The sequence below is a fragment of the Dendrobates tinctorius genome, unplaced genomic scaffold, assembly GCF_039654945.1.
Source record: "Dendrobates tinctorius isolate UK_male_01 unplaced genomic scaffold, ASM3965494v1 ptg000099l, whole genome shotgun sequence".
In the NCBI taxonomy this organism is placed as follows: domain Eukaryota; kingdom Metazoa; phylum Chordata; class Amphibia; order Anura; family Dendrobatidae; genus Dendrobates; species Dendrobates tinctorius.
This window is the reverse complement of record NW_027361767.1, coordinates 7,757,082-8,017,500: the sequence shown is the minus strand read 5'-3', so window position 1 is coordinate 8,017,500 and position 260,419 is coordinate 7,757,082. Positions and strand designations below refer to the sequence as shown.

General features: G+C 45.4%; 2 protein-coding genes across 2 annotated transcripts; both read right to left on the bottom strand.

Annotated features, from left to right (window-relative positions):
- Positions 1-23,225: 23,225 nt before the first annotated feature.
- On the bottom strand, positions 23,226-190,257 carry LOC141099311 (beta-1,3-galactosyltransferase 2-like). The gene is made up of 2 exons (XM_073587549.1): positions 190,081-190,257; positions 23,226-25,701 (listed from the first exon to the last, which is right to left on the bottom strand). Exon 2 carries the CDS (start codon positions 25,664-25,666, stop codon positions 24,647-24,649), a length of 1,020 nt encoding a protein of 339 aa, XP_073443650.1. The 5' UTR covers positions 25,667-25,701; positions 190,081-190,257; the 3' UTR covers positions 23,226-24,646.
- Positions 74,691-76,086, bottom strand: LOC141099338 (beta-1,3-galactosyltransferase 2-like). Its single transcript, XM_073587589.1, has one exon. The coding sequence runs from the start codon at positions 76,063-76,065 to the stop codon at positions 75,046-75,048; it is 1,020 nt and encodes a 339-aa protein (XP_073443690.1). The 5' UTR covers positions 76,066-76,086; the 3' UTR covers positions 74,691-75,045.
- Positions 190,258-260,419: the final 70,162 nt, after the last annotated feature.

The following is a 260,419-nucleotide window of genomic DNA, read 5'->3' as shown; positions in this document are numbered from 1 at the left end:
GTGCAGGCTGCGGGGGTCTGTACCGACTGTCCGGGGGTCTGTGCAGGATCGTCCGATGGGACTACAAGTCCCATCGGGCGATGCCTGCTACCATGATGGTGATTGACACATTAGCCAATGATGGGACAGTAGTAGTCCCATCATCCTGCAAATGTGTTGAATGTACAAAAAAAAAAAAAAAACATACTACATACATACTACATACATGCTACATGCTACATACATACGACATACATACTACATACATACTACATACATGCTACATACATGCAACATACAACATACATACATACTACATACATACTACATATATACTACAAGCATGCAACATACATACATACAACATATATAATGCATGCAACATACAACATACATACATACTACATGCTGCATACATGCAACATACATACTACATACATGCTACATACATACTACATATATACTACAAGTATGCAACATACATGCATACAACATATATAATGCATGCAACATACATATATACTACATATATACTAGATGCAACATACATACTACATATATACTACATGCATGCAACATACATACATACTACATATATACCACATGCATACTACATATATACCACATATATACTACATGCATGCAACATACATACTACATATATACCACATATATACTACATGCATACTACATATATACCACATATATACTACATCCATACTACATATATACTACATGCATGCAACATGCATACTACATATATACAACATATATACTACATGCATACTACATATATACCACATGCATGCAACATACATACATACTACATATATACCACATGCATGCAACATGCATACTACATATATACCACATATATACTACATGCATGCTACATATATACCACATGCGTGCAACATACATACTACATATATACTACATGCATGCAACATGCATACTACACATATACCACATGCATGCAACATACATACATACTACATATATACCACATGCATGCAACATGCATACTACATATATACCACATGCATGCAACATACATACATACTACATATATACCACATGCATGCAACATGCATACTACATATATACCACATGCATGCAACATGCATACTACATACATACTACATATATACTACATGCATGCAACATACTACATATATACCACATGCATGCAACATGCATACTACATATATACCACATATATACTACATGCATACTACATGCGTGCAACATACATACTACATATATACAACATATATACTACATGCATACTACATATATACCACATGCATGCAACATACATACATACTACATATATACCACATGCATGCAACATGCATACTACATATATACCACATATATACTACATGCATGCTACATATATACCACATGCGTGCAACATACATACTACATATATACTACATGCATGCAACATGCATACTACACATATACCACATGCATGCAACATACATACATACTACATATATACCACATGCATGCAACATGCATACTACATATATACCACATGCATGCAACATACATACATACTACATATATACCACATGCATGCAACATGCATACTACACATATACCACATGCATGCAACATACATACATACTACATATATACTACATGCATGCAACATGCATACTACATATATACCACATGCATGCAACATACATACATACTACATATATACCACATGCATGCAACATGCATACTACATATATACCACATATATACTACATGCATGCTACATATATACCACATGCGTGCAACATACATACTACATATATACCACATGCATGCAACATGCATACTACACATATACCACATATATACTACATGCATTCTACATATATATCACATGCATGCAACATACATACTACATATATACCACATATACAGTGGGGAAAAAAAGTATTTAGTCAGTCAGCAATAGTGCAAGTTCCACCACTTAAAAAGATGAGAGGCGTCTGTAATTTACATCATAGGTAGACCTCAACTATGGGAGACAAACTGAGAAAAAAAAATCCAGAAAATCACATTGTCTGGTTTTTTTTCATTTTATTTGCATATTATGGTGGAAAATAAGTATTTGGTCAGAAACAAAATTTCATCTCAATACTTTGTGATATATCCTTTGTTGGCAATGACAGAGGTCAAACGTTTTCTGTAAGTCTTCACAAGGTTGCCACACACTGTTGTTGGTATGTTGGCCCATTCCTCCATGCAGATCTCCTCTAGAGCAGTGATGTTTTTGGCTTTTCGCTTGGCAACACGGACTTTCAACTCCCTCCAAAGGTTTTCTATAGGGTTGAGATCTGGAGACTGGCTAGGCCACTCCAGGACCTTGAAATGCTTCTTACGAAGACACTCCTTCTTTGCCCCGGCGGTGTGCTTTGGATCATTGTCATGTTGAAAGACCCAGCCACGTTTCATCTTCAATGCCCTTGCTGATGGAAGGAGGTTTGCACTCAAAATCTCACGATACATGGCCCCATTCATTCTTTCATGTACCCGGATCAGTCATCCTGGCCCTTTTGCAGAGAAACAGCCCCAAAGCATGATGTTTCCACCACCATGCTTTACAGTAGGTATGGTGTTTGATGGATGCAACTCAGTATTCTTTTTCCTCCAAACACGACAAGTTGTGTTTCTACCAAACAGTTCCAGTTTGGTTTCATCAGACCATAGGACATTCTCCCAAAACTCCTCTGGATCATCCAAATGCTCTCTAGCAAACTTCAGACGGGCCCGGACATGTACAGGCTTAAGCAGTGGGACACGTCTGGCACTGCAGGATCTGAGTCCATGGTGGCGTAGTGTGTTACTTATGGTAGGCCTTGTTACATTGGTCCCAGCTCTCTGCAGTTCATTCACTAGGTCCCCCCGCGTGGTTCTGGGATTTTTGCTCACCGTTCTTGTGATCATTCCGACCCCACGGGGTGGGATTTTGCGTGGAGCACCAGATCGAGGGAGATTATCAGTGGTCTTGTATGTCTTCCATTTTCTAATTATTGCTCCCACAGTTGATTTCTTCACTCCAAGCTGGTTGGCTATTGCAGATTCAGTCTTCCCAGCCTGGTGCAGGGCTACAATTTTGTTTCTGGTGTCCTTTGACAGCTCTTTGGTCTTCACCATAGTGGAGTTTGGAGTCAGACTGTGTGAGGGTGTGCACAGGTGTCTTTTTATACTGATAACAAGTTTAAACAGGTGCCATTACTACAGGTAATGAGTGGAGGAAAGAGGAGACTCTTAAAGAAGAAGTTACAGGTCTGTGAGAGCCAGAAATCTTGATTGCTTGTTTCTGACCAAATACTTATTTTCCACCATAATATGCAAATAAAATGAAAAAAAACCAGACAATGTGATTTTCTGGATTTTTTTTTCTCAGTTTGTCTCCCATAGTTGAGGTCTACCTATGATGTAAATTACAGACGCCTCTCATCTTTTTAAGTGGTGGAACTTGCACTATTGCTGACTGACTAAATACTTTTTTTCCCCACTGTATACTACATGCATACTACATACTGTATATACTACATGCATGCAACATACATGTATACTATATGCAACATACATACTACATATATACCACATATATACTACATGCATGCTACATATATACCACATGCGTGCAACATACATACTACATATATACCACATGCATGCAACATGCATACTACACATATACCACATATATACTACATGCATACTACATATGCATGTAGTATACATTTCTGAATTTCCCCATGGTGGGACGATTAAAGGATTATCTTATCTTATATATACCACATGCATGCAACATGCATACTACATATATACCACATATATACTACATGCATGCAACATACATATATACTAAATATATACTACATGCAACATACATACTACATGCATGCAACATACATATATACTACATATATACTACATGCAACATACATACTACATGCATGCAACATACATACTACATATATACCACATGGATGCAACATGCATACTACATATATACCACATATATACTACATGCATGTAACATACATACATACTACATATATACCACATGCATGCAACATGCATACTACATATATACTACATGCATGCAACATACATACTACATATATACCACATATATACTACATGCATACTACATATATACCACATGCATGCAACATATATGCAACATATGTACTACATGCATGCAACATACATATATACTACATATATACTCCATGCAACATGTATACTACATATATACTACATGCATGCAACATACATACTACATATATACCACATATATACTACATGCATACTACATATATACCACATGCATGCAACATACATATATACAACATATATACTACATGCATGCAACATACATATATACTACATATATACTACATGCATACTACATATATATCACATATATACTACATGCATGCAACATATATATACTACATATATATTACATGCAACATACATACTACATATATACTACATGCATGCAACATACATACTACATATATACTACATATATACCACATGCATGCAACATACATATATACAACATATATACTACATGCATGCAACATGCATACTACATATATACCACATTGTTATGAATGAGTCACCGTAGGAGGCAAAAACAGTTGGCAGCTATCGGATTACAGACCCCTGAACCTATCAACAACAACTAGCAGTAGCCGTGGGGGGTTCCTACGGTGCCCTAGACCCCTCGATCACAGCCGGAGAACTACATAGCCTAAAGACAGAAAGGGAAATCTAAACTGCCCCAGAGCAGACCCCAAAGCAATAGGCAGCCCCCAACATATAATGACGGTGAAGCAAGATGAAAAAACACTAACACAGATAGAAAGATAGGCTGAGCAAACGATGGGGCCCAAGCTAACTACAAAGGACAGGATAGAAAAGCTGCTGTCTGCAATCCACCAAAACCCTATCAAAAGAGCCAACAGCTGAAGAAAAAAGCCCTGAAGACGCTAGGCTTCAAAAAGACTATATCAGTACTCAGGTATTTTCTGAAGACAGAGCAAAAAGGAATTCAGCTCTCCCCAGTAGGGAATGGCAGAAATCCAGAAAAACAAGGAAAAACAAAACCAAAACACAAATGCAAAATACAGAGCAGAGAACTTAGCTTTTGAGGAGCAGGAATCAGACTGGTCTGCCAGAATCCCTCAGAGAGATCCCAGCAAGGAAGAAGGGCGTCGGCTGCCTTATATCCAGTCAGAAATTCCCGTCACCCAGTCATCATCATCCAGCTCAGGTGCTTGGTGATCAGCCTCATTACCTTCCGTCACCAGAAGAGGGAGTTCATCAGACCTCAATGGTGAAGGGGAAAATGAACTCACAACACCACATACACTCACTGGCCACTTTATTAGGTACACCATGCTAGTAAGGGGTTGGACCCCCTTTTGCCTTCAGAACTGCCTCAATTCTTCGTGGCAGAGATTCAACAAGGTGCTGGAAGCATTCCTCAGAGATTTTGGACCATATTGACATGATGGCATCACACAGTTGGCGCAGATTTGTCGGCTGCACATCCCTGATGCGAATCTCCCGTTCCACCACATCCCAAAGATGCTCTATTGGATTGAGATCTGGTGACTGAGGAGGCCATTTGAGTACAGTGAACTCATTGTCATGTTCAAGAAACCAATCTGAGATGATTCGAGCTTTATGACATGGCGCATTATCCTGCTGAAAGTAGCCATCAGATGTTGGGTACATTGTGGTCATAAAGGGATGGACATGGTCAGCAACAATACTCAGGTAGGCTGTGGCGTTGCAACGATGCTCAATTGGTACCAAGGGGCCCAAAGAGTGCCAAGAAAAAATTCCCCACACCATGACACCACCACCACCAGCCTGAACCGTTGATACAAGGCTGGATGGATCCATGCTTTCATGTTGTTTACGCCAAATTCTGACCCTACCATCCGAATGTCGCAGCAGAAATCGAGACTCATCAGACCAGGCAACGTTTTTCCAATCTTCTACTGTCCAATTTCGATGAGCTTGTGCAAATTGTAGCCTCAGTTTCCTGTTCTTAGCTGAGAGGAGTGGTACCCAGTGTGGTCTTCTGCTGCTGTAGCCCATCTGCCTCAAAGTTCGACGCACTGTGCGTTCAGAGATGCTCTTCTGCCTACCTTGGTTGTAACGGGTGGCAATTTGAGTCACTGTTGCCTTTCTATCAGCTCGAACCAGTATACCCATTCTCCTCTGACCTCTGGCATCAACAAGGCATTTCCGGCCACAGAACTGCCGCTCACTGGATTTTTTTTCTTTTTCGGACCATTCTCTGTAAACCCTAGAGATGGTTGTGCGTGAAAATCCCAGTAGATCAGCAGTTTCTGAAATACTCAGACCAGCCCTTCTGGCACCAACAATCATGCCACGTTCAAAGGCACTCAAATCACCTTTCTTCCCCATACTGATGCTCGGTTTGAACTGCAGGAGATTGTCTTGACCATGTCTACATGCCTAAATGCACTGAGTTGCCACCATGTGATTGGCTGATTAGAAATTAAGTCTTAACACACAGTTGGACAGGTGTACCTAATAAAGTGGCCAGTGAGTGTATATACTACATGCATGCAACATACATACATACAACATATATACTACATGCATGCAACATACATATATACAACATATATACTACATGCAACATACATACTACATATACTACATGCATGCAACATACATTTATACTACATATATATTACATGCAACATACATACTACATATATACTACATGCATGCAACATACATACAAACTACGTACATACTACATATATACTACATGCATACTACATATATACCACATGCATGCAACATACATATATACAACATATATACTCCATGCATGCAACATGCATACTACATATATACCACATATATACTACATGCATGCAACATACATATATACTACATATACTACATGCATGCAACATGCATATTACATATATACTACATGCATGCAACATACATACATACTACATTTATACCACATATATACTACATGCATACTACATATATACCACATGCATGCAACATACATATATACCACATGCATGCAACATACATATATACCACATGCATGCAACATACATATATACTACATATACCACATGCATGCAACATGCATACTACATATATACTACATGCATGCAACATACATACATACTACATTTATACCACATATATACTACATGCATACTACATATATACTACATGCATGCAACATACATATATACTACATGCAACATACATACTACATATATACTACATGCATGCAACATACATACAAACTACATACAGTACATACTACATATATACTACATGCATACTGCATATATACCACATGCATGCAACATACATATATACAAAATATATACTCCATGCATGCAACATGCATACTACATATATACCACATATATACTACATGCATGCAACATACACATATACTACATATACTACATGCATGCAACATGCATACTACATATATACTACATGCATGCAACATACATACTACATTTATACCACATATATACTACATGCATACTACATATATACCACATGCATTCAACATACATATATTCAACATATATACTACATGCATGCAACATGCATACTACATATATACCACATATATACTACATGCATGCAACATACATATATAATACATACATACTACATGCAACACATACATACTACATACATACTACATATATACCACATGCATGCAACATGCATACTACATATATACTACATATTTACTACATACATGCAACATACATATACTACATGCATGCAACATACATACATACTACATATATACCACATGCATGCAACATGCATACTACATATATACTACATATATACTACATGCATGCAACATACATATATACTACATACAATACATTCATACAATACATACATATAGACGTACAGTACATATAACATAGAGTACATACTCACCATCACTTGTCACTTTGATCCCCGAAGCCATTGTCATCTATGGAATAAATATTAAAATAACAAACCACCAATATACTTACCCCTGATTGCAAAAGTCCACGAGTGTCCCACGACGATCTTGTGTGGAGAACAGCAGCATCAGCTGATGCTACCGTTCTCTACGGGCTCCAGGAAACCAGTGTCGGGAGGTAGGTATCCTTCCGCCCTGTATTCCTCCGCCACTGTAAAAAAAAAAAAAGAGGTCCCTAGCTCATTTTATGGCATTGCTGTGTGACAAATTTCCCACGCAGCTTTTGCGATAAAGTGAGACTAGGGACTTTTTTTTTACAGTGGCGGAGGAATACAGTGTGGAAGGACACCTACCTCCCGACACTGGTTTCCTGGAGCCCGTAGAGAACGGTAGCAACAGCTGATGCTGCTGTTCTCCACGCAAGATCGTCGTGGGACACTCGTGGACTTCTGCGGATCAGGGGTAAGTATATTGGTGGTTTGTTATTTTAATATTTATTCCACTTATGACAATGGCTTCGGGGATCAAAGTGACAAGTGATGGTGAGTATGTACTCTATGTTATATGTACTGTATGTCTATATGTATGTATTGTATGAATGTATTGTATGTAGTATATATGTATGTTGCATGCATGTAGTATATATGTGGTATATATGTAGTATGCATGTTGCATGCATGTGGTTTATATGTAGTATGTATGTATGTATGTTGCATGCATGTAGTATATATGTAGTATGCATGTTGCATGTAGTATAATGTATGTTGCATGCATGTAGTATATATGTAGTATGTATGTTGCATGCATGTAGTATATATGTGGTATATATGTAGTATGCATGTTGCAAGCATGTGGTATATACAGTTGTGGCCAAAAGTATTGACACCCCTGCAATTTTGTCAGATAATACTCAGTTTCTTCCTGAAAATGATTGCAAACACAAATTCTTTGGTATTATTATCTTCATTTAATTTGTCTTAAATGAAAAAACACAAAAGAGAATGAAGCAAAAAGCAAAACATTGATCATTTCACACAAAACTCCAAAAATGGGCCAGACAAAAGTATTGGCACCCTCAGCCTAATACTTGATTGCACAACCTTTAGCCAAAATAACTGCGACCAACCGCTTCCGGTAACCATCAATGAGTTTCTTACAATGCTCTGCTGGAATTTTAGACCATTCTTCTTTGGCAAACTGCTCCAGGTCCCTGATATTTGAAGGGTGCCTTCTCCAAACTGCCATTTTTAGATCTCTCCACAGGTGTTCTATGGGATTCAGGTGTGGAGTCATTGCTGGCCACCTTAGAAGTCTCCAATGCTTTCTCTCAAACCATTTTCTAGTGCTTTTTGAAGTGTGTTTTGGCTCATTGTCCTGCTGGAAGACCCATGACCTCTGAGGGAGACCCAGCTTTCTCACACTGGGCCCTACATTATGCTGCAAAATTTGTTGGTAGTCTTCAGACTTCACAATGCCATGCACACGGTCAAGCAGTCCAGTGCCAGAGGCAGCAAAGCAACCCCAAAACATCAGGGAACTTCCGCCATGTTTGACTGTAGGGACCGTGTTTTTTTCTTTGAATGCCTCTTTTTTTCTCCTGTAAACTCTATGTTGATGCCTTTGCCCAAAAAGCTCTACTTTTGTCTCATCTGACCAGAGAACATTCTTCCAAAACGTTTTAGGCTTTTCAGGTAAGTTTTGGCACACTCCAGCCTGGCTTTTTTATGTCTCGGGGTAAGAAGTGGGGTCTTCCTGGGTCTCCTACCATACAGGCCCTTTTCATTCAGACGCCGACGGATAGTACAGGTTGACACTGTTGTACCCTCGGACTGCAGGGCAGTTTGAACTTGTTTGGATGTTAGTCGACGTTCTTTATCTAACATCCGCACAATCTTGCGTTAAAATCTCTTGTCAATTTTTATTTTCCGTCCACATCTAGGGAGGTTAGCCACAGTGCCATGGGCTTTAAACTTCTTGATGACACTGCGCACGGTAGACACAGGAACATTCAGGTCTTTGGAGAAGGACTTGTAGCCTTGAGATTGCTCATGCCTCCTCACAATTTGGTTTCTCAAGTCCTCAGACAGTTCTTTGGTCTTCTTTCTTTTCTCCATGCTCAATGTGGTACACACAAGGACACAGGACAGAGGTTGAGTCAACTTTAATCCATGTCAACTGGCTGCAAGTGTGATTTAGTTATTGCCAACACCTGTTAGGTGCCACAGGTAAGTTACAGGTGCTGTTAATTACACAAATTAGAGAAGCATCACATGATTTTTCGAACAGTGCCAATACTTTTGTCTAGATGAAGCTGCAACTCAAGGAGAAGTCATTATTATGGGGGACTTCAACTACCCTGAAATACATTGAGGAACCGAAACCTGCAGTTCCAGCAAAGGTAATAGGTTTTTGACAACTATGAGAGACAATTACCTTTCACAACTGGTTCAGGACCCAACAAGAGGGGGGGCACTGCTAGACCTAATATTAACCAACAGCCCAGACCGCATATCAAATGTAAGGGTTGAGGGTCACTTGGGTAATAGTGATCACAAATTAATAAGTTTTCATGTATCCTTTAATAAGATGTGTAGTAGAGGGGTTACAAGGACACTAAACTTCAGGAAGGCAAATTTCCAACGGATGAGAGATGATCTTGGTGCAATTAACTGGGACGATATCCTGAGACATAAAAATACACAAAGAAAATGGGAGATGTTTATTAGCAACCTGAATAGGAGCTGTGCACAATATATACCGTATGGGAATAAACATGCGAGAAATAGGAGGAAACCACTATGGCTAAATAGAGCAGTAAGGGGCGCAATAAGAGATAAAAATAAAGCATTTAGAGAATTAAAGCAAGTAGGTAGTGATGAGGCATTAAATAAATACAGAAGATTAAATAAATTCTGTAAAAAGCAAATCAAGACAGCAAAGATTGAGACAGAGAGACTCATTGCCAGAGAAAGTAAAAATAATCCCAAAATATTCTTTAACTACATAAATAGTAAGAAACTAAAAAATGATAGTGTTGGCCCCCTTAAAAATAGTCTGGGTGAAATGGTGGATGAGGATGAGGAAAAAGCCAATATGCTAAATGACTTTTTTTCAGCAGTATTTACACAAGAAAATCCCATGACAGATAACATGACCAGGGATAAAAATTCTCCATTAAATGTCACCTGCTTAACCCAGCAGGAAGTACGGTGGCGTCTAAAAATCACTAAAATTGACAAATCCCCGGGCCCGGATGGGATACACCCCCAAGTACTGCAGGAATTAAGCACAGTCATAGATAGACCATTATTTTTAATCTTTAAAGATTCCATAATAACAGGGTCTGTACCACAGGAATGGCGTATGGCAAATGTGGTGCCAATATTCAAAAAGGGGATAAAAACTGAACTTGGAAATTATAGGCCAGTAAGTTTAACCTCAACTGTGGGTAAAATCCTGGAGGGTTTTCTAAGAGATACTATACTGGAGTATCTGGAGAAGAATAACCTTATGACCCAATATCAACATGGGTTTACAAGGGACCGTTCCTGTCAGACTAATCTGATAAGCTTTTATGAAGAGGTAAGTTCCAGACTGGACCAAGGGAATGCAGTGGACGTGGTGTACATGGACTTTTCAAAAGCTTTTGATACGGTGCCACACAAAAGGTTGATACATAAAATGAGAACAATGGGGATAGGGGAAAATATGTGTAGGTGGGTTAAGAGCTGGCTCAGGGATAGGAAACAAAGGGTGGTTATTAATGGAGCACACTCGGACTGGGTCACGGTTAGTAGTGGGGTACCACAGGGGTCTGTTTTGGGCCGCTTCTTTTTAACATATTTATTAATGACCTTGTAGGGGGCATAGAGAGTAGAATTTCAATATTTGCAGATGACACTAAACTCTGCAGTGTAATCAGAACAGAGGAGGACAATTTTATATTACAGGAGGATTTATGTAAACTAGAAGCTTGGGCTGATAAATGGCAAATGAGCTTTAATGGGGATAAATGCAAGGTCATGCACTTGGGTAGAACAAACAAGATGTATAATTATGTGCGTAATTGTAAAACACTGGGCAAAACAGTCACTGAAAAAGACCTGGGTGGGCCAGTGTCAGGCAGCTGCTGCAAAGGCAAATAAAATAATGGGATGCATTAAAAGAGGCATAGATGCTCATGAGGAGAACATAATTTTACCTCTATATAAGTCACTAGTGAACCACACTTAGAATACTGTGTACAGATCTGGTCTCCGGTGTATAAGAAAGACATAGCTGAACTGGAGCGGGTGCAGAGAAGAGCAACCAAGGTTATTAGGGAACTAGGGGGTCTGTAATACCAAGACAGGTTATTATGTGGCACCCCTGAGGCTTCAGTCGCCACAGAGGTACTGCACCTTCTGCTAAGGTGTAGTGCCCCACCATCCAGGTAAGGTGGGAACTCTTGACCACACTCCACACCTGCACCCCACACACAGGATAGTTCAGCAGGGACCCATCCATGCTTTATGCTGGAAAGGTCATAGGGTGCCTTTTGTGGTCCCTGGCTTCGTAACACGAGAGGTGCTGGGGAGGCGGGTGGAGTTAGATATAAAAGAGTGGGAAGGTGTAGGATTTCAGGTCAGTCTGACAGAAGGTCAGTGGTTAGAGGAGAGAGAAGAGAAAAGATGGGCATCTGAAGGACGTGCTGCAGCAGGTCCCAGTGATCTGGGCTGCTGGCACGAGAAAGACCAGAGAAAGAGACTGATAAGATTGATAACCTAACCTTCCATAAGAGAGATAGAACAGATCAGAATGAAGGAGAATAGAAGGACAGTGGGAAGCAGGTTGAGAAAGAGAGATAACCCTTCCAGAGAGCGCAAAGGCCGGGGTCCAGTCCCCGAGGTGATTGGATCTTTATGTCCGGCAACAAACACCGGAGGAGTAGTGAGCCGCTAGCGCCTTGCTCCCATCATAGACTTGGGACACAACAGCAACACGGATAGAGAGCCAGGACGCAGAGAGGAGTCCCCGAAGCAGGCTACAGCTGTCTGTCATACAAGTAAAGACTAGGAACACCTAGAGAGAGGCATTCCAGGGTAACTAAGTACTGGAGTGCTTCGCACCTAAAGGCGCATTGGAGGAGTCGTTCAGTAAGGTACATGTTGGCGGAGTGTGAAAGGGAGAATCCTATCCGGCCTGGAGGTTGGCTGGAGCCCTGACCTGGAGAACACAGTACGGAGGCAGACGTGTGTTTGAACTGCAAACAGTGAGTAAAGCTTTGGAACCGCATACTCTGATGTCCTCCAGTTATTCCCGCACCACTACACCTGGGTACCAGCCTCCATACCATTCTGCGCCACTCCTCATCCATTGCACCTACACTGCCCTGGGACTACAGCTCCACCTGTGAGGAGCTACACCATCTTTGCTGCACCACACCATCAGTCCCAGTGGATCTGCATGCAGCGTTGGCTAACACCTCACTTGCCAAACACCACAGGTGGCGTCACAAACTATTCTAATAAACTTTAACATCATTAACATCACCGCCATTGATATTGTGCGCCCAGGGCCATGGACCGGGTCACCGCTGCTGTGACACATTCCCACCTTAACACCAACCCGGTACCGAGTACCCCGCTGTCCTGGGTGTGCGAGGGCGACCCAATTACACTTGGGGTTATTTAGTTTGGAGAATCGAAGGCTTAGGGGTGATCTTATTACAATGTATAAATATATGCGGGGACAATACAAAGTCCTTTCTAATGATCTTTTTACTCTTAGACCTGTGACGGGGACAAGGGGGCATCCTCTACGTCTGGAGGAAAGAAGGTTTAAGCATACTCACAGACGCGGATTCTTTACTGTAAGAGCAGTGAGACTATGGAACTCTCTGCCATATGATGTTGTAATGAGTGATTCCCTACTAAAATTTAAGAAGGGACTGGATGCCTTTCTTGAAAAGTATAATATTACAGGGTATATACACTAGTTTCCTTAATATTGCGTTGATCCAGGGAGCTAGTCTGATTGCCATATGTGGAGTCTGGAAGGAATTTTTTTCCCCAATGTGAAGCTTACTGTTTGCCACATGGGGTATTTTTTGCCTTCCTCTGGATCAACATGTTAGGGCAAGTTAGGACAGGATATGGGTTGAACTAGATGGACTTAAAGTCTTCCTTCAACCTTAATAACTATGTTACTATGTTATCATCTTTTTTATGTTTGGTGTGGAATTATATCCAATTTGGCTTTAGGACAATTCTTTTTGTGTTTTTTCATTTAAGACAAATTAGATAATAATACCAAAGAATTTGTGTTTGCAATCATTTTCAGGAAGAAACTGAGTATTATCTGACAGAATTGCAGGGGTGTCAATACTTTTGGCCACAACTGTAGATATGAAGCCAGAATGTGTCCAACTAGATATGTTCATCCCTAGCAACAGCTCAGAGACAATAATATAAATAAAAATATAGTGACTTTTTGTTAGGAGTCGGATTTCTGCGTTTACCCAGCAGGGATCCAGATCCTCACATTCTGCACTCTCCTATTTTTCCACTGCAGAGGAGATTGCAGAGATTGCCTTGCAGCAAATCTCTCCTGAGGCTAAGTCCTTCTGTCCTCTTACTGGGCATGCTCATGGGACGATCTCCCATTGGAGATCGGGAGTCATGTGCTCAGGTCCCGCTCCAGTTCTCATTGGTCCATCTCAGAGATCTGGAAGCGTGCAGAAGGTCCCGGCTGCTATAAAAGGCGTGCATGGCTGTTCCACCATGCGCTAATATAGACTATATTTGCTATGTGTGAATGGTGACAGATGTATGACTCTGGTGACTGACTCATTTGAAACCCCTTCCCTCTGATATTACGCATGGTGTTAGGGAATTAGTTTAGTAGTCAGCGCCAGTCAGTGGCAAGCCTTAAGCCACTGTGCTCACCGCACTGCTACGCTAGCGTCCGACATCGCGCTTGCTATCTGGCTTTGTCATCGAGCGGCAGTGTCCTATGCCGCGCTGCAGTTGCAGCCCTTCTAGGCGTTCGCAGCAGCGACGTCGCACACACGGTAGGTCTAGAGGGACGCAGCTCCTCTGTCTTGGGTCCTGCTCCTGTTACCAGATACCGTGTGTGCATCTACCTGAAGCTTGTGTCACTAACAGGTTCAGCGTTTTGTGTGTTTTTTGTTGCGGCACCTCTGTGTGTGAACAGAGGCCGCTCTGCGCACTCCGGGTGAAGTTTAACCCGTGTGCATCATACTGCTATATTGCTCCAGCCACCACTCAGCAGCGGTTATATCACCTACTGCACGGTGGACCCCGAGCGGCGAACGCACTTTATTATTATTTTTATTTTAGTGCGTTCCGCCGTTCCTAACATTTTTGCTTCATGCAATACGTTGACCCTGGTGTTCTACTGGTTGTGGATGATGAGGATGAGGATAAGGAGGAGGATAACACCAAACAGACCCAATCAGGAAGTGGATAACCATGTGTGATTGTGAAAAGGTGCATGAGAATACACCTCCCCAACCAACCAAATAATTAATTTGAAGATATGTTTCGATGTTTTCATTCGGTGGTGTACAGAAGTCTTGGTCAATCCAAACCTTCTTCATTTTTATAAATGTCAGCCTGTCAGCATTGTCAGTAGACAGGTGGCTGCACTTATCTGTTATAATTCAACCAGCGGCACTAAAAACCCTCTCTGACAGAACACTAGCAGCAGGGCAGGCCAGGACCTCCAAGGCATAGAGAGACAGTTCATGCCCCATATCCAGCTTGGATACCCAATAATTAAAAGGCACAAAGGAATCCTGGAGGATGTTTGTACAATCTGCAAGGTTCTCCCTCATCATCTTCCCAAACATTGCACTTCTTGTGACACCATCCCTTGCCTCTGTGGCGGCACGATGTGAGGGTCTGGGAAAACTGTCCGGGAGCTTTGCCATTGTTCCTCTGCCTGAGCTGCATTGGACTTTTGTCTCTCCCGCTTGGACTCCTTGGCTGTACAACAAACTCTGGCATCTACTGCCAGTGTTCTCATATATGAATTTTTTCAGTAATTCCGCTACAAGGGCCATAGAATCATAGAATCATAGAATCATAGAATCATAGAATCGTAGAGTTGGAAGGGACCTCCTGGGCCATCTGGTCCAACCCCCTGCTCAAAGCAGGATTCGCTAAATCATCCCAGTCAGATGTCTGTCCAGCCTCTGTTTGAAGACTTCCATTGAAGGAGAACTCACCACTTTTTGTGGCAGCCTGTTCCACTCATTGATCACTCTAACTGTCAAAAAGTTTTTTCTAATATCTAATCTGTGTCTCCTCCCATTCAGTTTCATCCCATTGCTTCTAGTCTTTCCTTGTGCAAATGAGAATAAAGTTGATCCTTCTACAATGTGACAGCCCTTTAGATATTTGTAGACAGCTATTAAGTCTCCTCTCAGTCTTCTCTTTTGCAAACTAAACATTCCCAAATCCTGCAACCTTTCCTCATAAGACAGGGTTTGCAGACCGGTCACCATTCTGGTCGCTCTTTTCTGATCTTGCTCCAGTTTGTTGATGTCTTTTTTAAAATGTGGTGCCCAAAACTGGACACAATATTCCAGATGAGGTCTGACCAAAGAGGAGTAGAGGGAAATAATGACTTCACGTGATCTAGACTGTATGCTTCTGTTAATACATCCTAGAATTGCATTTGCCTTTTTTGCTGCTGCATCACACTGTTGACTCATATTCAGTCTGTTATCTATTAGTATACCCAAGTCATTTTCACATGTACTGTCACTTAGCCCTATTCCTCCCATTCTATATATGCTTTTTTCATTTTTATTGCCCAGATGTAGTACTTTGCATTTCTCCCTGTTAAAAACCATTCTGTTAGTTGCTGCCCACTTCTCCAGTTTATTTAAATCTTTTGATGTACCATCTGGTACATCATAATTTTTGTACCCCTCTCTGCCTCTAGAAGAAGAGATTGAAAGTTTCCCTTGTAGCGTGGGTCTAGAAGTGTCAACAACCAGTAATGAGTGTCCCCGAAAATGTTTATAATGCGACGGTCACGGGACACGCAGCGCAACATAAACTCAGCCATGCGTGCCAGACTACTAACAGGCAAGACTTCCGTGTCTTCACCAACAGGACGACTGACCATGGTGTCATCCTCATCCTCTTCCTCACTGTCCTCAGGCCATCCCCGCTGAACAGACGGTATAACAGCTATGCTTGTAGTACTGTCTATAGCACATGAAAGTAGCTCCTGTTCTTCCTCCTCCTCATTGTCTACCAATCCACGTTGCGACAACATGTGGCTGGGCTGAGTGTAATCTCCCTGTATTGTTCCTTTGCCCATGTCCTCGTGCTCTGCCTGCAATGCATCATCTTTAATTGTTTGTGAGCAGAGATTTTCAGAAGACTGAGAAGCGGGATGGTGACACTAATGATGGCGTCATCGCCGCTCACCATCCTGGTGCAGTCCTCAAAGTTCTGTAGGATGGTACATATGTTTGACATCCATGTCCACTCCTGAGGTCTTATGTGTGGAGTCGCAACTGAATATCGACGGCCTTGTTGATGCTGGTAGTCAACAGCTGCCCTCTTCTGCTCACAAATCTTTTCCAACATATGCAGTGTAGAGTTCCAATGCGTGGGGCCATCACACACCAGTCGATGGGCCGGTAGATGCAAGTGCTGCTGAATCCGGCAAGTGCGGCTGAAGCTGTAGCTGACTTTCTAAAATGGGCAGACAGACAGCGTACCTTCACGTAGATCCGGAAGCTCTGGGTAGCTTTTGAGAAAACGTTGAACCACGAGGTTAAGCACATAAGCCAGGCAAGTTACGTGGGTGAGCTCACCTTGCCTCAGAGCCACCACCAGGTTCTGGCCATTGTCACACACGAACAGGCCTGGCTGTAGGTTCAGCGGTGTCAGCCAAATATCTGACTGCTCTTTTAGCGCTGTCCACAACTCTTCTGCATTGTGCGGTTTGTCACCTATGCAGATTAGCTTCAGTACAGCCAGTTGCCACTTGGCTGAGGCAGTGCTGCAGTGCTTCCAGCTTCTGACTGATGTGTTCATTTCAGAGATGGAGGCTGAAGAAGAGGAGGAGGAGAAGGAGGTGCAGGAGCTGTAGACTGTGGGGGCAACCCTGATTGACGTAGGGCCCGCAATCCTCTGCGTGGGGAGGATATGTTCCATTCCAAGGTCCAACAGGGTCCCTGTTTGGTAGTGTAGTGTAGTATAGTTTCCACTATATTAACCCAGTGTGCCATCAGTGAGATGTACCATCCCTGCCCACAGGCACTTGTCCATGTGTCTGTGGTTAGGTGGACTTTCCCAGTAACAGCATTGTTGAGGGCACGGGTAATGTTGTGGGACACATGCTGGTGTAATGCAGGTACGGCACATTGGGAGAAATAGTGGCGACTTGAGACCGAGCACCTTGGGACGGCCACAGCCATCAGGTTGCAAAAAGCTTCCGTCTCAACGAGCCTAAAAGGCAACTTTTTGAGCGCAAGCAGATGAGAAATGTGTGAATTATGTACTATGGCCTGTGAGGCATTGGCTGTGTATTTCCGCTTGCATTCCAATGACTGGGGTATAGACAGCTGAAGGCTGGGCTGGGACAAGGACGTGGACGGGCTTGATGATGGTTCTTGTTGACAGTGGGCAACAACAGGTGCAGGGCCCGAGGCATCTTCACAGGCACGGTGGACTGGGGATTGACTTGGTGCGAAACAGTGGAAGAAGCAGTGTTGTCACCTGCAGACAGTGTTCCTGGAGTCTGGGATTTGGCCCACAAAGTCGGGTACTTTGCTGCCATGTGCCTAATCATGCTGGTGGTGGTCAGGCTGGTAGTTTTGCTACCCCTGCTGATGCGGGCATGGCAAGTGCTGCAAAAGGCCTGTTTGGGGTTATGAGCAGAGTCTTTAAAAAATAACCAGACTCGGGAAGATCTAACCGAAGGAATGGCCACTTCCGTCCTGTTGGTGTTACGGGGAACGGATGCATACCTTCTGTCTGCGGCCACCACACTGCTTCTTTCTGCCTGTTGGGGTACTATGCCTCCCTCCCCATGTGTGCTGCTTTCCTCACTCTGCATGTCCTCCTGCCAGGTTGGGTCAGTCACTATGTCATCCACCACCTCGTCGTCAGGTGACCGTTGCTGCTAAAAGATTTGTACATCGCTACATGGAATATTATCTTGCCCGGCTTCAAGTGGAGCGGGCGAGAGGCACGAATCTCCAAATGGATAACTGAACAGATCTTCAGAGTGTTCGAGTGTAGTATCACTTGTCTCAGAGCACTCGGCATGGTGGGAGGAAGGAGGATCAGGGTGAGTAGTATCCGGTCCACACTCACGGCTACTCAGACTTGACCGTGTGGAAGACATACTGGTGGTAGTGGTGGCTAAGTGACTGGAAGCATTATCCGCTATCCAACCAACAACCGTTTCACACTGCTATGGATTCAATAGTGGTGTGGTGCGGTCCCCTAGAAACTGGGACAGGAAGGTCGAGCGTGCAAATATGGGTCTTTGCTGTGGCCCACTTTCTGCTTGCACTATCAGCATCTCGTCCACTTCACCGTCCCTTGCCCCTTGCTCATTTTAAATGGGACTACTGAAATATTTGAAAACCTCAATACAAATGGATTTCTTGGGAGAAAAATTAGATGTGATAAGTATGCCTGCAAAGCAAAGAATTTTCCACCACAGATTATTATTATTATTATTATTTATTGTTATAGACCAGGCCTCAGCCTGAGATAACAGACTGTATTAATATTTTATTATTTTTTGGATACAAAAGACTGCTGGATATAATGACTGTGACAGCCAGGCCAAAAAAAGTAAACCAAGGTAAACTGGCCAAACTTTTACCACGTACAGATAAGAGCTGGCACAAAGATACTGCACCAAAAAATGGGTGGCCTTTTTTTTGGCTTAAATACTGCTTTATTTAAGCAAAACTAACAGCCGAGCAAAAAAGAGAAAAAAGCCGTAAACTGGCCAAACTTTCACAACGCACAGATAAGAGCTGGCATGAAAATATCACATCAAAAAATGGGTGGCCTGTATGGGTTTTTCTGGCCTAAATTCTGCTTTATTTAAGCAAAACTAACAGCCAGGCAAAAAAGAGAAAAAAGCCGTAAACTGGCCAAACTCACCAGGCACAGATAACAGCTGGCACGAAGATACCACACCAAAAAAATGGGTGGCCTGTATGGTTTTTTTGTGGCCCAAATACTGCTTAATTTAAGCAAAACTATCAGCCAGGCAAAAAAAGAGAAACAAGCCATAAACTGGCCAAACTTTCTCCACGCACAGATAACAACTGGTACGAAGATATCGCACCAAAAATGGGTGGCCTGTATGATTAGTTTGCAAAAGAGAAGACTGAGAGGAGACTTAATAGCTGTCTACAAATATCTAAAGGGCTGTCACATTGTAGAAGGATCAACTTTATTCTCATTTGCACAAGGAAAGACTAGAAGCAATGGGATGAAACTGAATGGGAGGAGACACAGATTAGATATTAGAAAAAACTTTTTGACAGTTAGAGTGATCAATGAGTGGAACAGGCTGCCACGAGAATTGGTGAGTTCTCCTTCAATGGAAGTCTTCAAACAGAGGCTGGACAGACATCTGACTGGGATGATTTAGCGAATCCTGCTTTGAGCAGGGGGTTGGATCAGATGGCCCAGGAGGTCCCTTCCAACGCTACAATTCTATGATTCTATGATTCTATGATTTTTTGTGGCCCAAATACTGCTTAATTTAAGCAAAACTAACAGCCAGGCAAAAAAGAGAAAAAAACCTAAACTGGCCAAACTTTCAGCACACACAGATATGATATATGCAATGCTCTATATACACACATACAGTGCCTGCAGGCCTTGCACTGATGTGTATACAGCGACGTACACTTCCCTGCCTGCCTAACACTGGAACTTATATACTTCAGAATTAGTCCTTACAAGGACTGTTGGTTTAACTGGATGTGAGTATTTAGGATTGTAGACCCCACACTAACTGAGAAATGCCCAATTCTGACCCTGTCAAGGCAGCTGCTCTCCCTACACTCTCTGAATCCGGAGCTGAATGCACCGAGAAGGGTGGCGTCCGGTCCCTTATACCCCTGATGATGTTGTGTGGCCAGCCAATCCCTGCACGACCACAAGAAAGATGGCTGCGGCGTTTCATGGCCTGGCAGAAAATCCCTGCACCGTGATTGGGTCTCTAAAGTCCGCCAAAAATGCTGGGTGGAGGTGGGTTCCCGACGAGTAATCCCGGAAATACTCAGTGCTCTCCGAGTACCCCGAGCAGTGATACTCGGGCGAGTACCGAGTAGTGGCGAGACCGTTCGCTCATCACTACTTTCTAGTCATATTTTTGGGAGACAGAATGAACAAAAACCAGCAATTCAGAAAATTTTTGGGGAGGGATTTTTTTATTGCCGTTCCATGTGCGGTAAAATTGATAAAGCAGCTTTATTGTTCAGGTCAGTACGATTACAGCGATACCACATTTATATCTTTTTTTATGTTTTGGTGGTTTTACACAATAAAAACTATTTTATAGAAAAATGAATTGATTTTGCATCACTTTTTTCTGACAGCTATAACTTTTTTATTTTTCCGTTGACTGAGCTGTATGGCAGCTTGTTTCTTGGGGGCAAGATGATTTTTTTCAGCGGTACCATATTTATTTCCATTTGACTTTTTGATCGCATTTTATCCTACTTTTTTTTGTCGGTATGATGAAAAAGCAACACTTTCTCGCTCCATTTTTCTTTACGGTGTGCACTGGAGGGGTTAACTAGTGTGGCAATTTTAGAGTATGTGCACACGTTGCGGATTGCTGTGCGGAATTTTCTGCACGGAATCTGCATCTCTTGGCAGAATCCGCAGGTCAAAATCCGCTCGTATTTTATACGGATTTCCTGTGGATTTATTGCGGATTTTGTACGGATTTGGCATGCGTTTTTTCACCTGCGGATTCCAATATTGGAATGGGTGTAAAAACGCTGTGAAATTCGCACAAAGAATTGACATGCTGCGGGGAAAAAAAACGCGTTTCCGCGCGGATTTTTCCGCAGCATATGCACAGCGGTTTTTTTTTTCCCATAGAGTAACATTGTACTGTAAATCACTTGCGGATCTGCAGCAGATCCGCAGGGGCAAATCCGCAAAGTGTGCACATACCCTTATAGGTCAGGTCATTCCAGACTCTGCGATACCAAGTATTTGTACTTTTTTGTTTTTACAAAAATATACGTATTTATTGGTTTAATATTTTTTCTTCTTTTTTTAATTATTTTGTGATTTTTTAATAGTTTTAAAACATTTGTTAACTTTTTTTTTACTTTTTTACTTGGCCCCTATATGGGACTTCAATTTTTTTTTTTCTGATCACTGGTGTCATGCATTGCAATACACATGTATTGCAATGCTTGAGACCTATTAGTTTTACACTGGTAGATCATTTATTAGACTCACTGCTGGCCGAGTTTAGTAGGCCACTGCAGCTGGCAGACCTGTAGGTCATCATGTGACCTCCGGCTGCCATGAGAAAGCTTGGCTCCCCTGTGATGTGATCATATCTCATCACGGGGGGTGTCGGAGTGGTGAGTACGGCAATGGTCTCCCTCTGCTATCATGTAAATGCCGTGATTGCGGCATATTAAAGATAACAAAGGGTTAACATAATTGGGCCTTGTCCAATCAGGTCCCGGTGATGTTACCTGTCAGAGCTAACGCTCTGTACTGGGATTGCAGGGCTTGCAGGACCCTGGGAGTCTTGAGTGCTGCAAGACCACCGCCCGTTGATAAACGTCGGCACTGCACAAACCACAAACTCTCTATAATCTCTCTACGAACTCTTAGGCAGAACACCTTGTGTATGCTTTCCTCCCTATATACGGCCTGTGTATTTAGTTTAGTAATAATGTTCCTATTTCCTTAGCTTTTCCTAGGTTTTATAGCTTAAAAGTTTATCCACATATTCTGTTATTCTTTATCAGCTTAATTCTGGACTGTGAAAATTTTCCTAAATTAAAAAAAAAAACTAAAAGTTTGTGCTTGTTCTCAAAGTGTTTACACCAAAGAGTTTAATATATGAGTTTTTAATAGCAAGCTAAATTTAAATACAACCAGCAGACATAAAATTACAAAGGAATTATCATAGTCAATATATATTAAATACAAGACATATAAAAAGAACGCATGTAGAAAAGAATAAAATAATAACTGTAAACCCCCCATAGAGCAGAACCTACATCCAGTTGAAAGTATTGAAATAATAAAAAGTCACCCATGGCGAGACCCTCTCATATAAAACTGCATAGCCCAGCTGAGTATGAAGAATCATTCTATGTATTGTATATAGCATTTGTCTAGTGTTGACTATATGCAAAATGTTGACAGATGTCCCAAAACCACATGGATATAGTATGCACCGGTACAGCTTGGCACTACTGTAGCGTAGTAGATGTGAACACTCGTGTACACCTCAGGCCTACTCATGGTTTCAGCCTCGACGCATAATGTCCAATCTGCTTTCAGCGATGTCCACGAACTACATGAGACTTGTATGACTTTCACAAAAACTTGACGTTCCACAACATGTGCCCTCATGTTCAAACGTTCTGAGTAATCCTGGTATGATTAAGCCAAAGTGTCCAGTGGACGAAACCATAATGGCTGAGTCTAAATTTGAATTTGTCAAGTGTGTTTCGGCGTAGCCCTCAACTCCTTTTTCAATGGCTTCTATGTTCCATTTACACTACTGTTTATATCGCATACTGGATTCAGAGTGCATGTTAAACAACTAGGGACAGTTTCAGGATATTGTCTGTAGCAGCTCCAGGATTGCAGGGTCGGTCAAAGAGGAATGTAACTTAGAGAATTTGAGAGGGACTAGGGACTAGGGAGATAGGTGGAACTAGTAATGATCTTTAGAACTGGGCTCTACAGATTAGCCTGGTAAGGCTTCTTTTACACTTACCCTGTTTTTGCTGGCTGTTTTTGCGGCCCCATTAGATTTCTATGGGGCTGCAAAATCGGCCCGCAAAAACTAGTCGGAGCGCCGTGTGCCGTATGACCGTGAGGGCCATATTTGCGGCCGGGAAAAAAAGATTGAGCCTGCTTAAGGACATGACCCCCATTAAAAATCAATGGGGCCGCAAAAACAATGGAAGTTTATTTTTGCGGTGCACCGTCACTTTCGGTTTTGCGGAACGCCATTTTTTTTTTGCAATACTTCTTCCATAGTATTGGAAACCTGAAAAATGCCGATCCGCAAGTTTTTTGTGGTCCGTTATTGTGGCAGACAGTGAAAATTACGGCGGTACAGCCCGCAAAATAGGCCCGCAATAACGGTTCACAAAAAAACGGTAAGTGTAAAAGAAGCCTAAGCCGGGCGCCAGCAAATATCAATCAATGAAATCTGTTCACCACAGTCAAATTCATTGCTGACTTTTAGTAGTCAAAATACTAGACTTTGTCCACCATTTCTTTTCATTGTATATACAATGTTGACAAAAATTCAGTGACACTGATGTGCTGCTTATCCGTACACGGAGACCCTCTGTCATGTGATATTTCAAGAGGAAACACCCACTTCCTCATAAAAAATGTTCCTGTTTTCTTAGCAATTCTGAGATTTCTTAGCTTGAAAGTCTGCCCATATATTCCTTAGCTCTTCTCCAAAGTAATCCTGCACTCTGACAACCTTCCTAAATTTGCAGTGGTCATAATTAAGCCTATACTTGATAAATGCACCTTTAGGGGATTCATTAAGGGGAATGTGGAGCTCATACAAACAAATTCCCATAAAAGCATCTTCAACAGGGATGACCCTAATTTCTTGCGCCAAATCATAGATTTTTTTTGCCATGTCAAGTGAAAATACATATCCAGCTCCAGAGCCATAGGGTGGGTAGGTATCATTTGGATAGATTTCCTTAGGTACATACGACTTGGAAGCCTTGTTCCTCACAGCTCTCGAATTCTCAACTAGAGCTCCTGTGAAGTAATTTGTACGAACTGGTAAGTCTGGATAAAGAACATTATGAATCAAGTAATCTACATTAAGAAACATGTCACTGTCTACCTTCAAAGCATAACTGGCAGAAGGACAGAATGTGGTCACCCACTCCATACCCATTAACGTTTTTAGGGTCAAATTGTAATAGGTGTCTATGAAGTCTTGTTGTACGATGTCCCCAAAAGTCCAACTTTCCTCCTCTAACAAATCCTGGGTTTGGTTAGGAGCAATATGAGGTAGACCCAGAAGAAAAATTTTGACCACCTCAACATCATAAATACTTTCATTACCCCATGTATCTCGGATTGTGTGTCTAGACTCAAAGTCCTGGCACCGAACAAGTACAAATATAACAAGGAAAGGCTTCCTGTTCTTGCACTTGTCCGGTTGGTTAATGAGAAACTTGTATGGAAATGGGTATGGAGGAGCCAGGGGGTGCTTGAACGCCGGGTAAGTCAAATTATTCACAGGTTTACTTCTCTCCTGTAATTTTACAAAATTTTCAATCCATTTGTTGATTATTGTTGTTTGGCTTTGGTAGTAGAAAAAGTACCCAAACACGAATATAAGGAGCAGGAAAAATGCGCTAAAAAATTTCTGGAACCAGATTTGTCCATTCATTTTCTCCTCCAAAGGTCAGTACTTCAGCAGGATTTCTGTAAAAATGAGAGAAAATGTTAAAAACAAAAGAGAAATGATGATAAAAACACTAACATTAAATTGCATCCTTCTACATTATTTACAGTTGTGCTCAAAAGTTTACATATCCTGGCCTAATTTTTGCTTTCTTGGCCTTTTTTCAGAGAATATGAATGATAACTAGAGATGGGCGACTTTGCCTTTTTTAGGGTCGAGTCGGGTTTCATGAAACCTGACAGAATAATGAGCCCCATATATTTCTCCACACAGAATAATTGGTTACATATAATGTTCCATACAGTATATGATGAGCTCCACATAATGCTACAGTATATGATGGTCCCCATGGACGATGCTCTAGTGTGTTATGGGCCAAACTAATGCTCCATATATAATGGGCCCCATTTCTAATGCTCCAGTGTATAATGTGCCCCATAGATGCTGCTTCAGCGTCTGATCTGGCCCATTTAGAATGCTCCAGTATATGATGGGCCCCATTTTGAATGAACCCAGGCATGGTATGTGAAAAGAGCTCCATGGAGAATCTGAAGTGTGTGCTGCTGCATCCTTCACTTTTGTTGTGGGTGAAGGACCCAAGGAAAGGGGTTGCTCCTGACCAGAAGCCTGCATTGATGACTCAGTGCTTGAATTTTTTTATACTTCAGAAGAGGAGGCGATAGAGCTGGAGGCTGTTTCAGCAATGTAAGCCAAAAACAGTTCCTGATGCTCCGGCTTTAAAGGCAGTCTACCTACTCCCAGAAAAGGGAGCCTTACAGGCCTTCCAGAGCTAGACCATGATGCAGGCTCAACACCTCCTGCCTTAGCTGCTATTGTGCTTTTGGCACTACCAGCAGATGCACCACCACCACTATCAGTACCAGGTGGCCCCCCCACGCCCACATCCATGGCCTCTTCCACCATACTTCCTCATGTTTTGGAAAATGGACCCAAAATACCAGCATATACACTCACTGGCCACTTTATTAGGTACACCATGCTAGTAAGGGGTTGGACCCCCTTTTGCCTTCAGAACTGCCTCAATTCTTCGTGGCAGAGATTCAACAAGGTGCTGGAAGCATTCCTCAGAGATTTTGGACCATATTGACATGATGGCATCACACAGTTGGCGCAGATTTGTCGGCTGCACATCCCTGATGCGAATCTCCCGTTCCACCACATCCCAAAGATGCTCTATTGGATTGAGATCTGGTGACTGAGGAGGCCATTTGAGTACAGTAAACTCATTGTCATGTTCAAGAAACCAAACTGAGATGATTCGAGCTTTATGACATGGCGCATTATCCTGCTGAAAGTAGCCATCAGATGTTGGGTACATTGTGGTCATAAAGGGATGGACATGGTCAGCAACAATACTCAGGTAGGCTGTGGCGTTGCAACGATGCTCAATTGGTACCAAGGGGCCCAAAGAGTGCCCAGAAAAAATTCCCCACACCATGACACCACCACCACCAGCCTGAACCGTTGATACAAGGCAGGATGGATCCATGCTTTCATGTTGTTTACGCCAAATTCTGACCCTACCATCCGAATGTCGCAGCAGAAATCGAGACTCATCAGACCAGGCAACGTTTTTCCAATCTTCTACTGTCCAATTTCGATGAGCTTGTGCAAATTGTAGCCTCAGTTTCCTGTTCTTAGCTGAGAGGAGTGGTACCCAGTGTGGTCTTCTGCTGCTGTAGCCCATCTGCCTCAAAGTTCGACGCACTGTGCGTTCAGAGATGCTCTTCTGCCTACCTTGGTTGTAACGGGTGGCAATTTGAGTCACTGTTGCCTTTCTATCAGCTCGAACCAGTCTGCCCATTCTCCTCTGACCTCTGGCATCAACATGGCATTTCCAGCCACAGAACTGCCGCTCACTGGATTTTTTTTCTTTTTCGGACCATTCTTTGTAAACCCTAGAGATGGTTGTGCGTGAAAATCCCAGTAGATCAGCAGTTTCTGAAATTCTCAGACCAGCCCTTCTGGCACCAACAATCATGCCACGTTCAAAGGCACTCAAATCACCTTTCTTCCCCATACTGATGCTCGGTTTGAACTGCAGGAGATTGTCTTGACCATGTCTACATGCCTAAATGCACTGAGTTGCCGCCATGTGATTGGCTGATTAGAAATTAAGTCTTAACACACAGTTGGACAGGTGTACCTAATAAAGTGGCCAGTGAGTGTATATGGTACTGTATCAGAAGCGTACAGCTCTAGACAGTCTAGGGAATAATAGTAAATCTCCGTATATATTTCATGAGTCATACACAGACTCTCACAGGCTCAGTATGGATTATACAATAAAATAAAAAGTTGAAAAAGGGTACAGTATCACCAGATACAAGGTATATATACTATAGTGTAAACATTCTGAATCTCTGTATATATTTGAGGAGGCAGACACAAACGCTCTCAGGCCCAGTATGGATTACCCAAGAATATGAAAAGCTGTAAATGGGTAATGTAACACAAGCGTACAGCTGTATACAGTGTTGGGGTAATCTTAAATCTCCAAATATATTTCCGGAGTAACAGACAGACGTTCACAGGCTCATTAAGGATTTTACCAGAATCTAAATAGCAAAAAAGGGTACTGTATCAGAAGCGTACAGCTGTATACAGTGTTGGCCAAATTTGAAATCTCGGTATATATTTCCGGAGTCACCCTCAGACGCTCACTCAGTCTGGGTTTGACCATAATAAAATATGTTGTAAAACAGGTACTGGATAACAAGATAGCAAGTATATATATTAAAGGGTACAATTTAAATCTCCGTATAGATAGTCCCGTAGTCACTCTCAGACACTAACTCAGTATGGATTTGACCGTAATACTAAATGTCGAACAAAGGTACTGTATAACAAGATACAAGCTGTATCTAGTATAGGGTAAAAATTGATATCTCCGATTCTCCGTATGTATAGAATGAGTAAACCACACACGCTCTGTTATGATGTGTCACCGAAGGAGGAAAAAACAAAATACCAGCTAAGTCCAGAAAAACCAGAGAGGTTGGCAGCTATCGGATTGCAGACCCCTGAACCTATCCACAACAACTAGCAGTAGCCGTGGGGGGTTCCTACGGTGCCCTAGACCCCTCGATCACAGCCGGAGAACTACATAGCCTAAAGACAGAAAGGGGAAAACTAAACTGCCCCAGAGCAGACCCCAAAGCAATAGGCAGCCCCCAACATATAATGACGGTGAAGCAAGATGAAAACACTAACACAGATAGAAAGATAGGTTGAGCAAATGATGGGGCCCAAGCTAACTACATAGGACAGGATAGGAAAGCTGCTGTCTGCCATCCGCAAAAACCCTATCAAAATGAGCCAACCGACTAATAGGAAAAACAGGCCCTGAAGTCGCTAGGCTTCAAAAGACTATATCAGCACTCAGGTATATTCTGAAGACAGAGCAAAAGATCAACAGATCAGAGACAAAAATGGAATTCAGCTCACCCCCGGCCGGGGATGGCAGAACTCCCAAAAAACAAGGCAAAACAAAAACAAAACTGAAGAGTACAAAGCAGAGCAGAAAAACTTAGCTTTGCAACCCAGGAATCAGACTGGTCTCCAAGAATCCAGCAGGAAAATCACCAGCCAGGAAGAAGGGCATCGGCAGCCTTATATCCAGTCCTCAATTCCAGCCACCCAGTCATCATCTAGCTGCCCAGGTGTTTGGTAATCAGTCTCACTACCTTCCTTCACTAGAGGAGGGAGTTCATCAGACCTCAATGGTGAAGGGAAAAATGAACTCACAACACGCTCACTCAGTATGGAAGATACCGTAATAAAAAATTTTGATCAAAGGTACTGTATCAGCAGATATCAGGTGTATCCAGTCTAGGGGTAATTGTAAATTTCTGTCTATACTTACGGAGTCAGACACAGACACTCACAGGCTCAGTATGTATTGCACCAGAATTTAAAAAGTAGAAAAAGTGAAATTTATTCGAAGCGTACACCAGTATACAGTGTTGTGGTACTTTTAAATCTTCGTATATATTTCAATCTCAGTAAGCCAGTCCCGACTCTCCGCTACTAGAAACTACATGGATACAAGTACAGATGGAAAGTCGAGTGTTTGCAGAAATATGGGAATTACTCATCGCGGGAAAACCTCCCCGTAGATGTTGCAGAGGCGATGCAGACCCTCAGTAACTGTGTCTGTGGAGACAGCGAAAACGGTTCTTTGTGAAGAAAAGATTGCTGTATCGCAGTAGCGTGGATCCCATCACTGTTACTCATCTCCATCAAATTGTGATCACAGGGAGAGATGTAGACATGGTCCTCACTGCCTATCATGATGTGTCTGGTAATTTTGGAGTGCAAAAGACAGAAGCCACAGGTCGTAGGCGATTCTATTGGATTGGCATGAGAGGAGACATTGTAAAATGGTGGCAGGATTGTCACACGTCTGTGACTATCAAAACTGTGAAAGGTGATCATAAAGCACCACTGCATCCGCTTGTGAGTTGACGTCCATTACAAATTGTAGCCATTGATCATCTGAAGGTAGGGGCCAGCAGGGCAGGCCATAGCTACATCTTAACCATCATCGATCAGTACACCAAATTTGGAGTGGCCGTCCCTGTGAAGGATTTAACTGCCCAAACTACACAGCGGTGGAGCAGGGAGAGGTAAGTATTGCAACTTGCAAGTGCTGTGGCCATGACCAAGCGGGGGGGCACACTCGTGGGCGACGGTACTGACACAGGGCCCCTCATAGTATGCTGATGTGTCTGACGATGAGTGAGTCCCCCCGTCAGAGACACTGTATTGTACTATGAGGGGCCTTGTGCCAGTGCCGTCGGCCATCAGTGGGCCCATCCACCTGTTCAGACCAATGGCACATGCCTGGGTGCGCCAGGTGTTGAACCCAGCCCTTGGGGTGGTGGGCAGCCCAGTTAGGGAGGTTTAAAAAATGGCATATGCTGATGTGTAGGCTGGACAGTCAGCAGCTGCAAATGGCGGAATTGGGCAAGTCCGAGGAAGAGGACAAAAGCGAGGCATTTTTCTGGCAACCTATGTGTCATCAGGGGAAGGTGGGACAAAATCCTTTGAAACCCATGCATGGTTCATTTTAATGAAGGTTAGATCATCAACATTTTGGGTCGACAGACGGGTCCTTTTGTCTGTCAGGATTGATCCAGCAGCACTGAAGACTCTTTCAGATAACACACTAGCAGCAGGGCAAGAGAGCTCCTGTAAGGCATATTGTGCCAATTTAGGCCAGGTGTCCAGTTTACAGGCCAAATACTCAAAGGGGAATGACCTGTGAGGGAGAACATCGATATGGGAGGAGAAGTAGTTTGTAACCGTAGTTGACAACTGCTGTCTCCTGTCACTTGCAATCGATGCACTATTAGGCCTCTTTCACACATCAGGTTTTCGCCGTCAGGCGCGATCCGGCACTTTTGACAAAAACCGGATACGGCGAAATGCAATGCCGGATCCGGTTCCCCCCCATTGACTTGCATTTGCGCCGGATGGCCATGGGTTTCATCCGGTTTTTGTGTCGCAATCCGGCGTCTGGAAAAAACGGCTACTGTAACATTTTTTGTCTCCAGCGTGTCCGGCTTTTTCACACAATGAAAGCCTATGAGTGCCGCAATGCGCCGGATCCGGCGATAGCCGTATCCGGTGGCCGGATCCGGTTTTTTGGGTCTGAGCATGCTCAGTAGCTCTGCCCACAGCACACATATATAAAAGCATGACAGTGGGACCCTCAGCCACACCCAACATGCCACCAAAGACAGCAACCAGGCGCAGGAGAAGGCAGGAGACCACTGCAGCACCATCAGCACCACCACCACCCCAAATGGAGCAAGAAAGAGAACATGCAGAACAATGCGAGGGGAGTCCAGCAGCAGATGAGAGACGGTAATTATCAAATCCCCCATTCCTCAAAACTAGGGCCATGGAATATCAACATATTCATTGGCCCTTTGTTTCTCTTTATTCAACAGCCGTCCAAGAGATGCAGCAGCAGCAGCAGCGGCAGCACTGGCAGCAGCAACAGCAGCAGCACCACCCACAGCCATGGAGTCGGGCCAGCAACATGACAGCACATCTTCTTCTGGGAGCCCTCCCTCGCATCGTCAGCGTTTGACGGTAAGTTTTTATTTCCAAAATCCATCATCTCTGGAATATATGTCTATTCATTGGCTTTTATTTCAAAACAGGAATCACAAGCTGAAGAGGAGCTCCCAGAAGAAGAAGGAAGGGGTGGACAGACACCTGGAGTGGGCTCACAATTGGTAAGTTTTTTGCATCAAACGCAGAAACACAACATCACACTACACACAACACATAGAAAACAATGTACCGCAGACCACACACAGCAAACAAATGCCAACATCCAAACACATACATTTTTTTCTTTTCTTCTCTAGTCTTCCCAATCTGGTGCTCAGCCAAGAGGTCCTCGCAGTGCCTCCCAGGGTCGTCGGCGACAGCAACGCGGCGGTCACCAGCGTGTAAGTATAATATTTAAGTTAAATTTTGGTACACTTTTTATTTAATGTCTTAAGTGTGGTGACTAATTTTGCTATTTTTCTATTTTACTTTAACAGCCTTCACAGCGTGCTCCCGACTCAGACGGTGAGGATGGAGGAATTGATGTTGACCACCTCAACGATCTCGTCAGAGAAAGGGAGCCGCTATGGAATATGGCTGACCGCCGCCATGCTGACCTGATTGTTACCCGACGACTCTGGGAGGAAATCTGTTCGCTCCTTGTGGGCCGCTGGGAGGACCTCGATACTCGGGCCCAGATTAAAGAGCGTAAGTATATACAGTACCGGTTGCTTGATGTAAACCAGTGTTTCCCGAACTCCAGTCCTCGTGGTCCCCACGGATCATGTGTTCAGGATTTCTATTTACTATGGAAATCCTGAAAACATGACCCCTGGGGACCATGAGGACTGGAGTTTGGGAAACACTGATGTTGTATACTAACCACTTTGTCCTTTCTCGTTTCAGGGGACAAAATTGTGAAGCGGTGGCGGTCTGTGAGGGATCGTTTCAAGAAGGAGTTCAATAAAGAGATGCGGGCCCCGAGTGGATCTGGAGGATGCAGGAGCAAGTACAAGTACACACGAGCCCTGTCGTTCCTCCGGGATACAATGGTCACCAGAAGGTAAATATTACACACCACATGTGAAAAAAAAAATGTTTAGAAGTAACAATTTTTTTTCAGCCAGGGCCATGCCATGTCACTATTTTAATTGTTTTTTTTCTCTTTATTCCACAGCACGGTGAGCAGCACTCGGGAGCCTGAACGATTGGACCCTTCTGAGGCGATCCCTGAGGAGACCGGCACCGAGGGACACTTCGACCGCCCCGGTACATCTGCACCTTCCCACACATTCGACCCATCTGTCCCATCCACCAGCACAGGAGCATCGTGGCCGCCTACATTACATGAAGCTGCTGGTGAGGAGATCGCTTTCCCTTTACCCCACCCTTCTGCCCCTGCCACCTCTAGTACACCTGCGGGTACTGGGCGGCAGCGGCAGAGGGGTCAGGAAAAGAGTTATGCGCCAGAGTTCTTGCATCTGAATGCATCTTTCCAGAACTGTCTAAAAGTCTTGTCAGAGCAAACCTCCGCAGGCTTTCAGCAGATCAACTCCAGCATTCTGGAGGTGAAGACACTTCTGCAAACCATGCATTCAGAAGCAAGATCTTCGCCAAACCACACCTTTTTCAGGTCTGTTGTGGAGCGCATGGAAACGCTCTCTCCTAGCCAGCAGATGCATGTAATGCATTCGTGCCACGCTGCTCTCCAGCACGTTACCTCCCAACCTCCTCCTCTCACCCCAGTAGTTCCTCCACCTGCACCCCCTCCAGCCACTTTCCATCCTCCCCCTCCTATTACATACCAGCCACCTCCCGAGTACCAGCAACCTCCCGAGTACCAGCAACCTCCCCAGTACCAGCAACCTCCCCAGTACCAGCAACCTCCCCAGTACCAGCAACCTCCCCAGTACCAGCAACCTCCCCAGTACCAGCAACCTCCCCAGTACCAGCAACCTCCCCAGTACCAGACATCTCCCCACTTCCAGCAACCTGGCCCGTACCAAACTCCTTCCCCGTACCAAACTCCTTCCCCATACAACTTTCCATCAACATCATCTGCTCCTACAGTCCCTGCCCAACCCTCCACTCCACCGCCCACCACCTCTTCTGCCTCCCACATGTCCACCCATTCTGTAGCTTTTTCCACACCTTCACCTCTAACTGTTCCTTCCCCAGCACGATCCCAGTCCTCTCTCCACACTCCTAGTGTCGAAGTGTCCCGCAGCCCCTCCAGCACTATTTCCACCCCACACTACACAAATTTATAATGTGTGTATTTTAATAAAAATGACCATTTGGTTTCAAACCTTTATTAAAAAAGTTTTTTTCACTTTAAAAACATTTTACCAAAAAAAAAAAATTTTAAATAAAAGTTAAATTATCGTTTTACAATGGTTGTCTGTCATTTCCTTCTGCGGCTAAAATATGTTAAAAAAAAGGTTAAATACAGGGTATTTAAAAGGTAAAAAGGATCTCAAAACCAGGTATATAACTGTAGGTAAAAGGTAAATAAATATTACCTTTTTGCCACAGTTGTGTTCCTGGTTGTGTTTGAAGCAAAGTATTTCACCTAAAAAGTTGTGTTTATTGTTGGTGATTTCCTAACAATGTACACAACTTTTGTTAAAAGGTGAAATACTTTGCATAAAACACAACCAGGTACACACCTGTGGCCTAAAGGTAAAAATAGTAAGACCATGACAAGATAGCCAACTTTGGTTGGCAAAGGTATATACTGTTGGTACAGAAGGTACACAAGTTTGGTTAAGGGCACAAATCTTTCACACTCTGTCATCCTGCCAGTGTACTCTGCCTTGAGGTGACAGAAAGTATAGTGCAAAATTGTCCCTCATTACTGAAACCGTCACAGAACTTCTAGTGGTAATGTCATGGTAATCTTGCAAGGTGGTTTCTTCAGAGGTGTCCTCAATGGAAATGGGTTCCTTGCAGATAACAAAATTGTGGAGTACCACGCAAGCTTTGATCACCTCGTCCACAGTTTCTGTCTTGAGGTTGATCGCAGTCAATAGGACCCGCCATTTGGCTGTCAGAATACCAAAGGTACATTCAACCATTCTTCTTGCTCTTGTGAGGCGGTAATTAAAAATGCGTTTTGTTCTTGACAATTCTCTGCTACCGTACGGTTTCAAAAGGTGTTCTGACAGCTGGAAGGCTTCATCCCCTACACAGACAAATGGCATAGGTGGACCAGATGTTTGCGGCAGCGGTCTAGGGGATGGGAACTGGAAGGTGTTTCCATACAGTTTACGTCCCATGGCAGACAGTTTGAAAACTTGAGAGTCATTGGAGCGGCCATAGGCCCCAATATCAAGAGCAATAAATTTGTATTCCGCGTCAGCGATGGCCATGAGGACAATTGAAAAATATTTCTTGTAATTGAAATATTCCGATCCCGATCCGGCTGGCTTTACAATGTGGATATGTTTCCCGTCCACAGCGCCCAAGCAGTTCGGAAACTGACATATCTGTTGAAACTTTTCTGAAATTTCAATCCACCTCTCTGTTGTGGGCTCTGGTAAAAACTCTTCAGCTAAGGAGTCCCACAGTGCATGGCATGTGTGCTTCACTATTCCAGATATGGTGGAAATCCCGAGTCTGTACTGGAAATGCAGTGAGGGATTCTCCAGTTGCAAGAAATCTGTGGGGAATTAAAAAACAATCAATTAGTTTAAAATCACAGCATTACATACCAAAACTCAGCTATAACACTTGGAGATGCAAACTACCACCAACAAGATTGCAGTGAAAGTGTGCTCTGATGCGAGCATATCCAATAAATGTGGCTTACCTTAAAGTCACCATCAGACGCTCTGCGGGTGAAACAGAGAAGCAGCAATAGGTGTCCGCTTTTCTTATGAGGTGTGCAATGCGCTCCACCAAGTAATCAAAATTCTCCATTTTCATCCGAACATATCCAAAAAATTTCTCCGGGTTTCGTCTAAGGTCCATGCAGAGTGTAGAATAGACCCCACGCGTCATTCTCTTGGCTGTGATGGGGTGGATCCACAAACGTCGTCTACGATGCCTGATGTGCTGTTGTCTCGCTCTCTCCTTCTCCAGAACAATCACCCTCAAACAATTCGCCTCCGCTGTAAAATCCGCCAAATTCTTCAAAATATTTCCAATCACAACATCCATCTTCGCCAGTAACTTGCTCTTCTCTCCAACCTGCACTTTCTCCTCTACAACCTGTCAAAGAAGGGCTGTAGGAACACGCTATATATAGCTTTCAGTAGCCAATCCCGTTCGGAAGGCCACAAGGGGCGATTTTAAAAACCGGATCCGTCGTAATCCGTCGAAAAACGGATCGAAAACCGGATGAACCGGATGAGACGGATCCGGTTTTGGCTGTCAAGCGCAAGACGGATCCGGCAGAAAACCGGATCCGTCACATCCGGTTTTACAAAACATTTGCCGGATCCGGCGCTCCGGCACGACGCCGGAACGCGCCTGACGCCGAAAACCTGATGTGTGAAAGTAGCCTTACCAGTCATGTGAGCCGTACTTGAGAAATCGGTCCACAACATGGTCATGAAACCCCTGTCTCCAACGCCACTTCGGCTGTGTGCACCACGAACACCTCTTCCATTGTGCCCACTACGGCTTATGGGAGAACCAGCACAGATGCTGTGTGCAGGGAAAGCCTCAAACAAACGGTTTACCAGAGTTGCTTGTTTGTTAGCCAATATTATCTCTAGGTTCTCCTGTTGCATGATGTTGTGTAATTTACCTTTCTAGCATGGATCGAGGATGCTGGCCAACCAGTAGTCGTCATCCTTCATCATTTTGGCAATGCGGGGGTCCCTTTTTAGGATCCGCAAGGCATAATCACACATGTGGGCCAATGTTCCAGGTGTCAATAATGCACTGCCACTGCTGGGTGGAGGAGCACTTTCTGGCAAATCCACATCCCTACAGTCACGCACAAACCCTGTTCCTGACCTTGGAACATCAACATTTTCTCTTTGCCCCTGAGAAGCATCCTCCTCCCCAAAATAATGATCCCCCCATCCTCCTCCTCCTCTTCCTCTTCCTCCACCTTGTCCAGGATAGTTCCCTGACCAGACAATGGCTGACTGTCATCAAGGCTTCCCTCCTCCTCCTCCTGTTCCTCCTCCACTGCAGATGCCTGATCCTTAATGTGCGTCAAACTTTGCATGAGCAGACGCATAAGTGGGATGCTCATGCTTATGATTGCGTCGTCTGCACTTACCAGCCGTGTGCATTCCTCAAAACACTGAAGGAACTTTACAGAGGTCTTTCAGCTTTGACCACTGCACACCCGACAATTCCATGTCTTCCCTCAAACTGCCTGTCCGTGTATCCTCCCACAAATGCATTACAGCCTGCCTCTGTTCGCACAGCCTCTCAACCATGTGTAGGGTCGAGTTCCACCTTGTTGCAACGTCTATGATTAGGCGGTGCTTGGGGAGGTGGAGCAGCTTCTGCATACGACTGGAGTGTATGGGCGAGCGACGGATGTGCGAGCACAGTCTTTGCACCTTATGGAGCAGGGCTGCTAACTCCGGATAAATATTTAGGAAGCACTGCACCACCAGGTTCAAAGTGTGAGCCAGGCAAGGTATGTGTGTGAGTTTTGCAAGGCCTATGGCTGCCACAAAATTACAGCCGTTATCACTGACTACCTTGCCTGCCTCAAGGTGTAGACTGCCCAGCCATGACTCAGTTTGTCGCTGCACGTAGTCTGCCAGTACCTTAGTGGTGTGTCTGTTGTTGCCCAAAGACATCATCTTTAACACAGCCTGCTGACGCTTACCACTAGCTGTTCGATAGTGGGACACCTCGTGTGCCACACTGGCAGCAGCGGATGGAGTGCTTGTGCGACTGCGCTCTGTGGACGAGCTTTCGCTTATGGAGGAGGAGGGTCGATCGCCTACAGCCAACTGTTTCCTATACCGTGGGCTAGGCAGCACTGTTCCACCGCCGCTGTCCCCTGTAGAGCCTGCATCCAACACATTAACCCAGTGGGCAGTGATGGACACGTAACAGCCCTTGGCCATGCCTACTGGACCATGCATCTGTTGTGAGGTGCACCTTTCCACTCACTGATTGATTGAGTGCATGGACAATGCGGTCTTTCACATGCAGGTGGAGGGCTGGGATGGCTGTTCGAGAAAAGAAGTGCCGACTGGGTAGGTCATAGCGTGGGACTGTGTAGGCCATGAGCTCGCGGAAAGCTTCGCTTTCAACCAAACGGTAGGGCATCATCTCTAATGAGATCAGTTTGGCAATGTAGACGTTCAAACACAGTGCACGCGGATGAGAGGATGAGTACTTTCTTGTCCTACTCAGAGTGTCTGGTAGGGTGAGCTGGAGTGGAGAGCTGCATATGGGGGAACTAGCGGTGGACCGAACGGAGTGAGAGGGGGATGGTGATGGTATTGGTGGTGATGGCCTAGATTCTGTGTTTCATTGCAAAACCATTGTGATTCCCTGCGTGCTTTGGCCTTGTGAGGACACCTCAACATTTAGTGCTGGTGGTGTGCTTAACGTTGGCGGTGGTCTTACAGTGGTGGAAGCAATGGAGAGTTGCTGGCTACGTTCAGTCGGAGAAGGTGCACATGTGCTACCTGAGGTTTTGTAGTCCATCCACGCTTGCAAGTGCCTCTTGGTTAAATATCTAAGCATGCAACTGGTATTCAAATTTAGTTGTTTACCTCGGCTAAAGGTCCTTCCACACTTCTTACAGGTAACCTTTGCCTCATCAGTAGGATTTTGGACAAAGAAGTGCCAGTGCCACACTGCACTCTTCTTACTATGGTATACATTTTCTGGGCTTGCATGCTGTGCTAAGTTGACCATCTGGACAAGCTGTCCTGAAACTCTTTTGGTTTTTGGTCCACGTTTTTGGACAGCTACGGGCCTGCCAGATAACCGCTGCTGCAATGTCAATGCCTGCTGCGGATCCTTCTCCTTTTATGAACTAATGCCAGCGACACCCTCTTCCCCCAATGGATGCCAATCCGGGTCAAGAACTGGGTCATCCATCACCTCCTCTTCAATTTCATCTGCACCTTCCTCTGTACCTTCCTCTGTGTCACCGTGTAAGGTGGCATAGTATGCGGGTAGGGGCACCTGAGTTTCATCAGGGTCAGATTCTGGCTCAGTAGACTGCGAGGGCGATGTACTCCTCTGGGTCAATGTACCGGCAGAATCATCTAGCAGTGGCTGTGCATCAGTGCACTCCATGTCAGATTCGTCTTGGACTGGGGAATTCAGGATTTGACTTGATAACCCAGGCATGGTATGTGAAAAGAGCTCCATGGAGTAATCTGAAGTGTGGGCTGTCGCATCCTTCACTTTTGGTGTGGGTGAAGGACACAAGGAAAGGTGCTCTTCCTGACCAGAAGCCTGCACTGACGACTCTGTGCTTGCAGTTTTTTAAACTTCAGAAGAGGAGGCAATAGAGCTGGAGGCTGTTTCGGCAATGTAAGCCAAAGCCTGTTCCTGATGCTCCGGCTTTAAAAGCTATTAACCTACTCCCAGAAAAGGGAACCTTCAGGCCATGTGCACACGTTGCGGATTTAATTGCGGTTCCGCCGCGGTTTGTACCGCGCGGAATAGCCTAAAATCCGCAGTGTAGTGCACGTATAATGGGAGTCTATGGGATCCGCAGACTTGATGTGCACATGCTGCGGAAAAAACCGCACAGAAGCGTAGCGGTTTATTTTCCGCAGCATGTCACTTCTTTTCTGCGGTTCCGCTGCGGTTCTGCACCCATAGACTCCCATTATATCTTTCAATTCCGCAGCAAAACCGCTGATCAAAAAAAGATCAGCGGTTTTGCTGCTGATTTGCTATCCAAAACCGCAGGAAAGGGAAGTGACGGAACAGGAAGGAGGAAGTGTATGCTGTCTGAAAATAAAATGGAGTCGTACCGTCGTATGGGGATGGATGTGAGGCGTATGGTTGAGTTGGTAAGTTATGTCTGTGTGTGTCAGTCTGTGTGTGTGTGTGTCAGTCTGTGCGTCAGTCTGTGTGTCTGTAGTGACAGATTGTGGTCATTCATCGGATGGGACAGCTCTCCCATCCAAATATGATGGGAGAGTTGTTCCATCGTCAGGCGGATGACCACAATGGGTTAAAAACAAAAAAAAATGTAACAAACAGTACATACAACACACAACATATACACATACTTACCACATACCACTTTCGCCTGCCCGAAGCCTTCCCTCACTGGTCTCCCATTAAAATGTTCCAAAAAAACAAATACAGCCAAAAAAAAAAAGGTTCTGTCCCACGCTGTCCTCCGGTGATGCACTGCAAGAGTTAAAATTGCTCCTGCAGTGTGCACTGGTCGGCGGTGGGTTCCCGGTGATTCAATGAACTCCGGGACCTCACTTTACGGCCCGGGAGCTCACTTTACGGCCCGGGAGCTCACTTTACGGTAATTGACCTGTCGTTATTGCCGTAAAGTGAGTCCCGGAGTTCACTGAACTCATGAACTCCGGTAAACTTACACGCATGCGCAGTCACACTGCAGGAACTTTCTCCTGTCAGTGTGACTTTTTAACCCGTGGAGAGCAGTCACATCTACTGATGTGACTGTTCTCCACTAGAGATCAACGTGGGACACTCGATTTTAAATGGATTGCGTCGGACAGGTTGGTATTTTTGTGTTTTTTTATTTTATTTTTTTTACAGGTTATGGTTTTTTATGGGTAAGTATGGTTAAATGAAGAACATTAAAAAAAATTTTTCTGTGTGTTTTATTTTTCATATTAAACTATAGGATTAATAATAGATCGGCGTCTTATTGACGCCTCTCCATTATTAACCCGGCTTAATGTCACCTGTCAATCAAAGGTGACATTAACCCTTTATTACCCCACATCCCGCCACCACGGTGCAGGATGTGGGAAGAGAGGGGCTAAGTGCCGGAATTGGCGCATCTGATAGATGCGCCATTTCTGGGGCGGATGCGTGCTGATATTTGTAGCCGGGGGGGCCAATATCCATGGCCCCTTCCTCGGCTATGAATATCAGCCCGCAGCTGTCGGCATAGCCTTTCTGGCTAAAAAATATAGGGGGACCCCACGTCTTTTTTTTGGGGGGGGTCCCCCTATTGGAATAGCCATGAAAGGCTCTGCTGACAGCGGCGGGTTGATATTCATAGCCTGGGAAGATGAAACTCTTCCCACGCTACAAAAAGTCAGCACACACTTGCTTGCTTTTCCTCTCTGGACTTGAAAATTGGGCGGGAGCCCACGCCAATTTTTTTCAAGTCCAGACAAGGACAAACAGCAACTATGTGTTGTTTTTGGTTGCCTGGGAAGAGGTTAATCTTCCAAGGGTATTAATATCAAGCCGCCGCTGTCAGCAGAGCCTTTGATGAATAACAAAATATATGGGGACCCCACGTAATTTTTTTTGGGTGGGGGGGCCACATATTCTATTAGCCATCAAAGGCTCAGATGACAGCGACGGATTGATATTCAAAGCCTGGGAAGATTATCCCCTTCCAAGGATATCAAAAATCAAGCCCCAGTTGCTGGCTTTGCCATTCTGGACTTGAACAAGATGGCGATGGCTCACGCCATTTTGTTCAAGTGCAGAATGCTAAATCAAGTAAATGTGGACTGTTTTTTGGTATCCTGGGAAAGGGTAGAATCTTCCCAGGCTTTGAATATCAACCCCACAGCTGTTTTAAAAAAAACATCCATAGCGAGCAAATTTGTAAAACAATGGAGGCCTGTATTTGGATTGAAAAAAACACAAAGGAATGTGTAATCTAGTTCTAATTCACCGTAGTATTGTGTGTGGCCTCCATGCGCGTGTTTCAGTTCAATACTACACATTGCCCTCAAAATAAAAAACAGCCCACACCATTATTAATAACCCACTGCTAAAACGGTCATGCAGAAGGATGGCGCAGGCACCAGGCTCACACTCTACACATGTGACATACATGACAGAGTGTGGAGACAACATAGAGAGTGATCTGTTGCCTGCAGCATCATTAAGCATGACATGTTTGGCACTGGGTCAGTAATGGTGTGGGGTGGTTTTTCTTGGTCGGGGCACACAGCCCTCCAGGTGCAGTTGGCCCTAGGTTCCACAATGGCAGACCTCATGTGGCTGGAGTGTGTCAGCAGTTCTTGATAGATGAAGGCAGTTAAGCCATGGCCTGGACCGTCCATTCCCCATAATCCGATTGACACCCTGGGACATCATGTCTTGCTCCATCCACCAATGTTACGTTGCAACTCAGACTGTCCAGGAGTTGACGGATACGTGTGCCCGATGCTATCACATCGTGAGGGAAGTGTGTGTACGTGACTGTGTGTGTGTGTGTGTCTACGACATTGTATGTATGCTAACAAACTAAATATGAAGATATAAATAACATATTCTTATCCATTACAGATAAGCGACATGCCAGCTATCTGGGACCCGGCCGATGAGGCCTACAAAGACAAGTATACACGGGATATGTGTTGATCCCGAATCTGCCGTCAGCTGTATCATGAATTTGATTGGTACAGCGTTGCCCTGCAGCAGAAAATTAGTAAGTACATTTTGTTATGTTGGTTATACAGACCAACTCTTCATTTTTAAACATATTGCACGGATCATAATGTGTTTTTTCTTTACATTTTAGTGCATGATGTTAAGCAACGCTGGAGATCGGTGAGAGATCGATTTCAAAAAATCCAAGCCAAGACTGGCACCAGTGGATCTTCACCGGCGAAAATAAAATTCAGCTTGTATCAGGATATGTGTTTCTTGTTAACCAGCAGGACTTTGAGGAGGTGAATATTTAGATATAATTTCAATGTTGTTAGGATGACTAAAATTTGAATTATCACTGAAAACTGTTATCTTTTTTTATGACAGCACTGATGGAAACATTTTGCCGCTTCCTGAAGATGCCAGCCAAGAGGCCGCAGGATCCACAGATTCTATGGATGGGTCTTCATTCTGTGAACCTGAGTCTCCCTGTACATCTGGTGTAGTGTCGGCTGCGTCATCTTGAGGGATGGCATCTTGTGCAGAGACCCAAAATACTGCTGCCCCAAACAGTCAAACAGCTGCCAATCCGTTGACAGTAACCGAGCCACTGGCCAAAAAAGGCAAGGCCAAAACCCCCCAAAAAATGGATGTGACTACAAAAAGGGTTAATGACACCATAGATCTAATCAATAAATCTTCCAGGGAAGATCACTTGGATTTTTTTGGTGCCAGCATAGCCAGCAAAGCTCGGTTACTGTCAGCGGAAAGGCAGACTAAGTTTATGACAGTAGTAAATGCAATACTGTCAGAATTTGAAGACCCTTCGCCTATCTCACCTTTAGCAGATATTGTAATAGGGGCCACACAAAGTGTTCGATCAAGGCGTCCACCACCACCACCATTGCCGCCTCCACAACCACCAATGCCACCACCACCACAACAGCGTGATGACCAACGGTATCAGCGACCTCCCGTTAACTATTCTTATTATGGAGATGTTAACTCTGAAAACATGAGTTACCAAGATTACATCTTGCTCAACTAGTTTAGGGCATAAGGCAGGTCCTGGATGACAAAGTCCTCCATTACCTTCATTAGTTCTGCGTTGCTGACACCAGACCTGCTGTCACCGTTTTGTGAGGCCATATTCGGACAACACTTGTGTTTGTTGAACCTTTTCTTTGTTGTTGAAAGATTTTATATTTAAAAAAAAATAGAAAAAGACTATGTTGGTCATAAAGTCTTTTATTGGTTTTATAATAAATTAAGATTTACAATTTGTTTTATTATTAGTTGTGGAAAAATATCATAAGGTCTTCTCCCATAATGCTCAGGAACAGGTCAAATGCCGGGATGGTGAGCTGGCAAAAGGACACAAATGTCTCGGGATATCTGTTAAAAAAAATAATAAGTTACATCACATACAGATTTGTAGTTACCAAAATTTTACATAACAAATTCTGGTCACATATGGGTAACTTACCTTCTCAAATCTTGGTATAGCACATGAAAGTGACCCTTTCCTGTACGTTCTGCCACAATGGGGTGTACCCACATTCTTCTGGTTCTCTTTCTGGCCTGCAAGTAAGATAAAATAATTTGGGTTAAGGTCCCGTGAGAGTCTACAACGCTCCAGCGCTGAGGAAAACGATGAGACCTAAAGATGGTTGGTACGTCACTACCTGTTCACTCAACACGCAGATCTATTCAATTTACACAGCCACTATACGGCAAGCCGTAACCTCAGCGGTCATTGGGACCTTGTCACACAGCAGCTAATCTGACGACCCCAGCCTGCGTCCTTGAATTCTGCGTCACCATCGCAGTCGCTCATTGTCAGCAAACATAGCAATGCATGAGGCCAGCGGAACAAAACCGATCAAAAAATGGACAGGACATTGAAGCTCAATCAGCAATATCCAGCAGGGGGACGGTCGCCCATATCCATCACATGTAGCAAGATGGCTGGCGACGTCGCTGTTGCGTCACAAAAGCTGTGATGTTTCAGCGACCTCGCTAGCAATCTCACTATGTGTGATGAGGACTCACAAACAATATTTTTACATATAGTGTTGCTTACCTGGAGTCTTTGCTGATTCAGATAATCAAGCAATACTCCAAAAGCTTGGAGGCGTTGTGGCCTGTGTAGCCATACATTAGTTTCACCATGTTCTTCGCCATGCTGTGTGCTTCGTTGTTCACTCCGATCATTTTCAAGGTTAGCACTCATGATTACGAAAGTGTGCCGAATCCAAAATGGAGAAAGAGGTTGGACTAGGAAGTGACATCATTTTTTTTTTTTCGATTTTGAAGTTTCTTCTCTTTATTTTTGCTTTCAAAAAAGGGAGACAAATCAGGTAGAAAAACGCAAGCAAAACCGCACAAAATATGCATGAAATCAGCATAGAAAATGCATGGAAAATTGTTTGAAAAACGCAAGAAAAACGCATCCCAAAAAACGCTTAAAAAACGCTATAAAACCGCATCAAAAACGCAGACATTCCACCATGCGTTTTCTGCCAGCAGCTGCATTTTTTGTGCAGAAAAATGAGACCAAAAATATGCAACGTCTGCACATGGCCTCAAGGCCTTCTTGTACCAGACGTTGACGCAGGCTCAACACCTCCTGCCTTAAGCTGCTATTGTGCTTTTGCCAGAACCAGCCGATGCACCACCACTATCAGTACCAGCTGTGCCCCCCTGCCCACGTCCACGGCCTCTTCCACCATACTTCCTCACATTTGGGAAAATGTACCAAAAATACCAGAAGAGAGATGGTACTGTATGAGGAGCTTACAGCTGTGTAAGGTGTATTAAAAAAATTAAATCTCTGTATATATTTTGTTAGTCACAGACGCTCTCCCAGTATGTACAGTGCCTACAAGTAGTATTCAACCCCCTGCAGATTTAGCAGGTTTGATAAGATGCAAATTAGTTAGAGCCTTCAAACTTCACACAAGAGCAGGATTTATTAACAGATGCATAAATCTTACAAACCAAAAAGTTATGTTGCTCAGTTAAATTTTAATCAATTTTAAACATAAAAGTGTGGGTCAATTATTATTCAACCCCTAGGTTTAATATTTTGTGGAATAACCCTTGTTTGCAATTACAGCTAATAATCGTCTTTTATAAGACCTGATCAGGCCGGCACAGGTCTCTGGAGTTATCTTGGCCCACTCCTCCATGCAGATCTTCTCCAAGTTATCTAGGTTCTTTGGGTGTCTCATGTGGACTTTAATCTTGAGCTCCTTCCACAAGTTTTCAATTGGGTTAAGGTCAGGAGACTGACTAGGCCACTCCAACACCTTGATTTTTTGCCTCTTGAACCAGGCCTTGGTTTTCTTGGCTGTGTGCTTTGGGTCGTTGTCTTGTTGGAAGATGAAATGACGACCCATCTTAAGATCCTTGATGGAGGAGCGGAGGTTCTTGGCCAAAATCTCCAGGTAGGCCGTCCTATCCATCTTCCCATGGATGCGGACCAGATGGCCAGGCCCCTTGGCTGAGAAACAGCCCCACAGCATGATGCTGCCACCACCATGCTTGACTGTAGGGATGGTATTCTTGGGGTCGTATGCAGTGCCATCCAGTCTCCAAAAGTCACGTGTGTGGTTGGCACCAAAGATCTCGATCTTGGTCTCATCAGACCAGAGAACCTTGAACCAGTCTGTCTCAGAGTCCTCCAAGTGATCATGAGCAAACTGTAGACGAGCCTTGACATGACGCTTTGAAAGTAAAGGTACCATACGGGCTCGTCTGGAACGGAGACCATTGCGGTGGAGTACGTTACTTATGGTATTGACTGAAACCAATGTCCCCACTGCCATGAGATCTTCCCGGAGCTCCTTCCTTGTTGTCCTTGGGTTAGCCTTGACTCTTCGGACAAGCCTGGCCTCGGCATGGGAGGAAACTTTCAAAGGCGGTCCAGGCCGTGGAAGGCTAACAGTAGTTCCATAAGCCTTCCACTTCCGGATGATGCTCCCAACAGTGGAGACAGGTAGGCCCAACTCCTTGGAAAGGGTTTTGTACCCCTTGCCAGCCTTGTGACCCTCCACGATCTTGTCACTGATGGCCTTGGAATGCTCCTTTGTCTTTCCCATGTTGACCATGTATGAGTGCTGTTCACAAGTTTGGGGAGGGTCCTAAATAGTCAGAAAAGGCTGGAAAAAGAGATAATTAATCCAAACATGTGAAGCTCATTGTTCTTTGTGCCTGAAATACTTCTTAATACTTTAGGGGAACCAAACAGAATTCTGGTGGTTTGAGGGGTTGAATAATAAATGACCCTCTGAATAAACTTTTCACAATTTAAGAAAAAATTAAACAAAGAAATAACATTCTTTTTTGCTGCAGTGCATTTCACACTTCCAGGCTGGTCTACAGTCCAAATGTCACAATGCCAAGTTAATTCCGAATGTGTAAACCTGCTAAATCTGCAGGGGGTTGAATACTACTTGTAGGCACTGTATTTGACCATAATACAACAAGCAGATATACAGTACTGTATCAGAAGTGTACAGCCGTATACGTTTTTGGTGAAACTAACAATCTCCGTATATGTATTTACGGAGTGACACACACGCTGACTCTGTATAGATGTGACTGTAATGCGAACAGCAGATATACAATACTGTTTGATAATCGGACAGCTCAATACGGTGTATGGAGAAGTGGAAATGTCCGTATATGTATTTACGTAGTGTCACACACACAAGCTGACTCTGTATAGATGCGACTGTAATGCGAACAGCAGATATACAATACTGTTTGAGAATCGGACAGCTCAATATGGTGTATGGAGAAATGGAAATGTCCGTATATGTATTTACAGAGTGTCACATACACACACGCTGACTCTGTATAGATGTGACTGTAATGCGAACGGCAGATATACAATACTGTTTGAGAATCGGACAGCTCTATACGGTGTCTGTATGGAAAATTGTAAATCTCTGTCTATTTTTATACGGAGTGACACACGCTGTCTCTGTGTAGATTTGACCGTTATCAAACAGCAGATATACGATACTGTTTGAAAAGCGGGCAGCTCTATACGGTGTAGGTCTGGAAAAATGGAAAATCTCTTTTTTTTTTCCCAGAGTCACACACAGATAGCTTGTATTTGTCCGTGATACCAGCCGGTACACGGTAGTGTGTGAGGAGCGTACACCGCTATACGATGTGTGAAAAAATGAACGCTTGGTAACTGAGCAGAACAAAATAATAAAAGTTGGAGTGCTTTGAAAAAAGCAGTTTGAACAGCAGTGTGCACACAGCAATGCAGCTATCAGGTAGCCTTAAAAAGCAGCCTAATCACCACCAGCACTGCTGCACACAACAAAAATCCTCCCCTTTCACTGCACACTAACTGTACAGTGAAAAGCGCTATCAGCAGAAGCTATTTTTTTTTCTTCCTCCCTCCCTATTCACAATCAGCAGCAGCACCTCTCCCTATTCTAAGATCGGCGGACGTAAGATGGCGGTCAGCAGTCATGGCCTTTTATAGGCACTGTGACGCCACACAAAGCCAGCCAATCACTTGCATGCCCTTCTCTAACATGGGGGGGTCGCTGCCGACATAATCGCGTTGCCCACAGTGTGCATCCTTGATGATTGGCAGGGAATAGGCGCTGGAAGCATTATTTGAAACGCGACTTTGGCGCTCAAGTCGGCGACCTCATGGCCGACCTAACGCTATGGTCGGGTTTCGATCGGGGAAACCCGACTTTAGCAAAAGTCGTCGGATTCTGAATTTGGCCGACCCGTTTCGCTCAACTCTAATGATAACACCAAAACTTTTTCTCCACTCATAGTTAGTGGTTGGGTAAAGCCATTTATTGTCAAACTACTGTGTTTTCTCTTTTTAAATCATAATGACAACCCAAAACATCCAAATGACCCTGATCAAAAGTTCACATACACTGGTGATTTTGGCCTGATAACATCCACATAAGCTGGCACAAATGAGTTTGAATGGCTACTAAAGGTAACCTCCTCACCTGTGACCTGTTTACTTGTAAATATGTGTGCACAAAAGTGTGTGTGCAGAAAAGTGTGTGTGCATAAAAGCTGAGTGAGTTTCTGGGATCCAGACAGACTCTTGCATCTTTCATCCAGCCACTGACGTTTCTGGATTGTGAGTCATGGGGAAAGCAAATGAATTGCCAACGGATCTACGGGAAAAGGTAGTTGAACTGTATAAAACTGGAAAGGGATACAATAAGATAACCAAGGAATTGATAATGCCAGTCAGCAACATTCAAACTATGATTAACAAATGGAAAATCTGGGGCTCTGTAAAAACTAAACCACGGTCAGGTAGACCAACAAGAATTTCATACACAACTGCCAGGAAAATTGTTCGGGATGCAAATAAAAACTCGCAAATAACATCAGCTGAAATATTGGACTCTCTGAAAACTAACAGTGTGGCTGTTTCAAGATGCACAATAAGGAGGCACTTGAAGAAAAATGGGTGGTACGGTCAAGTCACCAGAAGAATGCCATTACTGTGCAAATGTCACAAAGTATCTCACCTACAATATGCAAAACAGCACAGAGACAAACCTTAAAACTTCTGGAACAAGGTAATTTGGAGTGATGAGACAAAAATTTAACTTTTTGGCCGCAATCATAAACGTTACATTTGGAGAGAGGTGAACAATGCCTACAATGAAAGGAACACCTTTCCTACTGTAAAGCTCGTAGGTGGTTCGCTGATGTTTTTGTGGATGTGTGAGCTACAAAGGCACAGGAAACTTGGTCAAAGTTGAAAGAAAGATGAATGCAACATGTTATCAGCAAATACTGGAGGCAAATTTGCAATCATCAGCCCGGAAGCTGCATATGGGACGTACTTGGACGTTCTAACATGACAATGATCCAAAACACAGGGCCAAGTCGACCTGTAATTGGCTACAGCAGAAAAAAGTAAAGGGGCAGCACGGTGGCTCAGTGGATGTTCCTGTGTTTGCGTGGGTTTCCTCCGGGTACTCCGGTTTCCTCCCTCATTCCAAAGACATATACTGATAGGGAATTTAGATTGTGAGCCCCATAGGGGACAGTAATGATGATGTGTGCAAATTGTAAAGCGCTGCGGAATATGTTAGCGCTATATAGAAATAAAGATTAAGGTTCTGGAGTGGCCATCTCCGTTCCCTGAGCTCAATATCATTGAGCCACGCTGGGGAGATCTGAAGCACGCAGTTCATGCTAGATAGCCCAGGAATTTTACAGCTACTGGAGGCATTTTGCCAAGAAGAGTGGTCAGCTTTACCATCTGAGAAAATAAAGAACCTCATCCACAACTACCACAAAACACTTCAAGATGTCATTGATGTTAGAGGGGGCAATACACATTTTTAAGAAATGCGGTATGTAAATTTTTGATCAGTGTCATTTGGATGTTTTGTGTTGTCATTAGGATTTAAAAAGAGGAAACAGTAGTTTGACAATTAATGGCTTCACCTAACCACTAACCATGTGGAGAAAAAGTTTTTCTAAAAAAAAAAGGCCAAGAAAGCAAAAATTCTGCTGGGGTATGTAAACTTCTGAGCACAACTGTATATTCCCACCGTGTACATAATGATGAGAAGTAACCAAAGGCCTGAATGCAGAGTCTGTAATATTTCCCGTAGTCCACCATCTGTCAGTGATGTAACTTGAAGCTGCTGAACCTCAACACAAAATCTTTACATTTCTAAAGAGTTTCCTCATCATGAGAAGGTCTTCACAGATTTTTACGTGAATTGTTAAATATGTCTTATTCTCCAGTCCATTTTTAGCTTCTATAAATGTTCCTAGTTTGTTGGCACTTCTGAGATTTCTAAGACAAAAAGTCTGACCATATGTTCTGTAGCTCTTCTCCACCATAATGGTGCATTGTGACAACTTTCCTAAATTTGCAGTTTTCACAATTAAACCAGTAGGTGCTAAATGTACCTCTAAGGAGTTTACCAGGTCGAATGTGGCAAAAAAATTCCCATAAAAACATTTTCCATGGGACTGTCCTTAATTTCTTGTGTCAAAGAAGCCAAGATTTTTTTTCACCATGTCAGCAGAAAAGATATACCAAAGACCAGAGCAATAGCGTGGGAAGTTATTACTTGGATAGATTTCATTAAAGGAATTGAGCAGCCAGCGGAGCAAGTCTGCAGTCATTGTATGTGATTGCAGACATGTGATTCCTCACATTCCCTCACAAATTTTCCAGTACCTGGAGCGGGAGGTCAAGTGACTGCAAATATGCAATTTGCATACTTCCGGCCACAATCCGACTAGACGAGTTCGGCCTCACTCAACTCACTTGCATTGAGCATGGCCGCACATGTCTAGTCGGTACGTGACCACATGTATGTAAATCGCATATTTGAAATCACGCACCCCCCTGCTCCCAACACTGGAGAATTCTGTCGTCGTACACTGTCTGCGCTGTGAGGATTCACATTTCTGCAGTGAAATAGAGTGACTGCAGACTTGTACCCTAAGGCTGGACAACCCCTTTCTGACATCGGTCAATCTCTGACAGCAGCATTTATCACGCGCATCCAGCAAGCGCGCCGGAAATCCCGCCCATCGGTGACCCCGTGACACGATCGCGGGTCACCGGTGGGTTGGCATGACAACCAGAGGTCTCCAGCAGACCTCTATGGTTGTCACTGTCGGATTGCTTTGAGAGCCTCCCGATGGTCGGCCCTCATAGCAAGTGAGCATTTCTGCTACATACAGGCGATCTAATCATCGTCTGTATGTAGCAGAGCCGATCAAAGTAATGCAGCTTCTAGTGTCTCATAGAGACTAATGAAGCATGCAAAAAGGAAAAAAATGTTTTTAAAAATATTAAAAAAAATATAAAAGTTCAAATCACCCCCTCTTTTGCCCCATTCAAAGTAAAGCAATAAAAAAATCAAACATACACATATTTAGTATTGCCTGGTTCAGACTCTCCCAGTCAATATAAAAAAAGAATTACCCCGATCTTTAAAAGGCGTAAGGAGAAAAAAAAGTGAAAACACCAGAATTACATTTTTTTGGTTGCCGCAACATTGCATTAAAATGCAATAACAGTCGATCAAAAGATCATATCTGCACCGAAACGGTATCATTAAAAATGTCAGCTCGGCAGGCAAAAAATAAACCCTCACCCAACGCAAGATCACAAAAAATGGAGATGCTATGGGTATCGGGAAAATGGCACTTTTTTTTTTTGCAACAAACTTTGGAATTTTTTTTCATCACTTAAATATAAAAGAACCTATATGTGTTTGATGTCTATGAACTTGTAATGACCTCGAGAGTCATAATGGCAGGTCAGTTTTAGCATTTAATGAACATGGCAAAAAAAAACACAAAAACAACTGTGGGATTGCACTTTTTTTGCAATATCACCGCACTTGGATTTTTTCTCCCATTTTCCAGTACATGATATGTTAAAACCAATGGTGCCCTTCAAAAGTACAACTCGTCCCGCACAAAAACAAGCCCTCACATGGCGATTTTGACAAAAAAAATAAAAAAGTTATGGCTCTGGGAAGAAGAGGAGCAAAAAATAAAAATGCAAAAATAAAAATACCTCTGGTCTTAAGGAGCTATGTGCAGTAGATACCACTTACAAGCCTTGCTTTTAAAAAGTCTACAGTTCATAACTAGGGCACTTGTGAAGTAATTTTCATCTTTATTGAGGTGGAATTTGAGATAGGCCTACTAGAAAATGTAGATCACATCAAGATCATAAATACCTTCATTTTAAGGCACTGTAAGGTACAAAGATGTCATGAAATGATTTTATTTGCGGTTTTGCGCATTTACTGTGAAGACATATTGTACTTACACTTTTTCTGGCAGAATCTATTTGTGAAGACCCTGTAGATTTCCCTGGAAAATTAATTTAGTGTTCTGCCTGTGATTTCCCCCTCTATTATATTCTACAATCTCTACTTTCTGTCACTTATCTACTTGATATTGATATATGATATTGATTGTTGTGTTACATGCTTGTCAATAGTCCGGATTTTTCTACACAAATCCCATGAACCAGAGCACAGAAAGGTGGGGTACATGGGGTTCTGGGGTTCAAACAATCCTTGAAAGTGGGCATTTGGAGATTAATTTCTGGCTTTTCCCAAGGTCAAATTTAGAGATGAGAGAATATTTCAACGTTTGATTCGGATTACGATTGCCAAATTTGCAATACTCGCAGATTAATTCGTTGAATATTCACCGAACATAACCGAACGCCATTCAGGTCAATGGGAGGCAAAAACAAAAGCATGCACAACACCAAATGCTGCCAAAACACATGAAATTAGGGTCAGACACCAGGAAAGTGGCCTCAATTCACCCACATTACTAACTGTAGCATGGCACTGCAGCAATCAGCCAGTCATGAGGTATCGGGGTCTGGGCAGCATTTACAGCTATCAATTGAATGTCACAGTAAGACAAGGTGGGTGAGGGATCGGTGTAGGCCTCTTTGCTGGGAGCCCTGATACCACATGGAACAGCTCAACCTGCTTTCATGCTGAGACACACTCAGGTGGCACAAATATTAGTTTTGTAGACTACCATTGTCAGAAAAATTTAAGGATAGTAATATGGGTAGTTTAGTCCAAGGAAGTTGAGGCCTGACAGTCTTGGAGGCCTACTGCTACAGGCAACACGCATGAAGGAGACACAACCAGGAGTGTTCACATCTCCAAAAATTGCTGCAATATTCGACATAAATTAGAGCAACTGCACTCATTGTTTTATCCTCTGGCATTACCCTTATTGGCCAACAGGGTAAGGGGGTGCCAGAGAACTGAAAGTTCCTGACTAAAAGTAAAGTGTTTCCTGATAGTAGCCATTATCAAACCATAGAGAAGGGTTCAGAGGTCCTTAATCTGTGCCCACTCTTTAAACGTGATATGCGCCATGCCCGTACTGCATTGGCCCAGGCTATATGACATGACATACTGCGTCAGGGCTCATTGCTGCTGCCACAGTTACTGCAACATGTTCAGAATGGAATTCCACCATGTAGGCACATCTCATATCAACCTGGTAACTGGCATGGACAAAGACCTCTGTATTGATGCAAGTCGATGACCAGAGGGGTGCGAACGGCAGAAATGAGCACACAGCTTGCGTGCTTTCTGGAGCAGCTCATCCAGGCCAGGATAGTGGCAGAGAAGACGCTGTATCACCAGGTTGAGGACACGAGCCATGCAAGGCATGTGTGTGAGCTTGCTTCGCCGTAAGGCTACCACTAGGTTTGCACCGCTATCGGACACGGCCTTCCCTGGATGTAGGTTCAGCGGAGACAGCTGTTGATCACATTCAGCTAGGAGAGCTGTCGTCAACTCTTCAGCTGTATGACTGCGATCTTCAAGGCATAAAAATGTTGATACTGCCAGATTGCAGTGTGCCCTGGCTGCTCAGTAAGGAGGTGGTGGGGATTCGCTCTGCACTGTTGGAACGCATGACTCTTTAAGGCAGAGGTTGAGGGTGCAGGTAGAGGCCCTAGAGGAGACAGAGGATCCAGAAGCAGTGAAGAAAGTGTTAAATGTGGAGGTTTGTCCTGCAAGCCTTGGAGATTCCAAGACCTGTGGAGCAGCGCCTGCCCCATCTGCCACCAGAGTCACTCATTGCCCAGTCAGTGAGATGTAATGCCCTTGGCCATGCTTAATCATCCCAGTGTCTGTGGTGAAATGCACCCTGGCAGACAGAGATTTAGTCAAGGAACCGGTGATGTTGTCTGCGAGATTCTGGTGTAGGGCAGGCACAGATTTCTTAGAAAAGTAATGGCAACTGGGCAATTGGTACTGGGGGACTGTGATGGCCATCAGCTTTCAGAATCCGTCTGTATCTACCAGGCGGAAAGGCATCATTCCCGTGGCCAACAGATTGGAGATGGTGGAGTTCAACCTCTTAGCTTTGTCATGCGTAGGAGGAAACAATCTTTTACATGGCCACAACTGAGTAACAGTGGGCTGGCTGCAGTGCTAAGAGATGGCGGAGTATTGTGAACCAGGCAAACTGCTGGACCGAGAGAGAGATGCTATGATGTTATGGTGGATAGAGAAACTTGTGGTGGGCTTGTTCTCGAAGATCGGTCAAAAACAGCAGGCATGTCCGCTTCCATTACAGCTGACAGAGGGCACTCAGTCAGCGAGACTGGAGCAGGTAAAGAACCCGAGGTTCTGCGGTCGAAGACCTGCATCTCAACAGAGGAGGAAGAAGCAGCAGATACTATTGATGGGGTGGCTGATGGTTGTTGAGGTCCGCTGTTCCGCATTTTTGCGCAGTGGGATTCCCACAGTACTGTAAAGCATGTTGATTGCACAGGTGAAGGTTCATACATGTAGTAGTCAAATTATTGCACTTTTTTAAAAAAGTCCCAGGATAGGCTACCCTTGCCACCTCTGCCAGCTGCAGACCCATGGATGCTGCTGGTCACAGGCACAGTTGTGGCTGAGGATGCATTGCTTGTCATGGCTGCATCACTACTTGTCTGCGACGTACGGCGCAACTTAACCTCCTCGTCTTCCTCTGATATGACCTACTCAGCTGTGTGTCTCTATGTTCACGCCAACTGGCCTCATCATCATCATTCTCTGTGTTATTACATTCCTCGCCCTTGGAGTCACCCTCCTCCTTTTCTTGCCCTGACAGCACAGTACAGTACACGTGAGCCTCAGATATCTGAGTCTCATCAGGATCACCTTCCCCCAGGGGTTAACGTCTGATGACAAGGGTCAGGATGCTGTTCGGACCATACTTCATCCTGCCCCAGATCCAAGCTAAAAAAAGCTGGGCATCGGTGCAGATTTCCTCCTCTTGACTCTGTGAAGCCTATGAGTATACTTCTGATGACCATGACTCACCCATCTCTGGTTCTGTAAAGTCACTTGTATGGTTAGAGAGTTGGGATGTTGGGGGAAGCAAGGGGAATTTGGGTGCCACATCTGTGGACTGTACTGGGTGTGATGTTGAGGTAGAGAAAGAGGAGGAGAGGCCACTAGAAGCTGTGCTTGCCATCCGCTTGAGTACATGCTCTTTCTGGGCATCATCGACAAGGCATACCGCTGTGTGTCTGCCAAAGAGAGGTAGTGGAGTAGCCTGTCCAGTGACAGAAGTTATCATTTGTCTTTGCATAGGACGTGACGTTGCTTCACTAGTGCTTTCAAAAATATTACCACATACCCCACGTACACCTTGAACACCAAGCCTAATTCCTCTTCCACCACGGCCTCGCTTTTTCCCAGTCATGCTGCTCAAATAGTGTGGTAGGAGCACAGCATTAACAATAAAAAATTAGATTTTAAACTCTGAACCACCTCTGCAAACAGCTGAATTTCAGCGACAGTAAATTCCAAGTTGAAATATGGTGTGCTGTATCGTGTTAGTCACCGAAAAAAGAATTGTTTGAGCGTGGATGAGGCCTGTATGACAAAGAAGCTATGCTACAAACAATTGGAAAGTCAGGTCCCCTACTGTATGACACTAGGGACAGAAGAATTTTTTTTTGTGGCATATGGATCAGGCCTCTATAACACACTGGATGCTACAAACTATTTGAAAGTCAGGTCGCCTACTGTATGACACTAGGAAGAGAAGAATTTTTGTTGCCTCTGGATCAGGCCTCTACAGCTTAATTTCACCCCATCAAAATGACAAAGTGTGATACAGCAGGGTTGTCTAACTTTTTGCTACTGAATAATTATAAAAAATGTTAATATGCCTTAGGTCTGCAGACAGGTTCATATCACCACCACAAAATTACTATGTGGGATACAGAAGGCTGTTTTCCATTTAGCAACAGAAAAAATTATGATTTTTTTTTTAATGTGCCTTAGGTCTGTAACAGTTTCATATCACCACAGCACTAAATGACAAGGTGGGATACAGCAGGCTATTTCACATTTAGCTAGTGAAAAAATGTTATTTATAATCCTTTACTGGTGCATGGAGCACAATAGAAGCAGTGCACAACACTCTTGTAGGACATGTATCCTGCTGGCTTTCTCTGTGGACCTCATTACTGGCCAAAAATAATTCTGGAAGGTAAATTTAGCAGCCACCCTGGACACTAGCTAGCTACACTATCTGACTTATATACAAACAGCTAGCTAACTAGCTAAGGCTACCTTCACACTTGCGTTTTTTTGCGCTGCGTGTGCAGTGCAAACGCACATAAAAAACGCATCATGCATATTTATGCATTTTTTGTGTTTTTGCGCATGGTTTTTTTTTTTTAAAAAGCATGCATTTTTTTGCGCTGATGTGCATGTTACCATGCGCATGTCAGCGCTCCCATAGACTATAATGTGTATTTGGGTGAATTTTGTGCGCATTGCGTGCGCATGCGTTTTTTTGAGCCAGGTCAGACGCACAAAAAATGCAACAGGATTAGTTTTGAGCATTCCGATACCGCAAATATCGGGTATCGGCCGACATTCGCGGTATCGGAATTCCGATACTGAGTTCCGATACTTTTTGCATATCGAGTACCGGAATTGGAAGTTCCCATAATGCTATGAGCCAGTTTGATTTGATTCAGCCAATGAGGAATCCTCAGAAGTGTGGGCACATCCTGTTAGGCATGTAGGCATGTTAACTAATGGCATGGCTGTGATTGGCTGCTGAAATGATGTCATGATGCACTATAAAAGCCGCCGCCGCCATTTAGGGTTCACTCTGCTGTGAATTCAGTTAGGGACAGGCTGCTGTTCAAGACTCTGAGGGACAGTTAGAGATAGCGATTTGCTATATAATATTGTGCTTTACCCAGGCTACATTATCAATCACTGTAGCTTTCTTTTGCCTTGCAGCGCTGTTCACAGCTGTCTGCAAGGTCTGTGCGAGTGCAGCTCATGCTGTAGTGTGTCCTGCACCACCTTTGGTTGTAGGCCGCTCAGCGTGCGTCACTGCCTCATACATATTTATTTTTGTTTTATTGCTGCTCATTTTTCATTAATTCTCCTATTAGTGTGCATCCATCCATATCCATCTACATTGGTTGCAAACACTATAGGAGTAGACAGCGGAGCCTTTCTGCAGCCTTTCAGTGCTAGTGCCCAGTTCTCTGCACTGTTCACGGCTGTCTGTGAGGTCTCTGTGTGTGAGTGCAGCTCACGTTGTAGTGTTTTCTGCAGCCACCTCTGGTTGTAGTCTGCTCAGCGTGCGTCACTGCCTCATACATAGTCCTTTTTTTGTTCTATTGCAGCGCATTTTTCCTGATTTTTTTCTCCTATTAGTGTGCTTCCATCCGTATCCATCTACATTGGTTGGTTGCAAACACTATATAGGAGTAGATAGAGGAGCCTTTTTTCTGGCTTGTGCCCTGCAGCCGCAGCCAGATTAGTATTAGCCTATTTTTTGGAGCCTCATCTATTGCATTGTAGGTTACCTTCATGCATTGAAATAGCTCCAAAAAGTTTGTGATACTATCGCTTTCACATCTTTGGTCACATCCTTTTTATTTGTTTTTTTTAAAAAAAACACGTAAATAAAGTTCACCAAACACTCCACTTGACAGTTGTGTAGGCCACATTAGCTCATATTAAAGTGTAGTCCACACACTTTATAAAATTAGTGTTTCTTATACCTGTTAGCAGCTGTTCAGGAATAAGCACACTAAGCCCCCCTTAGTACTTTTCTGCTTATCTTTATCAGTCTACCAAGATGAAGAAGGCAGGGAGTAAGGCACGTGGTCGTGGGCGTGGAGTTTCAGCAGGGAGAGGACGTGGGGATTCTGTGCTCGCTGCGGGCACCAGTGACTCAGCATCCCCCAGTTTTACCAGGCAACAGTCCTTTATGCGCAGCTTTGAAGGACCTCGCCGTACCCCACTGCTGCGGGACGAACAAATTGAAGCCGTTGTCGGATGGATGGCAGCTAATGCATCGACTTCAATTACTTCCACATCCTCTCAGGGCCAGAGCACTGAAGAGCAACCATCTGACTCTTCACCACCTGCCAAATTGCCCAGGCTGTCAGAGAGCCCTGGACAGGAGCCATCTCTACTTCTGTTCTCTGAATCTCTTGGCTTGGAAAGAAGGGGCCAGCCAAGCAGCATTCTAGAATGTGAAGAAGAGGAAGTATGAAGCGATGCGCAATTGCTTTGTCCCTCTGAATCTGAAGAGGCGGGTGGGCCAGTGCCTATGGTCAGCACACCTCAGTACGCATCAGATGATGAGACTCAGGTGCCACTTTCTAGTGCGTACTCAGGTGCCACTTTCTAGTGCTGGTGAGACTACCCAGGAGAAGCAGGTGTTTGAAGAGGGGAGTGTAGATGATGAGGTCCTTGACCCATCATAGCGTGAGGAACAGGAAGGTGGTGGGAGCAGCTCTGAGGAAAAGATTCCCCAAACGGCCAAAACAGTAGGGAGAGGGAGGGGGCAGACTTGGTTGCCTGTAGCCTCCACTTCGGCACCCGTTTGGAGCATTCATCTTCCAAAACCCAAAACGGGCGCTCCCAGGACTTGCAGTGCGTGGTCCTTTTTTGACACAGTTGCAGATGACATTTGCTTTGTCAAATGCATGCTGTGTAATCATAAAGTCAAAAGAGGGAAAAGTGTCAGCAACCTCAATGCCACAAATATGTGGAAACATGTGCGGACCAAGCACGTGGTGGAGTTACAAAGACACATTGAAGACGTAGGCCAACCTACACCGCCACCTACCACCTCTTCAGCTCGTGTTGTAGCCTCTTCCTCCAGCTCACACACAGCTGGTTCGGCTTCCTCACAGGATCGCCATGGAAGAACCTCTGGCACTGTTGTCAAGAGACCCAGTGACATTCCGACATTCCACCCACAGCACCACGTTCCCTGTCATCCTCACACTCCCAGGCCACTCTACAGCCATCGGTAGCACAGTCATGGGAGAAAAGGCGGCCATACTCAGCAAACCATCCCCTAGCACAGGCTCTGAATGCTGGCATTGCAAAACTACTGGCCCTTGAAATGCTCTCATTCAGGCTGGTGGAGACTGACACCTTCCGTAACTTCATGGCATTGGCAGTCCCACAATACACAGTGCCCAGCCGCTTTTATTTCAGCAGGCAAGCCATCCCTGCCCTGCAAAAGCATGTGGAGGGAAAAATTAAACATGCGCTATTAAACGCCGTCAGTTGCAAGGTCCACCTGACCACCAATGCGTGGACCAGTAACCATGGACAGGGACGATACCTTTCCCTCACTGCCCATTGAGTCAATGTTGTGGAGCCGGGTACAGATCTTGAGAGTGGCGCTGTACGTGTTCTGCCAACTCCAAAGATTGCAGGAATCCAGTCTGTATACATTAACTCCTCCTCATACTCCAGTTCCTCTGAATCAGCGCTGCAGGAGTCGTCACGGTCTACCTCCACATGGACCCGTGAACACTTACCCGATATGAGCACAGCTGTGGCCAAACGTTAACAGGCCGTACTGAAATTAATTTCTTTGGCGAATCGAAGCCACACAGCGCAGGAGCTCTGGAATGGCATCAAGCAGGAGAGTGACATGTGGTTTGTGCCAGCAAATCTCCAGCCAGGCTTGGTAGTGTGTGACAATGGCCGAAATCTGGTGGCAGCTCTGGGCCTAGGCAACCTCACTCATATCCCATGTCTGGCACATGTGCTCAACTTGGTCGTGCAGAGCTTTCTGAGGGACTATCCGGATCTTGATGCACTGCTGCACAAGGTCCGTATAGAGTGCGTTCACTTGCGGCGTTCCAGCATGGCAAAATCGCACATTGCAGCTCTGCAGCGCCGATTCTGCCTTCCGGAACATCGCATCATATGTGACCTACCCACCAGGTGGAATTCAACGTTACATATGTTGGAGCGGTTGTGTGAGCAGCAGGCAGCAGTAATGGAGTACCAGCTGCATCAGGCGCAAACAAGTCGCACTGTGCACCGGTCACACTTCAGCACCACTGAGTGGGCCTCTATGAAAGACATCTGCCACGTTTTGCGTGCCTTCGATGATTCCACACGGATGGCGAGTGCAGATGATGCACTAGTCAGCATGACTGTCCCCCTTATCTGCCTGCTTCAAAAAACACTGCAAGCACTAAGGGAGGAGGTTTTGGAAGAGGTGGAGGATGAGGAGTCACAAATGCCATCTGCTTCTCGACAGTCTGCGCAATGTAGTTCCTCACAAAGGCCCAGGCAGGGGACACTTTGTGAGGAGGATGAGGAGGAGTCAATGGAGGAGGAAGACATCTTTACAGAGGAGGGAGGTACACAATGCTCTAGTAGTCAGTATGTAGAGCGAGGGTGGAGTGATGCAGAGCAGGCAGAGATGACGCCTCAAGCAGGGGACAGCGTTTCTTGGGCAGTTGGGAGCCTGCAGCACATGGTTGATTTCATGCTGCAGTGCCTGAGAAACGACCGCCGCATCACCCACATTCTCAACACGGCTGATTATTGGGTGTACACACTCCTAGATCCTCGCTACCGGGATAACTTACAAAGCCTCATAACACCGTTGAACCGGGAGTGTAAAATGCGGGAGTACCAAGACACACTGGTGCATTCCATCATGTTCTCCATTCCACCTGAGAGCAGTGCTGCTAGTGATTTACAAAGCAGCTCTGTGGCAGTGGAGAAAGCTCTGCACAAAGAGGTAGCAGAGGCAGCGCCTCAGCACAAGGCAAGGCCAGTATGGCCCAAATGTGGCAAAGTTTTGTGTGCCCGCCACAAATGTCTACACCATCGCAGACGGCTCCAGTCAACAGGAGGCAACGTTTCTGTCAGATGGTGACAGACTACATGTCTTGCCCTCTCAGTGTACTCCAAGATGGCTCTTCCCCCTTCAAGTTTTGGGTCTCTAAGCTGGATACATGGCCAGAGCTTAGCCAGTATGCATTGGAGGTGCTGGCTTGCCCTGCTGCTAGTGTATTATCGGAATGCGTCTTTAGTGCCGCAGGTGATGTATTAACAGACCGTCGCACGCGACTATCCTCCGATGACGTTGACCGGCTTACTTTTCTGAAAATGAACAAGGCCTGGATCTAGCTGGAATTTGCCAGTCCTCTTCCAGAATAAATAATTGGTTGGCAACAGTATCCAGGTCTCCTGTTGTGTTCATGTTTCTACCACCTGAACTGTAATCCCTGGGCTCCAACACCGCCAGTTGTTGCTCAGAAGTGCCGTCTGCACAGAGAAAAACACATGATCCAGTGTTAGTGGGGTTCAGTAGCGCCAGCTGCTCCCCTGCTGTGTGTCCGGCAATATCTCCTGCTCCCTCCACATTCATCCCAACATCAGATATTAAACTTGCTCCAATTCGGCCTTAGCCTACTCCAAGAATGACCCTGGGCTCCAACACCGCCAGTTGTTGCTCAGAAGTGCCGTCTGCACAGAGAAAAACACTAGCTCCTGTGTTAGTGGGGTTCAATAACGCCAGCTGCTCTCCTGCTGTGTGTCCGGCAATATCTCCTGCTCCCTCCACATTCAAACTACATCAGATATAAAACTTGCTCCAATTAGGCATCAGCCTAAACCCTGATTGAACCTGGGCTCCAACACAGCCAGTTGTTGCTCAGAAGTGCTGTCTGCACAGAGAAAAACACTAGCTCCTGTGTTAGTGGTGTTCAGTAACGCCAGCTGCTCCCCTGCTGTGTGTCCGGCAATGTCTCCTGCTCCCTCCACATTCAAACTACATCAGATATTAAACTTGCTCCAAGTAGGCCTCAGCCTACACCATGATTGATCCTAGGCTCCAACACTGCCGGTTGTTGCTCAGACGTGCCGTCTGCACAGAAAAAAACACTAGCTCCTGTGTTAGCGGGGTTCAGTAATGCCAGCTGCTCCCCTGCTGTGTGTACGGCAGTATCTCCTGCTCCCTCCACATTCACCCCGCATCAGATATTAAACTTGCTCCAATTAGGCTTCAGCCTACTCCTTGATTGTTCCTGGGCTCCAACAACGCCAGTTGTTGCTCAGAAGTGCCGTCTGCACAAAGAAAAACACTAGCTCCTGTGTTAGTGGGGTTCAGTAACGCCAGCTGCTCCCGTTCTGTGTGTCCGGCAATGTCTCCTGCTCCCTCCACATTCAAACTACATCAGATATTAAACCCAATCAATCAATCAATCAATCAATCCTTGCTCCAAGTAGGCCTCAGCCTACACCATGATTGATCCTGGGCTCTAACACCACCAGTTGTTGCTCAGAAGTGCCGTCTGCACAGAAAAAAACACTAGCTCCTGTGTTAGTGGGGTTCAGTAACGCCAGCTGCTCCCGTTCTGTGTGTCCGGCAATGTCTCCTGCTCCCTCCACATTCAAACTACATCAGATATTAAACTTGCTGTTATGAATGAGTCACCGAGGAGGAAAAACAAAAACAAGCTAAGTCACAGAAAATCAGAGAGGTTGGTAACTAAGCAGATTGCAGACCCCTGATCCTATCCACACAACTAGCAGTAGCTGTGGAGCATACCTACGATGATCCTACATGCCTCGTCACAGCCGGAGAACTAAATAAGCCTAAAGCAAGAAAAGGGGAAATCTAAACTGTCCCAGAGCAGACCCCAAAGCAATAGACAGCCCCCAAACATGTATTGTTGGTGAGACAAGATGAAACCACTAGCACAGATAGAAAAATAGGCTGAGCAAATGATGGGGCCCACACTAACTAGAAAGGACAGGAAAGGAAAGATGCTGTCTGCAATCACGCACAAAACCCTGCCAAAAAATGTCCAACACTTTCTGATAACAAAAACTCTGAAGTCGCTAGACTTCAATTCCCTATATCAGCACTCTGGTATATTCTGAAGACAGAGCAAAAAGAGACCAATCTGATCAGGGACAAAAAGCAAACAGGAATAAACAGAGACATAAGAATGGAAATTCAGCACAGCCCCAGCAGGGGCTGGCTGACCACAAAAACTGAGTAAACCAGACCAAATCTCAAGTGAAGAAATAGCAGAGCACACTTAGCTTCAGAAGGCAGGAACAGAACTGGAAACCAGAACCTCAGGGCAGGAAAAATCACCAGCACAAAATTAGGGAGTCGGCTGTCTTAAATCCAGTCAGAGACTCCTGATGTCCACTCACAGTCCTCCTCCTCAGGTGGCAGGTCTCTGAAATTTAGATCAGCTTCATTACCTACTGTCACCACTAGAGGGAGCCCGGATGGAGAACTCACAACTCCTCTGTCAACACAGCCTGCTCCACCACCCTCACCAGAAGCCAGAGGTAAACCAGAAAATGAGTTCACAACAGTACCCCCCCTTGAGGAGGGGTCACCGAACCCTCATCCATGCCACCAGGCCAATCAGGATGGGCCCGGTGAAAAGCACAAACCAATCTATCGGCATGAATGTCAGAGGCAGAAACCCAAGAATTGTCCTCCTGGCCATAACCCTTCCACTTGACCAAATACTGGAGTCTCCATCCAGCCAGATGAGAATCCAGTATTTTCTCTACCTCATATTCCACATTAGCTTCAACCAACACAGGGTCAGGAGGTGCCGCCATAGGAACCACTGGCTCAACAAACCTCTTCAACAGAGACTTATGAAACACGTTATGGAGCTTAAACGTGACTGGAAGAGCCAATCGAAAAGAAACCGGGTTAAGAATCTCTAAAATCCTATAAGGTCCAATAAATCTTGGCTTGAATTTTGGAGACCTTCATAGAGATATTTTTTGATGACAACCAAACCATATCACCCACTTTAAACCGGGGACCAATGGTCCTATGCCGGTTGGAAAACCGCTGGGCCTTTTCTGGAGAGAGGGACAACTTATCCACCACTTGGTCCCAAATCTGCTGCATTCTCTCTACCACAGTGTCAACACCTGGGCAGGCTGAAGATTCCACTTGCCCTGAAGAAAATCGAGGATGAAACCCAAAGTTACAGAAAAAGGGCGACATCAATGTGGCAGAACTAGCTCTATTATTTAGGGCGAATTCGGCCAAGGGCAAAAATGAGACCCAATCATCCTGATCAGCAGATATAAAACATCCCAAATAGGACTCCAAAGTCTGGTTTGTTCTCTCAGTCTGCCCATTGGTCTGTGGGTGAAACGCAGAGGAGAAGGATAACTGAATTCCCAGCTTGGAACAAAAAGCTTTCCAAAATCTGGAGACAAACTGGACTCCTCTGTCCGACACAATGTTTTTAGGAATCCCATGTAACCGAACCACCTGTTGTAAAAACAAGGGCACCAACTCTGAGGAAGATGGCAGCTTTGGGAGTGGTACAAGATGGACCATCTTAGAACATCTATCACAAATCACCCAGATAGCAGTCAGTCTCTGAGAGACAGGAATATCAGAAATAAAATCCATTGAGATATGGGTCCATGGCCTCTTGGGCACCGGCAAGTGCATCAACAACCCACTAGACCGAGAACAGGGTTTAGACCGGGAACAAGTCCCACAGGACTGCACAAAATTCCTGACATCACGAGATAAGGCGGGCCACCAAAAAGACCGACTCACCAAATCTCTGGTACCAAAAATACCTGGATGACCAGCCAACACAGAGCAATGAACTTCAGACATCAGTCTCTTCCTCCACTGGTCAGGAACATACAATTTTCCCATAGGTCAACGCTCAGGTTTGTCCTCCTGAAATTCTTCCAGGGCACGTCTCAAATCGGGCGAGATGGCAGAAAGAACTACTCCCTCACCTAGGATGGTAGTAGGTTTGGTCACAATAGGAGAATCAGCAAAGAAACTCCTAGAAAGGGCGTCTGCCTTAACATTCGTAGTGCCCGGAAGAAAGGAGACCACAAAATCAAAACACATGAAAAACAAGGCCCACCTAGCCTGTCTAGGATTCAAGCGTTTGGCCGACTCCAGGTAAATCAAATTCATGTGGTCAGTGAGGACCACAACTTGATGTCAGGCTCCCTCCAACCAATGTCTCCACTCCTCGAATGCCCACTTCATGGCCAACAATTCCCAATTTTTTTTACAATTTTTTTTCCCTGCTTTTGAGTACCCTAGAATCAGTGGTATGGCTGGTGATTCTGTTATGAATGAGTCACCGAGGAGGAAAAACAAAAACAAGCTAAGCCACAGAAAACCAGAGAGATTGGTAACTTAGCAGATTGCAGACCCCTGATCCTATCCACACAACTAGCAGTAGCCGTGGAGCGCACCTACGATGATCCTAGACACCTCGTCACAGCTGGAGAACCACATAAGCCTAAAAGGGGAAATGTAAACTTCCCCAGAGCAGACTCCAAAGCAATAGACAACCCCCAAACATGTATTGTTGGTGAGACAAGATGAAACCACAAACACAGATAGAAAAATAGGCTGAGCAAACGATGGGGCCCACACTAACTAGAAAGGACAGGAAAGGAAAGATGCTGTCTGCAATCACGCACAAAACCCTGCCAAAAAATGTCCAACACTTTCTGATAACAAAAACCCTGAAGTCGCTACACTTCAATTCCCTATATCAGCACTCTGGTATATTCTGAAGACAGAGCAAAAAGAGACCAATCTGATCAAGGAGCTGGCTGACCACAAAAACTGAGTAAACCAGACCAAATCTCAAGTGAAAAAATAGCAGAGCACACTTAGCTTGAGAAGGCAGGAACAGAGCTGGAAACCAGAACCTCAGGGCAGGAAAAATCACCAGCACAAAATTAGGGAGTGGGCTGTCTTAAATCCAGTCAGAGACTCCTGATGTCCACTCACAGTCCTCCTCCTCAGGAGGCAGGTCTCTGCAATTTAGATCAGCTTCATTACCTACTGTCACCACTAGAGGGAGCCCGGATGGAAAACTCACGACTCCTCTGTCAACACAGCCAGCTCCACCACCCTCACCAGAAGCCAAAGGTAAACCAGAAAATGAGTTCACAACACTTGCTCCAAGTAGGCCTCAGCATACACCATGATTGATCCTGGGCTCCAACACTCCTAGTTGTTGCTCAGAAGTGCCGTCTGCACAGAGAAAAACACTAGCTCCTGTGTTAGGGGGGTTCAGTAACACCAGCTGCTCCCCTGCTGTGTGTCCGGCAATGTCTCCTGCTCCCTCCACATTCAAACTACATCAGATATTAAACTTGCTCCAAGTAGGCCTCAGCCTACACCATGATTGATCCTGGGCTCCAACACCGCCAAGTTGTTGCTCAGAAGTGCCGTCTGCACAGAGAAAAACACTAGCTCCTGTGTTAGTGGGATTCAGTAACGCCAGCTGCTCCCCTGCTGTGTGTCCAGCAATGTCTCCAGCTCTGTCCACATTCACACTTCTACTGATTTTAAACTTGCTCCAATTAGGCCTCTGGCTCCACTCTGTCCCTAGTATTTACCCTGGGCTCCAACACCGCCAGTTGCTGCTCAGAAGTGCCGTCTGCACAATCGACACTTGCTCCTGTGTTACTGGGGTTCAGTAATGTCAGCTGATCCCCTGCTGTGTGTCCGGCAATTTCTCCTGCTCTGTCTACTTTCCCACTAGAATGTGGACAGAGCAGGAGAAATTACCGGACACACAGCAGGGGATCAGCTGACGTTACTGAACCCCAATAACACAGGAGCAATTGTTGACTGTGCAGACGGCACTTCTGAGCAGCAACTGGCGGTGTTGGAGCCCAGGGTAAATACTAGAAACAGAGTGGAGCCAGAGGCCTAATTGGAGCAAGTTTAAAATCGTTTGTAGTCTACAACAGATATTAATCTTGATCCAATTAGGCCTCTGGCTCCACTATGTTTGTAGTATTAACCCTGGGCTCCAACACCACCAGTTGCTGCTCAGAAGTGCCGTCTGCACAGTCAACATATGCTCCAGTGTTATTGGGGTTCAGTAATGTCAGCTGATCCCCAGCTGTGTGTCCGGCAATTTCTCCTGCTCTGTCCACACTCACACAACTACAGATTTTAAACTTGCTCCAATTAGGCCTCTGTCTCCATTGAGTTTGTAGTATTTACCCTGGGTTCCAGCACCGCCAGCTGGTTCCCGGCAGTGTCTTTGGCACGGGTACTCCCTCCTACCCAGCCTGGTTCCAGCATGCCAGCTGTTTCCGGGTATTGTCAACGTCACTTTGCCACCAATACGTTGTCCTGTCGTGTTGTGGTCCGGTTAGCCGACTCTATGGTGCCTGCAGTTTAGGTGCTTCCTATGTGGGCTGCGGGATCTGGCAATAAAGGCTGGTTCCGTAGTGCCAATAGGACAAGCACCCCCTGTTGGACTGTGGGTTTCGGTAACAGCGGCCGGCTCGCGGCCTTGCAACTTTGTTTTTCATGGGTACCTTCTGCTACCCATCCAGGTTCCAGTACCGTCAGCTGGTTCTCGGCAGTGCCTTTGGCTTAGGTGCCTCCTTCTCGGTATCCGAGTTCCAGCAACGTCTGCTGGTCCTTGGTAGTGCTTTCTAGCACAGGTACCTCCTGCTTAGTAACCAGGTTCCAGTACCATCAGCTGGTCCTCGGTAGTGCCATTGGCTCTTGTTCCTTCTGCTGCCCCTTCAGGTTCCAGCACCGTCAGCTGGTCCTCGGTAGTTCCATTGGCTCTTGTAGCTTCTGCTACCCATCCGGGTTCTAGCACCGTCAGCTGGTTCTCGGCAGTGTCTTTGGCATGGGTACTCCCTCCTGCCCAGCCTGGTTCCAGCACGCCAGCTGTTTCTGGGTAGTGTCAACGTCACTTTGCCACCAATACGTTGTCCTGTCGTGTTGCTGTCGGGTTAGCCGACTCTATGGTGCCTGCAGTTTAGGTGCTTCCTATGTGGGCTGCGGGATCTGGCAATAAAGGCTGGTTCCGTAGTGCCAATAGGACAAGCACCCCCTGTAGGACTGTGGGTTTGGATAACTGCGGCCGGCTCGCGGCCTTGCAACTTTGTTTTTCATGGGTACCTTCTGCTACCCATCCGGGTTCCAGTACCATCAGCTGGTTCTCGGCAGTGCCTTTGGCTTAGGTGCCTCCTTCTCGGTATCCGAGTTCCAGCAATGTCTGCTGGTCCTTGGTAGTGCTTTCTAGCACAGGTACCTCCTGCTTAGTAACTATGTTCCAGCACCGTCAGCTGGTCTTCAGTAGTGCCATTGGCTCTTGTTCCTTCTGCTGCCCCTCCGGGTTCCAGCACCGTCAGCTGGTTCTCGGCAGTGCCTTTGGCTGAGGCGCCTCCTTCTCGGTATCCGAGTTCCAGCAACATCTACTGGTCCTTGGTAGTGCTTTCTAGCACAGGTACCTCCTGCTTAGTAACCATGTTCCAGCACCGTCAGCTGGTCCTCGTTAGTGCCATTGGCTCTTCTTCCTTCTGCTGCCCCTCTGGGTTCCAGCACCGTCAGCTGGTTCTCGGCAGTGTCTTTGGCAGGGCTACTCCCTCCTGCCCAGCCTGGTTCCAGCACGCCTGCTGTTTCTGGGTAGTGTCAACGTCACTTGCCACCAATATGTTGTCCTGTCGTGTTGCGGTCGGGTTAGCCGAGTCTATGTTGCCTGCAGTTTATGGGCTTCCTATGTGGGCTGCGGGATCTAGCAACAAAGGCTAGTTCCGTAGTGCCAATAGGACAAGCACCCCCTATAGGACTGTGGGTTTCGCTAAATGCGGCCAGCTCGTGGCCTTGCAACCTTACTTTTCATTGGTACCTTCTGCTACCCATCCGGGTTCCAGTACCATCAGCTGGTTCTCGGCAGTGCCTTTGGCTTAGGTGCCTCCTTCTCAGTATCCGAGTTCCAGCAACGTTTGCTGGTCCTTGGTAGTGCTTTCTAGCACAGGTACCTCCTGCTTAGTAACCAGGTTCCAGCACCGTCAGCTGGACTTCGGTAGTGCCATTGGCTCTTGCAGCTTCTGCTACCCATCCAGGTTCCAGCACCGTCAGCTGGTTCTCAGCAGTGCCTTTGGCTTAGGTGCCTCTTTCTCGGTATCCGAGTTCCAGCAACGTCTGCTGGTCCTTGGTAGTGCTTTCTAGCACAGGTACCTCCTGCTTAGTAACTGGGTTCCAGTACCATCAGCTGGTCCTCGGTAGTGCCATTGGCTCTTGTTCCTTCTGCTACCCATCCGGGTTCCAGTACCGTCAGCTGGTTCTCGGCAGTTCCTCAGCCTTCTTGTACCTTCTGCTACATTTCCAAGTTCAAGCTTTTGGAAATGGTTTTTGGTTATCACTCTGGATCTCCCTGACGACGACCCCGATGACGACAACCCTGAAGACCACCCCGAAGAAGACGACGACCATGAAAATGATGACCCTGAACACAACGACCCGGAAGACCACCCCGAAGAAGACCAAAAAGATGACCCTGAAGAAGATGACCAAGAGGACAAAGAACATGAAGACAACCACCAAGATACAGAACAACAAGAGACAGAAGACCAAGAAGCAGAAGACCAAGAAGCAGAAGAACAAAAAGCAGAAGAACATTAAGCATAAGACTAAAAATCAGAGCAAAAGATATTATCTAAATTATAAGCAGAAGAAGACTGAGCAGTGTATGGAGGTTAGTCCGTTCCTCCTCTTGGTGCCCCTGGAAAATGCCTGCTGCTGCAGGTCAAACTGAACGCGGACAAATCCTGTTGTAAATCTTTTGTGACAAGCAGAACGGAAGGTGTAATCTTCAAACTTTTATAGATAACAACTACAGGAATGCCTGTCCCAAATAAGAATATGATGAAGAAGAAGAATAGGAAGAAGATGAAGAAGTAGAATATGAAGAAGAATAATAGTTGAATAAGAATATGAAGAATGTAAAAAAAAGAATAATAGGAAGAAGGTGAAGAAGAAGAAGATGAATAAGGTGAAGAAGAAGTTGATGAAAAAGATGCTGCTGCTGCTGCTGCTGAGGATCATGAAGGAGAAAGTGTGGGAGAAGTAAAAAAGAAGGTGAAGAGCATGGAAGTAGTGAAACATACATATCTGACAAAATATAAAAAAGTGTAACATAGTCAATATCTTTGTGACTCCGAACGTCTTTAAAAAATTTTTTTATTCCTACTATTCCATTTGATTGGGCTAAACCTCTATGCCTTTAATGTCTCCTCCACCTCCCCCAATACATTCTACATTATTATTAGTTGTTTTTCTTCATGTAGAATTAACCTACAATGAAGGAAAGGGTTTATTTTAATTCCAATTTTTCTGTCCCATTGACTTGCATTGGTTTCCGGTATCGGAATCGGCGATATCCGATACTTTTTGGGTATCGGTCTGATCCAATCTGATCCGATATTTCACGATATCAGATGGTATCGCTCAACACTAAACAGGATGCATTTTGTGCGCCCAGGCGCACACTACAAAAAAACGCATGCGCATACACGCGCGTACAAATGCATGTCTATGCGCACCCATGTTAAGTATAGGGAAAAAGACACATGCGTTTTTTTGAGCAAAAGCACAGTGCAAAAAAACGCAAGTGTGAAACCAGCCTAAAATCTGGGGTTCAGCAGATTTTTTCACATTTAGCTAGTGAAAAAATATTAATTAGCATGCTATGCTCGTGCATGGAGCACAATAGAAGCAGTGCACAACACACTTGTAGGACATGTACCCTGCTGGATTTGTCTGTAGCTACACTATCTGACTGATATACAACCACCTAGCTAACTAGCTAAAATCTTGCTGCTACAGTCCCAACATCAGGAGCAGCCTCTCTGTGCTTTTCCAGTGTCAAAGTGGAGCTAAAACAAGATTTCTGCTATTTATATGGAGAGGCACATGTGATTTGATCAGCCAGTGACACAAGCCTTTGTGCCAAGACATTGTGGGTGTTTCCTGCGCCTACATTGGCAAGCCACAATGTGCACACATAAAGTTAGGAAAAAAAATGCAGCGCCTCTGCGCTCTGCAAACCCGCTCCCCTCATCAAACACATGACAAACGCTCATGATACACCACCATTATCGTTGCTAAAGTGCTGAAAATACTTTTGTGGCAACGCAAATATTTTCCCGCACTTTTACCGAATGTTACCGATTTTTTACGATTTTATAAAATTTTGCTCGTGTTTCCGATTACGAATCCAAATGTGCCATATTCGTGCCGAATTTACATTTGACGATCGTTTTCCACATAAATTCACTCATCACTAGTCACATTCCTTTTGAATCACTAAATAATAAATAGACCTTAAAGTTATTTTAGTGTGTTACTAACGGTAATGTTTGAGACTGTGGTCCCAGTTCTCTTCAAGTCATTGAACAGATCCTCACATGTAGTTCTGGGCTGATTCCTGACCTTCCTCAGAATCATCCTTACCCCTCAAGGCAAAATCTGGTATGGAACCCCAGACCGTAGATGATTGACAGTCATCTTGTGTTTCTTCCATTTTCTCACAATTGCCCCAGTTGCTGCCTTCTCACCATGCTGCTTGTCTTTTATACAGGTAACGAGTACAAAGAGGTGCAATTTATACGGGCAATGAGCGCAGAGTAGGAGGGCTTCTCAAAGAAAAACTAACTGTGAGAGCCAGAAATCTTGCTGGTTGGCCAGTGTACAAATACTTATTTCATGCAATAAAATGTAAGTAAATTATTTAAAAATTGTACAATGTGATTTTCTGGTTTTTATTTTTAGATTCTGCCTCTCCATTCTTTATAGGTGGGAAAACTTGCAAAATCTGAGTCTCAAATACTTATTTTCCTAACTGTATCTCTACATGGGGTTAGCTTCTACTTCACTTTTTTGGACCATGTTTAGTCAAGGTTCAGACAGACAGCCATGGCCCACTAGAGGATTATTTGGTGTTGACTTAGCCTTGAACAAATTCTGAAGGAAACACTGGCACTAGAGTTGAGCAACTTTGGTCGGATGGGGTTTCATGAAACAAAATTTGTTTCAGATGAAACTGGTCCGACTAGGGCAAAAAAAGTCAGAGTTTCGTCTGAAAACCGACCCCAATGACATTCATCCACTCAATGCCGACTTTTAATCCCCATTGACTTGCATTGGGGTCGGGTTTCGGACGAAACTCCGACTTTTTTTGCCCTAGTCGGACCAGTTTCATCTGAAACAAATTTTGCTTCATGAAACCCGATCCGACCAAAGTCGCTCAACTCTATGCTGAAGTGTACATGCTCAAGCAAAGGACCGCAGACCTGACTTAATGTAGGCAAAAAACCTTGGAGACGAACTTACAATGGAGAACCAAGACCTTAATGCAATAAGTGAATATTTTATTTTGATCTGGGAGCAAAAAAGATCCAACGTTTCGACCAACTATGGTCCTTATGAAAGGCATAATAGGCATAAATCTGATTAGAACAGGCAAGCCAGCAAAATTATCAAAGGATATCATGTAATCAAATACATTGAGGTATGAGGAATGGACACTTGCATTGTATTGTAGGTAGATGCGGCTGTGTGGGGGCCGTGGGAGAGATTGCAAGGTCTCGGTGTGTATTTTAGTGCTGGGTATTTAAGCTCAGCCTGGAACACAGGAGCTTCCGGTTGAAGTACAGGAATAGCTGTTATCAAGCCCAAACTTTAGGCTGCCTACTTTATTCTCCAGCTTTGCAATACGCTAAATCACACAAAGCCCATTTGGCCATAAAACATACAGTACTGTAACAACATGCAGACGCTACATTAATGCACTACTACCCAACATACAGTATACCACCGCCATGCAGCAGAGACCCGGCTCCTGAGCAGCAAATTTCTGTGCATGCTTTGAGTGGTAATAGTCTTGGATACAATGCAGTACAGACTAGTGAAGACTCATTAATTCATAGAAGAAAAAGCCATTGGACTTTAATATCTTTGACGTTGTTAGCATGATCTTTACATATGATAAAGTTGTACTTTGTTTCAGACTGATGTCATTATTCCTTTTCATCCATTCTTGGATCCATTGATTTGCCGGTTGAAGCTTACTAGTAGTTTATTACTTTTCTCATTTATTCAAGTCCCTCCCATTAATATACAGTACACTGGATGTAAGACCTGTATGTTCAGGATGCAAATACATTCAATAGCTCTCCTGTGTCAGAAAAACTTCAATCCCCTACTGCTTTTACCTCCTGCAGACCCACCTGGTGCTCTTTGTTCACTCAACACTTATGTACAACATCCTTTGGAAAATTCCCTATGTATGCTTTCCTCCCTATCCGCAGCCTGTGTGATCTAGTGTCCATGAAAACTTGAATGATATTTTCACTCTTCACATTTGGATTTATTGTCTGCAACTTCCTCCTGCTGCTATCTCTAAGAGTGCAGTCAGACTGCCCTATTACTCGTGCTAGGATCGCATCGCAATGCTCAGACTGGCCGTCAGCTCTCCTGACCTGAGCATGAGAGCTGCATAGAAATACATGCTCAACATATTCCACAAGAAGGTATATCATGTGGAAAAAAAAAAGTGAAAATAAGAGAAAATATTGATAGTTAAAAAATGATTCTTTATTAAATATTATTAAAAAGAGAACTTAAAAAGACAGGGCAAAAGGCCTCCAAAAAAGGGGGATAGCCTGCGGCAAAACAGTATACAATGATGTAAAAAAATAATAATATACACACACAGTAGTGTAGTAACAAACAATGGCTTTTGTCTACTGAGGCATGTTGAACCCTGCAGTGATTATTTGCATGTCAATATCTCTTTAAATTTACATCTAATTTACATCTACTTTTTCCACAGCCCAATGGGCAACGTGCAATATTGCCTTTTTTGCAAAACCTACTGGTAACAAGCAATGTGTTCATTGTCATCTACTATGGTGCACTGACTCTGGCAGGAATTATTATTATTACTTTTGCATGCAAAAAATCTACAGAGTTATTATTGTGTGTGTATTATTATTTTTTTACATCATTGTATACTGTTTTGCCGCAGGCTATCCCCCTTTTTTGGAGGCCTTTTGCCCTGTCTTTTTAAGTTCTCTTTTTAATAATATTTAATAAAGAATCATTTTTTAACAATCAATATTTTCTCTTATTTTCACTTTTTTCCCCACATGATATACCTTCTTGGGGAATATGTTGAGCTCAGTATTGAAGTGACTTTGCCTTTCTAAAAAAAGGACTATGAGATATATAGAAATACATGCTGTCAGGTTCAGGTCAGGAGAGTGGACAGGTAGTCCAAGGATTGCGATGTGATCCTTGCACAAGTAATATGGCGGTCTGACTGCACCCTAACTCTAAAGGGGGTTTTACACATAGCGATATCGCTAGTGATATTGCTATAACGTCACCGATTTTGTGACGTTATAGCGATATTGCTAGCGATATCGCTATGTGTGATACTTACCTCTGACCGGCTCCCCCGCTGTCCATCGCTGATCGCGCGAGAATGTCCGGCTCCATTTCTCATCGGGCGCTTCCTGCTGGGATTCCTGCTGGCGCCGACGAGCAACGCGTGGAGGCGGACGGGAGGACGTCAGGATCACTGTGTGTGAAAGGTGAGTATCGTCCGCTGCGTCGCTGCTGCATCGCTGTGAGATCTGCCTGTGTGACAGCTCACTAGCGATCATTTAGCGATGCACCAGCGATCCTGACCGGGTCGGATCGCTGGTGCATCGCTAAATGTAAAGGGGGCTTAAGAGAAGGATGAATGAAAGCAAAGAGAGCTGACACAGCCAGGAGTTCCTAATCTACATCGTGAGCAGCAGGAAAGCCGGACATGTGAAGCAGGTACACAGACTATACAGCAGAAAATGGTAGATTTTTCTAATAATGTATTCTCAAGGTTGCTTAATTTTGCATTTAAACAAATAAAATAAAAATACAAAAATCAGTGCAAATGTGTCCATAACTTTTAAATAAATAAAAACTATATAGAGAGAGAGTTTGTTACATAAATTCTCCAAAAAATTTCCATATGTGTAAATTTGCTTCTTTCAATTTATGAAGAGTCCCTTCATCTTGCGAAGATCGCCTCAAATATGATTTATTTGTTCCAGTCCCTTGTAGTTTCCATCTTATTAGCACTTCTGAGATCTGTTAGCCCAAAAATCTGACCATATATTCCGTAGTTTATGTCCACCATAATGGTGCACCGTGACAACTTTCCTAAATTTGCAATGGTTGTAATGAACCTTGCGGTCAATAAATAATCCACTAGGGGGAACACTAAGTGGAATGTGGAGCTCATACAAGCAAATTCCTATGAAAGCATCCTCCATGGGGATGACCCTAAGTCCTTGGGCCACATCATAGATTTTATTTGCCACGTCACTTGAAAAGACATATCCAGGTCCCGAGCAGTAAGGTGGGTAGGTATCATTTGGATAGACTTCCTTAGGGATGTACCACTTTGAAGATTTTTTCCTCTTAGGTCTAGTGTTGTTATATACAGCTCCTGTAAAGTAATTTGTACGAACTGGTAAGTCTGGATAAAGAACGTTATGAATCAGGTAGTCTACATTAAGAAACATGTCATTGTCTATCTTCATGACATAACTGGCAGAAGGACAGAATTTGGTCACCCACTCCATACCCATTAAGGTTTTCAAGGTCAAATTGTAATAGGTGTCCATGAAGTCTTGTTGGATGATGTCCCCAAAGGTCACACTTTCTTCTTTCAACACATCTTTGGTTCGCTGAGGAGCAATCTGAGGTTGACCCACCAGAAAAATCCTGACCACCTCAACATCGTAAAGACTTTCATTACCCCATGTTTCTCGGATTATGTGTCTCGACTCCAAGTCCTGGCACTGTACAAGCACCATTATAACAAGGAAAGGCTTCCGATTCTTGCACTTGTCCGGCTGATTAATGAGGAACTTGTATGGAAATGGATATGGAGGAGCCAATGGGTGCTTGAAGACTGGGAAAATCAAATTATTCACAGATTTTTTTTTCCCCTGAAATTTTGCAGAATCTTCATTCCAATTATTGACTAGATTTATTTGACTTTCAGAGTAGAATAAGTAGCCAGACATTAACATCAGGATCCCAAAATAAAAGGTAAGAAATTTCCGGGAGCAGATTCGTCCATGCATTTTGTCCTGCGAAGACCAGGGCCTCACCAAGATTTCTGCAAAAATGAGACAAAATGTAAAAAAAAGAAAAAAATTGTGGAAAAACTTCCACAATGAAAATCAGCAGTCTACATTATTTACAGTCCTAATGCAGGGGCTTCGCTATAGCAGATGCAATTGCACCCAAACCCTGGATCTTAAAGGGAATCTGTCGCCCCATTTTTCGCCTATCAGCTGCTGGCACAGCCACAAGGGGCTTATCTACAGCATTCTGTAATGCTGTAGATAAGCCCCCGATGTAACCTGAAAGATAAGAAAACTGAGTTATATTATACTTACCGGGGGGCGGTCCGGTCTTGGTCCGGCGCCTCCCATCTTCTAACGGTGATGTCCTCTTCTTTGCTGCTTGTCGTGGCTCCTGTGCAGTCGCAGAGTCCAGCAGTGCGCAGGCACTGGGAGAGGTCCGGCACCTGCGCACTGCAGTATTCTGCTCTGCCCTCAACAGGGCAGAGCAGTGCGCCTACACAGGAGCCGTGACAGGCAGCAAAGAAGAAGGCGTCACCGTTAGAAGATGGGAGGCACCGAACCGGACCGTGACACCCATTGGACCAAAACCGGACCCGGACCGCCCCTGCGTGAGTATAATATAGTGTAACTCATTTTTCTTATCTTTCAGGTTACATCAGGGGCTTATCTACAGCATTACAGCATTACATCTGACTGGGATGATTTAGCAAATCCTGCTTTGAGCAGGGGGTTGGACCAGATGGCCCAGGAGGTCCCTTCCAACTCTACGATTCTATGATTCCATGGGGTGACAGATTCCCTTTTTAGGCTTCTTTCACACTTGCATTTTTTTGCGCTGCGTTTTTGCGCATAAATGCGCATGCGTTTTTTTTCCTATACTTAGCATGGGTGCGCATTGTCATGCGTTTGTTTGCGTTTGTATGCGCATGCGTTTTTTTGTAGTGTGCGCCCGGGCGCACAACATGCATCCTGTTGCATTTTTTGTGCATCCGACCTGTCTCAAAAAAACGCATGCGCACGCAATGCGCACGAAATTCACCCAAACACACATTAAAGTCTATGGGAGCGCTGATGTGCGCATGGTCATGCGCACGTCAGTGCAAAAAAAAGCATGCGTTTTTTTGCAAAAAACAAGGAAATGCATTAAAAAACGCATGATACGTTTTTATGCGCGTTTGCACTGCGCACGCAGCGCAGCACAAAAAAACACAAGTGTGAAAGTAGCCTAAGAGTGTGAAAAATCCCTTTGCTCTATATAAGAATACCAATTCTATTAACTTCTTCTCACGGCATCCAATTTTCATTTTTTGCTTTTTTTTTTCTTCCTCTTCTCCCGATCACCACAACTTTTTTTAATTTTCAGTTGAAAAAGTCGTATAAGGGCTTGTTTTTTTCCAAGGCAAGTTGTAGTTTTGAATGACACAATTCATGCTGATGTGGTATACAGGAGATAACAAAAAGTGACAGGGAAACACATGTCACGGGAAGAGGGTCGAGAAAGATCTTAAAGAGTTTGGAAAAAAGCAAGCATTGCATACCCCATATCATCCTCACAGCAGTGGCAAAGCTGAGAGACTGAATGGGACACTGAAGTTAAAGAATCAGAAAATGGTACAAACAGGAAAACTGTATGCAAGAAGCTCTATACTAAATCAGAAATACTCCCAGGAGAAAAACAGGACTCTCTCCCTGCGAGATACTTTTTATGAGTCCTAATAAGACTAGTTCTTAATACTCAGCACCTACACATGGACCTTATAGGAGACATCAATTCATTACCATATACATTGTCACAAATTGAAAAGCATGATTGTTTTCCATACCATATCCTGAAAGACTGGAGCTGTGTGTTTCATGAAATCCTGAAGACGAGGTGGTGGTAAAGCAGCACGTGCTGAAATGTCTGTCGCTTAGGTCTGAAGTGCCATTTTATGTCCAATTAACCTCACCAGCCTCAGTTAAACTAGAGAGAAAGTCACCTTTTATGCAAGCTTCTCATTGTAAAATGCTCTCAATCACCCCTGACACCGGTCAGGCTACATTATGCATGTGTTTCAGGTAAGTGGTTTGGTGCTAGTTTTGATCACTGCCATGGCTATACATGCACATCTTCTATACAAGTGGGACCACAAATTCATTAACATCTATAGTGAAGTTGATTAATTTCATTGACTGTTTAATCCACACACTCTTCCCTGTAGCAGCATAGAATTATACCCCATGTGGCGGTGCCATTGACACCACAAGAGTTGTTCAAGACTAATTGTTGGAATTTAATAATGACGCACAAAATAGAGTGGGGGGAAATAAGGATTTGATCCCTTGCTGATTATGTAAGTTTGCCCACTGACAAAGACATGACCAGTCTATAATTTTAACCCCTTCACGACCAATGATGCCACATAGGCGTCATGAAAACTGGTACCAATCTGACCAGTGACGCCTATGTGGCATCATGACTTTAAAGCCCCCCCTGCAGGTCGGGTGACCTAGGTCACTGAAAGGTCACCCGACCCGCAGATACAGGGGGCTTTGTACTTCACCACGGGGGGCGTGGCTTCGCCCCCACGTGGCTACGATCGCTCTGATTGGCTGTTAAAAATGAAACAGCCAATCAGAGCGATAGTAATATTTCATCAATGAAAATTGATTGAATATTACAATCCGGCCATGTCCAACGCTGCTGTAGCATCGGACATGGCTGGTGACACCGATCCGACCCCCATACCAGTTAACAGGGGCGATCTGCCCCCGCCACTGAATGACAGTGGCGATGTGCCGCCGTGTCATCAACTGCCCCCGCCTTCTTTTTCCTCTTTTTGAGGTTTTCATGTTAGAGTAGGACTGGCCAGTGTAAGGAACTTTGACGCAGTTTGTCAGCTTCCGTATTGAGGCCTTAATATCAACCAATACATTACATATATTGATATGTTTTTTGTGCACTTTTTATATTTCTTCCAGGGTGCAGTTGGGCCCAAATGGTTCTGTAAACTGTGGCCTCTGTTCACACGGGATGCATTCTAGTTGGCACTGGGCAGCCCCCCTATATGGTGTTACTAAGAGGTTGTGAACCAGAAGCCCTGCATTCCCTGTGTGAACACTGCCACATGCGGATTATTTCTTCTGCACTGGTGTGCCACACGGCCATCCTTGATTGTAGGCTGGCTGTTTCATTTGCTATTTATGCACCTGTGCAGCTGCCATTTTACTTGGGTCCGCTGCACCCTGTATTAGTGCAGATGCATTTGGGCCTGTCTGGTTTGTATCTGAATTTTTTGGAGGATTTTTTCCTCTTTTTGAGGTTTTCATGTTAGAGTAGGACTGGCAAGTGTAAGGAACTTTGACGCAGTTGTTGGACTAATTGTTGGAATTGAATAATGATGCACAAAATAGAGTGAGGGGGAAATAAGTATTTGATCCCTTACTGATTATGTAAGCTTGCCCACTGACAAAGTCATGACCAGTCTATAATTTTAAGGGTAGGTTATTTTTAACAGTGAGAGATAGAAGATCAAAAATAAAATCCAGAAAATCACATTGTATAAACTATATAATTTTTTTTTGCATTTTGCAGTGAGAAATAAGAATTTGATCCCCTACCAACCAATAAGAGTTCTGGCTCCTACAGAGCAGTTAGACGCTCCTAATCAACTCGTTACCTGCATTAAAGACAGCTGTCTTATGCAGTCACCTTTATAAAATACTCCTGTCCACAGACTCAATTAATCAGTCAGACAAGGATGTCAGGGACAAGATTATAGATTATAGAGCTTTACAAAGCTGGAATGGGCTACAAAACCATAAGTAAAGGCCCTGTCACACTAAGCGATATCGCTAGTAATATCTCTATAACTTGTGACGTTATAGCGATATTGCTAGCGATATCGCTGTGTCTGATACTTACCTCCGACTGCTCCCCCGCTGGTTATTGCTGATCGCGCGAGAACGTCCTGGACTGTTTCTCATCATCAGCTTCTTGCAGCGCTTCCTGTGGAGAGACGAGCGACGAGCGTGGAGCCGGGCGGGAGGACGTCAGGATCGCTGCGTGTGACAGGTAAGTAGCGACCCCCGTCCCCAGCTATGTCGCTGGTGAGAACTGCCTGTGTGGCAGCTCACTAGCGACCACTTAGCGATGCACCAGCGATCCTGACCGCGTCATATCGCTGGTCGGGATCGCTGGTGCATCGCTAAGTGTGACAGTACCTTAAGACGCTGGGTGAGAAGGAGACAACTGTTGGTGCAATAGTAAGAAAATGGAAGAAATGCAAAATGACTGTCAATCGACGTCGATCTGGGGCACCATGAAAAATCTCACCTCGTGGGGTATCCTTGATCATGAAGAAGGTGAGATAACAGCCTAAAAGTACACGGGGGAACTTGTTAAAAATCTCAAGGCAGCTGGGACCACAGTCACCATAGGTAACACATTACACCGTACAGGTTTAAAATCCTGCAGTGCCCGCAAGGCCTCCCTGCTCAAGAAGGTCTTTGGCATTAACTCTACTCACCGTGTTTGGAGGAAGAGAAATGCTGCCTACAACCCAAAGAACACCGTCCTCACTGTCAAGCACAGAGGTGGAAGAATTATGTTTTGGGGGTGTTTCTCTGCTAAGGGCACAGGACTACTTCATCAAATCAATGGGAGAATGAATGAAGCCACCGTAAAATCCTGAGTGACAACCTTCTTCCCTTCGCAAGGACATTAAAAATTAGTCGTGGCTGGGTCTTCCACTAAGACAATGACCCAAAAGATACAGCTAAGGCAACAAAGGAGTGGCTCAAAATGAAGCACTTTAAGGTTATGGAGTGGCCTAGCCAGTCTCCAGACCTTAATCCCATAGAAAACTTATGGAGGGAGGTGACGCTTCGAGTTGCCAAGCAACAGCCTCAAAATCTTACTGATTTAGAGATGATCTGCAAAGAGGAGTGGAATAATATTCCTCCTGACATGTGCACAAACCTCATCATCAACTACAAAAAACGTCTGACTGCTGTGCTTGCCAACAAGGGTTTTACCACCAAGTATTAAGTCTTGTTTGCCAGAGGGATCAAATACTTATTTCTCACTGCAAAATGCAAATAAGTTTTTCATAATTTATACAATGTGATTTTCTGGATTTAATTTTTTATATTCTATCTCTCAGTGTTAAAATTAACCTACCCTTAAAATTATACGCTGTTCATGTCTTTGTCAGTGGGCAAACTTACAAAATCAGCAAGGGAACAAATACTTATTTCCCCCACTGTATCTTCTTTTAGTGAAAGAAATATTAATTTATGTAATTGTTCTACTAGTGATGGCAAGAAGAGCTAAGAAACTGTGGTGAATATCATTTTAGTTAAAAAAAATTTGAGATAATGTATGTTAGGCGTCTGGTTTCTGCGTCTGCAGAGAAGATTACTTTGCAGCAGACCGCTCCAGAGACTAAGTTCCTCTGTGCTTCTGCTGGGCATGCTCACGAGGCGATCTCCCATTGGAGATTAGGAGTCATGTGCCCAGGTCCTGCTCCAAATCTCATTGGTCCATCTCGGAGATCTGGAAGGTCCCGCACGGCTATAAAAAGCGTGCATGACCATTCGGCCATGCGCTAGTATAGAATATTTGCTATGTGTGAATGGGGACGGATGTATGATTCTGGTGACTGACTCATTATAAAACCCCTTCCCTCTGATATTACGCATGTGGATAGGGAATTAGTCCAGCAGTCAGCGCCAGTCAGTGGCAAGCCTTAGGCCACTGTGCACACCGTACCTCTGCGCTAACGTCCGACATTGCGCTTGCTTTCTAGCTTTGTCGTCGAGCGGCAGTGTCCTACGCCGCGTTGCAGTTGCAGCCCTTCTTGGCGCTCGCAGTAGCGACGCCGCACACACGGTAGGTCTAGAAGGACACAGCTCCTCTGTATTAGATCCTGCTCCTGTGACCAGATACCGTGTGTGCATTTTCCTGAGGCCTGTGACACAACAGGCTCAGCGTTTTTGTATGTTTATGTTGCGGTGTCTCTGTGTGTGAACAGAGCCTGCTCTGCGCACTTCGGGTGAAGTTGAACCCGTGCGCATTTTACCGCCATATTGCTCCTCTGTCATTACCTAGCAGCGGTGTAACACCTACTGCACGGTGGACACTGAGCGGAGAACGCATTTTATTATTATTTTTATTTGGTGCGTTCTGCCGTTCCTAACAATGTAGGTAGTGGTAACTGACAGGGGGGGTGGTCCGTTACTGGCCGCAGACAGACTCGAGACAGAGACAGGATGGTGTCCAACAGGTCTTCTTTATTGATCGTATTTTCCATGACCCACAGCTCCACACAGCAGCTGCGCAATACACTCCACAGCTCCACACAGCAGCTGCGCAATACACTCCACAGCTCCACACAACAGCTGCTCGAAAGGTTCCGCGGCTTCACACAGCAGCTGCTCAACAGACTCCGCAGCTCCACACAGCAGCTGCTCGACTCCGCACTCAGGCCTGGGTACCTTCACTTTCTTACTTTAGCTAATTAGCGTCCCTCGCGGCTCTTCCACTGTGGCTGCCCTAGGCCTACCACCACAGCGTTTTACCAGTCCGAGTCCGTTCCTTTACTGGTACCCCAGTCTGTCTCTGTCTGCGGCCCCTCCTGTCCGGGCCACCCCCCGTGACCTATTTCAGCTGTCAGTCCCCTCCAGAGCTTCTTCTCCTCAGCAGACCTTTCTGCCACCTGTGCTCCCCTCGCTGACTGACCCTTCCAGAACCTTCTCTCTGCCTTTTTTGTCCCTCACGCTCTGGTAACCCTGCCCCCCATGACTTGACAGTTTCTTTAGCCAATTGTTCAGTCCCATCCTCATACTCTCCACTGCCCTCTAATGGTCAAACTTAAATCTTACACTCTTCCTCTTAATCTCCAGCTGTTTTTCCCATCTCTAACCTACAATGCACTACACCCTTTGCCTTCCTACTGCAGACTGGTCCATCTGTCAGTCCACCTTCCTTACACTAACGAAATATCAAAAGGTTTAAGGGAACTACAAGAAAGTCAAGATTCCTGAGGAACGTATGACCCTACAGACATGACGATATATTACTTTCCAATTTTGAATTTCCATCTGATGTGTATATAATATGTGGCCTCAATAACTATAAATGGTTGCCCATGGACGTACAAAGAAAACTACACTTGGTAATAAAAATACTTGCCTTATGAGAACACACCGACATATAAATATGAATATGTTCGCCGAAAGGTTCGACAAACATACCAGAACCCCATTAGAATCAATGGGAGGCCAAACCAAACATTTACACAACACCTTAACGGGTGACAAAAAGCTTCCCAGACAGCTAAAATTATCGGCAGACACCAGGAAGCGTGACATCAATTGACCCACAGTAGACATTTGCAAATGGCACAGCAGCAGTCAACCATGGGCCATGCATGAGGTATAAAGGTCTGGCCCAGCATTTATAGCTTGAAATTGAAGTTTCAATGTGGACCTGGTGGTTAAGGGAGTGGTGTAAGCCTTCTTTACTGGGAGACATGATTCTTCATGCAACACTTCCATTTATTTTTATTCCAGCCACACTCAGATGGCACAAACATCAGTTTCCATTTTTGAAGACCAAAATGCAAAGGTATCCAAACCCCCTGATGAAATTAATATTGAGCTCCAGATACTCCTTTACCATCCTTTCCAGTCGTTCACAATGGTCAGACTTGCAGTCTGCTTTCCTAGTGCATGGACTGGTCTAAAAAATGTGTGAAACGAGGCACAGAAATTGCTTATGCCACTTACACTGCTGCTGCCGCTAATGTTTTTGCGTTGATGCCTTGATATTCCTGGGGTTGGATGTCTAGAACTGTGATTCACACTGTGTGCCTCAGTGCTGTCTTGGGGAAAATCACCATTAAGATTGACTGCAAGCGTGTTTTGATACTCCAGTATATGCGCATCCTTTTCCAGGGGGGTAAGCATCTGGCTAAATTTAGTTCTGCACCATGGATCTAAAAGAGTGGCAAGCCAGTAGTCAGCACTATTTTTAACCCTAACACAATAGGCATTATGTTGTGCAGCAAGAAGATGCTCATGTGTCGGGCGCTTCCAAGAGGTCCAACTCCATGGTGTGCTGGTGGTGGGGTAACTGTAGGGGGTGGACTGACCTATGAACCTGTCTGGTGAAGAAGAAAATGCAACATGTGATGTGTACAATGCTTTATTCTGACTTGAATGCATATATGTGGGGTAACAGCTAGAATTGGGGAAAGCCTGTGTAGTACCGAGTTTCAGACACTAGACATATGGTAGTGAGAAAAGGGCTTAACAGCAGCTTTAGGCTAGGGAAACGCAGAGTAATGGTGGGTGGAGTTACAGGACTGGGAAGGGGATTTACAGGATAAGGAGATAAAAGGAAGGAGAGTCCCAGGGTTGAGGAGATCTCTCTCAGGGGGACGGCGGAGACAAAGAAGAGCTCAGGAGAAGCAGAGCTCAGGAACAGATAGGAGAGAGAGACGGAGAGTCAAGGGGTGGCCCTGACAGGACAGCGGCAGGACGTAGGATGCAGGAAAAAGGAGGCCTGGGGTACCGGACGGCTGGACACTGAAGGAGCAGTAAGTGTTGCAGCGGGCAGACTCAGCAGGGGAAAGCACTGTGGCCGTGGGCCTAACGGCAGCCACAGTGAAAGAACCCAGGGGTCTTCGCCAAACAGGAGCAGGAGGGAGGTGAGAGGTACCTGGACCTAGGAGCAGAAGCTGTTGTGTTTGCTGTGGACACCCAATAAAGTTGGACCTGATTGAACGAGTTTCTGCATCTGTTGTCAGTCCATCTCGTGGCCAAAATGGACCACCCCTCAGTCGGCACACGTACTACATAACACTGAAGGTTGCTTCCTCCATCCCCACCCACCATCCGCTGTCAACAGAAAGGGCATAATTTTACTCTTCATCTCCTTAATCTTGTGTGTCCATCACCTCACCCTCCTACATTTTTTCCTTGGCTCCTGCACCTTCAGTATCAGTTTGTCTGGTACCATGAGCCCTCTTGATATGTGTAAGCCACCCTCCCATGGCACCAGCTTGTGTGATGATAGTCAGGAAATTTGAGATATTGTTATCCCTTCTGCATACTCCTCTGCTTCCACCACTTCCTCTGGGACCACCACCTCGCAGACTATTCAAAGTATGCTCCAGCATGTAAATGTGATGCTGATGACGGCATCGTCAGCACTAACCTTCTTACTAGCCATTTCAAAACTGTGCCGAAGGATGCAGAGGTCCTTCTTCTGTGCCCACTCCGCAAGCGTGAGTTTCACCATTTCCATACTGCAATGGCACAGGCAATGCAAAAGAACATACTTCACCAGGGCTCATCGCCACTGCCACAGTCGCTGCAACATGTCCATAGTGGAATTACATCTTGTCGGAGCATTGCAAATCAAATGGTTAACCGGTAAGCCGAAAGATCTCACTGTCGATGACCTGTGGGGTGCGACTGGAGGAAGGGAGCACAGCACACAGCGACCGTGCATTCAGCAGCAATGCATCCAGGCCAGAATAGCGGTTGAGAAATTGCTATACCACCAGGATGAGGATGGGAGCCATGCAAGACTCGTGTGTGAGGTAGCCCTTGCATAGGGCCGCCACCAGGTTTGTATCGTTATCGCATATGACCTTCCCTGGCTCCAGCTTCAGTACAGACAGCCATTGCTCTAACTCAGCCTGTATAGCAGTCCACAACTGTTGAGCTGTGTCACCTCGATCACAAAGGCATATTAATTTGAACACTGCCTGATTTCGGTGAGCCATGGCTGCGCAGTACGGAGGTGGGGGATTCTATCTGCACTGTTGGAATGCGTGTTGGGTTAAAGAAGAGATTGAGGACACAGATAGAGACCCTAGAGGAGGTGGAGGAGCCAGAAAAAGTGGAGGAGCTGTTAGATCCAGAGGTTTGTCCCACATTCAAAGTCTTGTGGAGCACTTCCTTAACCAACTGCTCCCACAGCCACCAGAGTCACCCAGTGCCCTGTCAGGGAGATGTGACAACCCTGCTCTTGTTTGCATGTCCATGTGTCAGTGGTGCAATGCACCCTGGCAGACATTGATTTTTTCAGTGAACGGGTAATGTTGTCAGTGACATGCTGGTGTAGTGCAGGTGACTTAGCGGTACTGGGGGATTGTGACGGCTATCAACTTTCTGAAACTGTCTGTATCCACTAGATGGAAAAGCAACATTTTCATGGCCAACAGATTGAAGATAGTGGAGTTAAAGCTCTTAGCTTTGGCATGTGTAGGAGGAAACATGATTTTACGTGACCACAACTGCGGGGCCGTGGGCTGGTTGCTGTGCTGAAAGAGGGTGGAGTTCAGAGAACATGACAAACTATTGGACTGTGAGTGAGGTGCAGGCGGAGATGTTATGGTGGATTGAGAAAAATGAGTTATGCTAGTTGATGCAAAAGCAACAGGCATATCTACTTCTGTAGCAGCTGACTGGCTCTCACTCACCCCGACTGTAAGGAGTAAATAAGTGGAGTTTCTGTGGCTGGAGATCTGTGTAAGAAGACTTGGCATGGTGACAGAGGAGAAATAAGCAGCAGATGGTGTTGATGGGACACCCAGAGGTTTTCAAGGCCTGCTAGTCCACATTTTAGTGCAGTGAAATTTCCACACTAAGGCATGTTGATCGTGCGTGTGCCGGTTCATGCATGTAGTTGTCAAATTATTGAAACTTTTGCCTCTACTGAGTTTTTTTTGCAAATTTGACAGATTTGCAACCCTTGCCGCCCCTGCAAACTGCACATTCGTGACCAGTGCTGGCCACAGCCAAAGTTGAGTTTGAGGATACAGTGCTTGTCGTGGTTGCATCACTTTGTGTCTGTATTTGAAGCCGCAACGTAACCGCCTCATATTTCTCCACCTCCTCTGCTGAGCTACTCAGCTGCGTACCTCTGGGTTCAGACCAATTGGGGTCAACAACTTCATTGTCATCCTCTGTTCTCATACTCCTCACCCTGAAAGTCACTCTCCTTCTCTTCCTGCCCTGACACCACAGTACAGTCTGTGCATACCTCTGGTATCTGAGTCTCATCAGGATCACCTACACCCTTGGAGGTTAACATCTGGTGATGAGGGTCTGGATTCTGCTCAGACCCTTTTTCATCCAGCCCCGAATCCAGAATGAAAAATTTGGGTCATCGATGCAGATGCTTTCCTCCTCTGGATTCTCTGATGCTCATGGAATAGAATGTGTGACCAGCTCTGCAGAATGGTCCATCTGTGGTTTCCCACAGTCAGATGGGCGTATCACCTCTGAGGATTGTACTGTGTGAGATGTTAAGATGAAGGAAGAGGAGGAGAGGCCACTAGATGCAGCGCTTGCCATCCACTGTAGCACATGCTTTTTCTGTACCTCATCTACAAGGCGTATCGCTTTGCGGCTGCTTTAGAAAGGGAGTCTTGTAGCTCAGCCAGTAACAAATGTTGTCAGTGGTCTTTGGATAGGAAAAGACGATGTTTGTTCAGATGAACTTTCATTAACATTAACACCTAACCCACCTACACGTCGGACACCAAGGCTATTCCCCTTTCCACCATGACCTCGCTTTTCACCATGACCTCGCTTTTTCCCACTCATGTTATAAGTAGCCTTTCCCTCTTGTAACTTGCTGTTTCACAACTTTAGGCCCACAGCTGTCAGTCACCAGTAACTAATGTAAATGAACAATCACTATTTATTTTTTTACATATTGTGCCTGAACAACACTGTTATACCTAACAATTTTTAAGTGGAAATCTGGCCTTCTGATTTGCTCCTGAAACACAGTTTTATCACAAACAATTTGGTGTAGCAATTTGGGTTTCGTGTGGCTGCAATCCAATATTAGGCCTAATGGTTTTTAAATGGAAATCTGGCCTTCTGATTTGCCATTGAAACACAGTTTCATGACAAATGATTTGGAGTAGCAATTGGGGCTTCCGGAGACTGCCACACAGTTTTTGCACAATCTCCTTCGATGGTGGATGATCAATTTCACACAGGACAGGATCTTATCTATTTAACTGACAAGTTCACTTTCAGGAGCAGCACTAGCGAAGGAGAAACCTCTCTGCACTGTGACACTGGGACAATGGCGCCAGCTAAACAAGATGTCCACTTTTTATATGGCCAGGGACGTGTGACTTCAGCAGCCAATCAAAGAAGACCTTGTGTCATGACTTTGTGGATGAATTCTGAGCCCTCATTGGCTGCCGTAATCAACAGACATAAAGTTAAGGGGAAAAAAGAGCTTACCGCTCCTGTAATCTCTCCAAATGCCTCTATAACATCTCCACACCCCCTCCCCTCATCCAACACATCACCTCATTCCCCCCGCTCATCATTCAGTACCACTATCCTAGCCAAAGTAATAATGGGTCAGTCGGCCTCACACCCAGGGCGGCGGGGTACTCGGTACCGGGCCCGCGGATCTCCACGAGTGGGGTTGTTGTCACGGCAGCTATGACCCAGTCCGTGGCCCTGGGCGCCCATTGTAAATAGCAGAAATGTTCAATGAATGGTTCGTGACGCCACCTGTGGTGTTCGGCAAGGGAGGTGTTAAGCCGACGCTGCAAACAGATCCTCTGGGACAGATGGTGTAGTGCAGCAATGATGTTGTGGCCCTCCACAGGCAGGGCAGTAGTCCCAGGGCAGTGTAGGTGAAGAGATAGAGGAGAGATGGAGATGGTGCAGTGTCAGGCACTGAGATGTAGCAGTGCTGAGGGTGTTGGCGCAGGAATAAGCGGAGGACACCAGGGCATGTAGTTCCAAAGCTTTACTCACAGTCTGTTGAGCATACAGGTGCCCGCCTCCGTGTCGTGTCCTCTGGGTCAGGAGCTCAGCCAACCTCCAGGCAAGATGAAGTACTCCGTTCCAACACTCCGCCAACATATGTGCCTTTTCTGAACGTCTCCCTTCTTGCGCCTATAGTGAAGTACTCTCAGTACTGAGTTACACTGGAGTTCCTCCTGTCAGTTGTTCCTATGAACTCTACTTGTACGGCAGACAGCTGTAGCCTGCTTCGCGGACTCCTTGCTACCAAATTCCGGCTCACTCACGTTGCTGTTGTGCCCCCAAGTCTTGTGTGGGAATAAAGTGGTGACAACTTCTATTCCTCCGGTGTCTGCTGCAGGACCATTAGTATCCAAACAACCTCGGGGACCGGACCCCGGCCTTGCGCTGTGAACTTGGGAAGGGTTCTGCTCTAACCCTAATCCTCAGTCGTCCTTTTCTCCTTACGTTCCATTCAAATCTATCTTTCTTATGAAGAGTCAGGCTTTCCATCAATGTCTCTTTCCTGTGCCAGCAGACCCAGGTCACTGAGGTCCGCTGCAGCACTTCCCTCATCCATCCCTCTCTGGGGATCTTGATCTTCTCTCTCTGACTGACTCCGTCAGACTGACTAAATCCTAAACTCTTCCCAACCTTTTGTTGCAGACTAAGCTCCACCTACCTCCCAGCACTCTTCGTGTTCCAAGCAGGGAGCCACCAAAGGGTGCTTTGCTACACTACTATGTTGTGTGGGATGCAGGTGTTGGAGTGTGGTCAGGTGTCTCCACCTTACCTGAATGGTGGGGCACCACACCTCAGGAGGAGGTGCAGTACCTCTGTGGCGACTGAACCCTCAGGGGCACCACAATAACAAATCATTAGTGAAATCACAATGATTTACCGAACTGTGACCGAATTTTGCCGACTTTGAGTAAAAATCCGAATGTGCTACATTCATGACAAATTTGAGACTGGCGAACGTTTTCCGAACAAGGTCGCTCATCTCTACTTAGAACCTCTCCCAGAAAAAGAAAGAATACACTTTCCAACAAGCTATATCTGATTTTATTTTGCCATTTCTTTTTAAGAACCTATGCCTCAAATATCTTGCTTTTGTAATATTATGTAAATTTATGCAAGTGTCCTTTTTGCAATTGTATCTCTTTACCTCACTCCATTCACCCAGAGTTAATTCCAGTTTGGCTGTTCTATTCAGTTGTGACTCACCGTTTCCTTGTGGAACTAGTTGGTTATGTTTCTGTATAACTATCCCCTGGAGTTATAGATATCCAAAGTGCAAGTTTTAATCTTCTACATTATGCATATAACAAAGCAGAATCATTTTTATTTGGGTCCCACCCAGAGTTCGCTTTATTTCTTCTGTATTTGATACTCTGACATCATGTTCAGCAGATATGCATTAGATGACCAATTAACAAACTTTGGACTGTACCTGACAAAGGCAAAATATACCCTAGAAAAGGTATAAAAGTAAAAGAATTACCCCCAAAAATATGAATGAAGCTGCAGTATATGACAAAAGAGAAATCCATTCTGCATACTTCTGCAGGCGGCCTGCGTACCCTATCTTTAGCATTAGGTTCGCAGGTCATGCGGCTGTATGTGGATGCCTCCGCGTGCGCCATTCAGACAGTGCGGCGACCCGCGTCATGTTGGAATTTTATGCGGGCGCTGCATCGTCAAAACGACACATGCGGAGGCATCCGCATACAGCCGCACGACCTGCGTACCCAATGTTAAAGATAGGGTACGCAGACTGCATGCAGAAGTATGCAGATGTAGGCGGAGCTGACAGGAGGAGGTGTGGCCTTGGGCGGAGCTTCACGGATTAAGTCCGCAGACGGACGCAGATCCTCTGTACGCAAATGTGAACCTAGCCTTAGAGATGCCCTTAATCTGGTTGACTGGGACAATATCCTCAGAAATAAGAATATAGATAATACATGGGAAATGTTTAAGAACATCCTAAATAGGCACTGTAAGCGGTTTATACCTTTTGGGAATAAAAGGACAAGAGATAGGAAAAACCCAATGTCGCTGACAAAGAAGTAAGGCTACTTTCAGACTTGTGCTATGAGGCGCAGCGCAGGGCCGCTGCTAAGCTCTGCCCCTGGCCGTGCCTCCTCCGGTCAGCTCCTCCTATGGGCGCATGACGCTGCATGCGACCGGCGTACCCTATATTTAGCGCTGGGTACGCTAGCCGTGCGCTGGTAAGCTTTTGCCACTTCATGCGCCCTTTTGGCACTGCGCCGAGCGCACAAAAATGCAACTAAAGCAGGATGGCACCGGTGAAGCTCTAAAAAACTATAGGGAGGAAAATACTTTATCTAAAAAAATTAATTAAAGCTGCCAAAAAGGAAACAGAGAAGCACATTGCTAAGGAGAGTAAAACTAATCCCAAACTGCTCTTCATCTATATCAATAGTAAAAGAATCAAAAGTGAAAGTGTAGGCCCATTAAAAAATTGTGAGGAAAGAATGGTTGTAGATGACGAGGAAAAAGCTAATATATTAAACACCTTCTTCTCCACGGTATTTACGGTGGAAAATGAAATGCTAGGTGAAATGCCGAGAGACAAAGAAAACCCTATATTAAGGGTCACCAATCTAACCCAAGAAGAGGTGAGAAACTGGCTAAATAAGATTAAACTAGATAAATCTCCAGGTTCAGATGGCATACACCCACGAGTACTAAGAGAACTAAGTAATGTAATAGACAAGCCGTTATCTAATATATAAAGCTGAATGTGTGTGTGTGTATGTTTGTATGTGTGTATGTCTGGGATTGGCATCTGCACCGTTGCAGCTACAGGCACAAAATGTTGCACAGTCACACATCTGGACCCCGAGAGTGTCATAGGCTATGTTGTGAGGCGAAATTTTAACCCCATGCGTTCCAATTCAACAAACAATTTGGCCTATTATTCTTAGCATTTCTATGGTGTTATCGTCCTTCTGTAATGCTGGAAATAACACAATTTATTACAGTGCCAACACAGACCACCCTCTGACACTGCAGGGGGAGCCCAGTATCACACAGGATAGGATTAGATACACGGCTCAGCAGACAGTATCACGCAAGATAGGATTAGATACACGGCTCAGCAGACAGTATCACACAGAATAGTATTAGATACACGGCTCAGCAGACAGTATCACACAGTAGAGGATTAGATACACATCTCAGCAGTCAGTATCACACAGGATAGGATTAGATACACGGCTCAGCAGTCAATATCACACAGGATAGGATTAGATACATGGCTGAGCAGTCAATAACACACATGATAGGATTAGGTACACGGCTCAGCAGTCAGTATCACACAGGATAGGGTTAGATACACGGCTCAGCAGATGGTATCACACAGGATAGGATTAGATACACTGCTCAGCAGTCAGTATCACACAGGAGAGGATTAGACACATGACTCAGCAGTCAGTATCACACAGGATAGGATTAGATACACAACTCAGCAGTCAGTATCACACAGGATAGAATTAGATACACGGCTCAGCAGTCAGTATCACACAGGATAGGAATAGATACACCGCTCAGCAGACAGTATCACACAAGATAGGATTAGATACACAGCTCAGCACACAGTATCACACAGAATAGTATTAGATACACGGCTCAGCAGACAGTATCACACAGAATAGGATTAGATACATGGCTCAGCAGTCAGTATCACACAGGATAGGATTAGATACATGGCTGAGCAGTCAGTAACACACAATAGGATTAGGTACACGGCTCAGCAGTCAGTATCACACAGGATAGAATCATAGAATCATAGAATCGTAGAGTTGGAAGGGACCTCCTGGGCCATCTGGTCCAACCCCCTGCTCAAAGCAGGATTCGCTAAATCATCCCAGTCAGATGTCTGTCCAGCCTCTGTTTGAAGACTTCCATTGAAGGAGAACTCACCACTTCTCGTGGCAGCCTGTTCCACTCATTGATCACTCTAACTGTCAAAAAGTTTTTTCTAATATCTAATCTGTGTCTCCTCCCATTCAGTTTCATCCCATTGCTTCTAGTCTTTCCTTGTGCAAATGAGAATAAAGTTGATCCTTCTACAATGTGACAGCCCTTTAGATATTTGTAGACAGCTATTAAGTCTCCTCTCAGTCTTCTCTTTTGCAAACTAAACATTCCCAAATCCTGCAACCTTTCCTCATAAGACAGGGTTTGCAGACCGGTCACCATTCTGGTCGCTCTTTTCTGAACTTGCTCCAGTTTGTTGATGTCTTTTTTAAAATGTGGTGCCCAAAACTGGACACAATATTCCAGATGAGGTCTGACCAAAGAGGAGTAGAGGGAAATAATGACTTCACGTGATCTAGACTGTATGCTTCTGTTAATACATCCTAGAATTGCATTTGCCTTTTTTGCTGCTGCATCACACTGTTGACTCATATTCAGTCTGTGATCTATTAGTATACCCAAGTCTTTTTCACATGTGCTGTCACTTAGCCCTATTCCTCCCATTCTATATATGCTTTTTTCATTTTTATTGCCCAGATGTAGTACTTTGCATTTCTCCCTGTTAAAAACCATTGTGTTAGATGCTGCCCACTTCTCCAGTTTATTTAAATTCCTTTATCTAAATTGTTGATAAAGATGTTGAACAATACAGGGCCCAGGACAGAGCCCTGTGGTACCCCACTTGAGACATTCTTCCAACTGGATGTGCAGCCATTTACGACCACTCTTTGGGTCCGATCACTAAGCCAGTTATGAATCCACCTAACAGTTGCCTTGTCCATTCCATACTTAGTCATTTTTTCAATAAGGATTGTATGAGAGACTTTGTCAAATGCTTTGCTGAAGTCAAGATATACTATATAGGTTTAGATACACAGCTCAGCAGATGGTATCACACAGGATAGGATTAGATACACTGCTCAGCAGTCAGTATCACACAGGATAGGATTAGATACATGGCTGAGCAGTCATTAACACACGATAGGATTAGATACAGAGCTCAGCGGAAAGTATCACACAGGAGAGGGTTAGGTACACAGCTCAGCAGACATTATCACACAGGATAGGGTTAGATACACAGCTCAGAAACAGGATGTGCCAAAGGAGAGGACATTTTCATTCCAAGAATTCCACTCATTCCATCTGATTTGTTTTTTTATTTTAAACGCATCCAGTTTCCAGTTCAACTACTATTTGCAATGTCCATTAACAATGCTCAGGGACAGTCCTTGAAAGTAGTAGGGATCGATTTTCAATCTACATGCTTTTCTCATGGTCAACTTTACGTGGCCTGTTCAAGAGTTGGAATTGCCAAAAATCTGTTCATCTTTGCACCGAAAGGAAAAACCAAAAATCTTGAATAAGTTGAAAATAAAATACTATCAATACTTGGGTAATCGTTTAGTTAATTTATGTTGTAAATCTGTAGTGTTGAATATATGATGTGAAATGTTTTTATGTGCAATATAATCATTATAATTTGTTATAACTAACCACAGTTGGTTACTATGCCCAGGCAACGCCGGGCTCTTCTGCTAGTTTCTTATATTTAGGGACTCTATAGCGATGGGGCCTGTTCCATAGGACTGGCGCATAGCAAATGTGGCACCAATATTCAAAAAGGGGTGTAAAAGTGACCCTGGAAATTATAGGCCGGTAAGTCTAACCTCTATTGTTGGTAAAATATTTGAAGGGTTTCTGAGGGATGTTATTCTGGATTATCTCAATGAGAGTAACTGTGTAACGCCATATCAGCATGGGTTTATGAGGAATCGCTCCGTCAAATCTATCTAATCAGTTTTTACGAAGAGGTAAGCTATAGACTGGACCAAGGAGAGTCATTGGACATGGTATATCTTGATTTTTCCAAAGCGTTTGATACCGTGCCACACAAGAGGTTGGTGCACAAAATGAGAATGCTGGGTCTGGGGGAAAATGTGTGTAAATGGGTAAGTAACTGGCTTAGTGATCGAAAGCAGAGGGTGGTTATAAATGGTATATTCTCTAACTGGGTCGCTGTGACCCGTGGGGACCGCAGGGGTCGGTGTTGGGACCTATTCTCTTCAACATATTTATTAACGATCTGGTAGAAGGTTTGCACAGTAAAATATCGATATTTGCAGATGATACAAAACTATGTAAAGCAGTTAATACAAGAGAAGATAGTATTCTGCTACAGATGGATCTGGATAAGTTGGGAACTTGGGCCGAAAGGTGGCAGATGCAGTTTAACAATGATAAATGTAAGGTTATACGCATGGGAAGAAGGAATCAAAATCACCATTACACACTGAACGGGAAACCACTGGGTAAATCTGACATGGAGAAGGACTTGGGGATCCTAGTTAATGATAAACTTACCCAGAGCAGCCAGTGCCAGGCAGCAGCTGCCAAGGCAAACAGGATCATGGGGAGCATTCAAAAAGGTCTGGATACACATGATGAGAGCATTATACTGCCTCTGTACAAATCTCTGGTTAGACCGCACATGGAGTACTGTGTACAGTTTTTGGCACTGATGCTCAGGAAGGATAAAATGGAACTGGAGCGACTACAAAGGAGGGCAACAAATAAAGGGGATGGGGGAACTTCAATACCCAGAGAGATTAGCAAAATTAGGATTATCTAGTCTAGATAAAAGACGACTGAGGGGCGATCTAATAACCATGTATAAGTATATAAGGGGACAATACAAATATCTCTCCGAGGATCTGTTTATACCAAGGAAGGTGACGGTCACAAGGGGGCATTCTCTGCATCTGGAGGAGAGAAGATTCTTCCACCAACATAGAAGAGGATTCTTTACTGTTAGGGCAGGGAGAATCTGGAATTCCTTGCCTGAGGAGGTGGGGATGGCGAACTCAGTTGAGGGGTTCAAGAGAGGCCTGGATGTCTTCCTGGAGCGTAACAATATTGTATCTTACAGTTATTAGGTTCTTTAAAAGGACGTAAATTTGGGGATTTATTCTGACGGAATATAGGCTGAACTGGATGGACAAATGTCTTTTTTCGGCCTTGCTAACTATGACTCTGTGTGAAAATCTATCTATTCCTAAAAGTAATACTTATTCAGGAACTCTGACCCTCCACTGAAACAAATCTTTTAGAAAAACTAAGTATAGGAAATTTACAAAAATTGCAAAATCAAAGTACTTCATCCTTCAACACCTCCTTGTTATCTTATTTTGTCTATTACTCCAATGACAGCTCCTCAGTGTGCTATGTTTATTTGTAGGAAACCTAGCTGCAGCAGAAGCCTCCCCTCACTGCTATACATGTAGTAGGATAATGTTAGGGCTACCAGAACGCACCAAGTAATAAAAGATGGTGTCAAGGTGCGTTCGCAGCCTGGGGTCCACCGTGCAGAGATGTTACCTGCTGCTCAGTAATGGCAGATGCTATATGGCAATATAACAGGACACAGGTGGGTTAGCGTCACCCAGTGTGTACAGAGGCAGATTCTGTTACTGCACAGAACCGTGGAATATAAACACGGAGCCTGTTAACACTCACAGACCTTGGCAAACTAAAGATATAGCGCACAAGTGTGCACAGTACCGCACTGGTGGACACCACTAATCACCCTGGCTCGGGCTGCACACGGCGCCGCGCTGGTGGTTGCTACCACTTGACGCAGTACGATAGTGCCTTGTACCGAAAGTCACAGACTGGTGCTAAGTATATGCAGATAACTGGGAGCACGGTGGCGCATAAGCAATGCCACTAGTAGGCGCTGACTCTAACTCCAATTCCCTATACGCAAGAACAACCAGAGGGAGGGGATCATAATGAGCCAGTCGCAAACACATGCATCCGTCAGCACTCACACAAAGGTACAAAATACTGTTTATACTAGCGCATGGCCAAGCGGCCAGGCAAACCTTTTATAGCAGCGTCCTTCCGGGAACTTCCCCGTGGGCCAATCGGGGAAGCGACAGGACCTGAGCATGTGACCCCTGACCTCCAATGAGAGGTCGATCCATGGGCATGCTCAGTAGCCCGAAAGAAGGACTTAGTCCCAGGAGCTGCTCGCTGCTGGCTAGTGCAGGTTGCTATAGCTGACCCCCGGACACCAGCAGCAACCAAACTGACAGCACTAGCTGGGGCAAGACGCCAGAGTCGACGTCTTTGATAAGCAGCCTCCTCTGCGGTCGGGACAGAATGGGAGACTGCAGAAGGCAAGGCTTGGGATTCCTCCTGTGCAGAAGCAGGAACCCGACGGCCAACAGGACAAAAGATTGCAGAGCCTGTTGCTAAAAGAGAATGGGTTTTTTTCAGGCAAAACAGGAACTGATGAGCAAGTGTTTAACTGCAAGATTTCTGATCATGAAGAAAATGCTTCAGATGAACAAACAGTGAGGCCAACTATATTTCTTGTTCAATTTACACATTCATTTTTAGGCTTAATGTTCCTATAAAATAGATAATAGATAAGAGGAAATTCAGCACATGTAAAAAAGTGTTTTCTTTATTGAAGTTTCCATTAAAAAACAAACAACTCCATGGAAAAGAATTAATATTCTTAGTAATAGTATAATGCACAAATCAAAATGGTTGGGTCATATTTAAATAATTAAGGACTAATCACATGACAACAAGTAAATGACCAATAAATGGACCTGAGAATGGTACGGTAAATAAAGCACATGGTTTTTTATAAAACATGCACCAACCTTTTGGCATACATATTGATTCATTGGAATTGCAAATTAAGAACTTACAAACCTGTACACATAAAGTATGAGGATGTGGAAGCCAGATATAAAAGAGACTGACCAAATGTACAATGTGATTAAGCTTCTAATCAAAGTATTGGAATATTACAGTGTAAGCATTTTTATTTCAGATAGCTATAAGGTACTGACATGGGGTCATCTATGTCCCCAAGATAAATTCATTCTACTTCACCAAATATCTGACGCATGCAAATACCCTGTACAATCTTGCAGTGTATGCAGTCAGGTCCAAAAATCTCCACAGCAGTAGCAATTAAATGATCATAGAATCATAGAATCATAGAATCATAGAATCATAGAATCGTAGAGTTGGAAGGGACCTCCTGGGCCATCTGGTCCAACCCCCTGCTCAAAGCAGGATTCGCTAAATCATCCCAGTCAGATGTCTGTCCAGCCTCTGTTTGAAGACATCCATTGAAGGAGAACTCACCACTTCTCGTGGCAGCTTGTTCCACTCATTGATCACTCTAACTGTCAAAAAGTTTTTTCTAATATCTAATCTGTGTCTCCTCCCATTCAGTTTCATCCCATTGCTTCTAGTCTTTCCTTGTGCAAATGAGAATAAAGATGATCCTTCTACAATGTGACAGCCCTTGAGATATTTGTAGACAGCTATTAAATCTCCTCTCAGTCTTCTCTTTTGCAAACTAAACAATCCCAAATCCTGCAACCTTTCCTCATAAGACAGGGTTTGCAGACCGGTCACCATTCTGGTTGCTCTTTTCTGAACTTGCTCCAGTTTGTTGATGTCTTTTTTAAAATGTGGTGCCCAAAACTGGACACAATATTCCAGATGAGGTCTGACCAAAGAGGAGTAGAGGGAAATAATGACTTCACGTGATCTAGACTGTATGCTTCTGTTAATACATCCTAGAATTGCATTTGCTTTTTTTGCTGCTGCATCACACTGTTGACTCATATTCAGTTTGTGATCTATTAGTATACCCAAGTCTTTTTCACATGTGCTGTTGCTTAGGCCTATTCCTCCCATTCTGTATATGCTTTTTTCATTTTTATTGCCCAGATGTAGTACTTTGCATTTTTCCCTGTTAAAAACCATTCTGTTAGTTGCTGCCCACTTCTCCAGTTTATTTATATCTTTTTGAATCCTCTCTCACTCTTCTCTAGTATTAGCTATCCCTCCTAGCTTTGTGTCATCAGCAAATTTAATCAGTTTACCCTCAATTCCTTCATCTAAATCGTTGATAAAGATGTTGAACAATAAAGGGCCCAGGAGAGAGCCCTGTGGTACCCCACTTGAGACATTCTTCCAACTGGATGTGCAGCCATTTACGACCACTCTTTGGGTCCGATCACTAAGCCAGTTATGAATCCACCTAACAGTTGCCTTGTCCATTCCATACTTAGTCATTTTTTCAATAAGGATTGTATGAGATACTTTGTCAAATGCTTTGCTGAAGTCAAGATATACTATATCTACAGCATTTCCTTGATCCACCCAATCAGTGATTCCGTCATAGAAGGAAATTAAGTTAGTCTGACATGACTTATTAGTTACAAACCCATGCTGACTCTGTTTAATCACTTCATTCTTATCCAGGTACTGACATACATGTTGTTTAATAATTTGTTCAAAGATCTTTCCTGGTATAGAAGTCAGACTCACCGGCCTATAGTTGCCTGGGTCCACCTTCTTCCCCTTTTTGAAGATAGGAACAACATTTGCTCTTCTCCAGTCTTCTGGGACTTCTCCTGTTCTCCAAGAATTTTCAAATATTATGGAGAGGGGTTCAAAAATTTCTTCTGCTATCTCCTTCAGTACTCTGGGGTGTAATTCATCTGGACCTGGAGACTTGAATTCATTTAGGTTAGCTAAGTGTTTCCTCACTATCTTTCTGTTTATAGATATCCTGGATTCTTCTATTCCCTTAATAGGACAGTGAAGAACAGTTGATGTCACATTTCCTTTCTGAGAGAAAACAGATGCAAAATAGGAATTTAAAAGTTCGGCCTTCTCAACATCCTGTCTTACCATTTCATCATTTTCATCCTGTAAAAATCCTATAGCATCTTTGACTTTTCTTTTACTTTTGACATATCCCCAAAATCCTTTATTATTGGTTTTGACATCTCTTGCAAGCCTCAATTCATTGTCAGCTTTAGCTAATCTGATTTGTGCCCTGCAGGTTCTGCAGACAGCATTATATTCTTCTTTAGATATGCCTCCCTCTTTCCATTTTATAAACATTTTTTTCTTCCTTTTTAGCATGTGCTTAAGTTCTGTGTTCATCCATCCTGGCTTCCTTAAATGCTTCCTATTCTTCCCTCTTTTCGGAATTGTTAACAATTGTGCTTTGAGAATTTCATTTTTCAAGATTTCCCATCCTTCCTGGACATTTTTGTCTTTAAGGATATCCAGCCATTGGATCCCTCCAATTCTCTTTCTGAATCCCTTAAAATCTGCCTTTCTGAAATCTAACCTTAAAGTCTGAGTCTTCACAGGTCTTCCTCCTCTAGTTATCCAAAATTCTAAAATAGCATGGTCGCTACCTCCTAGGGTCCCAGCCACTTTTACCTCCTCAACCATTTCCTCCCTGTTTATAAGGATTAGATCCAAGGTAGCAGTTCCCCTTGTTTTCTCCCCTACCTTTTGGAAGATAAAGTTGTCAGCAAGAGAGGATAAGAATTTCCTTGACCTGTTAGTTTTGCCTGAGAGAGATTCCCAACAAATGTCTGGATAGTTGAAATCTCCCATGACAACTATGTCAGTTAGACTGTGAGCTAAAGATTTGGAGTACTGTATGAAAAGAACTGTGGCTCAACCATTATTAACATATATGATATAATGTGTCCGTGAAGAACATTGGACCTAAGTACAACATGAAATTAATTCCAAAAATGCCCCCCGAAGAAGCAGGGCAAAACGTGTGTCGGGGCGAAAATACACTAATCCACACTAGCTCGTGGCACTTTTAGATAAAGGAAAGCATTATTGACACAGAGGGATATTCCATTATTTAATCTATTACCACAGGAACCTGTGTTCACATCATGCCTGGTTTGAGCATCTTGTTGTTATTTGCATTTGACAATTTGAAAGGGTTAATAAATAGCACCATCTATTGATCATGTTATATAATTTTACTTTATTGACCAAATTAGTTATCTATTGTTTTTGCATATATATTGATATACTTTTATTTTTCACATTATCCACCTTAGATCAATTTTGGCTGATTTTCATTCAAATATTTGCACTTTTCCAAATATTAGCTGAAGAGCCTGACGTTGCCCGGGCATAGTAACTAACTGTGGTTAGTTATAACAAATTATAATGATTATCCTCCATCCCATAGTCCAGTGACCATATATCCATCATACATATCCTCCATCCCATAGTCCCATGACCATATACCCATCATACATATCCTCCATCCCATAGTCCCGTGCCCATATACCCATCATACATATCCTCCATCCCTTAGTCCCGTGCCCATATACCCATCATACATATCCTCCGTCCCACAGTCCCGTGCCCATATACCCATCATACATATCTTCCATCCCATAGTCCCGTGCCCATATACCCATCATACATATTCTCCATCCCATAGTCCCGTGCCCATATACCCATCATACATATCCTCCATCCCTTAGTCCCGTGCCCATATACCCGTCATACATATCTTCCATCCCATAGTCCCATGCCCATATACCCATCATACATATCCTCCATCCCATAGTCCCGTGCCCATATACCCATCATACATATCCTCCATCCCTTAGTCCCGTGCCCATATACCCGTCATACATATCTTCCATCCCATAGTCCCATGTCCATATACCCATCATACATATCCTCCATCCCTTAGTCCCGTGCCCATATACCCATCATACATATTCTCCATCCCATAGTGCCGTGTCCATATACCCATCACACATCCTCCATCCCTTAGTCCCGAGCTGGGTTGGGCTGAGCAGGGAGTTCTTGGAGATGTGCTTTTATGTAACCTGGCAGTGTAGCTCTGTGTGCGGCCGCTGAAGATGCGATTTTCTACGCCGGTAACAATAGAGCCTGGCAGTAATAGAGGAGGGGATGATTCATTTCTGTCATGAGCCCTGCTCCTTTCTGGGGGGCAGACAATGGCTGGGAGCTTAAGTTCCCGGGGATGCTAGATTTCTCCTACCCGGGCAGTGTCTGCTGAGGTGTTGTGGAGTGAGAAAACTGTTGCTCATGGCAACCAATCACAGCTCAGCTTTCATCTTTTAAACAGCTATGGTGAAATGAAAGATGCTTAGTGATTGGTTGCTATGGGCAACACATGCAGTGTAACCTGTTGTAGTCAAGAAGATGTTTCTATTAAATATATATATTAGATATTATATATAATGGGGAAAAAAGTAGCCAGCCACCAATTGTGAAAGTTGAGGCCTGTAATTGACATCATAGGTAGACCACAACTATGAGAGACAAAATGAGAAAACAATTCCAGAAAATCACCTTGTCTGATTTGGCAAGATTTATTTTGCAAATTATGGTGGAAAATAAGTATTTGGTCACCTAAAAACATGCAAGATTTCTGGGTCTCACAGACCTGTAACTTCTTCTTTAAGAGACTCCTCTGTCCTCCACTCATTACCTGCAGTAATGGCACCTGTTTGAACTTGTTATTAGTATAAAAAAAACTCCTGTCCACAACCTCAGTCACACTCCAAACTCCACTATGGTGAAGACCAAAGAGCTGTCGAAGGACACCAGAAACAAAATTGTAGACCTGCACCAGGGTGGGAAGACTGAATCTGCAATAGGCAAGCAGCTTGGTGTGATGAAATCAACTGTAGGAACAATAATAAGAAAATGGAAGACCTACAAGACCACTGATAATCTCCCTCGATCTGGGGCTCCACGCAAGATCTCACCCAGTGGGGTCAAAATGATCACAAGAACGGTGAGCAAAAATCCAAGAACCACACGGGGGGACTGTGATGAAGGAGTTAACTGCTCCTATCCCCCCCCAGGGCCTGTAAGCATATTGAAGAAAACAGGATTTAGTGCTCCAATGTTGAATAGCTAGGCCTTTTAGTATGATAATGAGATAAGGCCCAAAACAGAACTTCAAAGCTTGAGTAGGAGCCACGACAGCATGGGGCAGGAAGGTGCCTGGGGGTCTCAATTAGAATATACCTGTCTGCTAGACACAGAAATACACACCCATTGTCTCTCCCAGCCACTCCGGCTCCATCCTAGGATCATGGATTATGAGCACACATTTCGAGTTATAGACTCATAAAAAAATATCCGCGTGACCCTGAGTAAATCGCGCATCTGGCAGTGCGACTCCTAAGTCGGTGAGGGCTCTGGGACCTGAGATATAGAGATTGGCCCTCCACAGCGACCCAATGGGGCCATGTTTGCTCTCCACACGACAGGCAAAACAATCCGCATTCACTGGTGCCTCTCGTGTCCTGATCCGATCATGCTGTAGAAAGTTACCCCCTTTCTTAGATATTGGGAATAAGTTCTGCAGAGAGCTAAAGGGTGGAGATTATTAGCCCACCCTCTGACACAGGGGGAGGGACCCAGCATGCTTAAGAACTAGCAGCACATGGCAGAGAGACATTCTTTCACAGAAGAACCAGACGATGATGATCTAACAAGGAACTGGGGACAGATCTGCCAAGGGGAGCAGCGGCCCGCGCTTTGGGGTCTGTCCGGCAACTAAGATTCTTGTACCTGTGGACTGCAGAGCTCCCAGCACCCACATGCAACCTACAACCTGGTAAATTTACCTCCAGCTTAATAACTCTAAGTCTTGTACCCTTATTGTTATATTTTACTCTGACTGCAAATCCACTGTAATTCCTTTGTATAGCTTACTGTATATTTCTGTAATTATCTAGTGCACCCTTAAGGCAATTAAACCATAAAATTAATCTTGGGCTGATGCTTTTACTCTGATTACGAATCTTAGAATACCCAGCGGGTAACAGGACATCCTCCCCGGCGGCCATTTGCTCTAAGTGCAGTTCCCTTACTGACCTGAGAGACAAAGGGGGGCGCCAGAGAGCTGTGCCTGTGTAGTTACATCACATTGGTGACGTGGGAGGAACTGATCTTTCCTCCACAGGGACCTAGTGAATGACCTGCATAGAGCTGGGACCACAGTAACAAAGGCTACCATCAGTAACACACTACGCTGCCAGGGACTCAGATCCTGCAGTGTCAGACGTTTCCCCCTGCTTAAGCCAGTACATGTCTGGGCCCATCTGAAGTTTTCTAGGGAGCATTTGTATTATCCAGAAGAGTATTGTGAGAATGTCATATGGTCTGATGAAACCAAAGTAGAACTGCTTGGTAGAAACAAAACTCGTGTTTGGAGGAGACAGAATGCTGAGTTGCATCCAAAGAACACCATACCAACTGTGAAGCATGGGGGTGGCAACATCATGCTTTGGGGCTGTTTCTCTGCAAAGGGACCAGGATGACTGATCTGTGTACATGAAAGAATGAATGGGGCCATGTATCATAAGATTTTGAGTGCAAGCCTCCTTCCATCAGCAAGGGCATTGAAAATGAAACGTGGATGGGTCTTTCAGCATGATAATGATCCCAAGCACACCACCAGGGCAATGAAGGAGTGGCTTCGTAAGAAGCATATGAAGGTCCTGGTGTGGCATATATATAGTGTTACGGGCTTGCGGGACGCACCAAATGATAAAGATGAAATAAGGTGCGCTCGCAGCCCGGGGTCCACCGTGCGGAGATGTTAAACTGCTGCTCGGAAATGGCGGAGAACTAAGGAAACACCGGGGAGATATCCGCTGACCCGGTGTGCACAGGGGCGAACTCTGTTACCTCACAGAGCCGCTGAAACAAATGCCAGAGCCTGTTAACACTCACAGGGATTGGCTGGGTGAGCACTAGCTAATGGTCACAGAACTCTGCCTCAGTCCCTCTAGACCACTAGAGCTCGGTGCTCCAACTGTGGTGCCAGCAAGAGAACGGAAAATATAAATTGCACCAAGTGTGCACTGCACCACGCCGGCGGATGCCACTAACCACCCAGAGAAGGGAGGAAAGAGCTTAACTAGCGCACGGCGCCGTTGTAAGGAACGCTGCTGCTCGTGCGGTGCAGAGGTGCCTTGTGCTGGATGGCACTGTATGGCGCTAACGCTCGTGTGGAGAAGGGGATGCTCTGTGGCACCTAGACTATGCCACTACTGGCGCAGACTCTGACTCTGTAACCCCTATACCATACACAACCAAAGGGAGGGGATCTTAATGAGTCAGTCACCAGTCTCATGCATCCATCTTCACACACCCAACTACCCATAAGAGTCTATAATAGTGCATGGCTGAGTGGCCATGTGGCTCTTTTATAGCTGCGTCCTTCCCAGGACCTTCCCAGTAGTGGACCAATCCGAGCAGGAACGGGACCTGCGCATGTGACTTCCGACCTCAAATGAGAGGTCGTCCCACAGGCATGCTCAGTTCCCAAAAGACAGGACTTAGCCCAGAAGCGTCTACTTGCTGCTGACTCAAGTATGGAGTTATAGCAGAGCCAGAAGGAGCAAGCAGACGCTTAGCATCAGCCTGGGCAAGACGTCTGGACCGACGTCTCTGCTGAGCAGGAATCTCTGCAGCTGCAGAGGAATGGGAGACCGCAGAGGACATGGCTTCAGATTCCCCCTGTGCAGTGGGGGAAACTCGATGCCTAATTTTACCCCCCCTCCTAGGGCCACCCCGCTACGCTCAAAGGCCGCAATGAGCAGAAGAGCGTGGATGTTTTCCACAGGTTACCAGGTCTGATCCTCTGGGCCATGACCCTTCCAGTCCACCAGATAATACTTTTTGCCACATACCACCTGGCACCCCACAATGGCCTCTACCTCATACTCATCCGAGGACAAGCCCGATGTCCCGACAGATGACTCGGAGAAGCAGGACATGTGGACGGGCTTAAGGAGGGAAACGTGGAAGGTGTTGGTGATACCCAGGCGTGGAGGAAGGGCCAGCCGGTAGACCACAGGATTAACGTGTTCGAGGACCTTGAAGGGACCTATGTAGCGAGGCGCAAACTTAGTGGACTCGACCCGCAGCCTGATGTTATGGGCGGAGAGCCACGCTAAGTCACCAGGGGCGAAGGTCGAAGCAGGGGCGCCGGTGTGCATCCGCGGAGACCCTCATTCTTTCCTTGGAGGCCCGGATGGCATCCTGAGTGCAGTCCCAAATATCACGTGCCACCACCACCCAGCCTGCCACCCTAGATTCGGTGAACGACACGGGCATGGGCACAGGGACATGTTTATACTGGTCGTAATTAAGGAGGAATGGGGTCTGGCCGGTGGAATCGGCCACAGAGTTGTTCAAGGCGAATTCCGCCCATGGTAGCAAGGATGCCCAGTCATCCTGCCTGGCTGAGACAAAATGTCGTAGGTATGTGACCAGGGTCTGGTTGGCTCTCTCTACCAACCCATTCATCTCGGGATGATAAGCCGAGGAAAAATTTAGCTCAATGCTGAGCAAGCGACAGAGCTCTTTCCAGAACAGAGACGCAAACTGGGGGCCCCAGTCACTGACAATCTTGTCTGGCATGCTGTGTAGGCAAAAGACATGTTTGATGAACAACACTGCCAGGCCCCGTGCAGAAAATAGCCGAGAAAGGGGCACCAGGTGCACCATTTTAGAGAAATGGTCGGTGACAACTCAAATCATAGTGCTGCCACTGGACTTGGGCAGGCCCACCACGAAGTCCATGCCAACCATTTTCAAGGGCCTGTCCGCCACCAGCAGGGGGTAAAGTAGCCCAGCAGGCCATTGTCGGGGAGACCTATTCTTGGCGCAGGAAACCAACGCCCGAATGTAGTCTCTGACATCTGGGGCCATATGCGGCCACCAATAGGTCCTCACTAGTAGCTCAGAGGTCCGCTTCGTCTCAAAGTGTCCACCCACCCTAGACGCGTGAGCCCATGAGAGGACCTCCGGTCGCAAACGGGCAGGGACAAAAGTCTTGTCCGGAGGCACAAACTCAAAGGCAACCGGAGCCACAGTCCTCAGACTCTCAGACGGGACAATTAGCCGAGGCTCTCCATCCTCCTCCTCCGCTGACACCACGGAGTGAGAGAGAGCATTAGCCTGGACGTTCTTCTCACCGGAAAGGAAATGAAGGGTGAAGTGGAACCAGGAGAAGAAAAGGGACCATCTGGCATGGAGAGAATTCAGCCGCTGGGCTGTCTGTAGGTATACCAAGTTTTTATGGTCGGTTAACACCTGGAAAGGGAACCGAGCCACTTCCAGGAGGTGTCTCCTCTCCGAGAAGGCCAATTTCATTGCTAGCAACTCCCTGTCCCCGATGGAATAATTCCTCTCCGCCGGTGAAAAGGTCTTGGAATAGAAGAAGCAAGGGTGCTTCCGACCCTGAGCGTCCTTCTGGAAGAGGACCGCTCCAGCACCGATGGAAGAGGCATCCACCTCCAAGATGAACGGCTTATCTACATCGGGGTGATGTAGAATGGGAGCGCTAGCAAAGTGAGACTTGTTGGAGGAAAAGGCCTTGGAGACCAGCTCCGACCATAACTTGGGGTTTGCTCCCTTCTTGGTGAGGGCAACCAAGGGAGCTACCAAGGTGGAGAAGTGGGGAATGAACTGATGGTAGTAGTTTATGAACCCCAGAAAGCGCTGCACCACTTTGAGGGAGTGGGGTTCCTACCAGTCCATTACCGCCTGCAGTTTGGCAGGATCCATAGCCAAACCCTGGGCAGAAATAATATAGCCCAGGAAAGGCAAGGACTCCTGCTCGAATAGGCACTTCTCCAACTTGGCATAGAGGGAGTTGGCCCGTAAGCGGTCAAAGACCTTGCAAACCTCTCTCCGGTGGGAGTCAATATCTGGTGAGAAGATGAGAATATCATCCAGATGGACCACCACCGAGGTGGAAAGCATATCTCGAAAAATATTGTTTACAAAGTCTTGGAAGACTGCAGGGGCATTACAGAGCCCAAAGGGCATAACAAGAAATTCATAATGGCCATCCCTGGTGTTAAAGGCCATCTTCCATTCATCTCCCTCACAGATGCGTATCAGGTTATAGGCTCCCCGCAGATCCAGTTTAGAAAAAACCCTCACTCCTCCTAACCTATCGAACAGTTCTGCTATCAGGGGCGGAGGATACTTATTCATAACGGTTATGGCGTTAAGATCCCTGTAATCGATGCAGGGACGTAGTTCTCCACTCTTCTTCTGGACGAAGAAGAATCCCTCCTCCGCTGGTGACATTAACTTCCTAATGAATCCTCTTGCCAGATTCTTCCTGATGTATTGAGACATAGCCTCTGTCTCTGGGAGAGACAAGTGGTAGACTCGACCCCGGGGAAGCTCAGCACCCGGCAAGAGGTCAATAGGACAGTCATAGGGGCGATGCAGTGGAAGGGTTTACGCTGCCTTTTTGGAGAACACGTCTGCATACTGACGATAGTGTTTGGGGAGCGGGGAAAGATCTGGGGGGACCTCGGTGGAGGCAACCTGAATGCACTCCCTCATATATCTACCCTCACATGATTTACCCCAACCAAGAATCCTCCGCGAGGACCACTCTATATGGGGAGAGTGATACCGCAACCAGGGGACCCCCTAGAAGGACCTGGTCGATACCCTCGGGCATGAAAAGGAGGGATATCATCTCCTGATGAGATGGAGACACCAAGAGTAACAATGGGGCGGTCTGGTGGGTAATCTGTGAGGGCAGAGTTGCACTGTTCACTACTCTGACGGTGACTGGGCTAGATAACATAACCAGGAGTATTATGTGCCGTTCATGAAGGCCAACGACATAAAATTGCCCTCCGCTCCGGAATCCATGCAAACCTCCAGCCCCCAGACGCTCGGACGCCCGATCGGGAGATTCCAGAGGTTTAGCAAAACTGGGTGCCAACCTAAACCTCTGCCTACACTGGGACTGCTCCGATCTTCGCTCGGCAAAGCGAATGTCTATACGGGTGGAGACGATGATAAGCTCCTCCAGTGTGGCAGGAATCTCCCTGGTGGCCAGAGCGTCCTTCACATGGTCAGCCAAACCTCTCCAGAATGCCAGAATGAGGACCTTATCTGGCCACTCCAACTCCGAGGTCAGCGTCCGAAACTGGATGGCAAAGTGGCTGACCATGAACGAGCCCTGTGACAATGCCAGCTGCCGGAGCGCGGTGTCACAGGTGACTCGCGGTCCCAGGAAGACCTGCTTCAGAGTGCCCAAGAACTGCGAGTCACTCTGCACCACATGATCACCACGCTCCCACAGCGGTGTGGCCCACTCCAAAGCCCTGCCCGACAAGAGGGAAATAATAAATCCCACCTTAGCCCGCTCGGAGGGGAATCGTGCAGCCAGCAGCTCCAACTGTATAGTGCACTGGCTCACGAAACCCCTACAAGAAGCACTATCGCCAGAGAACTTCTCGGGCAGCGGGAGGTGGGACAAAGTCGGGGCAGGGATGGCAGAGGTCACACGGGAGACAGCCTCCGTGGCTGCCTGAACAGCGACCGCAGTAACATCCGCAGCTGAGGCTGAACGCTCGTGAGCCAATAACCTGCGCTCCAGCTGCCGGATGTACTGCAGCAGTTGCTGTTCGTCCACCATTACTAGCCAGACCCTGGCGCTGGTATAATGTTACAGGCTTGCGGAACGCACCAAATAATAAAGATGGAATAAGGTGCATTCGCAGCCCGGGGTCCACCATGCAGAGATGTTAAACTGCTGCTCGGTAATGGCGGAGAACTAAGTGAACACCAGGGAGATATCCGCTGACCCAGTGTGCACAGGGGCAAACTCTGTTACCTCACAGAGCATCTGAAACAAATGCCGGAGCAGCTGAAACAAACGCCAGCACCCGAGCATGCTGGCAGCCCGGTCCGCGCTCGGTGCTCGGGTCCTGGCCGGGCCCCCCCCTCAGCTCTGCCCTACTGCCCTGACACATCCATGGTAGACTGGTCTGGTCTGGATATCAGCACAGTGCCTGCCGGGCCCCTCCCCAGTGCTGCAGTGCACCATGGTCCAGCGCCGCCCCCTCACGTGACGTCACACGCTGGCCTCTGCTCTCCACTTCCTCATACCAGGGTGGCTTAGCAGGAAGAAGAGAGCGGTGTGCACGTCTGTGCCACGTGGCGTCGACGTGGGACTGGGAGCAGCTGCACCTGTGGCAGAAGACAGTGCGGTGGACAGTGAGCGAGCAGGTAAGGTAATAAGTATCTTTTTATGTCTCTGTCAGGGCCCGGCTGATCATAGGGAGTCTGGGGGGGAGCCAGGGGCTGAGGGGAGCCTGGGGACCGGCTGAGCATGGGGGGTGGGGGACCCAGGAGTCAGGGGCCCGGCTTTTGTTCATGGGGGAGCTAGGGGCCCGGTGACTGATCATGGGGGAGCCAGGGGCCCGGCGGTTGTTCATGGGGGAGCCAGGGGCCCGGCGGCTGATCATGGGGGAGCCAGGGACTCGGCGGCTGTTCATGGGGGAGCCAGGGGCCCGGCTGAACATGGGGGGTGGGGGACCCAGGAATCAGGGGCCCAGCTTTTGTTCATGGGGGAGCCAGAGGCCCGGCGGCTGATCAAGGGGGAGCCAGGGGCCCGGAGGCTGTTCATGGGGGAGCCAGGGGCTTGGCGGCTGTTCATGGGGGAGCCAGGAGTCCGGCGGCTGTTCATGGGGGATCCAGGGGCCCGGCAGCTGTTCATGGGGTAGCCAGGGGCCCGGCAGCTGTTCATGGGGGAGCCAGGGGCCCGGCAGCTGTTCATAGGGGAGCCAGGGACCCGGCTTTTGATCATAGGGGAGCCAGGGGCCCTGCAGCTGATCAGGGGGGAGCCAGGGGCCCGGCTTTTGATCATGGGGAGCCAGGCGCCCGGCTTTTGATCATGGGAGAGCCAGGGACCGGCGGCTGTACATGGGGGAGCCAGGGGCCCGGCGGCTGTTCATGGGGGAGCCAGGGGCCCGGCGGCTGATCATGGGGGAGCCAGGGGCTCGGCGGCTGATCATGGGGGAGCCGGGGGGCCTGGCTGATGATGGGGTGAGCCAGGGGGCCCAGCTGATGATGGAGTGAGCCAGGGGGCCGATGGGGTGAGCCAGGGCCCAGGGGGACAAATCTACAGCGTCCATGATTAGGAGGCACATTGTTGACTGTCTCCACCTGCAGCTCAGCCGGTGGTCCTATCCTTTTAGTCAGCACAGGCTGTGCTGTGATCAGTACCAACATCATGTTGACTGTCTCCACTTGCAGCTCAGCCCATAGTCCTACATGGGGTATCAGCCTACTCAGGACAAATTGCACAACAACTGTTAAGGTCCAATTTCTCATGTTACACTTGGGAAAATAAAACATTGGGGGGGAAAGATCATTTTTGTGAAAAAAAAAATTAGATTTTATATTTTTATGGCTCTACATTATAAACTGTGAAGCACTTGAGGGTTCAAAGTGCTCACCACACTTCTAGATAAGTTCCTTAAGGGGTCTACTTTACCTTAGCGTTTACTGACCGTGGGAACATACCCTAAAGAGTTTTTGAATTATGACTGTATAAAAGTTAGTAAACTAAATGGGGTGATCAGCCCTTTACTCTTGACTCCTATTTTATTTATTTTTGTTTTTTTACATAATCACTTACAGTTACATTTTGAAGTGTATTTACGTTGTATAATTTATCGGTTTTTAATAATTACCAATAAAGATATTTTTTTGTAGTGTATAATCAGTGATTATAATAATATACACTTTCCATTTATTTGGTGGGCAGGCTGAGGCGGCAGCAGTGGGCAGGCTGAGATGACCATTAGATTCTTCTTGACTGGGTGGTGGGCGCGGCGGCAACACCGCCTGTGTGAGTAAATAACAAGTCCATGTATTTGTTTGTCCACCATTTCAGTATGTGATTGTACTTACCGTATATATAGATTGCTAGTGGGGAGTCGAAGGGGGAGGGGGAAGGAATGATTGTATAATGATTCCTTCCCCCTCTCCCTTCGACTCACCAATAGCAATGTATATATAAGCTACTGGATGATCGTGACCTGCTGGAAAATCAAATGCCCAATGATAACATAAGGCAGCAGTGCTCAGGATAATCCAGTAGCTTAGACGTGAAAAGGCGGAGGGATTTTAGAAGGTTTGCGTGGTGGAGGAGGAGCTAGGGTGGAGGCGGAACTGGGGGGTGGAGCCTGGGCGGAATCTCAAGGGGGCCCCATAAATTTTGCCAGTATGGGGCCCTGAAATTCCTAGCGGCAGCCCTGCACTACTGGTGCAGACTCTGACTTTGTAACCCCTATACCATACACAACCAAAAGGAGGGGATCTTAATGAGTCAGTCACCAGTCTCATGCATCCATCTTCACACACCCAACTACCCATAAGAGTCTATACTAGCGCATGGCTGAGTGGCCATGCGGCTTTTTTATAGCGGCGTCCTTCGGGGCATTCCCAGTAGTGGACCAATCCGAGCAGGAACGGAACCTGCGCATGTGACCTCCGACCTCCAATGAGAGGTTGTCCCACTGGCATGTTCAGTACCCAAAAGACAGGACTTAGTCTGCTGAGCAGGAATCTCTGCGGCTGCAGAGGACATGGTTTGAGATTCCCCCTGTGCAGTAGGGGAAACTCGACGCCTAACATATAGTCCATCAAAGATAAAAGCAGCACACCATGTAGGCTTCAAATAGAATGGTTTTTATTAGCCCATCCGGATAAGTGCCCATACAGCACTGATCGACAGTAATATCCTTACCCCCAATCAGAGCTTGTGTACCCGAACTTTTTTTTAGACATTCTGCTGAATCCACCAAATGTTTTAGCATTTAGTGAACATGGTAAAAAAAAAATCAACAGTGGAATTGTACTTTTTTTTGCAATTTCACAACACTTGGAATTTGTTTCCCGTTTTCCAGTACACGATATGCTAAAACCAATGGTGTCATTCAAAAGTAAAACTTGTCCCTCAAAAAACAAGCCCTCACATGACCATATTGACCAAAAAATAAAATGTTATGGCTCTGGAAAGAAGGGGAGCAAAAAACAGAAATTCAAAAACTGAAATACCCCTGGTCGTTAAGGGGTTAAACCCTCTTATTTTTTTGCAAGGTACAACACACAGTGATGGGGGTGATCTGTAACCCCAATTCACCTACTTTAAGTATTTTACACATGTAAATAGCTTGTATACACATGGAGTATATGCAGTCACCTCCGAAAATCCTCTTGGTGGTGGCAGCACTAGATTGGGATCAGGGAGCTCATGCTTTGTGAACAGATGAGTTGGAGCACTTTGCAAATATCTTTTAAAAAATTATCTTTAACCATACAAAGTAGGGAATGAGCAAGGGGTTTACAATATTTTAAAACCTTTCTTCTGTCAATCATTAACCAGTTTAGTTCATCTCAGCGTTTACTGCACTCCCAAGCTGCTTTCATCTAGAACAAGTATAGGTTCCTGTATGATGAGCAAATAATTACTATTTTTTTATTGGCATACTCTGGGAGTGTATGGAAAGTACTTTTGCTACTTTGAAGAAGGACGTCACGGAAATTTCCAAAAGTTGCGAATAAAGAACCAAGCTGTGCCATACAGAGACAGCCTTACTGGCCTATAATTTCCAGGTTCACTTTTAGAGACTTTTTTGAATATTTGTACCATTGTTCTGCCTTCTTCCACGTATGACGCTGTGTGGATTCCAGCATACGGCTTAACCTTTCATCCACTCCCAGAAACCAGATTATATGGGTGGTTAAGTCTATATTTATTGGGATGATATGGACAACAATGGGAGATGATAACAGATGGTATAGTAGAACACAGTTGTAGATGATATCAGGGGTTGTTGAACACAATGTGGATGATTCAGGTAAAAACTATAAGAGACGGATATAATGCATCATGTCAGTACTGGTAGGTAATATATAGCAATACAAGGTATTATCACAACAGTAGCAATGATACAGGATGCTGTTATCATGCATTATATAAGAGCTGAGCAATATAACATACACAGCAGCAAAAGGGAAAGAAATCTAACACAACTAATGGCTGCCAGATTTGCACACTGACAAGAGGATGCATATCCAGAGGATGCATATAACTAATCATGCCATGAAATAGCATTACAGAAGCTGAACATGCACTGCAAACATCATGGGGGAGCTGTATTATGGCTACTAACACAGATACAAAGCTAATAATTGCATTACCATACCGGAATCCACTTATTATAAGCAATTGTTTTGCAGAGAGCAAAGCAAGTGTGTGAGCCACTCAGGAGAAGGCTGGAAAAATGGTTACATGTTGTTGGCCAAGGCAGGAAGAAGGGGCGGTTCTGAACAAATAACCATTCGAGAAACAGAAAATTCCGAACACATGAATAAAAAGAGAAGGGCAACGTATGACACCTACTAAAACAGCACTTAAAAAATATCTAGCTGCACAGAATGGGCAGAACAACCACATTTGCTATGCACCAGTCCTGTGGCACAAACCCTATTGCTGTAGAGTCCCTAAATATAAGAAATAATGGTTTGTCTATTACATTACTTAGTTCTCTTAGTACTCGTGGGTGTATGCCATCCGGACCCAGAGATTTATCTATTTTAATCTTATTTAGACGGTTTCGCACCGCTTCTTGGGTTAGATTGGTGACCCTTAATATAGTGTTTTCTTTGCCTCTCTGCATTTCACCTAGCATGTCATTTTCCATCGTGAATACTGTGGAGAAGAAGGTGTTTAATATATTAGCTTTTTCCTCGTCACCTGCAACCATTCTTCACAATATTTTAAGGGGCCTACATTTGACTTTTGATTCTTTTACTATTGATATAGCTGAAGAACAGCTTGGGATTAGTTTTACTGTCCATAGCAATGTGCTTCTCTGTTTCCTTTTTGGCAGCTTTAATTAGCTTTTTAGATAAAGTATTTTTCTCCTTATAGTTTTGTAGAGCTTCAATGGTGCCATCCTGCTTTAGTAGTTTAAATGCTTTCTTTTTACTGTTAATTGCCCCTCTTACTTCTTTGTTTAGCCACATTGGGTTTTTCCTATTTCTTGTCCTTTTATTCCCACAAGGTATAAACCGCTTACAGTGCCTATTTAGGATGTTCTTAAACATTTCCCATGTATTATCTGTATTCTTATTACTGAGGACATTGTCCCAGTCAACAAGATTAAGGGCATCTCTAAGCTGGTCAAACTTTGCCTTCCTAAAGTTCAGTGTTTTTGTGACTCCCTGACAAGTCCCACTAGCGAAAGACAAAACTGTAGAATATTGTGGTAGCTATTTCCTAGATGCCTGATGACCTGCAAGATTCGTTATTCTGTCAGGTCTATCAGATAGTATTGGGTCTAAGGCTAGATTCACACTAGCGTTTCTGCCGTCTGCGCACGGCCGCCGATAAGCCCTGCCCCCTGCTGCGCCCCCTCCTGACATCACCGCCTATTATCGCACATGGCCACATGCGATCTGCGCACCCTATCTTTAATATAGGGTGCACAGACCGTGCGCTGACCATGCGCTAGTAGGATTTTTGAGTGCGCTGCGCACTTCTGAAGGTGCGCCGAGCGCGCCAAAATGCAACATGCTGCACTCGGCGCACACCGGCGCACCTACAAAAGTGCGCAGCGCACTCAAAAATCCTACTAGCGCACAGTCAGAGCACGGTCTGGGCGCCCTATATTAAAGATAGGGTGCGCAGATCGCATGCGGCCATGTGCGATAATAGGCGGTGATGTCAGGAGGGGGCGCGGCAGTGCACAGACGGCCGAAACGCTAGTGTGAAACTAGCCTAAAAGTGCTGCTCCCCTGTTTGGATTCTGCACCTATTGTGAAAGATAATTTTTCTTGGTTATTAGCAGAAACCTGGTGCCTTTATGGGTTTCACAGGTCTCTGTTTCCAGGTTAATATCTGAGTAGTTAAAGTCCCCCATAGCAAGGACCTCATTATATGTTGCAGCTTCATCTATGTTGTGATGAGCGTCAGCTTACGCTGAGTCGTTTTTCCTTTTAGAGTGGACCCTCTGGGCCATGGCACCCACCCACCTAGGGCGAGCTGGCCTAGTGAGAACCCACCCCCTATACAGGGAGTGTCAGGGGCAAGACCAAGGGGGTGAACCACCACAGCAGCTGGACCAGACGGCCGGCTCAGGGAGACACTATTGAGTGCCTGGCAACAGGACGAACAGGATATGAAACATAAGCGAGGAGGTCACAGGAATTCTTCTTCAAATGTGGTTACACACTTTAATCAGATACAAGGCAAAAACAGAGATTCAGATGCAGGGCACCAATGGTGAAACACGGCAAGGTGCGTGCAAGAGCACGCCAAAAGTTCAGACACAACACATGCAGAAAACATACCGGAGTCCAGGACAGGGTACGTGTTAGGGATCACACAAGAGTTCCAAGGAGGGATGCATGCTAGGACATGCCAGAATCCAAGACAAGGTGCGCGCTGAGAGACACGCCAGAGTCCAAGGCAGGGTGCGTGCAAGGAGACACGCCAGGATCCAAGACAGGGTGTGATGGCATCGGACTCCGGACTACTGGCAATGACCAACAGGATCCAGGCATCAGGCCGCGGAAATCAGCTCCGGACATCAGGCCGCAGTCATCTGGTTCCGGACCTCTGGCAGCGGTCGGCAGGTTTCGAGAATGTGGCAGGCAAACCAGGGTTCAAGGCAGGGTGCATGCTTGGAGCCACGCCAGGGTTCAAGGCAGGGTGCGTGCTTGGAGACATGCCAGGGTTCATTCAAGGACGGAGGCCTGTGCTTGCAGAGGGCATGCCAGGGACAGGTACAAGGACGGAGGCCTGCGCGCGTAGAGGGACACGCCAGGGAAAGGTACAAGGACGGAGGCCTGTGCGTGTAGAGGGACACGCCAGGGACAGGTTCAGAACAGAGTCCTGAGCGTGCAAAGGAACACGCCAGAGTCAGGTTCAAGGACGGAGGCCTGCGCATGCCGAGGGGCATGCCAGGGACTGGTTCAGAGCAGAGTCCTGAGCATGCAGAGAGGCACGCCAGGGTCAGGGTTCGAGACAAGGTACAGACTAGGACCTGTGCGTGCTAGAGTTCACAACCAGGTACATGGCAAAACCTGTGCGTACTTTTAGAGAAGCACGGGGAGGTATGCCAAGGGCAGGCGAGGACCCGCGAGTACTATAGAGAGCACGTAGAGTGCAGTGCAGAAACAGCGTGAAGTGCAAGGAAGCACAGAAAGCATGGCTGGGGCACTGGCTAGCTGATCGGTCTGCAGCACTAACAGGCGGGAAAGACGCCAGCGAACCTGGCTGAGGCATAGCAGGCGGCACAGCTGTCACTGACCGACGAGCACGGCTGAGGCACAAGCAGGTGGGCACGGCTAGGGCGGGCACGGCTGAGGCACAAGCAGGAGGCTAGGAAGGCCAGGCGCATGCAAAGGGCACACAAAGCAATAAAGCAAAGCAAGACAAGAAACAAGGCAGAGCTAGGCAGGTACGGAACATGGAGCGGAAACTTAGGCAGAAACACAGAGTCAGATCAGAGCAAGAACAGAGCTAGCAGCGGAGCATAGGCTGAAGCCCAGAGCCGGGCCAAGGCAGAGCCTTGGGACTAGTGTGGAAATGTGCAAGAGAGCACGATAGGACAGAGTCTAGCAGCGGAGCGTAGGCCGAAGCCCAGAGCTGGGTCAAGGGAGCCCCTTGAGACTAGACATGGAAACGTGCAAGAGAGCACCATAGGGCAGAGTATGGAAAACCAGGCAGAGACAAGAAACATGAGAAGTACTACAAGGCTCAGAATAGCAAAGACCAGACATGGCGAAACAGGCTAAGGCAGAGAACAGCAGAAGTACTACAAGGCAAAGTAAGGCAAGGACAAACATAGCACGAGAGAAAACACAAGACATGGCACGAGACAGGAAGCAGAGTACAAGCACAGAGCGTGTGCAGAGACGCACGGCAGGGCAGAGTGCAGGGGCACAGAATATGGGGAGCGACCGAGCAGACCAAGCAGCCATGCAGGGAAGCAACACGATACTCAGGCCCTGACCATAGGGAGGGGTGGTCTGATAAAGCACCATAGCACCAGTACTTCCGGGTCAGGACCAGGGAGGGCCTTTGGGTTCAGATCCTCCAGGATCATAGAGAACATCGCTAGAACAGCCTTGGTAGAACCATAGAGGAGGTCACATGATCAGGGGTTTCCAGGAATACAGCGGATTTCAGAATCAGAGCAGGACTGGAACATAGGAAGAGTCACATGATCAGGGGTTTCCAGAAATACAGCAGATTGCAGAGTCAGACAGAGACGGATGGTTACCCAGCAACAGCGTGCAGCCATGAGGTAAGGCACGCGTGCACACTGCTCCAGGCATCTTGCGGCATGACAGACATGGCGGACATGACAGACATGGCGGACATGACAGGGTCACCGAGGAGGAGAGCAGGTCCAGGCTAAGCCACAGAAATGTGACATATCTGCCTTAGTAGTAGACTTTCCACGATTTCCAGACAATGTACTTTAAGTGAAAAAATTCATTCAACTCAATAATATACATAGGAGGATTATAATGAAGGCAATTTGGGCTACCGCCCAGGGCCTGAGGCTCTGGAGGCCATGGCTAGATTGCCATCATGATAATGTTTTGTGCATCGCCTATGTACATATATCCCAGTAGGCGGCTTTCCTGGAGCTCCACTGAAGATGATACAAAATAGCAGGACAGTTCTAGGGGAGCTCCCATCACCTCTGCTGTGGAATGTCGATGCGATTACGTCACCAGCCAGTTGATGTGGACTCCGTCTGGCCTCTGTTCATCGGTCTCCTACTTTTCAGAAGTGCACAAAACCGTGGCTGACGGCACCTTTATGCAGTCCTAAAAATACAGACACAACCAGATCACAGGTCCTATGGCATTCATAGTACCTCCATCTGCCTCTTTACAGGGAATCCTCCATCGGAGGTTCCGTCTGAATCACATGTTTCAGAGATATACATTTAAACCCTGGTTTAAGTGCTCAGCGCAGAGCACAGGATAAATGTACACCGAGCCTTACTCCGATCTTTAGGAGGCACAATGAAAAAATCAACAGCATGTGAAGAATTGATTTTATTTATTTTTTACTCCATTCCTCGTGCGGTATAAGTAATTGGTCAACTTTATTCTTTGGGTAGGGGCGATTACAGCGATACAAAATTTATATCGGATTTTTATGTTTGGCTACTCTCACACACTACGACACTTTTATTGCAAAAACTCACCATATTTTGAGAGTTATAGTTTTTCCATATTTCTGCTGACAGAGTCATTGTTGCAGCCACCCGATCCACTCGGTTCCCTGATACTTACCTGGGCGCTGTTACTCCTCGCTGCAGTTCTGTGCAGGTCCCACGTCGTGTCTCCTTGGCACTTCTGGGTTCATGGAGGGTTCGCTGCCCGCGCAGGCGCATTGGGTCCCAGCCGCACGCTTCCCCTATGCATCAGACTACTGAGGGTCGTGACCAGGAAGCTCCGCCCTGTCATTGCGGCCACTACCAAGTATCTTAGTCTGCCTCCTGCTCGGGGTTAGTGCCTGATGATCATTTGCGCGTCTGTTCGGTGGCTGTTGGTACAGCTAGTGACATTCCTATTATTCCTGTTGCAGCTCCCCGTGTATGCTCTGCCCTGTCCAGGTGCACTTCCCAGTGTGCGCTCTGCCCTTTCCTGGTGCACCTCTTGGTGTGCGCTCTACCCTGTCCTGGTGCATTCCCTCATGTGCCCTCTGCCCTGTCCTGGTGCATTCCCTCATGTGCGCTCTGCCCTCTCCTGGTGCACTTCCTCATGTGCGCTCTGACCTGTCCTTGTGCATTTCCCTGTGTACGCTCTGCCCTGTCTTGGTGCACCTCCCCATGTGTGCTCTGCCCTGTCCTGGTGCACCTCCCCATGTGCGCTCTGCCTTGTCCTGGTGCACTTCCCCGTGTGCGCTCTGCCCTGTCCGGGAGCACTTCCTGTGTGCGTTCTGCCCTGCACTGGTCCCGGTGCACTTCTCAGTGTGTGCAGTGCTCTGTCCTAGTCCCTATGCACTTCCCAGTGTGCACTCATACTTATCCTAGTCAAGGTGTGCTTCCCTGGTCCTCCCTCTCTCCTACGAGCCGGCCTTCTGGTACTGGCTATTGCGGTATACTTCCCCCCTGGGCCTGCCCTTAACACTTCCTGTATAGGGGTCGGCTCCACCTGGCCAGCTCGCCCAGGGATGGTTTGTGCCGTGATCAAGTGGGTCCACTCCCGGAATCATGACAGTCATGTAATGGTTTGTTTTTTGTAGGACGAGATGACATTTTTATTGGTACCATTTTCTGTCCCATTACTTTTTTGAATGCTTTGTATTCCAATTTTTGGGAGGCAGAATGAACAAAAGTCATCAATTCAATTGAGGGATCAGTGTAGGCCTCTTGTGCTGGGAGCCCTGATACCACACGCAGCACCTCTACCTGCTTTCATGCTGAACGACACTCAGGTGGCACAAATATCAGTTTTCTAGACTACCATTGTCAGAAAAATTTAAGGATAGTAAGATGAGTAGTTGAGTCCAAGGAAGTGGAGGCCTGACAGTCTCGGAGGCCTACTGCTACAGGAAACACACATGAAGGAGACCCAACCAGGAGCGTTCACATTTCCAAAAATTATTGGCAGATACCACCAAATTGGCATCAATTTCACCAAAGTAGAAATAGTATAAGGATCGACAGTTCTTCAACTACACCCATTGCAGCAGATGGAAACCCAACAAGGAGTGTTCACATTTAAAGAAATGAGGGCCTTACACCACAGAAGTGCCATCAATTTCACCATAGTAGAAATAGTATAATAGGGACCAACAGTTCTTCCACTAGACCCAATGCAGCAGATGGGACACCCAGCAAGGAGTGTTTACATTTCCAAAAATTATTGGCAGACATCGCCAAAGTGGCATCAATTTCACCACAGTAGAAATAGAATAGGGACCAACAATTCTTCCACTACACACAATACAGCAGATGAACACCCAACAAGGAGTGTTCACATTTAAAGAAGTGAGGGCCTTACACCTCCGAAGTGGAATAGCTGTCACGAGAATAGAAATAGTATAATTGGGACCGAGATGCCTTCCACTACAGCTAACCCAGCAGATGTAGACCAACCATGACTGTTCACATTTCCACAAATTTGTGTTAACATCAGCAGCCAGAGGCGTATCTAGGCTTTCTGGCACCCGGGGCAAGAATTCGGTTCGGCGCCCCCCCCCCCCCCCGCCAAGTACATATGCGACTTGCACACTTAGCCATGTACCTGCGAGCTGCTCTTCCTAATGCTCTCAATGTTCAGTAAAAACTGAGAGAAGCAGGAAGAGAAGCTCGTTGTCACAGGACCATACCCAGGGCCGGACTGGGACTAAAATTCAGCCCTGGCATTTGAAGTTACACAGGGCCACTAGTCACATGGTGACTATATAATATCTTTGTACACTTGTAGGATACAAGTGAGAGGAGATTAACACGACTATATAACATGTAGTCACAGCTGTGCCCAGTATTTCAGCTCAGTCCTATTTATTGCTTTTAGGTACAGTACTCCTCCCAAAGCTCTGTCCCGTTTTGTATGCATGATTACAGAATTCCTGGCAGAACTTCTCTCTATTGGGCAACCAGACCCCCTGGTCATAGCCGCCCCTATCATACCTCCCAACTTTTGAAGAAGGGAAAGACGGACAAAGACTGCGGCGCGCTGCGCGCGCCGCTGCAAATTTTTGGCCACGCCCGGCCACACCCATTTCACAACTAGTCACACCCATGTCCACACCTAATCGCACCCATTTAGCACTGCTGATCACACTGACTGGTACTGAGGGCACAGTGGCTGGCATTATGGGCACACTGACTGGCACTAAAGAAGAGAGAAAACAGAGAGAGAAAGAAAAAAGAAAACAGAGAGAGCGTGAAAGAAAGGGGAAAGAAAGAAAGAACAGTGAGAGACAGCGAAAGAACAGAGAGAGAAAGAAAGAGGGGAAAGAAAGAAAGAACAGAGATAGACAGAGAAAGAACAGAGAGAGAAAGAAAGAAGTAAAGAAAAGAAAGAAAGAACAGAGAGAGAGGAAAGAAAGATTAGAGAGAGAAAGAAAGAACAGAGAGAGAATGAAAGAACAGAGAAAGAAAAAGAGAGAAAGATTCTACAAAGATACTATAGCAGCCCGGCTCCCATTGTAGTGCCCACCTGAGCCTCCCAATGCAGGACATATCATGATCCGCTCACATGGCCGGCATCCCCGATTCCAAGGCGATCTTGCTGTCTGCGCTGTCGGAGGAGGACACGGTGATGGATCTGAAGCATTCCTGGTTCCGTCACAATCTCCTCAAGAAATTATCTCATTTCCGGTCAGCTTCCAGCACATCACTTCAGGTGGAATGTCATGTGTGTGTTTTAAAATGCTCCTCAGGGCTCCGCCGTGTACTCCTGTGTCCGTGGGAAAAGCCCGCTTTGTATGCTTTGTACACACTTGGCTTCGCTCCGTACATCCCGTACACATATGTCTCCACTCCATTCACCTTGTACACGCGTGGCTCCTCTCCGTCCACCTCGTACACACGGCTCCGCTCCATCCACCTCGTACACACACGGCTCCGCTCCGTACATCCCGTACACACACGGCTCCACTCCATCCACCTCGTACACACGCGGCTCCACTCCGTACACTCCGTACACACGCGGCTCCGCTCCGTACACCCCGTACACACGCGGCTCCGCTCCGTACACCTCGTACACACGCGGCTCCGCTCCGTACACCTCGCACACACGCGGCTCCGCTCCGTACACCTCGTACACACGCGGCTCCGCTCCGTACACCTCGTACACACGCGGCTCCGCTCCGTACACCTCGTACACACGCGGCTCTGCTCCGTACACCTCGTACACACGCGGCTCCGCTCCGTACACCTCGTACACACGCGGCTCCGCTCCGTACACCTCGTACACACGCGGCTCCGCTCCGTACACCTCGTACACACGCGGCTCCGCTCCGTACACCTCGTACACACACGGCTCCACTCCGTACACCTCGTACACACACGGCTCTGCTCCGTACACCTCGTACACACACGGCTCTGTTCTGTACACCTCGTACACACGCGGCTCTGTTCCATACACCTCGTACACACACGGCTCCGCTCTGTACACCTTGTACACACGCAGCTCTGTTCTGTACACCTCGTACACACGCGGCTCCGATCCGTACACCTCGTACACACGTGGCTCTGTTCTGTACACCTCGTACACACACGGCTCCGCTCCGTACACCTCGTACACACGCGGCTCTGTTCTGTACACCTCGTACACACGCGGCTCTGTTCTGTACACCTCGTACACACGCGGCTCCACTCCGTACACCTCGTACACACACGGCTCTGCTCCGTACACCTCGTACACACACGGCTCTGTTCTGTACACCTCGTACACACACGGCTCTGTTCCGTACACCTCGTACACACACGGCTCCGCTCTGTACACCTCGTACACACACGGCTCCGCTCCGTACACCTCGTACACACACGGCTCTGCTACATCCACACTGTAAATCCTGACCCCACACATACTTACCTCAACCAGCACCATGACAACAGCAAAGCAGAGTCTTGCAGACGGTATAGGCAAGGCTGAGCGCACAGGACCTGTGATGAGGTCACAGGAGGGGCGGAGTCAGGGGTGACATGATCGGGGGTCTGGACAAAGGCTCCTGATCATGTGACCCCCTGACTCCTCCCCTCCTGTGACCTCATCACAGGTCCTGCGAACAGAGCGAGCAGGCAAGCGAGTGCGACGCTGTGAGTGGCTGCGGGGGGGAGGGGGTCTCATGCTACGGCGAGGATGGGGTGCGTGGGGGGGCGTGGCGGCTTATCTCCCTGCAGTGCGGGAGGAACTTGAATATATGGGCCGGCGGCAGGAGCAACAGTGGCCGCAGCAGCTGGCAAGCGGCCAGATGATCGGGCGCTGCCGCCCGCGGCCCACGTGACAGCGGCCCAGCGGGAAAATGCTCGGTTGGTTATATTGCCAATCCGGGCCTGACCATACCTATGAAAATCGCATATGAGTGAAGTGTCTATGTGATGACACTGGAACTTTCAGAGCTGAATCCTGACATTGCAGCTTCTGAATTCTCACAACGAATGCACTGCACACTTTTAGGATTCTCCCTTGCCGATGTACAGTCATGTCAGCACAAGTATGTGATTTATATACTTCTGGCCACATTCCGACTAGACGTGCCCGGCCTCGCTCTGTTCATTTTCATTGAGTGAGGCCACACATGTCTAGTCAGCATGTGACCGCATGGATGTAAATTACCGGCATGAGAGAATCCTGACAGCGTTCAGTGAGCACTGTGAGAATTCAGACGTCTGCAGTCACATAGAATGACTGCAGACTCCGTACAAACCTGGACAACCCCTGTAATGTTCCTAACAAATAAAAACATGAGAATTAGTCAGTATCACAAATAATATTTACATCCAAGTACCTTATAGATGACGTCGTCTCTGCAGTCGTTCTCCTTTTCTTCTTCTTGTCCAGACCCCATGATGAGTTTTCTCATCCACATCTCGTCTCTGCAGACTTCCATCTTCTCCGGTCTTCTGCAGCAAATCTCCACACGACGCCCTTAAAGACAGAAGTGTCATTATAATGCCCCTAAATAAAAATATCTGCAATATACTGTGGCCTCACACTATTCCCCACCTGTTCACCATACTGTCTCCTCATATATTTACCCCCTCACTCTCTATACTGTCTGCTCACACATACCCCTGACTCCCCATACTGTGTCCACTTACATTAACCCATTCGCTCCCCATACTGTCTGCACCAATCCCCCATACTGGTTCCTCATACATACTCTTTATTTTGTGTCCTCAAATCTCCCAACACATTAAATCCCCCCATCCTCAATCCCCCACACACATTAAGTACCCCCCATCCCCACTCCAAATCCCGCCACACATTAAATAACCCCCCATCCCCACTCCAAATCCCCCCACACATTAACCCAATCCCCACTCATTAACCCCCATCAGCACTCCAAATCCCCCCACCCCAAATACCCCCACACATTAACCCCCATCCCCATTCATTAACCCCCACACACATTGACCCCATCCCCACTCATTAACCCCCACACACATTGACCCCATCCCCACTCATTAACCCCATCCCCACATTAACCCCCATCCCCACTCATTAACGCCCCCACACATTAACCCCCATCCCCATTCATTAACCCCCACACACATTGACCCCCATCCCCATTCATTAACGCCCCCACATTAACCCCCATCCATTAACCCCCACACACATTGACCCCCATCCCCATTCATTAACGCCCCCACACATTAACCCCCATCCCCATTCATTAACCCCCACACACATTGACCCCCATCCCCAATCATTAACGCCCCCACACATTGACCCCCATCCCCACTCATTAACGCCCCCACACATTAACCCCCATCCCCATTCATTAACCCCCACACACATTAACCCAATCCCCACTCATTAACCCCCATCACATTAAATAACCCCCATCTCCACTCCAAATCCCCCCACACATTAACCCCATGGCATCCCCACTCATTAACCCCCACACACATTAACCCCCATCCCCACTCTAAATACCCCCACACTTTAACCGCCATCCCCTCTACAAATCCCCCCCATCTCCACTCATTAACTCCCCCTCATCGCCCATCTTCGGTGGTTCTTCAGCTCCACAGTGGAGCACACTTACCACCAACGTTTGCTTTGGGCGCCGGGGAGTGACGTCAGCAGCGTGATCACATGACCTGTAGAGTTGAGCGAAACGGGTCGAAAAAATTCAAAAGTCGCCGACTTTTGGCAAAGTCGGGTTTCATGAAACGAAACCCGACCCTAGGATGAGGTCGGCCACAAGGTCGGCGACTTACGCGCCAAAGTCGCGTTTCAAAAGTTTGTTTTGCGCTCTTTTTCAGCCAATCAGGATCCACGGACACTGTGGGCAACGTGATGACATAGGCACGGGTCACCACCATCTTTCAGAAGGGCATGCAAGTGATTGGCTTGCTTTGGTGGGCGTCACAGGGGGTATAAAAGGGCGTGCACGCCGACCGCCATCTTACTTCTGCCGATCTTAGTATAGGGAGAGGTTGCAGGGAAGAAGACAAAAAAACTGCTTCTGCTGCTAGCGATTTGGCCTGCACAACACACCAGTCACTGTGTGTGCAGTGCAAGGGGAGGCTATATAGTGGTGTATCAGTGGTGTTGGTTGTTGGGCTGCCTTTTAAGGCTTCCTGACAGGCTGGCATTGCTGTTTACCCACTGCTCCGCAAACTGCTTTTTTAAAAGCAATCCCAATTTTTTTTTTTGTCCTGCTGAGAAGAAAAAAAAACTGCTTCTGCTGCTAGCAATTTGGCCTGCACAACACACCAGTCACTGTGTGTGCAGTGCAAGGGGAGGCTATATAGTGGTGTATCAGTGGTGTTGGTTGTTGGGCTGCCTTTTAAGGCTTCCTGACAGGCTGGCATTGCTGTTTACCCACTGCTCCGCAAACTGCTTTTTTAAAAGCAATCCAATCTCCCTTATCCTCTAGTCACTTTTGTCACAGCTGTGCCATCGAGACTGTCACATAGCGTTCAGATATTCATTGGGCCTCACACAATCCAAAAGTGTACAGTGTCCAAAAGTGTGTGCAGAGATTCAAAATCTCCCTTATCCTCTAGTCACTTTTGTCACAGCTGTGCCATCGAGCCTGTCACATAGCGCTCAGATATCAGTGGGCCTCACACAATTCAAAAGTGTCCACTGTCCACAAGTGTGTGCAGAAATTCAAAATCTCCCTTATCCTCTAGTCACTTTTGTCACAGCTGTGCCATCGAGCCTGTCACATAGCGCTCAGATATCAGTGGGCCTCACACAATCCAAAAGTGTCCACTGTCCACAAGTGTGTGCAGAAATTCAAAATCTCCCTTATCCTCTAGTCACTTTTGTCACAGCTGTGCCATCGAGCCTGTCACATAGCGCTCAGATATCAGTGGGCCTCACACAATCCAGAAGTGTCCAGTGTCCAAAAGTGTGTGCAGAGATTCAAAATCTCCCTTATCCTCTAGTCACTTTTGTCACAGCTGTGCCATCGAGCCTGTCACATAGCGCTCAGATATCAGTGGGCCTCACACAATCCAAAAGTGTCCAGTGTCCAAAAGTGTGTGCAGAGATTCAAAATCTCCCTTATCCTCTAGTCACTTTTGTCACAGCTGTGCCATCGAGCCTGTCACATAGCGCTCAGATATTCATTGGGCCTCACACAATCCAAAAGTGTCCAGTGTCCAAAAGTGTGTGCAGAGATTCAAAATCTCCCTTATCCTCTAGTCACTTTTGTCACAGCTGTGCCATCGAGCCTGTCACATAGCGCTCAGATATCAGTGGGCCTCACACAATCCAAAAGTGTCCACTGTCCACAAGTGTGTGCAGAAATTCAAAATCTCCCTTATCCTCTAGTCACTTTTGTCACAGCTGTGCCATCGAGCCTGTCACATAGCGCTCAGATATCAGTGGGCCTCACACAATCCAAAAGTGTCCAGTGTCCAAAAGTGTGTGCAGAGATTCAAAATCTCCCTTATCCTCTAGTCACTTTTGTCACAGCTGTGCCATCGAGCCTGTCACATAGCGCTCAGATATTCATTGGGCCTCACACAATCCAAAAGTGTCCAGTGTCCAAAAGTGTGTGCAGAGATTCAAAATCTCCCTTATCCTCTAGTCACTTTTGTCACAGCTGTGCCATCGAGCCTGTCACATAGCGCTCAGATATCAGTGGGCCTCACACAATCCAAAAGTGTCCACTGTCCACAAGTGTGTGCAGAAATTCAAAATCTCCCTTATCCTCTAGTCACTTTTGTCACAGCTGTGCCATCGAGCCTGTCACATAGCGCTCAGATATCAGTGGGCCTCACACAATCCAAAAGTGTCCACTGTCCACAAGTGTGTGCAGAAATTCAAAATCTCCCTTATCCTCTAGTCACTTTTGTCACAGCTGTGCCATCGAGCCTGTCACATAGCGCTCAGATATCAGTGGGCCTCACACAATCCAAAAGTGTCCAGTGTCCAAAAGTGTGTGCAGAGATTCAAAATCTCCCTTATCCTCTAGTCACTTTTGTCACAGCTGTGCCATCGAGCCTGTCACATAGCGCTCAGATATCAGTGGGCCTCACACAATCCAAAAGTGTCCACTGTCCACAAGTGTGTGCAGAAATTCAAAATCTCCCTTATCCTCTAGTCACTTTTGTCACAGCTGTGCCATCGAGCCTGTCACATAGCGCTCAGATATCAGTGGGCCTCACACAATCCAAAAGTGTCCACTGTCCACAAGTGTGTGCAGAAATTCAAAATCTCCCTTATCCTCTAGTCACTTTTGTCACAGCTGTGCCATCGAGCCTGTCATATAGCGCTCAGATATCAGTGGGCCTCACACAATCCAAAAGTGTCCACTGTCCACAAGTGTGTGCAGAAATTCAAAATCTCCCTTATCCTCTAGTCACTTTTGTCACAGCTGTGCCATCGAGCCTGTCACATAGCGCTCAGATATCAGTGGGCCTCACACAATCCAAAAGTGTCCAGTGTCCAAAAGTGTGTGCAGAGATTCAAAATCTCCCTTATCCTCTAGTCACTTTTGTCACAGCTGTGCCATCGAGCCTGTCACATAGCGCTCAGATATCAGTGGGCCTCACACAATCCAAAAGTGTCCAGTGTCCAAAAGTGTGTGCAGAGATTCAAAATCTCCCTTATCCTCTAGTCACTTTTGTCACAGCTGTGCCATCGAGCCTATCACATAGCGCTCAGATATTCATTGGGCCTCACACAATCCAAAAGTGTCCAGTGTCCAAAAGTGTGTGCAGAAATTCAAAATCTCCCCTGTCCTATAGACACCTTGTACCTTGTTTTACATTACTATATAGTTTGTTGGATTTTGTCTACATTTCTACCAAAAATGAGGAAGGCTGGTGGAAGAGGCCGTGGAATTGGGCGGGGGTTGGCAGCTGGTAATGATGGTGTTGGTGGTGGATCTGATGGTAGTGGCAAGAGCAAAGTAGGACCGAATGCAGGAGGTGCTGACCCTGCGTCATCGTCTGGCTACATAAGGCCTCGAACGCTTAGTTTTCTAGGAGTTGGCAAACCGCTTTTAAAGCCAGAGCATCAGGAAAAAGTTTTGTCTTACATTGCTGACTCAGCCTCCAGCTCTATCGCCTCCTCTTCTTCAGTTGTAAAAAGTAAAAGCACTGAGTCGTCATTGGAGGCTCATGTTCATGAACCACACCTTTCCTTGTGTCCTTCACCCCAACCAAGATTGAAGGATGACGCAGGCCATACTACTGATTACTCCATGGAGCTGTTTTCACATACCATGCCTGGATTATCAAGTGAAATGGTGAATTACTCAGGCCAAGGTGAATCTGACATGGAGTGCACTGATGCACAGCCGCTGATGGATGATTCTGCTGGTACATTCACTCAGAGCACTACATTGTCCTCGCAGTGTACAGGGCCAGATTCTGACCCTGATGAGACTCAGGTGCCCCTTCCCGCACACTATACCACCATACACGGTGACACAGAGGAAGGTGCACATGACATAGAAGAGGAGGTGATGGATGACCCAGTTGTTGACCCAGATTGGCATCCATTGGGGGAAGAGGGTGCTGCTTCCAATAGCTCAGATGAGGAGCATCCACAGCAGACATCGACATCGCAACAGCTGTTATCTGGCAGGCCCGGAGCACTCCAAAGACAGGTTCCAAACATCAAAAGAGTTGCTGGACAGCTTGTCCAGAGGGTCAAAAGATCACAGCGTGCTAGGCCGCAAAATGTCTGCCAAAGTAGGAAGAGTGCAGTGTGGCACTTTTTTGAACAAAATCCTCATGATCAGGCCAAGGTTATCTGTAAGAAGTGCGCAAAGACCTTTAGCCGAGGGAAAAATCTGAAAAATTTGAATACCAGTTGCATGCTTAGGCTGGTTTCACATTTGCGTTTTTTAGCGCTGGAAAAAAACGCACACCTGCGCATGCGTTTTTTCCCCTATATTTAACATGGGTGCGCATACCTGCGCGCTGGTAAGCGCATGTATGCGATTTTCATGCGCTGCGTTTTTTTGGGGTGTGCGTTGGGATTTTCCAGACGCAGCATGTTGCATTTTTTGGCCCTGCAAAAAAGCGCATGCGCACATATGCGCACGTTTTGCGCTAAAAATGGCCATTATAGCCTATGGATGCGCATATGTGCGCACTGGCATGCTCATGTATGCGTTTTTTTGCATATGCGTTTTTTTTTTTAAACCATGGAATTTAGGGGTTTGGGTTAGAGTTAGGGTTAGTTAAGGGGGTTTAGGGTTAGGGTTATGGTCAGGGTCAGGGTTAGGGTTGGGGTTTGGGTCAGGGTTAGGGTTAAGTATGGTTTTGTTAAGGATTAGGGTCATGGTTAGGGTCAGGATTAGGGTTAAGTATGGTTTTGTTAAGGGTTAGGGTCAGGGTTAGGGTTAGGGTTAGGGTCAGGGTTAGGGTTAGGGTTAGGGTCAGGGTTAGGGTCAGGATTAGGGTTAAGTATGGTTTTGTTAAGGATTAGGGTCATGGTTAGGGTCAGGATTAGGGTTAAGTATGGTTTTGTTAAGGGTTAGGGTCAGGGTTAGGGTTAGGGTCAGGGTTAGGGTTAGGGTTAGGGTTAGGGTCAGGGTTAGGGTCAGGATTAGGGTTAAGTATGGTTTTGTTAAGGATTAGGGTCATGGTTAGGGTCAGGATTAGGGTTAAGTATGGTTTTGTTAAGGGTTAGGGTCAGGGTTAGGGTTAGGGTTAGGGTTAGGGTCAGGGTTAGGGTTAGGGTTAGGGTCAGGGTTAGGGTCAGGATTAGGGTTAAGTATGGTTTTGTTAAGGATTAGGGTCATGGTTAGGGTCAGGATTAGGGTTAAGTATGGTTTTGTTAAGGGTTAGGGTCAGGGTTAGGGTTAGGGTTAGGGTTAGGGTCAGGGTTAGGGTTAGGGTTAGGGTTAGGGTCAGGGTTAGGGTCAGGATTAGGGTTAAGTATGGTTTTGTTAAGGATTAGGGTCATGGTTAGGGTCAGGATTAGGGTTAAGTATGGTTTTGTTAAGGATTAGGGTCATGGTTAGGGTCAGGATTAGGGTTAAGTATGGTTTTGTTAAGGGTTAGGGTCAGGGTTAGGGTTAGGGTTAGGGTCAGGGTTAGGGTTAGGGTTAGGGTTAGGGTCAGGGTTAGGGTCAGGATTAGGGTTAAGTATGGTTTTGTTAAGGATTAGGGTCAGGGTTAGGGTCAGGATTAGGGTTAGTATGGTTTTGTTAAGGGTTAGGGTCAGGGTTAGGGTTAGGGTTAGGGTCAGGGTTAGGGTCAGGATTAGGGTTAAGTATGGTTTGGTTAAGGGTTAGGGTCAGGGTCAGGGTTAGGGTTAGGGTTAGGGTCAGGGTTAGGGTTAAGTATGGTTTTGTTAAGGGTTAGGGTCAGGGTTAGGGTTAGGGTCAGGGTTAGGGTTAGGGTTAGGGTTAGGGTCAGGGTTAGGGTTAGGGTTAGGGTTAGTTAGGGTTTAGGGTTTGGGTTAGGGTTAAGTATGATTTGGTTAAGGGTTAGGGTCAGGGTTAGGGTTAGGGTCAGGGTTAGGGTTAGGGTTAGGGTCAGGGTTAGGGTTAGTAAAGTCATGGTTTGGGTAGTGTGAGGGGCCACCTAAAAATGTTGGAAAAAAATGCAAACGCGGTAAAAACGCGCTAAAAACGCATACAAACGCATAAAAACGCTGCGTTTTTTTCATGCATGCTCATAAAAATGCTTGAAAAAAACGCAGCAGTTGTATGCTTATGTATGCGTTTTTTCAATGCGTTTTTTGCGGGAAAAACGCGCTGCAAAAAAAAGCAAGTGTGAAACTAGCCTTAGACATTTAACCAGCATGCACTTGCAAGCGTGGACACAACACCAAACCTCAAGTGCCACATGTGCAACTGATCACAACGAAGGTAGTCAGCAACGCTACATTGTTTCCCCCACTGTAAGCCCACCGGTTAGCACAGCAGCAAATGTTGAGGTGTCGTTGCAAGACCACAGCAGTCAGGGAATCCCACTGTTATATCAACGAAAGACTGATTCTAGGCCATCAGAAAGAACACCAACTCCATCACCATCATCAACCCTCTCTCAGTCCGCCCTGTCCACCGCTACTTCCACCATATGCAGCTCTCAAGTCCAGCTCACCCTCCCAGACACTATGAGTAGGTCAAGAAAGTACTCAGTCTCTCATCCGCGTACACTGGGTTTGAACGCCCACATTGCCAAACTAATCTCGCTTGAGAGGATGCCCTTTCGGTTGGTGGAAAGCACAGCTTTCCGCGAACTCATGGCCTATGCAGTACCACGCTATGACCTACCCAGTCGCCACTTCTTCTCTCGCAAAGCCATCCCAGCCCTCCACCATCATGTGAAAGACCGCATTGTCCATGCACTCAAGCAGTCAGTGAGCGGAAAGGTGCACCTCACAACTGATGCATGGTCCAGTCGGCATGGCCAGGGCCGTTACGTGTCCATCACTGCGCACTGGGTTAATGTGGTGGATGCAGGGTCCACAGGGGACAGCGGTGGTGGGACAGTGCTGCCTAGCCCACGGTATAGGAAACAGTTGGCTGTAGGCGTTCGACCCTCCTCCTCCTCCTTCAGAAGCGAAAGCTCGTCCACAGAGCGCAGTCGTACGAGCACTCCATCTGCAGCTGCCACTGTTGCACACGATGTGTCCCCCTATCGAGAAGCTAGTGGAAAGCGTCAGCAGGCTGTGTTGCAGATGATGTGTTTGGGCGACAGACACACCGCCGAGGTGCTGGCCGAGTACTTGAAGAGACAAACTGAGTCATGGCTGGGCAGTGTACATCTTGAGGCAGGCAAGGTAGTTAGTGATAACGGCCGTAATTTTGTGGCAGCCATAGCCCTTTCAAAACTCAGCCACATACCTTGCTTGGCTCACACCTTGAACCTGGTGGTGCAGTGCTTCCTCAAAAATTATCCAGAGTTAACAGCCCTGCTCCAGAAGGTGCGAAGACTGTGCGCGCACATCCGCCGGTCGCCTGTACACTCCGTTCGTATGCAGAAGCTGCAGCGATTGCTCCACCTTCCCAACCACCGCCTCATTATCGACATTGCAACAAGGTGGAACTCCACCCTGCACATGGTGGAGTGGCTGTGGGAGCAGAGGCAGGCCATAATGCATTTGTGGGAGGATACACGGCCAGGCACTTTGAGAGCAGACATGGAGTTGACAGGTGTGCAGTGGTCGAAGCTGAAAGACCTTTGTAAAGTCCTTCAGTGTTTTGAGGAATGCACACGGGTGGGAGGCGCAGACGACGCATCCTAAGCATGAGCATCCCACTTATGCGTCTGCTCATGCAAACTTTGATGCACCTTAAGGAGCAGGCGTTTGCAGCCAATGTTGATGAGGAGGAAGAGGGGGAGGGAATCCTTGATGACATTCAGCCATTGTCTGCTCAGGGACCTCTCCTGGACGAGGTGGAGGAAGAAGAGGAGGAGGAGGAGGATGATGGGGATGATTACTTAGGGGAGGAGGATGCATCTCGTGGGGCAAGTGAAAATGTTGGCGTGGCAAGGTCTGGTACAGGGTTTGTGCGTGACTGGAGGGATGTGGATTTGCCAGAAAGTGCTCCTCCACCCAGCACTCGCAGTGCATCATTGACACTGGGAACATTGGCCCACATGTCAGATTATGCCTTGTGGATCCTAAAAAGGGACCCCCGCATTGCCAAAATGATGAACGATGACGACTACTGGTTGGCCAGCATCCTGGATCCACGCTATAAAGGCAAATTACAAAACATCATGCCACAGGAGAACCTTGACCTAATATTGGCTAATAAACAAGCAACTCTGGTAAATCGGTTGCTTGAGGCATTCCCAGCACACAGCAGCGGTGATGGTTCTCACACGAGCCGTACGGGCCGGGGGCAGCTTGGCAGAGGTGTTCGTGGTGCACACAGCAGAAGTGGCGTTGGAGAAAGGGGTTTCATGACAATGTTGTGGACTGATTTTTCAAATACCGCTCACATAACTGGTAATACTGCATCGATGGAAAGTGACAGGAGACAGCAGTTGTCAACTATGGTTACAAACTACTTTTCCTCCCATATCGATGTTCTCCCACACAGGTCATTCCCCTTTGACTATTGGGCCGCTAAACTGGACACCTGGCCTGAATTGGCCCAATATGCCTTACAGGAGCTCGCTTGCCCAGCTGCAAGTGTGCTATCGGAAAGAGTCTTCAGTGCAGCTGGATCAATCCTGACAGAAAAAAGGACAACCCAAAATGTGGATGATCTAACCTTCATTAAAATGAACCACGCATGGGTTTCCAAGGATTTTGTCCCACCATCCCCTGATGACACATAGGGTGACAGAAAAATGGCTTGCTTTGGTCCACCTCTTCCTGGTACTTCACCTATTTCGCCTTTTGCATCAGCTGAATGTCCAACATCAACATATGCCACTTTCTAAAACTCCCTAACTGTGCTGCCTCCCCCCCATGGCCGGGGTCACCACCTACCGCACGACACCGTGCGAGTGCCGTTGCCCTGGACAGGTGGGTAGGCCGACACTTGGGCGCGGGCACTGGCACAGGGTCCCTCATAGTGCAATCAAGTGTCTCTGACGGTGGTGGTGCACACCCGCCGTCAGACACACCGCTGTACTATGAGGGGCCCAGTGCCAGTACCGACGCCCACGAGTGGGCCCCCCTTGCTTGGGTAGGGCCCCAGCATTTGCAATCTTTACCTCTCCCTGCTCCTCCGCTGTGTAATCTGGGCCGTCAAATCCATACTGTGCCTGACACCGTCTGAGCCTGCCTCCTGAGACATATATTTTGAATGTGTACGCTATCCATACATGTTATCCAGGGATACGGTACCCTTTCTAACCTTTGTGCAATCACGTGCAATCCATACTGGGCCTAACACCGTCTGAGCCTGCCTCATGCTGTATAGACATATATTTTGAATGTGTACGCTATCCATACATGTTATCCAGGGATACGGTACCCTTTCTAACCTTTGTGCAATCACGTGCAATCCATACTGGGCCTAACACCGTCTGAACCTGCCTCATGCTGTATAGACATATATTTTGAATGTGTACGCTATCCATACATGTTATCTGGGGATACGGTACCCTTTCTAACCTTTGTGCAATCACGTGCAATCCATACTGGGCCTAACACCGTCTGAGCCTGCCTCCTGAGACATATATTTTGAATGTGTACGCTATCCATACATGTTATCCAGGGATACGGTACCCTTTCTAACCTTTGTGCAATCACGTGCAATCCATACTTGGCCTAACACCGTCTGAGCCTGCCTCCTGAGACATATATTTTGAATGTGTACGCTATCCGTACATGTTATCCGGGGATACGGTACCCTTTCTAACCTTTGTGCAATCACGTGCAATCCATACTGGGCCTAACACCGTCTGAGCCTGCCTCATGCTGCATAGACATATATTTTGAATGTGTACGCTATCCATACATGTTATCCGGGGATACGGTACCCTTTCTAACCTTTGTGCAATCACGTGCAATCCATACTGGGCCTAACACCGTCTGAGCCTGCCTCATGCTGTATAGACATATATTTTGAATGTGTACGCTATCCATACATGTTATCCAGGGATACGGTACCCTTTCTAACCTTTGTGCAATCACGTGCAATCCATACTGGGCCTAACACCGTCTGAGCCTGCCTCCTGAGACATATATTTTGAATGTGTACGCTATCCATACATGTTATCTGGGGATACGGTACCCTTTCTCACCTTTGTGCAATCACGTGTAATCCATACTGGGCGTGAGAACGGTTGGCGAGCTGTTAAGCAAGCTACAGCACCTGTCCAGACAAGTACAGGGATTCCCTAGCGAGGAGACTTATTTGATTGTTTTCATTGTTGGGACAGCAATTTTTGGGGAGCACTATACTCTGGAGAATGATAGATGGGGCCCACCATACACTGGAACATTCCAAAGGTGGACATCAGACACTGGAGCAGCATTTACAGGGCCCATTATACACTAGAGCATTAGAAATGGGGCCCATTATGTTTGGAGCATTATTTGGGCCCATAAGACAGTGGAGCTTCATCCATGGGGACCAACATATACTGTAGCATTATGTGGAGCTCATCATATACTGTTTCAAACATTATATGGGACCAATGATTCTGTATGGAGAAATAGATGGGCCTCGTCATGAGATGTAAAAAGTGAGGTATTTTTCATTGTACTATACCGCTATTTCTCTGCCGTATCGGAGCATGATGAGTTGTGGTATGTGTCTTTCGCCCAGGGCACATGAAAACCTGCAGCCCCCCCCCCCCCCACAACTTTAGCCAAATAAACCCCATTTTTCAGTGCGTAACTTGTATTATGAAGTTAATTAAGGTTGACAAGCTTAAGAAAGAAGAATTGATGCTTTTGGCATTCAAATGGGCACTATAGGTGTGTTTCCTGTCCTCCTCTCACTGCCGACTTTTATTCCCCATTGACTTACATTGGGTTTCGTGTTTCGGGACGACCCCGACTTTTCCCTATAATCGGACGATCTTGCTCGACCCGACTTTTGGAAAAGTCGGGTTTCACGAAACGAAACGCGACCCTAAAAAACCAAAAGTCGCTCAACTCTAATGACCTGGTCACGCTGCTGACGTCGCTCTGGCCCGGCAGTCAGAGCTTCATTTGTACTGGCGTCTGTATAGACGCCAGTACAATTGTTCCCTGGGAGCCGGCACGCGCTCCTTCTCTGCGCCGGCTGTCAGCTTGACAGCCGACACAGAGAACCGCCGACTCCCAGGCCGGGGGGGCGGCAGAACGCAGCCGCCGGGGGGAGACACTGCGGACCGCTGTATTAGGTGGCCCGACTGCGCCCCCTGCTGGCCGCGCCCGGGGCAACTGCCCCGGCTGCCCCCCCCTAGATACAGCCCTGTCAGCAGCAGCAGTCACTGCAGGCACAGAAGTTACAATAAAGACATCACAGAGTGCAGTTACGTGACATTAATGCATCACACTAAAAAATGCAATATCACCTAGTCTGTACAGTCTGCGATTGGAGTTCAAAAGTCCTTGTAGATCCATGACTTGTTCATCTTAATGAAATTAGGTGGTCTACACTTTCAGGGGACAGTCGGCTGCGCTTATCCGTCAGGACACCACCAGCAGCGCTGAAGACACGTTCTGACAGAACGCTGGCTGCCGGGCACGGTAAAACCTCCAAGGCGTGTGAGGCGAGCTCAGGCCACTCGTCAATTTTGGAAGATCAAAATGTGAAAGGGAACAAACCTTCCCTGATGCTATAGATATCTAGTTCTAGATACTCATGCACCTTCTTCTCCATTCGTTCAGATTCGTGTAAGACTTGGACTCTGTTGTGCTGGTGCACTGCACGAGTTTGTCTAAAAAAGTGTAAAAGGACTCACAGAAATTGCTTCTTCCACTTCCACCACTGCTGCTGCTGCTAATGCTTTGGCATTGAAGAATAGATGGGCCAGAGTTTAGAAGTCTACAGCTACAATGCGAACTATGTGCTTCACTGCTGTCTCGGGGAAAAGCTCTCTTAAGCTTGTGTAAAAGCGTGTTTCGATACTCAAGCATTCGCGGGTTCCTTTCTAGGGCGGAAATCATCTGGCAAAATTTGGTTCTATAACGTGGATCGAACAAAGTGGCAACCCAGTAGGCACTCATATGTCGGGCTCTACCATGAGATCCGAGCCCATTCTGTGTGGGTGGCTGGATAACAATGAGGCTCATTTCCTCCATACCCTCTCGCCAACCACGAACATTAGAAAGGGGAGGATTATCATCTTCATCTGACAGTTGCTTGCCCATCACCTCTTCCTCCATTTGTTCCTTGGATCTTGCACCTTCGATAACAGTTTGTCTATGATCACCAGCCCCCCTCAAACGCAGTACTCCACCCTCCCTTGGCACCTGCCTGTGTGACAACAGTCTTGAACTTAGAGACAAGGTTATCCCTTCCACATCCTCCTCTGCTTCCTCCTCTTCTTCTCAGACCACTATCTCCTCCCGCAGGCTATTCAAAACCTGGTCCAGCATATAGATGATCGGAATAGTGATGATGATGACTGCGTCATCAGCGCTAACCATCTTAGTAGCCATTTCGAAACTGTAAAGAAGGGTGCAAAGGTCCTTAATCAGTGCCCACTCTGGAAGCGTGATATGCGCCATATCCATACTGTATTGGCCCAGGCTGTATGACATGATATACTGCATAAGGGCTTGTTGCTGCTGCCACATTTGCTGCAACATGTGCAAAGTGGAATTCCACCGTGTCGGCACATCGCATATCAACCTGTTATCTGGCATGGACAAAGACCTCTGCATCGATGCAAGTCGATGTGCAGAGGGGTGCGAATGGCAGAAATGAGCACACAGCATACGTGCTTTCTGGAGCAGCTCACCCAGGCCAGGATAGTGGTGGAGAAAACACTGTACCACCAGGTTGAGGACGTGAGCCATGCAAGGCACATGTGTGAGCTTGCCTCACCGTAGGGCCGCCACCAGGTTCGAACCATTATTGGACACGGCCTTCCCTGGATGCAGATTCAGTCATTGATCAAACTCAGCCTGGGGAGCTGTCCACAACTCTTCAGCTGTATGATTGCAATCTCCAAGGGATATCAATTTTAAGACTGCCTGATTGCGGTCAGCCCTTACTGCGCAGTACAGAAGTGGTTGGGGTTCACTCTGCACTGTTGGAATGTGTGTCTCGTTAAGGCAGCGGTTGAGAGCACAGGTGGAGGCTTTAGAGGAACCAGAAGCAGTGGAGAAAGAGTTAAATATAGAGGTTTGACCTGCAAACCTTGGAGATTCCAAGAATTGTGGAGCAGCGCCTGTCCCCACAGCCACCAGAGTCACCCAGTGCCCAATCAGCGGAATGTAAAGCCCTTGGCCATGCTTACTCGTCCAAGTGTCTGTGGTTAAATGCACCCTAGCAGACAGAGATTTTGTCAAGGAAAGGGTGATGTTGTCTGCAACATGCTGGTGTAGCGCAGGCACAGCTTTCTTAGAAAAGTAATGGTGACTGGGTTATTGTTAATGGGGGACTGCGACGGCCATCAGCTTATGGATGTAGAGTTGAGCAGTCAAATTCAAAAGTTGGCGACTTTCGCTGAAGTCGGGTTTCATGAAACGAAACCCGACCATAGCATGAGGTCGGCCACGAGGTCGGTGACCCGAGCGCCAAAGTCGCGTTTCAAATGATGCTTCCAGTGCCCTTTTTCAGCCAATGATGGAGGACGCACACTGTGGGCAACGCGATGACATAGGCATCGGTCACCACCATCTTTGAGAAGGGCATGTGTGGCGCCCCTGAGGGTTCAGTCGCCACAGAGGTACTGCACCTCCTCCTGAGGTGTGGTACCCCACCATCCAGGTAAGGTGGAGACACCTGACCACACTCCAACACCTGCACCCCACACCACAAAGTAGTGTAGCAAAGCACCTTCGGCGACTCCCTGCTTGGAGTGTAGCATAGTACCCCTTGGTGGCTCCCTGCTTGGAATACGAAACGTGCTGGGAGGTGGGTGGAGTTTAGTTCACATAAAAGAGCGGGAAGAGTTGAGTGAGTCGTTCAGTCTTTCATTCAGTCAGTGAGTGAGGATGTAGAAGGACAGAGTGTGAGACAGAGAAGATCCCTGGGAGAGGGATGGAAGAAGGAAGTGCTACAGCAGGCCACAGTGATCTGGGTCTGCTGGCACAGGAAAGAGACAGAGAAAGGAAGCTTAATTCTCCATTGGGAAGAAAGATTAGCACGGAACGTGAGGAGAATAAGAGAACAAGGACCAGGGTTAGAGGAGAACCCTTTTCAAGTTCTAACGCAAGGCCGGGGTCCGGTCCCCGAGGTTTTACCGATACTTATGGTCCTGCAGCAGACACCGGAGGAATAGAAGTAGTGACCACTTTATTCCCACTCAAGACTTGGGGGCACAACAGCAACATATTAGTGAGCCGGGACTTAGTAGCAAGGAGTCCCCGAAGCAGGCTACAGCTGTCTGCCGTACAAGTAGAGTTCATAGAAACATCTGACAGGAGGAACTCCAGTGTAACTCAGTACTAGGAGTACTTCACTCAAAGGCACTATAAGGGTGTGTTCACACGCTACGGATTCCGCTGCGGATCCACAGCAGTTTTTGCTGCGGTGTACAGTACCATTATTCCCTATGGGAATTAAAAACCGCAGTGCAGACGGTGCGGATTTTTCCGCCCGGTTTTTCTGCGGTTTTGAAACCGCAGAAAGAATTGATATGTCAATTCTTTCTGCGGAATCTGCAGCGGTTTGCCATCTCCTCCATTGTGGAGATGAAAAGCCGCAGAGCAATCCGCAGGTAAAACCGCAGGTCTTTTGACCTGCAGATTTACCTGCGGATTTTACAAAATCTGCGCGGCCAAATCCGCACCCCATTCCGCAGCGTGTGCATGTAGCCTTAGAGGAGACGTTCAGAAAAGGCACATATGTTGGCGGAGTGTTGGAAAGGAGTACTTCATCTTGCCTGGAAGTTGGCTGAGCTCCTGACCCGGAGGACACGGCACGGATGTGGGCACCTGTACCTGCAACAGACTGTGAGTAAAGCTTTGGAACAACATGCCCTGGTGTCCTCCACTTATTCCTGCGCCAACCTGCCCAGCACTGCTACATCCCTTGCGCCTGACACTAAGTGTCACTTCATCTACACTGCCCTGGGACTACAGCCCTGCCTGTGGAGGGCTATAACATCACTGCTGCACCACACCATCTGTCCCAGAGGATCTGTCTGCAGCGTCGGCTTACATCTCTATTGCCGAACACCACAGGTGGCGTCACGAATCACTCATCATATAAGCACACTGAACATTCCCCTTTTACAATGGGCACCCAGGACCACGGGCCGGGTCCCAGCTGCCGTGACATCTCCCATTGAAGCTCATCAGGCCCGGTACCGAGTACCCCACAGCCCTGGGTGTGAAGGGCGTCCCACATGCAAGTGATTGGCTGGCTTTGTGTGGCGTCACAGGGGCTATAAAAGGTCATGCACACCGACTGCCATCTTACTTCTGCTGATCTTAGCACTAGGGAGAGGTTGCTGCTGCTGTTTCAGAATAAGGAAGAGCGTTAGGCAGGGAAGAAGAACCAAAAAACTGCTTCTGCTGGTAGCGATTTCCACTGTTCAACACAACAGTTTGTGTGCAGTGACAGGGGAGGCTGTATTTTTGTGCATCAGCTCTGTTGGTTATTAGGCTGCTTATAAGGCTCCCAGATAGCTGCATTGCTGTTTGCACACTGCTGTGCAAACTGCTTTTTTAAAAGCAAAAATACTTTTCTTCCTCTTTTCTGCACAGTTACCAAGCGTTCATTTTTTCCACCCTTTTGTCTGCAGCATCAAACAAGAAAAATTATAGCAAGCTCACCCAGTTAGACGTCCTTAGTGGTTCTGCTCACTGCCAGGAAGCCGCACGGAGTTGTAATGGGAGAGGCACACCCATGTTGCAATAGAAACAAAAACCAGCAAATAATTCCAGCGGATGCTTCCTACTTGGCCATAAAATCCATTTTATTTTTATCTTTTAAAATAGTTCCATGTGGCAGAAACCCAAATATATACAGGGGGTCAGAAGAAAAAAGGGCACACTGCTGCTTTATGCGTGCAGACTACGCGTTTCGACCTTACTAGACCTACTAGACCTAGAAGAAGACCTAGTAAGGTCGAAACGCGTAGTCTGCACGCATAAAGCAGCAGTGTGCCCTTTTTTCTTCTGACCCCCTGTATATATTTGGGTTTCTGCCACATGGAACTATTTTAAAAGATAAAAATAAAATGGATTTTATGGCCAAGTAGGAAGCATCCGCTGGAATTATTTGCTGGTTTTTTTTTCTTTTGTCTGCAGCACTCCTGCTTATTAGGCTGCCTGCGTCCATACTTGGACTGAGAGCATCATTGTCAGCTTCCTAAAATCTCTAGTGAGATCCAAATTCTCACCAATACTACATACACCCTCCACCTTGTCATACACCAGCCAATTTCAGTCTGTTACATTGAGGTGTAATCTCTACTGGGCCTGAGACAATAGTTCAGCGTCCTCAAATCTCTAGTGATATTCAAATTCTCACCAATACTATATACACCCTCCACCTTGTCATACACCATCCAATTTCAGCCTGTTACATTGAGTTGTAATCTCTACTGGGCCTGAGACAATAGTTCAGCATCCTCAAATCTCTAGTGAGATTCAAATTCTCACCAATACTACATACACCCTCCACCTTGTCATACACCATCCAATTTCAGCCTGTTACATTGAGGTGTAATCTCTACTGGGCCTGAGACAATAGTTCAGCGTCCTCAAATCTCTAGTGAGATTCAAATTCTCACCAATACTATATACATCTTCTACCTTGTTTTACAGTACCATATAGCTGGTGGTATTTTGGGTACATTTTCACAAAAATGAAGAAGTATGGTGGAAGAGGCCGTGGAAGTGGGCGGGGGTTGCCAGCTGGTCCTGATGGTGGTGGTGTTGGTGGTGCATCTGTTGGTAGTGGCAAAAGCACAATAGCACCTAAGGCAGGAGGTGTTTAACTTGCGTCATTGTCTGGCTCCACAAGGCCTCGAAGGCTCCCTTTTCTGGGAGTAGGTAAACCGCTTTTAAAGCCGGAGCTTCAGGAACAAGTTTTGGCTTACATTGCTGAAACAGGCTCCAGCTCTCTCGCCTCCTCTTCTGAAGTTTCAAAAAATAAAAGCACTGAGTCATCAGTGGAGGCTCCTGGTCAGGAACAACACCTTTCCTTGTGTCCTTCACTCCTACCAAAAGTGAAGGATGCGGCAGGCCACACTACAGATTACTCCATGGAGTTCTTTTCACATACCATGCCTGGGTTAGCAAGTCAAATCGTGAACTCCCCAGTCCAAGATGAATCTGACATGGAGTGCACTGATGCACAGCCACTGCTAGATTTTTCTGCTGGTACATTCACTCAGAGCACTACATTGTCCTCGCAGTGTACTGAGGCAGAATCAGACCCTGATGAAACTCAGATGCCCCTTCCCACATACTATACCACCTTACACGGTGACACAGAGGAAGGTGCACATGAAATTGAAGAGGAGGTGATGGATGACCCAGTTGTTGACCCAGATTGGCATCCATTGGGGGAAGAGGGTGCCACTGCCAATAGCTCAGAAGAGGAGGAGGAGGATCCGCAACAGGCAACGACATCACAACAGCTGTTATCTGGCAGTACCATATCAGTCCAAAAACAGGTTACAAAAACCAGGACAGCTTGTCCAGATGGTCAAATTAGCACAGCGTGCATGGCCTCAAAATGTCTTCCATAGTAGGAAGAGTGCAGTGTGGCACTTTTTTGAACAAAATCCTAATGATCAGGCAAAAGTTATCTGTAAGAAGTGCACAAACACCTTTAGCCGAGGGAAAAATCTGAGAAATTTGAATACCAGTTGCATGCTTAGACATTTAACCACCATGCACTTGCAAGCGTGGACGGACTACCAAACCTCACGTACCACATGTGCACCTGCTCCGAATGAAGGTAGTCAGCAATGCTACATCGCTTCCCCCACTGTAAGCCCACCGGTTAGCACACCACCAGCAGCAAATGTCGAGGTGTCGTCGCAAGGGCAAATCAGTCATGGAATCACAATGTTATTGCTACAAAAGACTGAATCTAGGCCATCAGCAACACCATCACCATCACCAACCCTCTCTCAGTCCGCCATGTCCACCGCTAGTTCCACCATATGCAGCTCTCAAGTTCAGCTCACCCTACTAGAGACTCTGAGTAGGACAAGAAAATACTCATCCTCTCATCCGCATACACTGGCTTTGAACGCCCACATTGACAAACTAATCTCGTTAGAGATGATGCCCTACCGGTTAGTTGAAAGCAAAGCTTTCCACGATCTCATGGCCTACGCAGTACCACGCTATGACCTACCCAGTCGGCACTTCTTTTCGCGAAAAGCCATCCCAGCCCTCCACGTGCATGTGAAAGACCGCATTGTCCATGCACTCAAGCAATCAATGAGTGGAAACGTGCACCTCACAACAGATGCATGGTCCAGTAGGCATGGCCAGGGCCATTACGTGTCCATCACTGCACACTGGGTTAATGTGGTAGATGCAGGGTCCACAGGGGACAGCGGCGGTGGGACAGTGCTGCCTAGACCATGGTATAGGAAACAGTTGGCTATAGGCGTTCGACCCTCCTCCTCCTCCAGAAGCGAAAGCTCGTCCACAGAGCACAGTCGCACGAGCACTCCATCCGCAGCTGCCAGTGTTGCACACGAGGTGTCCCACTATCGAACAGTTAGTGGTAAGCGTCAGCAGGCTGTGTTGAAGATGATGTGTTTGGGCGATTACAGACACACCGCGGAGGTACTGGCCGACTACTTTCAGCGACAAACTGAGTCATGGCTGGGCAGTCTACATCTTGAGGCAGGCAAGGTAGTTAGTGATAACGGCTGGAATTTTGTGGCAGCCATAGCCCTTTCAAAACTCAGACACATACCTTGCCTGGCTCACACCTTGAATCTGGTGGTGCAGTGCTTCCTCAATAATTATCTGGAGTTAACAGCCCTGCTCAATAAGGTGCGAAGACTGTGCTCGCACATCCGTCGGTCGCCCGTACACTCCAGGCGTATGCAGAAGCTGCAGCGATTGCTCCACCTTCCCAAGCACCGCCTAATTATCGACGTTGCAACAAGGTGGAACTCCACTCTGCACATGGTTCAGAGGCTGTGCGAACAGAGGCAGGCTGTAATTAATTTGTGGGAGGATACACGGTCTGGCGGTTTGTGGGCAGACATGGAGTTGTCTGGTGTGCAGTGGTCGAAGCTGAAAGACCTCTGTAAAGTCCTTCAGTGTTTTGAGGAATGCACATGGCTGGTAAGCGCAGACAACGCCATCATAAGCATAAGCATCCCACTTATGCATCTGCTCATGCAAACTTTGATGCACATTAAGGAGCAGGCGTCTGCAGCCGAGGAGGAAGAGGAGGAGGGAAGCCTTGATGACAGTCAGCCATTGTCTGCTCAGGGAAGTCTCGTGGACAAGGTGGAGAAAGAAGAGGAAGAGGAGGAGGATGTTGGGGATGATTATTTAGGGGAGGAGGATGCTTCTCAGGGGGCAAGACAAAATGCTTGCGTGGCAAGGTCAAGTACAGGGTTTATGCGTGACTGGAGGAATGTTGATTTGCCAGAAAGTGCTCCTCCACCCAGCACTCGCAGTGCATCATTGACACCTGGAACATTGGCCCACATATCTGATTATGCCTTGCAGATCCTAAAAAGGAACCCCCGCATTGCCAAAATGATGAACGATGATGACTACTGGTTGGCCAGCATCCTGGATCCATGCTATAAAGGCAAATTCCAAAACATCATGCCACAGGAGAACCTTGACCTAATATTGGCTAACAAGCAAGCAACTCTGGTAAACCGTTTGTTTGAGGCATTCCCAGCACACAGTGGCGGTGATGTCTCTCCCACGAGCCATAGGGGGCAACATGGAAGAGGTGTTCGTGGTGCACACAGCCGAAGTGGCGTTGGACACAGGGGTTTCATGACCATGTTGTGGACTGATTTTTCAAGTACCGCTCACACGACTGGTAATACTGCATCGATTGAAAGTGACAAGAAACAGCAGTTGTCAACTATGGTAACAAACTACTTCTCCTCCCATATCGATGTTCTCCCTCACCGGTCATTCCCCTTTGACTATTGGGCCAGTAAACTTGACACCTGGCCTGAATTGGCACAATATGCCTTACAGGAGCTCGCTTGCCCTGCTGCTAGTGCAGGGTTTATGCAGACTCCAGCAAATATGCCCTCCTCTTATGAAGTTTCAAAAAATGCAAGCACTGAGTCATCGAGTGCTGGCTCCTGGTCAGGAAGAACCCCTTTCCTTGTGTCCTTCACCCCCACCAAAAGTGAATGATGCAGCAGGCCACACTTCACATTAGTCCATGTAGCTCTTTCTATCATACCATGCCTGGGTTATCAAGTCAAATCATGAATTCCCCAGTCCAAGATGAATCTGACATGGAGTGTGGGTGGCCAGCCAGGGCAGTGGGGTTAATCGGTACCGGGCCGGTGTCTCAGAGGGATGTGTCACGTTGTTGGTGATGACCCATTCCGTGGCCCTGGGCGTCCATGGGTGAATAACGTTTATAGGTGAATGATACGTGACGCCACCTGTGGTTTCTGATCAGATTGACCCGCGCTGCAGTGTCGCTTCTCTAGGACAGATGTTGTGGTGCAGCTAAGATGTAGAAGCCCTGCACAGGTAGGGCCGTAGTCGCAGGGCAGATGAAAGAGTTGGTAGATGGTGTGCAGTGCAGGATGTAGCAGAGTCGTGTGCCAGGCGCAGGAGAAAGATGACAGACACAGTCGTGCAGTTCCTTTATCTGTACTTAGTAAGTGCCGTCCAGGACCCAGAGTACAGATGGAGAAGGAGTTGGTCAGCCTGAAAGCAAATTTGGAATTCTCTCTCTACAGATAGGTAGTGTGGCCTCCGTTCTAGCGCTTATCTGAGGTACTCTCAGTACTGAGTTCACTGAAATTCCCCCTGTTGACTTTCTTCTGGAACTTTCTCGTATGGCAAGCAGCCATAGCCTTTTCCTTCTGGCCCACATACATCGCTGCTGGGGCCTCCGAGCCTTAGTTGGGAACAGAGCATTTACTGCTGCTACTTCCTCCAGTTTCTGCTGCAGGACCGTCAGTGTCCCTACAAACTCGGAGACCGGAATCTGGACCATGCGCTCCAGCTAGGAGTGAGCCTTAACTCTGCTCATCCTCCAGCTCCCCTTCTCATGTCCACACACTTCCCCTTCCCTTCACAGACTGCCCTAACTTATCTCCTCCCGACCACAGAGCGCAGCTCCTCAGCAGTCAGGTTCTGAGGTCTCCCTGCTGGCCTGGAGTGGGAACGGTGTTGTGTGTTGGTTTAACTGCTAGAGAGATCCTTCGTTGCTCCCAAGCATGACATCACACTCCCTAGGAGGAAGGTAATGCCACAGTGGCGACCGTACTCCTGAGGGCACCACAAGTGCACTGATGCCCGGCCACTGCTAGATGATTCTGCTGGTACATTGACCCAGACCACTACATTCCCCTCGCACTCTACACAGCCAGAATCTGACCCTGATGAAACTCAGGTTCCTGTTATGATTGAGTCACCGTAGGAGGCAAAAACAGAAATGCTAGCTAAGTCCAGAAAACCAGAGCAGTTGGCAGCTATCGGATTGCAGACCCCTGATCCTATCACAACAACTAACAGTAGCCGTGGGGGGTTCCTACGATGCCCTAGACCCCTCGATCACAGCCGGAGAATTAAATAGGCCTACAGAAAGAAAGGGGAAATCTAAACGGCCCCAGAGCAGACCCCAAAGCAATAGGCAGCCCCCAACATATAATGACGGTGAAGCAAGATGAAAACACTAACACATCCCCTTAAAACACAATTTTATTATTGATCATAAAAACACCTTCCCAGTGACGTTGGAAAAAATGTCAAAAAATAAACCTAGTATAAGGTGCTGCATAGCCCTACATTAAGGCCTAACTGATACCTTCCTATCCGTGGAGGTTGGCACCCTAATAGTACGATATTGGCGCCCCCACTCAACGAGGACTATCCCTCACTTCCCTAGTGATCCCTAGTATCACAGAGAGGAAAACAATATCAAGATAGAACAGTAATGAAAAAATCAGAATGCCCTAGGACTTATGCAGACCAAACAGATAATACAACAATAAAAAATAACAACCCACATCATGATATCATGTGACCCACTAAAATAGCAGCTATTCTCACTTGGAGAGATAAATATCAAATATAATCAGCAATAAATGAAGAGGTCACTTATCATATCTCATGGGGGACCCTCAACGCGTTTCCCCGCCGTAGCGGTTCATCAGGAGGAATAGTCCAATCAAAAATATTGTTGCTGCTTCATGCCTGATATCTTCAATAATAGTGGCACCAGAAGTCTAGGAAACCGGATTTAAATAACCGGTGTGATTGTTTTGCATACCACCCACTATCCGGCAGTCCAATCGGTGTGAAGATGCAAATAGCTGAGAGCCAGGTGTGCAGCAAAAGATATCATATACCTGAGAGCCCGCCGCTGTATTCAAAATTCAAAGCGGAAGAAGGGGTCATTAGCGTGCGTTCCATCATAGGGTGTATCCAATATGGCGCCCATACTTCCGGTCGCGCAACCCCCTCAGCGGATTGCAGTCACCGGAACCATCCTGTGCGGGCAAAGCGGAGGGGAATCAAAGATGGCGCCGGCACTTCCGGTCACATGTTTCCCCTTAACTCCCGGACACGCCCATAGATACCAACAATGGGCGCATCACCAATGTGGGCCGGACCTTCCGATCACATGCTTTCTGCTCAATAATGTAAACAAACAGAGCGCATCATATGAAATCGCCGGGAGATCAAGAGTATGCCCGCAAATACAGCGTCCCACAGATTTATCGCAATAAGGATAACCCCAGTAATACCAGTGCCCTCATATTCGGATTAATGCTGCACATCAGAAATTCAAAAAAATGTAGAAAAATAAAGATGCATATTGCTATGCGATAAATCAGATCAACCATCCAATGTGGTCCATGCCATACAGGCATCATCCAATATGCCAAACATAAAACCCCCTATCATAACCCACTATAACAGAAAAACGGGGGCAAATTCAACCAACCAGAAAACCAAAAGATCATAAGAAACAGGCATATGAGATGCATTCATTCATCCCATTGGGGAAAACCGATTGTAGTCTGAACATCCATTCACACTCCCGTCTCAAAATTAAATTGTCCAGATTACCTCCCCTAGCCCTTGGTTTAATTAATTCTATCATATTAAAGGTGATGTCACCCATTCGACCCTGATGTATACCATTAATGTGTCTGGCGACAGGAGTATCACGTTTATTTCTGATATCCCCCAGGTGTTCACCCACCCTCACCCTTAATTCTCTAGTGGTTTTTCCCACATAATCCAATGGGCAGGTACACGTGGCCTTATAGACCAGACCTGTTGATTTACAGTTTCCAAAATCCCTCAGATAAAAGGTCTTACCGTTGTGTGAACTCATAAAGGTCTTACATTGAAGCATATATTTGCATTTAGTACAATCCCCACACTTAAAGAAGCCCAAAGGTTTTCTGTCTAACCATGTACCCATTCCCTTGGGTCTTTGGTAGAGGCTGTGCACAAGCCGATCCCCTATAGATCTCCCTTTTCTATATGTAATAGAGGGTTTAGATGGTATCAGCCCCTTCAAATTCGGGTCAGCTAAGAGTATCCCCCAGTGCTTTTTAAGAACATGGTACACCCTGTCTGACTGACCGTCATAAGTGCCAATAAGTCTGACAACAGTGTCCCTGACAGTATCTTCTTTTTTTGACTGGAGGAGAGAGGGCCTATCTGCTATAAATGCTTCATGCCATGGCCCATTCAGGAAACGTGGGGGATAACCCCTGTTTCTAAATCTCTTATATAGGTCATTGGCTTGTCTTCTATAGACACTCAACTCCGTGCAGTTCCTTCGAACCCTAAGGAACTGTCCTTTGGGTATCCCCCTCCTCAAAGGTTCCGGGTGATGGCTTGTCCATCTCAACAGACTATTTGTTGCAGTAGGCTTCCGATAGGTACACGTACTAATCCTTCCATCATCATTCTTTGAAATCGTCAAATCCAGGAAGTTAATACTTGTGGTGTGACACTCTGAGGTAAATCTAAGTCCCACTGTATTCCCATTGATATATTCAATGAAACGAAGAAAAAGTGATTCAGGGCCAGACCAAAATATCAGAATGTCATCGATATATCTGGCCCATAGATTAATAAACGGAGTCCACCACTCCTCTTCCCCCCCAAAAATATGGGTTTCCTCCCACCAGCCCAGGAAGATATTAGCATACGTGGGGGCACAAGGGCTCCCCATCGCAGTCCCCCTGAGCTGGTGGAAGTACTTACCATCAAAGAGGAAGTAATTCCTGGTGAGAACAAATGCCAACAATTTATTAATGAAACAATTATGTGTTTGACACTCAACTGCTCTCATTTGTAAAAAATGGGTAACCGCCTTCAAGCCCCACTCATGTGGAATACAACTATACAGTGCCTCCACATCGATAGACGCCAGCAGGGTGTTTTCCTCCAGAACAACACCCTCCAACAGGTTCAACAAATGTGATGTGTCACGTATATAGGACGGTAATGTGGTCACAAATGGTCTTAGGACTTTATCCAAATATACACCACTATTCTGAGTGAGCGAGTCTATTCCAGAAACTATAGGGCGACCTTTGAGTGGTTCAAACCCCTTATGAACCTTTGGTAATGCATAAAAAGTTGCTATTGTGGGGGAATTCGGAAATAAAAATCGAAATTCATTATCCGAAATAACCCTATTCTCTTTAGCTTCACTCAGAATAGATAATAACTCATTTTTGTATCCAAATGTTGGATTATCCCGTAGGACCTCATATGTGTCCTCATGATTCAGGAGCGCATAGCACATTGCCCTATATTTATTATGATCCAGAAGCACCAGGTTGCCCCCCTTATCCGAGGTTTTAATAATTATTCTGGCATTTTTTTCAAGGCCCTCAAGAGCCAACTCTTCAGAACGAGAAAGATTAGATGGATGACTCTGATTTATACTTGAAATTTTACGGAGATCCTCCTCCACCATCTTGATAAAAATATCAATACTCAAAACCTCATTATTAGGTGGCATCCTGGTGCTCCTATTTTTCAGATTAGTAAAGGGGCCCAAACCCCGTGGTTGCTCGTTTTCCCTTAGGAGACTAGTCAGAGCTTCCAGGCCCTCCATGTCTTCATCAGCTAAACCCAGTTGGAGACACTGTTCACGATCATGCTGCTTAAAGAAAAGTTTCCATTTCAGATTGCGACAAAATAAATTCAGATCTTTGACCCAATTAAAGCAGTTAAATGTATTAGTTGGTACAAAATTAAGACCCTTCTGCAACACACAATATTCATCTTTAGACAATTCATATGATGACAAATTGATAATTTGCCCCTGATCAATTACATTTTTCTCCTCAGGTCGTATCCTACTGTTGGACCTCTGTCCAAAAAAGATTGTGATACAGAGGATGATGATCCCGAGGAGGAATGTTGTACCACCCTCCCTCCCCCCATATCCCTTTGTCTGTGCTGATTTCTTGGTGGACGCCAGCTCGGCCTATTGTGTCCACTCCTTCCCCGGAGATTGTTTGAGTTATCTACTCGTTCAGTGTCAGATGTATCAATATCTGAGGAAGATACCTCAGCTTGATTTACCACTTGATATCCGTAAGCCCTGTTCTCTTTAAAGTCAGTCAGATCACGTGTAAATTGTAAGTGTTTGCGATCCTTAAGATTGGTCTGAAACTTCTCGACTGATGTTTGAAGAATATCCTCCCTTCGTACAAAATCTGGATCAGTTTTAAATTTTTTTGCCTTTTCAATTAGATCATTCAACTTTTTGGTAGATTCCTCAAACAACCTTTTCTCCTCAGTTAGGAGAAGTAACATAAAACGAGTAGAGGACTCAACAGACTCTTTAGTCCAATTAGCAAGAAACTCAGGATTGGCCGTTCGGGGAGAGGGCTGTATATTAATACGTAAGCCCTTGGGTACAATCTTATTTTTAATGTAACTTTCCAACCCCCTTATCTCCCACCAGGATTTTATATTTTCCTTGTAGGCATGATAGAGGTCTTTAAATAAAGTTTTAAGAGAGGGGCTATCAGAATTATCAAGTAATGGATTTGTAGAAAACACCTGGTTGGCATCCTGTGCCCACAGTTCAGTATTAATTGGGGTTGATAAGAAGCTGGCCATATCAGAACAAACTTAAGCCAGAAAAAATTAATAAATGGAGATTGGAAAAAACTGAGTGTACATGAAAATCCCCTTAAAACACAATTTTATTATTGATCATAAAAACACCTTCCCAGTGACGTTGGAAAAAATGTCAAAAAATAAACCTAGTATAAGGTGCTGCATAGCCCTACATTAAGGCCTAACTGATACCTTCCTATCCGTGGAGGTTGGCACCCTAATAGTACGATATTGGCGCCCCCACTCAACGAGGACTATCCCTCACTTCCCTAGTGATCCCTAGTATCACAGAGAGGAAAACAATATCAAGATAGAACAGTAATGAAAAAATCAGAATGCCCTAGGACTTATGCAGACCAAACAGATAATACAACAATAAAAAATAACAACCCACATCATGATATCATGTGACCCACTAAAATAGCAGCTATTCTCACTTGGAGAGATAAATATCAAATATAATCAGCAATAAATGAAGAGGTCACTTATCATATCTCATGGGGGACCCTCAACGCGTTTCCCCGCCGTAGCGGTTCATCAGGAGGAATAGTCCAATCAAAAATATTGTTGCTGCTTCATGCCTGATATCTTCAATAATAGTGGCACCAGAAGTCTAGGAAACCGGATTTAAATAACCGGTGTGATTGTTTTGCATACCACCCACTATCCGGCAGTCCAATCGGTGTGAAGATGCAAATAGCTGAGAGCCAGGTGTGCAGCAAAAGATATCATATACCTGAGAGCCCGCCGCTGTATTCAAAATTCAAAGCGGAAGAAGGGGTCATTAGCGTGCGTTCCACCATAGGGTGTATCCAATATGGCGCCCATACTTCCGGTCGCGCAACCCCCTCAGCGGATTGCAGTCACCGGAACCATCCTGTGCGGGCAAAGCGGAGGGGAATCAAAGATGGCGCCGGCACTTCCGGTCACATGTTTCCCCTTAACTCCCGGACACGCCCATAGATACCAACAATGGGCGCATCACCAATGTGGGCCGGACCTTCCGATCACATGCTTTCTGCTCAATAATGTAATATTGTCTCAGCTATTTGCATCTTCACACCGATTGGACTGCCGGATAGTGGGTGGTATGCAAAACAATCACACCGGTTATTTAAATCCGGTTTCCTAGACTTCTGGTGCCACTATTATTGAAGATATCAGGCATGAAGCAGCAACAATATTTTTGATTGGACTATTCCTCCTGATGAACCGCTACGGCGGGGAAACGCGTTGAGGGTCCCCCATGAGATATGATAAGTGACCTCTTCATTTATTGCTGATTATATTTGATATTTATCTCTCCAAGTGAGAATAGCTGCTATTTTAGTGGGTCACATGATATCATGATGTGGGTTGTTATTTTTTATTGTTGTATTATCTGTTTGGTCTGCATAAGTCCTAGGGCATTCTGATTTTTTCATTACTGTTCTATCTTGATATTGTTTTCCTCTCTGTGATACTAGGGATCACTAGGGAAGTGAGGGATAGTCCTCGTTGAGTGGGGGCGCCAATATCGTACTATTAGGGTGCCAACCTCCACGGATAGGAAGGTATCAGTTAGGCCTTAATGTAGGGCTATGCAGCACCTTATACTAGGTTTATTTTTTGACATTTTTTCCAACGTCACTGGGAAGGTGTTTTTATGATCAATAATAAAATTGTGTTTTAAGGGGATTTTCATGTACACTCAGTTTTTTCCAATCTCCATTTATTAATTTTTTCTGGCTTAAGTTTGTTCTGATATGGCCAGCTTCTTATCAACCCCAATTAATACTGAACTGTGGGCACAGGATGCCAACCAGGTGTTTTCTACAAATCCATTACTTGATAATTCTGATAGCCCCTCTCTTAAAACTTTATTTAAAGACCTCTATCATGCCTACAAGGAAAATATAAAATCCTGGTGGGAGATAAGGGGGTTGGAAAGTTACATTAAAAATAAGATTGTACCCAAGGGCTTACGTATTAATATACAGCCCTCTCCCCGAACGGCCAATCCTGAGTTTCTTGCTAATTGGACTAAAGAGTCTGTTGAGTCCTCTACTCGTTTTATGTTACTTCTCCTAACTGAGGAGAAAAGGTTGTTTGAGGAATCTACCAAAAAGTTGAATGATCTAATTGAAAAGGCAAAAAAATTTAAAACTGATCCAGATTTTGTACGAAGGGAGGATATTCTTCAAACATCAGTCGAGAAGTTTCAGACCAATCTTAAGGATCGCAAACACTTACAATTTACACGTGATCTGACTGACTTTAAAGAGAACAGGGCTTACGGATATCAAGTGGTAAATCAAGCTGAGGTATCTTCCTCAGATATTGATACATCTGACACTGAACGAGTAGATAACTCAAACAATCTCCGGGGAAGGAGTGGACACAATAGGCCGAGATGGCGTCCACCAAGAAATCAGCACAGACAAAGGGATATGGGGGGAGGGAGGGTGGTACAACATTCCTCCTCGGGATCATCATCCTCTGTATCACAATCTTTTTTGGACAGAGGTCCAACAGTAGGATACGACCTGAGGAGAAAAATGTAATTGATCAGGGGCAAATTATCAATTTGTCATCATATGAATTGTCTAAAGATGAATATTGTGTGTTGCAGAAGGGTCTTAATTTTGTACCAACTAATACATTTAACTGCTTTAATTGGGTCAAAGATCTGAATTTATTTTGTCGCAATCTGAAATGGAAACTTTTCTTTAAGCAGCATGATCGTGAACAGTGTCTCCAACTGGGTTTAGCTGATGAAGACATGGAGGGCCTGGAAGCTCTGACTAGTCTCCTAAGGGAAAACGAGCAACCACGGGGTTTGGGCCCCTTTACTAATCTGAAAAATAGGAGCACCAGGATGCCACCTAATAATGAGGTTTTGAGTATTGATATTTTTATCAAGATGGTGGAGGAGGATCTCCGTAAAATTTCAAGTATAAATCAGAGTCATCCATCTAATCTTTCTCGTTCTGAAGAGTTGGCTCTTGAGGGCCTTGAAAAAAATGCCAGAATAATTATTAAAGCCTCGGATAAGGGGGGCAACCTGGTGCTTCTGGATCATAATAAATATAGGGCAATGTGCTATGCGCTCCTGAATCATGAGGACACATATGAGGTCCTACGGGATAATCCAACATTTGGATACAAAAATGAGTTATTATCTATTCTGAGTGAAGCTAAAGAGAATAGGGTTATTTCGGATAATGAATTTCGATTTTTATTTCCGAATTCCCCCACAATAGCAACTTTTTATGCATTACCAAAGGTTCATAAGGGGTTTGAACCACTCAAAGGTCGCCCTATAGTTTCTGGAATAGACTCGCTCACTCAGAATAGTGGTGTATATTTGGATAAAGTCCTAAGACCATTTGTGACCACATTACCGTCCTATATACGTGACACATCACATTTGTTGAACCTGTTGGAGGGTGTTGTTCTGGAGGAAAACACCCTGCTGGCGTCTATCGATGTGGAGGCACTGTATAGTTGTATTCCACATGAGTGGGGCTTGAAGGCGGTTACCCATTTTTTACAAATGAGAGCAGTTGAGTGTCAAACACATAATTGTTTCATTAATAAATTGTTGGCATTTGTTCTCACCAGGAATTACTTCCTCTTTGATGGTAAGTACTTCCACCAGCTCAGGGGGACTGCGATGGGGAGCCCTTGTGCCCCCACGTATGCTAATATCTTCCTGGGCTGGTGGGAGGAAACCCATATTTTTGGGGGGGAAGAGGAGTGGTGAACTCCGTTTATTAATCTATGGGCCAGATATATCGATGACATTCTGATATTTTGGTCTGGCCCTGAATCACTTTTTCTTCGTTTCATTGAATATATCAATGGGAATACAGTGGGACTTAGATTTACCTCAGAGTGTCACACCACAAGTATTAACTTCCTGGATTTGACGATTTCAAAGAATGATGATGGAAGGATTAGTACGTGTACCTATCGGAAGCCTACTGCAACAAATAGTCTGTTGAGATGGACAAGCCATCACCCGGAACCTTTGAGGAGGGGGATACCCAAAGGACAGTTCCTTAGGGTTCGAAGGAACTGCACGGAGTTGAGTGTCTATAGAAGACAAGCCAATGACCTATATAAGAGATTTAGAAACAGGGGTTATCCCCCACGTTTCCTGAATGGGCCATGGCATGAAGCATTTATAGCAGATAGGCCCTCTCTCCTCCAGTCAAAAAAAGAAGATACTGTCAGGGACACTGTTGTCAGACTTATTGGCACTTATGACGGTCAGTCAGACAGGGTGTACCATGTTCTTAAAAAGCACTGGGGGATACTCTTAGCTGACCCGAATTTGAAGGGGCTGATACCATCTAAACCCTCTATTACATATAGAAAAGGGAGATCTATAGGGGATCGGCTTGTGCACAGCCTCTACCAAAGACCCAAGGGAATGGGTACATGGTTAGACAGAAAACCTTTGGGCTTCTTTAAGTGTGGGGATTGTACTAAATGCAAATATATGCTTCAATGTAAGACCTTTATGAGTTCACACAACGGTAAGACCTTTTATCTGAGGGATTTTGGAAACTGTAAATCAACAGGTCTGGTCTATAAGGCCACGTGTACCTGCCCATTGGATTATGTGGGAAAAACCACTAGAGAATTAAGGGTGAGGGTGGGTGAACACCTGGGGGATATCAGAAATAAACGTGATACTCCTGTCGCCAGACACATTAATGGTATACATCAGGGTCGAATGGGTGACATCACCTTTAATATGATAGAATTAATTAAACCAAGGGCTAGGGGAGGTAATCTGGACAATTTAATTCTGAGACGGGAGTGTGAATGGATGTTCAGACTACAATCGGTTTTCCCCAATGGGATGAATGAATGCATCTCATATGCCTGTTTCTTATGATCTTTTGGTTTTCTGGTTGGTTGAATTTGCCCCCGTTTTTCTGTTATAGTGGGTTATGATAGGGGGTTTTATATGTTTGGCATATTGGATGATGCCTGTATGGCATGGACCACATTGGATGGTTGATCTGATTTATCGCATAGCAATATGCATCTTTATTTTTCTACATTTTTTTGAATTTCTGATGTGCAGCATTAATCCGAATATGAGGGCACTGGTATTACTGGGGTTATCCTTATTGCGATAAATCTGTGGGACGCTGTATTTGCGGGCATACTCTTGATCTCCCGGCGATTTCATATGATGCGCTCTGTTTGTTTACATTATTGAGCAGAAAGCATGTGATCGGAAGGTCCGGCCCACATTGGTGATGCGCCCATTGTTGGTATCTATGGGCGTGTCCGGGAGTTAAGGGGAAACATGTGACCGGAAGTGCCGGCGCCATCTTTGATTCCCCTCCGCTTTGCCCGCACAGGATGGTTCCGGTGACTGCAATCCGCTGAGGGGGTTGCGCGACCGGAAGTATGGGCGCCATATTGGATACACCCTATGGTGGAACGCACGCTAATGACCCCTTCTTCCGCTTTGAATTTTGAATACAGCGGCGGGCTCTCAGGTATATGATATCTTTTGCTGCACACCTGGCTCTCAGCTATTTGCATCTTCACACCGATTGGACTGCCGGATAGTGGGTGGTATGCAAAACAATCACACCGGTTATTTAAATCCGGTTTCCTAGACTTCTGGTGCCACTATTATTGAAGATATCAGGCATGAAGCAGCAACAATATTTTTGATTGGACTATTCCTCCTGATGAACCGCTACGGCGGGGAAACGCGTTGAGGGTCCCCCATGAGATATGATAAGTGACCTCTTCATTTATTGCTGATTATATTTGATATTTATCTCTCCAAGTGAGAATAGCTGCTATTTTAGTGGGTCACATGATATCATGATGTGGGTTGTTATTTTTTATTGTTGTATTATCTGTTTGGTCTGCATAAGTCCTAGGGCATTCTGATTTTTTCATTACTGTTCTATCTTGATATTGTTTTCCTCTCTGTGATACTAGGGATCACTAGGGAAGTGAGGGATAGTCCTCGTTGAGTGGGGGCGCCAATATCGTACTATTAGGGTGCCAACCTCCACGGATAGGAAGGTATCAGTTAGGCCTTAATGTAGGGCTATGCAGCACCTTATACTAGGTTTATTTTTTGACATTTTTTCCAACGTCACTGGGAAGGTGTTTTTATGATCAATAATAAAATTGTGTTTAAGGGGATTTTCATGTACACTCAGTTTTTTCCAATCTCCATTTATTAATTTTTTCTGAAAACACTAACACAGACAGAAAGATAGACTGAGCAAAGACGGGGCCCAAACAACCTAGATAGGAAAGGACAGGAAGGCTGCTGTCTGCAATCCGTGAAAAACCCTATGAAAATAAGAGCCAACAGACTGACAGTGAAAAAGGCCCTGAAGACGCTAGGCTTCAAAAAGCTATGTCAGTACTCAGGAATATTCTGAAGACAGAGCAACAGGCAAAAGGAGATTCAGCTCACCCCAGCAGGGAATGGCAGAATCCAGAAAAGCAAGGAAAACAAAAACAAAACATAAATGCAAACAGGCAAAGCAGAAAACTTAGCTTTAGGGAAGCAGGAATCAGACTGGTGTCCTAGAAGTCCACAGAGAAATCACCCGCAGGGCAGAAGGGCGTCGGCAGCCTTATATCCAGTCAGTGACTCCACTCAGCCAGTCATCCTCATTAGTCTCAGGTGCCTGATAATCAGGCTCATTACCTTCCTTTACCAGAATAGGGAGTTCACCAGACCTCAGTGACGAAGGGGAAAATGAACTCACAACAGGTTCCCCTTCACGCATACTATACCACCTTACACGGTGACAAAGAGGAAGGTGCAGATGAAAGTGCAGGTTCCTTGAGCAGGTGGGGGGGGCATACTCATGGGCCACGGCACTGGCACAGGGCCCCTCATAGTACGCAAAAGTGTCTCTGCCGGTGGGAGGGCCCTCCACCCGCCATCAGACTCACCGCCGTACTATGAGGGGCCCTGTGCCAGTGCCGTCGCCAACAAGTGGTCCCCCCTGCTTGCTCAGGATCACAGCACTTGCAAAGTTGAAATACTTACCTCTTCCTGCTCCACCGCCGTGACGTCTTCCGCGTTTCCTGACAGTGACATTCTGGTCAGAGAGCGCGATGACATCACGTCTGTACGCCCTCTGTCTAAACAGTCCAAGTGCAGTGAGATGGAAGATGGGGACGACGAGGAGTCCAGACTAGTACAGGGATTCCCTAGCGAGGAGACTTATTTAATTGTTTTCAATGTTGGGACAGCAATTTTTGGGGAGCACTATACTCTGGAGAATGATATGAGTCCCACCATACACTGGAGCATTGCAAAGGTGGACATCAGACACTGGAGCAGCATTTACAGGGCCAATTATACACTGGAGCATTAGAAATGGGGCCCATTATATATGGAGCATTATTTGGGCCCATAAGACAGTGGAGCTTCATCTATGGGGACCAACATATACTGTAGCATTATGTGGAGCTCATCATATACTGTATGGAACATTATATGGGACCAATGATTCTGTATGGAGAAATATATGGGCCTCATTACTCTGTATAGCGCACTATGCGGTGGCCATAATACTGTATGGAGTAATATACTCTCCGTTTTTGGAGCTATTGGAGAATTTAAAATGGATATCAGTCATCAGATGTAAAAAGTGAAGTATTTTTCATTGTACTATACCGCTATTTCTCTGCTGTATTAGAGGATCATGAATTGTTGCATGTGTTAAAGGAGCCCAGTGACACTCTTTGGCCCAGGGCCCACGAAAATCTGGAGCCAGCCCTACCCCCCCCCCACTACTTTAGCCAAATAACCCCCAGTTTTCAATGCCTAACTATTATTATAAAGTAAATTAAGGTTGACAAGCTTAAGTAATAAGAATTGATGTTTTTGGCATTAAAATGGGCACTGTAGGTGTGTTTCCTATCCTCCACTCACTGCCGACCTTGGTTCCCCATTGACTTGCATTGGTTTTCATATTTCAGTCAGCCTTCGACTTTTCACGACAATCGGCCGATTGCATTCGACCCGACTTTTGAGAAAGTCGGGTTTCATGAAACCCGACTCGACCCGAAAAAAGGCAATGTCGCTCATCCCTATTCGGAAGCCATCTGTATCTGCCAGGTGGAAAGACAGCAATTCCATGGCCAACAAATTGGAGATGGTGGAGTTCCACCTCTTAGCTTTGTCATGCATAGGAGAAAATAATCTTTTACGTGACCACAACTGAGGAGCCGTGGGCTGGCTTCAGTGATTAGAGAGGGCGGAGTACGGTGAACCGGATAAACTGCTGGACCACGAGAAAGATGCAGGTGGAGATGTTATGGTCGATTGAGAAACTTGTAATGTGCTCATTCACTGAGATCGAAAAATAGCAGGTATGTCCGCTTCCGCTACAGCTGAAGGCGGCCTCTCAGTCAGTGTGACTGGAGTGGGTAAAGAACCTGAGGTTCTGCTCTTGAAGACCTGCATCTCAATAGTTGGCACCTTAACAGAGGGGGAGGAGGAAAAGCAGCAGATGCGATTGATGGGGCGGCTGATGGTTGTTGAGGTCTGCTGGTCTGCATTTTTGAACAGTGGGATTCCCACAGTAAAGCATGTTGATTACACATGTGAAGGTTCATACATGTAGTAGTCAAATTACTGCACTTTTTACCTTGACTCAGTTTTTTTTTTCCAAAGTTGGCAGATTACTTGAGTTGGCTCATCCTTTGTAGTGTCAAAAAAGGCCCAGGCTTGCCACCCCACGGACGCTGCTGGTCAGAGGCACAGTGTTAGGAGTCGGGTTCCTGCAACTGCACAGCAGGGATCCAGAGCCTCACATTCAGCGGTCTCCCATTCTCTATCGACCGCAGAGGAGCCTGCTCAGCAGTTCCATCGTTCCCGACGCTCTGCTCAGACCAGCTCTGTAGGTCTGGTTGTTGCTGCCACCTCTGGGCTAGCACTAGCAATGCAGGCTGCTCAGCAGCCAGCCGCTCCAGAGGCTAAGTCCTTCCGTCGCTCCACTAAGCATGCTCACGAGACAATCTCCCATTGGAGATCGGGAGTCACATGCACAGGTCCTTCTCCAGATCTGATTGGTCCATCTCAGGGATCTGGAAGCTTCCGGAAGGTCCCGGCTATAAAAGGTTTGCATGGCCGCTCGGCCATGCGCTAGTATAGACTCTAGTTGCTACCTGTGTGAATGATGATGGATGCATGGACTTGCAAATGACTCATTAAGATTCCCCTCCCTCTGATATTACATATGTGGATAGGGAACTATTGATAGAGTCAGCGCCAGTCAGTGGCAAGCTACCGGCCACAGTGCATATCATCCACGGTACTAGCGTCCGACAGTATGCCTGCTACCGGGCATTGTCATACAGCGGCAGTGTCTGTCGCCACGCTGCAGTCAGCAGTACTCATTGGCGTCCATGGTTGCGACACCGTACGCACGGTAGGTCTAGAAGGACGCTGACCCTGTGTCTTGGGCCCGAGTCCTGTGACCATATACCGTGCGTGCATTCCGCTGAGACCTGTGAGCTCAACAGGCTCAGCATTTATGTTTAACGCCTTGGCGTCTCTGTGAATTAATAGAGTCCGCCCAGTGCACACCGGGTGACGTTCAAGCCGCGTGCTTAATACCGCCATATTGTGCGTCTGCCATTGCATAGCAGCAGTGTAACACCTCTGCACGGTGGACCCCGGGCGGCGAACGCACTTTCTATTATTTATTATTTAGTGCATTCCGCCGTCCCTAACACACAGTTGTGGCTGAGGATGCATCACTCGTTGTGGCTGAATCACTACGTGTCTGCGATGGACAACGCAACGTCACCTCCTCGTCTTCCTCCTCAGATGACCTACTCAGCTGTGTGCCTCTATATTCATGCCAACTTGGATCTAGCACCTCATCATCATTATCCTCTGTGTTATCACATTCCTCGCCTTTGGAGTCGCCCTCCTCTTCTTCTTGCCCTGACAGCACAGTACAGTCTGTGTGAGCCTCAGGTATCTGAGTCTCATAAGGATCACCCAGCCAGGGGTTAATCTCTGATGACGAGGGTCAGGATGCTGTTCAGACCATACTTCATCCTGCCCCGGATCCAAGCTAAAAAAATTTTGGGCATCGTTACAGATTTCCTCCTCTTAACTCTGCAAAGCTTTTGAGTAAACTTCTGATGAACATGGCATAGAATGTGTGAACAGCTCTTCAGACGCACCCATCTGTGGTTCCGTACAGTCAGTTGAACGGTTGGATAGTTGGGATACTGGGGGAAGGAAGTGAAATTTGGGTGCCACCACTGTGGACTGTACTGGGTGTGATCTTGAAGTGGAGGAAGAGGAGAGGCCACTTGAAGCTGCACTTGCCATCCACTCGAATACATGCTCTTTCTGGTCATCATCGACAAGGTGTACCGCTGTACGTCTGCCAAAGAAAGGAATTGGTGTAGCCTGTCCAGTAACTTAAGTTGTCAGCTGTCTTTGCATAGGAAGTGACGTTGCTTCACAAGTCCTTTAACAAACATTACCACCTACCTCATGTACACCTTGAACACCAAGCCTACTTCCCCTTCCACCACAGCCTCACTTTTTCCCAGTCATGTTGCGCTTGCTCAGATAGTGTGGAGTAGAGTTGAGCGACTTTTGGTTTTTTAGGGTCGCGTTTCGTTTCGTGAAACCCGACTTTTCCAAAAGTCGGGTCGAGCAAGATCGTCCAATTATAGGGAAAAGTCGGGGTCGTCCCGAAACACGAAACCCAATGTAAGTCAATGGGGAATAAAAGTCGGCAGTGAGAGGAGGACAGGAAACACACCTACAGTGCCCATTTGAATGCCAAAAGCATCAATTCTTCTTACTTAAGCTTGTCAACCTTAATTAAATTCATAATACAAGTTACGCACTGAAAAATGGGGGTTATTTGGCTAAAGTTGTGGGGGGGTAGGGCTGGCTCCAAGTTTTCATGTGCCCTGGGCGAAAGAGCGCCCCTTTAACACATACCACAACTCATCATGCTCCGATACGGCAGAGAAATAGCGGTATAGTACAATGAAAAATACTTCACTTTTTACATCTCATGACGAGGCCCATCTATTTCTCCATACAGAATCATTGGTCCCATATAATGTTTGAAACAGTATATGATGAGCTCCACATAATGCTACAGTATATGTTGGTCCCCATGGATGAAGCTCCACTGTCTTATGGGCCCAAATAATGCTCCAAACATAATGGGCCCCATTTCTACTGCTCTAGTGTATAATGGGCCCTGTAAATGCTGCTCCAGTGTCTGATGTCCACCTTTGGAATGTTCCAGTGTATGGTGGGCACCATCTATCATTCTCCAGAGTATAGTGCTCCCCAAAAATTGCTGTCCCAACATTGAAAAGAATCAAATAAGTCTCCTCGCTAGGGAATCCCTGTACTTGTCTGGACTCCTCGTCGTCCCCATCTTCCATCTCACTGCACAGTATTTCAACTTTGCAAGTGCTGTGATCCTGAGCAAGCAGGGGGGGGCCCACTCGTTGGAGACGGCACTGGCACAGGGCCCCTGATAGTACGGTGGTGTGTCTGATGGCGGGTGGGCCGAACCTGCACTTTCATCTGCAGCTTCCTCTTTGTCACCGTGTAAGATGGAACTGTATATGGGAAGGGTAACCTGAGTTTCATCAGGGTCAGATTCAGGCCGAGTAGCGTGCGAGGGGAATGTAGTGGTCTGGGTCAATGTACCAGCAGATTCATCGAGCAGTGGCTGGGCATCAGTGCACTTGTGTTGCCCCCAGGAGTACGGTCGCCACAGTGGCATTACCTTCTTCCTAGGGAGTGTGATGTCATGCTTGGGAGCAACGAACGATCTCTCTAGCAGGTTAACTGATTGGGCGGCGTTATTCCCACGAGTCATGACCCTCCAAACAGCGTTCATGAAGGCAAAGTGTTTGTTTTACGTGGGCAGTATGGTTGCAAAGCTGAACCTTAAAGGAATGTCCAGAAGGGCACCACCAGGAGTGGAGCCTACGGTTAAATTCGACTCCACCTGGGAAACCTCAACCATGCCAGCTACAGAACAGATGCACACATTGCAAGCTTAATTCCGTTAACGAACGAGACTCCGTCATGCCCCGCGGTCCGAGTCCGGCTTACTAGAGGGACACGTGAGGCTCTGGCACATGAGATTGGCCAATAACTGGTGTGTCATGCCATTACATGTCCGTGGCTGCATGTGCGCTACACTGAAAAGGCCAGCGTTTGTCGCTTACAGGTGCAGATAACCCGCTGAACAACGTTAGTGATGGGGATCACTGATGACAATTATTACCCGCGAACAATGATTTCCCAGTAAGTGCAGGTCAACCGCAGTTCCGGAATTAGGCCTAAACGTCATTCCTGAAAAAATGAAAAACTTACGTGTGCAAACCACAGGTGCTGTAGCTTGCTTAACAGCTCGCCAGCCGTTCTCACGCCCAGTATGGCTTGCACGTGATTGCACAAAGGTTAGAAAGGGTACCGTATCCCCGGATAACATGTATGGATAGCGTACACATTCAAAATATATGTCTATACATCAGGAGGCAGGCTCAGACGGTGTTAGGCCCAGTATGGATTGCACGTGATTGCACAAAGGTTAGAAAGGGTACCGTATCCCCGGATAACATGTATGGATAGCGTACACATTCAAAATATATGTCTATACATCAGGAGACAGGCTCAGATGGTGTTAGGCCCAGTATGGATTGCACGTGATTGCACAAAGGTTAGAAAGGGTACCATATCCCCGGATAACATGTATGGATAGCGTACACATTCAAAATATATGTCTGTACATCAGGAGGCAGGCTCAGACGGTGTTAGGCCCAGTATGGATTGCACGTGATTGCACAAAGGTTAGAAAGGGTACCGTATCCCCGGATAACATGTATGGATAGCGTACACATTCAAAATATATGTCTGTACATCAGGAGGCAGGCTCAGACGGTGTTAGGCCCAGTTTGGATTGCACGTGATTGCACAAAGGTTAGAAAGGGTACCGTATCCCTGGATAACATGTATGGATAGCGTACACATTCAAAATATATGTCTATACATCAGGAGGCAGGCTCAGACGGTGTTAGGCCCAGTATGGATTGCACGTGATTGCACAAAGGTTAGAAAGGGTACCGTATCCCCGGATAACATGTATGGATAGCGTACACATTCAAAATATATGTCTGTACATCAGGAGGCAGGCTCAGACGGTGTTAGGCCCAGTATGGATTGCACGTGATTGCACAAAGGTTAGAAAGGGTACCGTATCCCTGGATAACATGTATGGATAGCGTACACATTCAAAATATATGTCTGTACATCAGGAGGCAGGCTCAGACGGTGTTAGGCCCAGTATGGATTGCACGTGATTGCACAAAGGTTAGAAAGGGTACCGTATCCCCGGATAACATGTATGGATAGCGTACACATTCAAAATATATGTCTGTACATCAGGAGGCAGGCTCAGACGGTGTCAGGCACAGTATGGATTTGACGGCCCAGATTACACAGCGGAGGAGCAGGGAGAGGTAAAGATTGCAAATGCTGGGGCCCTGCCCAAGCAAGGGGGGCCCACTCGTGGGCGTCGGTACTGGCACTGGGCCCCTCATAGTACGGCGGTGTGTCTGACGGCGGGTGTGCACCACCACCGTCAGAGACACTTGATTGCACTATGGGGGACCCTGTGCCAGTGCCCGCACCCAAGAGTTGGCCTACCCACCTGTCCAGGGCAACGGCACTCGCACGGTGTCGTGCGCTAGGTGGTGACCCCGGCCATGGGGGGGGAGGCAGCACAGTTAGGGAGTTTTAGAAAGTGGCATATGTTGATGTTGGACATTCAGCTGATGCAAAAGGCGAAATAGGTGAAGTCCCAGGAAGAGGTGGACCAAAGCAAGCCATTTTTCTGTCACCCTATGTGTCATCAGGGGAAGGTGGGACAAAATCCTTGGAAACCCATGCATGGTTCATTTTAATGAAGGTTAGATCATCCACATTTTGGGTTGACAGACGGGTCCTTTTTTCTGTCAGGATTGATCCAGCTGCACTGAAGACTCTTTCCGATAGCACACTTGCAGCTGGGCAAGCGAGCTCCTGTAAGGCATATTGGGCCAATTCAGGCCAGGTGTCCAGTTTAGCGGCCCAATAGTCAAAGGGGAATGACCTGTGTGGGAGAACATCGATATGGGAGGAAAAGTAGTTTGTAACCATAGTTGACAACTGCTGTCTCCTGTCACTTTCCATCGATGCAGTATTACCAGTTGTGTGAGCGGTATTTGAAAAATCAGTCCACAACATTGTCATGAAACCCCTGTCTCCAACGCCACTTCTGCTGTGTGCACCACGAACACCTCTGCCAAGCTGCCCCCGGCCCGTACGGCTCGTGTGAGAACCATCACCGCTGCTGTGTGCTGGGAATGCCTCAAGCAACCGATTTACCAGAGTTGCTTGTTTATTAGCCAATATTAGGTCAAGGTTCTCCTGTGGCATGATGTTTTGTAATTTGCCTTTATAGCGTGGATCCAGGATGCTGGCCAACCAGTAGTCGTCATCGTTCATCATTTTGGCAATGCGTGGGTCCCTTTTTAGGATCTGCAAGGCATAATCTGACATGTGGGCCAATGTTCCCGGTGTCAATGATGCACTGCGAGTGCTGGGTGGAGGAGCACTTTCTGGCAAATCCACATCCCTCCAGTCACGCACAAACCCTGTACCAGACCTTGCCACGCCAACATTTTCACTTGCCCCACGAGATGCATCCTCCTCCCCTAAGTAATCATCCCCATCATCCTCCTCCTCCTCCTCTTCTTCCTCCACCTCGTCCAGGAGAGGTCCCTGAGCAGACAATGGCTGAATGTCATCAAGGATTCCCTCCTCCTCTTCCTCCTCATCAACATTGGCTGCAGACGCCTGCTCCGTAAGGTGCGTCAAAGTTTGCATGAGCAGACGCATAAGTGGGATGCTCATGCTTAGGATGGCGTCGTCTGCGCTTACCAGCCGTGTGCATTCCTCAAAACACTGAAGGACTTTACAGAGGTCTTTCAGCTTCGACCACTGCACACCTGTCAACTCCATGTCTGCTCTCAAAGTGCCTGGCCGTGTATCCTCCCACAAATGCATTTTGGCCTGCCTCTGCTCGCACAGCCGCTCCACCATGTGCAGGGTGGAGTTCCACTTTGTTGCAATGTCGATAATGAGGCGGTGGTTGGGAAGGTGGAGCAATCGCTGCAGCTTCTGCATACGAACGGAGTGTACAGGCGACCGGCGGATGTGCGCGCACAGTCTTCGCACCTTCTGGAGCAGGGCTGTTAACTCCGGATAATTTTTGAGGAAGCACTGCACCACCAGGTTCAAGGTGTGAGCCAAGCAAGGTATATGGCTGAGTTTTGAAAGGGCTATGGCTGCCACAAAATTACGGCCGTTATCACTAACTACCTTGCCTGCCTCAAGATGTACACTGCCCAGCCATGACTCAGTTTGTCGCTTCAAGTACTCGGCCAGCACCTCGGCGGTGTGTCTGTTGCCCAAACACATAATCTGCAACACAGCCTGCTGACGCTTTCCACTAGCTGCTCGATAGGGGGACACATCGTGTGCAACAGTGGCAGCTGCAGATGGAGTGCTCGTACGACTGCGCTCTGTGGACGAGCTTTCGCTTCTGGAGGAGGAGGAGGAGGAGGAGGGTCGAACACCTACAGCCAACTGTTTCCTATACCGTGGGCTAGGCAGCACTGTCCCACCACCGCTGTCCCCTGTGGACCCTGCATCCACCACATTAACCCAGTGCGCAGTGATGGACACGTAACGGCCCTGGCCATGCCGACTGGACCATGCATCAGTTGTGAGGTGCACCTTTCCGCTCACTGACTGCTTGAGTGCATGGACAATGCGGTCTTTCACATGATGGTGGAGGGCTGGGATGGCTTTGCGAGAGGAGAAGTGGCGACTGGGTAGGTCATAGCGTGGTACTGCATAGGCCATGAGTTCGCGGAAAGCTGTGCTTTCCACCAACCGAAAGGGCATCACCTCAAACGAGATTAGTTTGGCAATGTGGGCGTTCAAACCCAGTGTACGCGGATGAGAGACTGAGTACTTTCTTGACCTACTCATAGTGTCTGGGAGGGTGAGCTGGACTTGAGAGCTGCATATGGTGGAAGTAGTGGTGGACAGGGCGGACTGAGAGAGGGTTGATGATGGTGATGGAGTTGGTGTTCTTTCTGATGGCCTAGAATCAGTCTTTCGTTGATATAACAGTGGGATTCCCTGACTGCTGTGGCCTTGCAACGACACCTCAACATTTGCTGCTGTGCTAACCGGTGGGCTTACAGTGGGGGAAACAATGTAGCGTTGCTGACTACCTTCGTTGTGATCAGTTGCACATGTGGCACTTGAGGTTTGGTGTTGTGTCCACGCTTGCAAGTGCATGCTGGTTAAATGTCTAAGCATGCAACTGGTATTCAAATTTTTCAGATTTTTCCCTCGGCTAAAGGTCTTTGCGCACTTCTTACAGATAACCTTGGCCTGATCATGAGGATTTTGGTCAAAAAAGTGCCACACTGCACTCTTCCTACTTTGGCAGACATTTTGCGGCCTAGCACGCTGTGATCTTTTGACCCTCTGGACAAGCTGTCCAGCAACTCTTTTGATGTTTGGAACCTGTCTTTGGAGTGCTCCGGGCCTGCCAGATAACAGCTGTTGCGATGTCGATGTCTGCTGTGGATGCTCCTCATCTGAGCTATTGGAAGCAGCACCCTCTTCCCCCAATGGATGCCAATCTGGGTCAACAACTGGGTCATCCATCACCTCCTCTTCTATGTCATGTGCACCTTCCTCTGTGTCACCGTGTATGGTGGTATAGTGTGTGGGAAGGGGGACCTGAGTCTCATCAGGGTCAGAATCTGGCTCTGTACACTGCGAGGACAATGTAGTGCTCTGAGTGAATGTACCAGCAGAATCATCCATCAGCGGCTGTGCATCAGTGCACTCCATGTCAGATTCATCTTGGCCTGGGTAATTCACCATTTCACTTGATAATCCAGGCATGGTATGTGAAAACAGCTCCATGGAGTAATCAGTAGTATGGCCTGCGTCATCCTTCAATCTTGGTTGGGGTGAAGGACACAAGGAAAGGTGTGGTTCATGAACATGAGCCTCCAATGACGACTCAGTGCTTTTACTTTTTACAACTGAAGAAGAGGAGGCGATAGAGCTGGAGGCTGAGTCAGCAATGTAAGACAAAACTTTTTCCTGATGCTCTGGCTTTAAAAGCGGTTTGCCAACTCCTAGAAAACTAAGCGTTCGAGGCCTTATGTAGCCAGACGATGACGCAGGCTCAACACCTCCTGCATTCGGTCCTATTTTGCTCTTGCCACTACCATCAGATCCACCACCAACACCATCATTACCAGCTGCCAACCCCCGCCCAATTCCACGGCCTCTTCCACCAGCCTTCCTCATTTTTGGTAGAAATGTAGACAAAATCCAACAAACTATATAGTAATGTAAAACAAGGTACAAGGTGTCTATAGGACAGGGGAGATTTTGAATTTCTGCACACACTTTTGGACACTGGACACTTTTGGATTGTGTGAGGCCCACTGATATCTGAGCGCTATGTGACAGGCTCGATGGCACAGCTGTGACAAAAGTGACGAGAGGATAAGGGAGATTTTGAATTTCTGCAGACACTTGTGGACACTGGACACTTTTGGATTGTGTGAGGCCCACTGATATCTGAGCGCTATGTCACAGGCTCGATGGCACAGCTGTGACAAAAGTGACGAAAGGATAAGGGAGATTTTGAATTTCTGCACACACTTGTGGACACTGGACACTTTTGGATTGTGTGAGGCCCAATGAATATCTGAGCGCTATGTGACAGGCTCGATGGCACAGCTGTGACCAAAGTGATTAGAGGATAAAGGAGATTTTGAATTTCTGCACACACTTGTGGACACTGGACACTTTTGGATTGTGTGAGGCCCAATGAATATCTGAGCGCTATGTGACAGGCTCGATGGAACAGCTGTGACAAAAGTGACGAGAGGATAAGGGAGATTTTGAATTTCTGCAGACACTTGTGGACACTGGACACTTTTGGATTGTGTGAGGCCCACTGATATCTGAGCGCTATGTCACAGGATCGATGGCACAGCTGTGACCAAAGTGACTAGAGGATAAGGGAGATTTTGAATTTCTGCACACACTTGTGGACACTGGACACTTTTGGATTGTGTGAGGCCCACTGATATCTGAGCGCTATGTCACAGGCTCGATGGCACAGCTGTGACAAAAGTGACGAGAGGATAAGGGAGATTTTGAATTTCTGCACACACTTGTGGACACTGGACACTTTTGGATTGTGTGAGGCCCAATGAATATCTGAGCGCTATGTGACAGGCTCGATGGCACAGCTGTGACCAAAGTGACTAGAGGATAAGGGAGATTTTGAATTTCTGCAGACACTTGTGGACACTGGACACTTTTGGATTGTGTGAGGCCCACTGATATCTGAGCACTATGTGACAGGCTCGATGGCACAGCTGTGACCAAAGTGACTAGAGGATAAGGGAGATTTTTAATTTCTGCACACACTTGTGGACACTGGACACTTTTGGATTGTGTGAGGCCCACTGATATCTGAGCGCTATGTCACAGGCTCGATGGCACAGCTGTGACAAAAGTGACGAGAAGATAAGGGAGATTTTGAATTTCTGCACACACTTGTGGACACTGGACACTTTTGGATTGTGTGAGGCCCACTGATATCTGAGCGCTATGTGACAGGCTCGATGGCACAGCTGTGACCAAAGTGACTAGAGGATAAGGGAGATTTTGAATTTCTGCACACACTTGTGGACACTGGACACTTTTGGATTGTGTGAGGCCCACTGATATCTGAGCGCTATGTCACAGGCTCGATGGCACAGCTGTGACAAAAGTGACTAGAGGATAAGGGAGATTGGATTGCTTTTAAAAAAGCAGTTTGCAGAGCAGTGGGTAAACAGCAATGCCAGCCTGTCAGGAAGCCTTAAAAGGCAGCCCAACAACCAACACAACTGATACACCACAATATAGCCTCCCCTTGCACTGCACACACAGTGACTGGTGTGTTGTGCAGGCCAAATCGCTAGCAGCAGAAGCTGGTTTTTTTTCTTCTCAGCAGGACAAAAAAAAAAAAATGGGATTGCTTTTAAAAAAGCAGTTTGCGGAGCAGTGGGTAAACAGCAATGCAGGAATGTCAGGAAGCCTTAGAAGGCAGCCCAACAACCAACACCACTGATACACCACTATATAGCCTCCCCTTGCACTGCACACACAGTGACTGGTGTGTTGTACAGGCCAAATCGCTAGCAGCAGAAGCAGTTTTTTTTTCTTCTCAGCAGGACAAAAATAAAAAATTGGGATTGCTTTTAAAAAAGCAGTTTGCGGAGCAGTGGGTAAACAGCAATGCAGGAATGTCAGGAAGCCTTAGAAGGCAGCCCAACAACCAACACCACTGATACACCACTATATAGCCTCCCCTTGCACTGCACACACAGTGACTGGTGTGTTGTACAGGCCAAATCGCTAGCAGCAGAAGCAGTTTTTTTTTCTTCTCAGCAGGACAAAAAAAAAAAATTGGGATTGCTTTTAAAAAAGCAGTTTGCGGAGCAGTGGGTAAACAGCAATGCAGGAATGTCAGGAAGCCTTAGAAGGCAGCCCAACAACCAACACCACTGATACACCACTATATAGCCTCCCCTTGCACTGCACACACAGTGACTGGTGTGTTGTACAGGCCAAATCGCTAGCAGCAGAAGCAGTTTTTTTTTTTCTCAGCAGGACAAAAAAAAAAAATTGGGATTGCTTTTAAAAAAGCAGTTTGCGGAGCAGTGGGTAAACAGCAATGCAGCTGTCAGGAAGCCTTAGAAGGCAGCCCAACAACCAACACCACTGATACACCACTATATAGCCTCCCCTTGCACTGCACACACAGTGACTGGTGTGTTGTGCAGGCCAAATCGCTAGCAGCAGAAGCAGTTTTTTTGTCTTCTTCCCTGCCTAACGCTCTCCCTACAGAATCAGCAGCAACCTCTCCCTATTCTGAGATCGGCAGAAGTAAGATGGCGGTCGGCGTGCACGCCCTTTTATACCCCCTGTGACGCCCACCAAAGCAAGCCAATCACTTGCATGCCCTTCTGAAAGATGGTGGTGACCCCTGCCTATGTCATCACGTTGCCCACAGTGTCCGTGGATCCTGATTGGCTGAAAAAGAGCGCAAAACAAACTTTTGAAACGCGACTTTGGCGCGTAAGTCGCCGACCTCGTGGCCGACCTCATCCTAGGGTCGGGTTTCGTTTCATGAAACCCGACTTTGCCAAAAGTCGGCGACTTTTGAAATTTTTCGACCCGTTTCGCTCAACTCTAGTGTGGAGCACAGTATTAGCAACCAAAAATTAGAATTTAAACTCTGTACCACCTCTGCAAACATTTGAATTTCAGTGACAGTAAATTCAAAGTTGAAATATGACGTGCTGTATCGTGTTAGTCACAGAAAAAATAATTGTTTGAGTGTGGATGAGGCATGTATGACAAAGATCATACGTGGATCAGGCCTCTATGACATACTAGATGCTACAAACGATTTTTAAAGAGATATCAATATTAGAAAATCCCAAACAATTATGGTTCAATGCTGAACAGAAAAAATCAATCAGTGTAGACTGGAAAAAAAAATCACATGCATCTAGAATAAACATTAAGAACCATTCCAACAAATAAATTCTTTAAAAATGTATATTTTATTATTTACTATTAAAATTAATGAACTTATTGAACAAATCCAACAACAAGGTACCTCAAATAAAAAGGGAATTGCAGCCAAAACACTCAAAAGTATAATATAATTATTCACAATAAGTAAATGCACACACCATGGGCCAATGTGAATATATCAGATGACAACCGGGTCAAAGATAGCCTATAGATACAATAATATAAGGTACATCAAGATTTATAAAGGTATAGCTGGACCTATTCAGGGCTCTTCATTTAATACAACAAGTATTCATAGTAAAAGGTAAAAGTGCCTCAATATTTGAACCCATAGGATTACCAAATATACAGTGTTGTAAATGCATCAAAAATGGATTGAACACTTATGAAATTACCTATATTTGTGCCGGATCATAGAGGTCCATGAAAGTGCTGATAGTGCTGGCAGCGTTTCCCCACCCCAACGCACGTTTCGTTACTTCTTCCTCAGGGAGCGTGAAGTAAAGTCAGGTCCCTTACTGTGTAATGTTAATAATGGAAGAATTTTTTGTGGCCTATGAATCAGGCCTCTATAACACCCTAGATGCTACAAACTATTTGTATATCAGGATCCTGACAGCGCCGGCGTACAGCCTCCGCTGAGCAGGGACTCACCCGCACTGTAGGGACCCCTGGGGATCAGGACAGCCAGAAAGTATAGGTGCACAGGACCTGATTGATGAAGTTTAGCAAGCCGGCACGGGACCTACGGTCACATGACTGCAAGGGGGCGGGGCTTAGCATCCTGCTTTCAGAGAAGACAGAAAACTCAGAGTCTGGCAAAACAGAGTTCATACACAGTGTGGACAGCGAGGTACAGGAGGGATAAACAGACGGGAGGTCAGACAAAGCCAAAGGTCATACACAAGAGGGCGACGTGGTACCAAGGGGACGAGCAAAGAGAAGTTGGGTCACAAGCAGAGAGTCATACACGAGAGGTAGCGCAGTACAAGAGGGACAAGCAGAACTCACAACAGGGACAGAACCGGATCAAAACCAAACAAGCAAGCAAGATAACAGGCACAAGGCACACGTACGCACAAGGTCAACTAACTCAGCCGAGGGCACGAGTATAACTGACACCGGACCTAGGTCCAGTGAGCATTAAATAGCCGCCCTCTGCCAGTGAGAGGCGGAACAATTAACCCCCAGTCAGACCAGGACGGGCCAAAGCGAAACCCAGTTCTGGATCATGACACTGTATGACGTTAATAACATAAGACTTTATCGTGGCCTATGGATCAGGCCTCTATAACACACTAGATGCTAAAAACTATTTTTAACCCCTTTCCTACATTGGATGTACTATTCCATCCATGTGACCTGGGACCTAAGTCCCAAGGACGGAATAGTACGTCTAGTGCGATCAGCTGCGCTCACGGGGGTCTCCTTTCCTGCAGATCCCCGGATCCAATATGGCGGTGAGGACCTCCGGGGGCCTGCAGGGAGCTGGCTTCCTCACTGCCACAGAGCGCAGGCATGAGGAAGCCTGCAGCAGTGCCTGTGACAGATCACAGCGATCTGTCACATGACAGTTATGTCCCCCCTGGGACATTGTAATAAAGTTAAGAAAAAAAAATGTAACAATAATTTTTAAAAAATCGCTAAATAAATTGTAAAAAAAAAAAAAATATTCCCCAATAAATTCATTTTTTGAAAATAAAAAAAAAAAAAATAAAAGTACACATATTTGGTATCGCCGCATCCGTAACAACCCGTCCTATAAAACTGTCCCATTAGTTAACCCCTTTAGCGAACCCCGTAAAAAATAAAAATAAAAAATGAAGCAAAAAAATAATGCTTTATTATCATACCGCCGAACAAAAAGTGCAATAACACGCGATCAAAAAGACGGATATAAATAACCATGGTACCGCTGAAAATGTCATCTTGTCCCGCAAAAAACGAGCCACCACACAGCATCATCAGCGAAAAAATAAAAAAGTTATAGCTTGCAGAATAAAGCGATGCAAAAATAATTATTTTTTACATAAAATTATTTTCAATGCATAAAAGCGCCAAAACATAAAAAAACAACATAAATGAGGCATCGCTGTAACCGTACTGACCCGAAGAATAAAGCCGCTTTATCAATTTTACGGCACGGGGAACGGTGTAAACGCACCCCCAAAAAGAAATTCTTGAAATGCTGGTTTTTGTTCATTCTGTGCCCCAAAAATCGGAATAAAAAGCGATCAAAAAATGTCACGTGCCCGAAAATGGTACCAATAAAAACGTTAACTCGTCCCGCAAAAAATAAGACCCCACATGACTCGGTGGGTCAAAATATGGAAAAATATGATGCAGAAAATATTTTTACAATAAAAAGAGTCTTTTAGCATATGACAGCTGCCAAAAATAAAAACCCGCTATAAATAGTAAATCAAACCCCCCGTTATCACCCCCTTAGTTAGGGAAAAATAATATAAGAAAAAAAAATGTATTTATTTCCATTTTCCCATTAGGGTTAGAGCTAGGGCTAGGGTTAGGGTTAGGGGTGTGTTGGGGTTAGGGTTGGAGTTAGAATTGGGGGGTTTCCGCTGTTTTGGCACATCAGGGGATTTCCAAACGCGACATGGCGTCCGATCTCAATTCCAGCCAAAAGAATCAAATGGCGCTGCTTCCCTTCCGAGCTCTGCAATGCGCCCAAATAGTGGTTTACTCCCATATATGGGGTATCAACTTACTCAGGACAAATTACACAATAACTTTTAGGGTCCTATTACTCTTGGGAAAATAAAAATTGGGGGTGAAAAGATCATTTTTGTGGAAAAAATATGATTTTTTAATTGTACGGCTGTACGTTATAAACTTCTGTGAAGCCCTTGGGGTTTCAAAGTGCTCACCACATATCTAGATAAGTTCCTTGGGGGGTCTAGTTTCCAAAATGGGGTCACTTGTGGTGGTTTTCCACTGTTTAGGTACACCAGGAGCTCTCCAAACTTGACATGGCATCCGATCTGAATTCCAGCCAATTTTGCAGTGAAAAAGTCGAACGGCGCTCCTTCCCTTCCGAGCTCTTCCATGCGCCCAAACAGTGGTTCCCCCCCACATATCAGGTATCAGCGTACTCAGGACAACTTGCACAATAACTTTTCCAGTCCAATTTCTCCTGTTACCCTTGGTAAAATAAAAAAAATTGAACCTGAAGTAATTTTTTTTGTGAAAAAAGTTAAATGTTCATTTTTTTTTTAAACATTCAAAAAATTCCTGTGAAGCACCTGAAGGGTTAATAACCTTCATGAAAATGGTTTTGAGCACCTTGAGGGGTGCAGTTTTTAGAATGGTGTCACTTTTGGGTATTTTCTATCATATAGACCCCTCAAAGTGACTTCAAATGTGATGTGGTCCCTAATAATAAAATGATGTTGTAAAAATGAGAAATCGCAGGTCAACTTTTAACCCTTATAACTTCCTAACAAAAAAAAATTTTGGTTCCCAAATTGTGCTGATGTAAAGTAAACATGTGGGAAATGTTATTTATTAAGTTTTTTGTGTGCCGTATCTCTGTGATTTAAGAGCATAAAAATTCAAAGTTGGAAAATTGCGAAATTTTTGCAAAATTTCCGTGTTTTTCACAAATAAACGCAAGTTATTTGAATGAAATTTTACCACTAACATGAAGTACAATGTGTCACGAGAAAACAATGTCAGAATCACCGGGATCCATTGAAGCGTTCCAGAGTTATTACCTCATAAAGGGACAGTGGTCAGAATTGTAAAAATTGGCTAGGAAATTAACATGCAAACCACCCTTGGAAGTAAAGGGGTTAAAGTCAGGTCCCTTACTGTATGACGTTAATAACATAAGAGTTTATCATGGCCTATGGATCATTCCTCTAGAGCTCAATTTCGACCCAATGACAAAGTGTGATACGGCAGGTTGTCTAACTTTTCACAACTGAAAAATTGTAACTTTTTTTAAATGTGCCTTAGGTCTGCAGACAGGTTCATATCACCACCACAAAATGACAACATGGGCTACAGCAGGCTGTTTCACATTTAGCAACAGAAAAAATAATAACTTTTTTTAATATGCCTTAGGTCTGCAGACAGTTTTATATCACCACAGCACTAAATGACAAGGTGGGATACAGCAGGCTGTTTAATAATTTTTCACTAACTACATGAGATTTAGAATGCTACACTCATGCATGGAGCACAATAGAAGCAGTGCACAACATGTGCTCTACTGCCTTTCTTTGTGAACCTCAGTACCTCAGTAACGTCCAAAAAAAGAAAAAAAATGCTGGAAGGTAACTTTATCAGCCGCACTGAACACGAGCTCGCTACATTATCTTCCTGATATGCAACCACCTAACTAACTAGTTAAAATGCGGGATACAGCAGGCTTTTTCACATTTACCTAGTGAAAAAATATTAATTAGAATGCTATACAAGCGCCCTTTTGGCTTTGTATGTGAACCTCAGTAATAGCACCAAAATAAAAAAATTCCAGAAGATAAATTTTACAGCCACACTGGACACTATCTAGCCACACTATATGACTGATATACAACCGCCTAACTAACTAGTTAAAATCTTGCTGTTAACAGAGTCAGGAGCAGCCTCTCTGCGCCGCTAGTGTCAAAATGGAGCTAAAACAAGATGTCCGCTATTTATATGGAGAGGGACATGTGATTTGAGCAGCCAATGACACAAGCCATTGTGTCAGGATATTGTGGGTGTTTCCTGCTCCCTGATTGGCTAACTGCAATGTGCACACATAAAGTTAGGGGAAAAAATGACTGCTGTGCTTACAAAAGCGTTGTGCCTCTGAGCTCTGCAAACCCCCCTCCCCTCATCAAACACGTACCAAATGCTCATGATACACCACCATTATCGTTGATAAAGTGCTGAAAATATTTTTGTGGAAACGCAAATATTTTCCCGCACTTTTACCAAATGTTACCAATTTTTACCCATTTTATCAAATTTTGCTCGGGTTTCCGATCACGAATCCGAATGTGCCATATTCGGCCCGAATTTATGTTTGGCTATCGTTTTCTGAACAAATTCACTCATCACTACATATGATACATATGATACCGACATATTAGTAGCGTCCATGTGCATCATTTTACATTTCTCCACATTCAACCTCATCTGCCATGTGGATGCACAAACACTCAGTAGTTCCAAGTTAGTCTGTAGTCCATCAATATCACATGTGAAAGGCTTAGAATTATATACACCGTCCTCATCAGACAGTATTATACATGATATTTTTGGATGTACAGTTCGGCAGAGAGTATTAGCCATGATAGGCTCAGCCGGCAGTAACACATATGATAGGCTTAGATACAAAGCTCAGCAGTCCGTATCACATATTCTCATGTACAGACAGCACCATGGAACCAATGGTGCTTTATAAATAAATAATAATAATAATATAGGCTTAGATACAAAGCTCTGCCGACAGTATCACATATGATAGACTTAGATACAAAGCTCAGCAGTCAGTTTCACATACAGTGGCGAAAAAAAGTATTTCGTCAGCCACCAATTGTGCAAGTTCTCCCACTTAAAAAGATGAGAGAGGCCTGTAATTGACAGCATAGTTAGACCACAACTATGAGAAACAAAATGAGGAAACAAATCCAGAAAATCCCCTTGTCTGATTTGGAAAGATTTATTTTTCAAATTATGATGGAAATTAAGTATTTGGTCATTAACAAACGTTCATCTCAATATTATGTTATATATCCTTTGTTGGCAATGACAGAGGTCAAACGATTTTTGTAAGTCTTCACAAGGTTGGCACACACTGTTGGTGATATGTTGGCCCCTTCCTCCATGCAGATCTCGTCTAGAGCAGTGATGTTTTGGGTCTGTCGCTGGGCAACATGGACCTTCAAATCCCTACAAACGTTTTCTATGGGATTGAGATCTGTAGACTGACTAGGCCACTCCAGGATCTTCATATGCTTCTTACGAAGCCACTCCTTCATTGCCCTGGCAGTGTGCTTGGTATCATTATCATGCGGAAAGACCCATCCACGTTTCATCTTCAATGCCCTTGCTGATGGAAGGAGGTTTTCACTCAAAATCTCATGATACATGGCCTCATTCATTCTTTCATGTACACTGATCAGTTGTCCTGGTCTCTTTGCAGAGAATCAGCCCTAAAGCATGATGCTGCCACCCCCATGCTTCACAGTAGGTATGGTGTTCATTGGATGCAACTCATAATTCTGTCTCCTCCAAACATGACGTTTTGTTTCTACCAAACAGTTCTACTTTGGTGTCAACAGACAATCTAACATTCTCCCAGTACTCTTCTGGATAATCCAAATGCACTCTAGCAAACTTCAGACAGGCTCAGACATGTACTGGCACTGCAGGATCTGAGTCCCTGGGTGCGTAGTGTGTTACTAATGGTAGCCTTTGTTACTGTGGCCCCAGCTCTATGCATGTCATTCACTAGGTTCCCCTGTGTGGTTCTGGGATTTTTGCTCACCATTCTTGTGATCATTTTGACCCCACAGGGTGAGCTCTTGTGTGGAGCCCAAGATTGAAGGAGATTATCAGTGGTCTTGTATGTCTTCCATTTTCTTATTATTGCTCCCACAGTTGATTTCATCACACCAAGCTGCTTGCCTATTGTAGATTCAGTCTTCCCAGCCTGGTGCAGGGCTACAATTTTGTTTCTGGTGTCCTTCGACAGCTCTTTGGTCTTCACCATAGTGGAGTTTGGAGTGTGACTGTTTGTGGTTGTGTTAAGAGTAAATTACGTGCACTCTGTAGACTCTATAATAGGTGCAGGCTGAACCTGGAGTGGATCCAGTAGAATCATAGATAAGAAGAAACAGCCGCACCAAAAAGTAGTACTTTTTCTTATGCAAGAAGTAGATAAATTTATTTATAGTCACCACAGCAAACGTAATAATGTAATCGAGGTAATGTTTCGACCCAATCAGGGGTCTTTTTCAAATCTCACAGCAAAGAAGCAATTATACAGAAAATAAATTTTCAAAAGTGGTGCGGTCAAAAAGAACAAGAAAAGGGTGCTATACATATATACATAATTGAATATATACTGTAACAAACAATAATATACAATATATTCATAATGCTGCCCATGCGTCTGAGGGAGAGTTGGGTTGAGGCATTTTCTTAGTTGCAGCTAATACTGGAGAGAAGGTGGTTGCAAGGTACACAAGTAATATACAAGCAATATCGAACACTGTTGCTAATAGGGCAATGTAAACATGAAAAACTGACCTTATAGTAGAAGATAGTAAACTAGAAAAAATGATAAGCCAGGCCAGTTTCCCAACTACGCTTCAAAGTTATAGAGCAGGTTTCAAGACCAAGACGGGGTGGCAACCACACCAAATTGTTCAAACAGAGAGAGTCCTACTGGATATACACCCTACAAACCCTAACACCAATGGGACTCAATAGAAGAATATAATGCTGTCTGCAGAATCTGCATGGCATGAATCAGATTATCTAAAGCTGATAATGAATTGAGGCTTGCAAGAGACATCAAAAGCAATAAAAAAGGATTTGGGGGATATGTCAAAAGTAAAAGAAAAGTAATAGATGCTATAGGAATTTTATAGGATGAAAATGATGAAATGGTAAGACAGGATGTTGAGAAGGCTGAACTTTTAAATTCCTATTTTGCATCTGTTTTCTCTCAGAAAGGAAATGTAACATCAACTGATCATCACTGTCCTATTAAGGGAATAGAAGAATCCAGGATATCTATAAACAGAAAGATAGTGAGGAAACACTTAGCTAACCTAAATGAATTCAAGTCTCCAGTTCCAGATGAATTACACCCCAGAGTACTGAAAGAGATAGCACAAGAAATTTTTGAACCATTCTCAATAATCTTTGAAAATTCATGGAGAACAGGAGAAGTCCCAGAAGACTGGAGACGAGAAAATGTTTCTATCTTCAAAAAGGGGAAGAAGGTGGACCCGGGGAACTATAGGCCAGTGAGTGTGACTTCTATACCAGGAAAGATCTTTGAACAAATTATTAAACAACATGTATGTAAGTACCTGGATAAGAATGAAGTGATTAAGCAGAGTCAGCATGGGTTTGTAACTAATAAGTCATGTCAGACTAACTTAATTTCCTTGTATGACAGAATCACTGACGGGGTGGATCAGGGAAATGGTGTAGATATAGTATATCTTGACTTCAGCAAAGCATTTGACAAAGTATCTCACACAATCCTTATTGAAAAAATGACGACGTATGGAATGGACAAGGCAATTATTAGGTGGATTCATACCTGACTTAGTGATCAGACCCAAAGGGTGGTCATAAATGGCTGCACATCCAGTTGGAAGAATGTCTCAAGTGGGGTACCACAGGGCTCTGTCCTAGGCCCTGTATTGTTATGATTAGGTCACCAAGGAGGATAGCTGGGAAATAAGCTAGGCAACCAGAAAACCAGGAAGGTTGGTAACTTAGCGGATTGCAGACCCCTAAACCTAACAACACAACTAGAATTAGCCGTGGAACGTACCTACGATGCCCAAGACCCCTCAGCACAGCCAAAGAGTTAACTAAGCCTAAAGCAAAAAAGGGGAAAGCTAAACTGCTCCAGAGCAGAACCCCAAAGGAATAGGTAGCCCCCAAACATATATTGCTGGTGATACAAGATGAGGCACAAACACAGGCAGAAAATAGAGTAAGCAAATGATGGGACCCAAACTGTCTAGATAGAACAGTAAAGGAAAGATACTGTCTGCAATCATGCAAAAACCCTAAAAAATCCAACATGTTTGATATGCAAAAATACTGAGGCCACACAACCTCTCCCTCACTAGATCAGCATTCTGGTGTGACCTGGAAGCATAACAAAATATATTGATATAACAGGGGATACTGAAACAGAGCAATACTGAACAGACTGACATACGTTGTGGCATATGGAACGGGGTCCAGCACCGGTCCCAGCAGGGAACAATGCTGAACCCACACAGCAAAGCAGAAAGCAGAGAAAGGCAAAACTGGATCAAATGGAAAAAAGATTCCAGCAAACAAATAATTTATCTGAACGATGCAGGACCAAGCAGGGAACAAATGGACTTCAAGATGCACAGGAAGAAAACCAAATCACCAGCAGCAACTGAGGGAAGCTTGCTCACTTAAGTCTGTAACACCTGACCTCCACTCATCGTCTTCAGGTGATTGACTTCTGTCAACTCGACCAGCTCCACTACCCGCAGCAACCACCAGAGGGAGCCTAAACTCAGAAGTCAGGTCAAGAGTGTTCACAACACTGTATTGTTTAACATCTTTATCAATGATTTAGAATTAATGGAAAACTGATTAAATTTGCTGATGACACAAAGCTAGGAAGGAAAGCTAATACTAGAGAAGAGAGAGGATTCAGAAATATATAAATAAACTTGAGCAGTGGGCAGCAACTAACAGAATGGTTTTTATCATGGAAAAATGCAAAGTACTACATCTGGGCAATAACAATGAAAAAAGTATATACAGAACGGGAGGAATAGGGCTAAGCAACAGCACATGTGAAAAAGACTTGGGTATACTAATAGATCACAGACTGAATATGAGTCAACAGTGTGATGCAGCAGCAAAAAAGGCAAATACAATTCTACGATGTATTAACAGAAGCATACAGTCTAGATCAGACAAAGTCATTATTGCCCTCTACTCCTCTTTGGTCAGACCTCATCTGGAATACTGTGTCCAGTTTTGGGCACCACATTTTAAAAAAGACATCAACAAACTGGAGCAAGTTCAGAGAAGAGCGACCAGAATGGTGTTCAGTCTGCAAACCCTGTCTTATGAGGAAAGGTTGCAGGATTTGGGAATGTTTGGCTTGCAAAAGAGAAGACTGAGAGGAGACTTAATAGCTGTCTACAAATATCTCAAGGGCTGTCACATTGCAGAAGGATCATCTTTACTTTCATTTGCACAAGGAAAGACTAGAAGCAATGGGATGAAACTGAATGGGAGGAGACACAGATTAGATATTAGAATATTAGTGAATCCTGCTTTGAGCAGGGGGTTGGACCAGATGACCCAGGAGGTCCCTTCCAACTCTACCATTCTTTGATTCTATGATTCTAAGTTACAGGTCTGTGAGACCCAGAAATCTTGCTTGTTGTTAGGTGACCAAATACTTATTTTCCACCATAATTTGAAAAATAAATCTTGCCAAATCAGACAAGGTGATTTTCTGGATTTGTTTTCTCATTTTGACCCTAAAAATTGTGCTATACCTATGATGTCAATTACAGGCCTCTCTCATCTTTTTAAGTGAGTGAACTTGCACAATTGGTGGCTGACTAAATACTTTTTTCCCCACTGTATGATAGGCTTAGATACAAACCTCAGCAGTCAGTATCATATATGATAGGCTTAGATACAAAGCTCAGCATTCAGTATCACATATGATAGGCTTAGATTAAAGCTCAGCATTCAGTATCACATATGATAGGCTTAGATTAAAGCTCAGAAGTCAGTATCACATATGATAGGCTTAGATACAAAGCTCAGCATTCAGTATGACATATGATAGGCTTAGATTAAAGCTCAGAAGTCAGTATCACATATGATAGGCTTAGATACAAAGCTCAGCATTCAGTATGACATATGATAGGCTTAGATTAAAGCTCAGAAGTCAGTATCACATATGATAGGCTTAGATACAAAGCTCAGCAGTCAGTATCACATGATAGGCTTAGATACACGGCTCAGCCTACAGTATCACATATGATAAGCTTAGATACAAAGCTCAGCAGTCAGTATCACATATGATAGGCTTAGATACATGGCTCAGTCTACAGTATCACATATGATAAGCTTAGATACAAAGCTCAGCAGTCAGTATCACATATGATAGGCTTAGATACAAAGCTCAGCAGTCAGTATCACATGATAGGCTTAGATACACAGCTCAGCCTACAGTATCACATATGATAAGCTAAGATACAAAGCTCAGCAGTCAGTATCACATATGATAGGCTTAGATACAAAGCTCAGCATTCAGTATCACATATGATAAGCTAAGATACAAAGCTCAGCAGTCAGTATCACATATGATAGGCTTAGATACAAAGCTCAGCAGTCAGTATCACATATGATAGGCTTAGATTAAAGCTCAGAAGTCAGTATCACATATGATAGGCTTAGATACAAAGCTCAGCAGTCAGTATCACATATGATAGGATTAGATACACAGCTCAGCAGTTAATATTACATATGATAGGCTTAGATACAAAGCTCAGCAGTCAGTATCACATATGATAGGCTTTGATACAAAGCTCAGCAGTCAGTATCACATGATAGGCTTAGATACACGGCTCAGCCTACAGTATCACATATGATAAGCTTAGATACAAAGCTCAGCGGTCAGTATCACATATGATAGGTTTAGATACAAAGCTCAGAAGTCAGTATCAGATATGATAGGCTTAGATACAAAGCTCAGCGGTCAATATCACATGATAGGCTTAGATACATAGCTCAGCCTACAGTATCACATATGATAAGCTTAGATACAAAGCTCAGCATTCAGTATCACATATGATAAGGGTTAGATACAAACCTCAGCAGTCAGTATCACATATTATAGGATTAGATACACAGCTCAGCAGTTAATATCACATATGATAGGCTTAGACACAAAGCTCAGCACTCAGTATCACATATGAAAGGCTTTGATACAAAGCTCCGAAGTCCGTATCACATATGATAGTCTTAGATACAAAGCTGAGCAGTCAGTTTCACATATGATAGGCTTAGATACAAAGCTCAGCAGTCAGTATCACATATGATAGACTTAGATACAAAGCTGAGCAGTCAGTTTCACATGATAGGCTTAGATACAAAGCTCAGCAGTCAGTATCACATATGATAGACTTAGATGCAAAGCTGAGCAGTCAGTTTCACATGATAGGCTTAGATACAAAGCTCAGCATACATTATCACATATGATAGGCTTAGATACAAAGCTCAGCAGTCTGTATCACATATGAAAGGCTTAGATACAAAGCTCAGCTGTCTGTATCACATATGATAGGCTTAGATACAAAGCTCAGAAGTCAGTATCACATATGATAGGCTTAGATACAAAGCTCAGCCGACAGTATCACATATGATAGGCTTAGATACAAAGCTGAGCAGTCTGTATCACATATGAAAGGCTTAGATACAAAGCTCAGCTGTCTGTATCACATATGATAGGCTTAGATACAAAGCTCAGAAGTCAGTATCACATATGATAGGCTTAGATACAAAGCTCAGCATCCAGTTTCACATATGATAGGCTTAGATACAAAGCTCAGCAGTAGTGTTGAGCTTTCCGATACCGCAAGTATCCGGTATCGGCCGATATTTGCCGTATCGGAATTCCGATACCGAGTACCGATACTTTTTTCGTATCGGATACCGGAATCGGAAGTCCAAAATGCAATGAGCCACTTTTGTGGCTCTGATTGGCTGCCGAAATGACGTCATCATGATGCGCTGTCTGTGCGCATCATGATGCGCCGTCAGTTCGGGCCTTCGGGGGTCTGTGCCGGCCTGCCGGTGGTCTGTGCAGGCTCCGGGGGTCTATGCCGGCCTGCCAGGGGGCTGTGCCGGCCTGCCGGTGGTCTGTGCAGGCTCCGGGGGGCTGTGCCGGCCTGCCGGGGGGCTGTGCCGGCCTGCCGGTGGTCTGTGCAGGCTCCGGTGGTCTGTGCCGGCCTGCCGGTGGTCTGTGCAGGCTCCGGTGGTCTGTGCCGGCCTGCCGGGGGGCTGTGCCGGCCTGCCGGTGGTCTGTGCAGGCTCTGGGGGGCTGTGCCGGCCTGCCGGTGGTCTGTGCAGGCTCCGGGGGTCTGTGCAGGCATCGTCCGATGGGACTACAAGTCCCATCGGGCGATGCCTGCTACCATGACAGTGATTGACACATTAGCCAATGATGGGACAGTAGTAGTCCCATCATCCGGCTAATGTGTTGAATGTAAAAAAAAAAAATTTACATGCTACATACAGTGGGGCAAAAAAGTATTTAGTCAGTCAGCAATAGTGCAAGTTCCACCACTTAAAAAGATGAGAGGCGTCTGTAATTTACATCATAGGTAGACCTCAACTATGGGAGACAAACTGAGAAAAAAAAATCCAGAAAATCACATTGTCTGTTTTTTTTTCATTTTATTTGCATATTATGGTGGAAAATAAGTATTTGGTCAGAAACAAGCAATCAAGATTTCTGGCTCTCACAGACCTGTAACTTCTTCAAGAGTCTCCTCTTTCCTCCACTCATTACCTGTAGTAATGGCACCTGTTTAAACTTGTTATCAGTATAAAAAGACACCTGTGCACACCCTCAAACAGTCTGACTCCAAACTCCACTATGGTGAAGACCAAAGAGCTGTCAAAGGACACCAGAAACAAAATTGTAGCCCTGCACCAGGCTGGGAAGACTGAATCTGCAATAGCCAACCAGCTTGGAGTGAAGAAATCAACTGTGGGAGCAATAATTAGAAAATGGAAGACATACAAGACCACTGATAATCTCCCTCGATCTGGTGCTCCACGCAAAATCCCACCCAGTGGGGTCAGAATGATCACAAGAACGGTGAGCAAAAATCCCAGAACCACGCGGGGAGACCTAGTGAATGAACTGCAGAGAGCTGGGACCAATGTAACAAGGCCTACCATAAGTAACACACTACGCCACCATGGACTCAGATCCTGCAGTGCCAGACGTGTCCCACTGCTTAAGCCTGTACATGTCCGGGCCCGTCTGAAGTTTGCTAGAGAGCATTTGGATGATCCAGAGGAGTTTTGGGAGAATGTCCTATGGTCTGATGAAACCAAACTGGAACTGTTTGGTAGAAACACAACTTGTCGTGTTTGGAGGAAAAAGAATACTGAGTTGCATCCATCAAACACCATACCTACTGTAAAGCATGGTGGTGGAAACATCATGCTTTGGGGCTGTTTCTCTGCAAAGGGGCCAGGACGACTGATCCGGGTACATGAAAGAATGAATGGGGCCATGTATCGTGAGATTTTGAGTGCAAACCTCCTTCCATCAGCAAGGGCATTGAAGATAAAACCTGGCTGGATCTTTCAACATGACAATGATCCAAAGCACACCGCCAGGGCAACGAAGGAGTGGCTTCGTAAGAAGCATTTCAAGGTCCTGGAGTGGCCTAGCCAGTCTCCAGATCTCAACCCTATAGAAAACCTTTGGAGGGAGTTGAAAGTCCGTGTTGCCAAGCGAAAAGCCAAAAACATCACTGCTCTAGAGGAGATCTGCATGGAGGAATGGGCCAACATACCAACAACAGTGTGTGGCAACCTTGTGAAGACTTACAGAAAACGTTTGACCTCTGTCATTGCCAACAAAGGATATATCACAAAGTATTGAGATGAAATTTTGTTTCTGACCAAATACTTATTTTCCACCATAATATGCAAATAAAATGAAAAAAAAAACAGACAATGTGATTTTCTGGATTTTATTTTCTCAGTTTGTCTCCCATAGTTGAGGTCTACCTATGATGTAAATTACAGATGCCTCTCATCTCTTTAAGTGGTGGAACTTGCACTATTGCTGACTGACTAAATACTTTTTTGCCCCACTGTACATGCTACATACATACAACATGCATACTACATATATACTACATGTAACATACATACTACATGCAACATGCATACTACATACATGCTACATACTACATGCATGCTACATACATACTACATACATAATACATATATACTACATGCATGCAACATACATACAACATATATACTACATGCATGCAACATGCATACTACATATATACTATATACAGTATACTACATGTAACATACATATTACATATATACTACATGCTACATACATGCTACATACTACATACATGCTACATACTACATACATAATACTTATATACTACATGCATGCAACATACATACAACATATATACTACATGCATACTACATATATACTATATATACTACATGTAACATACATACTACATATATACTACATGCTACATACATGCAACATACATACTACATACATGCTACATACATACTACATACATAATACATATATACTACATGCATGCAACATACATACAACATATATACTACATGCATGCAACATGCATTCTACATATATACTATATATACTACATGTAACATACATACTACATATATACTACATGCTACATACATGCAACATACACACTACATGCTACATACATGCAACATACATACTACATACATGCTACATACATACACACTACATGCTACATACATGCAACATACATACTACATACATGCTACATACTACATACATGCTACATACATACAACATATATACCACATGCATGCAACATGCATACTACATATATACTGCATATATACTACATGGGAAATTCCCACGCAGCAATGGCATAAAGTGAGACTAGGGACTTTTTTTTTTTAAAATGGTGGAGGAATACAGTGCGGAAGGATACCTACCTTCCGTCATTGTATTCCTGGAGCTGGTAGAGAACGGTAGCATCAGCTGATGCTGCTGTTCTCCACGCAAGATGGACGTGGGACCCTCGTGGACTTCTGCGGATCGGGGTAAGTATATTGGTGTTTTTTTATTTTGATATTTATTCCTCAAGGGGACAATGGCTTCGGGGATCAAAGTGACAAGTGATGGTGAGTATGTACTCTATGTTATATGTACTGTATGTCTATATGTATGTAGTATGTATGTATGTTGCATGCATGTAGTATATATGCAGTATATATGTAGTATGCATGTTGCATGCATGTGGTATATATGTAGTATGTATGTAGCATGTATGTAGTATGTAGCATGTATGTAGTATGTATGTTGCATGTATGTAGCATGTAGTGTGTATGTATGTAGCATGTATGTAGTATGTATGTTGCATGTATGTAGCATGTAGTGTGTATTTTGCATGTATGTAGCATGTAGTATATATGTAGTATGTATGTTACATGTAGTATATATAGTATATATGTAGTATGCATGTCGCATGCATGTAGTATATATGTTGTATGTATGTTGCATGCATGTAGTATATATGTATTATGTATGTAGTATGTATGTAGCATGTATGTAGTATGTATGTTGCATGTATGTAGCATGTAGTATATATGTAGTAAGTATATTACATGTAGTATATATGTAGTATGCATGTTGCATGCATGTAGTATATATGTTGTATGTATGTTGCATGCATGTAGTATATATGTATTATGTATGTAGTATGTATGTAGTATGTAGCATGTATGTAGCATGCATGTAGTATGTAGCATGTATATAGTATGCATGTTGCATGTAGTATGTATGTTACATGTAGTATATATGTAGTATGCATGTTGTATGTATGTAGCATGTAAATTTTTTATTTTTATTTTTTTACATTCAACACATTAGCCGGATGATGGGACTACTACTGTCCCATCATTGGCTAATGTGTCAATCACTGTCATGGTAGCAGGCATCGCCCGATGGGACTTGTAGTCCCATCGGACGATGCCTGCACAGACCCCCGGAGCCTGCACAGAACACCGGCAGGCCGGCACAGACCACCGGAGCCTGCACAGCTCCCCGACAGGCCGGCACAGCTCCCCGGCAGGCCGGCACAGACCCCCGGAGCCTGCACAGACCACCGGCAGGCCGGCACAGACCACCGGAGCCTGCACAGACCACCGGCAGGCCGGCACAGCCCCCCCGGCAGGCCGGCACAGACCCCCGGAGCCTGCACAGACCACCGGCAGGCCTGCACAGACCACCGGAGCCTGCACAGACCCCCCGGCAGGTCGGCACAGCCCCCCGAAAGGCCCATACAGACCCCAGAGAGGCTGTACAAGGCAAAAATAGGGTTTTTCTTATTCCGATACCGGAAGTCCCATAGACTTGAATGGGACTTCCGGTATCGGAATCGGCGATACCTGATATTTTTTTTAGATCGGCCGATACCATCCGATACGATACTTTTAAGTATCGGACGGTATCGCTCAACACTACTCAGCAGTCCGTATCACATATGATAGGCTTAGATGCAAAGCTCAGCATTCGGTATCACATATGATAGGCTTAGATACAAAGCTCAGCAGTCAGTATCACATATGATAGACTTAGATAAAAAGCTCAGCAGTCAGTATCACATATGATAGGCTTAGACACAAAACTCAGCAGTCAGTAGCACATACGATAGGCTTAGATACAAAGCTCAACTGACAGTATCACATATGATAGGCTTAGATACAAAGCTGAGCAGTCAGTATCACATATGATAGGCTTAGATACAAAGCTCAGCCTACATTATCACATACGATAGGCTTAGATACAAAGCTCAGAAGTCAGTATTCCATATGATAGGCTTTGATACAAAGCTCAGAAGTCCGTATCACATATGATAGGCTTAGATACAAAGCTGAGCAGTCAGTTTCACATATGATAGGCTTAGATACAAAGCTGAGCAGTCAGTTTCACATATGATAGGCTTAGATACAAAGCTCAGCCTACATTATCACATGATAGGCTTAGATACAAAGCTCAGCTGACGGTATCACATATGATAGGCTTAGATACAAAGCTGAGCAGTCAGTATCACATATGTTAGACTTAGATACAAAGCTCAGCAGTCCGTATCACATATGATAGGCTTAGATACAAAGCTCAGCAGTCACCATCACATATGATAGGCTTAGATACAAAGCTCAGAAGTCAGTATCACATATAATAGGCTTAGATTGAGATTGGAATACAATATTGTGATTGATATAGTTATATTTTCTCTTACCTTAGGTGATCCTGTGCCTTTATCTCCACAGCTCATTTGATCCGGCTCAGTGTTACTGTATGTGGTCCACAGGTGACTTCTGCATACAGTAGGTCCAGAAATCAAATATCACATGGATATGATCATCTGCTGTAAGTGGCACTTTCTCTTATCTCCGTATTCTTTCTCCCTGTCCAGTCTGTGCGCTGTTTTATTTAATAAAGAGAACTTTGTTCTCTTATCTGTGTCTAGTTGAAGGATGGGAGGTGAGAGGACATGCAAATGAATTGGAGCTCATTGCTTAACATTACACAAAAGGTGTTTTCATGCTGTAACTTCAGTGAGCTATGATAATAGGGTTTTTAATATTCCAAAGCAGTGACATCGCTGTGTGCATTATCCCTGTACTGTGACATCATTGTATGTATTACCGAAAATGATAAATAAATAAAACGTTGTGTGGATCCAGTCTTAGATGAATAAAAATGGAATAAAATTAAATACCCTAAGAAACTTTATTCAATACAAATAAAAGACAGATAATATTCTAGGACTCCTAAAAATTATTAATACTGTATATGCGGGCTGAGAGTATTAACATAATAGAATAATGATGTGAAAGGTATATTAGGCCTGTTTCACACATCAGTTTTTCCACATCAGTCAAAAGGCACCAAAATTTGAAAATGGCGGATACGCTAAAAATGTGCCAAAACGGATGCAAGCGGATGGAACGGATCCGTTTTTTGACGGATCCGCTATACGGATTTTTATACGGATCCGTACCATCCGCTGGCATCCGTTTTTGCCATCCGTTGGGTCCGTTTTCTGACGGATCCGTTTTCCCACACCTTCCAAATGGGATGCTCCCAAATATGATTGGCTCTCGCCAAAAAGCTCCCAAACGTGATTGGATCCTGGAAACTAGGGGAAAACTATATCTAGGGTGTTGTAAAACAATATCTTTGAAAGGTTGTAGAGCTAGTGGCAGAGATGGAAGGAGTAATAGCGAATATTAACAGCATCGCTGGGGATTTTGATTTTTCCATGCAATTGTTTGGCAATTATTGCTCTGCAGAGAGAGAAAACAAGACTGCGAATCCTGCGTCGGAGAAGGAAGAGACGGCAGTGGATTCATCCTATAAATGCACAGAGATTGACCCTTGGCGTGTTTTCAGCACTTTATCTGGAATTGAGGGATCATCCGGACAAGTTCTTTAATTATGTGCGGATGAGACAGGACTCGGTAAGTTATCTTTTTTTTAAAGTTTTCAGATTCTGCAGACTTTTATTGTCATGTTATCGCTTGCAGTTTGTATTAATTTTACTTTTTCCACTTTTTTTAACAGATTCCTGGCAACTGGAGAATCCTTCACCTCCCTCCATTACCAGTTCCGGCTTGGGATATCTACCATCTCTGGAATAGTCCAACAGACCTGCCGGGCGTTGTGGGATTGTCTACATGAGGAGTACATCCCACAGCCAACACAGGAAAGGTGGCTGGAGATTGCGGACAAGTTTCAAGAAATCTGCCAGTTTCCTAATTGTGTTGGTGCAGTGGATGGGAAGCATATAAGGATTGTGAAACCCATGGGATCCGGATCTGAATATTTCAACTATAAGAAATTCTTCTCAATTGTACTGATGGCCATTGCAGACTCAAAATGCAAATTTATTGGGGTCGACATTGGTGCGTGTGGTCGATCCAATGATTCGCAGGTAATCAAGATGTCCGCAATGGGCCATCGTTTGTATGAAGACAATTTTGAATTACCACCTCCAAGACCACTCCCTGGAACAACAGGCCCACCAATGCCATTTGTGTGTGTTGGAGACCATGCATTTCAACTCTCTAAACATCTTCTCAAGCCATATGGAAGTAATGGATTGACACACATAAAACAAATCTTTACTATCGATTGACAAGAGCGCGAAGAGTGGTGGAGTGCGCTTTTGGGATTTTAACATCAAAATGGAGAGTGCTGTTAAGTGCCATTAAAATGAAAACTGAGACTGTGGATGAGGTGGTGAATTCATGTGTCATCCTGCACAATTTTGTAATTTCAAAGGAACCTGTTTCCATGGAAGAAAATCTTTCTGAAACCACCTTGTGGGATTATCACCAGACAAGTGTTCGAAGTACTGTGTCAGTGACAAGAATGAGGGACACATTTGCTGATTATTTTCTGTCACCAGAAGGAAGAGTTGACTGGCAAGATGACAAGGTATAATTTATTTTTTTGTTTTATTTTATACCAAGGTTCCTTTTTTGTATAAGAAAAACTTTTGTAATCTTTCCTTTTTTCTTTTATAGTTTTGATACCTTTACACCAATTTTGTGTAATAAAAGTGTGGTGTATTTTTACCTGTACACCACCGGTGTACCTTGAACCTTTACCAAGTGTTGTGTATTACCACCTGGACACCACCAGTGTACCTTGAACCTTTACCAAGTGTTGTTTATTACCCCCTGTACACCACCGGTGTACCTTCAACATTACCAAGAAGTGTTGTGTATTACCACCTGTACAACAACAGTGCTTTTTTTTTTGTTTTACTTTAACCCCTTCACTACCAAGGGTGGTTTGCACGTTAACTACCGGGCCAATTTTTACAATTCTGACCACTGTCCCTTTATGAGGTCATAACTCTGGAACGCTTCCATGGATCCCGGTGATTCTGACATTGTTTTCTCGTGACATATTGTACTTCATGTTAGTGGTAAAATTGCATTCAAATAACTTGCGTTTATTTGTGAAAAAAACGGAAATTTGGCGAAAATTTTGAAAATTTTGCAATTTTCCAACTTTGAATTTTTATGCCCTTAAATCACAGCGATACGGCACACAAAAAACTTAATACATAACATTTCCCACATGTTTACTTTACATGAGCACAATTTTGGAACCAAAATTTTTTTTTGTTAGGAAGTTATAAGGGTTAAAAATTGACCAGCGATTTCTCATTTTTGCAACACCATTTTATTTTTAGGGACCACTTCACATTTGAAGCCACTTTGAGGGGTCTATATGATAGAAAATACCCAAAAGTGACACCATTCTAAAAAATGCACCCCTTAAGGTGCTTAAAACCACATTCAAGAAGTTTATTAACCCTTTAGGTGCGTCACAGGAATTTTTTGAATATTAAAAAAAAAAATGAACATTTAACTTTTTTTCACAAAAAAAATACTTCAGGTTCAATTTTCTTTATTTTACCAAGGGTAACAGGAGAAATTGGACTGCAAAAGTTATTGTGCAATTTGTCCTGAGTACGCTGATACCTGATATGTGGGGGGGAACCACTGTTTCGGCGCATGGCAGACCTCAGTAGGGAAGGAGCGCCGTTTGACTTTTTCAATGCAAAATTGGCTGGGATTCAGATCGGACGCCATGCCGCGTTTGGAGAGCCCCTGATGTACCTAAACAGTGGAAACCCCCCAAGTGACCCCATTTTGGAAACTAGACCCCCCAAGGAACTTATCTAAAAGTTATTGTGCAATTTGTCCTGAGTACACTGATACCCCACATGTGGGTGTAAACCACTATTTGGGCGCATGGCAGAGCTCGGAAGGGAAGCAGCGCCATTTGACGTTTTTGGCTGGAATTGAGATCGGACACCATGTCGCGTTAGGAAAGCCCCTGATGTACCAAAACAGTAGAAACCCCCCACAAATGACACCATTTTGGAAACTAGACCCCCCAAGGAACTTATCTAGATGTGTGGTGAGCACTTTGAACCCCCCAGTGCTTCACTGAAGTTTATAACGTCCGGGCGTGAAAATAAAAAAATCGTATTTTTTCCACAAACATCATCTTTTAGTCCCCATTTTTTTATTTTCCCAAGGGTAACAGGAGAAATTGGACCCCAAAAGTTGTTGTCCAATTTGTCCTGAGTACGCTGACACCCCATATGTTGGAGAAAACTACTGTATGGACACACGTCAGGGCTCGGAAGGGAAGTAGTGACGTTTTGGAATGCAGACTTTGATGGAATGGTCTGTGGGTGTCATGTTGCTTTTGGAGAGCCCCTGATGTACCTAAACAGTGGAAACTCCCCACAAGTGACCCCATTTTGGAAACTAGACCCCCTAATGAACTTATCTAGATGTGTGGTGAGCACTTTGAACCCCCCAGTGCTTCACAGAAGTTTATAACGACCGGGCGTGAAAATAAAAATATCGTATTTTTTCAACAAACATCATCTTTTAGTCCCAAATTTTTTTATTTTCCCCAAGGGTAACAGGAGAAATTGGACCCCAAAAGTTGTTGTCCAATTTGTCCTGAGTACGCTGATACCTCATATGTGGGAGAAAACTACTGTATGGGCACACGTCGGGGCTCGGAAGGGAAGTAGTGACGTTTTGGAATGCAGACTTTGATGGATTGGTCTGCGGGTGTCATGTGCGTTTGGAGAGCCCCTGATGTACCTAAACTATTGAAACTCCCCACAAGTGACCCCATTTTGGAAACTAGACCCCCCACGGAGCTTATCTAGATGTGTGGTGAGCACTTTGAACCCCCAAGTGCTTCACAGAAGTTTATAACGCCTGGGCGTGAAAATAAAAAAAACATTTTTTTCCGCAAAATTATATTTTTGCCCCCAATTTTTTATTTTCCTAAGGGTAACAGGAGAAATTGGACCCCAAAAGTTGTTTTGTAATTTGTCCTGAGTAGGCTGATACCCTACATGTGGGGGTAAAACACTGTTTGGGCGCATGGCAGAGCTTGGAAGGGAAGGAGCACCATTTGACTTTTTCAACGCAGAATTGGCTGGAATTGAGATCAGACGCCATGTTGCCTTTGGAGAGCACCTGATGTGCCCAAACAGTGGAAACCCCCCAATTATAACTCCAACCCTAACCTCAACACACCCCTAACCCTAATCTGAGCCCTAGCCCTAACCCTAGCCCTAGCCCTAACCCTAGCCCTAGCCCTAACCCTAGCCCTAGCCCTAACCCTAGCCCTAACCCTAACCCTAACCCTACCCTAACCCTAACCCTAGCGGGAAAATGGAAATAAATACATTTTCTTTTAGTTTTATTATTTTTCCCTAACTAAGGGGGTGATAACGGGGGGTTTGATTTACTATTTATGGCGGTTTTTATGTTTGGCGGCTGTCACACGCTAAAAGACGCTTTTTATTGTAAAAGTAGTTTTTGCATCACCACATATTGAGAGCTATAATTTTTCCGTATTTTGACCCACCGAGTCATGTGAGGTCTTATTTTTTGCGGGACGAGTTGACGTTTTTATTGGTACCATTTTCGGGCACGTGACATTTTTTGATCGCTTTTTATTCTGATTTTTGGGACACAGAATGAACAAAAACCAGCATTTCATGAATTTCTTTTGGGGGGGTGCGTTTACACCGTTCCGCGTGCAGTAAAATTGATAAAGCGGTTTTATTCTTCGGGTCAGTACGGTTACAGCGATACCTCATTTAGGTCGTTTTTTTATGTTTTGTCGTTTTTTTGCAATGAAAACAATTTTATATAAAAAATAATTATTTTTGTATCGCTTTATTCTGCGAGCTATAACTTTTTTATTTTTTTGCGGATGATGCTGTATGGTGGCTCGTTTTTTGCGGGACAAGATGACGTTTTCAGCGGTACCATGGATATTTATATGTGTCTTTTTGATCGCGCGTTATTGCACTTTTTGTTCGGTAGTATGATAATAAATCATTATTTTTTGCTTCGTTTTTTATTTTTATTTTTTAAGGGGTTCGCTAAAGGGGTTAACTAATGGGACAGTTTTATAGGGCAGGTCATTACGGACGCGGCGATACCAAATATGTGTACTTTTATTGTTTTTTGTTTTTTTTATTTTGAAAAAATGGATATATTGGGGAATATTTTTTTTTTTTTTTACTAATTTATTTAGCGATTTTTTTTTTAATTATTTTTAACACTTTTTTTTTTTTTTACTTTATTACCTTGTCCCAGGTGGGACATCACTGTCCTGTGACAGATCGCTGATCTGTCACATCACAGATCACTGTGACAGATCAGCGATCAGTCACAGGCACTGCTGCAGACTTCCTCATGCCTGCGCTTTGCAGGCACTGAGGAAGCCAGCTTCCTCAGGCCCCCGAAGGCCCCCGTCGCCATCTTGGATTCGGGGGCCTGGAGGAAAGGAGCCCCCCGCAGCAGCGCTGCACATTTCGCTGCTGTGGGGGGCTCAGGGAAGCACGGAGGGAGCCCCCTCCCTGCCAATGCTTCCCTTTAACCCCCGGTACACCGCGATCGCATTTGATCGCGGTGTGCAAGGGGTTAACGTGTCGGGGGCGGTCCGTGACCGCCCCTGACACATTGTGCCGGGTGTCAGCTATGATAATTAGCTGACACCCGGCCGCGATCAGCGGCGCTCACCACGTGGGCGCCGCTGATCATGGTGACGTAATATTCCATCCATGGTAATTAGGTCCATGGTCACATGGACGGAATATTACGTCAATTGTAGGTAAGGGGTTAAACACTAAAGAAAAAAATTAAACGACACAATAAAATTCTTTGGAAACAAAAAAATATTTATTTTAGCAATTTTTTAAATAACAATTTTTAAATTTATTTTAACAATTTTTTACAAAATTACAGATGCCGGTATTGTTGGGTGGAGATCTCATCGGAGGGGTTAACAGGGCTGACCACATCGAAGGGGGGGTGGAGGAATGGGAACGGAGTTGGTGAGGATCAGAAGTGGAAGGGGGGTTGAGAAGATGAGGTTGGGACGGGAGTTGGACAGAGGATGTTTGTGGGAGCATTGAAGGTGTGTGTGGGGGTGGGTATGGTGAGGGCATTGGGGTATAATGCAATGGGGAAGGAAGGTACTGGGAAGAATGGAATGGGGAACTAGAGAAAGGAGAAGGAGTGGTAGGAGGATGGACGGTGGTAGGAGGATGGACGGTGGAAGGATGGACGGGGGGAGGAAGGACGGAAGGAGGATGGACGGAGGGAGGATGGACGGTGGAATGAGTTGATGGAATAGGTGCATGGGTAGATTGGGAGGCCTGGGATACTGCAGTCTCTAGAGCATTGCGACATGCTTGCATCACATGCATCTGTAGGTGAGTATTTAAATCTTCCATTTGCCGGACAACTGATTGAAAAAAAATATGTCTCGGCGCCTGGTTTGACTCTGAATTCATTCGTTCCATGTAACTTCTGAGTTCCATGATACTTTGATTTATCATGTTCAACCCAGAAGTTAACTGTTGCCCCACAATTCGGAATGCATTCTGAACGGTTGAAGTCAGATTCAAACAGACAGTCATCCTTTCCTGACATCTCTGACGCTGCCGTCCAGAACCAAAAGTTGGTAGAGATGTTGCGGCAGTGTCAGAGGGGTGGGGTAAAGGGAACTGTAAATCGTCACCTGCAGCTTCATGTGATGAAGATTGCCCTGCTGCTCCAGTGCTGGTGGAGGGGACAGAGGGACGAGACAAGAGAGAAGGTACAGAGGGGTCGGATACCTCGATGTGGTCCCCGGTGGCGGTCTCTGAAGAGATCCCTCCAGAGGGAGGCAACTCAGAAGCAGGCTCCTGAGTGCTCCAGATGGTGCTAGAAAAGAGAAAAAAATATATATTAATATATTGATATTTCATTTGTCCTTGCTGAAAAAAAAAATTAGGTTAAACATGTCAACATTTGTACTACAGAAATGGTGTGTGGAATATTTACCTTCTGCTCACCATCGTCGACCAGAAGAACGACAGGCCTCTGTAGTGTTTGTACTGGCTGCTCCTGCATCCTCTCGATCCACTCGGGGCCTGCATCTCCTTGTTGAAGTCCCTCTTGAAGCGATCCCTGAGCGACCACCACCGTATGATAACCCTGTCACCTGTGAAGGAAAAAAAAACAAAGTGGTTAGTATTCAACACTTCACATGCTGTAATATTAAGTTACTGAAATTGGAATACTTACGCACAAAATCCCAGGCCCTCGCATCGAGCTCCTCCCAGTTCTCTACAACCTCCGAACACACTTCATCCCATAGCTGTCGGGTGGTTGGTTGGCATGGTAGCGGTTTGCCATGTCCCACAGTGGCTCCCACGGTTGCACAGCCTCGATGAGGCCGTCGACATCAATGATGGCCTCTTCAACTGATCTGTCGGGAGCACGCTGTGAAACCTGTGGAAAAAAAAGGAATATTAAATTCAGACACATAAGGTTCATTAATCAATCACCCAAATAAAGGGTTACTTACTGTTCGCCGACCACCAGAAGCATCACCTCGACGACGCTGGGATGTCCTGGGAGTCTCTCTAGTGCAGGCACCGGATTGTGAAGACTGTAAAAAAAAAAAAAGGTATGTGGTTGGATGGATGCGTAGTTATTGTGTGTGCTGTGATGAATGTTTGTGTTAGGTGTAGCATTATGTATGTATGTGAGCTTTTGTATCTGCTAAACTTACACTCTGCGCGCCCCCACCTTGCATTTCTCCACCCTGCATGTCTCCTCCTGGAAGCTCCTCAGATTCCGCTTCCTGTGAAAACATAATACATGCATATATTGTTAATAAAAAAAATATGTAAAATAACCTTAAAAATTTTTTATTTATATTACCTCAGTTTGCTGATGCTGTGAGGGGGAGCTCCCAGAAGAAGACATATTAAACTGCTGCGGTCTGGCTTTTGGGTCTGCTGCGCCCTTGCTGGCGGGTCTGCTGCGGCCTTGCTGCCTGGATCTGCTGCGGCCTGGCTGGCTGGATCTGCAAGTATAAAGACACTTGTTAAGCTACTATACAAAGGATGAAATAAGCTTTCAGGTCTTTATACTTACTGGGAAAACTGAAGTGTTTTCCTAGGTGGGTCTGCTGCGGCCTTGCTGGCGGGTCTGCTGCGGCCTTGCTGGCGGGTCTGCTGCGGCCTTGCTGGCTGGATCTGCTGCGGCCTTGCTGGCTGGATCTGCTGCGGCCTGGCTGGCTGGATCTGCAAGTATAAAGACACTTGTAAGCTACTATACAAAGGATAAAATAAGCTTTCAGGTCTTTATAATTACTGGGAAACTAAAGTGTTTTCCTAGGCGGGTCTGCTGCAGCCTGGATGGCTGGATCTGCAAGTATAAAAACACTTGTTAAGCTGCTATACAAAGGATAAGAAAAGCTTTCTGTCCTTTATACTTACTAAGAAAATTTCACTCTTTTATCTTGTTCTGCTGCTAACTGAAGAGTCTGCGGTACTTCTTGAACTGATCTGCAAGTATAAACACACTTTTAATAAGATAAAAAAAGTTAAGATATATTTTGATTGCAAAACCACCACAAAAAATTGAATGTTGATATGTGAAATGCGCAACCTTCCCAACCTTAAACCTCATGTTACCCTTTAAAAAAAAAATCCTTGGTATTGTATGTATACCCACACTATAAAGTAACCTTGCTTTGGTATTGCATGTGTGTAATTCCCTGATGCAGAGTTAACTGAGAATCTCTCAGTGAGAGTATACCCACACTTTAAAGTGACCTTGTTTTGGTATTGCATGTGTGTAATTCCCTGATGCAGAGTTAACTGAGAATCTCTCAGTGAGAGTATACCCACACTTTAAAGTGACCTTGTTTTGGTATTGCATGTGTGTAATTCCCTGATGCAGAGTTAACTGAGAATCTCTCAGTGAGAGTATATCCACACTTTAAAGTGACCTTGATTAGGTATTGCATGTATACCCAATACCAACACTTAATGTGACTTTGCTGTACGTATACCCACACTTAACGTTATCTGGTTTTACAATAATACTACGGACAGTTTTTGGAGACAGTTTTTATTTATTATAATTTTTTTTGTTTTCATTTTTTTTTTTAAAGTAGGAGCTACTATGCTCTTTATTTTAAATACCACAGTACATGAAAAATAAAAAAAAATGCTGAACACATAATACATTCACACCACATACAATACACACATAACACAATCACAGCACACTTGCAAATATTCAAATAAAATTACATTAGTATGAAAATAAAATGCAGTACACATGCAACAACAGAAAAACAATTAAAGTATGAAAAAAAGCATAATAAAAATACACACACACAGACATGCAACACTGGGTGGCCACGGACACACAGACAGGCCACACATACACAGGCAGGCCACACACACAAAGGCAGGACACACACACACAGGCAGGCCACACACACACACAGGCAGGCCACACACACACAGGCAGGCCACACACACACAGGCAGGCCACACACACAGGCAGGCCACACACACAGGCAGGTCACACACACACACAGGCAGGCCACACACACACAGGCAGGCCACACACACAAAGGCAGGACACACACACAGGCAGGCCACACACACACAGGCAGGCCACACACACAATGGCAGGACACACAGGCAGGACACACACACAGGCAGGCCACACACACACAGGTAGGCCACACACAGGCAGGCCACACACACACAGGCAGGCCACACACACAGGCAGGCCACACACACAATGGCAGGACACACAGGCAGGACACACACACACAGGCAGGCCACACACACACAGGTAGGCCACACACACACAGGCAGGCCACACACACACAGGCAGGCCACACACACAGGTAGGCCACACACACACAGGCAGGCCACACACACACAGGTAGGCCACACACACACAGGCAGGCCACACACACAATGGCAGGCCACACACACACACAGGCAGGCCACACACACAAACAGGCAGGCCACACACACAATGGCAGGACACACACACACACAGGCAGGACACACACACACAGGCAGGCCACACACACACAGGCAGACCACACACACACAGGCAGGCCACACACACACACAGGCAGGCCACACACACAAACAGGCAGGCCACACACACACAGGCAGGCCACACACACACACAGGCAGGCCACACACACACACAGGCAGGCCACACACACACACAGACACAAACAGACATGCCCAACACAAATAGGTTTTATACTCACAATTGCAGGCTTTGCTGGCAGGCTGTTGGTGCTGGCTGGCACTGGCAGGCCTCTCGGTCGTGCTTTGGTGCTGGGCAGGTGCTCCTCTTGCTCCTGGCTTGTGCTTGCAGGGGTCTTGCTGCTGGGCAGGTGCTGGCAGGCTTTGACTCTTTATCTTCTGTCTTGATATCTTGTCTCTCTTGCTGGTGCCGGATGTCTGGGCCCAATGAGTCATTAGCCCACCTTTATATTGTTTTTGGACAGTCTGGAAAAGTATCTTTTTTTCTGAGCATGCTCAGTGTGAAAAAGTGGATTACGCCAGTGGATTACGCCAAATGGCGGATCCCGGCAGATCCGTCGCCCATAGGCGGCCATTCTATCAAATGGCGGACGACGGCAGATCCGCCGTCTCCCGCCATTTTGACGCCGCCAAAAACGTATCAAAGTCCGTTCACCTCAGACAGAATCTGCCAGAAATCTGGCGGATCCACCGAATAGCGGACGTAACGGACGACCATCCACTCTGTGTCTGTACTGTTACACACTTAACATTATGGCTGGTCCATACAATCAGGGCAATTGTTACCACCCACCTTTCGTGTCTCCCTCTTTCCTCATAGACTGTAAGCTTGCGAGCAGGGCCCTCATTCCTCTTGGTATTTGTTATAATCTATGTGATTATTGTTATGCTGTAATGTCTATTGTCTGTACAAATCCCCTCTGAAATGTAAAGTGCTGCGGAATATGTCGGTGCTATAGAAATAAAATGTATTATTATTATTTTTATCCACCAAAATCCGCCACTAATGTATTTCAATGGAACAAAACGGCGGATCCGTCACAAGAAAAGCGGATCCGCCATTTTCAAATTTTGGCGGATTTTGACTGATGTGGAAAAACTGATGTGTGAAACAGGCCTTAAGTGGTAACAATTTATATTTCATATGTAAGAAATTATAGAAAGATTACTAGAAAATTGTATAAGAAATATATGACTAAGGAGGATGCAGGGGTGAAATGTGAATAAACGCCAACCAGTGCGGACTTACCATTTAAGTCCGGGAAGCAAGATAGACAAGTTATTATTTCTATTTCATTTATGCAAAATTACTAAAAAAAAAAATAATAATTATACGTGCAAAGATATATAGGAAATCTGAAAAAAATTTATAGGAAATATAAAATCTATCCCTGCAGGAAATGTTGAGAGTAGAATATAACTCAACGCTAACTGGTATGCACGAGATCAGTGAATAAAGGTATATTAGTGTGCTAGTGCCTGAAGCTAGACCGCAGTGGTGGTTGAGTGCCGAAAAAACACAATTGAAGACACATGAGGATTCTTCTGAATATCAAAGGAGGTCATGGTGATTTACTGAAGCAGACCGGAACGCAGTGTGCATTGCTGGCAGGTCTGCACTACAAAGGAAAGATAGGAACGAAAAACAAACATCGGGCAAGAATCAAACTCAAATAGGCTTTATCAGCAGGACAAAAAAAGTACATTTAGTGTTACCAAAGCAAGGAAAATAGATGTGACAGGGGAGGGGATCGGGGATTATGGGAAAGGGGTGTTGGGGGCACAATTTGGGAAATAATAGTCCATTTGGGGGTTTTACGTTCCTCTCAGCTTATGACATATTTGCGGCGATCTCCACTGTTGATTCCTCTTCCCCCCAAGTAGGATGCAGAGTTTCCTCCCCTCGTCCATGGATGGGAAGTCCGGGTTGTGAATGGAAAACCTCTGTAAGTGGGAGGCCCTCACTGCTGAATATTTGTTGCAGTGGAGCAGGGAGTGCGCCTCATCCTCCAGTGCGCCATCTGCTGTCAGCGCTAGCACAGTCTGGTCTCCGGTGGCTTACCTTAGGCTGGTTTCACATTTGCCTCTGTTTGCGCAGCTTTTCATCCGCAGCAATCCGTATGCGTCATGTTTCCCTATCTTTAACATGGTGTACGCAGGGGCATGAGTTTGCATCAGTACGCATGCGTTAGCATACGCATGCGTTTATTCGGTGTGCGGCGTGGTCAAATAAACGCATTACTGTCTATGGGAATGCATGCGTAGGACATGCAAGGACATGCGTATGCACCTGTGTTCTAAACGCATGCCTTTTTTTAATTAGTTGGTCTAGGAAGTGATTCATCTACCTGATAATTGAGAGCTCTATATAAGGAAGTGTGGACACAGCAAGGCCATAACTCTCTGGACTCTGGGTGATACCACAACACTGGCTATGTAAGTATAGAATCCTCAGTAACTGCTGTTTGTAATTTCTATTAAATTTTCTTTCTGTTTAATTTTAGACATGTCGCTTGGCCTGGTACAGATGTTTGCTCCTGGTGCAGCGGGTTTCTCCAGTTTGTCTCCTGGTGCTGTTTTCTGTCGTGGTGAGGACAACACTGTCTATGTAAGTATAGAAGTTTTGGAAATGTCTGTGTGGCGCCCCTGAGGCTCAGTCGCCACAGAGGTACTGCACCTTCTCCTAAGGTGTAGCGCCCCACCAACTAGGTAAGTTGGGAACTCTTTTCCACACTCCAACACTCGCATCCCACACAACAGGGTAGTTCAGCACAACCACAATGAGGTGTCTCGCTCCTCCTAGACATTAGGAGTGCCTTGGTGGTTCCCTGCATGGAACACTGGGTGTGCTGGGAGGTGGGTGGAGTTGAGATCCATATAAAAGATTGGGAAGGTTTAGAATTACAGATCAGTCTGATGGGATGTCAGGCGAGAGTCTGGACAGTCAGTCAGGGGAGTCTGAGGACGGGTCCGAGAGGAAGGAGATCGCTAGAAGAGGGAGAGAAGAATGAATGCTGCAGCTGCCTCAGTGATCTGAGCCAGCTGGCACGGGAGAGGAACAGAAGGAGAAAGACATAGAACTGCAACCTAAGCTTCCCTAGGAAAGAGGAGTAGAGAGAAGAGGAACCCTGCCTATAGGTTCTCAGCGCAAGGCCGGGACCCGGTCCCCGAGGTTGTATGGACGCTTATGGTTCTGCAGCAGACACCGGTGGAGTAGTTGGCTGTAAATGCACTACTCCCATCTAAGACTTGGGACACAACAGCAACTGAATAGAGAGCCAGGACTCCGGAGAAGGGAGTCCCCGAGAGAGGCTACAGCTGTCTGCCATACGAGTAGAGTTGTTAGGAACATCTGACAGGAGGAACTTCAGAGTACCACGGTACTGGAGCTCTTCACACCTTAAGGCACAATAGAGGAGTCATTCAGGAAAGGTACATGTTGGCGGAGTGTTGGAGAGGAGAATCCTGACTTGCCCAGGAGGTTGAGTCTCTGCCGCGGAGGACACGGCATGGAAGCGGGCACCAGTGTGTACCACGAACTCTGAGTAAAGCGTTGGAACTGCAAGCCCTGGCGTCTTCCATTCATTTGTGCGCTAACACCGTCAGCACCGCTACTTCTGGGTACCAGCATTCCTCACACCACCTGCGCCTATCCTCATCTATTGCCATTACACTGCCCTGGGGTTACAGCTTCACCTGTGGGGAGCTACAACATCTATGCTGCAACACACCATCAGCCCCAGAGGATCTGTACGCAGCATTGGCTTAACATCTTGCTTGCCAAACACCACAGGTGGTGTCACGAACTATCACATAAACTATATCTCAAACCACCATTGATTTGAGTGCCTAGGGCCACGGACCGGGTCACCGCTGCTGTGACACATCCCACTGACACCGGCCCAGTACCGAGTACCCCACAGCCCTGGGAGGGTGACCCATCTGTCTCTCTGAATGCTTTTTCTGTTCCTTGTAGAGTAGCCGATTCTCTTTGGCGCAATGGGTGTCATCTGGTGCAGCGGTTTACTCCATTTCGTCTCCCGGTGCTGCTTGTCGTGGTGAGGACAACACTGTGTATGTAAGTATAGAAGCTTTGGATATGTTTGTCTCTCTGAATGCTTTTTCTGTTCCTTGTAGACTGGCCGATTCTAGCGCAGTGTGTGTCTCCTGGTGCAGCGGTTTTCCCTTGGTCGTCTCCTGGTGCTGTGGTTGGCTCCTGTTGCTGCCATCTATCCCTGGCCTGTGCTGACTGCTGTGGTGTTGGACTACTGCCTGTAATGTAAGTATTGTCCTTTTTTTGAGGGGGGTCTACATTGTTTTTGGATATTTACAAGTTTAATTTTTCTTCTGTTCTTTTCTGTAGTGTTTCACTTTACTGCTGTCTGCTCTTCAAAATGTCCTCAAATGAAGAATAGACTTCTTCCCAGGCATGACTGGACAAACTTCATGTTATCACATTTGCTATACTGATTGGCATGTATTGACTGGCAATACTCCACATATGTTAAATAATTTAATTTCTTTACAGGTACCTGGCAGTGATGAAGAGCAGGAGCAGTCCAGTGGAGAGGATTCTTCCCAGGGTCGTCAGGCTCATGTGTCTCAGGAGAAAAGACGGGGTGTAAGGATTCCTTTCATCAGAGTTGTAATACAATTTTTTTTCAGTTTTACTTAAAATTCTTTTTTTCCATTTTATCTATAGGTTTCACAATGGGAAGAAGCCACATATCTATATCCAGATAGATAACGAACAACTCATCCACCTTGTGCAAGAGTGAGTACCATTGTGTACCCGTGACCATCAGCACTCCGACAATATGATGATTCAACGGCTCTGGGAAGAAGTGGCAACATCGCTGCTGCCTGGTTGGGACCGTGCCACGCCACGTGCCAGAACTGATTTTGGTAAGTATCGCAATGTGGTGTGAACCGGCAGTGAACCTGTGAATGGATGTGCATTGTTTTCTAATTCTTTTTTCCCCCTTCACAGTGAAGCGAATCAAAATCCATTGGTGCTCAATGAAGGACCGATTCAACAAGGACATGAGAGAGGAGCTTCGGGTTCGAAGTTGTTCTGCTGCAAGGTTCCGCAAATACAAATACCATTGGGACCTTGCCTTTTTGAGGCCTGCGCTTGCTCAGCGAGCGAAAGTATATAAATTTATTAAAAATGTTAGTTTCTTTTTACTAATGTTTCCTTTTTTCCACACACAGAACCTGGAGCAGCACAACACAACCTTGATTTTTTCACTAATGTTTTTCTCTTTTCCACGCAACCTGGAGCCTCCTCGGTTGAAGCGGCCTTTCATCTACCAGCCACTGAACAGATGCAGTCTCAGTCATCCACCAGCGATGGAGCAACCTTGCAGGCTACTCTGGCTGGGGAAGAGGCAGCCGGTCCATCAGGTTTTCCCCTATCCCAGCCCTTTGCCGGTTCTTCTCGTCAGCGGCAGAGGGCCTGGGTGAGGTCAGGCATGCCCGAGTTTCTTCAATTATGCTCGGTCTTCCAGGATGGGGTTAGGTTGATTGCTGACAGAGTGAAGAGTGAGTTCAAGGAAGTCAACAATCTCCTAGACCGCCTGGAAGTCGGCCTTAATAGACAACATTTGTTTCTGCAATTGAGCAGGCCGTGTTGGAAAACCTTACACGTCAACTCCAGCTGTCCATCAAGCAGGCCTGCCAGGTTGCTTACAGCCACACAATACAGCAGCAGCAGTCCCAGCAACAGTCACAATCCTACACTCAATAGGCTGGAGGATACTACCAGCAGCAAATCTACCATCCAGCTACCACAGCACCAAACTATCCGCCACCACCACTGCCTCCAGTTCACTGAGCGACCCTGCTGCCAAGTCCTTCAACCCTGCAGCCAGCAACATCCACCATGCTCCAGAGTACAGCACCCCTGCAGCCATCAGGATCAACAATGCTGCCCAGTCCACCACCCCTGCCCAGTCCAGCAACTTTGCCCAGTCCAGCACCCCTGCCCACTACAGCACCCCTGCCCACTACAGCACCCCTGCTCACTACAGCACTCTTAATGCGGCCCAGTCCAGCACCATGCCAGATGACTGCTACAGAGCCCAGCACTCCTACTCGGCCAAGAAAAGCAAGGTCCAAAGAATAAAATATTGTCATCAGGACCAAAACCAGAAGCCAAAAAATCTGCCCACCTTGAACCCACTGTCACGGTCCTGTCAGCGCTGGCGTGCAGCCACCGCTGAGCAGGGACTCACCCACACTGCAGGGGGGCCCGGGGTCAGATACGGCCGGGAAGCTCAGGCAAACAGGACCTGGAGACGCTGAAGTTAGCAAGCAGTTAAGGACCTACGGTCATGTTACTGAAAGGGGCGGGGCTTAGCGTCCTGCTGCCAGAGATAGGCAGGACACAACTACAGGATTGCTCAGGTCAGACAAATGGGGGTCATACACAGAGATAGCAGTAAAGTACCATGGATGAGACAGAACGGATAGTCGGGGCCAGGCAATGGTCAAAGCCAAACAGACATAGAAGGTACCAAACAGAATCCAACAAGCAGTATCCAGAGAACAGACCGAGTCGAAACCAAAGTATCAGGCAAACAAGAACACAGCACAAACACACTCAGGGGTCAACACACTCTGCCAAGGGCAAAAGTATAACTGACGGGGATTGGAGCTTCCTGAGGCTATAAAAAGCTTTCCCAGAACCAAGGAGAGGCCACAATAATAAGTCCCAGGTGTGCAGGTAAGAGCCTGCACTGATATCATAACATTTAACCCCAGAAGTGCAGGTCCACCAGCACTGGTTCCAGACATTAACCCTAAGCATGCGGGTTCAACCCGCACTGGGATCATGACACCCACCACCTCCACCCTCACCTACCAATTTCTCACTACCTTCCCTTGTGTCTCTGTCCCTTCCAGTTTGTCTATCAATTCCCATGATTCCACTTTGTCATCTATCCCCAATGTCTCCATTGCCATCCCTGATCATATCCTTCAATTGGTTGCCCCTTCCCCTGTGCACCCTTCCTCTGTAACCTCTTCCTCATCAACTACCACCCAATCCTCACAGCTCCACACCCCCAAGGTCCTACCCATTTCACCCTCACATAATCCCCGAAGAAAAAACAAATCACCCCAACCTTAACCTTTTTTTAAAAAAAAAATGTTGAAAATAAAAGTTGGAAAAGTGTTGAAAATAAAAGTTGTTGTATTTTGTTACCACTATATCTTGTGGGGTTTTTTTTAGCTTTATGCGCTGACACAAACACTTGTTTTTTTATGTAAGGTACAACACAAACACACTTTTTTTTGGAGGGAAGGTAGTTTATATTTAAATCAGTAAACATTAGGGGTAAATTATTACATGTACATGTTAACATTACAGGTGCATTTAAACATAACAGGTATTTAATATTTGACCTTACAGGTACATAACAGGTACAAAACATAACAGGTACATTTAACTTAGTGGCTTAAATCATTTTGTCTTGCCATGCCACATGTCCATTATCTGAAACAAAGTAAGCGTCAAACTTATCCCTCACCTGGGCAACTTCCACAGTGGTTCTCAGAGGGTGAAATTGGTAATCATGCAATGTAACAGGTTCCTCAGGTTGTAAGCTTGGTCGCTCTTTTACCATGATGTAGTTGTGCAGAAGAACACATGCTTTCACAACCTCATCAATAGTGTCAATATTTAGGTTAATGGATGTGCACAAAATGCGCCAATTTGATACCAGCAATCCAAATGCACACTTCATGGTTCTTCGTGCCCTTGTCAGTCTGTAGTTGAAAACATTTTTTGTGTAATTTAAGTTTCTACTAGAGTATGGTTTAATGAGGCTGGCACACATTTGGAACACCTCATCATCCAACAACAACAAAAGGCATTGGTGTTCCATCAGTGTTGGGCAGAGGTCATGGCGGTGGAAAACTAAAATCATTCCCATACAGACATTGGCCCATGTCTGAGTTTTTGAATGTCTGCGAGTCATTGCCTCTTCCGAATGAGCCATTGTCCACGGCAACTAATTTACAATCGGCATCCGCAATAGCCATTAGAACTGTGGAAAAATATTTTTTTTAATTGAAGTACTCTGTTCCACTTCCAACTGGTTTCATAATCCTAATGTGTTTGCCATCCTCAGCACCCACACAATTAGAAAAATTGAAAATTTCCTGGAATTTGGAAGCATTTTCAATCCTGAGTTCACTTGTGGGTTGGGGAGGAATTCTTGCCGCAGAATGCTAACTAAAGCATGACAAGTGTCTACAATAATCCCAGAAAGGGTGGATACTTCAATCTGAAAATGTAACGAGGACAATGTCTCTCCAGTAGCCAGGAATCTGCGGAAAAGAAAATGAAAAACAAAAATCAGTACACTGCTTAGGGTTAGGGATAGGGTTAGGGACAGGGTTAGGGATAGGGTTAGGGATAGGGTAGGGTTAGGATTATTTGTAACAGGAGTTTCTTTTTTTCAACACTATGTACCTCAGTGTGACCAAGAGACATTCCTCAGCAGGAATTGCTTGCCAGAGCTGTGTGTCCTGCCTGGCGATGGATCTTTGGACATGAAGCCGCAAGTCATGGAAGCTCTGTTGTGACATCCTCATGTAGTCAAAAAACTTCTCTGGGTTTTGCTGCAGCTTGGTGTACAAAGAGTGGTAGGCTCCACGTCTCTCTCGGAGTTCAAGAATGGGGTGTTACCAATAGCGATGACGACGTCTTCTCAGTCTTTCTCTTCTTCTGTGTTCTTGACAAGCAAAAGCAAAGGCAGCAGCCAACTTCCATTTTATATCCAGATCTTCTAGTAAGCTGTCCAGGTCAAGATCCATCTTGCAGCTAGATACAACAGCCAAAGATGAGGATTTCCTCAGTGCAGTGTGTATATATATAGAAATCCCATGAGAAACGCCTACTGGGTGTCTGATCTCAAGGAAAAGCTACTGGAAAAAATTGGAAATTTCTAACGCATGTGCATGAAACACAAACGCATGCAAAAACACATACAAACACATGTAAACGCTGCGTTTTTTTGCCGTCATGCGTAAGATGATGCAGATAAAGAAGCTGCATAAAAGTGCGTTTACATACGTTTTTGCATGCGTTTGAGAATGCGGATGATACGTTGCGGAATCAAACGCAAATGTGAACCTAGCCTTACACAGAAGGAACGACATGACAACACGAGAAAACCTCAATGAGACGCTGGAAGCCAAATAAAGTTGCCTGTACTAGGAGAAGGGTAGTGAATCTGATTAACAGAAATATAAATTAAGATGAAATGATGTTAAACAGGTGATGAGAGAAAAAAAAACAATTTTTATAAGTGCTTTGCTAAGAAAAGACTAGTGAAACCAATGACAGAAGGAGGTAAAAGGAAATATAAAAATGTGGATCATGATACCAATAGAATAATCTTAGATAATAATGAAAAATAGAAACATTAAGAAATAATTATTAAAATTGATTAACTACTAATATGATAGAAAATTGTCTTGCCGAGGTTATTGTTTTGTTGCAACAGGTAGCCGAAACTGCTGGTTCCAGTGAGCAACAGGTCCTGCATAAGAAGATCAAGGCCCTGATGCAAACACAACAGACTGGTGGAGAAGTCGGCAGTGGCAGAGTGAGTGATTCATTCCCCATTGCAATACCCCCAAGGAGTGAAATGTTAATTTGGTGTCGAGCAGCCATAGGCCTCAGGGGAAGAGATTACCAGGCCCTGGTAGAGCCAGTGTACTATGATAGTAGACCCACTGTCCTGACAGCCAGAGGGGTAGTCGATGTCCGCAAAGGGAGGGTGCCAGTAGGCATCTTAAATTGTGGGGAGCAGGAGGCCAAACTACCTTGGCATGCCACCGTTGCTAAGCTGTTCACTGTCAATAACAATGCAATCCAGACAGCAGAACCCTTGGTCTCATCCGACCAGACGGCGGACAATGGCTCTGCAAAACAGCTGGAGGATTGGTGTCTGCAGCTGCACGTAGGCACTGACTCCACCTTTCCACAACAAAAGAATGGGGTTTATCAAGTAGTCCAAGTGTTTGAACAGGTATTCAGCAAACACCTGTCATGGTTAGGACATGGTTAATGTCCTGTTCTCACAGGGTTAACTTTTGCCGGCCTCTTTTTGGATCTGGGAGGGGTATTTATACTCACTCCAGAGTAGCATTCTCTGTCAGCTATACTGTTATTCTGGCTGTGTCTGACCGACCCCCCTGGTGTGCGTGTATTCTGCATTGCTTGTTTGATTCCCATGTATGACCCGGCCTGTTCCCTCACTCTGTATTCCGTCTCTCATTTTGGTACTATTGTCTTCTCCGGTTCTGACCTCCTGGCTTGGCTATTGTTGCTCCATTGCAGTTTATCCCTATTGTACCGTCCATTGCCCGTTCTGGTTTTCTGATCTATTTCTACGTCCTGACTATTCGCTCTGTCTAACCCTTTGGCACTGTCCTGCTATCTGGTGCTTTGACCCGGCTTGATCTGGTTTCTGTCTCTGTCTATGCCCCTTAGTAACATTTTCCGGTAGTTACCTTTCTAGGAGTTTCCCTGCAGCTCCTAGCTCTGTGGAGCTTAGGCCACGCCCCCAGCATTCACGTGGTTCAGGTCCTTGAGCATGCATCATCACCGCTGCTGCCCACTCCACAGGTATCTTTGAGCACTGTTTTTGTACTCAGGACACGCGCACTGGCTCAGTGAACAAGTGTAGTGCAGTGTTCCTGACATTATAGCTGACCATTTCAGGTTTTTTTTCTCTGAAGAAAAAAAAGTGTGTTATCCTCATGGATCTCATGCAAGCTTTGGCTGATCAGGTCAAGCACCTGACCCAAATGTTCCACAAACTTCATGTGGAACAGCGCACAATGGCTCATACCCAGCAACAGTTGGTGGATACTGTGCAGGGGGCTGTCACTGCAGGGGCTTCTAGTGCTGGGGATAGAGATGTGTCATTGGCATCCCCTGAATCTCCAGTCAAATTGCCAGACCCTTTCTCAGGGGATAAAAGGGAGTTCAGGTCGTTCAGAGAAGGATGCAAGCTTTTTTTTTCTCTGAGGCCCTGCTCCTCCGGGGATGAGTTCCAGAGGGTGGGGGTCGTCATTTCTCTACTCTGGGGGGCTCCACAGGCATGGGATTTCTCTCTCTCTTCCTTTGCTCCTGAACGTATGTCTGTGAATTTGTTCTTTGAGGCTCTGGGGCACATTTATGATGAGCTTGATAGAGTGCGTCTGGCAGAGGATATGGTGATGAATGTGACACAGGGGAGGCACTCTGCTGAATGGTTCTGCTCAGAGTTTAGATGTTGGACCACTGAAGTATCCTGGAATGACGCCGCCCTGAGGGGGTTGTTCCGCAGGGGCCTGTCTGACCGTCTGCAGGACGCTCTGGCATTACATCCTCCCCCTGATACCCTGGAGGATGCCATGATGCAGGCAGTCCGTATGGACCAGAGACTCCGTGCTAGAGGAATGATGCAACAAGAATCTCCCTTATACCCCAAATTGTGTGACACTGCACCTGTATCTGAGCCCATGGAGGTTGGGTCAGTCTCGGTTAAGGAGAAAGAGAGAAGGCACTGTAGAGAAAACCTACTATGCTTTTACTGTGGAGCCTCTGGACATTGAAAAAGGAATTACCCCTCCTGCCCTTCTTCAGAGAAATGACTGAGTCTGGGCAACAATTGAGGAGGTTGTCCAGACTCCCAGGTACATTTTTTCTCATGTACAAAGATGGTGCTCAAGGTTGAATTGGAACTTGCTGGCAGTCCTGCTATGACTACCGCCTTTGTTGACTCTGGTTCTTCCATTAATCTGATTGATGTACAAGTTGTGACTCTTAATAAGATAGGGACAGTCAGGTTAAAAGACCCTGTTAATTGTGGCTGTTGATTCATCCTCTCTTACCCGGGATGGAATTTGCTTTATGTCTGAAGTTTTTTCTATGAAAATGGGTTCCACTCATGTGGAGAAGTTAAGTTGTTTTATTATGAATAATCTGCCTGCAGGACTGGTATTGGGGATGCCCTGGTTGCAATGCCACAATCCTCTCATTGATTGGGTGAAGGGGGAGATCATCCGATAGGGATGTAATGATAATGGTCTGTGTTGTAACCCGGTTCCTTTTGTCAATCCGATAAGATCTGTATCTGTGTCGTCTGTCGGTCTGGAGGGTATTCCGGAGTACCTGAGAGACTTTGAAGACATATTTTCCTAAAGCGACGCTGAGGCGCTCCCACCACATAGACCATTTGATTGTGCTATCGATTTAGTACCTGGAACCAAATTACCCAAGGCTCGTTTGTTTAATTTGTCCGGGCCTGAGCGCCAAGCTATGAAAGAGTACATCAAAGAGAGCCTTCGCTAGGGGCATATTCGGCCCTCGGTCTCACCCGTGGCAGTGGGGTTTTTCTTTGTAAAGAAAAAAGATGGTGGGTTGCGACCGTGCCTCGACTTTCGGGAACTGAACAAAATTACTGTTAAGAACACGTACCCTCTCCCGTTGATTCCTGATCTATGTAACCAACTCACGGGGGCCAAATGGTTTTCTAAGCTCGATCTACGTGGGGCTTATAACCTTATAAGGATCCGGGAGGGGGACGAATGGAAAACAGCGTTCCTGACTACTGAGGGGCTGTTTGAAAACCTGGTTATGCCCTTCGGCCTCACTAACGCTCCTGTGGTTTTTCAGAACTTTATTAATGTTTTTTCTGACTTGATTGGACGTTATGTAGTCATTTACCTGGATGGCATCTTGATTTACTCTGAGGACAGTCAGTCACACTTGCACCATCTGCGTACGTTTCTTATGAGACTCCGGGAGAACCATTTGTATGCCAAGCTGGAGAAGTGCTCATTTTTTATGCAAGAACTTTCTTTTCTGGGTGTAATTGTATCCGGGGAGGGATTCCGCATGGATCCAGGGAAGGTTCAGGCCATTACAGATTGGGTGCAGCCTCATGACCTGAAGGGGTTGCAGCGATTTCTGGGCTTCACTAATTATTATAGGAAGTTCATTAAAGGGTTCTCGCAGGTGGTGAAGCCCTTGACGGACCTCACTCTTAAAGGGGCAGATGTAAAAAATTGGTCCGTGGCCGCAAAAAATTCCTTCCTGGCATTAAAGAAGTGTTTTACTACAGCCCCTGTGTTGGTACAACCCGATTCGTCAAGACCTTTTATCGTCGAGCTCGACGCTTCGGAGGTGGGAGTGGGGGCAGTATTGTCACAGGGCCCCTCTACCCTGACTAACCTCAAACCCTGTGCCTTTTTCTCTAAGAAGTTCTCTTCGGCCGAGAGAAACTATGATGTCGGTAACAGGGAATTGTTAACAGTTAAATTAGCCTTCGAAAAATGGAGGCATTTTTGAAGGTGGGCACTCATCCCATTATGGTCATCACTGATCATAAAAACCTCACATATATCGAGTCTGCTAAGAGATTGACCCCCAGACAGGCTCGGTGGGCACTTTTTTTTTCTCAATTTAATTTTACCATCACGTTCCAACCAGGGTCTAAAAATGTAAAGGCAGGTGCCTTATCCCGAAGTTTTGATTCTGTGTCCCCTCCAGAACCTCCTTCCTCCATTCTTCAACCGGGAGTGGTTGTAGCCGAAATCTCCTCTGAGTTACAGAGAGAGATTCTGGAAGCACAAGCACAAGCTCCCAGGAATAAACCCCCAGGTAAATTGTTTGTACCCGAACAATTCCATCCCACACTCCTTCAAGAATTTCATGATTCTGTGTTAAGTGCACACCCTGGTATTGCAACTACCCGGGGGGCAGTAGCTAGGGGTTTTTGGTGGCCCTCTATGGGTACTGATATAAAAAGGTTTGTGAATACTTGTGGGGTGTGCGCGCGCTCTAAAAGCTCTCAGGTCCGGCCGGCCGGAGAATTGATGCCTTTGCCAATTCCGGATAAACCATGGACACACCTGTCCATGGACTTTATCACTAATCTTCCACCTTCCAAGGGCAACTCAGTGGTATGGGTAGTGGTTGATAGATTTTCTAAGCAAGCCCACTTTGTGCCATTACCTGCATTACCATCTGCTGAAACCTTGGCCCGCTTGTTTATGCAGCACATTGTTCGACTGCATGGAGTGCCTGTGAACGTGGTGTCGGACAGGGGTGTGCAATTTGTGGCCAGGTTTTGAAGAGCGTTTTGTATGAAGTTGGGGGTCATGTTGACATTCTCCTCTGCCTATCACCCGGAATCCAACGGACAAACTGAATGCACCAACCAGTCATTGGAGCAGATTCTGAGATGCCTGGCCTCCTCCAGACAGGAAGACTGGTGTGAGGTAATACCCATGGCAGAATTTGCATTCAACTGTCAGATTAATCAGTCAACCGGAAAGTCTCCCTTTCAGGTCAATTATGGATTTGTTCCGCAGTTTGGGGAATTTTCCCGTATGGATTCGGATTGCCCTGGTGCCGAGGGGATGGTACAACAATTAAAAACCCTCTGGAAGGAGGTGCAGGGGAACATCTCCAAAGCCCAGAAGAAGTTCAAACATTTTGCAGACAGGAGGAGTGGGGTGGTTCTTGCGTTGACAGTGGGGGAAAAAGTCTGGTTGTTCACCCGTAACATCAAACTTAAAATACCCTCTATGAAGTTGGGACCCAGATTTATTCGCCCATACAAGATTGTAGAGGTGATCAACCCGGTGGCATACATATTACAGTTGCCAACCTCCTTCAAAATCTCTAACGTCTTACACAGGTCCCTTTTAAAACCTGTGGGGACAGTTAGAGAAGATCCCTCATCTGTGGCTCCACCAGTGTTGGTAGAGGATCAACTGGAGTACAAGGTAGGGCGCATCATTGATTCACGGTGGGTGCGCCGGAGACTTCAGTACCATATCCATTGGAAGGGATATTCCATTGTGGATCGGTCGTGGGTTTCGGCCAGTTCGGTGCACGCTGATCGACTGGCTTTTCATGCCAGATACCCTGAGAAACCTGGGGGTCCAGTGGCCCCCCATTAAGAGGGGGGTACTGTCATGGTTAGGACATGGTTAATGTCCTGTTCTCACAGGGTTAACTTTTGCCGGCCTCTCTTTCGATCTGGGAGGGGTATTTATACTCACTCCAGACTAGCATTCTCTGTCAGCTATACTGTTATTCTGGCTGTGTGTCTGACCGACCCCTCTGGTGTGCGTGTACTGCATTGCTTGTTTGATTCCCGTGTATGACCCGGCCTGTCCCCTCACTCTGAACTCCGTCTCACGTTTTAGGTACTATTTTCTTCTCTGGTTCTGACCTCCTGGCTTGGCTATTGTTACTCCGCTACCGTTTGCCCCTATTGTACCGTCTATTGCCCGTTCTGGTTTTCTGATCTATTGCTACGTCCTGACTATTCGCTCTGTCTAACCCTTTGGTACTGTCCTGCTATATCGTGCATTGACCCCGGCTTGATCTGGTTTCCGCTCCTGTCTATGCCCCTTGGTAACTTGTCCCATAGTTACCTTTCTAGGAGTTTCCCTGCAGCTCCTAAGTTTGTGGAGCTTAGGCCATGCCCCCAGCAGTCACATGCTTCAGGTCCTGATAGTTTGAAGCACACCGCTGCTGCCCTGCTCCACAGGTATCTTTGAGCATGGTTTTTTGTGCTCAGGACATGCGCACTGGCTCAGTTAGTGAGTGTAGTGCGGTGTTCCTGACAGGAGCCACCAAAGGGTGCTTTGCTACACTACTATATTTTTGTGGGATGCAGGTGTTGGAGTGTGGTCAGGTGTGTCCATCTTACCTGAATGGTGGGGTACCACACCTCAGGAGGAGGTGCAGTACCTCTGTGGCAACTGAACCCTCAGGGGCGCCACATACCCCCTCGTTAAACACAGCATGTCCCCGGGCTGTAAAAGAAGCAAAGATGGACAAATATAGGAACATACAAATTTTTGTAATGCTAAATAAACAGTTCTTATCTAAACTTCCCAATGTAGGAGGCACTGAGTCTTGAACGTTACAAACATTTTAACTATCTATATCTTACTACAGTACCTAATTCTAAGTGCTATTTCAAGTATTATCATTAACACATTTCTTCCTTACTTCTTTCACATTTTCTACTTTCTATTATTAACCTTGAGTGACAACCGCTGATGCCTGGTTCGTCACCTGCATCTTTCAAATCTTTATCTTTATTCAAATCCTTCATCTCTTTATTAAAACATTCCTAATAGTTATTGCTATTAACTAGATTCTATATAAAAGCTGTTATCTCATTATTAATACTTTCATAAGGCACATTGTAAAATACTTCACATCAAAACTTCAATAATTCTTGTAAGTGCTGGACACCGCTCCCAGCCGGGATCTCTTGCAGTGTCCTTTTGGTGGGAGCCATGCTCCAAATGAGGTAGTCCTTATTCCAAAAAGGCTATGTAAAACCAAGAGAGGGCACCTAAAGAGGTGCAACTATATACATTAAAGTTCTGGATCATTCAGTGTCCATGATCTCCACAGTTCAATAAGAAAAACGCTGCCAATAAAACTGGGCAACAAAACTGGAATCAAAGAAACATAATAGACAATGGGGCACAACGGTGCAAATACCCTCCTGGGTAACAAAGTTATTTAGTTATCTTTAGTGTTAGTGGTCCCCTCCTGGGGTACTGGAAGCTGATGACGTGGGCTGCTTCCAGGGAAGAACTTGTGGACATCCTCTTCCTGCTGACTGGCCACAAATTGCAGATACTCCTTTTCTCCTGGAGTGATATTGGCATCTGCCTGTATAGGTAGCACATCAACTGCTGCTGGTAATATCTCTGCTGCCTGTACTTTTTCAGAAATTGCAGCTGGTACCAATGGATGTGGTTCAGGCGGTACTTCAGTTAGCGGCACTACTATCTGTTGCTGTCGGTATAGCGCCATTTGGGTGCTGTCGCTTGATGCCTGAGCAATCATTGGACCGTTTCTGTCCACAGGCGCCGTCCCTAACACCAGGATCATGGTCGGGGCAGTGACCGTACCTGGTGTTTCTCGATGAAGCTCCGGTTCCTGCGTGGGTACAGGGTGGCGAACGATGGCAGCCATAACTCCTGAGGCTGCCTGGTAGACGGATGGCAGCGGGGTCTGTACTGGGGCAGGGTCGACGTCCGCCAAGACCTCCGGGGTGGACATGCGTGGCCGCGCCAGGTCTGGGCAAGGCCTCAGCCCCTGCTCCACCGCTTGCTCTGGGACTCGCATGTATCTCCTTCTGGCAGGTCGCATCCAGTGGCAGCACCGGTTTGGAGGTGGAGGTGGGCGCTGTAGATGGTATCGCAGCGGTCGTATGCCCCGCAAGGATGGCTTGGGAGCGAGTGGTCTCTCTCTCTTGCGTTCTCCTGGCCTCCGTCCGTCCTCCATCATGGCGTTCTCTCTTCCTTCTTCTTCCTGTCTGGACTCTTTTCCCGCCACCGGCCCTCGCTCCCACCTTACCTGAATGGTGGGGTACCACACCTCAGGAGGAGGTGCAGTACCTCTGTGGCGACTGAACCCTCGGGGGCACCACAATAGTGCTAGAAAGAGGGCCTCACAATCCACCTGAATAAGAAGATCCCCAAATTGCTTCCAGGCTGACCGGCTCTAGAACCATCTGTAACCTGAGCCCCGGACTGTACCTGCACTGCTCAGTAAAAGGTAATGGAAACTGCACTCTGTTGTATCTTCTCAATCATTCCTGCATCACCTGCCCTGCACCACACTCACCACCAACATTATCTTTAATATCCTAACTGCCCTGGGACATAGTTCTGCCTGTGGAGGGCTGAACCAACTCTGCTGCATCAACAACTGTCCTAGTGGACTGACTCTGCAGCGTCGGCTAACATCTTTATTGCCGAGTACCACAGGTAGATTCACTAACACTTTATTACAAACACTTTATTTTTCCCTTTTTCACTATTCCCCTTTTATTGGACACCCAGGGCCACCACTGCCGTGACACTGCCCCTTTAAGAAGCGGACCGGTACCGAGTAACCCCACTGCCCTGGCAGGCGCTACAGTTTAAAATCTAATTTTTTGTTTTCTAATACTATGCTCTTGTTAGGGGGCGAAGAGAAGGAGGAACTTAACTGGGGTTACCTCTCCTGCTCCATGTCTGGAACCACCTGGCCAGGCAGCAGCGTTTCCTGGGGGAAAGTTATCAGACCTGGACTGACCCTTCCATGTGACTGCGGGGGACGGTGACCTGTTAGAAGGGGCTGCGCGCAGGAAGCAGAGCAGAGTCAGTGCGGGAATGTACAGCACGCAGGAGAGAGATCTGTCTGTTGCACCGCATTCCCAGGGAGAGAGCCCTCCGGCTGAGGACTGAGACAGAGAATACGCGGTGAGCGCCCTTTGTGTGAACGTGGACCCGCCAGCCTCCATGACCGGAGGAGACTCCCCTGACAAGTCGGAGACAATCGCTAGTGCGTGCAGGCCCGATGTGCGCAGTGACAGCCCCTGAGAGAAGTAGCTGGACTGACCGAGGAGCGCGGCATCATTCCTACAGTGATACTACTGAGTGTAAACTTGTGACTAAGAGTGGTGACAGCAGGACCCCCTCTCACCACCCAGCATCCTGTTGTTTTCCCCGGAGTCTTTTTCTTCATCGTGGACAGAGACTTGAGAGTCTGCACGTGCCGCTGTTGATTGTGCCAACATTGGAGAAGTAGACCCTTCAATCAAGCCTTCTACAGACTGATAAGTATATTCCTGCCTACGTTTATCTCTTTAACCACTCTTTTACTGTTTTGCTTGTTGCAACTATCCCCCTTGTTGCCCGTCTCTGCGTGGAGTGAATATCCCTGTAAATAAACCTTTAACTCTTGGTCTGCCTCTGATCTGTGGTGACATCCTCCGTACCTGCAGGTTATTACACTCTTACCACACTATCTGAGCAACATGACTGGGAAAAAGCGAGGCCATGGTGGAAGGGAAATTAGGCTTGGTGTTCAAGGTGAAAGCACTAGTGAAGCAACGTTACGTCCTACGCAAAGACAACTGACAACTTAGGCCTGTTTCACACATCCATTTGTGTCCATCAGTTAAAATCCGCCGTTTTGCAAAAAAAACTGATCCACCATTTTTCTTGGCGGATCCGTTTTTTCCCATTGAGTTGCATTACCTGCGTATCTTGACGGATGGTCATCCGTTGGATCCGTTTTTTTGCGGATCCGCCAAAATTTTGACGTCCGCTGACATGCCCGAACGGACCATTCAACGTTTTTTCGGGCGGCAGGATCCGCATTTGTCACTGCGCATGCCCAAAAGACTTCACTCAGCCGCAAATTTAACCCTAACCTCCGTTCTGGCGGCTGAAAAATTCTCTCTCTCTCTCTCTCTCCTCTTCCCCAGGCAGCGTTTCCGTTAAAATTCTTCCTTTGATGGATCTGTTAAAATAACGGTCCGTGCCAACCGTTGTGGTCAGTACAGGAACGGATCCGTTATCCGCCATTTTAGCGGATTTTGACTGACCAAAAAAACTGATGTGTGAAACAGGCCATATGTTACTACATCCCCAGTGACGTTCAATTTAAAGCTGTAAATGCTGTCCCAGACCCTGATATCTCATACCTGGCTGAATGCTGCAGTTCCATGCTGCAATTTTTACTATGGGTGAATTGAGGCCACTTTCCTGGTGTCTGTCCCTCATTTGATGTGTTTTGGCAGCATTTGGGGCTGTTAAAAGGTGTTGTGCATGCGTTTGATTTGCCTCCCATTGACTATAATGGCATTTGGTAATGTTTGTCGAATATTGCAAATTCGGTGAGCGTAATCCGAATCGAATATTGAAATATTCGCTCATCTCTAATCAAGACCATAGTGTAGTTCTTTTAATGAATCCTCAAGTCTGTGTAAAATTTTTTAACAAACTGGTTTCTTCTTCGTTGTATGCTATATCAGACGTAGTATTGTTGATGGTGGAGGTAATTCCAATTGGTTGTATTATGAGTCTTTCATAAGATGCCAGACGATTTTGAAGATAATCCATGTTGTCTGTCAATACAGACGAGATGCCCTCTGTTGTTAACTTCCCAGAACCACATGGTATACAGCGGCACATGGTATACAGCACCACATGGTATACAGGCAGCGGCACATGGTATACAGCACCACATGGTATACAGGCAGTGACACAAGGAATACAGCACCACATGGTATACAGGCAGTAGCACATGGTATACAGCACCACATGTTATACAGGCAGCAGCACATGGTATACAGGCAGCAGCACATGGTATACAGCACCACATGGTATACAGGCAGCGGCACATGGTACACAGGCAGCAGCACATGGTATGCAGGCAGCAGCACATGGTATACAGCACCACATGGTATACAGGCAGCGGCACATGGTACACAGGCAGCGGTACATGGTATACAGCACCACATGTATTCGCAATAAATGGAAGCCAGAGTCGCAATGTGTGCATTATACCACAGTGACTGTATACACTAACTTTACCAGGCTTATGACACACAGCAGAGCGCTAGTAAGGGGCCATGTACCCCAATCACACAGGATGACTGCCATGCAGCCACAGCCCCAGCAATGGACACAGTGAGATACTTACACTTCCGCTGAGCGCCAGTGAAGGGTGCGGAGCAGCTACCGAGTATCACACATCTCCCTCCCTGATTACTACAATCCCTTCCCGCTGCTGCATTCAAGTTTAGTATCTACTGTCTACAGCAACGGTCCGCCCACCTGAGATGCAAAGCACCATGGGAACTGTAGTGTCCCAGAACGTCCCAAGCAGTAAGGTTCCAAGGCAGAGAAGACTACAATTCCCGCAATGCAATTGGGCAGCATGGAACAACGCATGCGTAAAGTGTGCAGCTTGATTAAATGAGACAGCTTTTTCATTTAAAGAGACAGCGTCCCAAGTCACCAGCATAGGTCAGTGGTAAAGTTGCACTTCCTGAAGCCAGTGGCGGATTATAATGGGGCAATTTACCCTGGGCTGGTGGGCCCCCCCACACCACAGGGCCCTGGGCTACCGCCCAGATTGACCTCATTATAATCCGCCACTGTCTGCAACACCCGAAAAATCCCACTTGTTCCACCGGGAGATTAACATTCAAATAAAACTGGGAAGAGACAAAGTGCAATAGGGTCTTATCCAATGACAATAGGGTGTCAGGAAAAAGTGAGGTATACTCACCTTGCTGAGTTGCTTAATGGCAACACATGAACGGCATGTAACAGCTGCTGGTCAGATACTGGTCGTGAGGATGACCGCTGGTACAAAGGAAAACGAAGGGAAGTATCACTTATGCGCTGCTGAGATGAAACATTCTTAAAATCAAATCATTTATTGGAACAGGTTTACAAGTCATCTCGTTTCGGGGTCACGCAGGACCCCTTCATCAGGACAAACCTAGTGAGACTGTAAGGTATAGATCTCTTTTATATTGTGCTTCTTGAAAAAAATGCCAAACAGGGCACATGGCGTGTCAAAGTTCAAATATGTCACGAGGATGAACGCAGATGTCATATCCGAGTACATTTGAAATGTCTTTACAGAGATCAAAGCATTAATTCATGGAGAAAATAGCAACCCATAAAGATAAAAATAATAAATGTATACAAGATTCGAACCAATGAATAAATACGTTGTGCTAGCTGCCACTGCAGCATGTCGAAATTGATAGATATAAACGTTGTGTGGATACAGTCTTATATGAATAAAAATGTAATAAAACTAAATACCCTAAGAAACTTTATTCAATACAAATAAAAGACAAACAGTTAATATTCTGGGACTCATAAAAATTGTTAATACTGTATATGCGGGCTGAGAGTATTAAAATAATAGAATAAAGAAATCCTGGGAGTATAACTGACATAACCTACAGTATTCCTTAATTATTTTAAATAATCAATTTTAATAATTATTTCTTAATGTTTCTATTTTTCATTATCCAGGAAGTATCATTTCTCCTTGCGGAGAATAACATGCCTAGCATGTCGAGGTGAGGAGACTTAAAGCTGCAATGCTCCTCTGGGAAATATGCTAATTATGCAAATTGTCTCTTCAGAGAGGAAGAGGACTAGAACTCTAGTGCCACCTATTGGAGGTAGCAATCCTAAAAGTCAATGTTGACCCTTTAACGAGCCTAGTTACATGACTTAGGATAAAAGCCAAGCCAGAACACAATGTCTGCAAATGGAGATTCTGGCTTGGCTTTTATCCTATGTAACTAGGCTCGTTAAAGGGTCAACATTGACTTTTAGGATTGCTACCTCCAATAGGTGGCACTAGAGTTCTAGTCCTCTTCCTCTCTGAAGAGACAATTTGCATAATTAGCATATTTTTCATTATTATCTACCATTATTCTATTGGTACCATGATCCACATTTTTATATTCTCCTATTACCTCTTTCTGTCATTTGTTTCAATAGTCTTTTCTTAGCAAAGCGCTTATAAAAATAGTATTTATTTCTCTCATCACCTGTATAACACCATTTCATCTTAGTTTATATTTTTGTTAATCAGAGATTCACTACCCTTCTCCAGGCAACATTATTCGACTTCCAGCGTCTCATTGACGTTTTCTCATGTTGTCATGTCGTTTCTTCTTTGCAAGTAGATTCTTGCCCGATGTTTGTTTTTCGTTCCTATCTTTCCTTTGTTGTGCAGACCGGCCAGCAATGCACACTGTAGTTCCGGTCCGCTTCAGTAATTCACCATGACCTCCTTTGATATTCAGAAGACTCCCCATGTGTCTTCAAATGTCTTTTTTCCCCCGCACTCAACCACCACTTACGGTCTAGCTTCAGACACTAGCACACTTATATACAGTACCTTAACACTGGTATTGGCGAAGTTTCTGTGGTGATAAAACAATGCAAATTACTCCCCTTTTAACCATACCACCCCATATATAATACCCCTTAAAATAAACAGCGAAAACAAATTCTTTGGATAATTATGGATACAGCAGCCTTTATTTAACACAAGCAATCAGTAAAGCATTAAAGTATAAATAACATTTGCACGCTGGGAGGAGTCCTTGAAGCTCCCAAAAATATGGTGATTACCAAGTATAAAGTGAACACAAAAAACCACCAACCATTACTCCCAGCCATTACCCCACTGGCTCTGGAGCACCATAATCACAAGGGTTCCAATGTTCACTCAAACTTCTTGGGGATCTGATAACCCTTGCCGAAACTCCCCTCCACATTTCACTAGATCCAAACCATATTCATTTCCAAAAAGGAGGAAACCATGATCAATGGATCCCCCAGACCAATTTTAAACCAACTTCAAGGACTCCCCCCAACTGCCACAATGAGGGTCTTTGAACACCTCAAAGTCCCGAGACACCCTCATGCCGAAAATATATGGCCCTTTCGATACCCTCTTGTAAACCAAGTGCCCAGATATCACTACGCACTGCATTCAAATGAACCCCATCCGCCAACCAAAAATCATCCTCTCCTTTTTCCAATTCAAAATGCCTCACTGCAACACCCTCATTCCTAGAAACAAAAGCAGATATTGCCCTGTTGACCTTTATTCTGACTTTGTTGATCACAGTGGACCTACATTAGCAGATGACATGGCTCCCGAAACATCATTTATTGTGGATACTTCACATTAGGCCTTGGATATCAAGGTCTCAGAGTCTGGAGTAAGAGTGGAGAGGCCACAATCCAAGCTGCTGGAGGTCTAGTGTGAAGTCTCCACAATCAGTGATGGTTTGGGGAGCCATGTCATCTGCTGGTGTAGGTCCACTGTGTTTTATTAAGACCAAAGTCAATGCAGCTGTCTACCAGGACATTTTAGAGCACTTCATGCTTCCCTCTGCCGACAAGCTTTATGGAGATGGAAATGTCATTCTCCAGCAGGACTTGGCACCTGTCCACACTGCCAAATGTACCAATACCTGGTGTAAAAACAACAGTATCACTGGGCTTGATTGGCAGGAAACTCACCTGATCTTAATCCCATAGAGAATCTATGGGGTATTGTCAAGAGGAAGATGAGAGATACCAGACCCAACAATGCAGATGAGAGCTGAAGGCTGCTATCAAAGCAACCTGGGCTTCCATAACCCCTCAGCAGTACCACAGGCTGATCGCCTCCATGCCACGCCGCATTGATGCAGTAATTGATGCAAAAGGAGCCCCGACCAAGTATTGAGGGCATTTACTGAACATACATTTCAGTAGGCCAACATTGCGGATCTTAAAATCATTTTTTCAAGCTGGTGTTATAAAGTATTCTAATTTACTAAGATAATGACTTTTGGGTTTTCATTGGCTGTAAGCCATAATCACCAACATTAACAGAAATAAACACGTGACATAGATCACTCTGTGTGTAATGATAGAATATACGAGATTCACGTTTTGCATTGAAGAACTGAAATAAATTAACTTTTTGATGATATTCTAATTTTGTGAGAGGCACCTGTATGTATTACCTAAGCTATTGAATAATGTATGTGTAAAAGAAGAATCTAAGGCTGAACCTTGCATTGTGTATCATAGACCCCATATAACCACTGCTGATGGGGGGGAGTGGGTGTCCACACTGAGGGTGGATGGGCAAAGCAGGTAGGAAGCTCTCTTAGAGGTACTACACCCATGAGATAGTAGCTCCTTTGTGAACACTAACTAACCCTGTGGCAAAGGTACCATTTACCAAATGGGGAAATTGGTATAGAAGGGTTAATGTTTTTCTTCTCTGTTCTCCCTTTTGTTTTTATATTACCCAACCTTATAGTCTCATAATTAAGGATTTTATACTTCTTATCTAATATGCAATGTTTTTTAGAGTCTACAAAAACATGTTATGGGTACATGCTAAATAAAGTCATCATACACGAGTTACATTGCTTGTAAATGGTACAAGAAGTAATATTCTCAGTGTAAATAAACAGGATCATTATGGTCACAAGTGTTCCTTCTTATGTGCTTGTTGAGGGCTTAATCTCTTAATTCGGCCTCGCTGGTGATCCGGCATATCTGACTTTGGGTCAGAACAAAAACAGTTACAACAGTCAATATCAGAATAAAAAAAAATATATGTATATTTCAGAAATTAAATAAATGCAAGTAATATAGGATTATAGGATTTCAGATATTATAATGTCCTGTAAGAACACGACACGCATGACTTCACTTTTCACCCAATTTCATCTTGTACTTTAGTCTTGGCTTCCGTGTATCATGATACCATAAAAGTATTGACTTAACAAAGCATATGCGTTTATACAAGAAAAGGTGACCTAAAAGAAGATGTCTTCTGGTTTTATAGGAAAAAAAAGGGATGAAATTACAAATGAAGAAAAAATCATCGAAAGTATAATGCAAAGCTCTCGGCTCCCAGTGCAAAAACTTTAATACAAGAATGTCCCTGAGGGCCTTGTACCAAACTATCACTCATGTCCCTCAACCCTTTTAGCTCTAACCAGTACAACCAACGACTCCTGAAGATCCTCTACCAACCCATTTCTAAGGTCCTTCCCAATGGCAAATTATATAGAGGGCAATCTAGGCTAATAACCAGGTGCCAGCCTCCTGGGGAGGAAGGACCATGGACCAAAAAGTCTTTGCCCTGAGTGCAGTCGAATTTACACTGACACAGATAATGGATTTGTCACCGTATGCTTAGGGTTGGACTGGCCCACTAGAGAACCAGAGAAACCGCCGGTGGGCCCTGACTTCTTCAGGAGAGTGAATAGTTCAAACCTTGCAGCCGCTATTGGGCTCTTGAGTGGGGGAGAAAGGTGGGCCTTCAGAATCTAATCCTCTGGTGGGCCCAATGTTCTTCAGTCTGACACTGCTTATGCCTATGTGCATTTCTTTACAAGTAGTGTGAATGTGTGCATAAGGGCTCAGATCTCCACAATTTTCCTTAAGTCTTTCATCTTTTGAAAATTTCAATAAACAATGTGGCGATGCTTGTTAGTTTGGTTATGTGCCAATAAATAGGCTACATATAGCTTGTGTGGGTTTCACTACATTCGTGATTAAATTGTAAAACCCCGGCATTATCATGGTGCCATGGAATTTGAATTCTTTATTATGAGTAACAGCAGTGCCCTATGTTGCTTAGTCATCAAACGCTATCGTACATCAGTGTTTTACTTGATGGTTTTATGGCATGTACGTTGTCTCAGAAAAAATAAATTGGTATCCTCGTATGGAAAGACAGCTGTCAGACTTTGCTTGCCTACCAATGATTTTTTGCCTCTTGGAAAGCTTCCTTAAACAAAGGAAAATCAAATTAACTCTTCCCAACCAGGCATTTTTTTTTTTTTTCATTTTTGTGCTTTCGGTTATTTTCCAACCCCTTCTTCAAAGAGCTATCACTTTTTTTTTCCAGTTAACTTAGCTTTGTTTTTTGCAGGACCAGTTGTGTTTTCGAAAGACAACATTCATTTTACCATAGAATGTACTGAAAAACAGGAAAAAAAATTCCCAAATTCAGCCATTGTTTTTTGGATTCTATTTTTATGGCATTCATTTTGCATTAAAAATTATCTAGTATTATGATTCTTCAGGTTAGTATTATGCTTACAGCAATACCAAATTTCAACCTTTTTTTGTGGTAAAAATAATTACAAACTTTGTAAAAAAGAAAAAAAACCTGGTTTATGTCACCATTTCCTTAGGCCAGTAACTGTTTTTTCTTTTTTGTTGATGTATCCATGTGAGGGCTTGTTTTTTTTTTTTGTCGAGATGTAATTTTGGGGTACATACAATGTTTTAAATCACTTTTTATTGCATTTTTTTGGAGGGAAGTATGGCAACTAAGTACTGCAAATTGGGCACTAATTTTTACTGTATTTTGAAGCCTCCCCATAGGAAACTTGAACCTGTGTTTATTTGGCTTCTTTTCCTATATACAGTAATATTACTGAAATGCAATATCTAGTACTACTACTGTTCTCTTAGGGGATGACCTGACATTGCAATTGATTGCCATGCTGCACTTGTTGCTGTATTCATGTCCTAATAGTGGTTCTAGTAATGTATTCATGTTCTGACTGTTGTTCTTGAAATGTATTTCTGTGCTGAAGGAGGTTGTGATGCTTTTTTTCTATACTGATGGTGGTTCTGGTGATGTATTCATGTATTGATAGTGTTTCTAGTTATTTATTTATGTACTGCTGGTGGTTTTGGTGATGTACTTCTGTACTGCTGGTGGTTCTGGTAATGTATTTATGAAGCTGCTGGTGTTCGTGTTGTATTCCTGTACTGATGGTGGTTTTGGTGATGAATTTCTGTACTGAATTTCTGCACTTCTGCTGATAAATTCATGCACTGATGATATTCTGATGATGCATTCCTGTACTGATGGTTTTAATGCTTTATGTCTGTACTGATGGGAATCAAAATCCACTGAAACATACTACATAAATGTCACTTTGGCCAAATGCCAATATATAACACAAAGTATAATAAGTCAAAAGACCGGAAAATCTCAGGTATGAAGGACATCAGTGCATCATATTGACTGATGAAATCTCAGGTTTCCTATGAGAGGTGTGCATAAAAATCAGATGTGTGCCATGCGATTTTTTTTCTCTCACCCTTTGACTTGCATTGGCGCGTGCGATCCAATTCTAGCAGGCATGCAACATGCTGTAATTTTATTCTCAGTCGGATCTGAGGTGAGAAAAAACCTGCAGATGGGCAGGGAATCATTATATAACATTGGTCAGAGTGCTGTCACGGCCACGTGTGTCTGGACGCAGCGAGTACCGCAAGGCGAACCCATATGACCCTGGATACACCGCCTCCAGTTGGGCGAATTTAAATAATAAGATGTGCAGCTGGATACACCGCCTCCAACTGGTGAATTTAGGTATTACACGTATTTATACAATAGTCTGGAAACCCCGCCTCCAGTAAGGCGAATTTAAATAATAAAGGGGAACCTGGGTAACATTAACAATGGTGGGCCCTGCAACAGGGAATAGGGAAGTGGAGACCTCCTGTACTGCCCTGAGCCAGTGTCCCTGCACTCCTAACGTTCCCTATGCCGGTTCCGCACCGGGCAACGCACAGGAACCTAAAAACCCTAGCTCACCCTGAACCTAAACCCTCACTAGGGAATTGGTCGGTGCGGAAGCTAATCCCACCACTGCACTAAACACACATGAGGGAAAATGACAATACAGGGGAAACACCACTTAGCTTTGCTCTGTTGCGTACACTCCTAGCAACAGAGTCCACCACCTGTGTGCATCTTCTCCTCCACCCGGATCCATCACCATAACTGGATCCTTCAACATAGAGCAGCCTTGGAGCAGAATCCACCACCAATTGCAGAAGTCCAGTAACAGAGTCCCAAAGATGAGTTCAGCTCCTGTCCAAAAAGTCAAGCATACTTGAGTCCAGCTCTCAGCAACCAAGTCTGTTATGATTGAGTCACCGTAGGAGGCAAAAACAGAAATGCTAGCTTAGTCCAGAAAATCAGAGAAGTTGGCAGCTATCGGATTGCAGACCCCTGAACCTATCAACACAACTAGCAGTAGCCATGGGGGGTTCCTACGATGCCCTAGACCCCTCGATCACAGCCGGAGAAATAAATAGGCCTAAAGAAAGAAAGGGGAAATCTAAACTGCCCCAGAGCAGACCCCAAAGAAATAGGCAGCCCCCAACATATAATGACGGTGAAGCAAGATGAAAACACTAACACAGGCAGAAAGATAGACTGAGCAAAGACGGGGCCCAAGCTAACTAGATAGAAAAGGACAGGAAGGCTGCTGTCTGCAATCCGTGAAAAACCCTATGAAAATAAGAGCCAACAGACTGACAGTGAAAAAGGCCCTGAAGACACTAGGCTTCAAAAAAGCTATGTCAGTACTCAGGAATATTCTGAAGACAGAGCTACAGGCAAAAGGAGATTCAGCTCACCCCAGCAGGGAATGGCAGAATCCAAAAAAGCAAGGAAAACAAAAACAAAACACAAATGCTAACAGGCAAAGCAGAAAACTTAGCTTTAGAGGTGCAGGAATCAGACTGGTGTCCTAGAAGTCCACAGAGAAATCACCCGCAGGGGCAGAAGGGCGTCGGCAGCCTTATATCCAGTCTGTGACTCCACTCAGCCAGTCATCCTCATTAGGCTCAGGTGCCTGATAATCAGGCTCATTACCTTCCTTTACCAGAATAGGGAGTTCACCAGACCTCAGTGACGAAGGGGAAAATCAACTAACAACACAAGTCCCGCATGCTGAGTGCAACTCTCTCCATAGTCGCCACTCCACCAAGCCATGCAAGCACTTCCTGCCGACACCATAAACTGTGACTCCACCACGCCATGCCAGCCCTTCTTGCAGACCACATAGCTGCCACTCGTCCCCTCTGGCTGGGCTGCGCAGGACTCATGTTCAGCTCCTTCCTCACCCAGCTTCCTTGTGAATGACTAACTCACAATATGACCAACAGTGATTGAACACACCAGACTCTCTTTTATAGAGCCTCACACCTGATTTATAATTATGTGCACATTAAACCAAAGAAACTAAAGTGCACCATCGCTCACCACCACCAGGGCAACTTAGAATGAGCGACACCACGTGTAATAATTCTAATGGCCACCGGAGTCAATCAACCCACTTTGGCACGAAGCCAAAAGAAAAAAAGTTCACTTTGTCCATTTACTTGTCAGATCCACCTTGGATCATGACAGTACCCCCTCCATAATGAGGGGCCTCTGGACCCTCAGGACCGCTCCTCATCAGGGAAACACCTACAGCAGGGACGCCCAGATCCTGGGTTCACCCCACCACCACCTGAAACTACAGGTCTATGACAAACGCACCGCTGGTATTGGCAATACATGTTCTGGAAGCACCACTCATCTCCACAGCGCCGACCTGGGGAACGAGTTTATGTGTGAGTATGTTTGCTATGAGCTGATCAGACTCCACAACACACTTCCACAAGATGTTTTTTGGTGGCCACCCATACATGCTCGTTCACACACAGGTCCGGACTTGATCGTTTATTGCCACACATTCGTTTGTCATATTTTGGTGAACTCATTCTGTACTCGACAACAGAGGCGTCCTCCTGTGTCCACACTCACACCCCCGCTATTCACCAAGGGACACCACCCTCCAACCCTTTCACCATGAGGTCTGCGCCTCCCAGGGTTGGTTAATGGTGAGGGGTGAGATTTGTCCCTACTCCCCCGCAGCACACCTGCCGCTCACACCTGGAGGAGAAGGGGACAGGAATATGGAGGAAATATACACTCGCTGGTCGCCTTCCTCTAAACGACCAGGAGGGGGCAGCCTCTTCGGTGGTATGGAAGATTTGGCATCAGCCCCGCGGACTATAACACCAGCCTGCTCACTACAGGGACGTACCCCTTCACCTCGGGGAACCCCAGACAGCATCATGGGGATCACCAACTCCACCCACCTGTCTGGGTATGTCCGCCTGTATGAACAAGTCCCGATCCCCAGCAGCGACTCTAGGGGGCACTTTGCCAGAGCCGCATGTTGTGAGTTCATTTTCCCCTTCATTACTGAGGCCCGAGGAACTCCCTCTTCTGGTAAAGAAAGGTAGTGAGCCTGATTATCAAACACCTGAGGCTGATGATGATGACTGGCTGAGTGGAGTTACTGACTGGATATAAGGCTGCCGACGCCCTTCTGCCCTGCGGGTGATTTCTCTGTGGGATCCTTGGAGACCAGTCTGAATTCCTGCTCCTCTAAAGCTAAGTTTGCTGCTCGGCCTTTTGCTTTGGTGCTTTGACTTTGTTTTGCTTTGTTTTTCTGGATTTCTGCCATTCCCTGCTGGGGTGTGCTGAATTCATTTAGCTCTGTCTTCTGAAAATACCTGAGTGCTGATTTAGTTTTTGAAGCCTAGCTGCTTCAGGGCCTTTTTCATATCAGCTTGTTGGCTTATGTCTTTGATAGGGTTTTGGCAGATTGCAGACAGCAGCCTTCCTGTCCTTGCCTATCTAGGTAGTTTTGGGCCCCGTCTTTGCTCAGTCTATCTTTCTGTCTGTGTTAGTATTTTCATCTTGCTTCACCGTCATTATATGTTGGGGGCTGCCTATTGCTTTGGGGTCTGCTCTGGGGCAGTTTAGATTTCCCCTTTCTTTCTTTAGGCCTATGTAATTCTCCGGCTGTGATTGAGGGGTCTAGGGCATCGTAGGAACCCCCCACGGCTACTGCTAGTTGTGTTGATAGGTTCAGGGGTCTGCAATCTGATAGTTGCCAACTTCTCTGGTTTTCTGGACTTAGCTTGTATTTCTGATTTTGCCTCCTACGGCGACTCATTCATAACAGAATCACCCGCCATACCGCAGATCCTAGGGTACTCAATAGCAGGAAAGAATTGTAAAGAAGAAAAAAAAAAAAGTGTGTATATTTTTTCCTCTATATCTCTGAGGCCGTAGGGGGAATTTTTTTTTCTCTCAATGGAGATAAAGCAATTGTCTGATCGTGTGGAGCAGCTCGCTGCGGAAGTGCGGGGAATTTCCGCCTACCTTGCTCATTCACATGCTGCTGAACCAAAGATTCCTACACCTGATGTATTTTTTGGGGATCGGTCTAAATTTTTGAATTTCAAAAATAATTGTAAATTATTTTTTGCCTTGAAGCCTAACTCGTCAGAGAGCTCCGCGCAGCAGGTTAAAATTGTCATCTCTTTGCTGCGTGGCGATCCCCAGGATTGGGCGTTTTCTTTGAAACCAGATGATCCTATTCTGACTAATGTGAACGCATTCTTTCAAGCTTTGGGGTTGTTGTATGACGAACCTAATGCCATTGATCAGGCCGAAAAGACCCTGCTGGCATTGAGCCAGGGTCGTGATTCTGCAGAATTGTACTGTCAAAAATTCCGAAAGTGGGCAGTACTTACTACCTGGAATGATAATGCCTTCGCTGCTCTCTTTCGGAAGGGTTTGTCAGAAGCCGTAAAAGATACTATGGTGGGATTTCCTGTTCCCTCTGGTCTTGACGATTCTATGTCATTAGCCATTCAGGCTGATCGGCGTTTGCGCGAACGCAAAGCTGCACGAGAGGTGTTGCCACCTGTTGAACAAATGTCTGAACCTATGCAATGTGATAGAGTTTTTTCCAGAGAGCAGCGTCAGGAGTTCAGAAGGCATAATAAGTTGTGTTTTTTCTGTGGAGATGCCTCGCATATTATTTCTGTCTGTCCTAAACGAGAGAAACGCTTTGCACACACGTTTTCTGTTGGTGGTGTTCAACCTAAGTTTCTCCTGGCTATTACTCTGATCTGCTCCCTGTCCACATTTTCCGCCAAGGCTTTTGTGGATTCGGGAGCAGCCCTAAACCTAATGGACTTGGATTTTGCTAAACGTTGTGGATTTCCGATGACACCTCTGCAGACGCCTATCCCTTTGAGGGGGATTGATGCTACTCCTTTGGCGAAAAATAAACCCCAGTTTTGGACCCAGGTGGTAATGCGGGTCACCCCAGACCATCAAGAAAATTGCAGATTTTTGGTGTTGCATAATCTGCATGATACTATTGTTCTGGGGTTTCCCTGGTTACAGATTCATAATCCAGTGTTGGATTGGAAATCTGTGTCTGTGGTGAGTTGGGGTTGTCGGTGTGCCTTTAGTGAGGCTCCGGTGTTTTCCACCTCTCCTCAGTCGCATGATGTTCCTGATTATTTGGCAGACTTTTATGATGTATTTAGTGAGAATGAGTCTGCGTTTCTGCCTCCTCATAGGAGTTATGACTGTGCAATTGAACTGAGCCCGGGGTGTAAATTTCCCAAGGGTTGGCTTTTCAATTTATCTGTACCCGAGCACGAGGCTATGCGATCCTATATTAAGGAGGCGTTGGAGAAGGGTCATATTAGACCATCCTGGTCACCCTTAGGTGCCGGTTTTTTTTTTGTAGCCAAAAAGGATGGATCATTAAGACCTTGTATTGATTATCGTGCCCTCAACAAAATTACTGTTAAATATCAGTATCCGTTACCCCTGATTTCTGATCTATTTTCCAGAGTTAAAGGTGCTTGCTGGTTTACCAAGCTTGACCTCAGGGGGGCGTATAATCTTATTCGCATTAAGCATGGGGATGAATGGAAGACGGCGTTTAATACTCCGGAGGGACATTTTGAGTACCTGGTGATGCCTTTTGGGCTCACTAATGCCCCTTCTGTCTTCCAGTGCTTCATGAACGATATTTTCCAAGATTTTGTTGATAAATTTTTGATTATCTATCTGGATGATATTTTGATCTTCTCCAAGGATTGGGATTCTCATGTGGAACATGTTCGGACTGTGTTCCGGATCTTGAGGGAGAATTCCCTGTGTGTCAAAGGATCTAAATGCCTTTTTGGAGTACAGAGGATTTCTTTTTTGGGATTTATTTTGTCCCCGTCAACTATTGAAATGGACCCGGCCAAGGTACAGGCCATTCACAATTGGGTTCAGCCCACTTCTTTGAAGGCCCTCCAGAAGTTTTTGGGTTTTGCTAATTTTTATCGGAAATTTATAGCAAAATTTTTTAGTATTGCCAAGCCATTGACTGATTTGACTAAAAAGGGTGCTGATGTGTTAAATTGGTCTCCGGAGGCTGTTTCTTCCTTTCAGGAGCTGAAGCGAAGATTCACCTCCGCCCCGGTTTTGCGGCAACCTGATGTCTCACTTCCATTCCAGGTAGAGGTGGATGCTTCTGAGATTGGTGCAGGAGCTGTTTTGCCCCAAAAGGATCCTGTAACTTCTAAAATGAATCCCTGTGCTTTCTTTTCCCGAAAGTTCTCTCCATCTGAACGTAACTATGATGTGGGGAATAGGGAACTGTTGGCCATGAAATGGGCATTTGAGGAGTGGAGACATTGGTTGGAGGGAGCTAAGCATCAAGTCGTCGTCCTCACTGACCACAAGAATTTGATTTACCTAGAGTCGGCTAAGCGCTTGAACCCTAGACAGGCTAGGTGGGCCTTGTTTTTTGCACGTTTTGATTTTGTGGTTTCTTTTCTTCCTGGAACAAAGAATGTCAAGGCAGATGCCCTCTCTAGGAGCTTCTTTGCTGATTCTCCTGTAGTGACCAAGCCTGCTACCATCTTAGGCGAAGGGGTAGTTCTTTCTGCCATCTCGCCCGATTTGAGACGTGCTCTGGAAGAGTTCCAGGAGGACAAACCTGAGCGTTGTCCCAGTGGAAAGTTGTATGTTCCTGACCAGTGGAAGAAGAGAGTGATGTCTGAAGTTCATTGCTCTGCTTTGGCTGGTCATCCAGGTATTTTTGGTACTAGAGATCTGGTGAGTTGGTTTTTTTGGAGGCCCTCCTTGTCTCGTGATGTCAGGAATTTTGTGCAGTCCTGTGGGACGTGCTCCCGGTCTAAATCGTGTTCTCGCTCTAGTGGGTTGTTGATGCCTTTGCCTGTCCCCAAGAGGCCATGGACCCATATTTCAATGGATTTCATCTCTGATATGCCTGTCTCTCAGAGGATGACTGTTATTTGGGTGATTTGTGATAGGTTCTCTAAGATGGTTCATCTTGTACCACTCCCTAAGTTGCCGTCTTCCTCTGAGTTGGTGCCCCTGTTTTTACAACAGGTGGTTCGTTTGCATGGGATTCCTGAGAACATTGTATCTGACAGAGGAGTCCAGTTTGTGTCTAGATTTTGGAGAACTTTCTGTTCCAGGCTGGGAATTCAGTTGTCCTTCTCCTCTGCTTTTCACCCTCAGACCAATGGGCAGACAGAGAGAACAAACCAGACCTTGGAGTCATATTTGAGATGTTTTATTTCTGCTGATCAGGATGATTGGGTTTCATTTTTGCCCTTGGCCGAATTTGCTTTAAATAATAGAGCTAGTTCTGCCAATTTGATGTCACCTTTTTTTTGTAACTTTGGGTTTCATCCTCGATTTTCTTCAGGGCAGGTGGAGCCCTCTGCCTGCCCAGGTGTTGACACTGTGGTGGAGAGAATGCACCAGATCTGGGACCAAGTGGTGGATAAGTTGTCTCTCTCCCAGGAAAAGGCCAAGCGGTTTTCAAACCGACATAGGACCATTGGTCCCCAGTTTAAGGTTGGTGATATGGTGTGGTTATCATCAAAAAATATTGCTATGAAGGTGGCTTCTCCTAAGTTTAAGCCTAGATTTATTGGACCTTACAAGATTGTGGAGATTATTAATCCAGTCTCTTTTCGTTTGGCTCTTCCTGTCACATTTAAAATCCATAATGTGTTCCATAAATCTTTGTTGAAGAGGTTTGTTGAACCTGTTGTTCCGGGGGTGGCACCTCCAGACCCTGTATTGGTTGAAGGTAACATGGAATATAAGGTAGAGAAAGTACTGGATTCCCGTCTGGCTAGACGGAGACTCCAGTATTTGGTTAAGTGGAAGGGTTATGGTCAGGAGGATAATTCCTGGGTCTCTGCCTCTGATACTCATGCCAAAAGATTGGTGCGTGCCTTTCATCGGGCTCACCCTGATCGCCCTGGTGGAGTAGTTGAGGGTTCGGTGACCCCTCCTCAAGGGGGAGGTACTGTTGTGAGTTCATTTTCCCCTTCATTACTGAGGCCCGAGGAACTCCCTCTTCTGGTAAAGAAAGGTAGTGAGCCTGATTATCAAACACCTGAGGCTGATGATGATGACTGGCTGAGTGGAGTTACTGACTGGATATAAGGCTGCCGACGCCCTTCTGCCCTGCGGGTGATTTCTCTGTGGGATCCTTGGAGACCAGTCTGAATTCCTGCTCCTCTAAAGCTAAGTTTGCTGCTCAGCCTTTTGCTTTGGTGCTTTGACTTTGTTTTGCTTTGTTTTTCTGGATTTCTGCCATTCCCTGCTGGGGTGTGCTGAATTCATTTAGCTCTGTCTTCTGAAAATACCTGAGTGCTGATTTAGTTTTTGAAGCCTAGCTGCTTCAGGGCCTTTTTCATATCAGCTTGTTGGCTTATGTCTTTGATAGGGTTTTGGCAGATTGCAGACAGCAGCCTTCCTGTCCTTTCCTATCTAGGTAGTTTTGGGCCCCGTCTTTGCTCAGTCTATCTTTCTGTCTGTGTTAGTATTTTCATCTTGCTTCACCGTCATTATATGTTGGGGGCTGCCTATTGCTTTGGGGTCTGCTCTGGGGCTGTTAGATTTCTCCTTTCTTTCTTTAGGCCTATGTAATTCTCTGGCTGTGATCGAGGGGTCTATGGCATCGTAGGAACCCCCCACGGCTACTGCTAGTTGTGTTGATAGGTTCAGGGGTCTGCAATCTGATAGTTGCCAACTTCTCTGGTTTTCTGGACTTAGCTTGTATTTCTGCTTTTGCCTCCTACGGTGACTCATTCATAACAGCCGCAGGAATATGGAGCAAAAATACACTCTCTGGTTGCCTCCACATGACCAGGAGGGGGCGGCTTCTTCAATGGTATGGAAGATTTGGCGTGAGCCCCGCAGACTATACACCAGTCTGCTCACCAAAGGGATGTACCCCTTCACTTCGGGGAATACCAGGCAGCTCCATGGGGCACCAACTCTTCCCACCTGCCTGGGTACCTCCGCATGCATGAGCAAGTCCTGCTCCCCAGCAGCGACTCTAGGGGCTTTTTGCCAGACCCGCAATTTGCCAAAGCCGCCATTTGGATTTCCTGGTTGCCTGAGCAGAGGCCCCAGACCCTGATAACTGCTGCTGCAGCGGCTCTAACACACCTTGCCGCTCCCCACTCACCTCAGTGAGGCCCGGCAGCAATTACTCACAGGTCTCCACATGGCCAAAGCTCACCAGAAAAAAAAAATGTAGTGGTTGGTGATAATGTCACGGTCACGTGTGTCTAGACGCAGCGAGTACCGCAAGGCGAACCCATATGACACACGTGACCCTGGATACACCGCCTCCAGTTGGACGAATTTAAATAATAAGACGTGCAGCTGGATACACCGCCTCCAACTGGCGAATTTAGGTATTACACGTATTTATACAATAGTCTGGAAACCCCGCCTCCAGTAAGGCGAATTTAAATAATAAAGGGAAACCTGGGTAGCATTAACAATGGTGGGCCCTGCAATAGGGAATAGGGAAGTGGAGACCTCCTGAGCTCCCCTGAGCCAGTGTCCCTGCACTCCTAACGTTCCCTATGCCGGTTCCGCACCGGGCGACGCACAGGAACCTAAAAACCCTAGCTCGCCCTGAACCTAAACCGTCACTAGGGAATTGGTCGGTGCGGAAACTAATCCCACCACTGCACTAAACACACATGAGGGAAAATGACAATACAGGGGAAACACCACTTAGCTTTGCTCTGTTGCGTACGCTCCTAGCAACAGAGCCCATCACCTGTGTGCATCTTCTCCTCCACCCGGATCCATCACCATAACTGGATCCTTCACCATAGAGGAGCCTTGGAGCAGAGTCCACCACCAATTGCAGAAGTCCAGTAACAGAGTCCCAAAGATGAGTTCAGCTCCTGCCTAAAAAGTCAAACATGCTTGAGTCCAGCTCAGCAACCAAGTCCCGCATGCTGAGTGCAACTCTCTCCATAGTCGCCACTCCACCAAGCCATGCAAGCACTTCCTGCCGACACCATAAACTGTGACTCCACCACGCCAAGCCAGCCCTTCTTGCAGACCACATAGCTGCCACTCGTCCCCACTGGCTGGGCTGCGCAGGACTCATGTTCAGCTCCTTCCTCACCCAGCTTCCTTGTGAATGACTAACTCACAATATCACCAACAGTGATTAAACACACCTGACTCTCTTTTATAGAGCCTCACACCTGATTTATAATTACATGCACATTAAACCAAATTAACTAAAGTGCACTACCGCTCACCACCACCGGGGCAACTTAGAATGAATGACACCACGTGTAATAATTCTAATGGCCACTGGGGGCAATCAACCCACTTTGGCACCAAGCCAAAGGAAAAAAGTTCACTTTGTCCATTTACTTGTCAGATCCACCTTGGATCATGACAAGTGCAAGGCGATGTTTGCTTGCATTGTACTCATCTGATTTATACGCCAGTGTGAGCGAGCCCTTATCCTGATATAACCACCATGTCTGCCACTGTTTGTGTATATTGTCTGTTCCTCTATAACATATCTCTGCTTAGTCTGGAGTAATCTTTTGTGCTGTTATCAGCTGGCAGGTTCCAATAAGAAAACACTGCATTGTCGCCACCTTGTGGCAACTACATATATTTCATTCCACTTGATTGCTTAATGCCCGTGCAAATCCTTCGTTTTTCTCTCGCCTTTGTCCAAGGGCCAAAATATTTTTTTCATTCTTCTGCTGACATATGTTTTGTGCAGGCATTTTTTTTTTTTTGCAGGACGATTTGAACTTTTGTATGACACAATTCACTTTATGGTATAATTTACTGAAAAACAGGAAAAAAAATCCAAATGTGGTGATATTGTGAAAAGAAATCAATTATGCAGTAGTTTTTTGTGGTTTATTTCTATGATGTGCATTGGGTTGTGAAAATGACCTCAATACATTATTCTCCAATTACGCCCATTTCAAACTTGCGCAGATTTTTTTTTATTATTTAAGAAGTGGAAAATTTCAGAAACTTAGGTTATAAAGGAAAAAAAATTACGATATATCCATCATGGGGTGTCAAGTAGTTATAGGGTTTTTTCAACATACTGTTGAAATCAGAGGTTTCCATACACTATATAAAAAGACACATCTGCATATTTTTCTCTATATCTGACATGAAATCAGAATAAACCATTCCCGTTTTAGATCAATTAGGATTACCATAATTATTAATATTTGCCAAATACTAGAATGAGAGAGAGAGAGAATGTTTTAAGGCATTTTTATTGCTTACTACAAAGTCAAAAGTTTACATACACTAAGATTACTATGCCTTTAAACAATTCTGGACTGTCTATATGATGAGGTCATGTGTTTGGAAGCTTCTGATGGTTTTTTGGCAACATCTGAGTTAATTAGAGACACCTGTGGATGTATTTTAATGGACACCTGAAAGACACTGCTTCATTGTCTACCATCATGGGAAAGTCTCAAGAAATGAACCAAGATATCAGCAAGAGAATTGTGGACTTGCACAAGTCTGGCGCAAGATACCTGAAGGTACCTCATTCATCTGTACAATTATATACAAGTACAAACAAGATGGGAATGTCCAGCGATCATACCACTCAGGAAGGAGATGGGTTCTGTGTCCCAAAGATGAACGTGCTTTGGTCTGACATTTGCCTATCAACCCATGGACAAAAGCAAAAGATCTTGTGAAGACTATGGCGGAAGCTGGTAAACTTGTGTCAATATCCACAGTGAAACAAGTACTGTATCAACATGTGCTGAAAGATCACTCTGCCAGGAAGAAGCCATTACTCCAAAAGAAACATAAAAAAGCCAGATTAATGTTTGCAAATACTAACAGGAACAAAAACCTTAATTTTTGGAGACATGTCCTGTAGTCTGATGAAACTAAAATGAAACTTTTTGGGCAAAATGATCATCGTTACCTTTGGAGGAAAATGGGAGAAGCTTGGAAGCCTAAGAACACGATCTAAATTGTGGTAATATATTCATGTTCTAATGGTGGTTCTTGAGATGTATTTCTGTACTGAAGGAGGTTGTGATGCTTTGTTTCTGTACTACTGGTGGTTCTGGTAATGTATTTCTGTACTGCTGGTGGTTCTTGTGATGTATTCCTATACTGATGGTGGTTTTGGTGACGAATTTCTAGACTGATGGTGGTTCTGCTGATATATTCATGTACTGATGATGTTCTGATGATGCATTCCTGTACTGATGGTTTTGATGCTTTATGTCTGTACTGATGGGAATCAAAATCCACTGAAACTATGTGGCAATACTGAAGAAACATCTCAAGACATTAGTCAGGATGTTAAAGGCTTGGGTGGAAACGGATCTTCCAAATGGACAATGGCCTAAAGCATACTGCCAAAATGATGATAAAGTGGCTTAAGGATAACAAAGCAATGTTTTGGAGTGGCCATCACAAAGCCCTGTTCTCAATCCTATTGAAAATTTATGGGCAAAGCGGAAAAGGCTAGTGAGCAAGGCAACCTACAAACCTGGATCAGTTACACCAGTTTTGGCAGGAGGAATGGGCCCAAATTATGACCAACTATTGTGAGATTCTTGTGGAAGGTGTTAGCAGCGGATTAATCAGCGTAACATCCAGAGTCAGCAACACAGAATGTAGATTTATTCATATCCAGGTTGAACAGCTTACAGCATGAAATGTGATCAGTCTGGTATCTGCTGTGGCTTGCAGCATGGGAGCATTACAACAACAAGAAGGGAAGAGAAGGAGGAGGCATCCTGTCTGTTTTTTTATTTTTGTCACTGAACTTTGTTAACAATCTCACAATATGCACAATATATACAACAGTACAGTAGTAGTTGTTGCAATACATACAGATCAATATGCATTATTCCAACACCCCCACTCAACAACTACTTATCCTCTTAGTCCCAGTGTGGTTCTCAATTCTTGGAACCTGGCTCATGGCAATGGCTTTGTCATAATGTCAGCTGCTATCTTATCAGTTTCACAATAGACGAACTGAATTATGCCACGATCTATCAAATCACGTAAATGATGATGTCTGACGTCAATGTGCTTGGTTCTAGCACTCATCTTTTCACTGCATGCAAGTTTAATGCATCCTTGGTTGTCCTCATAAATCACCGTCGGCTGAGTTGACGGTGTGCCAAGATCATCCATCAATTGTCTTAGCCAAATGACCTACTGGCTTGCATAGGCTGTGGACACATACTCCGCTTCTGTAGATGACAAGGAAACAGACACTTGTTTCCTACTAGACCAGGAGATTAAACTTTCTCCAACTTTAAACAAGTATCCGCTTGTGGATTTACGATCATGCGAATCACCAGCCCAATCTACATCTACATAGCCGGTGAGTTCTAGATCTCCCGTTGCAGACAGCTTTAAATTTACATCTTGCATTTCTTTTAAATATCGGAGAAGTCTCTTAACAGCATTTCAGTCTCTTTGGCGTGGTTTTTCCACATATCTCCAAAGGATTCCAGCTGTTGTTGTGATATCCGGTCGAGTCATAGTTGATATGTATAGAAGTGCCCCCACTGCCTGACGATATTTCTCATTGTATGGCAACAGGTCATCTTCTCCTTCCAGCTTCAGGTAGGATGGTTCTATTGGGGTTGATATAACTTTGGCTTCTGACATTCCAAACTGATTCAGAATCGAATTAATTTTTGCACTTTGGTTTAGAAGAAAACTTCCATCTTCCTCTCTCTGGATTTGGATTCCCAGATAATATGTCACATTTCCAAGGTCTTTCGTTTCAAAATGCTGGTTCAGAATTTCAGCCATTTTTCCAATTTCTGCATCTTCCTGATGAACTACAATCACATCGTCCACATATAAGAGAATATACATCCACTTTCCATCTGTATATTTTGTGTATAAGCATGGATCCGCTTGACCTCTTTTAAAACCTTCTTCCAACAAGACCTTATTCATCTTGCTATTCTATGCTCTTGCTGATTGCTTAAGACTATAAAGGGATTTTTGTAGTTTGCAAACAAGATTCTCTTCACCCCCTTTTACATAACCTTCAGGTTGAGTCATGTATAAGTCCTCCTCAATGTCACCATTTAAAAAGGCAGTTTTTATATCCAAATGTCTGACATTCATCTTTTGTACAGCAGCTACAGCTAACAAAGCTCTGAACGTGGTCTGTTTAGCGACTGGAGCAAACGTAGCATCGTAATCTTCGCTATACTTTTGAGAATATCCTTTTCCCACCAACCTTGCTTTAAATCTGTGGACTTTACCTTCAGAGTCATATTTGGTTTTGAAGACCTACTTGCACTTGATTGCCTTTTTGCCCTGTGGCAGCTTGGTGAGTTTCCAAGTTTGAAGTTGATGAAGCGATTTGATTTCCTCATTAGCAGCATTGATCCACTTTGTTCTTTCATGGACAGGTAGTTCTTGCATTTCATCCCATGACTGCGGCTCTGATTCAGGTAGTGTCTTGACTATGTAGGATAGACGTTTAGCTGGTATGCCTCTGTTTGATCTTGAAGATCTCCTGATTTCAGATTCACCTGATTTTTCTGTTGTTCCTTCAGTGGTTGAAGAATCCAGCCAAACCTCTACATCCTCCTTGTTAATGTCTTGTAATTGTGACTTCAGCTGGACTACTGGCGTGATGTCACAAAACTTGGGGGACACAAAGTTCTCATCAATCACTACATCTCCACTTATTGTGGCCTTGTTTGTTTCTGGGTGTAGAATGCTATAACCTTTCTGGGTTTCACTGTAGCCTACCAGGATCCCTTCCTTAGCGTGAGATTCCCACTTAGTACGCCTTTCTTTGGGAACATGTACAAGCGCTTTACTTCCGAATATTCTTATATGATGTAGTTTTGGCTTTCTGCTGTTCCATTGCTCAAACAGAGTTTTCTCTGTAGCTTTACCTGGTAGTCTGTTCTGAAGATAGCAAGCTGTCATGATTGCATCACCCCAATATGCTGTGGGCAGATTTGCATCAAACAACATACAGTCATATGTTAAAGATTGGGCACCCCTATTAATGATAACCTTTTTTCTTTACAACAATTTTGGTTTTTGCAACAGCTATTTCAGTTTCATATATCTAATAACTGATGGACTCAGTTATATTTCTGGATTCAAATGAGGTTTATTGTACTAACAGAAAATGTGCAATCTGCATTTTAACAAAATTTGACCGGTGCAAAAGTATGGGCACCTCAACATAAAAGTGACATTAATATTTCGTAGATCCTCCTTTTGCAAAAATAACAGCCTCTATTTGCTTCCTGTAGCTATTAATGAGTTCCTGGATCCTGGATGAAGGTATTTGTGACCATTCCTGTTTACAAAACAATTCCAGTTTAGTTAAGTTTGATGGTCGCCGAGCATGGATAGCCCGCTTCAAATCATCCCACAGATGTTCAATGATATTCAGGTCTGGGGACTGGGATGGCCATTCCAGAACATTGTAATTGTTCATCTGCATGAATGCCTGAGTAGATTTGGAGCGGTGTTTTGGATCATTGTCTTGCTGAAATATCCATCCCCTGCGTAACTTCAACTTCATCACTGATTCTTGCACATTACTGAGTTGAATCCATGCAACCCTCAACTTTAACAAGATTCCTGGTGCCGGCATTGGCCACACAGCCCCAAAGCATGATGGAACCTCCACCAAATTTTACTGTGGGTAGCAAGTGTTTTTCTTGGAATGCTGTGTTTTTTAGCCTCCATGCATAACACCTTTTTGTATGACCAAACAACTCAATCTTTGTTTCATCAGTCCACAGGACCTTCTTCCAAAATGTAACTGGCTTGTCCAAATGTGCTTTTGCATACCTCAGGCGACTCTGTTTGTGGCGTGCTTGCAGAATCGGCTTCTTTCGCATCACTCTCCCATACAGCTTCTCCTTGTGCAAAGTGCGCTGTATTGTTGACCGATGCACAGTGACACCATCTGCAGCAAGATGATGCTGCAGGTCTTTGGAGGTGGTCTGGGGATTGTCCTTGACTGTTCTCACCATTCTTCTTCTCTGCCTTTCTGATATTTTTCTTGGCCTGCCACTTCTGGGCTTAACAAGAACTGTACCTGTGTTCTTCCATTTCCTTACTATGTTCCTCACAGTGGAAACTGACAGGTTAAATCTCTGAGACAACTTTTTGTATCCTTCCCCTGAAAAGCTATGTTGAATAATCTTTGTTTTCAGATCATTTGAGAGTTGTTTTGAGGAGCCCATGATGCCACTCTTCATAGGAGAATCAAATAGGAGAACTACTTGCAAGTGGCCACCTTAAATACCTTTTCTTATGATTTGATACACCTGGCTATGAAGTACAAAGCTCAATGAGGTTACAAAACCAATTTAGTGCTTCAGGAAGTCAGAAAAAAGTAGTTAGGAGTGTTCAAATCAAGAAAATGATAAGGGTGCCCATACTTTTGCACTGGTCAAATTTTGTTTAAATGCAGATTGCACATTTTCTGTTAGTACAATAAACCTCATTTGAATCCAGAAATATAACTGAGTCCATCAGTTATTAGATATATGAAACTGAAATAGCTGTTGCAAAAACCAAAATTGTTATAAAGAAAAAAGGTTAACATTAATAGGGGTGCCCAAACTTTAACATATGACTGTACTTCTTCCACTTTCACAGAGTGTTCGGTTTCTTCTTTCCGCGACACCATTTTACTCAGGATTGTACGGTACAGTGGTCTGAAATAGGATTCCATTTTTCTTCAAAATGCTCTGTGTCTCATTACTTGTGTATTCAGTCCCATTATCTGCACGTAGAATCTTTGGCATTCTCCCAAATTTATTATATACCTCAGCTAGATATACTTCAAGTTTCTCTGGAACTTCTTTCTTGCTGTGAAGCAGATGGACAACTGTATATCTTGAATGATCATCAATAAATGTGAGAAAATATCTCTTCTTCCCTGGAGTCTGAGTGCTCATTGGACCACAGACATCTGTATGTATTAAATCTAGTGTCTGTTCTGTTCTTGTAGTACATCTCTTAGGAAAAGCTTTTCTAGACATTTTCCCTTTGATGCAGCTAGTACATTTCATTATCTGGTTACATAGATCAATTGTAATGTCCTCAGCTAGTTGCTTTTGAACTAACTTCCTTATTGCTTCTGGGTCTCTGTGTGCTAGGCGCCTATGCCATACATGAATGCAGTTATTGTGCCTTTCTTCCTGAGCAGTATACACACACTCTTTGCATTTAAGCTGGTAAAGTTCATTTGTGATTTTTCCTTCTGCTAGTGTGTGGCCCTCTTTTGAGATGATGCAGCTATCATGCTTAAATGTAACTTCATTTGCTTGTTTTGTGAGTTTCTTCACAGATAGTCAATTACTCTCAAGACTAGGCACATAGAGCACATCTTTTACTGGGATCTTCTTGCTTTGTGTTGGTGAGATTTGACAATCAATATAACCATCTCCTATACCTTGTGAAGTCATGTACTGACCATTAGCCATAATCACTTTCTCTGACTTACTTTGGATAAGCTTAGAAAAGAAGTCCCTGTTATTAGTCATGTGACTAGTTGCTCCAGAGTCTATACACCATGCATGCTTTGATGTATTTACACTGACAGTAAATGCAGTTTCAGTATTCACAGAATCATTTTCTGCAGACACAGCACTTTTAACCCTTTGAAGACTGCTTTGCTTTTTCAGCTGATTCATTCTAGCTTTCCAGACAAGGAGATACCACTATTGAGGGTCATTGATCTTCATTGTGGATGATACCCTCTTAGCTCTGAAGTCTGCTAAATCCAGTCAAAGGATTTAGGTCTCCATAGACGGAAATGGAGACACCACCCTAGGGGAGCCAAGGGCCTTCAATATGAATGATACCCTCTCAGCTCTGATGGCTACTTAATCCAGTTAGAGGACCACAGGACCACCAAGAGGTTGAATAAAGACATCTCCCTTTTGGACTAGTGTTGTGCGATACCACCCGATATTGAAAAATATCGGATCAGATTGGATCGGCCGATATGAAAAAAGTATCGGGTTTCGCCGATTCCGATCCCGGAAGTCCCATTCAAGTCAATGGAACAGAAATATCGGAATTAAAAAAATCCCTTTCTTTCCTTGTAGTTTAATTCTACATGAAGAAAAACAACTAAGAATAATGTAGAATGTATTGGGGGAGGTGGAGGAGACATTAAAGGCATAGAGGTTTAGCCCAATCAAATGGAATAGCAGGAATACATTTTTTTTTTAAAGATGATCGGATTTACAAAGATATTTACTATGTTAACCTTTTGTATATTTTGTTAGATATGTATGTTTCACTGCTTCCATGCTCTTCACCTTCTTTTTTACTTCTCCAAAACATTCTCCTTCATCATCCTCAGCAGCAGCATCTTTTTCAACAACTTCTTCTTCAACTTATTCATCTTCTTCTTCACCTTCTTCCTATTATTCTTTTCTTTTACATTCTTCATATTCTTCTTATTCAACTATTATTCTTCATATTCTACTTCTTCATCTTCTTCCTATTCTTCTTCTTCATCATCATATTCTTATTTGTGACAGGCATTCCTGTAGTTGTTATCTATAAAAGTTTGACGATTAAACCTTCAGTTCTGCCTGTCACAAAAGATTTACAACAGGATTTGACCACATTCAGTTTGGCCTGCAGCAGCAGGCATTTTCCAGGGGCACCACGAGGAGGAACAGACTCACCCCCATACACTGCTTAGTCTTCTTCTGCTTAGAATTTAGATAATATCTTTTGCTCTGATTTTTAGTCTTATGCTTAATGTTCTTCTGCTTTTGGTCCTTCTGCTTTTTGTTCTTCTGCTTCTTGGTCTTCTGTCTCTTGTTGTTCTGCATCTTGGTGGTTGTCTTCATGTTATTTGTCATCTTGGTCATCTTCTTCAGGGTCATCTTTTTGGTCTTCGGTGTGGTCTTCAGGGTCGTTGTCTTCAGGGTCGTCGTCAGGGAGATCCAGAGTGAGAATCAAAAACCATTTCCACAAGCGTGAACTTTGAAAAGTAGCAGAAGGTACAAGAATGCTGAGGAACTGCCGAGAACCAGCTGATGGTACTGGAACCCGGTAGGGCAGCAGAAGGAACAAGAGCCAATGGCACAACCGTGGACCAGCTGACGGTGCTGGAACACGGTTACTAAGCAAGAGGTACCTGTGCTACAAAGCACTACCAAGGACCAGCAGATGTTGCTGGAACTCGGATACCGAGAAGGAGGCACCTAGGCCAAAGGCACTGCCGAGAACCAGCTGACGGTGCTGGAACCCAGATGGGTAGCAGAAGCTACAAGAGTCAATGGAACTACCGAGAACCAGCTGATGGTGCTGGTACCCAGAGTGGCAGCAGAAGGAATAAGAGCCAATGGCACAACCGTGGACCAGCTGACGGTGCTGGAACACGGTTACTAAGCAAGAGGTACCTGTGCTACAAAGCACTACCATGGACCAGCAGACGTTGCTGGAACTCGGATACCGAGAAGGAGGCACCTAGGCCAAAGGCACTGCCGAGAACCAGCTGACGGTGCTGGAACCCAGATGGGTAGCAGAAGCTACAAGAGTCAATGGAACTACCGAGAACTAGCTGACGGTGCAGGTACCCAGAGTGGCAGCAGAAGGAATAAGAGCCAATGGCACAACCGTGGACCAGCTGACGGTGCTGGAACACGGTTACTAAGCAGGATGTACCTGTGCTACAAAGCACTACCATGGACCAGCAGACGTTGCTGGAACTCGGATACTGAGAAGGAGGCACCTAGGTCAAAGGCACTGCCGAGAACCAGCTGACGGTGCTGGAACCTGGATGGGTAGCAGAAGCTACAAGAGTCAATGGAACTACCGAGAACCAGCTGATGGTGCTGGTACCCAGAGTGGCAGCAGAAGGAACAAGAGCCAATGGCACAACCGTGGACCAGCTGACGGTGCTGGAACACTGTTACTAAGCAGGAGGTACCTGTGCTACAAAGCACTACCATGGACCAGCAGACGTTGCTGGAACTCGGATACCGAGAAGGAAGCACCTAGGCCAAAGGCACTGCCGAGAACCAGCTGACAGTGCTGGAACCCGGATGGGTAGCAGAAGCTGCAAGAGTCAATGGAACTACCGAGAACCAGCTGACGGTGCTGGTACCCAGAGTGGCAGCAGAAGGAACAAGAGCCAATGGCACAACCGTGGACCAGCTGACAGTGCTGGAACACGGTTACTAAGCAGGAGGTACCTGTGCTACAAAGCACTACCAAAGACCAGCAGACATTGATGGAACTCGGATACCGAGAAGGAGGCACCTAGGCCAAAGGCACTGCCGAGAACCAGCTGACGGTGCTGGAACCCGGATGGGTAGCAGAAGCTACCCCTGAAAAACAACGTTGCAAGGCTGCGAGCCGGCCGCAGTTACCGAAACCCACAGTCCTACAGGGGGTGCTTGTCCTATTGGCACTACGGAACCAGCCTTTATTACCAGAACCCGCAGTCCACATAGGAAGCACCTAAACTGCAGGCACCATAGACTCGGCTAACCCGACCGCAACACGACAGGACTATGTATTGGTGGCAAAGTGATGTTGACACTACCCGGAAACAGCAGGCGTGCTGGAACCAGGTTGGGCAGGAGGGAGTACCCGTGCCAAAGACACTGCCGAGGACCAGCTGACGGTGCTGGAACCCGGATGGGTAGCAGAAGCTACAAGAGTCAATGGAACTACCGAGAACCAACTGACGGTGCTGGTAACCAGAGTGGCAGCAGAAGGAACAAGAGCCAATGGCACAACCGTGGACCAGCTGACAGTGCTGGAACACGGTTACTAAGCAGGAGGTACCTGTGCTACAAAGCACTACCAAGGACCGGCAGACGTTGATGGAACTTGGATACCGAGAAGGAGACACCTAGGCCAAAGGCACTGCCGAGAACCAGCTAACGGTGCTGGACCCGGATGGGTAGCAGAAGCTACCCCTGAAAAACAACATAGCAAGGCCGCGAGCCGGCCGCAGTTACCGAGACCCACAGTCCTACAGGGGGTGCTTGTCCTAGTGGCACTACGGAACCAGCCTTTATTACCAGAACCCGCAGCCCACATAGGAAGCACCTAAACTGCAGGCACCATAGACTCGGCTAACCCGACCGCAACACGACAGGACTATGTATTGGTGGCAAAGTGACGTTGACACTACCCGGAAACAGCAGGCGTGCTGGAACCAGGCTGGGCAGGAGGGAGTACCTGTGTCAAATACACTTCTGAGCAGCAACTGGCGATGTTGGAGCCCAGGGTCAATCATGCAGCAGGCTGAGGCCTACTTGGAGCGAGTAGAAAGTAAGATGTAGTGTGATTTTGGAGGCAGCAGGAGACTTTGTCGGCCACACAGCAGGGGAGCAGCTGACGTTACTGAACCCCACTAACACAGAAGCTAGTGTGTTTTTCTCTGTGAAGACGGCACTTCTGAACACCAACTGGTGTTGTTGGAGCCCAGGATCAATCGTGGAGCAGTCTGAGGCCTGATGGTTTTTGAATGTGGAGGCAGCAGGAGACTTTGTTATCCACACAGCAGGGGAACAGATGAAGTTACTGAACCCCACTAACACAGAAGCTAGTGTGTTTTTCTCTGTGAAGACGGCACTTCTGAACACCAACTGGCGTTGTTGGAGCCCAGGATCAAGCATGGAGCAGGCTGAGGCCTGATGGTTTGTGAATGTGGAGGCAGCAGGAGACTTTGTCGTCCACACAGCAGGGGAACAGCTGACGTTATTGAACCCCACTAACACAGGAGCTAATGTGTTTTTCTCTGTGAAGACGGCACTTCTGAACACCAACTGGCGTTGTTGGAGCCCAGGATCAATCATGCAGCAGGCGGAGGCCAACTTGCAGGAAGTTTTATATAGGTTGTAGACTACTACTGATTGTAACTGTGCTCCACTATGGCCTCTGGCTCCACTGTCTCTAGTATTTCCCCTGGCCCCCAACCCCACCAGTTACTGCTCTGAAGTGGCGTCTGCACAATCCACACTTGTTCCTGAGTTACTGGGGCTCAGTCACGTCAATTGATCCCCTGATGTGTGTCCGGCAAGGTCTCCTGCTCTGTCCACATTCCCACCATTAGTGGGAAGGCGTAATCGGCACTGCAGAGCAGCAAGGCGCGATCTTGCCGTGCTGGAACGCCGCAAGTGAGCGCACTCTATGCGGACCTTGTGCAGCAGTGCATCAAGATCCGGATAGTCCCTCAGAAAGCTCTGCACAACCAAGTTCAGCACATGTGCCAGACATGGGATGTGAGTGAGGTTGCCTAGGCCAAGAGCTGCCACCAGATTTCAGCCATTGTCACACTACCAAGCCTGACTAGAGATTCGCTGGCACAAACCACACGTCGCTCTCCTGCTTGATGGCATTTAAGAGCTCCTGCGCTGTGTGGCTTCGATTCCCCAAATAAATTAATTTGAGTACGGCCTGTTGACGTTTGGCCACGACTGTGCTCATATCGGTCGTAACAGGCTCCTGCAGCGCTGTTTCTGAGGAACTTGAGTAGGAGGAGGAGTCAATGTGTAGAGACTGGAATCCTGCAATCCGTGGAGTTGGCAGAACATGTACAGCGCCACTCTCCAGATCTGTACCCGGCTCCACAACATTGACCCAATGGGCAGTGAGGGAAAGGTATCGTCCCTGTTAATGGTTACTGGTCCACGCATCGGTGGTCAGGTGGACCTTGCTACTGACGGCGTTTAGTAGCGCATGTTTTATTTTTCCCTCCACATGTTTTTGCAGGGCAGGGACGGCTTGCCTGCTGAAACAAAAGCGGCTGGGCATGGTGTATTGTGGGACTGCCAATGCCATGAAGTTCCGGAAGGTGTCAGTCTCCACCAGCCTGAATGAGAGCATTTCAAGGGCCAGTAGTTTGGCAATGCCAGCATTCAGAGCCTGTGCTCGGGATGATTTGCGAGTATGGCCGCCTTTTATCCCATGCCTGTGCTACTGATGGATGTAGAGTGGCCTGGGAGTGTGAGGATGACTGGGAACGTGGTGCTGTGGGTGGAATGTCACTGGGTCTCTGGACAACAGTGCCAGAGGTTCTTCCTTGGCGATCCTGTGAGGAAGCTGAACCAGCTGTGTGTGAGCTGGAGGAAGAGGCCCCAACACGAGCTGAAGAGGTGGTAGGTGGTGCTGTACGTTGGCCTACGTCTTCAGTGTGTCTGTGTAACTCCACCTCGTGCTTGGTCCGCACATGTTTCCACATATTAGTGGTATTGAGGTTGCTGACATTTTTCCCTCTTTTATCTTTCTGATGACACAGCTTGCATTTGACAAAGCAAGTGTCATCTGCAACTGTGTCAAAAAAGGACCACGCACTGCAAGTCTTGGGAGCGCCCATTTTGGCTTTTGAAAGAGGAATGCTCCTAACGGGTGCCAAAGTGGAGGCTACAGGCAACCAAGTCTGCCCCCTCCCTCTCCCTCCTGTTTTGGCCGTTCGGGGAATCTCTTCAGAGCTGCTCCCACCACCTTCCTGTTCCTCACGCCATGATGGGTCAAGGACCTCATCATCTACACTCCCCTCTTCAAACACCTGCTTCTCCTGGGTTGTCTCGCCAGCACCGTACGCACCAGAAAGTGGCACCTGAGTCTCGTCATCATCTGATGCGTACTGAGGTGTGCTGACCATAGGCACTGGCCCACCCGCCTCTTCAGATTCAGAGGGACAAAGAAGTTGCACATCACTGCATACTCCCTCTTCTTCACATTCTTGAATGCTGCTTGGCTGGCCCCCTCTTTCTAAGCCAACAGATTCAGAGAACAGAAGTAGAGACTGTGATGGCTCCTGTCCAGGGCTCTCTGACTGCCTGGGCACTTTGGCAGGTGGTGAAGAGACAGATGGTTGCTCTTCAGTGCTCTGGCCCTGAGAGGACATGGAAGTCAGTGAAGTCGATGCGTTAGCTGCCATCCATCCGACAACGGCTTCAATTTGTTCCCCCCGCAGCAGTGGGGTACGGCGAGGTCCTACAAAGCTGCGCATAAAGGACTGTTGCCTGGTAAAACTGGGGGATGCTGACTCACTGGTGCCCGCAGCAGGCACGGAATCCCCACGTCCTCTCCCTGCAGAATCCCCACATCCTCTCCCTGCAGAATCCCCACGTCCTCTCCCTGCTGAAACTCCACGCCCACACCCACGTGCCTTACTCCCTGCCTTCTTCATCTTGGTAGACTGATAAAGATAGGCAGAAAAGTACAAAGGGGGGGCTTAGTGTGCTTATTCCTGAACAGCTGATAACAGGTATAAGAAACACTAATTTTATGAAGTGTGTGTGTGGACTACACTTTAAAAGGAGCTAATGTGGCCTACACAACTGTGAAATGGAGTGTTTGGTGAACTTTATTTTGTTTTTGTTTTTTTAAAAAACTAAAAGGATGTGACCAAAGATTTGAAAGCGATAGTATCACTAACTTTTTGGAGCTATTACAATGCAGGAAGGTAACCTACAATGCAAAAGATGAGGCTCCAAAAAATAGGGTTATACTAATCTGGCTGCAGATGTAGGGCACAAGCCAGAAAAAAAGGCTCCTCTATCTACTCCTATATAATGTTTGCAACCAACCAATGTAGATGGATACGGATGGATGCACACTAATAGGAGAATAAAAAATGAGCTGCAATAAAAGAAAAATATGTGTGAGGCAGTGACGCACGCTGAGCGGCCTACAACCAGACGTAGCTGCAGGACACACTACACAGCGTGAGCTGCACTCACACACAGTCAGAGACCTCTCAGACAGCCGTGAACAGTGCAGCAAACTGGGCACTAGCACTGAAAGGCTGCAGAGAGGCTCCGCTGTCTACTCCTAGAGTGTTTGCAACCAACATATATGGATACGGATGGATGCACAGTGCACACTAATAGGAGAATGTAAAATGAGCAGCAAAAAATGAAAAATATGTATGAGGCAGTGACACGCTGAGCGTCCTACAACCAGACGTGGCTGCAGGACACACTACTCAGCGTGAGCTGCACTCACACAGACCTTGCAGACAGCTGTGAACACTGCTGCAAGGCAAAAGAAAGCTACACTTATTGAGAATGTAGCCTGGGTAAAGCACAATGTGAATTGTAAAATCGCTCTCTAACTGTCCCTCACAGTCTTGAACAGCAGCCTGTCCCTAACTGAATTCACAGCAGAGTGAACCAGAAATGGCGGCTGCGGCGGCTTTTATAGTGCATCATGACATCATTTCAGCAGCCAATCACAGCCATGCCATTAGTTAACATGCCTACATGCCTAACAGGATGTGCCCACACTTCTGAGGATTGTCATTGGCTGAATCAAATCAAACTGGCTCATAGCATTATGGGAACTTCTGATTCCTGTGTTCGATATGCTAAAAGTATCGGAACTCAGTATCGGAATTCTGATACAGTGAATATCGGCCGATACCCGATACTTGCGGTATCGGAATGCTCAACACTATTATGGACCAAGAGTCTTAAAAGTGGATGATACCTTTTCAGCTCTGATATCTACAAAATTCAATCCAAGGAAATAAATCCTCATATTTTTCAACAAATAACCATTCACATGGGAACTTCCCATCCGGATTTGATGGCACAAAGAGAGAACATGAAATTGTGCAGGTTTTGCTCTCTCTCTAGGACAGACCATCCTTTTGCAGTAGATACCTTCTCGCTCTAGTGGAATGCCACATTTTGAACATCTTTCCTCTGTATCATCCATTTTCCATTAATCCAGAGGATAATCTAGAAAGAAGAGAAGCCGGATGTAAGACTTCTCACTCTGTAGTGGCCTTGCAGAGTTTGGTTAACATGATTAATGTTTTTCAGAAAGGGGAATTTTTTGAAACTACCAGTGTCCATACATCTTCTAATACAGAAAGAAGGTCATCATCCTTACCCAGACAGACTGCCTCTTATGGCCCGGAAATTGATGAGAGAGCCCTAACACAAATGGGGTTGTCCAGTAAAGTTGTCAGTACCCTTCTTTCGGCCAAGAGACCTGCAACACTCAAGCCGTATGGCTGGATATGGAACATTTTTCAAATGTTGTGCATCTTCAGAGATTGCATCTTCAGAGGTTTGGGCAATATTGTCCTTTCTACAAGATGGCTTTGGTAAAGTTCTAAAGGTGATGACCCTTAAATGTCAAATTCAATTTTCAACAACAAATTTACACGCCTGCCCATTTTCTCGTGGTTAAATTAAATTCTTCACCAAGTAACATTATTAAACACTGAGAGAGATTGGTCGAAGTACATAATGGTACATCATGTGCCACTGTTCTCTGTTCAGATTTTGCAGTAATATCCTGCCAACATGGTAATTAGACACCTGTGCAAATGACTGTCCTGCCAGGGATATACTGGCTTTTCAACTTCCACTTACCACAGGTCAAAGAAAAATATAATCATTAATTTTACTCAACATCAAAGTTGCTTTTCTTCAATATATACTGATTATCTCTGACTTCATTGGGAGAAACCTTTGAAAACTCGTAAAGAGCGACAGGTCCAAAATTACATAAGGTTTTTGACAGTCAAACTTTATTTTCCTGTTAGGTTATGATTCTCTTTTTGACTTATCAAAATTAAAAATAAAAATTATTTAGATTTTCTTATATTTTGAAAGAAAAGAAGAAAAGCTAATTTCTAAACAACAATAATAACCTTATAAAGCAGAGTATAAAAGCCATATAAATGAATGTCAAGTGTACAGAACCAACATCAAAGTGATTGATAATTATTACAATCTTAACCATGTAAGGACCAGTATAAAGTTTTTACTTTTGTTTATTTTACTTTTGTTACTTTTGTTTATTTTTAACATTCATCCTACCAGCAGTGTAAATTTTTATACTCTTTTGGTATACACCTTGCTACTTTTTTCTCTTCAGAAAATCTTTGGAGGTACATGTTGGTTTTATATCATTTATATTTATGTTATATAAAAATTTGGCAAATTTTATAAAAGATGTTTTTGTAGTTTTTCTTTTCGCTAGTAAGAAGTATTGGTAAGTACTTTTGGAGGCCCATGATAACACTTTTATAGTCAATGCCTAACCATGCTGCCACCCTGGAAAACCACATTGTTCTCCTAGCTTTACTGGGACCACATCTGGTCAGATCCCCTCTGATTGGGGACACATCTCTCTTCTTTCGCCAGGTAGGGAGCTCTGGGCTCACTCATTTAGAGGTTTTGTAAGGATATCAGATTTCTTGAAAATACTCATCCATATCCACCTGTGACAGATCAGTGGAACGTTACAGAATTTTCCATTTATAGCATTGTTTAAACGTTGCACATGAGAGATCTCTCAATTTGCGACAACAATGAAACGATTTACAATCTACTGAACCATAAATTCTTTCAGAATAAGAGTCATTTACACTATTTTCATCTGACGTTCATATGTGATAAAATCTAATCCAGGAGCTCATAGAAACCAAAAGGATTTGTCTTGTACACTTTTGGTCCTTCGAAATAATAATTATTTTTGTGATTTTTTTTTATGATTTTTTTTAGTTTTAAGATAATGCGGTATTATACAAAGATTGTGTCAGACTAAAGATGGCTGGGGTCCACCAGAAGAAGTGACTTTCCAGCCCACGATACATTTTAAGTTCAACTTCAGCATTGAGAATTTGGCATTCGCAAAGCCATAACCATTTTCATTTCAAGTTGACATGGCATGCACTTTCTTTTCTCCCACCAGACAGTCTTCAAAACCCAGAGCAGCAAAAAGTGCTCAAAAGACTACACATATAAACAGCAAAGTGGTTTTACATTAGAAATCAATAGGAAGAATCTTTCAAGCATTTTTCGGGTATGTTCACCCTAAGGCCCCGATTCATCAAGATCGGCATTGTTCAAGTCAGTCTTCAGAATGAGATGTGCTGGAGTCAGATGCTCCTATTTGATAAAGAGTTACCTGGCTTGAAAGCTTTGATGAATCAGCCCAAAAGTCTTTTATATTTAAGCGAACCAACTGGGTTTCCCAAAGGAAGATGCTTCCCGAAACACCAGTGGTATTCTTGCCTGAAGTGTGCTATTTACATCTTTTTTATTACCAGACCCCTTTTTTCGACAATTTTGTCCATTTTTTTAGCTTTCCCATTACCTTAAATTGTAAAGTATAGAGCCTCTTCATAGAGAACAACACCTGAAGAATGGTCAGGTCACTTCTTTAAGCTCCTTACTGTCTTTGGAAACATGATGAGGCTTTTTCAGGGCACTTTCGGAGTTGACCGGCGTGAAAAAGATGTGGGAATAAACCTTAAGGCCTCATTCAGGCATCAGTGATTTTTCTTGTGTGTAAATACACAGAGAAACACATAAACACACATTCATGAGTGTTTTGGATCTGAGTGTCATTAGTGTCTGATCCGTCGTCAGTTTTTCATCAGAAAATTTTGTAAGAATTTCGCATAAGGAAAAATAAATAATTTCCAAGCATCTCCTATTCATTTCACTCTTAATCACGGACATGCCATCCAAGTGTTGTTCGTGATTTTTCATGGACCTTTATGCTTGTATGGTATGGGTAATTTTGATCTGTGACTCTGGGTCATGTCTCTGTGAGTTTTTTGGTTCACATGGTCATTTTCCTGTGCATGATCCAAAGCTGGGTTAAAGCTAACTATTGAATTGATTGCATCACTTTTGGCTCTAAAATACTTTGTAGAGATAAGAACATTTTTTGAAATTTCAATTTGCTAGCTTTGCCCAATTTTTCAAAAACATTCGATTTTCACTGGATCGTAAATACTGCTAAGCCACCAGTTACCCAGAAAAGATGTGTGTAACACTATGTTGTTTCCTAGGACTGTATTCCAAGCTCTTTAACAAAAAAAGAGCCTTAGCAATGTCAATGTAACCTCAACATATATGGTGATGGGTAAACTAACAGCCTGTTTAATAACACACTGCACTAACAGACTTTTTATGCTCTTTAATCCCTCAAGGACCAGTGAATTTTTCATTTTTGGTTTTTCATTCCCCCCCCCCCCTTGTTCCATAACTTTTTGATTTTTCCATCGACATATCCATGTAACTGCTTGTTTTTTGTAGGACAACATGTAGTTTTGAATTTCTCCATTCATTTTACCGTAAAATGAAATGGAAAGACAAAAAAAAAAATAAAGTGTGGTAAAATTGTGGAAATAAAAACATTCATTTTTGTTTTTTTGCTTCCGCAGCATTTTATGTCCATAAGTTGGATACAGGCTTGTGTTTTAAGCTGTCGCTTTTATTGATTTTGAATGCAAAATTTGCTGGCACAATTGGCAGATGCCAGGTCGCTTTTGGAGAGCCCCTGATGTGCCTAAACAGTGGAAAAAAACCACAAGTGACCCCATTTTGAAAACTATACCCCTCATGGAACTGATCTTGATGTGTGGTGAACACATTGAACCCTCAGCTGCTTCACAGAAGTTTAACCCTGCTATTCTACTTGTTACCACTATACACTTGTCATGTTCCAGTCATTTTTGACCGGACCTAATAAAGTTTTGATTTTTAGCTAATTTAAGTGTTTTAATTGAATACATTTTGCAGTATTATATTGTATGTGAACCTGGTTGTTTATAAACAAATGAAAAATGGAAAGAAAAACTTACTTTTTATTTTTTTTGCGTCAAAACATTTAACATGGCTTTATTGGAATATTTATGCATATTGCATATTTGCACATACAAAAATAATTATTTATCCAACTGTAAACAATAATAAGACAATGAGAGATAAACTATTACCAGTTTTACAACAATAAACACAATTAGGGCCCCATCACACATTGAGAAATCCACTGCAATTGTGATGCCGGGGCGTCGCAAACAAGACCATCCATATAAGCATGCACTCATTCTATCAATTGCTGCTTTGCACTATACCATCTAATCCAAAGAATTGAATACTTTGACAATAAAAAAATAGTTTATCTGCTACATACCTGGAACGATGAGCCTTCAGAACTCTGTTGTCTGTGTATGTCCTCTCTGCTCTCTCCAGCTGGACTGAAAATGAAACTGGATAGACTACTATGGCAATTGTCTACTGATAAGATAAAATAAAACACCCCCGACCCTTTAGGATAAGAGCTCAGAGTAAAGGCCCCGTCACACTAAGCGACTTACCAGCGATCCCGACACCGATATGAAGGTGTCAGGATCGCTGGTAAGTCGCTATGTGATCGCTGGTGAGTTGTCACACAGACAGCTTCACCAGCGATCAGCACAGCGATGCCGAGCGCCCGGCATCGCTGGCCATCCTGTAAAAAATAGAATCAAAATAAAAAATGTAGTTATTCTCACCTTCCGACGTCCCGTTCAGCCATCCCGCCTCTCTCCACGCTCCGGTCCCAGTGATCCTTTGCACGAATGACCGCGAGATGTCACAGTCTCGCGGGATAACAAAGTCTCGCGGTCATTCGTGCAAAGGATCACTGGGACCGGAGCGTGGAGAGAGGCGGGATGGCTGAACGCGACGTCGGAAGGTGAGAATAACTATATTTTTTATTTTTTTAATTATTTTTTACACCTGATCGCTGGTCTCCCGCCTGTCACACGCAGCGATGCGTGCTGGCCAGCGGGAGACCAGCGACCAAAGAAATGTCCAGCGGTTTCTTCCAGCGATCAGCGATACCGGCAGGGGGGCCGCTCGCTGATCGCTGTCACACACAGCGATGTCGCTGGTGAGATCGCTGTTGTGTCACAAAAGTTGTGACTCAGCAGCGATCTCGCTACCGAGATTGCTTAGTGAGACGGGGCCTTTAAGCAAACACACTTTTCAGACAGAATTTATTAGTACTCTTTCAGGTCAGCATTTCACAGAAATTAGATCAGGGAACACAAGTTAAAAAAGAGAATATGTCCATTTACAATATGAAATGTTGAGAACTGAATTTAACTATTTTACATGAACAGCAGGGTAAAAATATTTGGCACATAACTATACTGGAAGGTAATCCATCAGCAGTATTGCAATGAGAAAATGTATGTATGTATAAATCTGCATGGACCAAAAGGACCTAAATAAATTGATAAACAGTAGTAGATGTAATATATAGTTCAAAATGAGATTATAGCTACTTTATTTTACTCATAAAATGGCTGGAGATCACTATAAAAGGCTATCGGTCATTTTTGATCGAACAGCACAAGTGTATAAAAAATTGTAGAGCAAACAGAAAACAAAAACAAAAAAAGAGTACCCATAGTAAGAACCCCTCAAATGAGGAAAAGTCAATCGACCACAAGTTTCAGAACCGCATATTGAATATTTTAAAAAATATTAAAGTTCAAAATCGGTCGTTTTTGACCGAACATAACAGCAGGGTTTTAAAACGTTGAGCTGTAAAAATAAGAAAAAATCTAATTTTCCCCACAAATATGTATTTAACCCAAAATATTGCATTTTCACAAGGATAACAGGAGAAATTACACAATACAATTTGTTGAGCAATTTCTCCTGAGTATGCCGATACCCAACATGAGGTGGAAAACTACTGTTTGGGCGCACGGCAGGGCTGGGAAGGAAAAGACTGTCATTTGACTTTTTGAATGTAAAATTTCCTGGAATAATTAGCGGACTTCATGTCCCATTTGAAAAGCCTCTTGTGTGCCTAAACAGTGGAAACCCCCACAAGTGACCTAATTTTGGAAACTAGACCCCTCAAGGAATGTATTTAGATGCGTGGTGAGCACCTTGAACCCCCAGGTGCTTCACAGAAGTTTATAACGTTGAGCTGTGAAAATAATCAAATCATATTTTCATCAGAAAAATGTTATTTTAGCCCCAAATTTTGCATTTTCATAAGGGTAACAGGAAAAATTGCCCCATACAGTTTCTCCTTACTATGTTACTGGTAGTACATTACAGTAGTATATTACACTCCCAAAAAGCGCTGAAAAATTTGTCTGGATTCAATTAGTCAACCATAGAATTTTAGGTGCTTTCTGTGACATTTCGGCAGAAGAAGAGAGAGGCAAAATGCATGTCGAGGGCAGGGCCGCCATCAGGGCATTACTGCCCTTACTGCTGTATGGGGCCTGGTGAGCAGCAGTACAGAAGGGGGCCCGCAGGTCAGGGGTCCCGCTCCTGTGCTTCTAGTCATCGGGCTCCAAGTGCTGTGCGTCATCAGGCCCCATGTGCTGTGTGCGCTGTGGCCGGGCCTGCGGCACACGCATAAGCACAGCCACCACAGCAGCCGACATCAGAGAGCTACACAAAGTGGAAGAGCTGGGGCAGAATGGAGACA

Coding starts and splice junctions, on each gene's coding strand:
- LOC141099338 (XM_073587589.1), bottom strand. CDS start 76,065: ATGCATGGACGAATCTGCTCCCGGAAATTTCTTACCTTTTATTTTGGG.
- LOC141099311 (XM_073587549.1), bottom strand. CDS start 25,666: ATGAATGGACAAATCTGGTTCCAGAAATTTTTTAGCGCATTTTTCCTG.